This window comes from Cyprinus carpio, chromosome B22 (assembly GCF_018340385.1).
Source record: "Cyprinus carpio isolate SPL01 chromosome B22, ASM1834038v1, whole genome shotgun sequence".
Lineage (NCBI taxonomy): Eukaryota > Metazoa > Chordata > Actinopteri > Cypriniformes > Cyprinidae > Cyprinus > Cyprinus carpio.
Window position 1 is genome coordinate 22399413 of NC_056618.1, and position 215000 is coordinate 22614412.

Below are 215000 nucleotides of genomic sequence, written 5' to 3' on the forward strand. Positions count from 1 at the left end.
ATGTCAGTGAGGCCCAGATAGGACAGGGAAGTCTATAGAGCGGACCGTAGAGCTGGAGACGACTATAATATAATATAATATAATATAATATAAGATAATAACAGACCATAATATATACATATAACTATAATATAATATAATATAATAAAGTAATAATAAGAGACGGCAGCAGAACTCACTCATGTCTCACAGTGCCTTGGTGATATGTTAATGTATGTATCTCATATTAACGGTTTATTTTTCCCCCATATATTTATTCATTTTGGACATAGCTTATTTTACACAAAAAAAAAAAAAAAAAAAGTTCTTCATTTATCTTGTTTATTTAGCCTTCACAGGTTAAGATATGTTTCTATACAAGATAAATATTAAACTTATATTATATTATCTATCTGTCTGTTTATACAATACTCAAAAATTATATTAATATTATATTAATGTATAAGATAAATGCTATACTTTATATATCATTTAAAATTTTATAAAATTTTAATGTATTAAATCACATACAAAATTATACATACAAACACACACACATTTATATATATATATATATATATATATATATATATATATAAATTGTAAAAAAAAATTTTTTGAAAATGCATAGCAAAACTCAAGAACTACTCACATTTTTCTAAGAAAATGATATCACAGTCAACAAATACAAAAACTACTCAAATATAAATAATAAAATGATAATAAAATAGAACTGCTTAAATGAACATAATTCAAAATAATACAGTAACTCACCATACAATCTGGCACTTAAATAGTTCTGTTGCACTTTTTAAGTAGATAAATCCGTGTGTTTTAGGGATCTTCAGCGTGCTTTGAGTGTAGAGGACGTGGGGCGGCCCAGTGCGGTGCGTCCGGTGGGACGCGTGGCCCAGGCCTTCCCTGACGGCACCATCCTGCTGGAGCTCTCCAGACCCCCCAACGGCCCCTTCGGCTTTCTCATCTCACGAGGAAAAGGCAGGCCGGACTCAGGTGAGGGACCTCTTGCTCTTGTTTTCATACACTTCTGACATAATCGGAAAGTATAAGACTAACCAGCTTTATGTTTAGGGGTGTACATTGAAGAAATGGGCGACAGCAATATGGAGAAGCTCTACACGGGGCTACTCGGGGTCGGAGACGAGATCTTAGAGGTGAATAACGAGAAGGTGGCAGGACTCAGTCTGGACCTGGTGACCCGTTTAATGACTCAAAACAGCACAGCTTCAATCCGCGTACTACGACACAGACGCCTACAGCGCTAACTGAAGACAAGACTGTACCAGCACCACATTTTGATACAGTCAACATAAACAGTACTGTCAGAAACGTCTGGGACGAGTTCGTGTAATCAACAGTATTACGTTTTACCGACCTTTGCAGTTTTATCGCAATGATCACACAACGGTCCCTATTAAGGGATAGTTACCCAAAAATGAAGTGGTTTTTTTATACATTTTGTTACAATTCAGTTTCATTTTTTGGGTGAATTCATCCCTGTAGCCACTGTTATGGCTAAAGGCCTGTTCAAACCCAAAACAATAACAGTAATGACAAAATATATAGTTTTAAAAATCATTCTAAAGTTATAGAAATAGCACAACTATAATGATAACGACACAGAGGAACAATATCGTTGGAATCATGACAAAAACGCTGGCAGCCAATCAGAATCCATCCTGCTTTAAATAGTTTGAGCATTTAAAGTGGCAGATGACAAAACTGCAGTGCGCGTTTATAATAAACAGCATGTTATTGCGTGTTGCAGTGGATGCTAATATAGTTCAGTCATTACAACTCTCTGAGAGTTTAGCACGGTAATATACATGGCAAGGATAATGTGTTAATAGATCTGCTACGCTACCGAGACTTGCTACTATTAATACATGCACAGACATGCTGCTGGGAGCATGTAGGAAATATTGCCGCTGCACAAACAAAATATAAAAAAACACCCTTATACAACAAAAAAAAAAAAATGACATACTGCATAGCAGATCTATATAGGTGGAGCTGGGGGAGGTGGAGGGTTTCTGAAGCGTGTTGCGACTGCTACAACAAACACTAGCCGAGTATTTGAATGTTGAGCAGCAAACGCATTGGCTGCTGATGCGAAAGAAACCTGTAAACACTGTAGTTATTGTTTTGGTGTGAATGGGCCTTAGTTTACAGTGGTACCTTGAAAAAACACGCTATTGAAGGTGTGGTCACATTAGTGAACTTTCAGCGAAAAACAGGCACATTGTCCATTGTAAATAGCATAGAATCGAAGTCCAGCTCAAACAGAAATCACATTTTTTTAAACCAATCAACTTTCTGTTGGTCCGTGTGGAGTATTCACGTGACCAACTTGGACATGAGCAGAATCTACGTGGGAACTTTTTTTGCCCTCACGCGAAACAATTGTAGTACAATCGTGTACGAAGGACAAGGGTATTTCATGTACTGACAGTTAAACTCAAGTGTTATTGCAATGAAGGATAGTCTAAATGTGTTTGCCAAAAAGACCAATGAACATCGATGTTTTTCTATCTTCTGAACATTCTGTTTCATCCAAATCCTCCGTTGCTTTGCATTCGGTTCTAATACGAAACCTTCTCCATGCTGCTGACGAGTAAATAGATCTGTATCGTACACAGTCGAAAGAGGTTTATTTACTCTCTTAGAATGGCTCGGTGCACATGCTGCAGTCACATTGATCATCAGCTCTAAATGCTCTTTAGTAAATTGATTGGATATTTCTCCATGAGCCAGCACATTGTTATGCCTCTACAGTGCAGTCCGACACCATTAGCGTGCTGTCCTGAAGGATATCAGTATTACGGTACGTGCAACGCAAAAAGCTACCAACCTAATGTATTTTGTTACATTTATTTATGTGTTCCTATGAAATAAAACAACTGGCTTTTGAGGGACGGCTTGTTTTTTTCCTTCATATATTGTTAGTATTTTAGTAGGAGCGGGAATACAGTGAAATACAGAAAAGAAAAGAAAATGAAATACATTTTTGGAAAAAAATGTGTTGATCATCAACATTATGTTATAAAGTGTGTGGAGTCAGAATAACTTACACTGAACTCAAAATATTCCTTTTAAGGGACAGTTCACCTAAAAATTTAAATTCTGTCGTAATTTACTCAACCTCCACTTAATCCAAACCTGTATGAATTTCTTTATTCTGTTGAACACAAAAGAAGATATTTTGAAGAATGTTGGTAACCAAACAGTTGACGGAAGCCATTGACTTCCACACTGTTTTTTTTCCTCATACAATTAAAGTCAATTGCTACCGTGAGGCAACTTGAGGGTGAGCAAATAATGACAGGATTTTCATTTTAGGGTGAACTGTCCCTTTAAGGACTTAAAAAAAAAAAATCTCAAGACCTTTTTTTTTCGCTACACTGTCTCTCACATTTTTGTACACAAAGACATTCTGTCTCAAGGGTAAGGAGTCAAAGTGAATGCATTATGCACTACGCTGTTTTTCCATTGTGTTTCTATGTAAATATGCATAAAATGTGTTTGACCAATGTACTCGCAACTTTGGCATTCTCGCATGTTCTAAAAGAAAAAAAGCAATGGTCAGGTTAAAAGTAAATCAACTTTTTAAAAAACATGTCAATAGGTCTTGCATTTGTTTTCATTTTATTACATTGCGTCTTGCATTTTTAAACATAAAAACGCATTCTTAGTGAATGGTCCCTAAAGCAGCATTTTAAAAATAGTTAAAAGAAGTTAAAATTTTTAAAAAGCATCTTGAGACATTGTGATTTGTATTCCACTGCCCTGCATCTTCTGTTTTTAAAATAAATAAATAAATGTGTTCCGTCTTTTAGGGTTAATGGTGTGTGCACTTCAAAAGCGAATTCAATTATTTGCGCGAGTAGATTACATACAAAGGCAATGCAAAGAAACAAATAGATGGGAATTGGTGCTGAGTGATGCGAATGACACAAATTGGGCGACACGATTGCTGAGTGCACTATATTGCAAAGGTACAATATTCATCTCAATCGTATCTTCCCACACAAGTAGAAAAATTTCAACCTTGAGCGGGAAATCTGCATGACGCGTTGTTGCGCACACCAATCCGCGTAGAGCTTATTGACACGTCCGGTTGAATCAGAAAATAAAGGAGAGCATGCGCGATGTTTTTATTCACGTGAAAAACTTCCCGCGATTAATCTAGAGCGATAACGCAATGCGAATATTCGCTTTTGTTGTGCACACACTATAAAAACGCATTCTTAGTGAATGGTCCCTAAAGCAGCATTTTAAAAATAGTTAAAAGAAGTTAAAATTTTTAAAAAGCATCTTGAGACATTGTGATTTGTATTCCACTGCCCTGCATCTTGTGTTTTTAAATGAGTAAATGTGTTCCGTCTTTTAGGGTTAATGGTGTGTGCACTTCAAAAGCGAATTCAATTATTTGCGCGAGTAGATTACATACAAAGGCAATGCAAAGACACAAATAGATGGGAATTCGTGCTGAGTGATGCCAATGACACAAATTGGGCGACATGATTGCTGAGTGCAATATATTGCAAAGGTGCAATATTCATCTCAATCGTATCTTCCACAAAAGTAGAAAAATTTGAACTTGAGCGGGAAATCTGCATGACGCGTTGTTGCGCACACCAATCCGCGTAGAGCTTATTGACACGTCCAGTTGAATCAGAAAATGAAGGAGAGCATGCGCAATGTTTTTAATCACGTGAAATACATCCCGCGAGTAATCTAGAGTGATAACGCGATGCGAATATTTGCTTCGCTTTTGGTGTGCACACACTGTAAGTGGTGGTTCACACAGAAAATGTGTTTGTTTTCCATTCCACTGCACTACTTTTACATAGTTTTTATATGTAAACATGCGCTAAACATTTTTTACTTTAGCGCTGGCATCTCGTGTTTTTTTTTTTTTAAACAGTTTTACAAACATAAGCTCAAGTTAGAAAAATTAAAATTTTTAAAAAATGCGAAAGTTTTTGCATCCCATGTGCTACTTTTTGTTTTATGTAAACATGCGCTAAAATTTTGTCTTTAACGTTGTGCTGACATCTCACACTGCGTTAACAAATGTTATACTAAAATGTAGTTAACCTTTAAAAAACGTCTATAGTCTTTGCGTTTTTTATTCCACTGCCCTGTCTTGTGCTTTTAAATACACGTTTTGTGTCTTACAAGTGCAGGGCGGTTGAAACAGAACAATATTTGCACTCATGTCTTTTAAAAACGCAGTTTTCTAAAAACATTGTGCTTATGTTAAAACAAGTTCAGTTTTATTAAATGAGTCTCAAATTTAATTATTTTTTCATTTCACTCCTCATGTTTCACGTTTTACAACACAAATATACAATCTGTGTGAATGGCCCCTAAGAGTGCAGGATTGGGGTTCTCAATGGTAAAACGACACGAGCAGAAGGAGCTTACAGACATGTTTGAGGGTCTTGGTGAGGCACATGTGCTGGTCAATAATCTCGCCTCTCCTCCACTATTGATTAGACAATGATTGATTCCATCCTGGTCATGACATTGAAAACACACACACACACAAACACCACACACACACACACACACACACACACACGTTAACACACACACACACAAAACAATCAAATACATGCATTTATTAAGTCAGAACACTTACAAAACTAATAAAAAATCTTCTAACCAAGCTGCACAATCTCATTTATGTCGTTATAGATGCTGATATGCATTTACAGGCTTCATCTTTAAGCAATTATATCCTTCATTACCCAATATTCCTAGCTGTGTCATGATAACTAGAAGAAAAGCTCGCGATTGTCCATGACAGCTGTTTAACAGGACTCCGGGTAGGTTTATAGTCGTCCTGTACTCTCATAAACATGATAGCTGCTCTCAAGTGCGGGTTGATGTTGTGTTTGTGTTGTGTGTAGCGATGCTAATGAGCTCAGCTGGCGGAGGAGTGTGTCATTTCCCCACCCCCACCTCCCCCTCCCCATGGGTACGAGAGCTCAGCTGTCCCCTCCACTTACTGCGGGATAAAATAGCCCAACGCTGAACCTGCATCCTGCACCTGCTGCCTCCCTCCCTCACACACACACACACACACGGTCTCTGTAAATCCATCATTAGAAGCACTCCAGCTATGCAAAGCCAGTTTTAGCCACAAATATCACCACTATTTTGATCCAAACATTATAGTTTATGTACTACAGGTCTCAGTGATGGATATTCAATTTGGAATTGCTGTAAATATTTAGTACTACATATGCCAAAAATATTTGTAAATTTATTTGATATGAAATAATTAGTGCTGGTCAATGATTAATCGCATCCAAAATAAAAGTTTTTGTTTACATAATATATGTGTGTACTATGTATATTTATTATGTATATATAAATACACACACATGCATGTATATATATATATTTCAGAATTTGTTTTGTTTATATATTAAATATATTTATATATAAATTATATGACTATAGACGTTAATATTTTCAAAATATATTCTGTATGTGTATTTATATATAAATAATAAATATATACAGTACACACACATATATTATGTAAACAAAAACTTATTTTGGATGCGATTAATCACGATTTATTGTTTGACAGCACTAAAAAATATAAATATAACTTTATAACTTAATATTAAAATAAATAAATAATATTTCACAATTTGGTCCACAAATATGAAAATAATAATCATAATATATAAAACTTATATACGAATATATGCAATACAAAAAAAAAATGTTATATGATATAAAATATATTTAAATAATAAAAAATAAACAAAAAAAAAAATACAAACAAAAAACATTGCAATAAAAATATTAATTACAAAACATCAACTAAAACAATTCAACTACATATGACAACATTTAAAAATTAAAATTATTATAACTTATTATTATTAGTAGTAAATATTTAGATTATTATTATTTTAGCATATTTATGCTAATCCATGCAAAATTAGATCATTTTATAGGATCAATTATATATTTATATTATTAAAATAAAAAAAATAAATATAAAAATATTTTCATTTTCATAATACTGTAACAATAAACACAGTTTGCTCCACAGATGTTGTTTCTCTATAACAGCTCAGTGTAAGGAAGGCTCAGGTCCTCATGGTTTGGCTGCGTTCAGTGTGTGTGGGACTCTAATCATTACTGGGCCAGACAGAAGAGAGAGGAGAAAGACGCCACCTGTCATAAGATCAGGGTGAACGGCTCCTCTCTGCTGGATCATTAGAGGATCAATAGAGACCAACGCTCACCATCAACACAATCATCAATGCTGATATTCTGATAGATGCTGATCTAAGAGCCTGACAGCACAACAGCGCTCAGAGGACCATTCAGTCTCACTTCAGATTGTACAAAAAACATCATTTTTTATTATAAACTTTACATTTATATTGTTAATAATAATAATAAATTAATTCATAATATATAATGTAATCATTCTCATTTTTATATAATTATTATATAAATAAATACAAGAATAAAAAAAAAAAACATTATTCGTTTGTATAATATACTTTACACATTTTTATTTAAATTCACATATATAATTTCCTTTTAAATATTAAAATAATAATGTTAAAAAATATTTATCTATTATACTGTTTTAAAAAAACTTTTTATAAATAAATCTATAAAGAAAATTGTTTACATTTACACATTGTTTTAAAGGAGCCGTATGTAAGATTGTGGCCTAAACTGGTACTGCAATCACACACATGTTTTAAAATATATGAAAAAGAATCTTTTAACAACAACATTTAAATTAGATTTAATTTTTTATATACTTTGTATTTTAAATACATTTTGTATTTTTTATATATTCATAATATATCATTTCTTTTTAAATATTAAAAATAATAAATGTATATTTGTGCATTTTTAAAAACATTAATTATTTTTAATACACAATTACACAAATAAAAAAATTAATTAGTACATTTTCATAATATATTTGACGTTTTTACATAAATAAATTCATATATTTTTATTGATCATTTTTCATTTGAATTTACATTCCTTTTATATCCTCACATCGACAAGAATTCAATCTGACACCATTTTTCAATGACTTGTTTTTAATGGGGCTCAGAGCTTCACACAGTGATAAACTGAGGGATTGTGGGTACATGGGGAGGTATGACATAGTTTTCTGAGGGACGAGGAGAAACAATGAGGGCTAAAAAAAAATACAAATTTCTATCATTCTCTTCAGGAGCAAACAAACGAACATGTACAACTGAAGTTCACACAGTCAGGAAGAACAGCGTTTATGAGCCTGTTCACTACCTTGATCTCTCTGCTCCGTCACTGCGACTCAACAACAGTGACGTAATTGTGCAATTGTATCATTTTATTTGTATCGTAAAATTGCATAATCGATTCAGTCATACTGCGAACCAATCAGAGCTGACCTACTGCATCATGTGACCGAGGGCAGTCAGAATCAGCTGAACACTATTATATGGGCCTGATGGAAATGTCTAAACAGTAAACTAAAACACTGCAAATTCCCTGTATTTGTCCTCATGATTATGAAAAACAAATTATGTGATTGCTCAAAAACAGAAAGCTGGAACATGTAGAAGGGTAAATCACACCAAGTCTGTCAAAAATGTCCATAGTTCACATTAAAAATACATATATATATTTTTAGGATCAGACTTTTTTTGCATTATGACATTATTTGCATGATTGGGCACATTTTATTAATCCTCTTTACTGTAATGTGAAATATATATATATATATATATATATTAAATTACAATAAAAGTAAGTAATATTTAATGTATTAAATTTAATTGATTTTAAATTAAATTGAATTTGTTATTTATTTAAAATAATTAAGCCCAGACAAGATAAGTTTTATTACTATATTACATAAAAATCATGATTCTTCACATTAACTGGCATGGAAATAATGTTGCAGCCTATAATAATGCAGGAAAAAAGGCTTCGTTTTATACGCAGAACACAATTTTGGGGTGAAATACATAATTTCTATGTGTGATTTACCCAAGAGATTATTAAAACAACACAAACAAAACAAAAACAATACAAATATCCAGTAAGATAAATGTACTCATGTTTATCACAGAATATGTAGTGTTATATACGATGATTTTCATTTTAGCGACTGCTGCTTTATATGTTTCCATTTGAGTTAGCAGTGGAAATATAGCGCAAACCGTCGGTTTGTGTAAATATATATTCTAAATACTGGACGAACATCCTCGCTGAGCAGTTTAAGAATGTGAAACGCAATCTAACGTTTTGTCACAAGTGCCTGGCTTTCTAAAATGAAATGTAACTTCACCCTCATCTGTGCTAAGGCACTGGCTAAACAGTGACCTATAACCAAGATATAGTTCACAGATTAATAACCAATTGTCACGCAATTCACATATTTAATGCTGACTAAAGCTCAATTTTTTTTGTTAATATTTGAACTGTTAACCTATTATTTAAAGACTTTCAGGCAGTTATCCAGAGAGTTTAACATCAACGTTTCCATTAAAAACACAATTCCATTCAGTTCAACCGCAGTGCGTGAATAAATCTCACTAGTAACCGATTATCGATAACTCAGAAGTAAAAAAAACTAAACAAAGCACACAGAAATAAACACTTTGACAGTAAATAACTCATTCGCATTAGTATGATCAGCAACATACCCGCTTAAACAGTGTCTGGTTTGTTAAACTCCAGTGTTTAGTACATTAGTAGTTAGTTAGTGTTGATTAATTAACAGTGGTCTAAACCGACTATTAAAGCAGTGCACAGGAAATAACCTCAGCAATATTTTCTAGTAGCACTTGATTCTTTCAGCTGTTTAAAGAGATAGTTCACTCAAAAATGAAAATGACCCCATGATTTACTCACCCTCAAGACCCTCAAGCTTGGAGGGGCCAGGACATTTTTTAATATAACTCCAATTGTATTCGTCTGAAAGAAGAAAGTCATATACATCTAGAATGACTTGAGGGTGAGTAAATCATGGGGTAATTTCATTTTTAGACGAAATATCCCTTTAAGCATTAAAAATCATGGTCCATTGGAAAGAAATGATTTACCTTGGATTACGACACAACTTGTACGAAATGATTCAGACTGTATTATCGCCAAACTGAAAATGTGCTTGCGAAAAAACAGCCCTTGTTTTTACACGCCATGTTACCCATTTGTTTTCAGTCTGGGTTGTTTGTAAGAAAGCAAAAAGGTTACGAAGCAGCAGCGTTGTACTGTATCATGGACTAAAGATGGAGAAAGGGTTTGTTTGTCTCCAAAGCTCCTTCGCTGGAGCGACCGTTCGCAGGAGGGAGCGCTGTAGTGGCAGAGGACGGAGGAGTGCTGTTCACAGAACAATGAAGAGGATGATCACGACAAACAGGATGGCCAGAAGTATGCCGATAGCACACCACTGTCGCCGATCTGCAGGGTCAAGTGAGGATATAACACTCATAATTAGGCTAAACAGTGTTTTTAACAGCTAATCTGTAGAGCCGTTTTAAGGTGAAGGCAGAACTAAATGTTTTTAAAACAATCCCACAAACTTCAGGAGAAGCTCAGATTAAATTCTTGGTCTCTCAACCAAATGTTTCCTATGAAAAGGTCCGGAAGTTTTTGACTTCCAGAGTGCCAACTTTATGTAAAGTTTTGGCTTTACATTAATGCTGTCAAAACGATTAATCGTGATTAATCGCATCCAAAATAAAAAAGTTTGTGTTTACAAAATATATGTATTTTATATGTATGTAATAAATATGCACAGTATACACACATATATTATGTAAACAATTTTTTTTTTTTTTTTGTATTTTGATGTGATTAATCGTTTGACAGCACTTGAAAGTGTTAAAAAAGTCAGCATAATATTTTAACTGTAATAAAACAAAAGTAAATACTGTCAGATAGGATGTCAAATATTAGAATAAGAGGTTTCAGTTGAATGATTGCTGAAAGTGTTCTCTGACTGATTTTAAGCATGTGTGACTGTAAATGAAGCACGTCTGCTCTTCCGCTGCTGTATTACTCACCGCTGGTCATGTGAGACACTTTAGCCAGCTTCTTCATGACGTTATCCAGTCTGGATTGAGTGCTGTCCATCTCATGTGAAAAATCATCCAGCATTCTGAAAATAGGCCAGACACACAGTCAGAATTGAAACAGAAAGCTTGGAGGTCTGTTAACTCACCCGCAACGGCTAGACAAACTGTCAGGATTCACGCCAAAAGCAGGTCAATTTCTCACATACTTTGTGCTCTGGTTTGTAATTGATGGAAAAAATAATAAACTATATTACCAATATATATATATATATATATATATATATGGCACCTCTGTCCAGACGAAACCGGCATTCATGGATCGCATTGCGTTGTGTTCTGGTTTGTAATTAAAAAAAAAAAAAAAAAAAAATATATATATATATATATATATATAGATATATATATTATATATATATATATAAAGAATATATTAAAAACATTGAGAAAAAGAATGATGTATATAGCAATTATTGTTCAAAAACTGTATAATTAAAATGTGTGTATATGTATGTGTATATATAGTATTTATATAAATATAAATCTTTAATATATAACTATAATTAATTTGAATAATTATTTGTTAATGAAATAATATGTGTATATGTGTGTGTGTGTGTGTATATATATATATATATATATATATATATATATATATATATATATACATATATATAAAATTATGTAAAAAATATTGTGTAATTTCTCCATTTTAAAAAATACATAATTTATACTATTTATAATTTAAAATAGAAATAATAATCTATAAATTATACACACATTTTTCCATTAACAAAAAATTATAAGTTGATAATAATTAAATTAAATTAAATTACATATAAACATATACATACACGTATACACCCTCAAAGATTTCCTACCTAACTTCACCGGATTCAAATTGACTTACACAGCTTGTTTTTCGTCCAGCTCTTGGCCGATCCTTTGGGACATGTTCTTCAAACACCAATAGTTCCCGACACCAACTCCAGCTGCTCATCCTGCTGTTCTGCTATGAGCTGCAATGTACAGAAATAAAACACACTGTCCTGATAAGTGCTCAGAAATATGCTACAATATGCTAATCGTGATAATCATCTCTTAAATATGAACAGATGTATTGACGTACATGTTGCTGGGTCTGTTGTTCCTCGATGAACTGTGAGTTTGCCGTCTGCACCTCCCGGTCTAGTCTGGTGTACTTATCAGCACTGGGTTGCCAGATCGGGCCACGAGACCCCACCATGACCCATTAAAGTCTAATATGAGATCATAAATTATCATGAGATGATACGCAAACTGTCAAATCACAATCTGGCTCCTACTTTTCATAGTTTGAGTACAAACCTGTCCTTCGATTTTTCCTCTCGGACACCGTTACTGCCATTGGACTAGACATGTGGTCTTTCATCTCCTGTAAAATGAAAATCAATTAGAGATATTCATGTGCCACTGGGGCAGATGTGTGTAAGTCTCTCAAATCTGCTCACCCCGGACTGTTTGCCTTGTGCTAGTGATGAATGTAAATATTGTGTAATTTCTCCATTTTAAAAAATACCTTAATTTATACTATTTTATAATTTAAAAATAGATAAAATAAATTATACACACATTTTAACATTAAAAAAAAAAAATTAAATTAAAAAAAATATAAACATATACATACACGTATACACCCTCAAAGATTTCCTACCTAAAAAGTGACTTTCAATGTGACTTACACAGCTTGCTCATCCAGCTCTTGGCCGATCCTTTGAGACATGTTCTTCAAGACACCAATAGTTCCCGACACCAACTCCAGCTGCTCATCCTGCTGTTCTGCTATGAGCTGCAATGTACAGAAATAAAACACACTGTCCTGATAAGTGCTCAGAAATATGCTACAATATGCTAATCGTGATAATCATCTCTTAAATATGAACAGATGTATTGACGTACATGTTGCTGGGTCTGTTGTTCCTCGATGAACTGTGAGTTTGCCGTCTGCAGCTCCCGGTCTAGTCTGGTGTACTTATCAGCACTGGGTTGCCAGATTGGGCCACGAGACCCACCATGACCCATTAAAGTCTAATATGAGATCATAAATTATCATGAGATGATACGCAAACTGTCAAATCACAATCTGGCTCCTACTTTCATAGTTTGAGTACAAACCTGTCGATTTTTCCTCTCGGACACCGTAACTGCCATCGGACTAGACATGTGGTCTTTCATCTCCTGTAAAATGAAAATCAATTAGAGATATTCATGTGCCACTGGGGCAGATGTGTGTAAGTCTCTCAAATCTGCTCACCCGGACTGTTTGCCTTGTGCTAGTGATGAAGGCTTTCCTCTTGGCCAGCTCCATCGCATCGAGATTGAACTTCTTTGGATTAGCCTCCACAATACTTAAAGAAAAGGTTAAGCCTACAACATATACACACCTGAACCATTTCGAGTCCAAACATAGGCTACCAGAAACAAAAGGATATTGATAGTCTCGTCCAAGTCCTCCAAGTCCCATTCAATGGACCTCAAACTGTTCCTCAGCTCATTGGTGGTCCAGTCCACCTCCTCCTTGCTGGCTCCACCCGGGTCCTGTAGCAGCTCCATCCATCTCTGATGGAGCCCCTGAGCTGTGTTCACAGCCTTCTGCACCTCTCTAATGAAAAGCAATCCATTAAACCTTTTCATAAAGTCAGGAACCCAACAATATTGGAACAATGACATTGCAAATGTTAGGCTTGACATAAATAAAAACACTATAATATCACAAATAATATCCTTATTTTGGCACAGTGATGGTATCACACAGAAATACCATAGCACTTTGATTTATACCATGGTAAGTCCAAATATACCAAGGTACATGTCCAAAAAGCATGATAATCCCATGTTTTTAGACATGTACCATGGTACTTTGACTTACACCATGGTATTCATGTTGCACTCCAAGGTATTTCCAAATATACCATGGTACAAGTCCAAAAAAAAGGTAAAATCTCATGTTTTTGTACATGTATTATGATACAGTGAAGATATCACTGGGAAGTAGCATGGTACTATTATAAATACTAGTGTTTAAATAGCACTCCAAGGTACTTCCAAGTATACCATATTACATATTCGTAAGTAGAGGATAATAAAGAGCAGATGTCTGGTACCACACAACAATATCACTTCAAAGAAACACCGACACGGATATCGATTAATGACGTGACACAATGGTGGGAAAATCGATAATAACGGTCGTCATGGCAACATGATAACGATCTCGATGAAACAGCTGTTTTAAGCGTAATGACAAAGCGTTCGTGCGCAATGCTAATATTTGTTAACCGAAACGTTTAATCATAAGAAAAAACTCTGAGCTAATAATTCGCTTTCTCCTTTCTAAGTTAACGCACCTGATATTCGCCCACAGTCACCGATCTAAGCCATAAACTCACCCTTTCACCACGAAAAACGGGTCTTCCATCGACATTTTGGTGCTCAGATGAGTCGATTCTTGTGCGATAATCTCATGCTCCTGATCGCGGCTGGTTTTGCTTCTCTTAAACAAAGGAGAGCGCTTAATGTGTTGTTTACATGTGGGACGGAGCCCGGATCCGCTCAGCCTCCATTGCTCGGCGGAATCACATCCGGGTCCTCCAGCGTCTAGACACACACGCGCACGCGAGCGCGCGCTTCCCGGTAAACAAACACCGGCGTGCTCTGCGTGGGTTGATTTGGTTTGATGCAGTAAAAGAACAAAGCAATATTGCCACAGATGGTACAGATATGTTCAAATGTGTATAAAAGCATGATTGTATTTATAAACACACAGACACACAGTTATTTATTAGCTTGTTTAATTCAGATTCTGATATATAAATGTAGAAATGTAGTTAAAATGTCAACACCACTATATCATCCCAGTCAATATTACTTTTTTCTGTTATAATTTAATAATTCTATAGTATATTATACACTTTTACGGAACATTATATTTATTTTTATGAATAATAATAAATATGTAGTGACATGCATTTCAACAACTCTATAGCATCGAAGGCAATATTACTTTAAATTATTATTATTATTTGATACTGATATAGTGTACACTGCTATATAATAATACGAAATATTATTTTTTAAATTAATATGTATTTAAAATTATAATTTAATAATAATAATTATCATCATCAACATCATCCTTTCATTATTATTATGATGTTTTGTTTTACTCTTCTTGTTTTATGCACTAAAAGTACTGTGGTAATACCATGCTATTGTGATTATATCTGATGGTGATACCATAGATTGCATTGAAATTCAGGAAATTTTGTATCATGGTATTTCATATTCAAAAATTCATATTAGTTCAAAAAATTCCATGATAGTATTGTGGTACATGTCTAAAAAAAAAAAAAAAAAAGCTCTATTATTTTTTTTTTATATATATACATTTTCTCGCATGGTACAATAGCATATATATATGAGGTATTACCAGCTGACACCTATTGTACAGTGGTGCAACCAGTGTACATTTTCTTCTTTTTACTTGAACTCTAGAATTTACCTTAATACATTACATGAATTATACACCTCCAAACTATTCTCAATTTTTTTTTTTTTATTAAAATTGATTAACAACAACAACAACAACAACAATGATAACATTTGAAATAATCTAAAATAACAGAAAAAGGCAACACCTAGGAGTCTGCTAGTGTTTTCTCTTAATAGACGTAGCTTTGCACCTCGCCTGCCTTCTAAAACAGTGCTTCATACATTATTCAACACAGTGACTATCTACACCAGTGGTATCCACTGGTAAGCGGACGCCGTGTATGATGTAGAACCAGCAAACCAGCTGGAAACACTTCCGCTCAGCTTAGTAAGTAAAGCTGCATAAATTATTAATCAACTCTGGTTTTATTTATAGTATCACTTGCCAGTTTCCCATTTCCCATTCCCATGAAATTGAAAAGCTGGGAATAGACAAGGATAGCCTACATTATTTCTAATGGACACTGGGACCTTGTGTTGTGTCCCTTTACTAACTACAGCCTAAAAACAGTTCGATTCTTATTTAAATAAGAGTATTATGGTTTTATTCCACGTTCTTGTCTATGAATAACACATCCTTATTAATCTGAAATACTGCTCGACCCAGTGGAAGCAAAGGATTTCTCTCAGATATTTTGCGGTGGCCTTGATGACTGTGATCCTTTATATTTAGATAAACAATCTCTGAAAGTGTCTTGCGTCACAGCGCGCTCTTCCTGTCAGGTTTGTTTATGACCCACAGCTTACCTCACAGACGGATTGCTAACTTAAAAAAATGACATATAAATAATGAAAGCATCGCCATTTAGAGGCATATTCATCAATTCAGGGTCAGATCTCCCACACTGTTCACTGTAGCGGCTAACTGTTTCTTCAAACAAAACATTGCCCTTCCCCCCACTAACAACTCCATTCACATCTGCCCAGACACCGCAGTGGATTTGCACAATAGAGTCATGTGACACGACTGGAGCAGACAAACCATTACATCAGTCGAGGAAGTCCGCTGAAAAAGAAATTTAAAGGGGAAGTGCACTTTTTTTTTCTGAACATAGAACGAGATGAGCTGCTATGCGGAAGCCGTGTACAAAATAAAAACAGTAATACAGTATGTGTGGCTATTTAAAATCTCTTTTTAGAGACTAAATATATGATTCAAGCAGCCTACCCTAAATATCCTACATAATCTGTTAAAACATGAGTTAGTGTCTTGTATGTGTCGATTTTGGCTTGTTATGCGTTACAAAAACGATGTTGCGTTTTAAATATGGCTCGTTTTGGTTTCATAACTCAAAATAGTTGAATAAACACAACGAGTTGTAAAAAATATCTGCATGTTTTTAGCTTGAAAACAATTGTATCCCTTTAAACAGTTCTCCCACGTTCGTGTTTAAGTATGAGTCATCACCACGGCGCTCTCCCATTGGTCAACGGCTATTTGGCGGGGTGTGATTCACAACGCTGGCAGAAGGCTACTCGAGACGTGATTGGCTAGTGTAGCCGCTGACGCTGAAGTATAAAATCGGTTTAAAAATAGAAACGGTCTCATTCCTCCCTAGACCGTTGTTGGGTGCTGGTGAGGATGCGTGAGGTATTCAAAACTCCTACACTCGCCCAGTAATACAGATATTGTATTTTGTGAATGAGAATGAGGCGTATGTTAACAAAATACGGGACGATTTGATCTACGGGAGGAAAAGACTAATTGGACGTTATTTATTAACGCGTTTCCGAGCCGCAGTAGCGGTTTGAGGAGAATCCCGAGGCGAAATCAAAGGCGGAACGCCCGGCGAACTTTGTACCTCTGTGAACTTTACCATATTGATTCCAGCCATGGAATACAAAGTGGAAGCCCATCGGATTATGAGCATTTCCTTAGGGAAAATCTACAACTCGCGCGTTCAACGAGGCGGCATTAAACTGCATAAAAACCTCCTGGTTTCGCTGGTCCTTCGCAGCGCGCGCCAAGTCTATCTGAGCGACTACTACAGCGGCGCGTGTCTGAACGCTGCTCAGAGCGAGCGCGAAGCGAACGAATGGGACATCACGGACTCGGAGCGAGAGAAATTCCCTTCCTCTACAACGGAATGTGACCGAGTAGAGAGCCCTGAGGAACCTCAACAGACCGAGCGGCCCGAGAAAGAGCACGAACATCGCGAAAACGACGATGATTTGAAATCAGACCAGGTGGATTGTACTTCCACTTTACAACAAGAGCAAAACCAAAACTCTTTGGACTCTGTGGCAAACGTTTCCTCTGAAACACCGCCGGAAACCATTAAGGAACCCAAGGAGAGTCCCTCAGAGAGCGCAGTAGCAGAGCGCGACTCAACGCCTGAAGCGAACGGGGAATCACATCAACCACCCAAAACTCACGTTTGCTCAAACAGGAAAAGAAGCGCGGAGGAGACGGAAAGTGGCGATTCGCCTCAAAAAAGGATCAAAGTTGCGTCCTCAGACGCTGAAGGGGACGAGGAAGCCGAGGAGATGGACACCAGTAACGTGTCCAACCTCATTACGATATTTGGTTCCAGTTTCTCAGGACTTCTCAGCAAAGACGGCGCTAAACCCGAGTCTGAAACAGAGGATAGCGGACAAATCTGCTGCGACCAAATGTTGAAGAACCTGAACCCTTGGAGTACGGCGATAGTAGCTTTCTAACTGTATTGTACTGTACTGTACTTCTTATCCGGGTTGATCTGAGCGCATTGGTAACACGTGGTCAGGCCCGACATCGTAGTGTGGGACTTCCCAGCAAGCACGAGAGGTGCTACCAAAGTACAAGCTCAGTTTGGCCTGAAGATGTCCGGGCATGCCTTTCTAGTGAAGGAGCTATCTGAATGCTGGTGCTACTGCTTGGGATCTGCTACAGATCTTGAAGTGTTGAACTCTCAGACATTATAAAGCCATGTGAGGAGTGCTTTTACAACATATGCAAATGTGTCATGAAGGTCAATGTTACATTGTCACTGAACCGATTCAGGGTCGATCACACCAAACTTGACTGTATGAGGTTTAGACCACTGACTTAACGTCTTTGTTTTAAAAAGACCTGTACATTGTGTAATATTCGAGTGTGTGTATATATTGTCTGTCGCATTCTGAATCTATGTATTTTGGTATCATGACAGTTTACGTGGTTCTCACGTATTAAAACAATGTGAAATGACACTGATTGTTTCTGTGCTTTCTGTTCACGAGTGGAAACGTGACTCACATGACGAAGAATGACACCTCCTCCACCCTTTATTCAAATGTCAGCTTCTTTTTTTTTTTTAGAATATTCAAAAATATTGAATAGTTTCCCACGGTGATAGAACTTTGAAATAATTTTAAATAGCAGATTACAATGATTCTAAATAGAAAATGCTAATACTTATATAAATATATAATACTACTTCATTGTCAAAAATGGCATATGTATAAAGTATATACACATAGCCTACATACACAAGGTTGATTCAGAAATGTCTCAATTTACCTGAATTCATATTTAAAATTTCTGAAATCTATATATTTTTAAATTACATAGAACTACTCAGTAATCGCAAATGAAAATTACAGAAACTCTTGGAAGTTCTTTGGTCGGGAAGTGTGAGAACCATATTTCACGCACTTCATTTTGAATAGACGATATAATGAAAAACAATTTGGGTTAGTATTTAAATATTTAAAAACAAAACTATTTGGACCAAAGTGATCCAACAAGTTTGAGAAGAACAAGAATGTTCAGCTGCTGTTCCACTGCATCACTTCCAGGCAATTTTTACGGCATGCTGTAAAGAGAGCTATTGTACCCCTGAAGCATGTGTGGTATGCAGGGTTCAGTTTCAGCGCAGACTGCTGTCTCTTCTCCCAGGGTCTGACTTTGGTCGCAGGCTATTCAACATGACATGCCTTTTCCTGCAAGAGAGAACAGTCATAATAGAATCATTGACTTCTCAACCTTTTTTTCATGTAGAAACATCACTTGAGCAGTCTTACATTATTAATAAGGGTGATATGATTCATAATTTACAATGAGTAAAAGGCTTTATGCTCAAAAAATTTTTCATTTTATGTGAGTAATTATGAGAAATGTATTTAATTCACTAGACAAGAATGCAGTGATTGAGGTAAGTGTATGAGCCTGTCTTGTAATATGCACACACAGAAAAAAAATCATAAAAATGACATAGTCATGGAAAACCTCAAATATCAAGGAATTGTCATATGAAACATAAAATTCATATTTAGTGATACTCATTTTTTGCGATTGTACAATGGTAAGAGTTATGGTTATTATGACTTTATAATATTTAATTATATAAAATATACACAAAAATACAAAAAAAAAAGTAAAGTAACACTTATCTATATGAAAAAAATATAAAATATAAAATAATCCAAATTTGACTTTTGAATGGCATAGTGTATTTTTATGCAAAATAGATACAATTTACAATCATTTAAATGTAACTTGTAATTTAGCATATCAATATAACATATTCTGTAAATTATCATATACTGTATAATATTTTAAAACTGAACTGCAGTCTCTATAAAATGATTTCTAAAAGCCTTCAACAGTCACAAATAACTAGAAAGCTTAAAGTCACTGATTGTATGAGGGGGAAAGTGATTTTTAAGGGTCAGATCGGGTAGAAAAATATCGTAAGGATTTCCAACAGCATGTTCAACTTTTTAGCGTGAGTAACATTTAAGAAAAACATGTATGACGTTAACTCCAGCAGAACCAGCTTGATGCCCGGTGCAGCCGCATTCTTTCACACAGACATGAGTAGCTATTGACAGAAACATTCCCTCGAGAAAGACCAGAAGGCATGAGTAAAGCTGCTTTCTCGCCCTGCTCCTTTGAGAAATGTGGGTCAATCAAATCCTGGCCGTAGTCGAGTCAGCTGACCACACCGGCATAGAACAGTAACAGAGCTGGAGCGGATGATGAGTGGCCCGATCAAGCTGCGGTGGACTTTTTCTCAAATTTCTATAGTTTATTTACTAATGTAATAGCTCATGTTATCAGTGACATTGATCCAAAATAAACATATAGATCTAGAAGTGTCTAAAAATCAATATATAGATCTGAAAATGTTTGTCACACGTGATGCAGCATCACTGGCTGTTTCACAAACCATACTTAAACACATGCAGCTGTCCTCTTTTGACTGGCCTCTCGCTCCTGCATTCCTCTGTCCTGGAAGGAAAGGGGGTGGGGGGCGGGAGGAAAAGAGTAAAGTTGTGAAAACGTTTCCTGCTGATGTGCAGTAGGAGAGCATGTGGGTCTGGAATGTGGAGTCAAAAGCCAAGAAATTTAATTTATATATATATATATATATATATATATATGCACAGAAGCTATTTTAGTTGGACTAAGACAAAAAAAATTCTTTATTTACTTTTCATAAAGTCGGAATAAAGGTAAAGATTTTCAATTGTCAATTTTCAAGTGCAGTAATGAATGAAGCACTTTTCACACAGAAGTCACTTTCAAACCACGCAGCGAAACTGTGTGATCAGCTTGAACCCGATACGAAATCTGTTTGCGGAAATCTTTAGTAATAATTCCTGATTGCATGGATTCTTATTGAAATTGCTGAATTTTACCTGTGAAAATTCACAGCAGATGTGACTGCACTTATTTGTTAGGCAAATATTCGATTGCGCATAGTGTCACGTTGACTACTTGACTACTCAAACCTCTGTAGCTTGACTAGAACGGGAGCATTTAAACTCTCTTTCTAATATCATACCACCACTCTAATATAAATCTACAGGACATTTTTTGTCTGTTTTATCATAGGCCAGGCAAACGTGAACTATATTACCATTTAGAAAAGTAATATGAAAACAAAGTTCAATGCTTAGTGCCAAATCTCCAACTTGGCTTGCTTTGCAAAGCTTTTAGGATAAACTGAACAACAAAAAGAGACTCAAGCAATAAAGATAAGATGTCAAGGACTGTTTTAGGTGTTTAGGTGATTTATTGTGTGTTAAGAGCCATGCCGTGTAACTGTTTAACATGGTCAGTCCCAAAGAGCAGGGCGGAAAGATGCCTGAACAAAACACCAGTCTGGATACAAGTAGAGACAAGATCTACTCCAGCAGTTCTTTTGTTCAGAGCAAACAGAAAGTCAGGAAATCTTTCCACCACTCATTCAGCAAGATGGATATCTCCGCATTGACACATCAAGCGAAGTGACCCACAAAGCAATTTGTCAATGATCTCATCAGCCCCAAGTTACTCATCCACCCTTTTTTGAAGCCATTCATAAACCATTCATACAAAATTCACCAAAAAGAGAATAATCACATAAAAAAATAATTAAACAATACTATAACCACCATATATTCACCATTCATGATCAAATTCAGATATCAAATAAGAGTGCATGCAGGAATTACCAAACCTAATCAGAAGCCTTCAAAATACTAGCAAACCATCTGACATCCGCTGAAAGATCAGATGTGCTTTCTATACACTCTTAAAATTAAGTTTCCAAAGCGAGATTTCACAGAAGAAGCATTTCAGAATCTTTCCCTGAACAGTTCTTGAAAGAACCGCAAAGAACATCTAATCTAAAGAACCTTTCCACTACAAAGAACATTTTGTGCAATGGAAGCTTCCATTAATGTAATGGTTCGTCACGGAACCATAGACGCCTACAAAGAACCTTTATTTTTAAGAGTGTAGCGAAGAAAACAGATACAAAATTTGTGCATATAGTATTTTCTTTATTGAGATTGGCGAGTGATGCCAAAATACAGCATCATGTAATACAGATTATCTCAGATTAGGTCGTTTATGTGAGACTGCAAAAATAAACAGGGAAACTCCAGTTCTAGTGTGCATCAAAACCAAACAGGGAACTAAAAGTCGTAACCGCAGAGCAGTTAGAACTTTGAATCTGGTCTACAATGACTCAATGCACCCCCCCCCACTCCCTGATCACTGATCTTTTCAAAGAGGGGAGAGAGAAAAAGCCCTCGCCGTGGCCCCGCTATTCATTCTGTTTGACCCCTGGCGGAGCCCAGACAAACTGAAGTCTTTGTTTATCTTGGGAAACTGGCAGAGGACAGGAGGGGAAAAGGGTTTGGGTGGGGGAGGGTACTGAGGATTGGAGGGAAAATGGGATCGGGGGAGGGGTATCCTGGGAAAAATGCCAGCATGGGATCAGTGACAGAGCCGGGCTTCCTGAAACAGGAGCAGCCTGGGATGGTAAAGGAAAGGGGTGTCGTTGTGGTTGGGGGGAGGGTCCACCTTGTTGGACCAGGCCAGAAGACCAGAGACATACTACACGTGCAATACGTCACGTTGATTTATGTTTCCTGTTGGGCGTGGGGTTGCGTTTAATTACAGTTCCGAAAGCTTTGTAGACTCCACTCAACTGATAGCAAACAGTCTGTGAGGCTTCTGCAATGACAACAGGCCAATTGTGTGTGAACATTTAGGTTTCTCCTCAAACGCTACAAGCCGGGGCATGTTGAGAGCAAAGGAAGCTTGGGGCAATTAAAGCAGACAGATGGTCGCCAAGAGAAAAAAAGGCTGGTGTACCTTTCTCATGTTTTGTTGCTACTGGAGGGTCATGTGCTCCAGATCTGAAAGGAGTGAGAAATTTAGTATTAGTCAGGCACTTTACACAAACACACTAGTGATCACTGTCCTTGTAACTAGGTTTTTCACTTTATAAAAACAACTTCTTTGTTGCCAAAGTACAACTTGTTTTCGTTATTTCGGGTGGTTGCCAGGATGTTTCTATGCAGTTGCAAATGTGTCCGGAGTGGTTTTGTCATGTTGCAGTTGTTAGGGTGTTGCTACGTTATCACTAAGGTATTCTTATTGAATCTAACATGTTGCTAAACTGTTCCTTGTATGTTCTGAGTGATTGCCGAGGCACTGCTATGCAGTTGCTAAGGTATTCTGTGTGGTTTTAGCATGTGGTTGTTAAGGTGCGGTTGCTAGGGTGTTGATATGGTGTTGCTTAATGATTCCAACATTCTAACATGTTGCTAAGGTGTTCTTGGTTGTTGCCAGGATGTTGCTATGCAGTTACTAATGTGTTCTGAGTGGTTGTACTACATTGCTAGGCTGTTGCTATGAAGTCACTAAGGTGCAGTTTCTAGGGTGTTGCTATATCATTGCTAGGGTGTTCTAGGTGGTTGCCAAGGCACTGCTATGCAGTTGCTAAGGTATTATGCTATCATGCTATTTTGCAGTTGCTAGGGTGTTGCTATGTCATTGTTAGGATGTTCTCAATGATTTTAATTCGTTGCTAAGCAGTTGCAAGGGGTGTCCTGGGTTGTTGCCAGGATGCTGCTATGCATTTACTAATGTGGTCTGAGTGATAGTAGTATGTTATTAGGTCGTTGCTATGAAGTTGCTAAGGTGCAGTTGTTAGGGTGTTGCTATGTTGTTGCTAGGATGTTCTTAATGGTTCCAACTTTTAAAATGTGTTGCTAAGCATTTGCTAGGGTGTTGTAGTTGGTTGCCAGAACATTGCTATGCCATTGTTAAGGTGGCCTGAGTGGTTTTGGCATGTTGCTATGCAGTTGCTAGGGTGTTGCTATGTCATTGCTAGGGTGTTCTAAATAATTCTAACATTCACACATTTTGCTAAGTAGTTGCTAAGCTGTTCTGGGTGGTTGCCAGTGGTGCTGCTATGCAGTTGCTAAGGCACTCTGTGTAGTTTTACCATGTTAAATTGTATTTGCTAAAGTGCAGTTGCCAGGGTGTTGCTATGTCATTGTTAGGCTGTTAGCTATGTTATCACTAAGGTATTCTTATTGATTCTAACATGTTGCTAAACAGTTCTTTGTATGTTCTGAGTGACTGCCGAGGCACTGCTATGCAGTTGCTAAGGTATTCTGTGTGGTTTTAGCATGTGGTTGTTAAGGTGCGGTTGCTAGGGTGTTGATATGTTGTTGCTTAATGATTCCAACATTCTAACATGTTGCTAAGGTGTTCTTGGTTGTTGCCAGGATGTTGCTATGCAGTTACTAATGTGTTCTGAGTGGTTGTACTACATTGCTAGGCTGTTGCTATGAAGTCACTAAGGTGCAGTTTCTAGGGTGTTGCTATATCATTGCTAGGGTGTTCTAGGTGGTTGCCAAGGCACTGCTATGCAGTTGCTAAGGTATTATGCTATCATGCTATTTTGCAGTTGCTAGGGTGTTGCTATGTCATTGTTAGGATGTTCTCAATGATTTTAATTCGTTGCTTAGCAGTTGCAAGGGGTGTCCTGGGTTGTTGCCAGGATGCTGCTATGCATTTACTAATGTGGTCTGAGTGATAGTAGTATGTTATTAGGTCGTTGCTATGAAGTTGCTAAGGTGCAGTTGTTAGGGTGTTGCTATGTTGTTGCTAGGATGTTCTTTATGGTTCCAACTTTTAAAATGTGTTGCTAAGCATTTGCTAGGGTGTTGTAGTTGGTTGCCAGAACATTGCTATGCCATTGTTAAGGTGGCCTGAGTGGTTTTGGGCATGTTGCTATGCAGTTGCTAGGGTGTTGCTATGTCATTGCTAGGGTGTTCTAAATAATTCTAACATTCACACATTTTGCTAAGTAGTTGCTAAGCAGTTCTGGGTGGTTGCCAGTGGTGCTGCTATGCAGTTGCTAAGGCACTCTGTGTAGTTTTACCATGTTAAATTGTATTTGCTAAAGTGCAGTTGCCAGGGTGTTGCTATGTCATTGTTAGGCTGTTAGCTATGTTATCACTAAGGTATTCTTATTGATTCTAACATGTTGCTAAACAGTTCTTGTATGTTCTGAGTGACTGCCGAGGCACTGCTATGCAGTTGCTAAGGTATTCTGTGTGGTTTTAGCATGTGGTTGTTAAGGTGTGGTTGCTAGGGTGTTGATATGTTGTTGCTTAATGATTCCAACATTCTAACATGTTGCTAAGGTGTTCTGGGTTGTTTCCAGGATGTGTTCTGAATGGTTGTAGTATGCTGTTGCTGTGGAGTCACTAAAGTGCTAAAGTTGCTATGTGGTTGCTAAGGTGCAAGTTTAAAACTATTTGGTGAGGTTTTAAACTATGCAAGCCTGAGAGTAAAAAATATAAAGATACTTTAGATAAAGTAAATAAGATATAACGTCATATTATGAGAAATAAAGTCACAGTTTCAAGATACTTTCACAGCTGTGAGAAACACGGTCACATTTGTGAGATATACAGTTGCATTTACATTTTTTGAACATTTAGGACATTCCATACTTAGGGTTGGGGCTTAGTACAAATCAGAAAGTTGGAAGTTGGTTAACTGGTACTACAGAAGGTTTGTACCAATAAAATGTTTAAATGCTTTAAAAGCGCTTTATAATTCCTGACCACTGAATTTGTGTCAAAAAGAGGAAGTATAATTAATTTTGCATAGCCAAAAATACCTCCGTAGTTTTCTCACTCTGTTAGTTCCTTGAAATGGTCAAAGTTCAGTTTAGAGGCTGGGGGAAAGTTCCTTCAGAGGACTTTTTATTTGCTCATAGTGACTCACTCACACTAAAGACACGTCCAAATTTGATCTGAAGCCGAGGTGAACATTCTAGTTTGTCAGTTATTAAATCTTACACTTACAGATCCATTTGTTGTTAAAAGTAATAATTATCGTAAATGTTCCTTGCTGAGAACTTTGCCTTCAGGCTGTAATAGCGTCACAGAATCCTCATATCTAAACGAGTCCAAAAATCAAGGTCGGAACCACTGGTTTTCGGGGGTTTGACGTAACAGTAAGTGTTTTTGTGTGGCAAATGTTACTAGGGAGACAAAACAAGCTTCATTCTGGAGAGTCAAAGTGGCTTAGTAACCAACAGCTGCTGCCACAACAATAAACACAAAGGTGCTCGCTATGCATACACTATGCATAGTTTTACAGTAATTCATTCCATTCATGCATTTACTAAATGAAAACATAGCTATCTGAATTTTATGAATAACAACTGTGCTAATCATGTCCCTCACTACAAAACTTTGGTTGTTGGTGGACATTTGGTCAACACTTTTTGTGGTAAGTTCTTTAAACTATCAGTACTCTTTGTCAAAACAAAGAAAACATTGTGCTGTAGTGCTTAGCAACAATACAGTAAAGTGATCTCCATTCAGGCAGCGAGTGGCTCCACCTATTATAAGACCATATGCCGCATGGAAACAGTGAGAATATAAAGGACACCTTTTTCTCTCTCTGGCCTGCTGCTGAGAAAACTCCAAACACTCGGGAGCAGACATTTTTTGCTTCTGACTTGGCAAACACAGGAGAACCATGATTCAATGATATCTTTTTGTGAAAAAAGGTTAGATTAGTAGCAAAAGGGTTTTACAGACAAAAACCTTGGAAGAAAAGTTTTCCACTGCTTAAAAATATATTTCTGGTGCTTTTAAGGAACTCAAAACCAAAACAATAATCCAAAGAGCCTGTAATGTAACATCAAGAACAATTGCTCTCCAAAGAACCATATAATTCATCCCAATAAATTTTTGACAGACAGCAGGAATATTAGAATGCTGTCACTTTAAGAGTATACAATATTTTTTTACACCTGTGTTTTTTTCTCTGCTGTTTGCATTCACTTAAGACCTAAATTAATAGCAAAGATGAACATTTTGACACATACAAGTGTGTTTTTAACCATTCAAAACCTATAAAGTGGCAAAAATATCTCTGTTAAATACTTTCACACTCTATGAGCCCCGTCTTCACGTGCACACGCCTCTCTGACAGCGCTCAGAAAGTGCACGCATACAGTGAAATGAGTTCTCTTTCGCTTCTGACTGCATTGAAATGGCTTAAAATCAATTGGTTTTAAACCACAATGCTTAAAAACGTGTGCAAACTATAGGTTTTCATGACCATGCAGCACAGCAACATAATGTGAGTGTGTAACCGCGATAGAGACGATAGTCCAAAATTTCTACTGGTTAATTGCTCAACCCTACCAAGAACCCTATGGGTGAGGGTGAGTAATAAAGCCAGAATTTTTATTTTGGGGTCAAATTATCTTATAAAAATGTACATAAGAGAGGATACAACATGTTGTCTCTACCTCCCGTCATAGACTAATATGTTCTTATCTCATTCGACACCTGCTCAGAGCAAGCGCCGCCCTTTTAACTACTCAAACCAAACTATCAAAGAACCGTTGAGGAGATATTGTCATTTCTCGTGAGTGTCTCGTGTGTCCATTGCATTTACGCTTGAACATGCAAGTGAACATATGTGTCTAAGACACTACAGCACTAAAGCCAACAGTGACTTTAACCCCTCTTAAAGTGTTTCCCACAGTGCTTGGCAGTCCAGCGGGTCACAGAATCCTGTCTATTAGCCTCCTGCTCTAGTGACCTGCAGGAGGCCAGCAGATTACGGCTACGTGTCTTTGCTCGCTGTGATTTCCTGCTACATGCCAAGTCAACAGATGCCTAAGGAGACTAGCGGATTTTACACGCACGACCCAAACTGAACCAGAGAGCAGAACCTTCCAGCAAGAGCTCAGGCTGAAAGTTGATCACAATTAGGAAATCCTGGGCCACCCATTGGGGCTGATAGGAAGGTGTTGCTTTAAAAATAGAGATGTGTGCTGGGCCGGGAACAAAGAAAAGTTGCTGAGTGCAGCGGAAAAGAAGTGGCACTGAGTGATCGCCTTTCCTTTGACGTGTGATAACATGCACGTAAAAATGACCATGTTATTGCCTGTTATATGTTATATGTTTTGGCCATGGTACTATGGCTATACCAAGGTATTCTTTGAAGTAAATACACTACAACAATGTTATAAAAAAAGTACCATGGTACTAACACGGTTGTTGTTATTTTGATATACACAGCTATGTGATTTTGATAACATGCTATGGTTTTCAGACACTGTAATGATAGCAATACCATAGTATTCTTTGAATTAACAAAATGACACTCCATAGTGTTACCATAATATTTTGCAAGATACCATGGTATTACCACATAGAGTTTTAGGCATGGTACCACACTGTACCATACTGCGATAGTATCAGACGGTAATACTACGATACTCGGAAATGTACAATGGTACTTAAATTCATATAACATGGTTTTTATATTGTGGCAAATGGTACTTCCATAATACCATGGTACTGCCAATGGTAAATGTCCAAAATACCATAGTGGTACCATAGCACCATAGTCATTAAAAAAGATACCATATCTTGATACTATGGTACCGTTTAACAAAGTATTTACATCAACCAATACTATGGTAAACGGTACTTATCCAAAGCACAATAGTAATTCAATGACACTTTTTAACATTATACTTTATTGGTCATTAATGTGTACTATGGTACTGTAAATACCACAGTCAATTAATATTTGAAGCATTCTAGTACAATGTTATAAATCAATCATCTGACACCATTACTGTACCATGTTATCACCACAGTGCTTTTTTGAGTAAATATCATGGTATATAAAAAAGTAGCATGGTATTACTATCTGACACGTCACATATAATGGTAGGCACAAAGTGTGTACTGTAAGGGTATGCAGCGGCACAGTGGCTAATAAGTATGTTTCGCAATGGACTGACAGTTTGTATAGAGGACAAATTGGGCAATAAAAAGCCCAGATACCTTATGTGTGTGTATGTGTGTGGAGCAGAAACAAAAGGTGGTGGAAGGGGATGTCGGAGCAGAAGGGGAGATTTTGAAGGAATGGGGGGTGGAGGTATTGGTGACGGCAGATGCTGTCCCAGCATGACTTCAGTGAATCTGTGGTGGGGGCTGTTTTGGGGGGTGGGCGGGGGATGGTCTGCTGGCCTTGTTTGACATCAGCTGCAAATCTGGCCTAAGTGTGTATTCGTTTGTTTGTTTGTGGATGCATCCACACACGTGTGCGTGAGAAGGGTGAGGGTGTTGGAAACGCATGTTTTTGTTTGTGTCTTTGTGTGGCGTGGAGGAGGGGTGGTGCTACTCTATGTATGAAAAACATCCTTGGGTGCTTGGGTGTCAGATTTAATTTGATCTGTCCAGAACAGTAGCAGACTGTGAGAGTGTGCGCATATGTGTATGTGTGTGTGTGTGTGTGAGAGAGAGAGAGAGAGAGAGAGTGGATGGATTCTAAGACAGATAGATGATAGATAGATAGATAGATAGATAGATAGACAGACAGATAGATAGATAGACAGATAGATGATAGATAGACAGACAGATAGATGATAGATAGATAGATAGATAGATAGATAGATAGATAGATAGATAGATGGATAGATGGATAGATGGATAGATGGATAGATGCATGTAATAAAATAAGCCAAAATGAGGTACCTGAAAAGGCAGCATAATGTTTATCAATTGAAACAGCTTTAGAATCAAAAGCGCGCCAACAATGTCTACGATGCAATCTAGATAGTGAGTTCACTAGGTTTTGTAACAGAGCTTTAGCGTTTGTTCCCATGGCTGCCCTGTCTGTGTCTTTGTATTGGTGCTTCTACCGTCAAGTCTGTGTGTAATCATGCACTTCCTGCAAACACTGCCGGCCATTCATCATCCAAACACACACAGCTCTTTTCTCCTCTTTGCAGGCCCCTTACATACACCCACCTCTCTTCCTCTCTTCTTTCCCACATATTCACACTTTGGTTCTTCTTTCTTCTACTCTTCACTCCCTTTTATATATCTACATAGACAGACAGATTTAATTTGATCTGTCAAGAACAGTAGAAGACTATGAGTGTGAGATAGATAGATAGATAGATAGATAGATAGATAATACTTTTTCTTTTTCTCTCTCTCCATCACCCCTTCAATCTGTTTGTTCATAAGTCCAGAGCAGCAAGGACACTCTGTCCCATATTATTACCCTTGAAATTACATAACCGGGACAGAAGTGGGGCGATGTTTGGAAGGGAGTGACACGAAACCTCCCTCAGCCTCTCGCTGCCCAGTGTGCCGAACAGCTGAGTGTGTTTGTTTTACTTCATTCAGTTTCAGTGTGTGTGTGCAGAGCTGCTGGACCTGTATGGCGGATGCTATTTTTGTAAACAGAGTGGAGAGAGAGAAACAGCATTAGAATGATAGAGCAAGGATGTTTTAATGTCAATGCTGTGCGTCACAAGCACATGTCACATGAGTTCGAGATGGAGGCACGACAGCGATCCGGACCCCTGAATTACACACCTCATAATCGATGCATGTCTCCCAGACATGCAGTAGAAACACAAACCTCACTGACTATCAATATTAGCAATTACATAATAGCTCCCCTCCCACTACTTGCTATCAATAAAAGATGTTACCAAGTCTGTAATCTAACGTCAAAACAGTTACCACTCCTCCACAACCCTCAAAACAAAGCAGATTGAGAGAGAAAGGACAAGTTTGTTGACTGGATGTAGAGACGTCAGAGCCTGAGGCAAAGGTGTGTTCCTGTGGTGTCACATTGTAAACTGGTTGAACGAGCAAAAAACACACAATTCTGTGAGGTGAGCTCACGTTACTCATGTGGTGTGACCTGTACCGTGGATTCCGCCCTTCTACCGCCCCGTCAGTAGAACTCAAATCATAATCGTCAAGTGACTGTTTAGGTCTTTCACAAATAGCTAATAATCTTACTCATCTCTCGGCAGTTTCGCATCATAACCTCTGCAGAAACTAGTGGTATTTGGTAGACTAGTTTGTCAGATGGGGCTGAAAGAACTAGATTTGTGTTTATATAGTAAGGTAATGGAAGCCTGTTTTGTCCATTGATTGAAAAACAAAAAAGGTAATTACGACTATTTATCTCGCAATCCTGACTTTGTTTTCTCAGAATTGCGTGACAAACTTGTAATTCTGATTTTTTTTTTTCTCAGAATTGCGTGACACAAATAAATGAAGGCAGAATTGCGAGATATAAAAAAGTTGATATTTTGCAATTCTGACTTTATTTCTCGCGATTTTGATGTTTTATCTCGCAGTTGCGAGGAACTTGATTTTATAACTTGCAATTCCGAGAAAAAAAGTCAGAATTGTGAGATTATTTATTATTATTTATTTATTTAGATTATTTTAACTCGCAATTGTGTTTATATCATGCAATTCTGACTTTATTACTTGCAATTGCGAGTTTTTTATCTCTCATTTCTGAGAAAAAAAAAACAGAATTGTGAGTTTGTATCATGCAATTCTAAGAAAAAAAGTCTGAATTGTGAGATCTATCCTCGAATTGCAAGAAAAAATTTCTAAATTGTGAGCTAAAAAGTTGCAATTACTTTTTAAATATTTTTTATTCAGTGGTGGAAACAGACTTCCATATAAGGTTGAATTAAACTTCAACAAATTTTTCTAAGATTGCTATAAGTAATTAGCAGCTCATCTTTCTAAAAATGTTATCAAAACATATTGTAGTATAAACTAGTGGTACTTGAAAGGTAAATATATCTAATTTTAAAGCTAACTATGCAGATAGGGTTGAAAGAACTAGATTTGTGTTTATATAGCTAAGGATGAATTCAGCTGCAACAAACTTTTCTAAGACTGACAAAAGTAATCAGCTGCTTGTCTTTCTAAAATATAATCAAAACATATTGTAGGATATACTATCAGTACTCAATATCTAACTATAACTACTTTTAAAGCTAGCTATTCAGATAGGCTTGAAGAAAAATACATTTGTGTTTATATAGCTAGGCTTAATTCAGCAAATTTGCAAGTTGTCTTGCTAAAAATATTGGCAAAATGTAGTTTAAGTGTAACTAACTAAATGTAGCAATGCTACTAAAACTTTTCACTTTCTGTTTGTTGCATACTGTTTGAAATAAAAATAAAAATAAATAAAATATTCAACGCCAAGAACTATTGATGATTGATAGCAAAAAAAAAGTTAGCAAAAAACATTGTAATATTGGAGTGATGTTCTGGAGTAACTAGCTAAAAGTCTCTGTCTGACACTACTAGGAGTAAACACAATCAGTGTTAAGTACTTTTACTCACAACAGTGCTTTAATTCATAAACTAGCATTATTTGACAGCTTACTAGAACTAATTTTAAAGCTACATGCAACTAGTTATGTTAAACTACATATTTATCCCTTCTCCAGAAAGGAGCCATTGAACCGCTGTGGTCATTTGGAGATATTTAGCAGATAAGAACACTACATGCTCCCTGAGGGGTGGAAGAGAGCGCAGTCGTCAAGCTGCGGAACAACAACAAACAAGAGTACTGAGGCGGGCCGATGCATTACCATGTTTGTAGTTGCGTGCAGGGGAAAGTGGAATTAGCAACCCAAACAGTGTAATCACTCTGGGTGCTCCAGGCAGCGTGCGTTATTATTTCAATTACTCTGAGGGTTAGCAGTGAGCCCTGAGGTACGCCAGATATTAGCCCACCGACTGCTTTTCCTCTCTGAGGGGAAAAAGTAGGAGACAGTTGGTAAATTCATCCCAAGAGTCAACCGAGTGCATCGGAGATGTGACTCAAACTAATGACACATCTCAGCGGATGTCAGAATCCTATAGAGGAGGGGCAAAAAATCATAAATGTGTGAAATTTGTGTCAATTAGCCACAGACGAATGTCCTCGGATGCCATTTGTTTTTCCGCATGGCCTGATTGGTTGGGAATGTCATGGACTGCTTGTTTAGGGGGAACCAAACTTTAACTCCATTCGCTGCAGAACCCCTCAAGGAGTCAAATGGTAATGAGAGCGACAAAAACCTCAAGACAAAGGGGGCACATCCCCCATATCAGGACCCCATCCTGGGAACTGTGACGGGGGTCACGGATGAGTGGGGGCAGGGCGTGTGAGGTAAACACATTCCAGCCAAAGGTTCTTCAGCTACCCCCACTCCCCTCGTACGCCTAGGACTCCTTTTTTTTACCCCTTCATGTCACTCACCACCTCCGTCACAACACAATACACAAACAGCATGGTTGCCCCCCTTCCACCGCCACCTCTTCAGCTTTTCCCAACCCCCACATACACCCCGGGGGCAAAGGGGGCCAACCTCCTGCCAGCAAGCAGCCTTATTGTTCAAAGCCATTCGCATTTACGGTGAGGATAAAACACATACGGGTATATAATCTCTTTACACCTAGCACTGCCCAGAATGCTTTGTTTGAATGTGATAGCTTACTACAGGCACACCTCTGGAGGAGACTGAACATCAAATGTCACCAGAATCAGAAACGAGGGGAAAAAACAAAACAAAAAAAAAACAAGAAACGTTAATTCCTAGACACTTTAAGCCACTTCAGCGTACATATTTTATGACAGCGGCTTCTCTGGGAATCGAAACCATGACTCCAGCACCGTTTGGAACGCACTCTACCAATTGAGCTACATAAAACAATAACGATTCTGGACCCGATGTAATGGTTCAGAAATGGATCTGTTTGCAAGAAATTGCCAATGATGTCATGAATGTTGTGTGCCAAAAGAAAAATATGTGCGGTCGATGACAACAGCTCCCTTTGCGTTTGTTCCTCTTATGGTAATGATACCTAACGTGATCTGCATTAGCATGTCTGCCAGGTAGAAGACATGTCCCCCTCATTATAAGTGTGTCCAAAAACCACTCCCTCCAGGCTAACTACATGGCAGTCAAAACAGCATCACTTCAAATCAATCTCTCCCCAGACGAACCCCCCCCCCCCCACCAACCAGACAGTCCCTTAATTTCACCATGACCAGGAGCCCAAGGACCCCCCGGAGGTCAGGGTTCAACACCTGAGATGCGAACGCTCAGACATACATTTGCCAACACACGCGCTTTCATCACGCCTCCAGCCAAAACATAATCAGAGGCTGTCTGGGTGCAGGCATGCTAATATGGCAGATCATCTATGAACATAAAGCAATGTGACATATCCGCCTCCCCCATGCAGAGCCAGCCAACCTTGTGTTTTAAAATAGACCTGATTCAGTCCGCTCCAAGAAAATGTACCAGGATGTGCGATGATAAAAAAAAGAACGCTGTGACCTGGCTGGTGATTCAGAGCTTGACGTGGAAAGGTGAAAGACCCACATGCACACACTTGTGAGGTAATTGTACTTGGACAGCAGCGCCCCCACGGCATCAAATTTAGCGTGGGCTGTGTATTTATAGAGCTGAGAAACAGCAGACCGAGCCGCTGGCCGAGGTGATGGATGAATCACTCTCTCAACCTGCAGAGATAAGAGCCAGAGAGAGAGAGATAGCGGCACATCTGTAGCCACGACACACACTCCTCTCGCTTATGATCTCATCCTTCGCTATTTTCCTCCTACATTTTTTCCTATTCCTATTTACCCCCACAACACGATTATGATCCATAATTGCCCACCTGGAATGTGAAGCATGCACAGTGTGACATGTTTAACGTAAGCAGGTATAGGGTTTCTCCAGTCGCAAGGAGAAATTCCTACAAACCAAACCTGCGATTGTGTATTTCACATGACCTTTATGTAGGCTACCATGGTACTACTAAATTTTTTAGACATGTTTTTTTCTCTTCTGGTACCACGGTAATACCTTCTTTTTTTACACTTACCACAGTAAACCTGAAATATATGATTGTACTGAAACTTATGTACCATTGTTTCTGTATGGTACTTCTCAGAATACCATGGTGCTACCATGGTAAATGTCCAAAAAGCCATTCTAGTACCATGTCCAAAAAACTTCTACTTTTTTCAAGTGGAATGCACATTTACCATGATAATGCCACCTTCTTTTTTACATTTACCACAGTAAAACTGTGGTTTTAAGGATATAGAACCATGATTATATTTTTTAGACTTGACTCATGGTGATACTGTGATTTTAATGGACATGACACCATAGTAGTACCATTACAGAAGTGTACTGTGGAGGCACAGAGATGGTATTACTATGGTAATTCTAAACATAGGATGGTACTGAAATTTATGTACCATGGTTTTTGTATGGTGCTTCCAGGAATACCATGGTATTTTTTTTATTAACTTTAATGAAGTAAACTAACACATCTTTAGGACATATATCATGTAAATAGAGTGTTATTCTTGGAGTATTATATAAATACAATAGTAAATAAATATAAGAAACATGATTTACAATAATTTTACCATAGTAAAGTCTTTTTTGTAAGGGATTTAAATATAATATTGTATGAATATGGTAATAATTCAATACTATTATCTGATATAATTACTGCTTCCACAGTACTTTTATGTAAGTTATACTGATGTTGTAAATTACAGCTGTGAATCAAGAAATTCCTCCCTCAACTTAAGGAACACACCCTCAATTTCTTGCCAAGCGAGGTGTTGAAATAATACTCTGGTAGTATGTCCTGATGAGAAAACAGCACACTGACCCCTTTCACTTCTGTTTATTCATGACCTAATTTCTGCTCCGCTCTCACTCGATGACGCTGTGAAACTTACACTGAGCCAGCTGTGGGTTACTATAGTACGGTTTACAGTAGCCACATGAAAGTCCATGTCAGACGCTACTAATTCTGCTGACTCTGTAACAAGAGATTCAGCAGCCGCCCTTTGGCGCAAAAACCTTTGGAGATACAAAAGGAACACTGTTTAGAGTACTGGAAATAACCGGCTATAGATTATATAACTGTCATTTCCTCAGGTTGTGTCTGTGTTATACAAAAATCAAGCAGGGTGTGCCAGTGTTGCTAAACTGTGGAAGTCTGTCAATAGTTAGACTTAATGTATGTCTAATATCCACAGGTTTACTTGGTCTATAATCCTACATGTAGGTTGCACAAGGCAAATATATCAGGATGGGAGGGGGGTAGGGGTGGCGTGACCTGGTTTAAGTGGAAAGAATGTCTTCCTTGTGAAAACAACTTTCCATAAAGCTCCTCTTTTCACTGAAGACAAACTGCATGACCTTATACGGACTGAAGACGGGACACAAATGCAGGAGGAGCTTAGTGAATAGCTCTATCTAGTGGACATTTTAGGTACCTGCAAGACACCAAACAAAATATGCACAGTACATTATTGATCACAAATTATATAAACACAGACTACAACTGATTTAACATAAAAATGGACTTAATTGTGATTATCATCCCACATAATATTCTATCTTTGATTTTCCATAGTGGACATTGTTTTGAATTAAGTTTTTTTAATTATTTATTTATTTATTTTGTACAGAATAAGCTAAAACCTTGATTTTCATTTCTATACGGTATTATAATGTTATTAGGTCTTAAACTATTGTTAGGAATAGCGCATAAAGCCTTATGTATACAACTGAGATCTCACCACTGCTAAAATATTAGTGCTATATAATAATAAAGCTATATTAGGAATATAAGATCTGTATAATGTAGAAAATATACAGTGGTGTGAAAAATTGTTGGCCCCATTCCTGATTTCTTTTTTTTTTTTTTTGTATCTTTGTCACACTTTGTTTCAGATCATCAAACAAACTTAAATATTAGTCAAAGATAACACAAGTGTACACAACATGCAGTTTTTAAATGAAGGTTTTTATTATTAAGGGAAAACAAAATCCAAAAAAAGTGTTTGCCCCTAAACCTAATAACTGGTTGGGCCACCCTTAGCAGCAAGCATTTGCGATAACTTCCAGTGAGTCTGTTACAGTGTTGTGGAGGAATGTTGGTCCACTCATCTATGCAGAATTGTTGTAATTCAGACACATTGGAGTGTTTTCGAGCATGCACCGCCTTTTAAGGTCATGCCACAGCATCTCAATAGGATTCAGGTCAGGACTTTGACTAGGCCACTCCAAAGTCTTCATTTTGTTTTTCTTCAGCCATTCAGAGGTGGACTTGCTGGTGTGTTCTGGATCATTGTCCTGCTGCAGAACCCAAGTTCGCTTCAGCTTAAGGTCACGAACAGATGGCCGGACATTCTCCTTCAGGATTTTTTAGTAAACAGAATTCATGGTTTCATTTATCACAGCAAGTTTTCCAGATCCTGAAGCAGCAAAACAGCCCCAGACCTTCACACTACCACCACCATATTTTACTGTTGGTATGATGTTCTTTTTCTGAAATACGGTGCTACTTTTACACCAGACATAATGGGACACACTCCTTCCAAAAAGTTCAACTTTAGTCTCGTCAGTCCACAGAGTATTTTCTCAAAAGTCTTGGGGATCATCAAGTTGTTTTCTGGCAAAACTGAGACGAGCCTTTATGTTCTTTTTGCTCAGTAGCAGTTTTCATCTTGAACTCTGCCATGCAGACCATTTTTGCCCAGTCTCTTTCTTATGGTGGAGTCATGAACACTGACCTTAACTGAGGCAAGTGAGGCCTGCAGTTCTTTGGATGTTGTTGTGGGGTCTTTTGTGACCTCTTGGATGAGTCGTCGCTGTGCTCTTGGGGTAGTTTTGGTTGGCTGGACACTCCTGGGAAGGTTCTCCACTGTTCCATGTTTTTGCCATTTGTGAATAATGACTCTCACTTAATAATAATAAACCTTCATTTAAAAACTGCATGTTGTGTTTACTTGTGTTCTCTTTGACTAATATTTAAATTTGTTTGATGATCTGAAACATTAAAGTGTGACAAACATGCAAAAAAAAAAAGAATCAGGAAGGGGGCCAATACTTTTTTCACACTACTGTACATTGCTGTAAGAGAACTTCCTCAACCTCACCCTTAAATATTTTTCCCCCGTTTTATTCACTTTTTTCATTTGTACCAACAAATCGTGGGCTAATCGTAAATGTTTTCCATTTCAAAAGCATATCCTGTAGCATGAGCATAATTACAGTACTTCATTATTTCACATAGCATGAAGAGCGACCATTACAGTGTTAAACAAACTACGAGTGTAACATGTCATGCAGTGTCTAACCATAAGAGGGCGATGCTGCATTAAGAACATTTTCGCAGACACACTTTCTAAAAACCCATGCTGCTGCCAATACCAAATCACACCGTTAGCGGGCGTAAGTGTTCCTCCAATTTTCTCTCATGCCTCAAGTTCTCAGTTTTAGTTTGGTAAAACTTGTTCTGTTCTTGTCCGTTTGGAATGACCTACTCTGAGCCGGTTCTTTACAGTGAATAAAACCCGCGGGTCCACGGTTCCCGAACAGATGACTCTTATGAGCAGGTTCTTTTCAGTCAGTCAAAAAAGGCCTACAGCGCGACTAGTGGTAGTAACATAAAACATAGACGAATGATACTTATGAGCAGGTTCTTATAGTGAATCAAAGCCAAAATGAACAACCGACGGTATCATTTTGACACCGTTCATTTTACCGAATCAAAAACACGCAGAGAAAAACACAGCTCGATTCCCAAACGAATGACTTTTTTGAGTCGGCCTTTCTTTTCAGTGAACCAAAAACACTTAATTCACTTACAGCGCTTACTGAACTTCTCCAATTCACTTAGCCAAGCCAACTGAACAACAAGTTAAGACTTTTGTCAGTTTAGTCTAGTCTAGTCTACTTTTTGTCATTTAGCCAAGTACTAATTTTGAGTTTTGTTGTGGCCTTTAATAAAATCAAATGAATGACTAAATAAAACAAATATCATGTTATTGTAGCCCACCCAATTTTAGGCCTATTAATTTTATTTCATCTGATCTGCTTCTGTTAAATCTCATCAATAGACTACTGAAGAGCAAATGCTGTTGTAGCCTATGCTTTTCACCTTTATCTTCATCTGGACTGTGTCTAGTAATAATGTATATGTTACTGCAAAACGATCTTCAGTTTTGTTGTCAGTCATTTTCTGCGCCAGATCCGTAGTACTTTAGTCTCGCGCAAACCCAAATATATTTGACTGACCAGTAGCCTAACACGTTTTCTTGGGCTATAGCCTATTTGGTTAGACTTTGTTTGAGGTGGGTATCCTAATAATTAAGACTCAAACGAAGTCATATCATAGAGTGACTAAAATAATAACTCAGCGTGTTGAACACAACCAAACACCCAAGTCACTCAGTTCTGTTTGCAGGGAGGCGTGCAGGAAGCCGGTCGTGACATCTGCGTGCTCAGAGACACGACTAGTTCGTCCTCGAGACCGAGAATCGTGACGAGTCTAAACAACGACCTTTTTCCGGTTTGTGGGGAAACGGGTAAAAATTAAGATGGTCATTTTGTCATTTAAAAGTTTGAAAAACTCGAGAAGAACTTACCTCAAGTGTGAGGGGTCAGTTTGAGTCCACCGTGCAGAAGTCTGCTTCTTGAAAGGGTAGCTTAATTTAATGTTCTTGGGCTTGGTGTTTATTATTAACACCTGGAAATAATGCGAGTAAGTGTAGAGCAGATTTATATTGGATTGGGCAAACATGGGGAGAAGCTTGTCATGGGAGGAAGCTGTCATGGTGGCAGTGTCAGTAGTGGGCTACACACCCGGTGGCTCTCAGCCCTGTTTGATGGATGAACCCGGGGTCGCTGGCTCACTGATACCGTCTTATCGCACTCCGCAAGGTACTCCTCTGAGGTTTACACCAAATTCTGGCGAGTCTCGCAGGGCATCCTTCCCAAATCACTCAAAATCCGCCGCAATGAACTAACAAAGGCCCCAGATCAAAGGCTCTCAGATGATGGAGCTGATTTCCCACATATTATTCTGCGTGTATTTCATACATTCATTCATGAAGATATATTATCAGCTGTCTGCCTTCTCCTCTGTACCTGACACCCCTCTCCAGTGTTGACAATTACGGTTACCCGTGTTAATATTGGAGTAAATGTGTTGACAACGATGATGATGAACTAATGGGCAATTATCTTCATCATCATCAAAACATCTTCAACAGGCTACACGTAAACATTTGCACGTCACTGCAGAGAAAAACACTGGAGTGACCAAATTATGATGCAATTGTAGCCTATCATATTTCCTTCCTATTTTCTGAATATAGGTGCACATTGGGCTACAAATATAGAAGATAGCCTAAGTGACGTTATTTATAGTATATTATTATATTAACTGTCACAATAATTTATTCATTATATACTAAATAACGTATATCGAACATAAAGGATGCACTAATATTAACATTTTGGCTCATAAAGATTTCTTTGTTAAAGCCAGTATTCTACATCGTAGCCTACATTTTTTTTCATTGTATGAAAACATAACACTTAGCGAGAAAACTGTATAATGATTTATTTTAGACTAAAATCAAATGTATGAAATTTTAGGCTAAATATAGATTTTAAATTGTGTCCAAAGCTCTATTTTAGAATTTGACATATTTTAAGTGCAATAATGCACCAAAACATTGTAAAGTAATACAGAAGTCAAAATGAAGATTTTTTCATTATATAAATTTAAAGAGCCTATATCAAATATCAGACATTTGGTTACAATATTGTACAATTCTGCTAGATTAAAAAAAATGCTTATATTGTTCACACACACACACACACACACATACACACACACACACACACTGTGCATCCTTAATTATTACGTACAATTTGTGAAGATGTGTACCTTCAAAAAGAAAATGAGACCAAATAAAATTGAAAAAATCAAATCCAGCGTCCCCTAAAATAATCATTAAAATAAACTATCGCGATTATTTTTTTTGCATTTTTGGATTGGCCAGAAATTAAATAGAATTCACAACAGTTAGCGTTTGCAATTTGTGCCTGTCTACCTTTATAACCCGTCTAAAATGTTTCACTCAGCGAGGGTGGGTTATACATGATTTTCATTTTAATCTGAACGCCCGAAAACGCCGAAATGTGTAAAACAAACTGCCGCTAATGGTACTTTTCAACCCAACATCCCCAGCTGATATCACTGAAAATGTGTTACTTTTGGCCGCATAATTAATTTCTGATTGAGCCCTGAAGCAGTTGAACAGTATTACGCATTCGTTTCCCCCCTCAATCTGCTGAGTTATTTTTTATGCATATCCATTCACAATACAAGTCTATATATTTCTCTTCGCATTTGCCCTCGATAAAAAGCAAAATAATAATGAATCATTTCATAAATAATGGGTTTAGGGGCTTATCAACCGCGCAGTGGCCGCCACTGCGCTCTTATCTCGCCTGGCCACATTGCGCCCGTGTTCCGCTCCCCGTACAGAGAGGCGCGCGCTGGACGTGATGTGGAATTATATAGACCTCACTTCCAGTTCCACACAGCACTTCAGTGCATCTAAAACCTCAGACATGGATGACCCTCCACAAAATGGCTCCATGCACACACTAACATCCACCGCCCGACGACGGTAAGAGGCGAATATTGGTGTTTCTGCGCTCCTTTGATACTAACGCAGGTCATAATTAGGCTTTCTCTCGACGCCAGATGATTAATGTGAGGTCAGGTATGATTTCTATAATTTTGATTTGATTGTTTTCGGTCTTGGAGCAAATAGGCCTTTGAGCCTGCAGAATACAGACATCGATTTGCCACTTATTTTATAATTAGCGCGCGCTTTAGACACATCGTTTAACCTTAAGTTACGAAATTCGATTCATTTCGATTCGATTTTCCACAGAAAACCTCCCGCCTGCTGTTTTCCTCTTTTCCGTTTAGTGCTTAAAACAACAGTCATCATAACACCATCAATAAATGGACGGATCTCATCGATATTTCACATTTATAAAACTAAAATTCACATTTTGTTCAGGTTATTTGTTACTAAATATGGTAAACACGGTTTATTTGTTGTTCAAGTTTGTTGACATTCACGTGCCGAATTATTAATCTATTTGAGACCGTGAAAATAGCCTATGTTTATCATCGTCAGACTCTGTTGCTAAATAAAGCTTGTTTTAAAGCAACTCTGAGCAAATATAAGCACTTGCATATATTATAAATATAAGAAGATTATACATTATTAAATAGCTACGGAGTAAACGGAAAGAGATAAATGTAAAAGAGTATCTAAATTGGGCATGATGTAGGATATGAATAATAAAATAAACACAGATGACATGGATTGTCTGAGAATGAAAACAACATTAAACGAATATATTTTTTTTATCAACGACGAAATGGCATTAAACAGTCAACTATAGAAAAACTAAAATACGTTTTTAAATATCTATAATATTTAAAACCAGACATAAATGTGCAAAAATGGACGCAACTACTCACATAAAAATGTTTGTTTTAGCTCCATTCCTGGATTTTTTAAAAAAAAATGAAAAGACATAATCAACGCATACTAATAAATTAAGTCACCATATTGACAGTAACATCACCCCTAAAATAAAGAGGTTAATATGAATTTATATTGAAATAGACTATACGAAATTATATTGATTTAGATTATAGTAACGAGTAATGTTAAAATAACACCATAACAACAACAACATAATAATAATAACAAAGTTGGTCATTTAAGTGTGAGAATATGATTTAACATGCAAATCTATAAAGGTGTTATTGAATATGTCCTTTAATAATGACGCATTATTTTCTGTTAAAAATGTAGAACATGTTAGCAGAAGATACCAAGACCCCGGTTATCTCCAGATACCATGAACAGAAGGTCAGGTGGGGTCCAAAACCAAAAACCAAAAACACATATCATAAAATAAATTTAATCGAGAACTCACTGAAATGCATCACCTGTCGTTTGTAGGCTATATTTAAGCAAACATGCTTGACTAGCCTATATGTACTCTCATACAGGTGCATGAACAAACGTGTAAAACTGAGCAGGCCTTCGCGTGGCTCAGTGAGACACACACACACACACACACGACACGTGTTGTCTCAGAGCTGCTGTGTTACTGTACCCTGTCACGCTCGCGCTCGCCACAGACAGGATGCGCCGCGCGTAATAACGCAGGCGTTCAATCAGTGTTCCTAAAGGTGTGTTTTTTCACAGGTGACCTCCGATGAGCAGCTAAACAGCCGCTGGATTGATTGGTTGGGAATTACCCTTACCTTTGGATACCACTATATTTATATAGCCTACGCATTTGGGAAAACCGCTTTTTCGGATTTTCACCCAAGGATGATGGAAAAACTGAAATCCGAGCAATTTCCGCTCAGCCCGAGCGCGGGGGGCGACGCATGCGGGAAACAGGAAGGCACGACGGCGGAGACGGGAGAGCATCACCCCCCAGAGGAGCGCGGGGTCCTCAATGGCGTTGCCAAGGAAACGGCGCACCCCGCCACCGAGCTAAAAAAGGAGGTGGCGGTGATCGAGCTGTCCAGGAGAGGAGGGAGCGCGGATATAAAAGGCAGAGAGCTCAAGGCAGACATCAGCCTTAAGGTGCAGACCACCGAGCTGTGCAGACCACCGATTCCCCTGCCGCTGCCTCCCAGAGAGCCGCTGAGCGACACTCGAATGGTGCAGTTGAGTCCGCCCGCGTTCCCTCTCCCGGCTCGAGCGATGCTCTACAGCAACATGACCCCACCGCTCGCCACTATTAACAGGTAACTTCTGTCTGCTGTCACACCCCGTGCTGAGGAGGATACATATATAGAAAAATATATTTAATTTCATTTAACATTTAAAAATGTGTTGCAAAGTTATGATGCATTTATGGAAAGCATTAATGAATCTGCATTCCACTTTTTGCGCATTTTAATATTTGCAACTATCTGAAAATCCGTTATTTCTCGATTTGATATTTTCTCTGTAATACACTAAAATAATCTGTAAATATGATTTATTTTATGATAGCGTAGCTACCTTAGGCAACCGGTAGACTACACTGTAATGCTACAATGGGAGCCTATTACTTGCAATTATTTATTTAGCCTATTAAAATGTATATTAAACGACACTTAAACCCATAATGTAAATTAAAATAAACAATTATATAAACAATATATAAAAAGGTAAAAGATTCACCTTATTATTTTTTTTAGCAGTTTTCGTTTTCTCACACGTTAAACATAATTTCATTGAAATGTTTATGTAGAAATATTCTATCGTGTCGTACTCTTTTCCACTTCTATTCTATTCTATATTCTTTTTGTTATATCTAGGCTATATCAAAGATATAAGCACTTCGTTTTCTCCATCAGATGTAATGTAATACAAAATTATTTTAATACACTTTACCAAAGCCTTTTCTATTCTACTTTATAATTTAAGTATTTCAGTGATTTCTTTCTTACTTTTAAAGACATTTTTACCTTAGAATATGTAATACAATGCATTAAAATGTATTTTTATATGCATTTCTTATAAGCTTTGTCTATTGCATTCTAACACCGTAATTTAAGCACTTTTTCATTTTTTAAGAATTCTTATCTTGGAATATGTAAAAGATAAATAAACTGCATTAAAATGTATTTTTATATACACCTTTTAAAGCCTTTTCTATTCTGTTCTTTTCTATTTACGTATTTAGGTGCTTTCTGATTTTTAAAGACATTTTATGTTGGAATGTGTCAAAGATAGATATTATGAATTAATATGTATTTTTATATACACTTTTTTTCTAAGCTGTTTCTATTCTGTTCTATTCTATTTTTTGTTTTGTTTTGTTCAATGACATTTGAAGCAGATAAACAGAAACATTTTAGGAAACATCATTTTTCTTATTTCCAATTGCTTACATCGCATGTTCTGAATTCCCTGTGTGTCTCTCCTCAGTGGTTTTGCTGGAGAAGCGGATCAGTATGGGATGTATCCCAGCAGTCGAGTGAAACGCAGACCTGCACCTTATGAGGTTGAAATCAGCGATGGTAGGAGCATTTTAGATCTTTCTAAGTATGGTAAGCCACTCTTTGGCTGTGCTTTTCTCTTTCGTCTCATGATTTGCCATCTGTCATCTATCATTCGTCTCATTTTCTCCATTTAAAACAAGCCAGATTTAGTAAAAGAATATATTTTGTAATTTTGCAAAAATATGGAAGAATGCAAACAAAATGAATATGATAAAAATAAAAAGATAACTTCACAATGTATTTTCTGTACAATTACTTTGCTCACTTTTTAAATGAATCATTATTTTTTCTAATAAATTATTTATTAATTAATCATTTAAAATTTTCATGCACTTTAATGTAACACTTTTTTATTTTGTTGGCTAGGAACATCACATTTGTTGCACTTGCAAATAAAAAATTCTCTTCATCCCTAAAAATCATAGTGCATTGCACAGAAATGCATTTCTTAAAATAAACTGAGAACAAAATGATCTTGTGAAACAAAGAAGATTTAAGACAGTAATCAGGGATGTGTGTGAGAGAGAGAGAAAAAAAACAGTGGTTACAGTTGCCAGTTGGAAAAAAAAAATCAGTGTATGCACTGGAGAGATAGCTGCGAGTTGCCTATAAAAATGCAAATATGAGTCAATGTGTTTGGCTGCGAGTGCTGAGACAGAAAAGCAGGATTCTAATGAGACAAAAACGGCGAATATGTTCTTATACGATATAGAAGAGCATCAAAAGTAACACTACCCTTGCCGCCTTTAAATTATTCCTTAACTCAAGAGGTTGGGAATCCATTTAACTAAGTGTAATTATATGAAGTCACTGGTGCATCAGGCAAAGTGAAGCATTGATAGCCCTGTTCCAACAGAGCTGTCTAGGATGAGAAATGGCCCTGAATAATTGAATGTAAAATGCCATAGATAACAGAAAGGTTAATTAATTCTTGGCTAAATAGGGGGAGATAAAGAGCTAATCTATCAGTGAGAAGTGAGTGAACACCTTAGGTGTGTTCACAAGAAAACCACTGTTAAAGCACTCAGCCGTGTCGCAGATTTGTTATGAACAAGAAGTAAAAAAATGCAGATTTTGACACCCCAAACCATTGCGAACGAGTATAACCTGACAACACTTTCTTTGCTTTGCAGGTTCACAGCCCAAAGTCGTGCGACGGATTTTCACGAACAGCCGCGAGCGCTGGCGGCAGCAGAACGTGAACGGTGCCTTCGCTGAGCTCCGCAAGCTCATCCCAACCCACCCTCCGGACAAGAAGCTCAGCAAGAACGAGATCCTCCGCCTGGCCATGAAGTACATCAACTTTCTGGCCAAGCTCCTCAATGACCAGGACGACATGGTGGGGGGCGAAGCCACCGCCCGAGACACAACCCTGGCACGGGACGACCTCCTTCAGGAGATGCTGAGCCCAAACTCCAGCTGCGGGAGCCTGCTGGATGGCGACGCCAGTCCGGAGAGCTTTACCGAAGACCAAGACTCTTCGGTGGAGTCCAGGTCTTCGGCGAGGGGACTGCATCACTCCAGCCACCCGATAGACGGAAACGCCCAGCGATGACTGATTTGGCATTGACAGACTGAGAAGGCTCAATGCTTCATGGACCTCAACTAGCGTATGTTCATGTCGTGTGCAAGCATATTCTTACGTATGACTTTCTGTTAAGCTCTTCTCTTCGCGCTTCAACACTAAGGTGCCCTCCGCGGTGAAACGCTGGTACGGGGGAAAACGTCAGGTAGATTTTTAAGTCCACACTTAGGCAGGAATCGTTGATCGCCACCTGGAAACGAAAGAAAACAGAGTGAATGGTACCCACATCTCATCAGGTACACCGCTGTGAAGGAGGTCATTGGAAACAGCTGGACTTGTACAACGAAAAAGAGCAGTTGAAGCATGAAAAGAAATAGTTCATCCACACAAAAATGACAATTTTGGCCTCATTTACTCACCCATGTGTCACTCCAAATGTGAGTTTCTATCTTCGTTGGAACCTAGAAGAACAAAATTTGAAGAACCGACAGTCAATTGGGTCCAAATTTTTGGTTTTGGTCCCCATTGACTTCCATTGTACGGATGACTTCTATTGTTCTTCACAAGATTTAAAATTTGAAGTGACATGAGCGTGAGTAAGTGATAAAAATTATGATGTTCTTGATTATAGACGCCCCGGCTTTGGCGTCTTTGAGACAGATGTGTACATACTGGGTATTGTAATGAGTTATGACTTTTATTTTAAGTATTACTAGCATCAATGGCAATAGCAACAAAATGCTATTTGGAAAAAATGCCATTTTGTAAATGGTTTTTTGGTATTATATTTCGAATCTCACACGCATACAAGAAAAATGGTGGAGGAGGTACAAGAACGTGTACATAGATCGGGATAATGTCGTGTGTCTGTAACAATGTTCCTTCGGACTGTTCTTTTGCATTGTGATTATGGTACACCATTAATTCGCATCTCCATTTCACCTTCATTCAGTCATTCATTCATTTGTTTCTTTGGCTCAAACACCCCTCCAACCCGACCACCTCACAATGACACATTCATGGAGTAACGTTCTGTCACTTTATTTGACTTGTATAAACTTGATCTGCTTTTTAGCAGAGGATTGAGTAACCAGTCTTGGTACCTTTAAGTCTTTTATTGGGTATAAAAACGAGCAAGCAAACAAAAATGGTTATTTTAATGTGATATTTAGTAGAAAGACCTTTGTTGTAAGGTGAAAATCTATCTATGAATATATGCAATGTTATATCACACAAATTTTATATAAAAACCCACAAAAATAAAAAACACAAACTTGAACGTGTGTGCTATTCTTCTGAAAATGCTGAATATAATAGAAGATTCATTGTGAGTGTGGACGTTACGTTCATATTGTCAAATGTCTGAATTATAATAGTCTTTTCTGTTGCCATGACAACTGTAAAGGTAGAGAAGGAAAAAAAAATCCAGTGGAGCGTTTTACGAAGTGTCAAAAAAATACAGCAGACAGGGATTAAATAGAAAAAAAAAATAGTGCATTGAAGGGACTGAGATATATGAAAATACTGTCAAATCACTCATGCTAGTCGGGACTTAAAGAAAAAAAATACAAGGTATTTTTAATGTAAGGAACAAAATGTTAAATCCCTGACATGAAAAATGAATACAGTGGGATGTGATGACAAGAATTTAGATTCAACCACATACAGCAGGCGCTTAACACGACAAAAACATAGATATGCCCTGCTTAGAAAAAGCCTATCTTATTTTAAGATTTTGAGGGTGTGAGGACAGTCAGGGTCATACATGGGTGTCTGAACCCTGGGAATATGATTCTGAAGGGCTGATAAGAATCAAAGCCAATGAAAAAGTCACTGGTCGGCCTACAGGGACTGTGAAAAACTGATCCAAGGGCAGTTCCCAGACCAATCACTGATCCACACCCACACACATGAACCACCTTCCCAAACGCTCGCCATCCTATCAGCTGGAGGACATGAGAAGCATTAAAAGCTAAAGGAATAAAGCTACATGTCAAATATCTGCACAGTAACTCCTCTTTTATATCTAGAGGAGATAGCGTGACATCACAAATACACAGTTTGTATGAGGATGGATAGTGATTGATAGTATTTCATACAACATTTTAAGTATTTTACATTGATAGACCACCTTAAAAATTATAAATGGGTTATTATTTACTCACGTTGTTCTCAAAAGTTTTTTTTTCCACCTGGTTTGATGTCAGTGATGATCGATCATAAGATTAGACACAAAACCAAGTAAGTTTGAGGCAATTGACGTCAAAACTGCTGCAAGCCATCTTGACACACCATATTTGAATTTATGCAAACAAGATTTAAAAGCTATGAATTTTGTTTTAGCAAATTAAAATTTTGTGGTTTTAAAAGAAATTGAATATATGTACAGTATGGAACTCCAAAAAATGACAAAAATCACCATAAACAATATGTAGATTTATTTATTTGTAGTGATATTTAACAAATGACAGATAAATAAATAAATACCTTTTTATATTATATATTATTATACAAAATAATATTATATTATTTAATTTTGCATTATTTTTGGTAAAAAAAGAAACACCATAAATGGTGTTTATCCATTTTTTTATGTTAATTGTGCTTTTTCACCATAAATCTGCATAATAGTTATGGTAATTCGACAAAACATTGTTACCAAAGAGTACAAAAAAAGTATAAAAACAATGAAATAATAAATGATAAAAAAAATTAAAAATCAACCAATAAATAAATAAATATTAAAATGCATAATACTATATAATATTATATTTTAAACATAATATTTGGTGGAAAAAAGCGTATTTATTTATATAGATTTTTCACCGAAAATCACCATAATATATATTTTTTTGATGCTTAGACAAAAATGTTCACCAAACAGCATTAAATAAAAAATAAATCACCATAAATAAATAATAAGCAAATATAAATGATAATTAAATAAAAAAAAATACTAAACTTGATTTATTTGTGATGATTTTTGTCATTTTCGGAGCTCAGTGTTTATATAAATACTGTATGGAAAAGAGCAGTCAATACAATCTAGAAAAATAACTTTTGGAATGACATAACTGCGAGTAAGTGATGACAAAACTGTCATTTTATAAAGTGTTAAATAAGCTTCATTGTAGCTCTGAATCAAAATGCACTATTATATTTAATTATTATAACATGACCATGTCTCATTTATCTCATTTATTAAGTAAACCACACTCTAAACAATTCCATTGTGGACTCAACAAGTTAAAACAAGTTCTGTGCCGCTCAATTAGAGCTTTATTCATCCACTGAAGATTAGTCAGATCTTCAATCGTATCCGCTTCCCATGAATACTAAAGTCATGTGACACACAGGCCCATGTGCATCCCACCAGAGATTCAACACAGCATCAAACACTCTTATTCTATTAAGTCCCTTCATTCATCTCAAATGCCAATGCTCTCGCTCTTGAAATGATGGGCTGGTTGTACGTATTCAATCAGGGATTTTTGACGCCATCTTTTCCCTTTTTAATTAACTGCGGCGTAGTCGCTATCCGCCTTTTTCCCAGCAGTGACCCCAAACCGGAGGATACCGGAGGAGCTTCAACCTGGACGGATCTCAAAGGAGCCCCATCACAACAAAAAAACATGCTCACCGACCTATAAAGACCACCATTATTCTGAGATAACTAGACAAGGGGGGAGAGTATTCAATTAAAAAGCCCCTCCTTCTGGGACAAGGACGTCCCAGTGAACCTCCCAGAGGTCTGGTTCTCAGAGGCAGGATGGGCCAGTGGAAAGAGTCTCCTCTGGGGTCTCTCATGGCTATCTACCACACCATCAGCTGAAGTGGCTCCCTTGGGGAGTGGGCTGGTATTTTACGTGAGGTGTTAATGAGTGGGCAGAGCCCTTTTTTCTAGTTATAAAGCGGTGCTAATTTCCTCTGGGCTGCGAGACGCTCATGTGTCCCTTGAGTCCAGAGGGGCGGATCGTGGTCTTCGTCCAACTCCGCCTCTTTTTCTCTGTTTTGGTCTGTTAATCATTTACTCTGTCACTCTATAAGTGCGCACTCTCATGTGCACTCATCTCTTGTGGTTTAATACGAGAGGATGAAGATGGTCAGCAATGCCCTCAAGTTCAAACAAACTTGTCATTCATCAACTTTAAGTTGTTGTGGGTTAGTCAAGTGAGCTAAGGACTAGTTTACCCAAAAATGAACATTGGCTGAAAACGTACCAACCGTTGGGTCATCCAGTCTGTTCTTCATTAGAACAGATTTGGAGAAAATGAGCATTGCATCACTTGCTCACACATGGATCCTCTGCAGTGAATGGGTGCCGTCAGAATGAGAGTCCAATCAATAATCCACAAGTAATCCACACAACTCCAGTCCATCGATTAACATCTTGTGAAGTGAAATGCTGCATGTTTGTAAGAAACAAATCCATCTTTAAGACATTTGTAACATCAAGCATTTGCTTCTGGCTAAAATATGAATCCTCCAGTGAAAAAGCAGCTGAATCAGGAGAGAAATATACACAGATTGAGCACTGCTTACAAGCAAAAACAGTCCAAACAGTTCTTAAATATGGATTTTGAGGTGAGAAGACAACAGTGGATGGACTTTTTCACTGGAGGAAGTGTTATTATGGATTATGGACTGGTGTTTTTGACAGAATTGTGACAGTTTATGTCTTAAAGTGAATGCCTTGATGGATTTGTTTCCTACAAACAGGCAGCTTTCACTTCACAAGACATTAACTGATGGACTGGAGTCATGTAAATTACTTTACTGGATTATTATGTTTTTATTAGCTCTTTGGACTCTCATTTTGATGGCACCCATTCAGAGGATCCAATTAGCCTACAGATAGTTCGGTCGTTCATTGTTGTTGTTGTTGTTTTTTTTTTTAGCAAAACTGTAACTTCCACGGCAGCAATGTGGCACTGGTGGGTTTAATGTGTCAAACAGCCATTCAGATATCTATTACTAATTGAAAACCATGCAATTCTAACCAGACAAATTCCCTTATCGTTCAAATCTAAAGACTCAAGGTTTATGAAGCGTCTTCACTTATAAAACCTGTGCGGAGATAGGACTTTCTCCACTGGATTAAAAACTCTACCGTCATATAACAAACAAAACAAGTATTTATGATAGCAATGAATATTTATAGCTGCTATCAGATATCACTGGGATAACAGGTGAATCAGATTTAATCAGATCAGTCCCACCCGTCACATCTCTCTTATTCCTTTGTGATTGCTAAATATCATGCAGTGGGTAAATGATTGACTGGATTTATACCACGGGGTGTTGTCTTTTCTTCCATGGAAATTCAGATAGCCTAACTGTTTCCTGGTAAGAGAAAGGATATAAGTCTTTACTTGAGCAGTTGTGTACATTTCATCAAACAATCGCGCACCTGAAGAGGAATAAACATGGGGAAATCAGTCACTGTGGTTCACTGGCTTCTGCTCACGCTGGGACTAGTTGCGGCTCAAGCAGGTAAAGTCTGAACAGATGTTTGGTTTTTGGAGGGAAATTTAGAAATTTGGAAAACAGCATAACTTGAGTATATTATAGTAAGAGCCAGTGCTCAATTGCAATAGTTTTATATATTCTAACGTACAGTTTTTGTATTATGGCGCATGTTTTTGTAGAGAAAGCAGAGCAAGTGCTGCCAAACTGGCTTACGGGAATCATTGCCGTTGGTGTGTTCTTCTTTCTGATCTTCGTCACCTTCCTTGTAAACAAAGCCTGGTGTGAAACTCCAAGGTAAATATCTGCTTCAATTTCAACACCCTACCAAAAACGGTAGCAATTTTAACAATAAAGGGACAAAGTTGAACTAAAAATGAATATTTGTCAACATTTACTCACGCTCTTGTTGTTCCAAACCTGTATGACTTTCTTCTGCACAACACAAAATCATTTTGAAGAACTTAAAGTTAATGGGATCCAAAAAACAAAACAAAACAAGTCAGTCATAAATGTGAGTAGGCCTGTAATATAGGCCTACCAGAACTCTCTCTTTATCTATGAAATCCTTGATTTTCTAATCAATAATAGGCTGACATGTCTGATGATGGTTATTGTAAAGTCTCTTAAAACATGTTTACCTAGGCTATCTTTATATTTCATGTAACACACATTTTATTTAGCAATTGGTTTACGAAATCTGGTCTGTGTAAACATTTTAATCCATCTTTGTTGACTTAAGCAAACCAGAAGCAGTACCCATTGAATACGCCATGACCAATGTATCAACCCGTCTTGACGCAGTCAGGTAATAATACCTCAATATTACAGCCATTATAAAGCTTAGAGTGATTCAAGCCTATAAAAAGATACACTATCATTAATGATACCGCTCATGAGAAATGTTTATATGGCCTGAAATTATCTTCAGACAGAATAAACGCCTCACCTGATGCTTTATGCTAAGCATGATGTTCCTGAAATGATTCTCATTGCGAAAGATTTAATGTTTAAAATGTTGAAATTTAATCTCAGTGATTAAAACATAAATGGAAAAGATTTAACAATCCCAAACCACTTAAAAGTTAATGCATTAAAAACCATAACAGAAACAACTGTTTTTCAGGAGCATCGACGACCCTAACGCATACGAGAACGCGATTGTTCACCAAACCGATGAAAAAGCGACTGAGATGTAGACTAATCTCAAGGAAACGTCCACAACCAGTCAGCACGCCATGTTAACCTTATTTTTTTGTTGTTGTAATAAGTTATAATACAAACACCATACAAATCTTAGCACAGACCTCTTTAAATTATATTTAAAAAAACATTTTAATATAATATCAGACATTCAGTATATCACTTGTTGTGCAGACCTCTTTAAATAATATTTAAAAAAAATTCAATAATAGGCCCTAATATTAATAAAATCATATATGCTACCATTCAAAAATCTTGGTTTGGTAGGATTTTTAAATGTTTTTGTAGGTTGCATACATTATAATGCTATTTTAATATGCATTTTAAATGTAATTTTTTTCCTGTGATGCAAAGCTAAGTTTTACGCAGTCTTTATTACAATCTTCAGTGTCATATGTTCTGATTTGCTGTCCAAGAAACAATTATTTTCAATGTTGAAAACAGTTGTGCTGCTTAATATTTTAGTAAAATATTTTATTGTTAAAACAAATGTTACCATTGCTAATCTTTTAAATGGTAGTGCATGTAAAACCATCACAGAAATGGCTGGTGTGTATGTTTTTTGTTTAAATAATGCTTAAAATAAAACCATTAAGAATTTCGAAGTCAAAAGATGCTTAAAATGAAAATAACTTTATTTTCTGACACTTCAGATAAATTCTACTTTTCCAAAATAAAGTAACAGACCATAATGACCACTTGTTTGTTTTGCAGATGTTCATAAATCAGCCTTATCTCAGGATTAGATCTGTATCTAATGTATGAATTTAGCTAAATGGTTTCTTTGGACACTGACAGAAAAATGGCAGATATAAAGGTGTTACTACTCGAGTCATCTGAGTGGAAGCCGGTTTTTGTGGTTCACAGCCCAAATGTAAAGATCTAGCAGAAGGTAGCAGACTGAGGCATTGCATTTCTTTAAGGAGAAAGGGGAAGACAGGCATAGCAGATACAGGCAATCTTTTTAAAGGGACATAGCGCTGAACAGTTCAGAACATACTGTCCACATGGCACAAAAATTCAAGAGGCATCATATGATGTGCTTACGAAATCCTAGTGGAAGAGACGGTCTAGACGAGGCTTCCACGTGCTGTCTACAACCGAAAGTCTCTGAAGAGCCTGCTACACTTCCTCTAGGAGAGAGACTGACACAGGATATCCTCATATTGTGACATACAGACACACACAGTGTCAAACTAGAATGTGCGAGACATCTCCATAAAGACAAAAGCAATGCAAAAAAGCCCTAAAAAAGGAAATAAATTACATATTTACACTAAAATGATAGACGTGTGCAATTGAATTACAAATGGAATTACAAAAATGTAAAAAAAAAAACAACTATGTTATGCATTTCTGTGAATCTCAATACACCGTAACAAAATAATAGAGTGGAATAGTTCTCCCAAAAATGTCATTGTCATCATTTATGTCGTTCCAAACTCATATGACTTAATTTCTTCTGTGGAACCTAAAAGGAGATATTTTGATACTTTTCCATACAATGAAAGTGAATGGGGACTGGGCGGTTGCACTCAAAAAAAATGCAAAACAAAAAAAACACATCTTGTGTGCTATTTTTAAGACTTGAAGCCAAATACTAGCTCTTTTAAAATAACTAAATGAAATTTTAATTTCAGAGATAAATTTGAAGTGAAAACTACTTATAAAATATAGCTGTGTATGAAAAATTGCCTGAAATTTTAAGTGAAAAACACTTTAAAATATTCCTCACACAAAACTATCATACAACCTTAATAGTCGTGAAATGTGGCGCACAACTTTCACAAAAACTCCAGAATCCACCCACTTTCATTGTAAGGAAGAGAGCAGCATTAACATTCTGCAAAATATCTTATTTTTAGCTCCACAGAAGAAAGAGTAATACAGATTTGAAGCAACATCAGGGAAGTTTTCCATCTTCTTGCGAACTATTTCTTTAAGTATTCACAAAGCTACCCTGCAACGTAAAAAACCTGATTGAAATGATCCTAATATGTAATACTAGCTATACAAAACATCCCAGTACAATCTGATCTGCCCGTTCCAAGGCACATCTGTCTTCCCTTATTATTAACGCTCGTCCATGAATTCATCTACACACAACATACAACTCAACTGATTCCTTAAAAATAGGGCGGGTTTCCCAGTAGGTTGTGTACTTGTGCGTTTTAATTGAAAAAATGATCAGGACGACCACATTAGAAGTTATTGTATATGGACTGAAAGGATAATTACAAACAAATTGCGTGTGTTTGTGTCGTGCTTCTGCTACTTTAATTTTTCCTCCTGGTCTTGAGTTACCAGCACTCATTTCATCAAAATAACCTTCTTTAATATTGCCCCATAATTCACAAACTCACCATCACCAGTGGGAAGGCTACATATCCGTGATTAAAACAAAGACGACACAAACATTTCCCTTTATGAGTATTTCTCATTGATTTCGATACCAGGTGCACAAACAGTAACAGGGTGAAGTTTAAACGATCGAGTGCAAATAAGGAAGTAAGTTGGCTGAATAACAGCCGCTGCTGATGCAAAGAGTCTCTTAAGACATGTGAATGGAATGTGTGTGTTTCAGTGGATGTAGTCCTTAGTGTGTTTGTTAGGAGAGGACGGACAGCGTGACGCTTCCCCGCTGCTTCTTCAGTATGGCCACGGCCTGCTCGTGTGTGACGCCCTCCAGACTCTCTCCATTGACCGTCAGCAGCTGGTCGCCACGCTTCAGACGCCCATCTACCGCTGCTGCCCCCTATAGGTAAGAGGAGGACAGGATTACTTAATCATTTACAGAATTAAAGGTGACCAACTGACCAGTATTACTCTCCATAATGCAGATTATTAAAGGGTTAGTTCACCCCAAAATGAAAATTCTCTCATTAATTAGTCACCTTCGTGTCGTTCTAAACCCATAAGACTTTCTCAGAACACAAATTAAGATATTTTTGATGAAATCCGAGAGCTTTCTGAACCTGCATAGACAGCAGCTCAACTGAAATGTCCCTAGACCCAGAAACGTAGTAAGGAAATCGACAAAACAGTCCATGTGACATCAGTGGCTCAACTTCAATTTTCAGAAGCTAGGAGAACATTTTGATTTTTTTGTGCACAAAAAAAAAAAAAAAATGACATGATTTATTCAACTATTCTTCTCCCTGAGTTTTGCCGTCTTCCACCATTTTGGAGAGTACCATGATGCATATGCGCATTTTCCCCAGAACGTAAATCAGCGTTGTTCACGTTCAGGAGAAAACGCGTGCATGCTGAATGCAAACAACGCTGATTTACGTTCTGGGGAAAATGCGCATATGCGTCATGGTACTCTACCAAAATGGTGGAAGAAGGCAACTCGGGGAGAAGAATGGTTGAATAAATCATGTTATTTTTGTTTTCTTGGAGCACAAAAAGTATTCTTGTTGATGTTGAGCCACTGATGTCACATGGACTGTTTTATCGATGTCCTTACTATGTTTCTGGGTCTAGGAACATTTCAGTTGAGCTGCTGTCTATGCAGGGTCAGAAAGCTCTCGGATTTCATCAAAAATATCTTAATTTGTGTTCTGAGAAAGTCTTATGTGTTTGGAACGACATGAGGGCGAGTAATTAATGACACTTTTCATTTTGGGGTGAACTAACCCTTTAAATGTACCAAATGTTTAGAAATATCCTTATATAGTATTATATTTATAATATTAAATATAATGGACTATTATTATCAATAAATATTACTATATATAAATTATATTTAAATTACTTTCATATTTTCAAATACGTTTTCTTTGAACAATATGTCAGTGCAAGACTTTCACAGACCGCCAGTGGGGTTGGAAGAGTCATCAGAAGAATCATTTCACATAAACACAAAACATATTGTATTTAGGTGAATATGAAGTGTTTGACACGAGTCATCTCTGGTTATGTTCTTGTGAAACAGAGCTCTATGCTGCCTCCTGGTGGCCAGAGCATGACCAGAGATGGACAGTCTGCACATAGCAATGTGCTGTAGAAAAAAACATTTCTTGTCTGTTTTACACATCCATCTTTTCATACTGTACAGATGTTATATGCAGGGTTCTGGATATATTTTAGCAAAAATATGCAAGTATGTGAAAGGATTTCAATTTAACAGCCTATATATCTTAAATTATATAGATTTACTAGAAGAGTTACTACATATCAGTGTTATTTATTTATTATTTTGAATTAGCCTTTATTTTTACAAAAAAAGTTTTCATTTTAATTAGTTCAAGTTTTAATTTTGTGTTTCTATCATTTTTTTTCATCATATATATATATATATATATATATATATATATATATATATATATATATATATATATATATTTTTTTTTTTTTTTTTGAGTTTTTAAAACAAAAAAATTTAGTAATTCAAACAAAACATTTAATTTACAATAAAACAAAACATTTGAGTTTTTTTTGATAAAACAAAAAAAAAATATGTTGTTTTATTTCAGCTTTTTTCAATTGGCAAAAATAATTAATTAATTAACAATAACAACACTGCTACTATCTAATCTAACTATCTATCTATCCATCCATGAAGAGAGTAACTGTTTAATCAATATAAATTAATATTATAAATTACAAATAAACATTTAGCTGGATTCAAAGCTGTGTTGTCCATGAGTAACAAGTCTCAGTTTATCAGAGCGTTTAGACCTCGGTTCTGATTTGAATGTCTAATTTCATGGCCGATGTCATGTGTCCAAATGTGTTTAGTTTCATTTAATCTGCAAATGATCCTGCAGGAATTACCTTGCTGAAGACTGTTTTGACGTAGATGGGAAGATCTCCATGTGGACTCCCAAAGCCGCCCACGATGCTGAAGCCCAGCCCCTCTGAGCCCTTCTCCAGAGTGATGGTCTTTGGCTTGGGTGTCCTGTCAATATGACACACACACAGAAAATTTAATCATATATAATAAACGGAGAATTCTGTAACGGAATGTTTAAGGTCAAACAGGAAGTGTTGTTGCCATGGTGATGTCACTCACTCTGGTTCCACCGGCCGGACCTCTGGATTGGTGCTGGGGGTGGAGCTACTGGACAGACTCTCCACCTGACTGGCTATGGCACTGATGTTGGTGTCGGCAACCACCTGTCAATCACAGACGGACACGGTCGAACATTTAAAGCAAATAAATGACTCAGTCTTGAAAGTGTGTTTTCTTCCATTTAGATGTGTATGTTTTCACAAATGACTGTCTGCATGTAGATAACAGGAAACTGCTCTCTATGTTGTGTGTGTTTGGCACTGAAATGTATGCCAACAATCCTTTAATGTTCTTCTTGGTGACTGTTGGAGACCGATTGCTCAGCCGCTGTTCATCAAACCTCTCTCTCCCTCACCAGATTCAAAAATGCCTTTTTCTGTCATGTTTCATTTCAATTTTCCTCTTCCATTAAACTCTGGGCTGGCTATGAGGGCAGTGGCATATTAATTTGCATATTTAATTAATGGCAAAGCAATTAAAAGTAAAATACAAAACAATAAACAAAAGCTAATTAATGAATGAGTCAACAACAACCGTGAAACACTCCCAAGTCGTCACCCTCGCTATCTTCACCTACACCTACTGAGAGAAAGAAAGAAAGAAAAAGAAGAAAGCGATAAAAAAAGAGTGAGAAAAAAGAAAGAAGGAAAGAAAGAGAGGCTGAAAAAAGAAATAAAGAGATGAAAAAGAAAGTGACAAAAGAAAAATTAAAGAGGATGAAAAAAGAAGAGACAAGAGTGATAAAAGAGCGGGAAAACACGAAAAGAGATAAACAGAAATAAAGAATGAATAAGTGTGTTAAAAGAATGAAGAAAGGGAAGTAAAAAAAAAAGAAAGAAATAAAGGAGTAAGACAAGAAAGAAAGAAAGAAATTGGTTGGTTGGTTGCTAAGGTGTGCTATTTATTGCCAATAAATGACTGATAAACCCAATTTATTAAACAAGACTTATTTAACGCCCAGGCCGCTGTGATGCAGTTGTTACAGTAGGTGGTGTTCTAGCTTTCTGAGAAGTTTTAGTATGTTGCTATGCCACTAATTTGAGTGGTTTATAAAAAATTACATTGTGGCTACTAATCTGTTGCTAGGGTCTTCAGAGTAGTTGCCTGGGCACTGAAATGCAATGCAATTTTTGAATGTTCCAAGCAGTATTTACTATACTGCTCTGCCACTGTTAAGGCGTTGGCATGCTGTTGCTAGGGTGTTCTGAGTTCTGATGTTTGCATTTGTGAAAATGGAAAATATATATACATACATACATATATACACACATATGTACAGTATGTGTGTGTATATATATATATATATATATATATATCTATATATATATATATATATACACACACACACATATATATATATATATATATATATATATATATATATACATATATATATACACACACACACACACAAATTAAATCAAAAAAGGGAGAAAGCTAGAGATGAAGTGGGAGTTGGTGAGAGATATATGCTTCAGTTGGGTGGAACAACTAAACTTCTCAATGCACATTAGCAGAATGACAAAACAATATCAAATTGTCTGATTTCTGTGACATGAGTAATAGCATAGGGCATTACATATGTCCAATTAAACATATAGCAGCCAGAGAGAGAGAGAGAGAGAGAGAGAGAGACAGAGAGAGAGAGAGAGAGAGAGAGAGAGAGAGAGAGAGAGTGTCTGCTCTCAAATGAATGAAGAGGGAATGAGTGAGAGAGAGAGAATGAGAGAGTATGTGTGTGAGAGAGAGAGCTAAACAATAATTGCTCTCTGAGCTGCTGTAATCAGGGCTTTGCAGGCTGGGCTCCCCTGTTTAAAAGCCCTGTGCATTCCTCCTGGAACAGCGCAGATAACGGCACATTTGCATAAAGGACTGGGATTATCTGGCAACCCGTGCGCAACTGCCGCACAGCTGCACGTGGCTGATAACAGTCCAGTGACACAGCACCAACCACTCACACACTCACTACTGTGAGTCCAAACAAACATGTGCTCACACACATACACAGCGCACTGTCCTTCGATACACCGACGACTCCGCTAACACACACTGATAACCGTACAGAACATACACACACACGACGGCTCTGCATAGCAATAACAGCACACAATACAAGCGTGTATACACACATCAACCAAACCTCATACACTAAAAAAAAAAACAATACACAACACACAAAAAAAAAAAAAAAAAAAAAAAAAAAAAAAACCTCATGGTATTCTCAATATGGCGACCTTCGTATCTGATATCCATCAACAAATGCTAACATATACAAACTCCACATGCTATATCAAGCTAGCTGTGGGTTACGTGAAATTTATGGGGAATAAGAAGAAACCCACCAAACGACTTAAAATGTTCAGCATAAATGTGGGGGATATCGCGCGCCACACAAGACGGGTCGAGGGTCTGTTCAGCGCCAACAGCTTCTTTAAAGCTCGAGTTCAACCCACGGACTGTCTGGTGTGATCCTGTTAACAAGTACAGTATTTTTAAATCACATTACTTAATTTGTTTTTGACATTAGCTAGCAAGCGAGCGGGAACGCTGTAGCTAATGTAAATCGTAGGTTGCGCGCTTGGCAGCCTTGGCACTTCATTAAACTAGTTCATCCAAAATTGTTTACAGACGAAGAGTCGGGAATGTACCAGTATGTAAATTAATACACTTCTAGCTAATAAAGCTAGCTTTCACAAATCGCTCTGTTGCGAAGAATTCACGATGTAACTGTAGCTACAGTAAGCTTTCTCTATCAGATCAATTGCTATCATGTCAGCGCAGTAATTTGAAGTAAATCTCACTGAGCAAGTTAATTAAAATAAGTAACGCAAATATAACGCATTAATGCACTTTACGTTTCAACAATGGACCATGCTTTTGCTGAAATAGTCATGCCTGCATTTGCGAAGGTACTGTATGTTTTGGCCCAAAGGTATTTAAAACCCATTCACATCAAGAACGATAACTATAAAGATAACTTTTACTGTAATATTAACATCCACCCCAGCGTATGATAAGCGTGAACTGCAGTTTTGTCATCTTTCACTTTAATAAATGCTCAAACTCTTTAAAGCAAAATGGATTCTGGTTGGCTGCCTATGGTTTTATCATTCATCAGCTGGAAAAATCAGTCTGAAAATGATTCCAACAGAATTGTTTCTTTGTGCCGTTATCGTTACAGTTGATATAGTAGCACGACTTTTAAAACTATATTGTTATCGTTATAATTATAGCCATCGTCCTTGGTGTTAACAGGCCTTTAGCCAGAAATGGTTTGCTTGCTTTGTGCGGTCTACATTATAAGCAATGCCGCTGCAAATAGTAAACAATTGAAAGTTGGCCGCTGGAATGCCACTCTCTCATGAACGTGCATACGACAGTTAGCGAAAGCTAGAGATTACATTTTATAAAGTAAATAAGGATATTTTTCTTACACAAATGCATCACTTCAGAAGGCCTTTATTAACCCCCCGGAGCAGTGTGGAGCACTTTTTATGATGCATGGATGCACTTTTTTGGGCTTCAAAATCTCGACCCCTAATCACTGCCATTATAAAGCTTGGAAGAGCCAGGACATTTTTTTAAATAACAGACTGTATTCATCTGAAAGAAGAAAGTAATACACACCTAAGATTGCTTGAGGGTGAGTAAAGCATGGGTTAATTTTCATTTTTGGGTGAACTATCCCTTTAACGAACAAAGAGTGTTATTGAGTTTAACATGTACCTGGAGGACGATGGTGCCGTAAGCATTCTTCAGCATATTTACGACGTCCCCATGAGTCAAGCCATCCAGAGACTGAGAGTTGATGCTCACAATCCTGTCACCTACCTAAGAGAGGTACATTAAAGGAAAGAAAATCCATTCACACTGATAAAAACCCAATTCTCAGCAGTGCCCTTCACACCCAAACCACTGTATGATGCTTAATCAATAACTCTCGGCCTGATTTACACAGGTCAAAAGTAGAAAATGAGCAACAGAAAGGAACGGAAAAGGCAAGGATGCCGTACTTTGAGGCGATGTGTCCTGGCAGCCACACCGTTGGCCTGGATCATGGCGATGAAGATGGGGATGTCGCCCAGTGGACTGCCCTTACCACCCGCTATACTGACACCCAAAGCATCGTTGGGACCCTGAGAGAGCGAGACAAGGGTACAATAAAACTGAAACTATTGAGCACCATAGCTAAACCTATACTGTGCTGTTCGGAGGTAAATGGGCTTACCCGCGTGATCTCCACTGTCCGAACACCTGCCTCTGTCCCTGGAGGGATATAAAAATCACATATTAACTTTAATTTTAACAAAACTTTAAAAAGTTTAAGGGATAGTTTGCCCAAAATGGAATATTCTGTCATTAATTATTCACCCTCATGTCATTCCAAACCCATAAGACCTTCTAGATACACAAATTAAGATATTTTTGATGAAATCCGAGAGCTTTCTGACCCTCTATAGACAGCAACAGAACTGACACGCTAGCCAAGAAAGGTAGTAAGGACATCGATAAAATAATCCATGTGAAATCAGTGGTTCAACCGTAATATTATGGAGCTACGAGAATACTTTTTGTGAACAATTTAGTATCTTCCATGTCAGTCTTCACCGGCATTCTCTTTGCAAGGAAGGCACAGTGCATGTTTGTACTAAGGCACAGTGCATGTTTGTTCTGTTCTGTGCTGTTGTGAATGCCGGCAAAGACTAACACTGAAGAGAAGAAATGTTGAATAATGCTGTTGTGAATGCCGGCAAAGACTAACACTGAAGAGAAGAAATGTTGAATAAAGTCATTATTTCAGTTTTCTTTGCATGCAAAAAGTATTCTCATAGCTTCATAACATTACGGTTGAACCACGGATGTCACATGGACTATTTTAATGATGCCCTTACTACCCTTTTTGGGCCTTGAACATGGTAATTGAGCTGCATTCTAAGCTCTTGGATTTCATCAAGAATATCTTAATTTGTGTTCCAAAGATGAACAAAGGTCTTACAGGTTTGGAACGACATGAGGGTGAGTAATTAATGTCAGAATGTACATGGACTATCCCTTTAAATGAGTAAACCATGAGATCCCACTTGCTCGATGGGATTAAAAGTGGTTGCTGAAAGTAAAACTTTTGCAAAAAAAGTAACTTTAAAACCAAGTAGATCTCTGATGGTCAACGTGGCAAATATTTGCGACCAACTTCAACCTTACACGAAATTCCCGATAGCATGTATTCCTAATGAAATAACTGGAAAAAATAAAAAACAACAGCAAATGTGACCGCAACTTTAATCTAAATCAAACAATTGAAGAAAACAAGCACACTGTTTACAGAGGCACTTTCTAAACACTGCCGCTAGCTGTCGACAGCTAAGAAACGTGTTGTTTTAAGGTTGATTTACAGCCGTTTTATGGCTGTTTCCTGCTACTTCAGGGCTGATGTGGTGCAAGAAGTACCTGTGCTTTTGCTGTTGGGCTCGGTGATGTTTTGGCTGTTGTTGTTGAGGGTTTGAGAGGGGGGCAGAACAACGGCAGGGGGCGTGGGGGTTGGGGTGCTGCTGTTGGCGCTCACGTGGCTCATCTAAAGGAGAAAGAGTTCGCTGAAAGTGCTATTCCACACATATACACAAAATACTCATGCCATCGCACATGCATACGTCTCGGTTAGTGACAAGTGAGCACATGCGGACATGTAACCACACACTCCCTTTGCTTTTTCAGGCAGTATGGATGAGTAACACACACAGATGCCCACAGCCGTACACCACTGGTTCGCCCGTCTGCTAACATGCACTAATGATTGGGTTAGAGTTCGGCATGCTTGACCTTCTGGAAATGCCGGGAAAGCCCAATGAGGTGTAGGACACGGGCTACACACCTGACTTCCCTGTGAGGTGCGTCTGGAAGAGATCCAGGAGGCAGCCTTCAGTCGGCCCAGTTCCAACAGCACCTTGCCCCTGGCGCACTGGAGGATCACAGCACACACGTTGACACACACACACACACAACTTTGGCATTGTGGGCTGTGTCTTCTCGCTCGTATCCTCTCCAACACACTTTCACATACTTTCGAGAACCTTTACATATGTGCAAAGACCTGATGCCACAACATAACACCCTCGCTCTCGTCCAGAGAGCCAAACCCATTGAGCTGAACTCCGCAGGAAGGGTACAGCCAAACGACACGGGCTCAGTGCAATCTTATTCAAGCCAACATTTCCCAGAATTCCACCAACTGGCACAATACTGCAGCTTCTTTTTGCCCTGTTCAGAACATCATTGTGAAGGCCTTTTCACATACCTCCCAAAGAACTGCAGAGAGTGCCAATAATATACAATAATATACAAAATAATATAATGTAAAATATATAATAAAATATATAAATATATAAAATATAAAAATATAAAATAAAAATACACATACACATAAATCATACATACAATCGTGGGCAAAAGTTTTGGCAATGGCATAAATTTTGTGTTTGCAAAGTTAAAGTTTGCTGCTTCAGTATTTGTAGATAATTTTTCCACGTCTCTATGGTATACTGAAAAACACAATGATAAGCATATCTTACGTTTTTAAAGGCTTTTATTTGCAAAAAAATATAATGAGTCAATATTTACATTATTGACCCTTGTTCTTCATAACCTCTGCAATTCGCTCTGGCATGCTGGATATTAGCCTCTGGGCCAAATCCTGACTGATGACAATCCATTCTTGCCTTATTAATTCTTGGAGTTGAACACAATTTATGGGCTTCTGCTTGTCCACTCGCCTTTTGAGGACTGACCACAGGTTCTCTATGAGATTGAGATCCGGGGAGTTGCCTGGCCACGGATTCAACATTTCAATGTAATGATCTTCAAGCCACTTCTTTATCACTCTTGCTTTGTGACATGGTGCTCCATCATGCACGGATCATCACCAAATTGCTCATGGATCATTGGAAGAAGTCGCTCTTGCAGGACGTTTTGAAACCATTCTTTATTCATGGCAGTGTTTTTGGGCAGAATTATGAGAGAGCCCACTCCCTTGGTTGAAAAGCAACCCCACACATGGATGGTCTCAGGATGCTTCACTGCTGGCCCATCACAGGACTCATGGTAGCGTTCATATTTTCTCCTCCAAAAAATAAGGAAAGGGAGCTTCATCAGAGAAAATAACTTTGCACCAGTTTTCTGCTGTCCAATCCTTGTACTTCCTGCGGAATTTCAGTCTGTCCTTGATGTTTTTCTTGGAGAGAAGTGGCTTCTTTACTGTCCTTCTTGACACCAGGCCATTGTCCAAAAGTCTTGGCCTCACTGTGCGTGCAGATGCTCTCACACCAACCTGCTGCCATTCCTGAGCAAGCTCTGCACTGCTGGAGACACCAATCTGTAGCTGCATTCTCAGGAGGAGACGTCCTGGCTCTTGCTGGACACTCTGGGACGTCCTGAAGACTTCTTCACTGCAGTCAAACCTCACTCCTTGAGGTTCTTAATCCAGTAAATGGTTCTTTCAGGTGCAATATTCTTTGTAGCAATGTCCTTGCATGTGAGGCCATCTTGATGCAAAGCGATGATGGCTGCACGTTTGGAGGTAACCATTGCTAACAAGAACACAATGACTGGATGCGCTTCTTCCCTCCATTAGTCTGCTCTTACAGTCTATTTAGTATGATAGTGATTTGACCTGACTAGTACTCATTCACACTTTCACATGTGCTACTGATATGATAAGTCAATTAATGTTAGCAGGTCATTTTGTGTCAGGATTTTTGGTGATTTTTTTTTTTTTTTTTTTGTGAAAAGTTCATTTTTTGGCCAATGAAGCTTTTAGCGATTATTTAAAATGCACCTGATCACTCTACACAATAATCTAGAAACAACGTGAATGAACACCACAGCAGCTTAAGCAGCAAACTTTGGAAAACACAACATGTATGTCACTGCCAAAACTGTCACAGTCAGACAGATTATGTAGAAATGGAGGAAATTCAAGACCACTGTTACCCTCCCCAGGAGTGCTCCACCAACAAATAACACTCGAAAAGCAAGATGTGTAAAAGTCCACTAGGTTTCAAGGGACTGCAGGGTAACTTCTAAGCAACTAAAGGCCTTTCTCACATTGGCTGATGTTAATGTTTATGAGTCCACCATCAGGAGAACACTGAGCAACCATGGTGTGCATGGCAGAGTCGCAAGAAGAAAGCCACTTCTCTCCAAAAAGATCATTGCTGCCCATCTGCAGTTTGCTAAAGATCATGCGGACAAGCAAGAGGAATACTGGAGAAATATTTTGTGGATGGATGAGACCAAATAGAACATTTTAGTTTAAATGAGCAGCGTTATGTTTGGAGAAACAAAACACTGCTTTCCAGCGTAAGAAGCTTATCCCAACTGTGAAACATGGTGCTGGTAGTATCATGGTTTGGACCTGTTTTGCTGCATCTGCTCCAGGACGGCTTGCCATCGTTGATGGAACACTGAATTCTGAACAATACCTGCAAATTCTGAAGGAAAATTTCAGGACATCTGTCCGAGAACTGAATCTCAAGAGAAAGTAGGTCATGCAGCAATACAACAACCCCCAGCACACAAGTCGTTCTACCAAAGAATGGTTAAAGAAGAACAAAGATAAAATTTTTTAAAAACACAGACACAGACTCTACACCTATACAAAAAAAAAATATTGTAAAAACACCTAAACAAACAATTCATTTTGGAAAAAAACCACCAACATCACAGAGCTGAAGTGGTTCTGTACTGAGGAATGGGTTAAAAGTCCTACAAACCGTTGTGCAGGACTGATCAGCAGTTACAAGAAACGTTATTTGCAGTTATTGCTGCAAAAGGGGGTCACAGCAGATACTGAAAGCAAAGATTCACATACTTTTGCCACACAAATATTTAACAACGGATCATTTTTCTCAATAAATAAATGACAAAGTATATATTTTCGTCTCCTTTGTTTGATTGGATTCTCTGTCTACTTTTTAAGGATTAGTGTGAAAACCTATTTATGTTTTAGGTCATATTTATGCAGAAATATAGAAAAATCTAAAGGGGTCACAAATTTTAATCCAGCATTGTATATACATCTTCGTATGTAAATGTGTGTGTGTCTGTATATTACATAAACAAAATTTAGTACAGTTTCAGCTAAAAAAAAAAAATCTACATTTTATTAATTCAATTTGTTATTAACTTAGGAAAAAAAATGTGGATGTAATGCTGTAGCTTGACAAAATTTCTGGGAGTTAGTGTTGGACGTTACTTGAATTTGAATACATCTTAAAACTTACAAAAGGGTTGGATATTGTTTAATATCAAATTTTAAGAATATTTTTGGGGAAAGCTGATATATAAGCTGACCATAACAAAAACTATGATAAACTTATGTGATGCTACATATAAAATTTATTTTAAACCTAAAAAAAACTACATACAAACAAAAAAAACACAAGCTGCTTTTAATATGAAAAAAAACACAAAAAATTATACATAAAAACCCCCAGGAATTCTTCAAAATACTAATAAAAATAACAAACATTACAAACATATATATAAAAAAATATTTTTCTTCTCTAAATAATTACTGTGACTGCAAACAAAACAAAATGTTTAAATAAGAAATCCGAGATTGTTTATAAATACCACAGACCTCAACAGCCACTAAATACTCAATCAAACAGCGACACCTAGTGGCAGCATATTGCAACTGCCGCTCCAACTAACTCTGCTCTTTGTAATCTGGTTTTGAAACATGTTGTAAACTCGGCTTTGGGTTTTAGGATTCAGGTGGAGCTCACCTTGAGAATGGCAGCGACGGTCTCCTGTGAGGCCTGTCTCATGTCCTCTCCATCCACAGACAGGATCTGATCACCCTGCATCAGTCTGCCATCCAGATCAGCCGCTCCGCCCTTCACCACATCCGAGATGAACACACCCTTACCATTTCTGAAGAGGGAGAAAAGGAGAAAGAGAAAATTTAGTCTCATGTTTGTATACAACCAACATAATTACATTGTGCAGTTTGTTTTATTTTTTTAATTTTATTGTATTGTGCATTTATTTATTTTTTAAATATAAAAATATCATTATATTGTGCATTTGGTTTTATTATTTTAAAGTTATTATTATTTGGAGCATTTTATTTTATTGTATTATTAGAAAATTTTACAGCATTATAGCATAATTTATTTATTTTTTCTCAAAACTATTACTGTGTTAAACTACTAATATTATTTTTATTTCAATTTTATTTTATTCTATTTTTAAAATGATTACTATTGCATTGTACATTTTATCTTATTTTGAATTCTTGTATTGTGCATTTCATTCTATTATTTTATTTCCAAATGATTATTGTACTGTGCATTTTATTGATAAGTCGCTTTGGATAATTGTACTGTGTAATTTGAAAATGCAAGTTGCTTTGAATAAAAGTGTCTGCTAAATGAATACATTTAAATGTAAATATATTATTTTAAAATATGATATTGTGCATTTTTATTATTTTAAAATAATGATTAGATTTTATTATGCAATGTTTTATCTATTTGAAAAATATTTTATTGCCAATTAAAATATTATTGTACTGTGCATTTCATTATATTATTTTCAAAATTACTGTACTCTGCATTTTATTAAGATACTACTTTAAAATTATATTTTATTGCGCTTTTTATTTCATGATATTATTTTAAAACTTTACTATTGTATTGTGCATTTTATTTTAAAATGATTACTGTATTTTCCATTTTTTGCCTTTTCTCCTCATAAGGAAAACATGCTTGTACTCGCCTCTTCCCAACGATGCTCAGGCCCAGCCCGCGTCCGGTTCTCTTCTGAAGTTCAACACGGAACATGTCGAGGTTCTCCTCATCCCTGTACTGCGCCTCGTCACGCAGGACCATCAACCGCACTTTGGCCGGTGTTTGCCGTAGAGCAGCTATTGCATCTTCATGAGCCACGCTCCGCAGATCTACTCCATTCACCTGCAGGGGGCGCCAGAGAACACAGTCTCCGAGTCCTTACACATTTACCAATAAAACAATTATGCAAAAGCTCACACTACTCTATGTCCAGAAGATGGCGCTATTGTCAAAGTTAAATACAGATAAGCACTGTTCAGATCTATAAGAGTTCACAATAATGCAGAGCCTCGAACAAACATCAAATTTCCATTTTGCTCAAGGCAGACCAGCTGTCAGTGACATTACAGAGGCGTCCCGCTCTACAGCCTTACAACACACTCTCTCATACACACAAACAGACCTCGAGAATCTGATCTCCGGCCCAGAGACGACCGTCCCGTGCTGCCGCCCCCTCCTCATACACTTCATGAATCACTATGGCATCCTGAAAAGAGGAGAAATATGTGTGAAGAGGAGAAATATGGCAAAAAAGGAGAAATAAACTATAAATTCCTATCACTTCTTTCTTAAAGGAACAGCTCACCTAAACATTCTGTCATCATTTACTCAGCCTTACATTGTTTTAAATGCGTATGAAAGAAAAATAACAATGAACAGATATTGAAGCTTCAAAGCTCCATGAAGGAGACACAAACACAAACTAACTCTAACACAAACTGACTCTTTAGCCATCTTTCAAGTCTACTGAAATCATACCATAGATTTGTGTGAAAAACAATAAAAGTTAATATTAACTTATCAGTGATTAATATTAAAATTAGTGTATTTTCCATTTTAGTTAAATTGGTAAATTTGGTTAGTGCTTGTAATTTTTTGTTTTCTATTTCTACACAGCTATTTATTTTTATTCCAGTTTTAGTAATTTTAATACTTCAGTCATTTTTAGTGCTTTAGTACTTTAACTTAAATTATATTTAGTTCCCAAGGCAAAATCCTTGATGAAGATTTTCATTTAATATTTCAATTTTATTGTATTCCAGCTGTATTTTAATCACTGAAAACTATTTTTAATTTTGCACTGAAAATCTTCTACTTTTGTGAATCAATCATTCTTTTGAGTCGGATCTTTTTAATGAATCACTCTCAGTTCACAAAAACTGAATGATTTGTTTACGAATTAAACTGATCAGGTTCTCGAGTACAACTTTATTCGGTTAAGAGCTCACAGGAGGAAAAGATTATTACCGGATAACTTTGATAGCAAAAATTGTCAGTTTGTTCCTCTTACAAAGCCTTTGTAGCACAAGTGATATAGTGCATGTGTCATACGGATCAATTTTATAATACTTTTATTTGCATCCTTTACTGAAGCTTGAAAGCTTTAGTCACTATTTTTTTGTAACTGTATGGAAGAGAGCCACCTGCACATTTTCTGAAATATCTTTTTTTGTATTCCACAGAAGAGAGTATGTCGTACTGATTTGGAGCGACATGAGGATGCATCATTTCTGCTCCCCTTCACCTTTAAAATCCTTTTATATAAAAACACACAATGGGAATTTTTTTTTCTGCTGAAAACCTGTGGAGCCCGAGGGGTGGTTTTGTTGACTCATGGAAGCCTCTGACATCTAAACTAGCCCACCGAGCTGGAGCGCTGCAGAATTATGATGGTGAGGTGGCAGTACACTGATAAAACCCTGAGGCGAAGTTCGTCTCTGCAGTCGGGCAGAGAAAGTCAGGGCAGACAAAAAGCTCCTGCTGTGACCTGCCTGTTCCAATGCAGCCCTGCGGCACACTGGAAAGAATGAGCCCTGTCTCTTTTATCTAGCTATTTTTTAACATTAGAAAGCATCCTGGGTGTGTATGACAAAAAATATATTAAAAAAAATAAAAAAAAAAAAAAAAAAAAATGCTATACAAACAAACATCCAAATAAATCACTCATTCATGCATGTTTCAATCAAAGGAGTTGTTTGTGATTTCTGCCTTTTTGTAAACTAACACTTAAATCACTGATTTACAAAACTGAAACCATAAAACAGAAAAAAAAAAATACAAAAGACATGACAATACAAAAAAACAAAAGACAAAACGAAAAAAAAAAAGCCGAACAAAAAAAACTACATAGAAAAAAAAAACAGAAAAAATTTTAAAAATACAAAAAAAAAAAAAAAAAAAAAAAAAACAAACAAAACAAAACAAGAAAAACAACAAATTAAAATAAAACTGAACAAAAAACATAATTTTTTTTTATAAAAAACATAGCAAAAATGGAAAACAAAACTGAACAAAAAAAAAAATAAAAAAAAAATAAGACACAAGACGACAAAAAAAAAAACTGAAACCTAAGGACACAAAGAACAAAAAAAAAAAAACGGCCTGACAAAAAAAAAACAAAAATCTACACAAACCAAATACAAAAGACTCACAAAAAAAAGAAAACAAAAAAAAAAAGCAAAAATAGCAAAAAAAAAAAACTGACAAAAAAAAAAAAAAGAAAAAACCCACAGAAAACAATACAAATAACAAAAAAAAAGGCAAAACAAAACAGAAAAAACCCACAGAAAACAATAGGGGTCATGAAATGAGAAAAACAAATTTGCCTTGATCTTTTGGAATATAAGAGGTCTTTGTACCATTAAAACGTCCTGCAAGTTTCATAGCTTAAGACGTCCTCCCCATTATAAACGAGCCATTTATTTAAATCAGCTCTAAATACAGCTCGTTCTGGATCCATGGTAAAAAGTGACGTCACGGTGCGAAGTGACGTTCCAACCATTTGCATATGACCGCCTCCAGCACAAGACAACCTACGCTCATTTCGTATCGTTGTCACGCCGCGCGCCTCACAAGTGTTCAGTCGACGGACAGCAAGGGCGGTCTGTGTACAGGAAATTACAATGCCACGCAGATGTGCTCAAACATATAAGGTTTTATCATTGCAAGAGCCATCGGCTTCGAATGCATCACCCACTACTAAACAGTTACGCTCAATCCACAAATGTTCTGGCTGGGGGTGTTTAATAATTGATCCATAGGCACTGTCGTTAGCCAATCATAAACAACGGGCGCTAACTCTGAACTCTTAAAGGGGAAAACAACCCAAAACACGGACTGTTTGAATCAAAGGATGAGAAACAGGGTGGGAAAAAAACTGTCATAATTCACTACATTTAAAAGTTTTTAAAAAAACAAAACTATAGTAATACTATAATTGCACCTAGGGGACCATAATAATAAAATAAAAAAACCCATGTCATGACACCAAAAAATAAAAAAAAATAATAAAGAAAAAAAAAAAAAAAAAAAACCAAAAAAAAAAACAATACAGAAAAATAATAGCGAAAAACAAACAAAAACAATCAATAAATAAAGCAAAGCACATTTTATTTCTGGTATCATACCAGCTGCGTATCTTTGCCGCCGACTATACTGAGACCCAGTCCAGACCGGCCTTTAGAGATCTCAATAACCGTCTCTTGTCCTGGAAACACAGTACAAAAAGAAAACTAAGAAACACAGGAAAAAACAAAAAGATTCAGTGATGTCATTCACAGACGTAAACATGAAAAAACAACAACTGTCAGTGTTCAAAGAGGCAGAGGCAAATCCACACAGCAGCCAGTGTTGTGTTCATTGCAGTCTTGATCAAACATGCACTTGGGTGCCACAGATTGCACTGCTACATAAAAAAAAAAATCATATAAACACGAAAATTAAAGTAACAACGTAAAGTGTTTTAAACTAAATCTGTGACTCTGAGCGTGTTGCACCTTTGCTGCAGTACTCGAAGTCAGGGCTGGTGCCGGAGACTGGCACGGACGATCCCGAGGACATGACCTCCAGGGAACTGGCTGAGGGCCTGGTGGAACTCCTCTGGATTTTTGGAAAACTGGTGATCTGGAGACGACGCAGGACAAGGGCGAGTTCACAGGAGAGAGACACAGAGGTTAGACTGTTTACTAACAGCTGCCATGTTTTGTCTAGGCAGAGCTTTCATGTTTTGGCACCTGTTTAAATCAGTAAAAATCTCATCCAACTCACATGCAACTCAATTAAAGTCGACAGGAACTTAAAATTAATGTATTAATGATGACTAAGAAAGTCAAATGTGTTGCAAATAGTGTTTTGTGCAGCACAAACATATACAAACACACCTGCTCCACAAGAGGCTTGGGTGACTGTTCGCTTGGAGACTCCAATATCTTCTCTGAGGATTTCAGCTTCTGAGAAGATTAATAGACTGTAATTCTTTCTATCACTCAGTACAACAGGCTACACAGCCTGCATTTAATGGAGCAATTATGAAACTAACATTCATGGCACTTTTTGATTCATGAGTAAAACGGCAAGGATGGAAATGCATTACTAGCGATGTAAAAAAATAAAACAAACATAAACATAAAATTATTTTATATATTTATTTATTAAAAAAATTTAAAGCTGAAAAAAAGGGAAAAAAAGAAAAATATATAATATAAATAAAACATTAAAAAACAAATTATTAATAAAAATAATAATATATTAAATATTAAAGTATATTCAACATAAAAAAAACCAAAAAACAATATAACAAAGATTTACTATATACTATATTAAAAAATAAAATTTTCTAAAAATACAGTGGGGTTCAACCTGAAACTGAATCAAAAATCTGGGTTTCTGAGATGTATTTATATTATATTATATTATATATATATATATATATACACACACACACACAGAAGAATATATTTATATATACATACGTATGTTTGCATTTATTTTTATACATAAGCTAAAAAATAAAAATGTAAAAAGTTGTAAAAATGATTTAAATAATAAATTATCAAATACAAATTATACATACAGAAATATAAACTGACTTATAAATACTAAACAATAAATTATTTATATGGGTATTTTACAAAAACAATAAATTGCATCGCAATACTGAGCACAGTATACATTTTGCAAATACAGTACAGGCAGCATATGATTCTGAACATACTCATTGAGATCTTCTAAGGTGTTCCTCACCTTCAATGCTGACTCTCCATCTCTGAAAGTCTTCTGCGTCTGATCTGTCTGCGTGGAGCTCATGGGCCGCCCCACGCTGGGCTGATCCTGTATGAGAAGTCAGGCAAACAGGTAAAATAAAGCACAAGGCCTAGATACTCCCCGCAGAGCCTCAACTAGGTCAAAACTGCATTCGCTGCCTCCATTCAGGACAGAGTTAAGCCAGAGGCAGCCGATAACAATGAGCTGCTGTTTTCAACTGTTTGTTTACCGAAACAAATCCACATTTAGGGCAGAAACAGCTGGTCCGAGCTCAGACTGACAATGAGGGGAGATGGGATAGAGTCGTAAAACGCTGAGTCAAAAGTCATTATTTTTTTTCATAATGATGGCAATAGTTGCTACGTTCTTGCATCATATCCTTTCAAAAATCATAACAAAAAGAATAAAATTACTTAATATAATCATTTCACATATTCAGTGCACTCTTCTCTTTTATTAGACTCTATATCAAACTGTATTTTTATAGAATCTTTATTTGTGTATAATTATTAATATCTGTATAATCATTACCTTGATTATCGGCGGCTCAGGTGAGTTTCTGCTCAGAGGGAGGCTCTCGGGTAACTGTGGCTTCTCGGCTGGAGCTGGAACTGCTGGCGTATTTTGATGTGTCTGAAAAACAGTTCTGAAATCAGCTGAACTCTTCTAACATTTTTCTTTAGCAATGCAGGAAGGGCTGAGGACCTCTAATTACCTCAATAAATTAATTAAAGATTTAAGTAAATGAATGAATGGATAAAAAATAAACTAAATATTGTCAATGAAATAAAAATAAATGATAATATAACTATTTATTATTAATATATTAAATATTAAATGTGACATCTATATGCATTTGTACATGTAAAATGTAAAAAAATAATAATAATTTATTAATTTGTTATTTTTTAATTCATTTAATTAATATAATTAATATAATTAATTAATGTTTTTTTCTTTTTCTTATTTTTCTAATATTTTTTCCTGAAAGTGAACATGCTGTAGATTGTGGCACAGCATATTCAATGTGGAACATAATTTTGGACCAATGAATTTTCATGGTGGTCAACAAACTCGTGCTATAACACATTGCTTGATGTGGTTAGGACAAAACAGGCAATTTATGCAAAAACTACATAAATAAACAAACAGATAAATAAATAAATATAATATTATCATATTAAAACAATAATATATAATCTAGCAACAGTATAACAACAATAACAGGTTAATGTTAATATATTAAATATTAAATGTGTTTTCTATATTTTTAAACATTAAATTAACAAATGTATTTAAAATGTGTTCATTTGTGTTTAAATTAAAATATATATTTTTATAGTTAAAAAAATTGATGTATTTATTATTATTATTATTATTTTTTTTTTCTGAAGGCATAACATGAGCATAAGCATAACATTTATATTATGTGGAGCATGATTTTGGACCAATGCGTTTTCAAGGTGGTTGACAAAATTATTAGGACAAAACAGGCTATTTATCCAATAAATAAATAAAATATTACCAGATTAATATAATAATACATAATCTAATAATAGAGCTTCTAAAATCTAGATTTTAAAATATTACATTAACAAATTTATTTATACTTAAAACTGGACAAAAAAAACAGAAGAAGAAACTCGATAAACACAGATTCGAATGAAATCATATATAGCCGTTCATAAAGTATCATACCTCACTGGAGAAGAACGAGGAAGGCTGGGAAGGAAAAGGAGCGACAGCCATTTGATTGATAGCATCTTCATTCCTATCAACCAACAGAAAATATTAAATATTAATAACCATACACAGCAAATCACATGCAATGACACAAAAGTATAAAGCATTCACACAATTCTACAAAAGTAGTGACACAAACGTTATATTATTTGTAATTTCATCAGCAAAACATCTTGAAGGAACAATTCACCCAAAAATAAAAAAATCTGTCATTATTTACTCACCCTCTTGTCGTTCCAAATCTATAAGAGTTTCTTTCTTCTGTTGAACACACGCGCAAAAAAATATATATTTTGAAGAATGTGAACTTTATGGTATTTTTTTATACTATGGAAGTCAATGGCTACCGTCAACTATGGTTACCAACATTCTTCAAAATATATTCATTTGTGCTCAACAGAACTCATAAGGTTTGAAAAAAAATGGAGGGTGAGTAACTGATAACAGTATTTTCATTTTTGGGTGAACTATCCCTTTAAAAACCGCATATCCAAGAAAAATGATTCCCATCCTTTCGATGATGCCAAAATTGGTCCGGCTCGCTCTCTACATCTCTTGTCCCAGATTTATCTGCTCAGATCGATAAGGACTGATGGAATTGAGATGTTGCGCTATGAATTCTCGCGTAAAGGGTAATATCGCTCCATATACCCCTCCTTCTGTTCACCATGGTGTTATTGTCTTTGCTCACTAAATGACCCATTTCCAATTACAGCTAATGTGTTTCTGTCAAGGTGAGGTCAACGGAGGTGATCAGAATTTATGAAACCAAATAACCAAATAACGCCTTCTGATCGAAACACCAAATCTGAACTAGTGTCCTGTTTTAATCCAGTTCTGATATCCCTTTGGTAAACAACGGTGACATTTTGCCATTGGCGTCACAGATGGACACGCTTTCATCTTGACCACTGGCCAGTTACGCTGAAATGGCAACCTGCTCTCCTCTATTGCATTCCATCATTTGTCGCCAAATGACTTTTGACACAATATAAATAATTTAACAAGGGCTTTCCAGCAAACTGGACATCCATTAAAGTGAATCTATTAACGTTCAGTAGCACGTTAACGCTGTTTTGACAGACGTTAACGGAGCTGCCCGTCATATTTCTCAGACTTCTGATAATTAGCTGTAGATAGCCAGGAGATATAGATGTCTTTACACAGCCGTTATCAGCAAAACCTGTCGGACTGACAAAACAAGCAGTTAAATAAAGGTCAAGCTAACAAATACTCACAAACACATGAGATATGAACAGAAAGAGATGATAAGTCTCTGATTAAGACTGTAATGACAAAGCCAGCTTTCGTTTATGATGGACTGAAGGACTGTGCTGCGTTAAAACCATGTGTTGCATTACAAAAATCCTCTAAGCGATTAAAAAACGCTTTATAGTGATAGCAGTTCCAGTTTATTAAACCACATCACACCTCACTCTCTGGATGGGAGGACATGACAACTCCAGAAATACTGCTATCAAAATACTGTATCAGTGACACATGGCTTTGCTCGTGTTGCTAAGAATACGCACAAGCCAGCATGTGTTTTATTCGGTACTTAGGAACAATGACGCCACTTTTCAAAGTGACAAGAGACAGAGATAACTTGATCTGGATCATACACAGACCGCAATTGCTTCCTTAAAAAGCCTGTTTAATGGGTTTTCAGCTTGATCAAGGAGTTTGGACAGGAGAAAAATGCACTACATTTGTCTTTGGGGAAGTGAGATTGCTTGGTTAAAGTAATTGCAAGAAGGGAAGAATATCAGTTTCTGCAAGCTTGTCTGGTTGAAGCTCAAGACTGACAATAATGGACAACATTTTGAGCTTGTTATACACAGTAGAGCTGTCAATGAGTTAATAATTGATAATTAATTGAATTTGTTGCAATTAATCACACATTTCAAAGCTCCAGAGGTAAAAACATTATATTACATTATAATAAATTCATGATCTCATTATTTTTAATGAGTTTAAGAATTCATAACAAAGCTGAAATGAAAGTCATTTTTTTTTTAAATGAACAGATGGTAGTGTGTGAAAACAGCAGGCTGAGGGTCGTGTCGGAGGGTCTCTTACCGGACTAGGACGAGTTTGACCTTCGATGCGGCGCTTTTTATTATGGCCGATGCGTTCTGGTGGCTTCTGCCATACAACACCTGGTTGTTTATCTGATGGAAACACAAGAAATTCTGTTAGCACAGGACAAAAAACAAGACTTGTCACAGAAAACAGTAAAATGATGTTAACATTGTAGTTTTATCATATTTTATGATTCATTTATATGCAGTACTCGAGGTAAATTGAAATGAAAAACATACACATACCTACAAAGAAAACAAATAAAACCACCATTAAAAACAATTAAAAAAAATAAACAAAACTGATAAAAACTGAAACATAAACATAAAAATTAAAACAAAAAAATGTAAAACAAAAAAAACAAATGTAAAACAAAACAAAACAAAACAAAACAAAACAAAACAAAACAGAGAAACTTGGGATAAAATGCACAACAACACACACACAAAGTGTGAAAATTTAAAAAATACATCTGAGAAATGTGGGGGGAACAAACAAAAAAGTGTGAAAATTTAAAAAATACATCTGAGAAATGTGGGGGGAATGTTAAAACAAAAACAAAACAACAACAAAAAAAACCTAAACAAAACAAACAAATAGAAAGCCCAAGAGAAACTTAAAATGCTAAAATGCTTCAAAAAAAACCAAAATGAAAACTTAAAAACAAAAACAAAAAAAAAAAAAACCTAAACAAAAAAAAAAAACACAAAATCGCCCAAGATGGAGAAAATGTAGAGTAATGTGGGGGGAATGCCAAAACAAAAATACAAAACAAAACACCAAAAACAAAACAAAAATACAAAACAAAACACCAAAAAGTGTACAAATCTAAGAGTATAAGGTGTCAAAAAAATAAAAAAATAAAAAATAAAAATAAAAAAAAACAAACCAATAAAACAAACAAAAAAAAAAAAACAGAGAAACTTGGGGGAAAATGGCTAAAAAAAATGTAAAAGTACAAATGAGAAACTTGGGGGGATGTTTTGTTTGACATACTTGGGGGGGGTCAAACAAAAACAACAAGAACAAAAAACAAGAAACTGCAATAAAGGTAAAATAGAGAAAGGTGGGGGAAAATGCCAAAAAAATAAAAAATAAGGTTTGAAAATTTAAAAAAGTAAAACTGAGAAACTTGGGGGAAAATGGCAACAAAACAATAAAAAGAACAACAGAACACAAAACACACACACACAAAAACTGCAACAAAGCAGTTAAAACAGAAATGTGGGAGAAAATGGCAACAACACAAAATTAAAAAGGTAAAAAGGTAAAACTGAGAAACTTGTGGGGGGGGAAACAGCAACAATTTGCAGCCAAACTTTACACTTACGCTCCCAACCTGAAATCGTAATGTTGGGAAAAGTTGTGTGTCTGTCATGTCCATGCTGAGAACCACATCCCTAAAAAACAACCTAATACCGTTTGACTTGTGTCTCCAATAAAAACATCTGAGTTTGCGAACATGTATCTGAGACCGTTTGACTTGTGTCTCCAATCACCTGTGACAGAATCATTAAGCAGGAGCACTAGCGGATCGTGACTAATGCCGCAGTGTGTTCACGTCTAATGGAGATAGATATTAGACAAAGGTCAGCGAGCATGGCTCTGAGCCTCGCCTGCTCCAGGCCTCAAATTCTACACCAAAATATGCCATTCGTACGTGTCGACCAAATTGCTAAATCGATAGGCAATTCCGAGGAGGAAGCGAACGTGGAAACCAAAATGCCATCTGGACGGGAAAAGATCAGGGAATTTATTGTGGGTTGCGGCAATATGGAGGACCAGCTGAGTTCATTCAGAAATGAATTGCGAATGCCTTCCTGAATTTGAGCTGAATGTAAATTAAAAGTAGCAGATAAGATTCAGTCATTTTTAAGTAAACTAAAAGTGTAGTTTCAATAATACTTTGTTTTACTTTGTAAAGCATAAATTACTCATAAACATAATATAATATACACCCTGTGCTATTTTCAGAAATATTAGATGATATTAATTGCCTGTATAAATTTGTATATTTAAATGTACTTGTCATAAATAAACATTAATATAATAATATAATTACTAATAAATAATAAATATAATTACTAATTATATTTCATTGCCTTTTTTAATTTTATGGTCAAATAAATTCACCAAAATGTTTCATAAATTATATAATAAATTGATTAAATATTAATTTGTGGATTTGCTTTTTTAATGTTTAATAAATCGAAGAAAAAAACTATTCCTGATGTCAGTAATACAATGACCATAATATGTTACAATAACTGGTTTAAAATATATATATTTTTAATTATTCACGTCAAAAAAAAAAAAAAAAAAAAAACTATTTAAAATGATAGGAATTTTTTGTTAATAGTCCCTCACATATATTCAATATGAGTGATTATTTGATATTAATAAATTATAATTATATTATGTATATAATATACATAAATAAATCAATTAATTAATTTCCCAAAGTTCCATTGATTAAATATTAAAATATGGATTTGCTTTTTTTATTTTTCATTTCAATAATCGGAGGGAAAACATATTCTTGACATCAGGGAATAAACAGCCATAATTTGTGAAAATTACTGGTTTAAAAGAATTATTTTAATTATTCACATTCTGTCACAAACTTACAAATTTTAAATGACAGGACAACTCAGTTTCTTGGAATTTAAATTAAATTTCAAATTCAACTTCCTGTGGGGTGTGGCCATTTCAAACCAAAGCAGCACTCATGAATAAAAACATTAAAATTGTGCATGTATAAAAACATAAAAGTGATCTGGCGTTATCTGTGCGTTTTATCTCGCAATGAATTCTGTCTCATGGTGAGGTTGTGGGGTTGAAGGAGCTAGAGAAACACTAGGAGAGATAAAGCGAGCAGAAGAGGGAGGCAGAGAAAGTGATAAGCACAGACACAGACAGTGAAACTGAGGGCAGGTGGCTTCATTTGAAATTCATCCGCCCATCTGAGGAAAAACCCCACACACTCGTTTGCACATTTATAGTTGAGGCACAGATATAAACAGGTCGAGACAGAGATAGAAGGACCAGGTGATCCACATCCAGAACAGAGAGCCTGGCCACCACGTCCCTCAAGACTCAGAGTGATTTTGGCTGTATGAGACTGAGCCAGACGACCCTCGAGCCCCGTGCTTCATTCAGCATTAGACCAAAACAAGAATGAAATTGATGGAAACCACCATTTTCCCCTTGGATTACAAGGGGCTCAACAGGAAAAGGCTATTACCTAGAGAAAGAAAAAAAAAAAAAAAAAAAAAAAAGAGAGGACAAGATAGCTTTTAATTCATAATTTTATAATAAATAATAAATTATAATAAACAATATAATTAAATAAATCAAATTAAATAAATAATTTATAATAATGAAAAAAAAAAAAAAAATAAGAAATATAGTTAATTAATAAATAACATTCTTGGTTTAATACATATAAGTTTGTATTAAAACTGAATAAATTATATTAAGCAATATAGTTTATTAATTTATATTAATGATATAATAGTAAAAAATATGAAATGTTGTTAATTCATAAAACAAAATAAATAAAAAAAAAAGTAATTAATAAAATATAAAATTAATCAATTAAAAAATCCAACAGACAGGTAGAAGGAACAAATGATAGAGAAATAGAAGGAATGAGAGGAGCAAAATGATAGAGAAGATAGACAGAAAGAAAGACAGAAAGACAGATAGACATCTGTGATAGATAGATAGATAGATAGATAGATAGATAGATAGATAGATAGATAGATAGATAGATGATAGATTTATATATTTAGAATATTTAATATTTAATAAATTATAATAAGTAAAATTAAGAATATGCATGATAAAATTCATTCATTAATAAAACAATAGAATTACCTAAATGTAATTAATAACTATTTATATTTAAATAAAATCCATGATTATTATTATTATTATTATTAATATTATTAAGGCTACTAGTGGTGTAACGGTACACAAACATGACGGTTCGGTACGTACCTCGGTTTTGACATCAAGGTTCGGTATAATTTTGGTACAGCAGGAGGAAAAAAAACTAAACAAATTGTTTTTTTTTTTTTTATTTAACAGTGGTTTACTGAACAAATTGCTCTCTTTAAATGAATTCAATTAAAATCTTCTTATAGAAATTTAAAATAAAATCTATAAAAATGTACGTCAGCTTCTGCTCTAAACTACAGGGAGCCCTTCTATAAGGTTACAATTAACAACAGAGCCCAAACTTAAATTCAATTTCTAACTATTATAAACAACAACAAAAAAAAAAAAAATCAAAAAAACACTTTAAAAACATTTAAATTAACTTAAATTAAACTTCTAAATTATACAGTTTCTATTTGTTGTTGAAATGTAGGCTAATCATTTACAGAGTCATAACTTGTTTCTTAAAATGTTTATTTAAGTAAATGAAATGCTAACTAAAAAACTAAATACAACCTGCTAATATTTTGCAAAATGCTCTCTAGACTTAATTTCTCTGGTAAACTGATGAGCTGTGGAGACTTGCCTGAGGTAAATGAAATGCTACGTGACATTTTGTCTACAAGCTGTTTTGTTGACGTCTTTCCGTGATTACACGAGGCATGAGATGTTCATTTGGTACGAATACATGTACCGTTACACCCCTATAGGCTACTCATTAATAAAGCAATTCATATCAATTAAAATGACTGCTCATAAACAAATAATTTACTGTGATTTTTTTCGGTTTGGTTAAAGATATACTGTTCGGTAAGCTGGAGATGAAGCCCCACCTCAACAATTCAACACCCTCCACTCACAATCACTTCACTGTGTGTTTGTGCGTTTCACCTCCAACAGCTCATCGCCCACTTTGATGCGTCCGTCTCTGCTGCCCGGCCCTCCAGCGGTGATCCCCACCACGAAGATGCTCATGCAGGAGCGATCCCTGTTCCCGGCCAGACTGAGTCCCAAGCCATTCCGGTCTTTCTCCAGTTCCACGATCAGCAGGTCTCCTGGCAGGTCCGCGTACCTCTGCCTTATCACCTCTAAATGCAAACACGGAGAAAGGACAAGTCAGGGAATAGGTCTGGAAACAAAAGCAATTACTTTCCTAGAGGACAAAGATAAAGGTACTGTTTACACAAGCATCTATACATCAAGCTGAGTACAGTAAACAGTATTGACATGCAATCCGAAAAGCCCCAAGGCTCAGAGAGTAAAGCATTTCTCATTTCGAGAATGTCCTCGGTATGTCACCCGGGAACTGAGCCTAGCATGGCTTGAAATTACACATTATGTCACCATATGCAGATCTTTTTAATTTAAGGCCATTCGAAATCAAACTATTCTAACCTAATGTATGCAGACAACCGTGGCGCCAAGCTTTAGCTATATAGTGTGTACGCGGCCTATGTTACTTGGAATCAATAAAACATGTCAAAAATTGTTTTTAAGCTTTGCATTGACAGGAATTTCAAGAGCCCTTATGATTGCCGAGGTCGAGTAGACTAATTTTAATTTTTCTCTGACAAGAATGAAAAAATGAAACGATGCGTTTCAGGCGCTTGAGGTTTTCCAGGTTGAGTGGAGAACAGAATTGAATTTTTTACAGCTCACGGCTCAGGTGATATTACATCTAACTTACAGAGCTCACGTAATCGATTCATGTTCACACAGCAGTAAATGGCTGAAGGAAGGACAGAGCAGAGCCTGCAGTATTTAATCACCATGAGCGCTTTAAACCGTGTCGTATTAATCTTAACAAAAAGGCCCTTAGTTGACCTAACACAAGCTCAAATCAAAACTAGGCCTGGTTCGTCCTGTGGCACTTCCTGCAAAAGGAACAAAGTGAAAGTCTCGCTTTGCTTTTACCCGTCTCGCATTTCTCCATAGTCTGTATTAAATGGCTGTTACGGAAATGGTATCTCAGCTGGGACTTCAAGGAAAATTAGTGACTGGACTCTTGAGCACCGGGAACATTTGATAATCTTCCAAGCCAGCTGCTTCTCATGAACCTCAAAAGATTTTTTTGAGGGTTCTTCAGTTTTCGTGCTATCAAAATTCAGTGTAGGTGCTGCTGGTGGCCATAAAGAAACAAAACACTTCAGACGGAGATGATTCACTGGCACTTTTAAACCACAGTGGACCATCAGTTAGGACTTCATTGATGAGAAACCGTGAGGGAACTTCGGAATACGGAATCAAAGAAAACCAGGCAATTTAGTTTGCTGGTTTCAGACACCTAAACAAAATGAGGCCACTGGCAGATGGTTGGTGAAGATGTTTTACACTTTTAACTACTTTCTCCTATCCTTTAAAGTGCCCCTATTATACCATTTTTACTGTTCCTAATATTGTTTTAGGAGTCTCCTGCATTAGGATTACATGCATGCAAGGTAAAAAAAAAAAAAACGCTTTCGTTTTCTCAAAATGTGCATTTAATATCACCTCATTTTCCAGTGATTTTAAAAAAATTAGTTTGAAGCAGTTCAAAGATTCAGTCTCTCTAAACCCCTCCTTTCCGTGAGCCTGCTCTGCTCTGATTGGTCAGATGGCCCAGTCTGTTGTGATTGGTCTACGGCATACAGCGCATGTCGGAAATGTTACGCCTATTTCAATAGTTCTGTATTTTGAACGCTCGATAGAAAATATAAACATCTATTATGTGGCTGGCCAACATAGAACATAGCCGGGAATTATGCAAATATGTTACCCCGTGACGTGTAGCCATCACGGAAGTGGGATTCGAATTGCTAACTACTCGTTTCAGCGGTTCAGAGTTGATTCTTTATTTTGTGAGATTAAAAAAAAAAAAAACTTTATTTATCGTGCACTTTCAGCTCTACAACTTTGCAGATCGTTTACATTCACATACAGCTATATTACACACTGCATGAAAGGCAATATTGGAAATGGCATAATAGGGGCACTATAAAGTCTTTTCTACATTTTAACAATCCCTTGTGACCCTTACCGTGGCTCTTTAACGTGCAAGTTTCAGTAGTCTTTTCGATTAAAACCACAGCTGTCATATGTAAGAGAGGTCAGAAATGCGTATATCCGTGACATTTTGCATTATGAAAGCCCATCACTGTGGTGTAGCTCTTCAGGGGCACATCGAGAGAGCACAGCTACCATGTGAGAGGCCTAATTAAAAGCTTCAGGACTGTAGGAGCGACATAAAACTTTGGCAAATGGATGAAGCGAGAGTGTCGTACCTCCTGTGTGAGGAAAGAGAGGAGAGGTGTAAGGGAGGTCAAAATAGACAGGGTCTGTCTGTGTCTGATAACTGGTCTAGTCCATTAAAAGCTGATTTTACGCCTCATCTGCGAAACAGCAAACATATTAAAAGCAGGGGAGGTAATTTAGGAAAGGCATGCTAGCTTTGAAAGCGTAAGATCCAAACCCTAAAAAATTCACAATAGCACAAAGCATATTAAAATCAAATAAAAATTCACAACAAACTATCATGTACCTGCTAAAAAATTCACAATAGCACAAAGCATATTACTTTGCATTACAAATTTGCATGGACCGACCTTCTCTGTTTTGAACAGTATATATATTCTCAATGGGTGTTATTTAACATCATTTGTGTTATGAACAAATAATGCAATATAATCCTTCGCTGTTTTGAACAGTATATATATTCTCAACAGGTAAACTTGTCAAGTGTAGATTCTAGGACGACATCTCGAGTTTAATCGATATTGAGACAGATTCTTACATTTCAAAACTAACCTTTACTGTTTTCTGTTGATGCTTGAACAAAATGTCATTGAATATTTGTAGTGTGCCTGCCATCCAATAATCACAGTAAGCTTTGTGCTTTGTTACTTTTGAAATAAAACAAAGCCTCAGATTTCAAATTTTGTCGATTTGATCTCAATTTTATAAATTTGGTGCTCTTCAATATGCCGTGTTTTAAAATAAAGTAAAATTTTCATTTTTGGTTTTCAGCCAAGTGTATCCCGAATTTTTGGTTTCAGCCTGGATTTTGCATTTTGGTGCATCATTAGTAATATAATCTTTTACTTTTTTGATAACACATATTCTGTCAAATATATATGTGATGTATTGATCTAGAGAGCAGGTCAATAGCACACTAATTACTTTTTGAATTAGCAATCATTATTGCCAACCAATACAAGTGCTCAAATTCAACTTGTGACATTTAATATTTAATAAATTACTTCCTCCACCAGGGATGTTTGCAGGTCAGTGGTTCAACAATTACCACTAGATCATCAATCGATGTTTTATAGTTACATATGGTTGCAACATTTCTGCCTCGAGTATGAAGGATTCTGGGTTCTTATCTACCTTAATACAACATTTTATTATAACAACCCAAATTCAGTAAGGTCCCCACCATAAATGCGCACGCACATAGAAATCCAAATGATTGTTTACACTTCACCAGTTTTAAAGGGATAGTTCACCCAAAAATTAAAATTCTGTCATTAATTACTCACACTCATGTCATTCCAAAACCGTAAGACCTTCATTCATCTTTGGAACACATATTAAGATATTTTTAATGAAATGAGAGAACGAGAAATTTTGGAAATTTAAGTAATTAATGTACATTTCATTTTTGGGTAAATTATCCCTTTTTAAATTAGACCAGTCAGTTTTAAAACTCATGAGCTTAACATCTAGATTGACTTGAGGTCAACTATCATTGGAAACCCTGAAAGTATGATAATTCAAGAGGTCTCCTTTCGCATTAGCTTAAACCCTTTCATTTTAATGATCCAATATGTTGCTTCATGCCACTCAGCTGATCATTGACAGTCAGGTAAGTGGCGTATAATGCACAACAAACATCAGATCAGCTGCGTCAGGATCCATCACATGCTGATAGAGGTTGAAACGAAAAACCTAGGAGTCGTAATTTGATAAGACTCCAGGGAGGATGAGGAAATGAAAGATCAATGGCGGCGTATTTGAGACCGACAGCGAGAGATGACTACCGTCAAAGAGAGGAATGCTATACAAGGAAAAATGAAAGGGAAGCAAATAGTGTACTAACATTTGAATGACCTTGAGGCAACCACACTATCTACTAAAGGAGAAATAAGAAAATCTCTTTTCAATGACTGTGGAGGTCACCTTCAAGGCTTTCATTCTGATTGAGAGGTGTTTGAGGACAGCGAATCCATCCTTGATCAGATTATGAATATTAGAGGTTAGACAGCCATTCAGCAGAGAAGGGAGACCTGGTTTTGACCCTTCGTTTTGGCTGTTGGATGCCATGTACATATATACACACAATATACACCGTATTCAGTAGGCAGGAACTCTGAATGAGCAGGTGCTCAGACTGGCATCTGGACATCATTCAGGAAAAGGGAGGGAAAAATAGAGAGTGGTTTGCTAATGATGGCCCTTCATCATTGACCAAACCCTCACCACGGGTCGCCCTCCATCTTCAGCGAGGGGGAGGAGGTGCCAGAGAGATACTGGCTAAAGCTCAAGGACTTTGCGTGCCAGACGCTGTGCACAAACTACAGTAATGAGGAGGGAACATGGCCTTATTCAACAGTTTTACTCCACTGCACAAAAAAACAAAACAAATATTTGTTAAAAAAAGACTCTTTTGTATGGCATTGACCCCAACTGTGTCAATAAAATGTGACTTTACTGTGGTTCCTGTAGTGTGTGTGGTCATTCTCTATATCAGCAGTTCCCAACCTTCATTTATTCATCTAAATTATTCATTTAGCAGAAGCTTTTAACTGAAGGGATTACAACAAAGAGGCAATACAAAGTATTACATTTGTTCAGAAAATTACAGGCTAGAAGATAAGACACGAAAGTGCATTGAGAAAGTGTATTAACAATTATATCACAATATGGATTATAACTGATAAACTGTTAACTAAGAAAATTCTAAAAGATAAGAAAATAGGGTTTACAGACAAAAGTTTAGGTAGATTTAAAAGATGTAGTCATGTAGTTTTTCGCCCAATAACGTAGTTACCATCTAGTAAAGCAGTCTATTCGCGTCCAAGGTTTCATAAGGAGTCCTAGTCTAAATGGAAACCGACTCAGTCTGCAGTGGTGTGATTCCAAGAAAGCAGACTGCTGTATCTACACTACATACCTTCACATCCTTCCAAGACTAGTCTTTTATCAAACCTCAGGAGATCACAGCACTCCTTACCTTCCTCTTTCACGGCTGAATCCTTCAAATCGATCCGCTTGCTCAAACCAAGGCTATATATTGCATGGCTGCATCTGCACATATCATAACAGTTGTTAACTCTCATCTCTCTCAAAGGGCCGCTGATGAGCAGTTTACTCGCTTACAAACCACTTGGGTAAAAGAAACCCTTCAAGGACGTTCACAGGTATGCTTTTGAATGGCAAGTGCCAACTTCCAAGCTCGCCTTGACTGGCACATTGTTGTTAGGATAGCTAAAGATGTGTGAAGTGAATCCAGACACATCTGCAGGGGAGGCATGCCAGCTGCTGCTGTTTTAATTAGAAAGCACTGAGGATTGAGGCTGATGAGCTGTACTGTGGGAAGAGTAAAACGTGAATGAGGGGCTGGGAAATATTTGATTTCCATTTTCAACCAAACAGCAGGGAAGGATGATGTAGCCTAACATCATTTGATTTCTTTTTGACCCCCTTCCTAAAATACAAATATTTTGGAAAAAAAAAAAAAAAAAAAAAAAAAATAAAATAATTTATATATATAATATATATATATATATTATTTTTTTCAAAATATTTGCATATATATATATATTATATATATATATAGTTTTACAATGTATATAACAACTCTAAATAAATAAAATTAAAATAAAAAACTTATAGCATATATAATTTTAAAGTGATTATATAAATAAAATAAAAAAAATAACTAACTTACATAAAATAAAAAAAATATTAAAATTCTATTTATAATTATTTTATATATTATTTATAATATTATATAGTATACATGATTTTGTATTGTAAAAATTATATACTTGATTTTATATATATTGTAAAAATATATATGGAAATAAATATATATATATATATATATATGAAAAATTACTCAGATTTACTAAACGTATATTGTAAATATTTTCACATACTTTACAATTTATATAACAACTCAGTATACATATGAGTGATTACATAAAAAATCAATGTGACAATATTTCTTTTAATTATTTAATTGCTCTGAATTCAGCTTGTGATTTTAATTTTATTTATATTATACATTTATAATATTATATAGTATACATGATTTTATACTGCAAAAATTATATACATGAAATATATGACATTTACTAAATACATTATTGTAAATATTTTCGCATATTTTCCAACTGATAAAGCAACTAAAATAAATAAATAAATAAATAAAGCAAAGCATACATGCATACTAATTTCGGTCCTCATTCAGAAACCTTGAGGTCAATTGTCTTGCTCAATTGTCTCCTGAAGGGTTCGATCCTACAATCAGCTCTGATCTTAAACATTGCACCATACCACCACTACCGCAACAAAGAGGTCTCATTACAAAAACAAATTACCTATCACATGAAGAACAATGCAGTATCTCACACCTTTCTAGAGCTTGACTGTTGACAGGTCCCCTTGCTCTGAGCACTCAATCCCCTTCTGTGTCTCTTTCCATTGTAAAAACATACACCCATTTATAGTATTATTTTTAGACGCACCAAAACCACCTTCAAAGAGTGTCTCTGTAATTTTCCCAGCCAAACACACTGAGGAACAACTAGAAATGGGCAGTGCAAGTCATTTTATGCCACAGTAACGGCAGATATAGTTATACTTGTATTTGAAAATAATAAAATTAAACCATAAATAAGCTATAAATCTGACATTATGTCCAATAAAAGGTTTTCCTTAACTCCAAACAACATCATTACAAGCTAAACACGCTTGTTGCATATTGTGCACCAATACAACTAACTCTATTTTTCATTCGGCTCCATCAAGGCTGTGTTATAAATGGACAGAGATGAATGGCAAGGCCACGTGTAGGCAATTAAATAGCATAATGCAAACACAGGGGCTGCATTGCTTTTGAAGTCTAATACTACAAACAGCTTAGACCGAAAAATAATACAAATCGCCATTAATTATTCAAACCGAGAGCCAAACGGGTCTGGTAAACAGGCAAGACCTGTCTTTGATGTTGATAAGGCAGCAGCGTGCGCAGGGAGGGTTATAATCAAGAGGGACGTGCAGGTGCAGCTTGGGATAATTCAATATTTGCCCCACAGATTGAATTCTGCTGGAGGGAGGTGAGATAATCTGATGGGCCTTCCCTGAGTGTGGGGACATGACGCAGATGTGCGTGAGGTGCACACATGCTTACAAACACACCTATGAAAACATTGGACATGCTATTTTGGCAGCATAATAAAAAAAAAATACAAATTTGTGTACATTTTCTGTATGTTAAAATACTTTAATCCAACGTAATATGCAGAAACAACTAAGTTAAATATGTGTAGGTTGATTCACCTGGAAATGTAAACACTGTGGCTCTGTTTGTGAAAACACTGTTATGTTTGTTTGAGAATTTCAATCTGCCTGGCAAAGCAACAGCCTCAACCAATGGTGTGTTTGGGGCGGGGCTATCTGTCTGTCTCAGCAATAAAGGGACAGAAACTTGTTTGAAAACAGTCATTATGGTTAAAATTCCATTTGATGAGTCTTGTGATGAAGAAATGACACACTTCACATGTAAGTAATTGACAGAGTAAGAAAGACTTTGAATTGTTAAAATGTAATGGAATGTGTACATTTTCCATATGCTAAAATAATTACTATTGATAGATCTCTGTAAGTAAACCATGTGAAGATTGAATAACTTGAAAGTGACTCTGCTTGTCAAAATATTGATTTGTTTGTTTGAAAATTCTGACCAGCCTGGCATAGCAACAGAGGCTCAACCAATGGTGTGAGTTTGGGGCGGGGCTATCTGTCAGACCAAATAGAGATAGAAACCTAATTGAAAACAGTCATTATGGTTACAATTGCAGTTGCACCACAGAAACTACACAGTTTACCTGTAAGTAACTGATACAGAGTAAGAACGTTTTTAAATGATTAAAATGTGTACATTTTCAGTATGTAAAAATAATTTATATCCAAAGACCACTGTAAGTAAACCATATGTAGCTTGCTTTACTTGAAAGTGATTCTGTTTGTGAAAACATTAATCTGTTTGTTTGAAAATTCTGATCACTCTGGCATAGCAAAAGGGACTCAACCAATGGCCAATGAGTTTGGGGTGTAGGTATCTGTCTGTCAGACCAATGACAGATGGAAACCTGTTTGAAAACAGTCATCATGTTTGCAGTTCTGTTTAGTGAGTCTAGTGCCACAGAACTACACACTTCACCTACAAGTAATTGATATAGGTGTAAGAAATCCTGTGACTGGCTACATTTACCTGATGGAGGAATAAGGAAAGATTGGTTCGTCTAAAACCTGTTGCTGAAACAACACAAGCAAAAACAATATGTCAAAACGTATACGGATTTTAATAAATCTAGTCCTGGATGAAAAACAAGACATTTCTGCAGAGTTGTTGATGTCCTACTGTTCTCATGCAGTGCAACCGTTCACTTTTCTGCAGTAAGAATAAGCTGCTTTTTCTCAAGGCTGTAATGCTTGATGCGGAGATTAAAAAAAATATATATATATTTCTAGATTTTTAACAGGAATTAAAAATATCTTCAGTCATATTATCAGTTCATGGCGAGTCACAATTTTTCAGCATTTTACATTACCTGGTTATTAAAAAAAAGAAAAAGAAAATTAATAAAAATAACAAAATATATGTATGTATGTATATAGGTACAGTATAATTGGGCTGGGTGACGATTTCTGAATATTCGATTAGTTAATTTAATTATAGAATATCGAATAGGTTGTGCGATTATTGTCTTAAAAAGTTTCCCCATGTTTTCCCTGCTGATGCGGTGGTTCATGTAATCAGAGGGTTGTGCTGCCAATAACGCACCTAAAAGCTGTCAAAGATAACAGAAGAACACATTGTCTCACGGCCACACTGTAGATTTGCGTGGCTTAAAAAAAAGATGTAGCACGGTTACAGTAACTTGGGACGGTGTCAATAAGAGTTCTGTGTAGACCACAAACACCCCCGACTGGGTTAGAGGTGTGGCTGAATCAGTGTTCAGAAAGACGTAGAAAACAAATAACGCATTCTACGGAGCCACTAAAGGGACAGGGTTAGCTGCTTGCTAGCGGTAGCCTGTTACATTACAGTACATAACATTTCACTTACCACATAAACAGAGTAAGGAGATATGACTGATAGGATGATGGTGAATGACTTGCAGATCCCGAGCAGCACTGACAAACATCTAATCTTGTAAAATGTGTGGTAGGTACTGCAGAGTGCTGCCCTCACATACGATATCGAGAATCTCAAAAAGTTAAAATAAAAAAAACAAGCGCATGTTCAAAAGCGATTTCAATGCCCTGCATATTAATAATGGCTCACTGATTCCCGCAGTTTATATACAGTATAAATGCCCAACGATATAAATGCAACAGACGATATTGAAGTAACGTATATTTTTCCTCCCATCTTGTATCTATTCCTTTTAGGGGTTCCATTTTTTTAAATGGAAATATCTTGGCCTTATGAGCAGTTGATTTATGCTAATCGACTAAATGCCATCATAATAATATCCTTAATACATTAATATTTATTATATTAATATGTTTCAACATATTACAATCCTTTTATGGCTCGAGGTAAGGTAGCCTATCATCTTCTAAATTAAACAGTTTATCATACAGATTGAAAGAGTGAATACCGTCTCTCTCCCTCTCTCTCTGTTTATGGGTGTTTATGGATGTTTGTGTGTGCTTGCAGGGGAGGTGTGCGATTTTTGAATAATACCCAGCGATTTTCGAATATTATTTTTGCTTGGAATGCCCATCCCTAATATTTGTACGCATATATGTATATATATGTGTATGTATATATATATATATATATATATATAGTATTTATATATATATATATATATAATATATATATATATATATGTATAATATATGGTGTATATATATATATACGTATATATATATATATATATATATATATATATATAATATATATATATATATATATATATATATATATATATATATATAACCTATATATATATATAAAAATGTATATATATATATATATATATATACATAAGATATATGTATATATATATATATATATATATGTATATATATATATATATATATATATATATACGTATATATACACCACAACACACACACAATGCACACACACACACATTAGTGCTGTCAAATGATTGATCGCATCCAAAATAAACGTTTTTGTTTACATAATATATAAGTGTGATATACATTTATTATGTATGTCAAGGTTCAAGGTTTTTTATTTGTCAATGCCACCATATGTGCAGACTTCTCTCACAGTTTGTCTCAGTTTTATCTGTTTCTTCATGTAATCACAGACAGATTTGATGATGGTGAGATCAGATCTCCGTCTGGAGCACCGGCTGTTGTAAGACTGCTTGTGCATTCAAAAATCTCACTAGATTATTATTAAAAGTAATGGCAAAATGAATGTTTGGAAATGTTAACTGATATTTTCTACTCACACTACAGCAAAAGATATAAATAACTGCCTTAAAACCCTTTTTTTGGGGTGGAAATACTAATGTGCCTGAGACTTTTGCACAGTACTATATATATATATATATATATATATATATATATATATATAGACAGAGTAAATAAATATTGTAAAACTTCTGAATGAATATACATGAGTAAATGTAAACAGTGAACTTTGTTAATATACAAATATACATTTAAATATATGGAAACAATTTGTAAACTGCAAATATACATCCATATAAATACAATATACATAAATAAAAATGTGCATGTATATTTAAGAAAAATATGTTGTTTATATTTTAAATATATTTATATATAATATAAAATATAATAAATATATAAATGTATATATGTACATTTAAATATAAACATATTTAAATACAAATATTTTAAAAATATATACTGTATGTGTGTGTATTTATATATACATAATAAATAAACAGTACACATACATTTATTATAAACGCGATTAATTAATCGCGATTAAATTTAATCACAATTAATCGTTTGACAGCACTAATATATATATATATATATATATATATATATATATATATATATATATTATATATATATATATATATATATAACAATCAGTTAAACGGTTTAAAAAGTCAGAATATTTTAAAATTTGTATTATGTTCATTTTAACCAGTTAACCGTTAACTGACAGTAAAGAATTTTGACCGATTAATACAATCAGTTAAACGGTTTAAAAAGTCAGAATATTTTAAAAGGTTTGCTGCACAGTTAAAATAGGCTACACGTATAAAAAAAAAAAAAAGTCGTGTTTTATTATTTCATTCAGAAATAGGCTTAATGCCGAGGTGAAATGTTTACAAACATTATAGTAAACACTGTAAACATAGCTAAGCTATTTTAGTTCCCCTCACTCCACAACAAATCCTTTCAATTAACAGTACGCCTATTTAGAAAACAAGAATTAAAAATATAAGAAGTTACAGCAATCTAAACAACAAGCCAAAACGAATTCATTTAGGCTAAAACAAAACTGAAACCAACGTTGGGTCTGTCATTCGCCACAAAATCAAATGTTTCCGTATTCGCAATGTATTTGAATGCCAAATTATTATGAACTTCACTCGTGCACCAATATCCATGCAAAACAATGTTTGGCATAACATCACGCCGGTACAGTGATAACACTATACGCCACAGATTTTACTACATGAGCAGTGTAGTACAACTGAGCAGTGTTTTTTTTTGTTTGTTTGTTTTGTTCCATGTTTGACTGACTGTATTTTATAATGATAATAAACAGACTGCATTGTCAAGGTAGCAATGCTTAACTGTGTGCGTGCATGCGGTGCCGGTGCAATCATTTGATCCTCCCCTAACAATGGATGCAACTACTCCTTTTAGTCATAAAGATAATCAGAATTGTAAAAGGTTTGCCTTTATTTGTGTACATTCACACTTTTGTAAAATAAGCCTACAGAAAAATAAGAAGCTGCTTTTTGCCATCTGGTTTCCTTTCATGCAGCACAGAAATGAACAAACTCTGCATACTAGGCTAGTCGTTCCACAGTTTTCATTCATTTTCTTAATTTATTATTTAAGTAAAAATATATTTCTCATATAGGCCTATTTATTTGTTTTATTTTGTATATATATATATATATATATATATATATATATATATATATATATATATATATATATATATATATATATATATAATATATATATATAGCCTAGCTTTATTATGTTTTTCTCCGCACGCAGAAGCGTTGCAGGTAGGTGATGTGATATGAAGACCATGTGAATCCTCATGTTCTGTTGTTTGCTGTTTTTTTGCACATGTAAAATTAATTCCCGGGAAACAAATGTTAGTATTTTTAACAGGTCACAGACACTTATCCTTTCAATTTAATTCTAATTTAATTCAATTCTAATTTAAAATAATCTTGTCGGTTAACGTTTAATAATCGTTTAACAATTAACCGAAATTAACATCCCTAATTTGTATATATACACACACAAACACATATACATATATATATATATATATATATATATATATACATATATATATATATATATATATATATATATATATATATATATATATATATATATATATATATAAAAACAGAAAAAAATATTATGTATAAAATATTTTAATAAATTGTCTAATATATACAGTGGGTGAATTACTGAATTATCCTTTTTCTGTGACCAAAGAGGATAAAAGCAAATGAGTGGAGGATAGTAAATGAATAAAGGGGAAAAAAGCTGTGGAAAGCCGAAGGAAAAAGCGAGAGAGAAAGTCTAGTTCCTCAGGTGGCTGCTGTGGTTAAAGTCCTTTCTATCTATATGGCAATTCTTGATGTGTGTGAAATCTCTGCATTGTGCCTGCAGCGCCACATACTCTTAGACAGCGCTTTCATAAACGGACCATTTTCGTCTGTCAATGTTCACAGAGTGTGTGTGTGCACTAGCACTGCAGTGTCTGTTATTCTTTCTGCAGCCACACACACAAACACACGTTGTACTGGTCACTGTCTATCTGTTACCAGCTGAGATGCACCATTACTGCAGTGTGCTCATATCAGCAGTCAAATCAGTGCACACACACTCCAAACCACTCACCCCTGCTAAACAATCAACCAGCCAGCACTTTTCCCAAGTGAGTATGAAAATAAAAAACATCTACAATTCTGACTGTGTCCATAAAAACTTCATGAAATAAAAACTGGACATGTTTGTACTAGTCCACGTCTACTAGTTTTGAGCTAATCTATGTGTCAATGTACTTCTAAAAGTGGCCTAAAGTCACTTTTAGCAGTTCAAAATTCACAGAGAAAACAGACCAAAATAACTGATGACTCATCCTGCACTACGCAGATTTTGGTCCAATCAAATGTTCTCTAGAATGATGATGCCCCTCCCCCACTACCACAGGTAACTGACAAGCAAATACTACAGAAAAAAAAAAAAAAAACCCTCAAACAATTTGTAACTGCCACTTCTGCTAAATAAACGTCTTATGAGAGTTTACATAACATTTAGTTAGCGAAACGTGTAAAGCTGCCAAAGATGACACATTTAGTCAAACATTATAACACTATCTTTATTAGGCTCACTGTGCTGAGCCACATGAGATGAACACTTCAGAATCATGTGATGTCTGGGTTAGATGATGTTTTGTTAATGTCTCAAAGGGGGATGGCAAAAGATCAGTCTGTGGCAAGACCTGGGAGACCTGTCTACAACGTGGCAGGATTGCTGTGTTCCAAAAACTAGTGAGCTGCCTATTTAAGGTTGGGAAGGCCGTTTTAACATGTCAGCAAAATAATTAAGATGCATTTTTTAAAAAAAGCATCACATTTATGCGGTTCACCATTCCAGGGAAGTGGAAAAAAAATGAGAAAATTACGATTTTAAATAATTATATTTATTCAATACTTACAGGTATCAAAAATAAAAGTTCATTACTAATGAACATTTGATCAGTATAATTACCATTTCATCATTTAGCGCTGCATTTTTATTCATAGAATATCATGCCATTAGCTTAGCGACATGCTAACATCAAATCAATTGAGTGATTCTCTGTGTGTGGCTACTGTAAGATCTTAAAGGGGTGCAGTGCTCCGACACAACTGATCTTTAAACCGTCATACACTGCAGGATTATATTTATGGACTGAATAATGAACCATATAAACCTAAGCATACACGCCTACTCTTAATGTGCAGTGTGGGTTTGATTTACAGCCCTTGTAACATACATTTGTTTTTCCTATCATGGAGGGGATTTTTCTTTGACTCACCCTACCCTCCTTTAAATGTGCACACAGACCTTTCTGCTCTTCCACATTTTCATTAACATTTAGTACTGTATGTAATTTTAGCCTTTTCTCAAGTTCTCCCCATTGGGACTGTTGGCTGGTCCTCAAAATGTATATGCTTTCAGGTTTTACCATCCTAGTGGAGACATTCGGTTTAACATGCTCACATAATCTTGCATGTTGCTATAATGGGCTCATTCCTGCAATTTAAAGTCTTTTTTGCGATACACATACACATTGTGCAATGAGCATTTACGACTGACTGAGGCTCTAATATCACAAGATGACCACTTCAACATAATAATTACAGAGAGAGAGAGAGAGAGAGAGAGAGAGCGTGCAAGAGAGGGGTCAATATCGCAATCATGGCACACTCATATTTCAAAATGACACTTTCATGAGTATGCAGTGAGAAACAATAGCCAATAGCGTAACGCTGAATGAATTATAGTACTCTGAGGTACAGAAAGAAAAGGTTGAGTGAAAATGAGCAGGAAAGAGAGAGAGAGACCTTTGCTCAAGGTGTTTACCTTGAGAAAATGCTATGTAAAGATTTCTGAAACAGATAGGACTGTGTTTTACACATGAGACTCAGATTAACACAGTGCTGCCTTCTGCAACGCACATAGAGAGAGAGAGAGTCAGAGTGTGAGAGAGAGAGAGACAGGCAGAGGTGGAGAGGTGGATGCAGAAGGAGACAGGTGGAATCAGAGTGTGTGAGAGAAGGAGAGAGAGGCAGGCAGAGAGAAGAGGAGAGAGAGAGAGAGAAGAGAAAGGCAGAGGGAGGAAAACAGATAGAGAGAGACAAACAGAACAAGATAGACTGGCTAAGAGAGAAAGGCAGAGGGAGGAAAACAGATAGAGAGAGACAAACAGAACAAGAACAGGGGGAGACAGCCAGACAGACAGAGAGAAAGACAGGTAGAGGGAGAGTAAGAAACTGGAACAGAGAGAGAAAGACAGGTAGAGGTAGAGAGAAGACAGGGAGACAGGTAGAGGGAGATTGGAAAACTGGTACAGAGAGACAGGCAAAGAGATAGACCGGTAGAGGTAAAGTGAAAAAGTGGCACAGAGAAGGAGACAGGAAGAGAGAAAGACAGGTAGAGGGAAAGTGAGAAACTGGTACAGAGAGAGAAAGACAGGCAGAGAGAAAGACAGTTAAATGTATAGACAAGAGATACAGGTAGAGGGAGCGCAAGGGGCTGGTACAAAGTGAGACAGGCAAAGAGAGAGACATACACAAGAAGACAGACAAATAGGGAGAGCAAGAGAGGTACTGAGAAAAAGAAAAGTGTGAGACAGAGACAGAGATATGCAGGAAGAGAGAGAGAGAGAGAGAGGCAGGCAGAAAAAGACAAACGGGGAGAGCAAGAGAGGTACAGAGAAGACAGGAAGAGTGAGAGATAGAGAGGGACAGAGACAGATGTGCAGGATGAGGGAGAGACAGGCAGGCAGAAAGAGAGACAGGCACAAGAGAAGAGACAGGACACAGAGAGGCAGGAAAATAGATACATAGTAAGACAGGTACATAAAAAGACATAAACAGGGAGAGGAACAGACAGGTACAGAGAAAAACAGGAAGATAGAGAGACAGACAGATGGGAAGAAAGAAAGAGAGACAGAAAAGCAGAGAGAGTCACGGTTTTTGCTTTGTAAAACCACAAAGGCACTTTTCACAAAACCCAACCAAGAGCACAAAGTGTGCGAGGCAAAACCTGACAGAGTCCAAACCATCCCGTTTGTGTACTGCTCCCTTCTGACTTGAACCCTGCTGTGCTTCGGTGAGCATGAAAACACATACACACAGGTGCATGCACAACAGAGGTTAACCACTGCCACACACACCGTCCCTTCTGTCGCACAACAGCGGAGGACGAATCGGACACTGACCTGGCACCATGATCCATCCTTTAGAACACTCCCACGCCAGAGCTTACAGTATCCATACGTCCTTGCGTGTCTGTCAGCGGCACGCTGCCATTAGTCAAGCTGACCGGAGGTGAGAACTCACGCTCTCACTCTAACACACACTCGTGCTCCTTCTGAACACACTGAGCGGTGAGAAGAGCAGCGCTGTGCTGTGTGTGTGTGCGTGCGTGCGCGCTCACTCTCTCACACACTCTTACACGCTTCAGCGTTTCTAACCCTCCCCTTCCCTTGTCATTTTCTCCCTGAAACCTTTCTGTATATACAAATAAAGGGAAGATAAACCGGTTTTATTTTTTAACGATTACCCTAAATTGTCTGTTTCCTCCCCGTCATGATCTGTCTAACCTTTCCTAACACTGCACATAAATTATGCAAAAGGCATGTAGTAATTGGGAGATGAAACACATGGTATGCAAATGCTCCTGTGCGAGGAAAGTGGTGACTAAATGCGAATTCCTGTATGACAACATTTACTCGCATGCACAATTGATAGGGGAGGGAGTCAAGGGTCGATCCTCGGCCCTCTTGTGTTTTCTGCACATAACAGCATATTGATCAAAGCGTCGCTTGCCAATCCTTGGCATTTTCCTAATGCTCCTTCCATCACACACACACACTAGCACACCGGTTAATGCCGCTACTAGGGTGTTATTATTCTTTCCCACATGTGAAAAGCCGGAGGGTTGAGTCAGCGGAGGACAATTTGTCACAAAATAAGACTTGCGAATTGCCAATTCAAGTTCAGAGTGGAAAGTGGCTTCGCTCTCTTCTAGCATGCCTAATATGCGTACGTCCCTCTCACTCTCTGGGGCAAATCGAACTGGCAGACGGCGACAAACCTGTTTGTCTGCATCCTGCTGACAAATTTCGGATTGCGAAAACACTTCCGTTCATTAAAGATTTGTCAAGGTTTTTTTACTGCATCAGGCAGCTTGCTCATTTCAGGAAAGTTCTTTCTTGATGAAACTTGATTTTAATCGCTTTCAGTGTCTGTTCCTCTTGGTACTAAATTAGCTGGGCATTCAAGAGAAAACAGGCATCTGAATAACTTATCACAATCAAGCACACTAGTCTACAAGTCCACTCCACATCAACTGAAGCTAAATTTAAGACAACAGAAAAAAATAAACCTAGCCAACCAATTACACATAATAATATCCTCCTACACCAGGGGTGGGCAAATGTAAGTGTAAGTGCAAGTGCACACTACAAAATAAAGCTTGTTGACCTTTTATGTTAAAAAACAAAAAAACAAAAAACAAAACAAACAAAAAAAAAAAAAACTTAGATTATAGCCAGTCTGCAGTGTGAAACTGCTATGATGAATTTCAAACAAACCAAATATCATACTAAAACTAAAGGAGTACTGCAAATCCTACAATCGGTTTATAGCAGTAGAAGACATGTATGCCAGTGGCAATCTGCTTCATAAATACTTTAGCGCAAACCTGCAGCTGCAACAAGTATTGGCATATTGGTCACTATTACAAATTGCTCACATACCACAGGTTTGTTTTTCTTTGATGGATAGAAACAAAGGCAACTGTTCAACCTCGTTGGGACCATTACGATGCCTTCAATACCATTTGCAGGGTTGAAGATCATCATTAGTCAAAGACTCAAGACGTCCCCGCTGACGCCAAACGGTGACCGTGGAAAAAGATCCAGGCTCCGTCTTCCATGATGCAGAAAATGACAGCAGAGCAAGATGGGAGGGGTAAACAAGTTAATTAAATGGACGGATCAGGCTTGAGTGGTAGAGGATGGGGAGTCGAAACTGAGAAAGAGAGAGTGGGTGTTTAACTGAATGAGTGTGGTTGATTCATTACCACAGAGACCGAGACTGCTCACTCAACTCTGCGTGAAGCTTCTGAATAGACAAGATCAGAATAAAACACACACTTAAAGGGATAGTTTGCTTCAAAATTGACAATTCTGTCATCACCCTTGTTTTGTTTTAGACCTGTATGACTTTTCTCTGCTGAACACAAAAGAAAATATTTTGAAGAACAACACTCAATGGCTTTCACTGTATGCACAAAATTAAAGATGGACAGAATATGAATTTTTGATTTGTATGACTTTGATTACCCAAGGTCGCATTTGATGCTGCCTACATCTCACTATTGGTGGGGACGCTGGAAGACAAATCGAGAAATAGAGTGATGCTTGAGAGAAAGTTTTCCTCTTGTCTTTGATTACTTTGCTTTCAGGCAGATGGGGAATTTCATAGTGCCGTAAGGGAGAACTGTGAAGTTCTGTCCCTTAATTGGTGTTAAGGAATACAGAAATCTTTGTTCTTTAAACTAGGACTCTGGGGAGGAGAAAACAATGTTCTATACTCAAGGACAATCAGATCACCAGGAGCTGTTTTATGTTGTATACACAATTTATTTTAAGTGCTGGCAAACAGAACACAGCGGTAATTGTGAGTGTGTGCGTGTTTCAGGCACCCGAACACAACCATTACAGATAAAAAGAGAGTACTGACAGCATACTGTTCTCTTACACACAATGGCCCATCTATGATCAGTAAGCATTCAGTTTCAAAGGCAGTTGCTCAACTAATGCAGGAAGTGCATCTTTTTTGTTTTTGAGCCAATAATCACATGATCAATACTATGTGTAAAACGATGTCAAGGCAACATTGATTGGTTGATGGCATTACAAGAATGTGCACAGTCCCAAACCCTTCACTAGAGACAAGTGGAAATCACCTTGAAAACATTATCCAAATGGTGAATCTGGTGAGACACTCTGCACTAACGCTACACAGCTACCCTGCTCCATAGGTTCAAATTCTGAGTTGACAGAGAAAGTTCATATCGAGCTTTGTGAGCCTGCGGATTCTGATCTAAACCAGGTTGGAATTGTTTGGTTTTGTCAATTCTAAACCTACTCTGAAATTTTGAGTTTTTTCATTTGGCTTCATGCTACAGGCCACAGGTGTAAACAAGACCAAAATATCCCATTGGTAGTTACCACATCAAGTCACCCAAACAAAACAAAACAAAACAAAACAAAACAAAACAAAACAAAACAAAACAAAACAAAACAAAACAAAACAAAACAAAACAAAACCAAATCAAGTCAACAAATAAACCACCCATATTTACCAAACAAATCAACCCACAAAATCACATCAATGTCACTGTGCAAAACACAACAAAAAACCAAAACAAAACAAATCAAAAACAAAACCAAACCAAAACCAAAAACCAAACAAAACACCACAAACAAAAAAAACAAAAACAAAAAAACAAACAAAACAAAACAAAACAAAACAAAACAAAACAAAACAAAAACAAAACAAAACAAAACACATCGTAGTAGTAGTCATGGAACTCAAATGAAATTACATCACCCATTGGTAATCACCACATCAGGTAACTGTACCTTAAAACAAATTAAAACAAACAAAACCAAACACAAAGCGAAGAAAAAAAAAAAGTAAATTGTGGAAATAATGAAAAAAATAAAAAATCTGATTTGGATTCTGACGATTCTACATGACTACTTATCTAACAAACCATTTAATACCATACAAGTCAATGCAAGATTCATACCAGTGCAGATAAGACCAACAAGAGTGTTTTCATTGTTAGCTAGAGAGAAAGAAGCGATTGTTTAGGTGCGAGACCCAAATCTTTGCTCAGGTAAGTGTGTGTTGGGAGAGAGACGAGGGCTGAGGAAACTGGGACAGCGCAAGAGACTGTGACTGCTCCGATAAACAGTGCTGGGGATTCACTCCAAAACACTGGAATAACTGACCTTGACCCGCTCGCTCTGAGGAAACTGTCCTAAATACACAACTACACTGACAGCGCTGCCCACAAAAACCTCAGAACAAGAGGAAGAAATTAAATTTGGTTTCTCCAGACTGGAAAAAACAACAACTCACAATGCACACAAAACATAAGAAAGGCAATATGACGAAGTTAAGGACAGGAAATCTTATCAAGAGAGAGTCGGATTTGAACCCTGGATTCCAAAACCTGCACCACAGCTTAACGTATCAGCAGTATCTGCAGCAGACTACAGTTTTGACAAAGAATCAAGTAACTGGGATGCTGCCAGAGCTATCAGGGCTAGTATTCACACTGCTGGCAGCGGCGTGCCGCTGGGCGGCACACTGAAGACTGCACATAAGTGTGTGTGTGTGTGTCTGCGATACTAATGGCTGACAGGAGCAGCCTCATAACTCTAGCATTAGGTAGAAGCCGGTGGTAATTACGACCCTATCTCTGGTCCCAGATCAGAATGTCCCGCTCCAGATAAACGAGGGCCAGCTCTGAGCCAGCGCTGATGGATCGAGGAGCGTTTTCTTCTGCCCAGAGAGCAGTGGGAACCGCACTGCATCACAAAAGGTGTTCCTGACACATCTCTTTCTGTGCCGCTGCTTCTAAGGAGGCACTCAATCTACAAGACAAAGGTTGCATGGCCACAATAATCTTGTTTTGCTTCCGGCAGAATCACTGGCTCGCAGTTCCATCCAGCCCTTCACAGAATAGGGCTCAAGGGCAACCGAATCAGTTCAATACAAGTTAATGCTCAAACAACACCATTTGTTGTCGATTACCACAGAAAATAATTGACTTAAAAAAGATTATTATGTACTTTTTTCGATTTAAATCTAAAAGTAAAACTTAATAAATACAATTATGAAATTACATAATACATGAATAATACATTAGATGAAAAGTCATTTAAATATTTTTATTTTTAAGTCTAAATGTAAAAATAACCATTTTAAAGCACTTAAATTACAATTACACTAAATAAATGCTTTACTGGTGTATTAATTTCCTAATTATATTCATTTATTATTATTTAATAATTAATGTTAGTGCTAAGTGTCTTAAAAATAATAATTTGGACAAAAATTAAAGAAATAAATTTGACTTGTTGCTTTGTGTTAAAAAAAAAAAAAAAAAAAAAAAAAAATTCAACCAACTAAAAAAGTAGCAAAATTATATATAAATGATCATTCCAAATAATGCTTTATTGATGTTTTAATTTTCTAGAACTGTATTTGAAATCAATATTCACTACTGTTTTAGTTGAACTTTTAGTTTCTTCCTGAAGTTTTATTTATTTATTTATACATAAAGGGGCAAGTTGATAAAAAATTAAATAAAAAATAAGTAAATAATACAATATAATAATAGAATAAAAAAAGTGAAATAAAGCACTTAAAATAAATGTCTAGATTCATTTACTTTAAAGCACTTAATATTAATTATATACTGAATTAAAAACAAAACAAAAAAAATATAAATAAATACATAAATACAAAAAAAGCTAAATATAGATTTATATTATTTTATGTGCGAAGATTTCTAAATCAATATTTGCATGACTACTATTTTAGGTTGATAAACTTCAAAAAATATATTTATAAAAATTATTATAAAATAAAAATGATTTTCAAAATTGTGACACTGCTGTCGATTGAGCTTAACATAAAGAATTCTATTAAGGGCCTGAATGTTTTGAATACTTGACGGTGGATGCCAAAGACTTTCTAAAAATGAAACTGTTATCTTTTGTATTTCTAAGCGAAGGTGTATTGTGTAAATGATGGATGGGCTATGATGATTGACAAGGCCTTTGTATGTGAGAGTCCCCTGTGTAAACTCAGGCACACTGAGTGCCGCCTCTCATGTGGGACTCTTTAGAGGATCCTGCCAGTCCTCTTTCTTACTTCCCCTATCTATAAACCAAAAATCACATTGGGAAGAGGCCTGTCACTCACATGTCACCTTGAAGGGAATGGGAGAGTGCTGTGGTTGGCATACACAAGTAGGTGCTCGGAAATACAACGACCAACACTGGATTCAAACCAGCCTCTCCTATACGAGAACCACAGCTCAATGGGTTTGGACTCTGACACTCGTGAAGAACTTTTAAACACCACAAGCTATCATGAGTTAAAAAGGTTTATTAAAATCAGTGCTTTGTCCTTGATACTATAAAAATACATTAAAATTACTTCAAAGCATATTACATTTTATTCAACACACACACACACACACATATATACATATATATATATATTTATATATTATATTATATTATTATTATAAGAACCTGATATTTAAATAATATATTTATATATTTTCCCCTGATTTCCATAAAGGTTATTTGAGCATATGCAGATTTTCAATATATGCAATAAAAAATAAATATATAAATAAGTATACTTCAAAACAAAGAAGTTTAATCAAGAAAATAGAAAACACAAAGAAAGTTAATCCAAGAAGTAGTAATGTATAGAAATACTGGATAAGCCAATCAAAATATTAGTGATGACTTTTGCTAATTTTATATTAAAGATAGAATTCCCTGTTGAAACGACCAGCACTGGTGTTTTAGCTTTACTAAATATTACATAAAATTATATTATAATAATATTAAAATTGATATAAATTGAATACAATTTTAATTCATATTTAATCAAATATTTTATGTATAATTATAACTTTGTATTGAATTTAATGAAAACAAACACAAATATAACTTAAATTAACAAAAATAGGTATAAAGTAATACAATATTTAATTTAATAAAAAAATATTTTAAATTGTATTGGTTTTCATTTCATTTCTTTAGGTATTCTGGTGCCCATCCTGGGCTTTTTATCTCGATTAACCAGCAAGTGACCAGCAACAACCAGCAGAAGCAAGCCGGTCCATGCTGATCTTCTCAGCAGGGCATGAACAAGTGTACGGATGATGATCATCTATAAAGAAAAACAGAAAAAAGAGACCAACCTGAGCCAGATGAAAAGACGGCAAGACGCCCCCGGAAAACCCAAGAAGCCACACCAGGAAACCCTCGATGGAAACTGCACAACACACACCATGAACCTGACGCAACCAACCTTGATCAAGCAAGAAGGCTTACAAGCACCTTGAGACCGCACTACATCCCACAACCTCTCGCCCACGAAAGACACAGAACACAAGCAATGAGGAAACGACAGAAACGAGGAGTCCTCGAAGCTCTCGCGATGAGAATACAGATTTCTACTGGGGAATCCCTGGCCATACAACAGTCAGCTTCTCTAGCCTGCAAAAGAAAAACACACAAATTATTTTCACCTTCTTTAATATGTCTAATGAGCTCTGCAAGGGCTTCTGAAGCTGCATTGATGTTAGCAGGTCCTAATAGTGTGCAATCATTTTCACACTGGGGTACTTTCTTCACATTAGTAGTGGATGGTTATGGGCTTTTCAGTGGTCACTGCGAGTATCTAGCGAGTATAATACGCCGATAAACACACACACACACACAGATTATTGACAATTAAATAAACTAAAATTACATAAGGTTGAGTCCTTAGCCAATAAAAATTATTTATTGATGTATGGTAATTCTAATTCTAACTTTGAACACAAAAATATTACGGACTGCAGCTTTAAATTAAATTTAAGTTTATCAGCATTCAAATGAAAAATGTCCGATTTCTCCGCAGCGTTCTCTTCACGGTTGAAGACTGGTTGGGAATATACTCTTCTAGTTGTTTCTGTGAGACGTCATGCGGGTCTCTCTTGTGCCTCTGGCACGGTTTCAATCGCAGTCCAATTATGATATCGTGATGAAACATCTGCCGAAACAGCTTCCCCTCCACAATCACTAATGCTGTCCTGCTCATCAATCTGCTTCAGAGGCATTGTTTGTCACAATACACCACCGCTGCAGACAAACGCTGCTGAGGAAAGCCATTCAGCCTTAAATATTTGCAGAAAAGCTGTCAAGCATCCAGCGGCTGTCTGATAAATAACCACATTCAGTGCATTAAACCCAATCCTCCAGCCGCTCACAGTCTGCTACCAAGAAACCCAGAGAAGGAAAATAGCCACTGATATTTCAGAAGGAGAAACATAACACAAGGTTTCCGAGATCACTCGGCACTCGCTCTTGTTTAATCCATATATGAAGAGCTAACACTGACAGAAGACTTCTCATTAGCTCTGCTTCATTATGGCTCTTAATTAAAGCCGGGCCGAGCGATGAGTCACGTTCCTTCACAAAAACCAGCAGAGGAAAGCCAAGTGAAGGATGTGACTCCTGGAAAAGGTTTCCATTCCCCGCTAAAGAAGAAGAAATGATGATCTAAAATTTCTGGTGGAGTATAAGAACTAGAATATGAATTAAATGATTCTTTCAAAATTCCAATATATAGCACACTATATATTAATATGAATGAAATGGATGTAAAAAGTTTGTTTAATTGTACTCAGTTGAAACTGAAATATATTAAGCTAAATATAAATTAAATGCATCTGAAAAGTGTAGTTAATCGCACCCGTTAAGGTAAAAAAAATTTTTTTTTATCGTACCCGTTAAAAACAATCGTATAATAATTTTTCCAAAATGCAGATTTTACTGCAGATAAAGAGGCTGATGCTTCTTGTATATTTAGTTGATTTTTGGCCTGGCTAACACTGGTCTTTCACGAGTGTCAAAACAAAGCTCTTTCCAGATCTGGGAGTTGATTTATTTGTGTGCTTTGAGGTTGTAACTGATCCGAAAGCTTTTGTGCCACATAACAGTGGAATGCTTCTGAGCAGCTTTGAGAAAAGAAAAACTCAAGCATGATTCCAACTTTTTGTCATGGAGGATTTATAGATCTGGCAAAAGCACTCAGCGATGCACAGACTTCAGAGGTTGAATGATTTCTTCTGGACGTGAAAACTGGAGCTGCCAATGAAATATTCAGGGCCAGTCTGAGCAACTCCATGAAATCTGAGGAGGCCTTTCTGAAACCCTTCTTTCACAACTCATCATTTCTGAATGTTTTATATAGACATCGCATTACAACAGATTAATATCAAAAGAACCAAAAAGAGAAATACATAGTGTTATAACCCATAAAATATATTTATGTATGCAAGCACTGTTTCGTACTTTTTTAGTAATTTTTTGCATACATTTTTAAATAAATGTTATTTATTATTTATAATTTTTGTTATGCATATTTTTTCATTTTTATATACAATTTTAATATTTATAATCTTTTTATTCAGAAAAGTAAGAACATTTCTGTCTGAGCACAAATTATTGTTATGGGTAGTAAACATACATATATATATATATATATATATATACACACAAACAAACACAAATATAAATAAACAACTTTTTTTAGTCATTTTTGGTATACATTTCAAAATAAATGTTATTTTATTTATAATGTTTGTTATACATTTCTATTTGTTATTTCTATATAGTATTTTAATCATATTTTAAAAAATTAGAAAATAATTTTTTTTAAATGGTATTATGATTTTTTGACATGCTAAATAAAAATATATAACTTTTGTTACATATTTATAAAATGTATATATATTATAATTTTTTGCAATAAAATATCAAAATAACAGTAAAATATTAAAATGGTACTACAAAGATTTCTTGACAAGAAAAACACACTCAAATGATGACAGGAAGTAAGGCAAGTGTAGGCAAGGAGAGGTTTCATCTGAACAGGAAGTGAACTGATTGAGCCATAGGGGTGCGGAGGGAGGAAGGTGGCTCTGACAGTGATGCTTGTATAGTTAGCTGCTGTTTGGCAGCGATCCATTTGAATCCAGCGCATTAAAGCACTGATGTGCCGTCCCTGGACACACTCAGCACAGGCTTCACACAGCATACTGGAGCTCACGGACACGAGCGCGCATGCGTGAGAACAAACACACAGTGGGAAGAGCGGCGGCCTGCCAAACTCCTGCAAGCGCTGGAGTTATTAATCATACAGCAGTAATTGCAGCAGGCAGGTGTAGTGGCCACTCATACAGGCACACATCAAGCACACTAGAGGAGAAACACTGGACTGAACAGAGATCTTGAAGATCCTGAGCTGAGCTGGTGATTAAAAGCAATGTTCTCCCTCTTTATCTTCTCAAAAGGAAATAACACTTTGTTTCTTCTGCAGATGACATATGGAAAACTAGGTGTTTTTTGACAAAAATACACTTGACATACTTTAAGTTTAGTATAGTCAGACAGACAGACAGATAGAGAGATAGATAATTATAAAATTAGTTTTTCTATTAATGTGTAATAAAAATTATATATAAAAAATTATTTGCTATGTCAAAAAATAATTTTACACCGGTTTAATATTTATTTTTAGATTTTATCCCAAATAAATTTTCAAAAAAATTGTATTAATGTAAAAAAAAATTTAAATTACAGTAATCATTTGCTAATTTTTATTAATGCAAATTATAGTAATAATCTTCAATACAGAATCCAAATAAAACTATTGAAATGGTACTACAGTAATTTTTTATATGCAAAATACATTCTTATTTGATTTATTATTAAAAAAATTGTAGAGTGATTTGGGTGTACAGTAATACACAATAAAGCACTATATAAATGCTCCATTCATTCATTTTATATTGGTTCCAGACTTACTACAAATAATTACTATTTATTAATAATTTTTGGTTACACACTTAAAAAATGTTATAATTATTTTGTATAATTATTAGGTTATTATGTACAGTATATATACACACACACACACACTTGCAGTAAATCATGAAAAAAAATAGATAATACATTGATTAATTGCAATAAAATATGAAAACAGCAAGATTAAAACTGTACTACAATTTTTGGACAAAAAACGAAACAAAAAAAACAAACAACATTAAAAATATAAAAAAACCAAAACAAAAAAAACAAACAACATTAAAAATATAAAAAAACCATCATCATCACACATCTTTATTATCTTTGTTACTGATTCCTAAGAATTTCTTTTAACTCATGAATAATAAAAAAAAAAAAAAAATAAATAATAATAAAACATACATAATAAACAAATAAACAAAAATCATTAATAATAACTAATAATTAACTTATTACGCTACTTATTAAACTATTTAAATAAAACTATATTTTACCGCAAATGTTGTACTTGAAATATTATACAAAAATGACCAAACTAAATATATAATTATACAAATGTATTTAAATAAATTCCTTCGTGTGATTAACACTGTAGACTCACAACATTTTAAAAATTACAAAGGTGAGAGAGGGAAAAAAAGGCCTAGAATTTCACCGGCATTAAATAAATTCAACACTCATTATAAACCTTCTATCAAACAACGATTAAAAACATATTAGACAACAACTTTTAAAAGAGATTCGATTTCAGGCCGCTAAACTATGAGGACGTGACTTTTGACAATCAGCATTCAGTCTGGTCCACACTGGAGCTCAATTTGGCCACAAAGCATCTTTTATTTATATGAAATATCATCTAAACAACAAACACCATCATCACCAGACCTACTACCATTAAACACCTTAAAAGAATGTAATAAGCATTAGATATCAATGGATGCGAGTCTATAAGGAAGATAAAGCATTTCTAGTCTACCTCACCAAGTGTGATCCATTAAGTCCAGATGATGGACGAAGACTAGAGGATCCCAGACCACAAAACAAAGCCATTCCTCCAAGGATACTGTTAAAGCCAATTTTGGCAAAGACAAATTTGAACAGGTAAATGTGCCTTTTGGCTTTATTTTGACATTTATCCATTGACCATCCTGCAAGTCTTTTATAATTCATCAAGCTGAATAATGCTCTGAACTGAGATAAATAGCTGCTTCAAGGTCCCCGTTTCAACCTCAAACAACAGACGGCCTTCTCCCCTGCCTTCGCCGTAGATGTGAACAGATGGCGGCATTCACTCATTCCTAAACTCGTATAAATCTGGTGTGGAAGCAGCACTATGTCCAGCATACAATGTATCATAATTGCTTACAGACAGCAAATATGAGTTACACAATAACCGTTTGGTAGTCGCGTGCAATTTAAAATGTGCATCAGCAAATCCTGACGTAAGAGGTCGTCTTATCGCACATCCTACATTGCAAGGCAAACGCCCCGTAATCCTATTGCGACAAGTTTTAGGCAAAGTTTTTCGATTGTGTTTATTCAACATTCAATAAATCCGACACAATAGTACTCTTATCTTAATCCACGAGCAGACGTGTCGAGGGATTATGTAAACTGCTGACTAGGTTTGTCCTGAACGTGCTGGAGTGGAAAAAGAAAAACCCCTCTAACTGAAGCTGGGATGCTGAAGCCTTCAGCATGGCTGATGTACTGAATTCCATCAATCCATTCAAAGAATTCTTTGATTGACTGACAGAAGCAAGATGAGCTAACCTGAAGTAATTTATTACTGACTGACGAGAAGGAAGCAATGGGACAAACATATGTGCTCATCAAAATCACCTCACCAGAAGACAAGCTTTCACAGGAAGAACCGTTCAGGCCGCAGATAGAGAGCTAGAGTGACTAGAGCCATGAGAGCCGTTCATCATCTACAATATGCATTGTACATTGTTCTCCAAATGGCAGGAAATGTGGAGAAATAATGAGCTGAAACTCAAGCTCACTGAAAACAGTAAACAGTCAGCAATGAAATAAGAATAAGAAAGTAATCACAAGCCATAGGACAAAACAATAAATAAATAAACTAGTACTTTTTAAAGTTACAAATGTGATTTAGTCATAAGCAGTGAGAGATTTTCTCTCTTTTGTTGTTTGATTAACATGAATGACAGACAGCAGGAATATTAGACTGCTGTCACTCTAAGACCTGCCCGGATCCAATATACTGTTCCACCTTTTCTTTCTCAGCTGTTCATTTTCACTTCAGACCTTAAATACTGTTTACGAAGATCCTTGCAAATACCGGCATTTTGACACATACAAGTGTGTGTATTTAACCGTTCTTGAGTTCTCTTTCGCTGCTGATTGTGTTTCAGTGGCTTAAAATCACTTGTTTTAAACCACAATGGTTACAAACGTGTGCAAACAATATGTTTTCGTGACCACATAGCACAGTGACGCCATGTGACCGTGTAACCACGATAGACACGTCAGTCCACAATTTCTACCGGTTGAAAAATTTTTACTGGTTAATCATGTCTGCTGGTATATCACCCACCCCTACATAACACATACACATACCACTTGCTTTTTTATGATATTTTGTCATTTTTAACATTGACACTTTCACACTAAGCCAAAAAAAAAAAAATAACTACTGAAGAAAAAAATACTGGACAAATAATTTCCTGTATGGATTTAATGTTGGATTTAATACAAAATTCTATTTATATTGTTTTATTGGCATGACATACTTAGGTACATATTGCCAAAGCATTGTTTATTCTCTTATGGGATGATTCTGTGTTATATGTGAAGGTCAGCAGCCTAACCTTGACCAACCTGAAGTAAAGGACACAATACTGAAAAGTCATGTATCTTCCCCTGTAGGCCTCAAACCCTACTCAATTCAGTTTCCAATCTGGATTTTCAACCACTACACCACACCACCGCAAGTTTAACTGGACGTAACCACTTCACTGGTCCTATCCGACTCACCATCTCCTAAATACCGCACACCTCAACAAAGACTCAATTTCACACTACAAGATTTTACAAGAAGTGCTCAGCGGATGGCATCCGGGAACAGAGCCAGTCAAAGGGCCGGTGGCGGACAAGAATGAAAAAGAGATTTGGAGACGCTGCACTGCCTGCATGGCATATTGAGGACCATCAAAGTGGAAAGAGATTAGAGCGCCGGTGTGACGCTAAGAAGGTCTGCCAGCTCAGACTGAGTGAATGAGATGTGGTACTGGGACGCTGCAACTGGGATGCCTTATTTGACGGCTTCAGAATTGTTTTGGCATGCCACTTCCCAAGACACTGGCTATGTTCAGAATAAAATAACTGTGTACTGCTTACTGCATAATATGCACAATGATAAATGGTTCAAACAGTATATAGTAGTCACATGACCGCTGTATGCTGCATGCTTAATATTGAATTCAGCAGGTGCAGCCCAGTTATTATAATGGCAATTAATCCATGTCATCTTCAGTGCATTGCATTCTGGGAGATATTGCCCACCACAGCGCTCTGTTATATACTGCACATTACATAATTTTTTTTGCAATTAACTGCACGACTGTATAATGGGAAGTGCTGTCAATTGTTTAAAAAAAAAAATATTGTAGATCATTTAAAATCAATTGATTCAAATATATACTAAATCATACCTAATGCAAACTGTATTCCATGCATACAAGATTTCTTCCTATATATTTTTTGCAATAAATTGTACTCTATAATAAATAAAAAAATATAATTTATTATATAAATTAAATAAAATGCATTGAAATTAAATCACTAAAACCCTTTTCTTCTTTATACATTAAGCAAATATTCATGTATTATTAATCATTTTATTCAATTCAATATCTATTTTTTCAACCACTATTGACTCTTAGCTTCTTTTTTATTATTAAAAATATATTAAAAATAAAAATTATTTCTGAATAAAAAATGTATGTTTATTCAATATATATTTATAAATAATAATAAATATTATTATATATTTTGTTTTATATAATGAAATATACTAAATTACATATTAAATTGACAGTACTAAATCATAAGGTATTCCATACATACAAAATATGTACTTTTTTGTAATTGTTCTGAATAATGGAAAGGGCTGTCAGTTGATTTAAAAAAAATAATATATATATATAAATGTATTACATATGTTGATTAATTACATAAAAGTTATATTTATTATTATTATTATTATTTTATGAATAATAATTTAATTCAAATAAACATCTATGTATTTGACTATTATTTATAAATAAATAAACAGACAGCCCTTATAATGAAAATGTATTCGGTTTCTCAGGTATTCCATGCATACAGAAAATCTGCAACGTATCCACGCTATTTGCTACAAAATAGTAGACCAGTATAGTAGTATGTAATACCGAACATAGCCAGTAATCTACATATTAAGGACATGAAGTTCAGTTTGGCATGATCAGCAGACTCTCACCTTCAGCGTGCTCCTCATCCTCCCTCTCTTTCTCCTGTTGCTCCTCCTCCTGCACTTGGCTGGGGGGTCTGTAAGGTGGGGGGAGGCGCATGGGTGGAGGGCCACCAGTCTGTCCTGCTTTCTGCTAAAAGAGAAAAGCAAAGAGACTGTGAGAGAGACAGTAATGCAGCCCAGTGTGGAAAAGCCCCAGGAGATATAATATAAAAGCAATTTTTAGAGTGTTCTGGGTATTTAGAATGGGTAGATTTATCACATTGCCATGCAACTTCCAAATTTTTCCAGAATATTTTTTTAAAATGTCAATATGATATTTCTAAAAACACTAAATATTTGATCACAACATCGCATATTATATTTATAAAGCTACTACTATATCTACAAAGTGTTCTGAGCAGATATTAAAATTATTTTTAGCATGCTACTACGGGATTTCTATAGTGTTCTGAGCAGTTTTTAGAATGTCGTCATGCAATTACTAAAGTGTTCTGAGTACTTAAGAAGAGTAATATGCGTTACTAAGTTTCTGAGTAGTTAAAGCATAGTCGATATGGATTATCCTGGAGTGTTTAATGTAGTTGTTTAAATCTCCACACCAATTTCTAGAGGTTTTAAGGAGTAGTTTTTAGAATATCTATTGTTGGGATTCTTAGAGTGTTTCAGAGTTGTTTTTACTCATTAATATGCGATTTCTAGAGTGTTCAGAGTAGTTTTGATGAACCTATAATATGTAAGGTCTAGTTTGGAAGGTTTTTAGAACATCAATATGTGAGTTCTAGAGTGTTCAGAGTACATTTTAGAATATAAATGTGATTTCTAGAGCGTTCCGAGTAGTTTTTAGAACATCAATATGCATGTTCTATATTTTTTTAGAGTAGTTTTTAGAACATCAATATGCGATTTATATAGTGTTCGGAGTAGTTTTTAGAACATCAATATGTGAGTTCTAGAGTGTTCAGAGTAGTTTTTAGAACATCAATCCTGTGATTAGTAGTGTAGTATGAGTAGTTTTTTAATAACATTCCGAATAGCAATTCCTAGAGTGTTTAAGTTGTTCGTTTTTAGCGATCAGAATATTTTATAAAACAAAAATACGCAAAATCTATAGAATACACAGATTTTTTTATAGAAAACAAAAATAATTTATAAAGTGTATACGGAAGTTCTAGAGTATTCAGAATTGCTCATAGAATATCATAGAACATCAATATGTGATTTTTAGTGATCAGTAGTTTTTAGAACATCAATGTGTGATTTCTAGTGTTCTGAGTAGTTTTTAGAGTGCTAGTGTTCTGAGTAGTTATTTTGACATCAATGTTTCTAGAGTGTTCCAGAGTAGTTTGTTAGAACATCACCTATTGATTTTTAGTGATCAGAGTAGTTTTTCGTAACAAACTTCAACTACGGCAAGTCTAGAGTATCAATATACAACATAAATAAGAGATTTATGAGAAATTTTTAGAACATAAATATTTAGAGTTCTAGAGTGTTCAGAGTATGAGTTATAGCTGTGTTCATGTAGTGTTTTGTGAACATCAATTTGGAGTTCTAGAGTGTTCAGATTTAGAACATCAATATGCAAGTTCTAGAGTGTTCAGAGTAGTTTTTAGAACATCAATATGTGATTTTTAGCGATCAGAGTAGTTTTTAGAACATCAATATGCAAGTTCATTCTACAGTATTTTGTTATAAGATACAATAAGAGATTACTATTTAGATACAATAAGAAATTTATAGTGCTCTCAGATAATAATTAGATAAACTATTAGATACACAATGCGATCTCAATAGAATTCTGAGTATAATTTTAGGACGTTGCTTGCTCTGAGTTATTGCACACGTTGCGGTGTAATGTTTATGGATTCCAAGTTGTTTTTAGGACGTTGCTAAGTGATGTCTAGGTTGTTCTGATTAGTTATTAGCATGTCACTATACAATTTCTAGAAAATTCTGAGTAGTTTAACACAAAGTTTGGGGGGTTTGTTTAACAATACATTGAACACACATGCTAAATAACACACTTGACCGGCAACAACAGTGTCTAATCAAGGCTAACCATCAGTCAACGAGCTGCAGCTCTAGTTGCTTCACCTCCAATGCCTTGAGTGCGTTCCGCGATTAGTCAGCTACCAGCATGTTTACCGATGGGATTCGGATGTCTGTAATTGTTTTTTCAGCTGGGCACTCATATAATTTACAGTGTGTATTTGATTTGTTGTTCAGAAAATCATGGAGGTGGAGTTTCTTTAGTAATCAGGTAGTTTTTAGAACTCAATATGTCACTTTCTAGATTATTCAGGTGTGTTTTTGATTTAGTTTTATAGAATACTACAAAGTAAACTGCGTTTTCTAGAGTGTTTTCAGAGTAGTTTTTAAGAACATATATTCCAGTTCGAGATGTCTTCATAGCAATTTTTAGAAGCTTAAGACTCCGCTGTGATAGAGTGTTCGGAGTAGTTTTCGAACGACAATCATAATATGTGATTTCTAGTGTTCTCCATGAGTAAAGTTTTTTCAGAACATCAATGTGATTTATGTGTTTCTGGGAACCGTATTTTTAGAACTCAAGTATGTGAGTTTCATGTGTTCAGAGCATTTTTAGAACATCAATATCTGTGAGTTCTAGTGTTCAGCTAGTCGTTTTTACAACCAACTCAATATGCAAGTTCTAGAGTTCAGAGTTTTTTTTAGAAGTATTTTTTATGCCATTTTTACCGTTTTGCTTCGGAATATTAGTTTCAGCATGCTGTGTTTAAGGGACATGTGGCTAAGTGCTATTATTAGTTTTTTAGATTACAACTATTCCAAGTATTTCTAGGAGGTGTACTACAATAGAATATTGAGGGTATCAATATGCAAGCTATTCAGAGTTGTTTAAAGAATATCAGTATGTGAGTATTGGATATTTTTCAGCATGGTTTTTATGGATATGTGCCTCAGTAGGGGTTTTTTAGCCCAACAATGTTGATTTTTGTCTTAGTAGTTTTAGATACATCAATCATGCGAGTTCTAGCGGTGTAGAGACATCAATATGTGATTGAGATAAGAGTAGCGTTCATCACTTTGCGGTGTAATGGGTATTCGTGGAGTAGTTTTTAGAACACTAATTTTGTTTTTAGGCGTTGTGATGCTTAGCGTGATGCTTTTGACATAATATGGTTGTTCTGATTAGTTTAGCGATAGCGTAGCATGTCACTATAACAATTTCTAGTTGTCGGAGTAGTTTCTAAGTTCTAAGTAGTTTAACACACAAGTTTATGGTGTTTCAAGTCTGGGGGTTTTGAGGCTAACCATCTGTCAATACATTGAACACACATGCTAAATAACACACTTGACCGGCAACAACAGTGTCTAATCAAGGCTAACCATCTGTCAACAGAGCTGCAGCTATAGTAGCTCACGCTAACTGCCTCTATTGAGTTAGCATTAATCAGCTATTAGCGGCACTTACAGAAGGATGCTGTAATGTTTCACTGCTCCTGAGAGCTGCACTTGCTGCTGATTAATAGCTAATGAATGATGAAAGAACGATACATAAAAATAAAGACCATTAATGTGTGCAAAAGATGTGAATACAGGAATTGGCAGTCAAATCTAATTTTCCTATGTTAGCAAACAAACAATTTTGCACACAATAGGTGGAAAAAAATGTTTATAACTCACTACAAAAATCAACTCTTTATTTTGTCTGTTTCTGTTCCCCTTTCAAAGCTAAATTTCCATTTTCTTTCTGAACGTACCACCAGAAATAGAAAGCAGAGCGAGTTTGTCTTCAGATACGAGCTGAAATGTTAATTAAATTTGCAGGGTGTAATTAGAGGGCCCCATATTCTGATTGCGGTGAATAATCACGTAGCCTCGGGAGCCGAATGCAACTAATGGATGCAGGAGCAATTAGGCAAATACCATGATTTCAAATTAATTGCTAGATAAAACAGTTTTAATCAAAATACAGCGACACCAGAGGTATCTAGAAGATTTAAAATCAGGATTTTTCCCAGGTCTCCTGGGAAGAGACACCATTTCTCAGAAACATGGGCTTGCTGGTGCACATTTGTCCTGTTTTCTTTCATTTTCTCTCTTGATTCTGGCATGCGGTGAGGGTTGTAACAGATTGTGATGGGTTGTGCTTTGATGTGAGTGGAATTCTGCCTTAGACACTTACACTAGTGGACATACAGACATCTTGAAACAGACCCATAATAAATACAGCATTCAGCTTCTTTGCAAAGAGACCCAGATTGTGATCATTACAGGCAGCTGGGACCTAATAACAGATCATTACGGACACAGCAGTTCCAAAATAAAATTATGGTAAAATAACTTGCCACAAAATAAATAAAATAAGTTCACTTTGACTTTAGTTAAACACTCTCAATATTCAAGATTAAAATGAAAAAAAGTGTACACAGATTAGTGCTATCAAACGACTAATTGCATCCAAAATAAAAGTTTTTGTTCACATAATGTGTGTAATGTCTATATTTATTACACAAACATATATAAATTAACAAACATAAAAAAATTAACATGAAAATAATTAAAATCAAAATAATTAATATCATATAATATATATTATATTATATATATATATTTTTAATATATAAACATAACACTTTTCCCCTAAATATAAACATGTATGCGTGTGTATTTACAGTGGGTAAAATAAGTATTGAACACATCACCATTTTTCTCAGTAAATATATTTCTGAAGGTGCTATTAACATGAAATTTTCACAAGATGTCTGTAACAACTGAAGTAATCCATACATACAAAGAAAACAAAACAATTAAGTTCAGAAATTAAAGGTGCCATAGAATGCATTGATACAATATTTTAAATGGGTCTCTAATGTCCCCAGAGTGTGTATGTGAAGTTTTATCTAAAAATACCCCACAGATAATTTTTTATAGCTTGTTGAAATTGCCACTTTTAGGGTATAAGCCAAAACACGCTGTTTTTTTGTGTTTGTCCCCTTTAAATGAAAATTAGCTGGTACTCCCACCTCCCTTTTCAGAAGACTGCGGAGCTTTAGGAGCTCATGCTCGTGGGCATACCACCGGTGTTGTGGTTTAACTGGTGGGGACCGTGTTACTGACCTCACACATTGCTTCCAAATGCAATTTTTAACTACCAGATTCCTATTCACGATCATTCTGGTAGCACGTGAAGGCAGCATTAGTGAAAACAGGCAGAGACAATGGTAGCTTTAGCAACATTAGCCTTACAGAGAGCCAAGAAGCTCTTTTGGACAACAAAACATGAGGCGTGATGCTTACTTTGTCTGGAGTCTGGACATTTGCGCACTAAACATTGGTATCGATCCCTCTTTCAGAAGCAATCTTTGCACTCCAGCGCTGAACTGACCCTCGTTTGTGAGGTAGTCCGGTGTAAAATGTTAGCACAAACGTATACGACTTTTCCGGGGGGTTTTTTGCGGACATTTCCTTCGAAAATGAATTTTAACCACCGTGTCCTCATGGTCTATGGAGACTCCTATGTTCGTTGGTGCATCCCAACACAAGGCACTTTTAATGGCTCTTTGGCGTGGGGCTTTACCCGACCAGCAGCTACAGCAAGAAAACGGTAATGGCGGACCGCTGCTTCTCACTAAAATATTCAAATATGCTAATACAGAAAACATCACAAAAAATTGGTGCTTCACCACACTACTATATCATAGTAGTCAGAAATCTGGAACTGCTAGTGTGGAGAAACTGTTTATGATTTATTATGATTATAAAACAATAATCGGGTGGATTTTTACCATTATAGGCTGGTTGTTTTCACACACTGCGGCCACACAACTGTGTTCAAACACTTTATAAAAGTGATTTTTGCATTCTATGGCACCTTTAAGTTCTGTGTAATAAAGTGGAATGACACAGGGAAAAATTACTGAACACATGAAGAAAGGGAAGTGCAAAAAGGCTTGGAAAGCCAAGACACCAGCAGAAATCTATAAGTAATTAGAAAGCAATCCTGCCCCTTGTCAGTGGAAATTAATATTAGCTGGTTCAGTCTCAACTGATGGCCTATAAAAAGGTGTCTTAATACCAACGTGTCACACAAGAAATATTTCATGATGGATAAAAGCAAAGAGCTATCTCAAGACCCTCACAACCTTATTTTTGCAAAACATACTGATGGCATTGGTTACAGAAGCATTTCTATACTTCTAAATGTTCCAGTGAGCACTATAGGGGCCATAATCCAGAAGTGGAAAGAACATTATTTTTTCCATAAACCAGCCACGACCAGGTGCTCCTCGCAAGATTTCTGACAGAGGAGTGAAAAGAGTTATTAGAAGAGTTGTCTAAGAGCCAAGGACCACTTGTGGAGGGCTTCAGAAAGATCTGGAACTAGCAGGTACAATTGTTTCAAAGAAAACAATAAGTAATGCACTCAACCGCCGTGGCCTGTATACACCCTCACCACGTAACACTCCATTGCTGAAGAAAAAGCATGCTAAAGCTTGTTTTAAGTTTGGTGCAAAACATTTAGACAAGCCTGTGAAATACTGGGAGAATATAGTCTGGTCAGATGAGAGCAAAATTGCACTCTTTTGTTGCCATAATACACACCATGTTTGGAGATCAAATGGCACTGCACATCACCCCAAAAACATCATGGTGTAGCACTGGCAAAATTCATATAATTGAAGGAAGGATGAATGGAAAATTGTACTGAGACATTCCTGATAAAAATCTGCTGCCTTCACTTCAGGATGATGAAGATAAAACAAGGGTGGACATTTCAGACAATGATCCCAAACACAGCCAAGGAAACTGAAAGTTGGCTTCAGAGAAAGAAAGTAAAACTGCTAGAATGTCCCAGCCAATCACCTGACTTGAATCCAATAGAAAATCTATGGAAAAAACTACAGATCCGAGTTCATAGAAGAGGCCCACAGAACCTTCAAGATTTGAAGAAGAATGGCCCAAAATCACACCTGAGCAATGTATGCGACTAGTTACTCCAAACAGGAGGTGTCTTGAAGCTGTCATTGCCAACAAAGCCTTCTGTACGAAGTATTAAATACATTTCAGTAAGCATGTTCAATACTTTTTCCCTGGGTCATTCCATTTTATAACAGAGAGCTTAAATTTCTGAACTTATTTGTTTTATTTTCTTTGTATTTATGGATTACTTGGGTTGTTACCAACATCTGGTGAAAGTTTCATGTCAACAGCACCTTTAGAAATATATTTACTGAGAGAAATGGTGACGGGTTCAATACTTATATTACCCGCTGTATATATACACATACTGTAATAAATATGCGGGTGTGGAGCAAATCAAAAAACCCTATACTGACCATAATATGTATCAGTCACTCCTCTCTAATGTCTCCACTGATAAAGGACATACTATCATATCAAAATTAACAATTCATCTAACTCTCGCATGCTCTTTAAAACATTTTCCTCACCCCTTTGTCACCCCACCCCATCAACTCTAACAGAAGATGCCTTTGCCACATTTTTAATTAATAAAATTAAAACCATCAGTGCACAATTTTCCACACCACAATCTGTCAAGCACATCTTACCAGCAAACATACACTCATTCACATCCTTCTCTTCACTCTCTGAAGCAGAAGTCTCCAAACTCATCATTTCTAATCATCCTACTACTTGATATTACTACTTATTCAATCTCATCTCCTTCAAGCCATCTCTCCTGCAGCTGTACCTGCACTCACTCACATCATTAACACATCCCTTCACACTGGTGTTTTTCTCTCAGCATTTAGACAGGCTCATATAACCCCACTACTTAAAAAAACCCACCATTAACCCATCCCTTTTAGAGAACTACAGACCGGTTTCCCTTCTTCCTTTTTGTGTGTGTGTGTATATATATATATATATATATATATATATATATATATATATATATATTAGTATATATATATATATATACACACACACACACACACACACACACACACATATATACAATAACATAATTTAAATTAAAACAATGAAAAATAACAATCTTGCTAGTCCTGTTATTTTTATTTAGCTCATTATTTTAAATAATTACACATTAAATCAACAGCCCTAGTTGCAATCACTGTCAGTTTATACAATGATATGAAATGTGTTCCAGAAGTCTGAGACCACACTGAAAATCTAGCATTCAAAATCTAAATTAAACCTGAAAATAAGGTTTTTGAACTTCTGATATAATTCATTAAAAAAAGAGTGCTGTCAAATCGATTAATCGCGATTAATCACAACCAAAATAAAAGTTCATGTGTACATGTGTTTGTGCTGTGCTTATTTATATCTATATATAAACATACACACATACATGTAAATATTTAAGAAATAACATTTTATTATGTAAACACAAACTTTAATTTTGGATGCGATTAATCACGATTAATTGATTTGACAGCACTATTAAATGATATTAATATTAATTTTTATTTCATCATTTTTAAATAATTAAAAGTGTAGAACGCTTGTGCAGAGTGCAGGCTTGCAACTCACCTGGGCGGCTTTCCTCTTAGCTTTGTGCTGTCTAATGCTGGAGGCCGTCACTGAAACAGGCTGTGAACACACACACACACAAACACACAGTCAACCTCACAGATAACAAACCCGGACGCATCAGCTCAAGAGATTTTGTGCGTTCCCAGACTGGGGCTGAGAGCGAACAAAATCAATTATCCCAGACAGAGAAAGACATCAATCATTGACATCCCGTTAGTGTCGCTATAACTACTGAAAGCATCCAATCAGGAGGGATTAGCACATGGCATGGGACATCCTCCGTTTGTATGGACGCACCTAACCTGCAATGCATTCGAACGAAGGCCAGAAAAATCATTAAGTTATATGAGACAACAGCTCTGCTCGCCGGTGCACAAGATGCAACCGCAGCATTGGGGTCGACACAGGAAGAGCTTCTACTCTTAAATCACACAGAACCTTAATAAGGATGCTGCTGTAGGCCTGTACGCTGCTCTCTAATCACAATATTGTGAGGCAAAAATCATCCAGGAGGTCTCTAATAATTCATATTTCCAACTCACTCCCTATATTTAACTGCTTATTTAAACATTAAGTTACAGAATAGGCCAAGCCACATAATTGGCTGCCAATTAGCCAATGATCTTGTTAATGGATAATAAACAAATTTTGTGAATAAAGTAATTTGACAACATATGTAAAATGAATGTACGTTTTTATTTATACACTAATATAATTTAATTATAAAATGTAAATATTACTATTAAGGTTTAAAATATTATATATTTTGTTGAATAAACAATATTTTTGTGAATATTTAAGTAATTTCAGTAAATATTAAATGTATATTTATGTATAATAATTAAATTAAAAAACGTTACAATGTTAAATGTATGTACATTGAACAATACTACATATATATATATAATAAATAAAATATAAAGATTTGTTTAATAAACAATATTTTTGTGTATTTAAGTCATTTGTAAATATGAGTATATATATCCATGATTTGTATAATTATATAACTACACACAATTATAATTATTAAATATTATAATGATAATTTATTACAATAATATAAATGTTTAATAATATTACAATGTGTCTATATTGTATGTTGTGTGTGTGTGTGTGTATATATATATATGATATATATATATATATATATATATATATATATATATATATATATATGAACATAATTTTCTAAATTGTATTCACACACACATATACACACACGCACGCATAGCATATATAAAATATCAATAAAACTACATTTTATTATAATTAATGCACTAAATTTATATTTTTATATAATTTTATTACAAAATCTAAAACCATGATTTAGATAAAGTATTTAAACCATTTAGAAAACTATTTTATAAAGTGTCAGTAATTTGAGTAATTAATAAATACATTATTATGTATTATTTATAGAATAATACAATTTTATTACAGTATCTAACTATCACTATAATATCTAAATGTTATATATTACCATGATATAAATTATAATAAAATGAAATATACATGTTAAATATAATATTATTAAAATGCATATAATCCTATTTTTTTTTTAATTACTGATAATCAGTTATTTCTGGGGTGTCTTTTTATATTTTTATTAACTGGGAAAGAGCTAATAACTTTGTTGTGCTTTTTTCCCCCAACAAAACTTGGCTGACCCAGTGAAAAGATGCAAGAACCACAATACAGAAGCACATTATGGAAAAATACCAGCGACCACAAGCAATCGCATGAGTGCTAGACCTTTAACGGCAGAGCAGCTTCAGGAAGAGTGCAGCGTCATTTACCAACCCTGAATGGATTTGATATTGTTGAACTGGAAATGAATTGGCCCCATTTTCATAAATGAGAGCACTCAAGCATGAACAGGGGGGTCATATCGGAGTTGCACAGAGGCAGGAGGACATGATGGCATTTTAAATGGAGTTTGAAATGGCAGGTTTACCCGTGGAGTGGAGGACAGGCTCTGCACGACGAAGACTACGGGACTGGGCGCTGCTTTGATAGCCTGTACTGCCTCCTCATGGCTGGCGTTCTGCAAATCCACTCCACAAACCTATTTATCACAGAGGACGGAAACAAAAAAGAGAGGACAGGGGGAGGAGAAGAAGATAAGAGAGGATTTAAAGGGGACTTGCATTTAAAAGCAGGATTTTTAAAAACAGGTTATTGAGACCATGATGTCGCAACCATGTGCACATAATAAGGTCATTTATATAAGGTATAGTAGCAAAAGTAATGGAAACTCAATTAGAGCCATTTTTGGTGCATGAAAACTGTCTAAGCAGATTCATGGATAAATAAAAGCTACAAAACACAGAACATGGCCCCTTTAAAATGGTTAGGAAGCAGAAAAGAGCAGAATATTACTGTTAACAGATAAAGCAGCTATATTAAGAGCAAACGTGTCTGAAGGTGTCTGTGTGTGGCTCTCAGACCTGTAAGATCTTGTCTCCTGTTTTAAGGGCACCCGTGCGTCCAGCTGGGCTGTCTGGCAGCACCTGTTTGATGAAAATGCCCTTCAGTTCCTCTCCGTTCTTCAGCCTCTTTATAACTGTGCGGCCGCCCACTATGCTGATACCCAGAGACTCCTGCGGCTCTGGCCACACCTCCACCCTGAGACAAAAATGAATACATGAATGAATGAATGAATACATGAAATAAAATGAACAAGTTTATTGTTAATTATTACTAATTTATTGTTACTTTAATATAATATTACAAAAGATAATAATATAATATAAAATTACTGAAAAAGAAGAGCAGAGGCTTATTTGATTTACTCTCTCTGATACAGAAACATCAAATCAGCACATCACTTCCTGTCCCTATTAAGGTCAACTGAGCTACTTTAGCAGAGAAAATAAAATAAAATAACTCCTGCATTTTCATTTCTGAATTTGTTAATGTACATAAAAGGTGATCTACAATAATAATAATAATAATAAAATGTTTTTGATTTGAACAATCTGTCGATAAACAAGCATTTCATTCATTATTTACCTATTAACAGCCTTATCACCTTCCTTTATGAACTATATACAGAACTAGATAAAAAAGTTTGTCAAAACAACCTTTGAAGTTGACTTGCAAGAGCCAGACCAGAAAATTTTAAAAAGTTTTAAAAGCTGGAAGTTTCAAGTAGTTTTAAAGATTAAAGTTTGAATATTTTAAAGGTAATACAGTCATAGATAGATAGGTAGATAGACAGATAGATAGATGTCATTACCTCGATCTTGTGTCCGCGACATAATATCAAGTTCCCACGAGTTAATATGTGGTGGCCAAGACAAAATTAAGTAAACCAAACATGTCCCCTCCTGGTCACCATATATTCTTATGTTACTTCAATTCTAATTTTTATGATTAATTTGTTACTTCCTTTCTACAGAAATCTCTTGCTTTAGTTGTGTTTTACCTGCGTGGGGGACCCCAGTGACTGTTCGCAGGCGTCTCCTCACCTTCTCCCTCCTCTCTTTCAGGCAGATCACTGCAGATAATACATTTATTGTATATTTCAAATAATAAGCACCATACCTAAATTTACCATCAAATTCTAAAATATCAATGACCAAAAAGTTCACTTCTACCTATTGCCTTCTCTGATTGAACTGGCTGCCCCCTGGTTTCTTCTCTTCCTGCTACGAGAGGAAGTGCGCTGTGCAGATCTGCAGAGAGAAACAAGTATTACAGTCACAGAGTCAGCCTTAGTCACATATATTAGACTGAATCATATTTTATCAGGCTTACGCAGAATAAACAGGGATTCTGACTTAATCACACTCACAGAAATCATCTCAGATCTGAGTCTGAAATTATTTCTTAAATATTTCACTTGATTAAACAGCAAGAACAAATGAATTCCAGTGTAATATCAGGGAAGAAAAAGGATTATTAATAATGTATAAAGAAGAGCGGAGAAACATTAAATCAACACATTACTTTCTGTTCCTATTAAAATCAATTGAGCTACATAAACAGAGCTAGAGCATACAACTAAAACATTTTTTTTTTAATTTGTTTGTGTTGAGCTGCACAAATTGAATAGAAGATGCCCTATAATACAATTAATACAAATAAAACATTATAGCAAATTATTATATTATACAAAATACATTATGTTATTATTATTTCATAGTGTTAAAATACATTATTTAATGAAATTCTACACTAATAATAATGATTGTTATTATTATTTGCACCTTTGTCCAGCAGGTGGCGTTTTAGTTCTATTAGAAAACATCACAGTAATTAAAATTCCACACAGGGTACCACTCTCAATGAACACACACACCAAAATTTTTATTTAAGTCATAATGACTGTGTTTTTAAAACGTTGGCACCTGCTATCTGCAAGTGTATTTATAAATAATAAACCAATGACAACGTCAATTTATTCATAAACTGAAATTAGGTGAGTAATGGATACAAACGTGTGTGTTTATTATAGATGGAGACTCACTCAGTGTCTGTGTCAGTCAAAGTAAGTTCTGAGCCTTCGTTTCTGGAGTCAGAGTCTGTCTCGCTGTCTGCTGCCTCTATCCATGTGGCCGACTGACCTGAAAACAGATGTATAAATGTCAAACTGCAATGAACTACTGTATATTAATACTGAAATAACCCTTGTTTTAAAGGGATAGTTCACCCAAAAATGCTGTCATTAATTACTCACCCTTATGTCGTTCCCAACCTGTAAGACCCTCATTCATCTTTAGAACACAAATGAAGAAATTTTTGATGAAATCCGAGAGCTTTCTGAGCTCTCCATAGACAGCAATGCAACTGACATGTTCAAGGCCTACAAAGGCAGTAAGGACGTCATTAAAATAGTCCACGTGACATCAGTGATTCAACTGTAATTTTATGAAGCAACAAGAACACTTTCTGCGCATATGTTGTTGTACTCTTTTGAACATGCATTGAAGACTGACACGGAAGAGAAGAAATTGTTTAATAAAGTCATTATTTTTGTTTTCTATGCACACAAAAATATTCTCTTAGCTTCATAAAGTTATGCTTGAACCACTGATGGTCACATGGACTATTTTTAACCATGTTCTTACTACCTTTCTGGGCCTCGATCATGAAAGTTGCGTTGCTGTCTATAGAGGGTCAGAAAGCTCTCGGATTTCATCAAAAATATCTTAATTTGTGCTCCGAAGATGAACGAATATCTTACCGGTTTTGAACGACATGAGGGTGAGTAATTAATGACTGAGTTTTCATTTTTGGGTGAACTATCCCTTTAAATACAAACACTCACTGAGGGAAATTTGCGGGAGCTGCAGCTGAATCTTCTCGATGCTTGTGCAAAGCTCACTGTCCTCCTCTGTGAACTGAACAACAAGAGAGTTCAATATAGGGCAAAATAAAAAAAAAAAGTTTTATCTTTAATATTCTTAATTCTTAATCTTAACTTTTAGGATGTTAAGCATTGTGAAAACTTAAAATTCTTATTAATTTAATGCATTCATTTGTTTGTAATTTTGTTAGTGTTTGGTATTATTTGTTCTAATGGATTTCATTTAAATGTATGTTAATAAAAAATATTTAAATTTAAAACCTGTTCTTGTGTCTTAGGTTGAGTGGTGAACTGATAGAGGCTGTTGGAACTGATATATGGTGTTGGTTCTTCCCAGGAGCGAGACTTCTCACTGAAGTATGAAGGCAGACTGTCGACCTTGGGGCTCTCTTGATTATTTATGGTGTCCATCTCCTGCTCTTCATCATCTTCATCTACAGCCATCTCTCGCTCCAGGCTGGGCAGGAGGTCAACGGTGGTGAGGGGAGAGACGTAGCGGGGCTCAGCGTCCAGGATAAGCTCTGGCTCCTCGAAATAAATTCCACTTAAAGGGTTAGTTCAGCCAAAAATCAAAATTATGTCATTAATGACAAATTTCCACTTAAATTTCAACGTTTCTCACACAAAAGCTAAGAAAATGTCAGAAGAGTTGTATGAACCATTTTTATGGTGCATTTTTCAAACTTGGTAGAATAAATCCAACATATTTATATGGAAAAGAGCAGCTTGAACATTCTGCTAAACATCTACTTTAGTGTTCCACAGAAGAACGTAAATCAGAATTTGACTGAATTAAAACAGAAAATAGACCAGAATTTGCATTTTTAGGTAAAATATTCCTTTAACTGCACATTTATAATAGTACATAAACCAATTTTTGTGAAATTTGACTCTGCATCCTTCTGGCAACCAATATTTATATTTACCATATTTATATCAAAAGTGCTAAAAATGTCATCTTTAGTCAAAACAAGTCCCAAGAGCTGCACTAAACTCAGTCTATTAAGCCTGTTAAAATGTTCGTATTTACATAATCTGTGCTCAAAATGTCACTTTTAGTTGATTCTTTACAAACTAGCCCAATAATGTAACTAAACTCAGTCTAAACTGATTAAAAACATTAATATGGTGCTGTCAAATGATTACTTGTGATTAATCGCATACAAAATAAAAGTTTTTGTTTGCATAGTATATGTGTGTGTACTGTGTATATTTATAATGTATATAAATACAAACATACAGTATATATTTTGAAAAATATTTACATGTATTTGCATGTCTGTATTTATATTCATATAATTTTAATATATAAACATAACCTATTTTCTGAAATATATATACATGCATGTGTATGTATTTATATATACTGTACATAATAAATTAGGGTGACCATATGCGCCGTTCATACAGGACACGTCCCGGCCAGGATTTTAATATTGCCTAAAACATCCAAGCAGTTTGACCAATAACATGCAGGTATTATACATAATCGACCAATCCTGGGGCTGCGCGTTGAGAAGGTGAGATCTACAGGGAACAATCAAAGCAATGCAAATAAGCGCACGTGTTTGTTCGTTCGTTTGACTTGAAGCGTCGCTGCAAAAAAAAAAAAAAAAAAAAAAAAAAAAAAAGACAGCAGGTGCGACAGCGATCCGAAAGCATAAGGAGCCGTCTGCTCTGCTCTCTAGCTCTCATGAATGTCGCATAACGATCGACCTGCAAACAGCCAAAACCTGGATATTTTAGGCAATATTAAAAATCCTGTTCGGGACTTGTCCCGTATGAACGGCGCATATGGCCACCCTATAATAAATATACACAGCACACACACACACACATATTATGTAAACAAAAACTTTTATTTTGGATTGCGATTAATCGTGATTAATCATTTGACAGCACTAATATTTGTGCACAAAAATGTTGACTCTTAGCAAACTAATCCAAGAGTTTAATTAAACTCAGTGAAAACTTGTTAAAAGGGTTAGTTCACCGAAAAATTATGTCATTAATGACTCACCCTCATGTCGTTCCAAACCCGTAAGACCTCCATTCATCTTCGGAACACAGTTTTAAGATATTTTAGATTTAGTCCGAGAGCTTTCTGATCCTCCATTGAAAATGTATGTACGGTATACTGTCCACGTCCAGAAAGGTCTGTTCCGGGTCTGTTGTGAGTGCGACTGCTGTGACAGTTGACGTACGCGCTCACAACAGACCCGGAAGAGAAGACAATGCTGAATAAAGTCGTAGTTTTTATTATTTTTGGACCAAAATGTATTTTCGATGCTTCAAAAAATTCTAACGGACCCTCTGATGTCACATGGACTACCTTTGAAGATGTTTTTATTACCTTTCTGGACGTGGACAGTATACCGTACATACATTCTCAATGGAGGATCAGAAAGCTCTCGGACTAAATCTAAAATATCTTAAACTGTGTTCCGAAGATGAACAGAGGTCTTACGGGTTGGGAACGACATGAGGGTGAGTCATTAATGACATAATTTAAATTTTTCGTTGAACTAACCCTTTAAATGCTAAATTTTTTATAATTTGTGTTCAAAAATGTCACCTGTAAATGATTCTTAGCAAACTAGTCCAAGAGTTTAACTAAACTCAGTCCAAACCTGTCTAACTTTGTATTACTTTCTGAGGATGATTCTTAGCAAACTAGTCCAAGAGTTTAACTAAACTCAGTCCAAACCTGTCTAACTTTGTATTACTTTCTGAGGAGATCATTTTTGGTTAAAAAAAATCCCTTTAAATCGCACTTTGCTATTAATTTAGAAACTGATTCTTAAGGGATTTGAACCCACAAACTTTTGGCAACCAACCCAAATTCTGAACCACAAGGCCATATCTACCAAATACAAGCTAAAATTATTACATAAGCTCTCAAAAAAGTGCTGCATTAAACACAGTCCAAACCTGCCCAACTTTTTTATTTTTTTGAGCCAATTCCCCCCACACTGAAACTCTTGACAACGAAACCCTATGCTACTTTATACCCCTTTTTAACATTCCTCCCCCCTAAATCATCTGCTAACAGAACGTCTCATGTTGGAGTGGGTGTGGAGGGTAGAGACATCTCACCTCTTGTCTGTCTGCTGCATACAAAGCAGCTCTTTCTATCCCTGCAACAGGGTGCCGGAGCTTGTCCTCCTCTCCCTCTTCCACACACTTATGGATCATAAGAGCTGAAAGCGCACTTTTCCCCTGCGTCGCTCCAACAAGCCGACTCAGCGCCTTTCTCACTCACCCCCCCCCACCCTTGCAGCGAGCAGAACCAATTTGCCATGAAAAATGTGCCGAGTCTAAAATCTTAATGGCGCAATTAGTCTCGTTTTGAGTAGATTTACAGCAGCACTTGACTTGGCCGCCTCAATTACATCTTTGCTAAAATTCAAGGATAATACGGTACATTTCAAAGGCCCATAGAGGGGGTCATGCATCACCTCCAGAAAAGATCCCTCTGGTGAGGCTCGCTCATTTGTTCCTCTTTTTCCTCGCTCATCTTCTACTGCTCAAGCTCTTTTTCTTTCTGGCTTCAGCATATGCTCTCTTTGTTAATAATAACTGTAGCTGGGTTGCTTTGCTACATATTGATGGACATGTTTTCGGATGATAAACCAGGGATCTTTAACTTATTCTCATGACAACAACAAAACATTTAGCCGAATTTTAGCTTACTAACTTCTGCTTTTGTTAATGCTAGCATAATATTGTAAAATAGATCTATGTTTAACTAAATCTATTGGCTATATATATATATATATATATATATATATATATATATATATATATATATATATATATATATATATATATATATATATATATATGTGTGTGTGTGTGTGTGTGTGTGTGTGTGTGTGAGAATTGGATTTTTGATTAAAGTTTATGTTTCAAAAGTTCATAAAGTTCATATGTTTATATGGTTCAAAAGTTTTATTTTAATACTTTAAAACAGTATTATTGTGAAATATTAATCACAATTTTCTGTTAAAGCATTTTAAAATGATATATCCTGTGATGCAAAGCTGAATTTTCAGCATCGTTACTTCAGTCTTCAGTGTCACATGATCCTTCAGTAATCATTCTAATATGCTGATTTGCTGCTTAAGAAACATTATTATTATCAATGCTGAAAACAGTTACAGCATAACATTTTTATGGCAACCATGATGTATTTTTTTCAGGATTCTTTGATGATTAGAAAATTCTAAATAACAGCATTTATTTAAAACAGAAGTCTTTTGTAAATGTCTCTACTGTCTTTTTTGATCAATTTAATGCATCATTGCTGAATAAAAGTATTAACTGCTTTCAAAAAAGTGAGCTAATGGTGTATCCGGGATACCTCTTGCATAGATGAGAGAGTGATGTCCTGCTTTGCCGGTGGTTGCTCATCAGTGCCCTCTACAAGCCAAGAGGACTGCTGCCCACTACCTCTGTCCTCTGGCTGTTCAGTTCACAGACACAAAACAATGCAAAATATCAATGAAAACTAAACTTGACTAAATGGACATATCACATATAGCACTTTGTCAATAGTAGGATGAGCCAACCATTTTACTACAAGCCAAAACAAGTTTTTATTTTGCTTATCAGACAGTGTTACAGTAACCTGATTCATATTTGTTGTAAACATCTGATTTACATGGCACTCTGCTTAAGGGAAAAAAAATTAAGCGAATAATTGTGAGAAATAAGCTCTAATCATATTATGAGATATAAAACCACATTGTGGTGGAAAAAAGACACTGTAAACACTATAAAGATCTACAAATCAAAGTAATACTATGAAGAAATACCCAACAATCTTTAAATAGTTTCCCAAATAAACACCTCCAGCACTGAATGTTAACAGGCCATAATTGCATATTGGCTCTTACCACCAGCGGTTTCCTGATTCCAAGATAGACTCTCCCAGGTGAAGCAGATTTGAGGACCTCTACGGCCTGGGCCAGAGAGCATGTGTCTAGTTGAGTGTCATTGACGAAAACCAGCTGGTCACCCGGGAGGAGCCCGCCGTGATTGTCCGCCACCCCTCCAGGCACCACAGAGCGGATGACTATCACAGAACATGCAACATCCAGAGGGTCCTGCAGGGGGCAATGCAGACCACAGCAAACACACAAATAGAAAAACACAGAGGGGGAAAAAACATGAGAACAATGCTGACCCTGATTTAACCTATACATCACAGTCATTTCAAAAAGTAGATCAAGAAGACTGCCTTTTGAAGTTTAATTTATTTATGTTTAAATTTTAATACAAACATTTAATTAAAACAGCACCTGTGTAAGCAGAGAATAGAAATTTGCAAAAAGCAGGATTGTCAGGTCATTCCTGTTATGCAGTACCTTTTGAACCCAACTTGGAAGGGAAAAAAGTGTATACTGTATACAGTAGTACATTTTTATTTAATGCCATGTCAGCATCTTAGGCTATTTTCATTGTATATATGTATGTATATGTATATATATTGTCTATATATACACAATTGTCATTTTGGTTCCAAAACGGAGTTTGGTTCCAAAATGCTATAAATCCATTTAGAATAATTTGATTAAAAATTAATTTTCTTTACCAAGAAAGTGCCAAGATGAAAACCACTATTTTCTGTTTCAAATGTTCACATAGCATCTTTAGGTTAAGATAACATTAAAAATTCAAATCCAGATTTTGTTTTTCAAAGATTTATAATAAAAACTGATTATTTTTCCCCCAAAATGCTATAAATCCATTTAATCAATATAAAAGTTATTTTTCATTATGAAACTGTTGAAAATACACAACAGAGTAAGTTGATCCACATATGACAGCCTCTGAAATTGGTCAACACTAATCTTATTAATAGCTTGCGTTTCGTCCTCACTGCAGAAACCACCACAGGTTCATCAATGCCATCAAAATTATTATTTTTTTTAGGGCTGCACGAGAGATCGCATGCGATTGTCATGCACATCTCGTCAGAAAAGCCGGTTCTGTGATTAGTAGTAAATCTTCATCACATGCTTTCAGATGGAGTGGCATTTACTACACAGAGCCGTAGATCACTGACAAGCTGTGCAATATGGCGTTCATAATCCAAGGCGATTCATCTGCATTTATGAAGGCGATATTGCGTAGCTTGTCAGTTACTGTTTACAATGCATGGAATTGTGATTGGTTGAGCGGATGTATCGCATTCTGCGGAGAAGAGAGACTGGCGATTGTCGCGGTTTAGAAAGATAGGGAGAAAACATGACAGAATAACACAGCGGATATTGCATTTTGCATAAAATTAAAAATTTACTTTTCAGTACCAACCAGATACAATACTGATTTTGGCGGAAACTCTTTTTTTTTTTAAAATGACGTTTATCAGGTTTTGGAACCATACTCTTCATATATATATTTCAAAATTAAGATGGTGAAATGAAAATGTACATCATTACAGGAATGACCCGGCAACCCTCACATCAAAATCTGCTTCCAAAAGAGCGTGAATAACTTGTTGGAAGGCCAAATGAGGCCAACTTCCCACTCTAGCATCCCAAGTGATACGGTATCAATCATATCTCTTGGGAGCACTGCCATAAAACTGCAATTCAACCGATTTGATGTCTCCAACAATATATTTCATGACCCATATGGGCGGCTTTTATGTGGCGAATGACAATATAAAAGTGATTAACAAGTAGTTATTTGAGAGTAAAAACTGAAGCAGGAGCACAGTCATTAGTAATCTCATCTATCTGCCCATGAACATTTACGACCAACCATGTCAAAAGACCTGATGAACCTGAATTTCTGATATGAATCTCTTCTTCTGTAATGTTAAAAATGAAAAGTATGTTGTTTTGAGTCATTACAGCATCTGCAGTTGACACCATTTTCAGACAAGGCCACAAAAGACGTCAAATGTCAAGGTTCAGACCACAATGAGCACTCAGAAAAGGCAATAACATATTATTGACAAGAATTCTTTTTAGAGCAGAGGCCCTGAGTGAAACCGTGGACAGCAGACCAGGAAATTTCACCCAGCCCAACCATAAAAAGTGGGTCAGCAAGCCCAGCAATTACTGCCCCCTGATTACCCAGTGAGCCACTGCTGCACGGTAAGCAGACGAGAAGAGAAAAGCAATTTCAGAGTGAGAGGAACTGAGGCCTGCTAGAAGGGAAAGAAAGAGAAAAAAAAGACAGGAAAAAGTTGGAGAGAGGATTTGAAGTTCCACTCCAGCTGGCGCTTTAGGGGGACACAGGCTGCATTGTCCGGCTGCCGGGTTCCAGCCAAGCGTGCTTTGCTTTCCAAGCCCTACTCTCATCCCACATGGCCAGTGATGTCAGTAGAGCAGCTTTTATATGAGAAAAAAACCCCAAGGGGAACAGGCCAGCACAGGGGACTCCTAATATGACAATACGTCAGCTGCTACAGAATAAAGATACCGATCAGAATGGATGTTCACATGAGAGATGGAAAGAAAGTGTGCTAGGTTGCTCCATTTTTTATTCATGTTTCCATCCGAGTGCACATATGATTTAGATGGCGTACAGGTACATGGCTCATTAGGGGAACAGCTGTCTTCCATGTTACAGGTGTGAAGAACATCTCCGGATCCAAAGAAAACGACAATCCCAGTAGTCCCTGGCGGGTGGGGAGTTTCCACACAACCACTGACAGCTAAAAATAGCCAGTCAAAATTGGATTGAATTAGTTTAGGTCAATGCCAATGGACCCGTCATGATGTTTTCCTGTGGTCTACATAACCTTAATCATGGTTAAAACTGTTGGCGAGCTAACAGATGGGTATGAGCATTGGCTGCCGGAATGGATCTCCCATATTTCTTGCTGGGCTAAGGTTCGCTACTGTCATCTCCGAGTGCCGAGTGTTCCCTTTGCTGTCGAACGGGTTGAAATTCTTCAGCGTGGAGTCAGGCGGACAGTAAATCTGCTGTTTTTCGCAGGAATCAACGGAAGGCCAAGTCATCTGTTTTGCTCCTGTGCTCTGCATCACCTTCAATCTTGCTGAACAGAATACCAGGAACTCCAGGACATCTGTCTTTTGCTTTCTTTTCTCTTTTAATCCTTCTTTTGGTTGTTCTCACTGTAGTTGCCTTGAGAAAAGAACAGAGGGTGCCCACTTCCACAGTACAAATGAGAAAATTTTACAATTACATAAATTCCTTGAAACAATACTTTAAAAAAGAAAAAAGGTTCTGGCATCTATGGTTCCATGAAGAACCTTCAAAATCCATGGAATCTTTCCATTGCACAAAGATTCTTAATAGTGGCAAAAGGTCTTTCGCTCACACTAAGAAAAAAATGGTTCTTTAAAGATCTGTTTATTGACTCTTGAACCATCAGGCCACATCTGCCCAAATGTTGCAATTCTAGTTTCGAAAAATATCTTGACATGCAGAAGTAAAATAAACGGATGGCAGAATGGTACCCACATTGTTTGCTTTGACAATTATTCACTGCTTTCTTGCTACTAGTTATGACACCAATATTGACAAGTGCACTGAAGTCTTAACGCAAGCCAAGTGAAAGCACCGAGGAACAATGCATAAGCTGTTTTTTATTTTACAGCATTCAGCTGTGGGCAGCTGTTTGGCATAACAACAGGTGGCACAGACAGTGCAAGCATGACAAGGGTAGTAAATCCAGACACATCTTTCTTTGGATCTGCCACAAACTTGATCCTTATATTGGAAGACAGTATTTCGAAATGACAACACGATGTTAGAACAATTGTTCATGGCTGAAAAGTGCAATGCACATCCTTCTTTTACATATTAACATTCAGGACCGTGTCCTGTATTCAATTTGGTAGCTTATTTTCCTGCGACTGTAATAAAATAGCCCTTGGTCAGTTTCTGCAGCTTTAGGCCACAGAATAAATAAACAACAGTAAATAAATAACAACACTCTGGGATGATTTATGACTCCCCTTTAAAACATTCACTGGATGAGACTAATGCTGTATTGATGTGCAGGTTAGGCGCTTTGAACCATCGAAATGATTCAAAAATGCATTCTCTCAGATCTCTTCTCCTTGGATGGCATGAATTATTGGAGCCATACATTCACTACCGATGTATCAAATAAATCTGTTTTGCACACCGAGAGTTCACAGCCCACTTGCAATAGGCCTTTCATATAAATGTATACAATTTCATGGAAAATGGCATTTGTAAATGCAAGAACCTTCGGAGAACATGTTGCAGATCAAATTCTTCTTGTTCTTCATGCCATAATTTCACTCAGCAAGTTTATTATTTTTGTGAACGGAGACATTTCTCTTTTTGAGGCTGGTGTAGGGCCGACATCCTACCCAAACAGAAAGTTACGTTAAGCTATGTTCCCTATGGGCAGCTTACATCTACCCTAAACCCTTTGCGGGAGAACTTATCAATCATATTTCAGTTGAGCCTGGCTGCACCGTGACTTCATACACACTTCAATTGATAGAGAAAACTCATAGTAATGACCTTTAAATGGCCATGAGAGTACAATCCTACTTAAAACTAAACCACTGCAGCCCAACCTTTCAGATCAGTTGTTTGGCTTCAAGATGACCTTCATTAATCTCCATTACCAAGATGGCTAGTACTACCAAGGGGGTCCTTCTCATGTTGCCATGTAGCTTTTCTTACTTCAAGATCTCCTTCTTGTCAGAGCAAAAACTGAGGCGTGACTCCAAACGATTTTGCCGTCGCCGCTTCACGTCACTCACGCAGTCAGGGGTGTCATTTAGGGAAGAAAACTCCCTGGTTTCCAGCCGTCAGTATGACCGTGGGCTCCCATCAATCTAGCTGTGGTTACAAGGTCTCCTTGCGTTGGGGGTAACACTAGTGATTGAGACAAAAGAAAGGGAAGGAGAGCGGTAGAAAGAGGGGGAGATTGAAGGTTCTGGAAGGCTTCGAGCATGTCTGCAGGTCTCGAGGTTGCCTACTCGGCCTTATCAGCTCAGGCCTCTTACTGGAAAGAACTGCAAAATCAATTTTCTCCTTGCAGACTGAAGAAACTCTGGCCCATGTGCCGCGGGAAACAGAAAAGAAGTCAAAAAGAAAGGTTGAGAGATTCCTCCTCCATTAAAAGACGGTAGAAGACCGTACCCATCATTGCATTGTGGGAGTCGTTCACTTGTGTCTTTTTGGAAATTCCTTACAGCTCATACATTTATGAACATTTTAACACTTTTTTTTTCACAACTCTGCAAATGCCTACACCCCCTCCTCCACTGAATCAATTCCCACCCATCATGCATCAGGCCCTCGGGTTGAAAAGCGTTTGTTTCGGTGTAGATAAGCCAACAGACGGGGCTAGGTGGAGGGGGCTCAGCTGGTGCAGAGCACGAAGACTGTGAGTTCGACCGAGGGGAAGCTGCACAGGTCAATATGGCTTCCAATAAACCCCAGGGTGCACCAGCAACTCCTCCAGAAGATCTGCAAAGTAAGCTTTAGCGCTCTTCACGACAATGATCTATGATCCAAGTTGCAGGACTGCGAAATTCTTCTCCTCTCGCCTTGGTGGGGATGAGATGATCTCAAATTCAGTGCACCGATGCAGTATTGATGCAATTCATTTGTACTTGTTCATGCTGCAAAAACAAACAAAAACCCCTGCGTAGCTTCATATGATCAAGAAAAAAATAAGACAAAGGACTTTGAGTCAGCAAAACATAGCACAGAGCCTATGGACTCTCTCCCGAGTTTCCTCATCCCTCCTCCATCTTCATTCCTTAATTTATCAGAGAGATGAAGAGAAAGGAAGAATTTAAGGGATCACTGCTCAGGTTACTGCCATTAAGCAGCAATTTAATTCTGTCCATGTCGCCATGGCCCCCATCACTCACTGACGAGGAAAGAAGCATATCTTACCATTAAAACATGATCTCAGTTCAGTTTCTCCACGATGCGGTGGCCATTTATTACAGTCCTGATGAAGTTGCGAAAGCATAGGCATGCTTTTCTCCTGCCAATACCGTTTCCCTGCATGAAATCAATTGGAACCCGTGGCTGGATAATATAAAACACGAGGCGTCCCACAGGACCGGTGGAGTGTAGGTCTGCGGGAGAGGTTCTGCATTCTAAGTGGCCTCATTACATGATCACTTCTGATTCAGGATCAACGTGCAGTTATGTACTAACCCTGATTAGAGGGCTAATGAAGGAAGGAAGAAAGCAGCTTTTCGTACTAAGTGAGCAGAGCAAAGGGTTTGACGGCTGGCGCGGGGCCAGATAAACAGCGGCGGCCCTATTTGGAAAGGTTTCACTGCTTTCTTTTGTTCAGTGTCCAATGACTTGTGACATCAACGCACGTTTCCTGTTATCACACTTTTGGAAAGTCAAGGGGGATTAATTGAGTCCAGTCTCCTTTTTCCCCCCATTTAAAGGACAGTTGACAGAAAACCATAAATGTCATTACTTTACTTGGCTTTTTTAGAGTATTTATGGATAATTGGTATCGTTTTTGAACAATTTGATTTGATTTGTTGATTTGAAAGTTGAAGACAACATTATTCTTATGTTCTAAATGGCATAAAACTTCTGGTATTACTTAAACCTAAGCTTAACATACAGTTTCATAACATGCAACAATTATTTTGTAGATATATTCAGCTTTACACATGTGATCCATTTTTTCCCATAAACTTGAATTATATGAAGACTTTACACACATTGATATAATATTTTCTAATGATATAATGTCAACTGTAAGTCGCTTTGGATAAAAGCATCTGCCAACTGAATAAATGTCAATGTAAATGTTTTTAAAACATAAAAGTCCATGAAGACATCATCATAATACTTGTATAGTGAATTGTGACTAGACCTCTTTCTTATATCAGTTTGCATAATGAATTTTGATTGGTCTTGTTTTTACTGCATATATTTATTAAAATATAGCCAGCTTTAAAGTGCAAGGTGACTATGTTTGCTCTTCTATGCAGATGATACAAAACAACACTGCTTGTAAATGTTTCTTGAAATATAAATCTAGTTTTCTTTAGTTTTTCCTCAGAGACAAAGATAAATATGAAGTTACTCTCTCCAAAAAACGGTTAAAAAAATAAATAAATAAATAAAGAAATGAGTTAATTCCCCACCTGGTAGTCTAGTATGCTGAAACCGAGACCTCGTTCTCCTTTCTCTAGTTCTAGCACCTGCACATTCGGAGACCATAGAGCCAATTCCACTTCATCCTCCTCCTCTTCTTCTTCTTTGTCATCCTTCTCCTCATCCATCTGCTCTGTCTCAGGGCTGCTTGGCTCTAGGGGCTCTTCTGCATCTTTAACCTCCCGCTCCACTGCTGTGACCTGACGGGCCTGATAAGAAAAGCACAAATCACAGTGAGATAGTAGTGGTTCTCAATTGGTGGGCTGCGACCCCAAAATGGGTTGCAGGTCTGTTCTGGTGGGGTTACTTAATCAATCAAACCCTCAATCAAACTATGACTTTAAAAAACAAGTCTATATAATATAAAATTTTTTCAGCAGATTTTATTTTGCTTTTTTACTTAGTTTTTTTACTTTTGTATAATAAAACTACTTTGTTGCCACATGTAAAATCTAGAACTTGAAGCAAAACCAGTAGAGAACAACTGAGCTAAAATCCAGCTGTAAAATTTTATTACAGTATATGAACAAACCTGAAACTCTTCCCTCATGCTGTTGCGTAGACTTATATCTTTGGCAAACATGGATAGGTTATTCTCAATCTGTAAAATTATTACAAAATGAGCAGGCATATATTATTTTGCAGTTTTGTTTAAAATTATCGGCAGTAACTTGCTAAAGCCAATTTTGACTTGCATTTGGCATTTGCTGAGTGTTAATTTTGGGCTCTCTTGTATCTATGTACTTGGTACCTGCTCCTGTAGGCTGGCTGAGGGGCTGGATGAGTGCCACTCTTCAGATTCAGGGTGGTATTCGTTGCCCTCTTCAGCGAGGCGTCTGCAGCAAACCAAAGTAAAGGGAGGAGGAACCTCTCGAAGGAACGCAACAGCCTCTCGTCTGGATTTCCCATACAACTGCACGCCATTCACCTGCAAATACAACAAACATTTTATTGGGAGAATCTTCACCAACAAACATACAGAAAATCTATCACTGCACTCTTTCTACAATCAAACACTAGGGGTACAAAAACAAGGTCACTTATAAAGTGTAACTTTCTTTGACAAGGATGTGAGAAATCATATTAAAATCCTATGGGGTGCTTATTAGATTGGTGACTATATTACACACTGTCTCTGTGGCATTCAACTGGGCATCTTTGATTGGCATTTCATGGAGCGGGCAAGCTTGAAGCTGCTATGGCGAGTGGGGGCGGCACTGTGCCATCTGCCCAAAACAGGAGGAAACCATGGTCTCCACACATCATTTCCTACACACACACACACACACGTACACACCATTACTGTACCACTGGGCTTCTAAGCATCTAGCAAGGCCAAGAGGAGTACATTAGGATGTTTAGGTTACACTGAAATATGGGATTTTCAAAAACGATTCTTCAGAGCCTCCAACAAATGCACTGGCTCCAGGACATAGCCTTGAGGTATGCCACATCTCTCTAAAAGCCACTTCCCCTAGAGCCCTGCAAATCTCCCCTGCTTTAACCATCCAGGCTCCTGCCAATAGCAACAGGCTGAAGGCACAGCGGCCCTCAGCCACCAGACCAGGTGGGAGGGGGAAGTTTAGAGGGAAGGGGGCAGGAAGCAAGGCCAGTGGGGAGGTTAGGGCAGGGGACAGTCATGCAGATGGCCTCGGTCAGACTCAGGAGCCCTCCTGCCAGAACATCCACGAGCCAGCAGCAGCAGCAGCGAGCCTTCCTCGAGGCTTGGTGCTGGCAGGATGCAAAGGTCAATGTTATTAAAGCAACCAAGAAGAGGCTCACCAAAGCGAGCCAAGAGCAAAACTGCAGGCAGTCCAAACCCTGAGAGCCCACGTAACCATAATGCCAAATAGTGAGGGTGCAGGTAAGACACACATCGGCAGTGTTGATGCTGTTTAACACACTTTAAAATGACTTTACCTCCAGAAGTTCATCCTCTGGTCGAAGCAGCCCATGTTTTGCCACTGGACCATCAGGAGCCACTGTGGAAATGTAGTGATGCCCATCAAAAGAGTCTAGTTCCACGCCCAAGCGCATTGTGTGTATTGGGAGAAGCTGTAGAAACATAATATTATGGTAAGACTCACTCATTGTAGTCACTACTGAGCATGATTGGGTGAGATTTAATATATATCTTGGTATTTAAGTGTTTGCTCAAAAAGTGTTTCTTCAAAATGCTAACACAGTAAAATCAAAATTCCACATAGTTTTTCACTAAATGAACACAAGGATTAAATATTTTTTTCTTTATATGCACTAATATTATGCTATATTTTTACTAAAACACTTGAAAATATTAAAAGCTAGGTGGGGACTTAATAATAAGACTTTTTTGTGTGATAATTCAAACAGGAATTTGAATTGATTCATTGCAACAAATTGATTCACAGAAATTAAACGTATTAACTTGTGAGGAGCTAAAAACCATCCTGATATCTTAATGCTCTCAATACTTGCAAGTCATGAGACAAAGAAGGATTATATGTGACCAACTCGCTACCCTCTCCACTACATATTATGAATAACTGATACATCGCCCAGCCCTACTATAGAGATGAATGAACAAATGAATGAATCATAAAATATGCTGTTTTCACGTTACCTTAGAGTACTTCTGCAGCTCAAGATCATCATCTATGACAGGGTCAAGCTGTACAACCTGTAAAAATAAAATAAAATGCAAATAAAATGTGAATAAAACATGAAAAAATAAAAGTGAAAAACAAACCATTTTTACATTTCTCCATAGTGGTAACCTCAAAGCAGTCAGCATACTCCCTCAATGGTAAATAAACCCAAACAACAGTGTGTCAGCACATGAACTCAAATCCAATAGGAGTCAACTGAGGCAATCTACAGCCAGATTTAGCTGGTCGATCGAACATCTCTTATCACAGTATGCATAAGTGCTGGTGGTTCTTGCTGATGTGCAGTTTGCTTCATGTTTAATTGAGAGGCGCACTTAGCATCTGTTAACATTACTTCCCCTACATTTTTGCTTACCATAACATCGTAATGTGGACCGAGAGCCTGCTCCCATTTAGCACGAAGCTCCATCTCCGTCAGTGGGCCCGGGTCTTGCACTACAACACACACAATAATGAGAGCAGCGTTTAAAGTCAATTACCGCCATTTGGGTGCCCACTGTCCGTGACAGAGTGAGTGGAAACGTATGACATTAATGTCAGGTGCCGCATACTAGCATGGGATTGATGTCAGGCTGACGGATGAATATAATCAGAGGGCCGAGAGTGCGCCGAGGGCAAGAGTTGAGAGAGGAGTCAGCAGTGATACTGCAGAAAAAGACAACGGGACGCCTGGGAACAGTATCGGCTGGAAGCCCAAAGGGCAATGAAGGCAAATAAATGGGTGGAACAGCTTTTATGGGCACTTGTGACCCTTAACTATGATATGGGGCAGAAGTAGTAGGGGGTTGCAGAGAAATATGCTCTGGCTAAGTTATTCTGTAACCTAAGCTGTAAATTTAACAAGACACTTGCCATGAATAAGGTACAATTTGATCTCCCATTACTACAAATAACAGAGTCTCATTAAATATGCTGAATACTAAATAATATGCTGATAAAAATAAGCTAACATATATAGTACCTACTGTAGTTACAAAAACATCATATTTCAGTACATCACTTTAAAGTTTTGTCTTTTTTGGCTGCATGCAACAAATCAAAATCATACAGTGTCATAATGGTGAAAGTCTTTTGAAATGACATTCAGATTATCATAGTAAAAGTATTTTTTTATTATGATTATTAACTACTTGAATTCATAAAAACTAAGCTGTATTTTCAGCTGCCAGTACTCCAGTCTTCAGTGTCACATGATCCTTCAGAAATCATTCTAATATGTTGATTAGCTGCTCAAGAAACATTTATTATTATTATTATTATTATTATTATTATTGGTCTTCATTTGCTACTTTATTATTTTTGTGGAATTTCTTTATTTTTTGGTCACATTTAATCAATTTCATAGCTCTTTGCAGAATAAGTCATTTATTTCTCAATTTCTTAAAAAAAAAAACATCAGTAACAATAATAGCTGTACCCACCCCAAACTTTTAAATAGCAATGCATATTTTACTAAAAACAAGAGAGGCAAACCTCATGTAAATGAATGAAAAATAAACTGCTTTTACTGACCACGTGTACAAAAAGCAGAAAAAAAGCTTTTTCAAGACTTTCAGTCCCTGCTGTGGAGCACATTACAGTAAAAAGTGAAGTCAGTGAGTGAGTGAGAGCGAGGGATGTAGACCTGATTAAATTAGCATTTCCAACGCCTCACTCACAACACCATTCATCACAAATGTTTGACTACATTAATACAGCAATGCATCGCTTCTACACGTGGGATGTCAAACCCCAGCCAACATCTGCAGGCCAGGTGCGGCACAATGGAAAATATGGAGAACAGGGGAAATGTTGATCATGGCAATGGCTTGTTATGTTTATGTATCAGGAAAAACTCCGCTGACACTGAGAATAAATGTCCACCCCCTATCCAACCGTCAGTCAACATTTAATAGAGGGCATCACATGGGAAAAGTTACTAGAAAACTCACAAAAGTTAAGTAAATGAGGTTTTACATAGTACTTCCTGTGGTTTTTAACTGCTGTGGGCATTTCTGGAGCAACTGCGGACTGTAATTATACCAACGTGGACCGATTGTCACCACTTCTTTGTGATTGAGCGCTCTCGCTGTCAATGTTCACATTGATTTTAATGGGACGAAACCGCTGGTGTGACAGAACTTGGAAAAAGCGCAGAAAACCCGGCAGCAACTAGTCCGTGTTGTCCACATTTTTTTAACATTAGGGCTGAAACACATCTGTTTCCAGAGACTTTCAACTTTACATGACACAAAAGAAACCATTTAATGGCACTTCCAGGGTAGTTATCTTTAAAATCGATGGGTGAAATTTAGCGAAACCTCTCAGTTCGCTCTTATCAAATGTCACATCAATGTACAAAAACAGTCGCGCATTATCCATAAAGAAAATATTTAAACATCTACACACTCACATGGCAATATAATTTCTTAAGACCACAGGGAAAAAAGGCGGGAGGTGAAAGCATGATTAAAGCGGTGTGTTTTTTGACTCGAGGGCGGATATCGTTTTACACGTGCTATGATTCCAGCTTTGGGAAATGAGTCCCTGACAACCAATCATTGTTATCCCGGGCATGTATTGGCCCAGTGCAACAGAACGCTTTATTTAGGAGTTTGGCAGGTACCAGGTCTTGTCCGGATTAATTAGGGCAGAATGTAACCAGAGCTCCGGGCTGCTTCGGCTTCAGCCAAGGCCCGCTCTTCCGCTTCTAGGCCGCCTATCTCCATATTTATATCAGCCGGCTAACAAGACAGAAACAATGCCTGCTAAGCTCAGTCTAGAAGCTGACCTGAATCTGACCTCCATCCAGAGGGGAGCAGCAAGTATCGGATTCGTCAGTATTAAGCTTAAAGTATACTTGGGTTTTATTTGTTTGCTTAGGTATGCGTACAGTGTAGGCAGGGTAGGCTTAATAAACTTCCCAATCAATTCAGATATAAATTATTGTTTTAAGCATAAACAGATTTCCTAAAAAAAAAAAAATCTTTGTCTCTCAAGCACATTTATCTTTATATTTAAATATATTATAATATATATTTAAAAATATTTAGATTAGGGCTGTCAGTCAATTAAAATTTGTAATCTAATTATTTACATGATGTGGCGATTAATTAATCTAATTAAATGCAAAGCATCAAGTAGACATCCCAAAAAAACGTAGTTTTAGAAAGAAATATTTTTATTTGATTTTTCATACATTTTTTTTTACACATAACCGTTTAGGCTACAACAGCTTAACATAAAACTATGGAACATAAAAGAAGATAATTTAAGAAACTTCTCTGTATTTTTTGTTCATACAATTAAAGTCATTGGTAACCAAATCAGCTTGGTTACCAGCATTCTTCATTTTTTTTTTTTTATGTTCCATAAATGAAAGTAAGTGATACAGGTTTAAAATGACATGAGGGTGAGTAAATGATGATAGAATTTTTATTTTCGGGGAACTATTACTTTATGATTTATTTTTTCATTTATTTATAAAGGAAAGTATACTCTAAATAAGAAACTAAAACTACTAGTAGGTGGCAGTAAATGTCTTTATGAGAAAATCATTAAGTCATTCATTCATTTGATTTGTTCAAACTGCTGATTCATTCAGGAATTAAGTAAATGGCTCTCTTTATAATTGTGCAATTGAATCATTGTTTCACCTGATTTGTTCAAAACTCAGATTCATTCACCACTGTGTTTCTTGCTGTGGCTTCATAGGTAATATTTTCGTTGGCAAAACTGAGCAAAAACAGACAATATTGTAGCCCATTTAAAATATAACAATATCAACTTCTTATTTACTGAACTGTTGTATAAAATCACATAAACATAATTTTAAGGCTATTTAACTGCATTTTATATAGGCTATATAACGCAGTGAGTTGTCAACAGTCAACTATATGAAGTGTAAGATGACATACTGGTCTGGGCCAATACATTATTTGCGTAAAAATATTTTAATTGTTTTATTTTCCTATAACTAATTAATTAACGCATTAAAAAGACTGCCCTAGTTTAGAATTTGAAAAAGACAAAAATACTGAGGAAGATACTTATTTTTGCAGTGAATGCAACATTTAACAATTGCTATGACTTCATAAATGTAAGACTTTCAGTTCTGATGTAAGACCTTCTAGGTTTTCGTTTGCTGTAAACAAAACTTGGTTCTCACGAGACATTCTCACCAGAGCTTAAGCTACGCCTACGTCATCCACTGGAACACTACTCTCTTGTAAACACGTGTACAACAGTTAGCAGAAGCTAGAGATTACTGTTTATAAAGTTTTGAAATATGGATATTTTTCTTACACAGACTCATTAATTTGCTTTAGAAGGCCTGTATTAACTCCCGCAGCCGTGTGGAGCACTTTTTATGATGGATGGATGCACTTACTTGGGCTTCAAAATCTTGACTCCCATTCACTGCCATTATAAAGCTTACTAGTAAAACTTACTAGCAATGATGTAAACTCGAAGTTTCATTTCCTGCATGAGCACCCAGGCTCAACATATAAATAAAAAGCCAATCGAAACAAAGTGAAGGATGTTTTTACAGGAGCAGAACAACAGAGGGCTGGTCTGTGTAAAGTCTGTGATATCGGCCACATTGTTGAGCACCTGTATGTGAGCGAAAAGACGTGTTTGTATTGTCTGAACTCACTTTTCCCCTGCAGCTGTTGTTTGATCCCACTCAGAGCAGGGTCCATAGACTCCACCACAGAACCCCTCTGAACATCCGCCCGCGCCTTGATCTCAGACGATCTCTTCAGAGACACACGCGACGACTCTCTCTGGACTGTATCAACACACCAGTACACAAACATACACACTTAATTCTGAATCAACATGTATTTTTAATATATATATATATATATATATATATATATATATATAATATACATCAACACACACACACACACACACACACACACACACACACAAGTCTGTCCAAGACTATTGAGGATCATAAAACTGTCTAATGTCAATTTGTCATAGCGAAAGCTAATAACATCAAGTAGGCCTCAAACTTGTATTTTACAACAATAAAATCTCCATTAAAATGGACTTGAAATTCAAACACTCTCACACGTCAACAGCATGTCTGTCTTGACCACCACAGGCAGATTTTTCCTATATCCTGTTCATTACAGGAGCTCCCATACTACCATTTTTCAGGCATTTGCCGAAAGCCTGTGGTTTTCCTGATCAAATACTGTCAATTCATATATACATATATATTTCCTTTAACTTAAAAAGGGAAAGGAATGCGATAACTTAAAATACATTTTAACATCTAACATTCAAAGTATCTCATTTATATTAAATATAAATATTTGATATAAATTTGAATATACATTTGTAATTTGTACAATTTTTACATTGATCGCCAGCCCTAAAGTCAACACTGTATTTAGTGTTTTAAAGATCTTAATATTTATTTCTTTACTTTACATATACATTGTTATTTAGAAAATTAACAAAAGTAAAAAGTGTTATTATTTCCCAACAGGCCAGTGCCTTAAACAAACACTTTATGGATAAAGAGTACATCCATAAAGTGTAGGGAAAGTTTTATGATTTTTGAATTTATTGCAAATATGCATTGCTTTCTGTGTTTGAATTTCCTGTTTTGATATAATTGAAAGCCCAACAATTTCACATATTTATTATTCTTAAAACTGAACAATTTAAACTTAAATGTAAATATAAATATTTGTGTTTGAATTTCCTGTTTTAATGCAGTATAATAATCACATAATATTTATTTTCTTAAAAATTAACAGAATGCATTCAAACGAAAATACTACAAATATTTACTTTTATTATTATTATATTTGATAAAATCTGAACATTTTTATTTTAAAATATTTTGAATCGAATGAAAGCTCGGTATGTACAGCTCTGATCCTAACATAAAACATGTCACTTTACCTTTATCTAGTGATTTCTCTACAGCTGTCCTCTTGGGCGAGTTGATCTTCCTAATGAGGGTAAGGTGTACGATATCACCCGTCCGCTTCATTACCTCTAGGACTTCCTGGTTGGTGAATCCCTGGAGGTTCACGCCATCCAACTGTTCACACAGACATAAAGACAACCAAGAAGTCACTTCAGGCCCAGCTAACCGACTGATTAGGCTCAAACCCGTTCTTATTAAATTGTGAATTGACGTGAAATGAAAGAGACATCTTGCTTAGTTGCCGTTCTGTTTAGTCAGAGTGCTCGTATGGACACAAGGCTAATTAAGGTAGAGCTCATTAAAAAGTGATTAGGAACCCACTGCTATTATCCTGTCGTGGACAAGGATTTTCCCGCTTTGCTCAGCGGCGCTGCCTGGAACCACGCTCTTCACAAAGATCCCCACCGCATCTGACATGGAGCAGAGATGAGAGATAATAATTAACAGCGTACTGATTAATTGTCAGGTTTCTAGGAAAACAAGGCAAAATATGTTTCTTACCCTTAGTGGTCAAAGCGTTGTGTCCGATTATGGTGACCCCGAGGCTCTGGCCTTCCTTCTTTTTTAACGCAACTTCATGGATTTCGTAGCCCTCCAAATTTGGCTGCAACATTACAGATCAAACACTGACATTGGTTTATTGTTTCTAAACACTGCTTTTTGTTACAGGGTGAATCTGCAAAAACATGTTTGGGCCCTATATTAACCCAAAATCAATAGAAAAAAATGGGTGTATTTTTGGCGTACATTAAGAAAAAGTCATTGTGACTCCTACTTCTGGAGGAAAGTTATACAATTACTGTAAAATATATATATATTTTTTTAAATCAGCCTTAAAGGCAAAATAATTATAAATATGCTGTTTTAATAATGTATACTTTTTGCATTATAGTTAAAGAGAATTTGGGGATAGTTAAAAATTTAAATAATCCAAAAATGTTACAAGAAATTCTAAAGCAAAATAAAATGAAGAAAATTTCTCCTCCAATGTCTTGCAGAAATACATATGATATTTTATTTAAATATTATTTCCATATTTTTTAATGATTATTTCATTTGAATATTACATATTTTATATTTTTATTAATGCAGTACAACTTTTATTTAACTTTAGCAAAAAATCAATGTAAGGTCATAAAACAAACACTACAATGTTATATAAACAATTACAATTTAATACATCTTATATATTTGCTTCATGACAAATGATAATTTTGGAGACAAAAGTACTTATTTATAGTTAAAATAATGTCTTGATAAAAACTATGATCACAGAATTTGCCTATAAAAGTTATCTCTTTAAATTTTCATTTTAAATTTAAAATGTAAACATTATATAAACACAAACAATTTTATATTTATTTATTTTTAAAATATTTAAATAAAATTGAAAGTAAAAACTAAAACTAAATTTCTTATTTATTATTCATTTTAAAATGTAAAAATTAAATAAATAAATAAATGAAAATACATATTTATTATATTTATTAAAAACAAAAACTGAATAATTTCTTATTTGTTATTAATTTTAAAAAGTAAAAATTATACACACACACATATATACATAAACATATATACATATATACACATATATACATACATACATACATATATATATATATACACACACACACACACATATCATTAATTTGTACGTTTTAAAATGTAAACTGATTAAAATTTAAATGTAATTATAAAAATTATATTATATTATTATAAAATTATATTATGTTATTATTATTATATTTATTAATTATATTTATTGAGATTTAAAAACATTTAAATATAATTGTAAATAAAAACTACATTTATTATTTATTATTAATGTCTTGTGATTTTGGGATCAAATATTAACTAGCTATGTTTATTTTTCTAAGATGATACTGCATCATTCATTCAAGGTTGTGTGTATTCTGTACCGTTTTGCTGCCCCTGCGTGATGGCACAGGAGGTTGAGGTGGCAGAGAGGTGACGGGAGCCGTGGCGGGGGCAGGTGGAGGTGGAGGCGGAGGCTGGGGCGCCACCAGAGGGTCTCGTGCGATCAGCATCCTCACATGGGTACCGCAGGCCTGCAGCACCTGCACCACCTGGTCACTGGCCAGACCTCGAGTGGATGTCTCACCGATCCGCAGGATGTGGTCACCTGTTCTTAGCCTCCCGTCCTGGAAGTGAATGAGAGAAAGGAGGAAGTTGACATCATTGAAGATGAGGTGAATGTGTCTGTCCATCCATCTATCTATATTAGACCCATCCATCCAGAAAAAAAGTTCCTCCACCCCCCTTTGCAAATTATAAGGTAAAGCATCCATTTAGTTTTTTTCTGTAATTCCCATTATTCTCAATAATTGTTGCAAAACTGAACAAAATTATATATGTAAAACAAATATTAGTGCAAGGAATTGTTATATATTGTTGAAATTAATGTAAAATGTAATGTTTGTATTTAAATTATTTACATTTTTTTTTTTATTAAATTATATATCATTTTATAATATTTTTGTTATTAATTGTTTTTTTTTTGTTGTTGATTGTATTTATTTTAATAATTGTATGTCAATATGACAAAACATTTTTGGTACCAGCAGAGATCTAAACACATTTTACCTGTTAACAATTGCAGGCCGTATTATAAGTCATTTTTACCAGCCTCCAAAGTGTAATTTACCTCCCAAATGCAGGCCTGAGCCAAATCTCACATTTACAACCTAATTTGTTCCTATCATCCACAGGTGCAGGAGCCAAAAGTCTAACATCCACAATAACCATGTCACTCTTACGTGGTCTTTCCTCACAGCCCTTTCCGGACGGCTTGAGCTGTGAGACGTATTCTTCTTTCTAAGGCTCTGGCAGACGGGCCAAACAACGGCGAGAGGAAGGGGAGGACTAAAGACTGATTACACAAAGCGCGGAGAACAGAACAGCCGTCTTTGTGAAGCGCGAGACATGAAAGGCATTTGATACATCAACTTGCGCAGGGAAAATGTCGGCAGCTTGTTCCTGCCACTGTGCCGGGGACAGCAGGGGTGCATTGAAGCCCGCCGCAGCCATTAAAGGTTGAAATGGGAAACGCCAGGGATAACAAAGCCCTGATTTTGACAGCTTTTTTGGAGCATAAGATCCACTGATGTGTGAAATGCAAGCAATGTGCCTTTTGAACAAGAAGGGGTTTGTTGCCTGAGCTCTGGACACTGGGTGGGAGAGAAGAGGAGGCGTGTGTGTGTGTGTGTGTGTGAGGGGTCTAAACCAGGACAGGTTGTTTTCCAGTCTCTGTCCCTACTGGCTAAGCATTGAAGAGAGTAAAGCTAACATCAGTAGGTGTGTATTGAACAATCTGCTTTTCAAATTCCCACATCAAATGCTTTCAGCGCTGAAGATATGGACTGAGTAAACTCATCTAAATAGGATTACTGCAAATACACGCATACTGTACACCGTCCTACAATATAACTACAGTATAACTGTTCTCCTAATGCTGACATTTAGTTAAAACATCTAAATGTCCACTTTTTAGTTTTTGTATACTGTAAAAAAAAAACACAACATAACACTTTTTTTTGGTTGTATAGAAGTAATAAATGATATATAAATATATCTATAAAATTCCAAATTTGCAGAGCCCCTAAAGAGTCATGATGACGGTAAAAAATGAACTAGGAGGAGAAAACAACAGTTTTCTGAGAGAATGCAACATTTATGCAAGAGAACACAACATTTTTTGGAGGGACACAATGGTATTGCAAAACAGAATGCGGTTTCTCCGGGAAATGCAGTAGTTTTGCGAGAGAACCCAAAAGCCACCTTTCCACTATCGGGCCAGTCAGCACGGATACGGTTTCATTTTCCACTGTGGTGCTGATAACGGAGCTCTTTTGAATGCAATACAAATGCGTCAGTCGTTGCCTTGGTAATGCAATTGTAATGTAAACAGCGATATGGAATTTGGCGTAAACAGCGATATGGAATTTTTCTCTCTGCCCAAATATCAATAAGCGCAAATGTTTCCTTCACAGACCAAACTCTCACAGACCTTTTCTTTTAATATATTGAACGGAGCGTAGCTGTTAACTTGGCTTTTTGATCAAATAGCGTGCTTCCGCTTTAGCCAGCTATGGAGAAACTGGTAGCCAGGCAACAGAGTGGCAACGTCACACACGGTTGTCTAACCGTGCCCAAAATTCCAGGCCGAGAACAGTTTGTAATTATGCCGCGCCGTACCAGGCTCACGTGGAAATACAACTGGAACCGTACCTGACAGTTCTTCGAACCGTTCGGACCGATAGTGGAAAAGCGGCTAAAGTTTCTCAAGGGAATGCAAAAGTCTGGCGAGAGAAAGTATTTTGGGGGAACATAATTGTTTTGTGAGGGACTGAAAATTTTCCCTGGGGAACGCATCATTTTTGCAAGAGAACACAAAGTTTCTTGGAGGAATGCAAAACTTTTCAACACAACGTTTCTCATGGAACGCAACAGTTTTGCGAGCAAACACAACGTTTCTTAGGGAAATTAAACATTTTTTGTGAGAAAACATTTTCTTGGAGGAACAAAGGTTTTGCAAGCTAACGCAAAGTCTCTCAGTAAATGCATTTGTTTTGCAAGTAAACAAAGTTTCTCAGGGGAACGCAACAATTTTGCAAACGATGAAGAACGATTCATTCATGCATCAGACATTGCGATTCTAGAAAAGAACATTCTAAACTGCACTGGGTGTAACACTGCTGAATCACATATTAACTCCACATAATGGTTCAGAAATTACCCATAATTCTTATCAAAATGCATTGAGGAAACGTGTAGGAGACGGAAACACAAACCTTATCAGCCACACTGCCTGGCACCACGGTCCTGACCACCATTCCTGTTGCCTTGCCTCCGACAATCCCAAATCCCAGGCCAGATCCATCATTCACCAGCTCGATCTCCTCCACGTGTCCCCACTGATCCTGCAAAAGACACACACAGGAGACAGTTTTCAATCTCTTGTCTTGCTTTTACATTATAGGTCAGTGGGCATTGGTCATAATTTACTTTCAGCCACAAAACTGTCTACTTAAAGAATAAAGATCCATTCAATCGCCTTTGATTGTCTAAATAGGGAGCAATTGATGTCCCGAGACCTATGACTACATCCTGCAGCAGAGTCGTAATAGGGCACGAAATGCTAATGAATGTGTTAACTGTGTGATCCCGCAGTGGCTGATCAATGTCAGGGTCAGGAAAGCCCACGAGAGTCTTTGTGATCTCCCGTCATTGGCGCTCCTAATCACCCAAGTGTCCTTGGGCTCATATAAATGACCTGCAATCAGTACATTTCTGTTCTCTTATTACCAGGCTGTTATCTGCCGGGTGACTACCTCTGCAATTTTCTCACTATCAAATGAAACCCCTCCTCTGCCGTTCACCCCGTCGCTCTTTCGAAACAAAGCTTTACACTAGCGCTCACCCTGCTGTGAGGAGAAAAGAACCATTTCGGAGATAAGAAGTCTCTTTCTGAGTCCCCACAGAAAAACTTAAGTACTTTTTGAGACTTACTTACCCGGGTCGAAATTCACCGCTGTCATGATTCATCAGTGCACATTAGATCTGGGATAAAATTGCCATTCTTCAATCTTACGCAATTTGTATGATGTTGCATAATGGATGCATATGGATCTGGTTAGGACTGAGTTTTGTAATTTAAAAAAAAGGGGGGAGGGGGGTTGGGAGAAAAAAAAAAAAAAAAAAAAAAAAAAAAAAAAACACAAAAACAAAACTAAAACTAAACTGAAAAACAAAACATACAAAACCTTAAAAAGAAATTAATAAACAACACAAAAAGAAACAAAAACTAAAAACTGAAATAAAAACAAAACATAAAATAATAAAAACCAAAAACAAATGACAAAACAAATAAAATGAAAAGAAAAACACTACAATAGAATTAAATAAACCAAGAATAAAAAACATAAAAAGAAACAATAGACAAAACATAACTACAAATAAAATGCAAAAAAGTAATAATAAAAAAATTAATGCAAAACAAAACACACAAAAAGAAAAAAAAAGAAAAAAAGAAATGACAACAAACTTAAAAACACTAAAAATAAAACAATATAAAAATAAAATAAACATACAAAAACTAAAAGTAAAACAAAATGAAATCAAGACGAAACAAAAAAAATAAAAATAAAATCAAAATGTAAAACAAAAACATACAAAACTATTTAAATAATAATGCTTCTGTAAAAAGACTTAAAGTTTCAAAAGATGTAATTTTTGAGTTTGCTATTCCTTTGAACATGCCTGGCAATCCTATAATAAATCTGTCAGGTTTCAAACACAGCAAACACTGATGACCCAAACCCAACAAATACAGCTATATTTCTTTTCACAAACAGACGTATTTCCTTCAGGCCGCAGCTTACATAAACATATATACACAAGCAATGGTTAATGAGAATGACATTGTGGGAGGCAGAAAACATCTCCGTTGGGAAAAGGCTTGGATGTTTTTCCTCCAGGAGTAGGAATCCCGGAACAGCCTAAAACAAACCTACAAAAAAATTACCAATAGAATACAATAAATATTCAAGATATTTTCAAGGTCTGGGTCTACAGAGAGATATAAGGGCAGGGGAAGTGAGGAAAAATATACCTCAGCTACATTTGCTCTCGCTCTCCTCCATTTAAGGAATGGACCAGTGATCCCTTTGGGGTCCTAACAATCTTATATAGATAAATATTTTCTCAGCTTTAAACGATAAGAGAATAGATTGAAATGGAAGGGAAGGTGGGGGTCTGTTTGAATATGGGGTTAGCAAGAGGACATAATACATGCTTGCGGAGTGACGTCTTCATTGCTAAGCTTTTAAGCCGACATATGATGATTGATATTAGTAATTCCCAAGTCTCAGATAGACAGGTATTTAAAGGGGTCATATGACGTTGCTAAAAAGAACATTAAGTTGTTTATTTAGTGCAATGCAATGTGTTTATGTGGTTTAAGGTTCAAAAAAACACATTATTTTCCACATAATGTACAATATTGTTGCTCCTCTATGCCCCGCCTTCCTAGCTTTCTAAGACATGTCGATTTTTACAAAGCAAGGTGTATGCTGATTGGCCAGCTATCCTCGTTGTGATGGCCCAATGCCTAAAGCGTGTGAAAATGTTACATGTACTGTGATGCATGTTACAAACGAGACAAAACCAATAAAAACCCATTACAAAGAGGCATTGTTTGCGTGGGGACATCTGAATAATGACTTATACTGTCTTTTAACGCATGTACATATCGCGCCACGCAAAGAACAAAACATGTCTTGTGATTGGAGAAATGTCCAACAAGCTCTACTCCACTGCTCAAAACTCTGTTGAATCATCAGTGGCAAAACCACATATGAAAAACGTACCAGGCTGTAAGTCAGAAGTGACTGTCCTTGCAAAGTTGGAATTGTCCCACTTTATAGAAACAGGCACAGCCTTCCCAAGTTAAGGGAACAGTCCTCCGTAAAATGCGTTGCACACATCTGAATATTTGGTTTGACAACAGTGTTGTAAATACAACTTAACCACTGATTTCTAGTTGTGTGCTCTTTTAGAAGGCCAACAAAGTAGTTTCGCTTTCACAACGAAAGCGTCTCCACAACATCGGCGGCAACAATAGGCGGCGCTGCCTTCTTTGCGTGAACATTTGGGCAGTGTTTCTGCAAATCTTCCCACACAGTGATGTTCTCTTATTTTTACAAAGAATATCAGCTTTAGTCTTTGCAACTTTTGGGAGAGCAACACTCCAAAAAGAAAGGAAAACTTGAAAATGGATCATACCCTTTAAACGAATAAGGAAACAATTTTTGTTTACTTAAATTTTCATGATCAACAAAGGTGAATCTCAGGAAAACTGGTCCAGGGGCCCATTTCAGAAAGGAGGTTAAGTGAACGTGGATCTGAGTATGTTAACCCTGAATTAAGGGAAACTCTGGGTTTTACGTTTCAGAATAAGAGGTTTGTCAAACCCGGAAAAAGCAGGGTAAGTCAAGCTGTTTTTGAGAGAATTATAACTTATAATTGAGTCAGTTACTGTGGTAATTTACTCTATGAACCTAACCTGGTCGGAAGCAGGTTTTCCTTCGGCAAACCCAGAGGTTTTACAGTCTCCTCCCCCTTTTTAAAACCACAAGCGATGTTTAAATACGTAATTCATTCATTAACGCCGCAAAAATGAGTACGGAGTATTTTTGTCTTACAACGTACAAATATCTAAAAATTCTTATGTTATGCAATTTCTATATATGAATGATATAAGGTATTTATTAAAATTTGTCCGCCATATGGTAGAAAAATAATCTTAATACCCCTAAAGCGTATTTTTAATTTCTTACCCCTCCACTGAGATAATGAAAAAAGTTAAATTATTTTTTAGAATGATGTAGGCTAGATTTGGTAGCGAGGCAAATCAGTGGAAGTTTTTTTTTTTTTTAAGTGCAAGGTCTAGAGATGTGTTTTAAAAGCTGAATTTCTTTGAACTTGAGCGCTGTGTTTTAGAATGATGTAGGCTATTATGCGCGAGAAGCTGCTAAAGACCTGAGCCGAGAGCACAGCATCCAAGACGTCGGTAGCGCATTTACATTGAAATACAATGGAAAAGTACAGCAGTGGAATGAAAAATGCATTCTGAGTGAAGTAACCTATTAATAGCTACTTAGCAAATACAGATGGCAGAGTACTGAATAAAACAAAATCTCATAACCACCAAATTAAAAAATCTGACATCCAGGAAATAAAAATGTGAGCAGTTTTAGGCAGCAGTTTTACCACAAATATAGACAAGTGATACCACCACAACCACCAGAAATACTTAATTGTGTCTGCTTTACAATGAAACAAGCTCATTGCAACCGATTCCCTTATGTAATACATTTATTGCGACCCATTTAACAGATGCATCATTTTAAGTTAGAACAACTTGAACAGCAACAAACAATAACAATACAGTGGCGCCGGCCCTGATACATATCCAGGTCACAGAAAAAAAAAAATTAAGTCACAATAATTCACAATTGTAAATATATATCAATATAAAACATTCACGTTTCTAAATGTGTCTATTTTTTCTAACTTTTCATTAAAAATAAAAACAAATACTTTTTTAAAAATGTAACAAAATTATATTTTGAAAATTAGCAAAAATTAAACGTGGGATTTCTACAAACAAGATAAAATAGGGCTGAAAATTAAAAAATGTAAATTAAAAAAGGGGGTTAGAATTAATCATATTACATTAAAAACTAAATAAGCATTTTAATTAGCATAAATTAAATGTGTACAAATACAAGTTGTAGTTTTTGTGGTTTCTCCCCAACAAATACTACAAGTGTGTATAAATTACGTTTGACAATTGATTAAAAATTTTAAATTATTTTCAAAACTTGAGAATTAATCATTAATTGCAATTATTTGCAATACTAAATATATTAACTTCAGTACATGAATATATTTTTTTTTATTATTACATAATTATTAATTATCACAGTAAAAAAAAAAAAAAAAAAAACTTCTAATGTGTCTAAATTAGGGCTGACAATCAATTTAAAATCTTAAACGATTTACAAAACTTAAAAATTATTTGTGTTAAACTGACAACCCTGGTATACTACTAAAATTATTATTATTATTATTATTATTATTATTATTATATGGGGTAAAAATAGGTTTTGTTTCATTTAAGAACTATTTTTTTGCCCTATTGAAATTTTGGGGTGAAAAAAAAATTTTTTTTTTAGACATCACAATCATCAGTATCACATCTTGGCAAGGCCTTCTATTAACTCTATTGCCTTCTGCGTTTGCGGTGTTGAGTCATGTTTGCGATAAAATCTATTTTATTTTATAGAGCGCAACAAGCAGACACTTAATCTGACTTATAAACAAGTTCAGCGGCACTGACTACTTTGTTGACATCTGGTGACAGAGAGTTTGGCTAGGCAACAAGCAATCAAATGAAAACCAGACTTTTGCTCCATTAAACACAACTCTGAAACGGAACAGCACACAAATTAAACCGAAGTCTGGCTATGATATGCAGGACATGGTCCCGAATTAAGGATATTATACATTTCAAATCGAAAAAATAAGCATCAACAGAGGAGAAATACATAACCTTGCTTGCAATGTAAAGACCAAATCAAAACTACTGTCATTTTTCCAGCAAGAGGAACTCGATGTGTGTATTCGTCGTTAATTTGAGAGCGGTTAGGTTTCGGGAACTTAATTAAAGTAGTCAAGAGGGAAGCGTTGTGTTTATTGTTGAAGGCTTAGGTTAATGCAGTTCATCTACTGGCTGTTGGTCTTTCCAGCCTCATTTTCTTCCTCTTCCGAGTTTATTTCTTTCGGTGGTACAAAGGTCTTTCGAATGAACCTGAGAAAGTTTGCACATTTCGTTCTCCTTCTGTCTTTGGTTTAGACACGTTCAGATTATAACAATATGTTTTAAGGCCTTTATTTTCCTGAGGATCACATTATAACAATGGGAACAAAATAAATAAATATGCTCTTAGTTTAAGCTGAATTACTGTTTGTAGCTCAGGCAGGTTAAATCAAGATCCTTAAGCAATTTGTTATCATTTCTGTCACTGGATTTGATAATTTGTACATGTTTGTGTTTCTAGTCAAAAATAAAACATCAATATAAGCTAAGCTCAGTTTGTTAGGCATTAGGAAATACTGGGCTTATTAAATAAGTAATATTAAACTCGAAAACCATGTGAAAGTTTAAAAATGTGCATGAAACCTTAACAAAAGAAACTAAATTAGTTACTGCTTATACTAATAGCATGTTCCTAAGTATTTATGCTACTTTTCGGCGATATACCAGTAGACACGATTAACTGGTAGTAATGTGGAAATATAGATTTTGGACTGTTGTATCTATCGTGGTTACACGCTCTACGTGGTCATGAAAATGTATCGTTTGCACGTTTTTAAGCATTGCGGTTTAAAAACAAGGGATTTTAAGATGTTGAAACACAATCAAGAGAACTCATTTCACTACATGTGCACATGGGAGTAAGCAGTTAAGGCCTTAAGCAGTTAAATACATACGCAAGTATCCACGTTAACACACTAGTTTAGGTCTTTAGTGAAAGCAAACAGCTGAGAAAGAATACACAGGTGTAACAGTATATTGGATCCGGGCAGCTCTTAAAGTGACAGCAGTCTAATATTCCTGCTGTCTGTCATTATGCTAATCAAACAAAAAAACAGAAAATTTCTAAATGCTCTTCACTTTTGTAACTTTAATAAGAGGAAATATATTTAAAATTTACACAGTGAAGAATATGCAATGTTTTTATACATTTGATTACTTTATACAATGTATAAAGCATTTCTTATTTATTTGTTCTACTGTAGTTTTTTTTTGTCTTATTGCTTGTAATTAATTTCTTATTCTTATTTAATCACTGACTGTTTAGTTGTCTTCAGTGAGCTTGAGGTTTTTTTTTATTATTATTTAAGTTAGTATTAGTTTTTTGTGATATTGACACTGGTGACAAGAATTATGAAATTTCTATGGTATCAAAATTTTTTATATCTTAAAGACCTTTTTTAAAGCACAAAAACTGTATTGTGATATATATTGTTACCGTGAAACAAAATTACTCATATCGTGATTTTGGTCATATCGCCCACCCCATGATACTTACAGAAGCATGTTTCTGCCGCTGAATGAAAATTTAAAAAATAAATAAAAAAGGCAACAGCTACTTTACATCACAAATAAATTCAATTCAGTCAGAATTGCAAGATATAATCTCTTAACTCAAAACTTTTCGCAATTCTGAGATTTATGACAATTCTGTTTTTTGTTTCCACAATGGAATAATTTTTTTTTTTTTTAAACGTAAATGTGACTCTTTAACCTCACACTGCAGTTTTTTTCAGATTTGCAAGATACAAAATTGGGAGATAAAACTTGCAATTATGGTGAAAAAAACTAAAATTGCAGGACATAAATTCAGAATTTTTGACTTTCTTCTGACTTTGTGGCGAAAACACTTACACAACTATTAACCTAACGGATCAGTAAACCTAATATTGTTGTTTATGCTTCCTCTCGTTGTTTCAAATGTGAAAGTTGCTATTTTTTCTGAGGAACAGAAAACGCTTTGATAAAAATCAGTGATAGTCTGAAGTGATCACAGGTTGCAATTTGGTGTTCTAATCAAATATGGTTTGATGCCATGATGTTTAGTCACAGAGAACCAATGGCGTTTGATGTTACTGCCATCCAACAAGTGCCAGAGGTTCCATATTTGATTTGTAAACCATCAAGCTACAGTTTCAAAGTAGCTTCCCCAACTGCTGGAGAACTATAATGGCTCTTTTCCACTGCATGGTACGACTCAGCTCTGTTTGCGTTTCCACTGCAGATTAGTATTGCTAAAGTGGGTGGGATTATTCACATGTCATTATTTTTGCTCCGCCTCTACTGCCGTGACTCCTGAAAACTTCCTCATTCCGCGTCGCCCCATCAAGCTCTCGCTGGATCCGCTTCTCTGCTATCACTGAGAGGAATGTCTGTACTTCCTCAACAGACAACGAAAAAGCCACTTTTTGGTTGTTAAAAATGTGCGCTTGTTCAAAACAGTTGGGTTCGATCTCTGCTGGCTGTGCTGATTTAAATCTACCGGTTCTGTTGTGTTTGTTTTGCAAGTTCAGTGACGCAGATACAATTCTCTTCGGCCAATCCGTGATCAGCAGAGTTTACATGTCACGTTTTGGTTATGGTACGGTTCACTTGGAACCTCAACCGAGGTGGTACTAAAAAAAGTAACCGGTACCAGATACTGTACCCAGTGGAAAACCCCCCAAATGTGAACTGTACCAAGCTGTACCGTGCCGTAATATGCTGTGGAAAAGTGCCATAAGAGATACAAAGTCCAAGATAAACACTGTGGACAACACAATGCAGTGACATTTAAAACAGCCGTACCGTCTGAATGGGTCCAGATGTGGAGAGCCGGGGTTTGGCCGCAGTGTCTCTGGCCACCACCAGCTCCACTCGGTCTCTCTGTTGCTGGAGAAGAGCGATGGCCTGCTGCTGCGTCACGCTCTGATCCAAAGGAATCCCGTTAATCGCCAAAATCTGATCGTTCTCCTGCAATCTTCCATCCCTGGAGATAAGAAATATCATTATTATTATCCATGTGATTAATTTAGTTGTAAATAAATAAATAAATATCATACTAAAATGATATTAATATTAACATTTTAGCTTCGTAAACAAATTCATAAATAGGTACAATATATATCTGTCAACAAACATTTATTTTAAACATAAAAATTTATTCCAGTATGTCCGAACAAAGAAACTGACCTAAAACAACATGAAGATATTGGCAGAACGTGACGTGTACAGCAAAAGGGATGCATTTCTAAATAAACAGAGTGATCTCACCTGTCTGCGACACTCCCTGGTTGCACCTGTCTGACGAACACACCGTGACTGCCGACCCCCTCTGGTCTTAGGCCGACCACACTGAAACCCAGACCTCCAGACAACGGCTTCTTCAGGCTGACGAGCTCTGTCTTTCTTCCCTGAGTTAAAAAATCCAGTGAAAATTCATCATTCATACTAACTGTATAAACGACGCAAGCTGAACCAAAACATAGTAGAAACTATGTTCAATATTTGACACGTTAAATAAAACAATGTTTATCCAAAGGAAAACGACATAAAATACATCCCACCTTTGCCGCTGCATGTATCCATCTCTGAAGCTGCTCAGAAGAAGCGTTAGTTGAAGCTGTACCATTGGACACCACGGATCCCAGGCTGCTGGACGGACGACTCGCACTGACGATCAGCTGACCCTTCCTGGAGAAACTGAACTCGGTGCGTGTGTCCGGAGGCAAGCTGTTTAACTACAAAGCAGAGAGGACAAAGTCAATTCTAAAGCAATACAGAAAATAAAATATAACACTAATAATAGTCTTTATTATTACTACAACTATAAATATGATTGGTTAATTATAAAAACTGAATGGATATGTTAGACCAAATAACTAATTGTTTCATTTTCAATATTTAGACAAACATAAATTGTGCCTACTTGTGAATTAGTTTGATATATAGGCCTAATAACACTACAAATATAATAAAAACAACAACAATAACGCCTATTTATAAATTAGTTTGAAATGCATTTTCATAATAATAATAATAATTTAATGCATGAGTTGGATACTTAAATGTTTCAAATCTGTTTAGACAAATAAACTGTTGAAAAAAATAATAATTATAACAAATTACAAATTTGTTAGAAGTACATTTTAAAGGGGTCATATGATGCGATTTCATGTTTTCCTTTCTCTTTGGAGTGCTACAAGCTGTTTGTGAATAGATAAGATCCCTAAAGTTGCAAAGATTAAAGTCTCAAACCCAAAGAGATATTCTTTATAAAAGTTAAGACTTGTCCACGCCCTCCTAAAACGCCTTGTTTAAACACGCCGCCAAAATGTTCATGCAAAGAAATAAGGCGTAACTTTGATTCTCGCTATAGTATTGTTGCTGCCGCACCCACCATGTCATAGAGACGCTGTGTGTGTAGTTGCGAAAGCGAAACTACTTTGTTTGGCCTTTTTAAAAAAATGACACAACTAAAAATCAGTGGTTAAGTTAGATCAGCAATAAACAAATAAACTGTTTATCAACCCTTAATAATAATAATAATAATAACAACAATGCATGAGTTGGATACTTAAATGTTTCAAATTTGTTTAGACAAATATAAATAGTTTAATTAATTACAAATTTGATATAAATTATTATAATAAATTTATAATTAAAATAAATACTATTATTATTACTATTATTATAACAATAACAACACAAACAACAACAATAAAGATTTACAAATGTGTTTGAAAAACGTTTTAATAATAATTATAATTATTATTATTATTGTTGTTGTTGTTATTAGATGAGTTGGACTAAATGCTTCAATGTTTCAAATTAGATATAGACAAATATAAATTGTGCCTATTCACAAATTTGTTTCACAATAAGCTCTTTAACTATGCAGTGGAGAGGCCCTGATAGATACATAAATAAAGCATATGAATCAAGCATTATCGTTCAAATAGCTTGTCCAAATAATTACCACATATTGCCAAGATACTCGAATGTTTAAGTTAGATATACAGACAAATATAAATTGTGCCCATTTACGAATTTGTATTAAAAAACCTGACCGATGCAAGTATACAAATAAATAAACAAATAAACTGTTTATCAACCCTTAACTCGTTCAGCTTGTCCAAATAATTTGGGATAAACCATGTGCTGTAAATCTAAAAGATAAAACAGCCCACAGAGGAACAGCCATGTCCTACAGGCAGAGGAAAGGAAGGAAAAAATCAATACATTCCTCTGCAGTATTCGCTAGTCCCCAGCAGGTAATGCATTAATGACCTTTAGACTCTTACTGTGGGAACTTATCAGTCTTGTGCTTATTTAGTCCGGGCTGACAGAGCAGGTTCCAGCCTGTTTCATCGATACATCTCCGACAAGGCAGTTACTCAAACTCAGACAGCAGATATTAAGGCTTGATAGAAACTCCGGCTGTTGCCCGCCTCGACATTCTTGATAGGTTTTTCACCTGACGCATTCATAGGCGCACGTCTGACCTTCCCAGCACTTAGAATATGAAGGCGAGCTTCCGTTATTGCCATTATCTTAATTTGGTGTGCGGATTGTTTATTGTAAAGAGGTTTCTTGTGTCAATAAAACTCAGACTGAATACAAATAGGGATGAGGCTCTTTCAGCATCGAGAGTGTGTGGATAAGAAATAAACGCTCATTTGCCTGCATACTGGGATGAGATGCAAACAAACAAGTTCATTTTTTAAGTTATTTGGGTTTAAATAAATGATGTGGTTTCTATGCTGATCTGGCATTATGAATAGCAGATTCTTGGTAGATTGGAGATTCTTTACCATTTGAATGCACTGAAACATAAATAGTGGATTTAACTTTCAACATCAATGACATTTACAAAAAACCTACCATTATATGATCATTAGTTAATTAAAAAGGCTAGCAGTGAAAAAAACGTATCCTTGTGTATATTATACATTTGTTTTTGTGTACAGTTGTAGTAACAACTACCCAGAACACCCACGAAACAACTCAGAACTCTTCTGAAACCACGAAACACCCTAGCAATATTGCATCAAGTATTTCCAATGCAACAATCACTTTTTTTGTCACCACTTTGGAAAGTACCAATGTCAATCAACATTGTTTATGTTCAGCATGCGCGTGCTGTCTACTGAACGTAAACGACGCTGATTATAGTGATTACGTTCTGGGGTACTCTCCAAAATGGCAGAAGACGGTAAACTGGGGGAGAAGAACTTCTGAATAAATTACGTTATTATTGTTTTTTTTGTGTGCAAAAAAGAGTATTCTTGTAGCTTCGTAAAATTAGGGTTGAACCCCTGATGTCACATGGACTGTTTTACCGATGTCCTTGCTACGTTTTCCGTGCGTTGATTTCTGTGGTAATATCATTGCTGTCTATGGAGGATCAGAAAGCTCTCGGATTTCATCAAAAATATCTTAATTTGTGTTCTGAAGATGAACGAAGGTCTTAGGGGTGTGGAACCACATGATGAATACTAATAAACAACACAATTTACATAACCAAATCAAACAACACAACTTCTTTTTTAAAATTGATAGTAATAAGAAATGTTTCTTGAGCAGCTAATCAGCATATTAGAATGACTTCTGAAGGAGCATGTGACACTGAAGACTGGAGTACTGATGCTGACAATTCAGCTTTTTTAACATTTTTAAAATATATTTTAAAATATATTCAAACAGAAACCAGTTCTTTTGAATTGTAATAATATTTCACAAATATTACTGACTTTACTGTATTTTAATCAAATAAATGCAGCCTTGGTGAGCATAAGAGACTTCTTTTTTAACCCTAAAATTTTGAACGGTATAGTGCATTAATTATAATATAAATATATATAATATAAAAATTAATTTAATTTCAAAGCTCACAGTAAGTCTGCCTTTACAGGTTTATGTGTTATCACTAATAAGTATATATATATATCTACTTCAGAGGAAGTCTCACCTGGTCTTTAAGCTGTTTGACGGAGTGCTGCAGGGTGAGGATGTGGCCGAACAGAGGGCTCTGCAGGGCTTCCTTCAGCGTGCCGAGCCTGTCGCTGTGGGTCCACTCTTCCCTCTGCACGAGCTTGGACTGAAGTCTTTCCAAGGCCTGGAGCACCTGCTGCCGCTCGGAAGCAGACACTGAGAACACACACAATCCAGATATTAGCCATGCAAAGACGGATTAAAGGCATAGTATGCTTGCTTAGATGAAAATCACAAAAACGAGTGACACCTGTCGGTACGTTCTCATGCATTGTCCTTATCTTGAAGATTCAGTGCAGACTGACCTGTGAAAGTACAAGGAAATAGATATTTGAACACTTTCGAACTTCAGTTTGATTTTTAGAATTGATTAGTCAAAGACAAGTTACTAGTATTCATTTAATTGGGCTTTTTAAAATAATTAGATGGAAAATGTACATTAAAATTGTTCTTTTTGAGAGTAATTTCCATTAAAAATATTACAGAAATTGCAAAAATACTGTTTTTTATTATTACTACTATTATTATTATTTAATGGATGTTTTATTTTTAAAGAAGTGTCTTATGCTCATCGAGGTGCATCTACTCTATTTGATCAAAAAAATAAAAAATAAACTAATTTTGTGAAGAAAAAAAAAGTATTGCAATTTAAAGACAGTTTTCTATTATAATATACTTTAAAATATAATTTATTCCTGTGAAGCAAATCTGGATCTGTGATACTTTTTTTTTTCAGGATTCTTTGCTAAATAGAAAGTTAAAAAGAACAGTCTTTATTCAAAATAGAAATTGTGTGTTACAATATACACTGCTATTAAAAAGTTTGGGGTCAGTAAATTTTTTCTTTCTTTATTGCCTTTAAATAAATTAATACTTTTATTCAGTGATTATGTGTGAAATGGATAAAATGTGATAGTAAAGAGTTACATTTCTCCTAAAGATGGTTTAAATTAATGCTGAAATCCTGCTTTCATTTTCATATAATCAAACAGAAATTAACTTAAGTCTCAAGTATCGACTTCTTTAACCTGTAACCATATCTTACCAAAGATCTTTTGGTAGTTTCTGTTCACGTAAGCAGCCAACTAAAAAGAAAAGTGAAAAAAACTAGAAAACTGAGAGTATCTACCTTACTTACCTAAAATATTTATGTCCATACACTTGGTCTTGAGGTTAAATCAAAACTTGTAATCCCTCATAAATCCCAATCCAGCATTTCAAGACTTGTTTTGGGGTGAGACTGAGTCCTGTTTTGTCTGTTTACACCTGTGCGAGCCTCACCTGGAACCAGGAAGTGATCGTTCACGTTTCGGCGAACTTTATTTTAGTTTAAACGCAAAGAAACCATTACGCAACTGAAGAACGAAGAGGTGTTTCTATTACTACTCTTTAAATAAAGCATTATTTATAGAATGTCATAGAATATAAATGATATAAACGCAAACAAACAGGTGCATACGCGTAAAATACCGAGTCACCATTGAAATCAGCGCTCTTAAAACTTACTGACAGTCTAAATAAGACATTAAAGAATCATTTCATCAATCGAAACGTGCTTTGTTTTCAAATATCAACAATAAACCATAACTTTGAGACTGAAAGAATGAAAACAGAACCTCATTCACAAACGTGCTGCTGCTTCTCAATACAAACGCTATTATGTGACACAAGCTAGCGCAGTTAGCCGGTTATAAAGTTGATTATCAGCACCGAACACCGCGAATAAGTTGAACCGACACTTGGTTTTAAGTGCAAACTTTCTCTAACCAAACAATCTGGCTTTATTGAGTATATGCATCAAGTTAAAGGCGACAAATAACAGAATTACGAGAGACTTACATGCTATGTGTGCGGCGAATCTAGTGCACTGTGTCTTTAAGAGCTCCGGCAGTCACGTGACAGTTCAACATGGCGTCGCGCTGGAGGAGTTTGTTGCGCTTTCGGCCAACAACACGACCGCTGATCATCTTCACCTTCTGCCTGACTGTCATCCACAGCCTGGGGGACGATGTGGACAGCTGTGATAAACTGCGACTGGGGCAATATCCTTTCAAAATCGCCTAAATATATTGGGATCGTTTAAATAGTAGCCGGCTAGCTAGCATTGCCACTGTTACTGGTTCTTGTTTTTAATATAAATGTACTGATTTAACTAACAAATAATTATTTTACATAATTACAGTACAATTATTAGGTGTTGTGTTCTAGAATTGTGATTCAGTCTTGTATGGAGTGATGCAGAAAGCTATACATTGCACAACATTAGATTAGGTTTAGACCTGTTTGAACATTTCAGGTGTTTGTTTTGTTTTTTTACATAAATGTACAATTGATTACATTTCGATGTTTATAAGTGTCAAGCTGATTGTCTTGTCATTCATCCATCACTAGTGGAAATCTGTATCAGTTAATGTTGCTTTATGATATAAGTGCCGCTTGATTTCTCCTTGACAGTGCTCAGGTATGTATGTAAAGAACCCAAAATAGATGATGCAACTCAAGAACCAGAAAACTGCAAGGACCGGTTGGCTTGGGGTGGGTCGGCTGTGTACATTTGTTTCACGATTTAAAATGCTGCTATTGTAGAGTGTAAATATATATTACAATTCTAATACAACTATATAAATTAATATATAATTGATAATAAATAGTTTCATTTTTTATTATATGATAATGTAATACATTTATATAAATATATTTATTTTATGTATAATTTTTTTATAATTTCACACTTTAACTTTAATAATATAATCATTTAATACAATATTATATAAAATATACTATTTTATGTATTTTTATTTATGTATTTCTATTCATTCATATAATTATATTATTTAACATTATTAAGTGTAGTGTGTACATTTATATAATGTAAATAATATATAATGCATAATGAAAAATTATATAAATTACTATAATTATATTGTAATAGTGTGTGTATGTGTGTGTGTATATTATTTATATATATATATATATATATATATATATATATATATATATATATATATATATATATATATATATATATATAAATCAATATAGTGTGTAAAATAAATAATTTTATACATATTACAATTTTAATATAACTATTTAAAGTAATTTATGTGTAATATGAAATATTATATTTATAATTTATTTTAAATATATTATACATTTATATTAAATGTCATACACTTGTTATGAATAATAATTCTTTTTTACTTTTATATTTATTATGAAATGTAATATTTTATGTATTATATATAACATTGTATATAACATTAATATAATTATGAACTATAATCATATTTTAGACTATAATGTAATAATTGTGTTATAATGTTATGTTTTATAATGTTTTATTAATTTTAAATTGTTATATACAATATTTTAAATAACACTTTGAATATTTTTTGTGATAACATTATTTTTATTTATTATAAGAATCATATTAATATGACTTTTTTTTTTCTCTCTACACTTTTATTATTTTATTTGTATTTTTTTTTTAATATTAACATTTCTGTATATTTCAGTTTTATTTATGTTTCATAAAAATATAGGTCTATAATGGCAGAATATGGTTGATTCTAGCTACATGTCACTACATGATTATTAAATCAGGAGTCTAAGGCTGTGTTTCATTGCAGTGGAATGTCTACCTGCTCCAAACATCAGCTGTCGGCTGTCAAATGGAACGCAGTTCAAATTCAGCGGTGAAGAGGTTGGGTTTAACAAAAGCATCCAATGTAGAAATGTGTAAGTCAAACTTACTCTGCATTTGAGTACAGATTATTCGTATTTGCGAATAATCTGTAAATATATTTGAATAACACGGATGTGCTTTGTTTTACATTAGGAGTGGTTACTCATACAAAGTAGCTGTTGCCCTCTCACTCTTCCTGGGATGGATTGGGGCGGATCGGTTCTACTTGGGATATCCAGCCTTGGGTAAGACAGTACTACTTGACTTTTATTGTTGGTCTTTTGGTCCATTCTTTATAGACACTGTGAGATTTAATGATAGGAAACTGCAATCTGCAAATGTTGCAAACCAGATTCGAACATGTTTAAATGTGTAGGCCATGGATCCAACGATGCATTTTTCCCTCTCTGGCTGCGTGCCGTAGCCCGAAATCCCCTCTTTCTGGCACCCATTTACCCATCAATGACTCATGAAAATATCTCATGCTTGTGCTGCGCTGAAGCACAGGGGACCTTTAGAACAGACAGAATCAGTCCTGGATTTTCTGCTGTTGACATCATCTCTTGTTTCCTTTCCAAGGACACACCTTTTCACCAGATGTTCTCAGAATAAGAATCACATTTCTCTTGCACTTGTTGATTTGAAAAGGCAGATATGGATATTTCAACACTGACATGGAAATTTGATCTGATGCCGATAATTATTATGGATATATTCTGATAATTATTATGATTATGATATAACAGTAACCAATATAATTGTAGATTGGTGTTTTTTTCTTAATGCCCCAATACTGGTAACAAAATCTAGAGAGCAGGGTGGCATATATAATCTCAATTATTATTTTATTTTGCAGTTTAACAATAGAAAAAAAAAAAAGTAGTATGTAAAATTACAGACTTTAAGGAAGCACTTATTTTACAAAATTCACTAAAACAATCTGTTATTTAAGGATTATTTATATACTGTACTATTTTATTTTATTTTAATTTTATATAAGCTTTTATATTTTCAGTATATTTATATTAACTTAATTTTTTAAATTTTTTGTGTTTTTGTTATTTTATTAGTTTTTTTTATTCTAAATTAATTTAATTTTTAGGTTTAGTTTTATTTCAGCTAGTAATTATAGTACTTAATCAGTTATTTGCCAAGGCAGCATTTCTATACTAAACTTTTTGTTTAGTTTACGTTTTTCATTTAATATTTTGTTTTATTTCAGCTTTATTTGAATTAACAATTTTTTTCTTAATAGTTTTAGTTAATAATTACAACACTGAACTAATTTTTGTATTTTTATCTTTTACTACAATGCAATAAATAATTACCATATTATATTAGTGAGAATCAGCTTAGGGAATAATGTGAATTATAGAAAAATAAAAAAGTGTAACTTAAGAACTAAAACATCCATAAATTAGGGGGATTTTCAGGGGAAAATGTGTTTAATTGTAATAAAAAAACATGCCTAAAAAAGAGAGACATTGTCAGCAATATAAAATGTAAAGAAAAATGCTCTTATTAAACATTTAAATAGACAGTTGACCAGGAGCCTGTTTCATAAACAAGTTTACCAAATAAACCAGGTTTATTTCAGTTAGTCTGATTCATTGTCAGTTGATTTGGTTCAAAAGAAGTCAGAATAACGGAAATAAGCCTGGCTTATTTGATAACCTAGTTTTATGAAACAGGCCCCTGGTCATGTTTTAAACAGGTTTTGTGGGAGTCCCTCCATCAGCCATGGATTTAAAGTCAAAAAAAAAACTTTGATTAAAGGCCCCGGTTATTAACATGTTTTTCTGGTCTTTCCGTTAGTTCGAAGAACTCTAGACCTTCCCCTTTGACAATGATATTAACAATCCCCACCAGATCCACGCCTGTTTTGAAAATAAACCCCTGAGAGAAATCACAGTGCACAATGATGTCATGAAACTGTTTTGTAGAGCTTTTAAGAAAAGGTACATGCTGTTCACACATGAGGCCAAGAGTATCAGTCCTCACAGAGCTGTAGATCACGCGCTGTTTATAGAACATGTGAGAAACCCCTTCGATGAACACCTTGCTCTTTTTTGGCACCAGCTGTTTTAACAAAACGAATCAGCGTGCGACAACTAATTAACTAAAACAGTTCTCTCCTTTACCATCAGATCTCATGGTGTTCGTCTATCCCATAGTGCAATTATTGTCATCGCATGCAGATGAGTTCAAGCCGTACATCTAAATCCCAAGGCGGGATACAGCGGGAAGCTCCGTCTTTCTGCCTCTCTCCACGGTTAAAGGACTTCCTGATCAATTAAGCACCTGCTTTAGGACAAAAGGGCCTGGGCGTTTGAAGGTCCCCCTTGTTCCCGGCTTCTTTGTGAAAGGCAGGCTCACACCACGCTGGAGTCAGTTGTATAGACGTGTTCATTGAGAGCGTAATGGCCCAGCAGCTCTGAGGTCAGTCCAGACCAGGTGTGACTCAAAGGAAGGCCTGGACTTGTTGAGAAGACATTCTGCAGGTGGCTTTTTTGATATCCGTCCTGGAATCAACATGGCTAAACCCCTCAATGACCAATTATAAGAAATATTAAAGATGATTAGCAGCAATTATGTTTGAATCGCAAGATGGAAGGGGGTTTTTAATTGACTGCAGATCTCATGGGCTCCTGATGGTGTTTTCAAATGGACATCCAAAGTAGGCCTACTTAAATTTAAACCGAAATAGTTTATTTTGTGGCAATTATGCGTGGATATTATAAACCTTAACTTGGCTCATGAATATTAATTGAGTGACATACCATCCTACCTAAGTCTTAAATGCACAGAATCTTCTAAATTCTTCACACGGAAAGAAGCCAGTTGTATACGAATTTGGCTGACACTTGTAATTTGACCTTACAACCTTGCACAGTGGGTTGAAAACTTCAACAGCAGTCTGCACTACTGCAAGCATGAAAAAAAAAACACAACGAATAGCTTTGCCTTCAAAATTGTTTTTCTTTGTGGTCATACAGAGAAGCCAGAGAGAAAGTGTTTTTGGACACAAACTGGTTATTGATGGGAGGCTTTTAGTACAGTATGTTCTTGGTTAACATGTGGATCACTTTTTGTTTGTTTTCAGGCCTACTGAAATTCTGCACTGTGGGATTCTGTGGAATTGGAAGCTTAGTGGACTTCATGTTGATATCCATGCAGGTAAGGCTTTTGACCCATTTATTGATGCATGCATTTCCTTTTGCTTTATTCTTTCATGTTTGATCCATTTTATTCTTTTATTTTGGTTACTGATGCCTAACGTATTAGTTATTCAGATTTTTGTATTTGTTTTGTTTTATGCCGCACGTTTTCTTTCCGATTGCCTGTAATTGTGTCGCTTCACATTGTATTTTGCTTTCACCAAGGTATATTTGAAAGTATATTTGATTTTGGAAATGTTCTTTTTTATTTTATTTGGTTACATATTATATTCATTTATTATTTAGGAATTATTTTATATTTATTTAAAAAAAAAAAAATTTTTAAGGAAAAATATTGTAAGATTTATTGCATAATACCATACAAAACACATTTTATTTATAAAGTAACTATATATATTTTTTAGAATTGTATAACTATGTTTTAATATTCCTTATTACGATTATCTACCAATACTGAGATTTTGGGTGTTTAACGGACGTATAAATAATGTCACAATGGTGGGGGGGTGATAGGATAGTGATAGGATAGTGGAGATAAACAGGAAGCAAGTGGAAGATAGAAGGATGGGATCGGGAAAAGTCCACGAGGCGGGATTCGAACTTGGGACACCCGAATCGCAATTGCTCGCAATTCTCCCTCTTAACTATTAACTACGCCTTTTCCCTCAAACCTCTGATTTGCTTCTTATTAATAGTTATTAAGGAGGATTAAGATATTTAAAATATGGTCATGTAGACTAAGGCATTAATATATGCTTTATTAGTACTAATAAACAGCCAATATGCTTGTAATATGCATGCTAGTAAGCAACTAGTTAATAGTGAGAATTGGTCCCTCAACTAAAGTGTTACCTTATTAATAGCATTCATTTACATTTATATTATTTTTATTTATTTAAATTTTACAGTGAAATATGATTCAAACGAATCCTGCAAATGTGTGATTCATGAGCTATCACCATTGTGCCATTTGATCAAGACCTTTAATAAATATACTGTAAGTCACTTTGGTTAAAAGCGGGTGCTAAATGACTACTAGATTACATTTAACATATTAGGGCAGTAACCAGGGGAGGCTCTCTACCCACAATCCCCTAAATGAGCTGCAAACACAGAGACTCAGCACTGACTTGTACTTGAATGCTTGTGTTTGTATTCAGTGGCACCTGTGTCTCTCCTCCTGTGCCTCCAGCACTGTGAAAGGAGCTAATGAGAGCGTGGTTTGTTTTCGCCTCCTCCTCCTCCTGTCCCAAGTCGCACGCTCCCACAGGACTCCCCTAACCCCTATTAAAGGCCCCCACCCTACACCTGACAAAAAAAAAGCCACTCCATTTGTCATCTTGTTAGGCCTAACCTCACCCACTCCACTCTCATTAGGCCTCACGGATCTGAATGAAGCTATACATGGGAGACGTTTGCTCACCGCTGCCATTTCCACACATCACTGATGACAGATATTTATGGAAAGCTCTTATGTGTGTTGAAGGATGGCTCCAGGAATAATTATTACACATACTTTAGAAATCCACCGACTGCTGTGTCATATGTTGGAAATGTTTGCATCCCCCGCTGCTATTGAAAACAAACATTTTTTTGAGATTTGCTCAGATGTGTCTGAGCTACTGAACGCTAAGGGAACAATGAGCTGATGTCTTACAACATGTTTTAGCATGTTGGGAAAGATCAGGACAGGACAGTTACGATAGCTTAGATGTCATTCTTCTCAAGAATCATACGTCATTATTAAGCTCTAGCCTTTCAATCACTTTCAAAATTACTGACTTCCATAAACATTGTGTGCCTCAAATCCTCTGTACCTGGTTTGATTATGCATAGTTGCCTGCAGCACAATACCTGTCCATTCATTGACAATTTCACGCTCCTGCCAGTTTATCATCACTCCTTCAGTCGTTTTGTGTTCCTCCTCGGAAAAACCCGCTCCTTCTAGCCGCAGTGGATAAATAAAGCAAGCCTTTATTTTTTTAAATGGCCGTGGCGGCTTTGATTAACAGGGCCACTGCAGTGTTTATTGTTCTCTTAATGTCTTATTGAAGACCCTGGGAGAGCTGTGCTTTTAAGAAGTGCCTCTGGCAGCCAAAGCTGTCACGTGCTAACATTCTCAATTAGCTGTCGACTGTCGGGCCTCTTCGTTTTTAAATTGTGACACTTTTGATAAAGAGTATCCCCTTCCCTCAGGACCCCATTTGCACACATCGCTCCTCTCTAAAACCCCATATTTTATACACTTAACTACCTTCGCTAAGAGCCACGTCGTCTGGGAAATGCATCTTTGAGAACTAATGAATAAACACCTGGGACATGTTACTGTTATTTATATTCATCAATATTCCCTCCCGCCAGTCGCACCACGTTTTGGCCTTTTGAAAGTAATGATGCAAGATTAATGGCGCCGCAAAACTATAGGTTTGAGAGTGGAGGCATCGAGTGAGTTTGATGGATCGAATGTTAATGGTATGAGAGAACATGAAACTCTAGTTGACCACCACACCAATCTAGACAACTCTCAGCCGATACCATTGCGAGAGGAAATAGCTTGTATTGGGCTGCTGCCAGACGAACGCTAATCTCGCTATGGTAGAACACAGTGTCTGTGTTTGGTGGGCGCCTTTCTCCCTCTACCAGATGTGTGTTCTCATTATCATCCCGTCCCAAAGCGGAGCGGAGCAGAGCCGGCAGGGCCAGGTGTTGGGCACGTATGCCTGCAGGAAGCCATTACACTGTCTTTGTGCGTCAGTCAGTAGTAGTAGCTGATCTCAGAACTGGCACAGACCCCAGTTTGGGCTCTAGGCTCATTGCTGAAGCTCTGATCTGGGGACTGTCCTTCGGGACACTCCTCCTCACCAGGACTCCAAAAGCAACCTCAATTACAACACTGCCTGGGGTTAAACTTAAATTGCCTCCAATTCGGCATTACTGTCTTATAATTCAATTGTACGTGCATGAGCCATCTGAGGAGGACGATAGACCCTACCAGCCCACCTGGTATTCATCTTTGTGTAATGTGGAATCATGTAATTGTCTGGTGAAAGATTACATTGTTATGTAGGTCTCCCTACGCTGCTCTGACATTTGAGACTCATTCTGTTTGCTCTGGTGTAGATCGTGGGTCCATCAGATGGGTCGGATTACATTGTTGACTACTACGGGGCACGCCTCACCCGTCTTTCCATAACAAACGAGACCTACAGAAGAACGCAGCTCTCTCCATGAAGACACCAGGTGAGGATCTCTTTGTCAAAGCAGTGAAAACTTAATACAAGGTTGGATGGGATAGTTGTGAACCCTGTCACACAAAACCAGCAGTGTTGAGAGAGCAAGACGAGGGACGTATTGGTAAGTGGCATATTTTGAAAGTCCTTCAAAGGTTTCTCAATAATGTGCTGAGTCAAGGTCAGTGGTGCTCTCGAGTGACCTCCTGGGGTATCAAAGCAAACTGGCAGACCAAGGACACCTTCCGCTGTGCTCTAAGCCCCCGTCCACCGCCCCTCACTCTTCTGTTCCCCAGAAGGGGCTCCCTGCTCTGGGGAGAGAGAGCGATTAAATGTCAGACGTGCCGAGAGGACATGGGGAAAACACGGCGGGGTCGTGAGATTGCACTTATTATGGCTGGCACCAGGGTTGCATCTGTTAAATTTTGTCCTGGTACTACACACACATACTCTTGCAGACATCCAAAAGTATCCTAAAGAAAATAGTGGCCGCATTCTAGACGATTCCTTATATCTGTGTCTGTACACTATCAGTTTCAGTTTCCTGCCAGTTTGGCTCTCTGGTTAACATTTGCTGCTGCAGTGGTAATGGCAGTGACAGGGGTGTTATGCGGAATGGGACCCATGTGGAGACCATTACTTGCTCTCCCGTGTTTCCATTGTTTCAGCATAAGCCTCCAAAGAGACAAGGTCTCCATCCGTGATCCACTCAGCCACATTCACCACATCTCCTTGTCTATTTGCCCCTCTTTTCTTCTATCTCTCTCTTGCTTTCACCCAAAAATTGCTAGGAAAGTTTCACGAAGCAAGTCTAGTCTGAAAACAGGCATTTTTGGTAGAGAATTGTGTCAGAAACTAAGACCAAGACTAGGTTTATCTGTAGGCGAACACCTCAAACCATAATCCTTGCTATTTCCTTGAAGCCTGATACAGAGTAGTTGATCTAACATTAGATCTAGTGCTATTTCAAGACAATCAGCCCATATTTAGAAGATCCCAAGGTAGATCTAGATAAGGTACCCCAGATATAGATGATCCACACCTAGATCTAAACCAAACAACCCAAATTTAGATGATTTACACCTTTAGACAAAGCAACCTGTGTGTCAAATGGTCCAGTCCTTGGATATAAAAAGTGCAAAAATTGTATCCTAAGGGTTCAGTACCTTACAGAACCATTAAAGTACATTGCCTACCCCTAGAAGGTGTATTACTACCATTAAACTTTCATGGGTAAATAAGGTTCAAAGATGTCCCTTTGGGGGTTCTTCCCCAGCAACAAGCTATTGTACCCCTGAAAGTACAGTATATTTACCTTTTACTTTTTCTGTCAATGTACAGGGCATGAAATCCTCTGATAAATGTCCTACAACCAACTTAATCCTCCTTCTGTTTTTCTCTGTTTCATCCTTATAAATAGGTTTCTCATGCTTACATCAGCTCTGGAATGAATCCAGAAACGCAAGTGATGTTCTTTCTTATGTATAGGAAAAATGACACTGATCCATTTTCAGCATTGGAATCGTTCCCTGCCACATGTGTCTTCTCCAGTGTGGGAAGAGACTGATGTATCTTCTGCTTGTGTTATCCTGGACCTGCTCCCAAACAGAAATAACTCTTTCCATTCTGCCATTTCAGGTGGATCCCAATGAGATGACCCATCTCATGTACAGCATCGTGTTATGTAAATTCCATCTTTTCTTTGGACATGCCTTTGCCATTTCCAAACACAAAGTCACATGGATGTGCCAAACTACGCTCTGGGAAAGACTAGCCCATGTCTGGAGTTGCAAACATGGCTCATGTATGTGCTAAGCTTGCATTGTCCCACCGCTCCAAGTTCTGCTAGGATCCTTGTATAGCTGTTTTTTCCACTGGACCGCTCATGTCCTCTATCACTCTCTCTACATCTCTCCATCAATCAGTCTCTTCCTTTGAGTCATGCTGGTGAAATGTTATCCATCTTTTTTTTTTCTCCTTCCTGTCCTCACTAGCTTCACATTGTTGGACATTGTGTGATGTTTTGATGTTATTTAAAAACTGTAAATAAAGTTTTATTATCATTTTCTGTGCGGTTTTGTATTTTGCATTGTTAGTAAAACAATACGCAACTAATCGGTTTCCATATTGGTGCTGATCAGTATTATCAGATGTTGATTTTTGTTGTTGACCTGTATTAGCTTATATTAAGAAGGTAATTTTTTTTTAACATCAGCCATCATATAATAACATCTGGTATCGGTCAAAATAATCTCTAATTGTAAGATATTGTATAATATTGGGTTGTTATACACTTCAGGTGTCTAGTAAAAGTGGTCATCGTAATCCCCTCTGATCTTCAAACGGTCTGTGTCAGACCAATGTCAAGTGCTCCTTCAATTTTACTTGAGTGTGTCTGCTTGTCACATCGCCATTAATACAGACTCCTGTAGAGGCTCTTCATCACACTGAAGTGATGGCGGAGCAAGCCCGACTACGCCAATGTGTGTGCGTTTACGTGCGTACGAGCATGCTTCCTTATGAACTGCAGTGTCCTTGCTTCAACACGTAGGACTCTGCTTGGATATGTAAAAACAGATTTAGCACATTCCCCAGCGTCTGTGATGACGAGTGACCAGTGCTGCTTTGGGACTCTGCCCAAACTCTCCAGAGCCTGCTTTAGGCATCTCTATAAATCTCCATGAAACAATAGTTTGGACAGCGAGGATTCGCACAGTTTTAAGATGTTCAGTTGCTTTGAAAAGCAACCGCATGGTTCAATTTGAAGCATCATTCATGTGAGTTAGGCCCTGAAGTTTGCTACTTAGGATTAGGGATTTGAAAACCCTTAACTGTAAGTATGAGCAATAATAACAATGCACCGCTAAGAGTTTGAATGGGTTCAGATTAAGTATATAATGTCACGCAGCTGTCAGAGTTGTTAAATGTCTCCTTAAAAATGGAGAACAAGATAACTTTGATCTTTTAATATAAAAGAAAAAAGTGATTCATGTGCAAAATGTTTTCCTAACCCCCTCCGTCCCTTTCTTGTACCTCTTTTCTCCTACTCTCTCGAGCTCTTTTCTTGTTCCCCAGCAGTGCAGGGCTTATCAATAGACCAGCCGGATAAGAGACTAGAGATTTATAGTGCACTTCCCACAAGAGAGAGCAGCAGCTCTGGCAGCAGCAGCTCTGGGACTGCACCCTCCATCAGTGCGGAGGAGGCCATTCCTCATCCGGCCCTGGTGTTTTATAGGTGCAACCTCTCCCGCTCTTGGGCCCTTTGAGATGGAGAAAAATTAAGAGGAGGAAACAGCTCGGAGGAGGCGTGGGGTGCTCCCTTTCTTCTACCCGTCCAAAAACAACAAACTCCCAAAGGAGGGGTGAAATAATACTGCATTGCAGACCACATTGATTCCTTATGCAGCTGCATCAGGTGGGGAAATGGGTCCAAAATCATTTATTCCTTCTCTCATTCACTATTTCCAGTATGGTGCATGCCACGTAGTGCATTTTATGGGGAAAGAAGAGAACTAAATGAGTGAGTGACTAGCTGCGTTTTCATTACCCTTAAAATTGCGAATTGAAAATTCGCCTTATGGAAACATGTAAATTTCGCAAAAACTCCCATATATCGAGTTTATATCCCATAAACTCCCATATATAAAAAACGTTTTTATGCTCGTATCAGCCAATTCGATAAAAGGAATATATTGCAAAACTGCCAAGAATTTTTTTTTTTCGCACCTGACCTACATAAGTCACATGATCATTCTTTGCACTATAACCTCCAAGAAACACCTCATATTTGTCTGCTCTCAAGTTTAAAGGTTTTTTCTTGCCATTAATGCTTGGATAACCCCTTATTTCCACTATTTATTTATTTCTGCTTGTGTTTATTCCAGCTACGCCGCAGCACGTTTCAGAAGCGGTTCTCCGCACTGCTTCACTAAAGATACACGTCTACATCTCCTTCGATTAACAATAACGGCTAATGCGGTGGCTGCAATATGCATATATGCAACCTACCGAAATCTTATGCCATGACTTATCGCGGGAGGAAAAAATGTTGTTTTAGTTGCATAACATCGGTTAATGGAAACGCTGTTATTTCGCAATAGTTTTTTTTAATCAACATTTATAAAATATCGCAAAAGTTTTGCGCAAATATGTAATGGAAACACACCTAATGTGGTGTCTGGTGTAAATGTGCACCAGAAAAGGTGCTCTATATGCGTATCTTGTAGTGTAAAATCAAAATAATAGTTGAGTTTATTTCACATGCAACTTTTTGTTTTTTGGTTTTAGGGATGATATGATGATTCAACAGATCTTTGTCTGTATTTAATAATATCTATTTATTTGAGCTCAGCATTCTTTTTCCCATTGGATTGTGCATAAAAGAGTGAACTCTGTAAGAAAATTAAGTGCTTACAGCATTTAAATAATTTACAAATCAGACAACAAAATGGACTTGAAATGTCAAAGGCCTGTGGCTGAGCTTTGAAACTTTGCCTTCTGTCCACCTGAGACGTTTGATAGACAGAGACTCTCAAGACAAGATGACACTAAACAGCGCAAATAGGAAATGGCTGAGATCATGGGGCCTGTAAGGCTTTGTGTAAGTCTAAATGAATGTTTCAGAAGGTCATTTGATGGCCCCAAAAAGTATCTTAACATTTAAGCCACACTTGAGTTCAAAATGACAGTGATTCAAATCTAATGACTTTCAGGCATTTTTAAGTGTGGTTCAAATGTCCAAATACTTTTTAGGGCCACTAGCCATAATGTTATATATGTGTTTGACATGATAGGATGTGCACAGGTCCACAGCTGCGAAATCCCACAGTGAGTGCAACATCTCTGCTCCCTTCCCAGAATTCAACAGTCTTGAAATGTGATCACCAAGAAACCCCTGCCCTGCAATCACCACTTCTCTCTCTGTCTCTCTCTCTCGTTTCTTAACATGTGGTGCATTGAAGTGCAGATGCAATCATGAATGGAGCGCTCATACACTTGTGATATTGACAAGCATTTCTGGTTGACACTGTGCCAAGCAAGCTGTCCTTGTCACTCTCGACAGCCTGTAAAGAAAATGATGAACAATTTCCTTCTGTAACTGAGCTCTGTTATACAGCCGATTTCTGGCCTCCTTGATAAATGCTTTCTGATCAAAGCTTTGCATGTGCTAATAAAAATAAATGGAGGCCTGTTTACGCTATTTTTAATTGTAACTTGGTTTTATTTAATTTTTAAATAATTTAATTAGTTTAAATTTTCTAGTTTATTCTCTTAGATTGCAACTTTATATGCCAAAATTGCAAGATTGTAACTTTAAATGTCACATGTAAAATCAATTTTGGTAATTATTACTCTTACATGTAATTTATGCTATATATCATCAATTTCTCTTAATTGTGACTTTTTCTCGTAATTTCTAGTTTATTCTCTTAGATTTCAACTTTATATGCCAAAATTGTAAGGACTGTTTTCTCGTAACTTTTTTTTTTTTTGCAATTTCTATTTTATCATAATTTCAACTGCTCCCTGGATATTTTCCTCAAGATTGCAGTTCTTTTTAATAATAGCTACTTTAATAAATACTTTCTATTTCACAAATTCACAATTATTCCTCTTATTTGTGACTTTATTTCTCTAAATTGTAACTCTTTTCATACAATAGTGACGTTATCATCTTAATTACAACTGTACTGTATGTCTTAGCTGTGACATTATTTTTCATATTTGTGAATTTATATTTCACAATTGTGTCTTCACTTCTTAATTGTTTTAATTTAAATTGCAACTTTTTCTTTCATTTGCGACTTTTTTCTCACAGTTGTGACTTTATATCCCAAAAGTGTATTTCTCGTAATTGCTATTTTTGGTCATTTATAAATCATTTCTCATAATGCCACTCTCAATTAACTTTTTTTTTCTCTCACAACTGTGACTTTTTTCCCCCTGATAATTGTGACTTTATTTGTTATGTGACTTTATATCTCACAGTTCTGATTTAAATGTATTTTTTGCTCTAAATGTGGCAACAGGAATCCAAGAAAAAAAATGAAAAACATGAGGTAAAATTTCTCATGAGAGCAAAAGCAATCAGTTAAAATTACTTTCTTCTTCAACGGTGTCAAATTGCGCGCATAACCTCTTGCGTTACAGAGACATCTGCCTCATTTGGATGGATTGATGGTGTCAAAACAGTCTTAGGTGCAAAAACTCAAGTCAAGTCAAGTCAAGTCTGCTTTATTGTCAATTCTTCCCACATGTACAGTACATACATACAGAGAATCGAAATTGCGTTACTCTCAGACCCCCGGTGCATACAGATAACACTAACAGTAGAGCTTAAAAATCTAGATCAAATATAAAATATAAGATAAAACTATACAATAAGGGAATGTAAAAAAGACATAATAGAAAAAATAAAATAAAAATAAGGTTAAATAACAAGCAGCGCAAGGCACATGACAGATAGAGGGCAAACCAGTGAACAAACAGTGCAGATAAAAAGATTTTTAGTGCATAAAAAAAATAGCTTATTCAGTCTGATTAAAAGTGACAAAGTGACAAAGGGCTCAGAGCAGTTATTTTATTAAACTGACTGATGAGGAGGTAGAATGATGTCAGATCCATGGTGAATGAGGTAGTGAGCAGACCACTGCTGCACAAAGTGACTGGTGCATGACATTCGTATGTTAGAGGGAGGGGGGTGGAAGGACCTGGGGATGTGGGACCTGGGGGGGGGGGGGGGGGGGGTTTCATAGTTCAGTGGTGCCTGAGGCAGAAGAGGGACGGGGGGGTAAGTTCGGGAGCGAGTTCAGCTTCCTGACAGCCTGATGGATGAAGCTGTCCTTCAGTCTCAACAAAAACTTGTCTGACTCCGCAGTCTCCTCCCTGATGGCAGCAGACTGAAGAAGCTGTGTGACGGGTGAGTGGGATCACCTGCAATGCAGAGGGCTTTTCGAGTGAGACGGGTTCCATAAATGTCCTGGAGGGAGGGGAGAGAGACACCAATGATCTTCTCAGCTGCTCTCACTATGCGTTGCAGAGTCTTCCGGCAGGACGCGTTGCAGGCGCCATACCACACAGTGATGCAGCTGGTCAGAATGCTCTCGATAGTGCCTCTGTAGAAGGTGTACATGAAGGGGGGGTGGGGCTCTGGCTCTCCTCAGTTTGCGGAGGAAGTAGAGACGCTGCTGTGATTTCTTGGCCAGTGCTGCGGTGTTGTCGGTCCAGGAGAGGTCCTCTGTGATGTGCACACCCAGGAACTTGGTGCTGCTCACTCTCTCCACAGTCGCACCGTTGATGGTCAGAGGAACATGCTGAGTGTGCGCTCTCCTGAAGTCCACAACAATCTCCTTCGTCTTCTCCACGTTCAGAGAGAGATTGTTGTCACTGCACCACCCGGCCAGGGCGGCTCACCTCGCTCCTGTAGTTTGTCTCATCTCTGTTGCTAATGAGACCCACCACAGTCGTGTCATCCGCAAACTTAATGAAGAGGATGGAGTTGTGTGACGGTGTGCAGTCGTGTGTCAGCAGAGTGAAGAGGAGGGGGCTCAGCACACATCCTTGGGGGGCCCCAGTGTTCAGTGTGATGGTGCTGGATGTGTTGCTGCCGACACGCACTGCCAGAGGTCTTCCAGTCAGAAAGTCCAACAGCCAGGTTGCACAGCGAAGTGTTGAGCCCCAGCTCGACCAGTTTGTGAATGAGCTGTTGAGGGATGATTGTGTTGAATGCTGAACTGAAGTCTATGAACAGCATTCTGACGTATGAGTCTTTTTCCTCTAATGTGTGAGTGCTGAGTGGAGGGTAGTTGAGATGGCAATCATCGTCGAGCGGTTGGACCGATATGCAAACTGGAATGGGTCCAGGGAGGGGGGGAGGGCAGACTTGATGTGGTGCATGACTAGCCGTTCGAAGCACTTCATGAGGATGGGAGTAAATGCAACAGGACGGTAGTCATTGAAGCATGATGGAGATGGCTTTCTTTCTTCGGGACTGGAATGATGGTGGTAGCTTTTGAAGCATGTGGGAACAACAGCTTGACTAAGTGAGATGTTTGAAAATGTCTGTGAAGACATCAGTGAGTTCTGCTGCACAGTCTCTCAGTACACGCCCAGGAATGTTGTCAGGACCCGGAGCTTTGCGTGCATTGATCCTGCTGAAGGATCTCCTCACGCTGTCTGGGGTCAGCATCATCACCTGGTCACTGGGAGGAGGTGGAGTCTTCTGTGCAGTGGAGCTGTTTTGTGCCTCAAAGCGAGCGAAGAAGGTGTTCAGCTCGTTCAGCAGAGAGATGTTGCTGTCACAGGTCCGCTGTGGGGGCTTGTAGTCCGTAATGGTCTGTATCCCCTGCCACAGGCTCCGAGTGTCTCTGCTGTCGCTGAATTGATGGGCTATCCTCCTGGAGTACTGTCTCTTAGCCTCTCTGATGCCGCGGGGATAGGTTGGCCCTGGCTGTTCTCAGCCCCCCCTCGTCTCCAGCTCTGAAGGCAGCGTTCCGCGTCTCCAGGAGTCTGTAGACTTCCCCTGTAATCCACGGCTTCTGGTTGGCCCGGACAGTAATGGTTTTTGTGACTGTTACATCCTCAATACACTTGGTGATGTAGGCAGTGACAGTCTCCGAGTACTCCTGGAGCTCAGTGGAGTTATTATAAGTGGCAGCCTGCTTAAACATATTCCAGTCAGTTGTATCAAAGCAGTCCTGAAGAGCCTCAGACGATCCTTCTGGCCACACTTGAATCTGTTTTCTGAACTGGTTTGGCGACTTTAACGAGCGGTCTGTATGCAGGCATTAGCATGACAGTGATGTGGTCTGAGGCACCGAGGTGGGGGAGGGGGAGGGCTTTGTAAGCTCCTCTCTGTGTGGTGTAAACAAAGTCTAAAATGTTTTTACCTCTTGTTGGAAAGTTAATGTGTTGGTGTATTTTAGGAAATACACTCTTTAAGTCAGCATGGTTGAAATCCCCAGCTATGATGAGAAAAGCATCGGGGTGTGCTGTCTGACCCTCACTCAAATCCTGGTACAGTAAACTTATCTATTATTGTGCAAAAACAAGTGCACGAATAAGCCAGACTCCCAGTCGTCACCGTTTACGAAGACTGTGTGTGTGACCTTCAGTCCAAGCGTGGTCTTGTAAGCTAATCTGCTTGGCTCCTCACTGTGTGTGTGTGCGTTGGCCTGCTAGAAACGAATCGAGTACCGTGTCGTGGCTCTCGACGCAGTCTATGACTCAGCAGAAACGCAGTCAGTCATCATCTCCCGTCACCCGCACAGACACACTGCAATGAAGCTGTGGACGCAGCACGTCGGCGGAGAAGATTCATGGCGCTGGCGTACCGCGCTGTCTCACCTCTGAGTCAAACATCCCGGCGGCGTGGGTAGAGCTCATCCTCGCTGATGGAGACTACACAGCAGCATAGAGAAATCTTTGTTCGCCAGCTGTCCCTGATTTTACAAACATTTTACACTCCTCCCCCCACCTTTCCCCATTTCTTCTAAAGTACATCCTGTTTTTTTGCCAAGTTCTTGGCTGGGAGAACCCGCACAAACTCAGGTCCGGTGCTTGCTATAGGTATTCAGGGTCATGCGTCATGTGTGTTTAATCAAAATTCAATTACTGTGCCGCACCACGCTCCAAAACCCCACAGCCCAGGTTATGAAGTATGATGAAACAGGCCCCAGCTCTAATTGGTTCAGTATGGAGCCAATATCTCCCTAGCATGTTATGATAAATAGTTTCCTGTGCTGGAGGTATGCGATTCCAGCGTCCCCTCCTTACCTTCTCCTGGTCTCCTTCTTTCTTTTTAACTCTCGTTTTCTATCTTTCCACACATTTCTTACATGACTCTGATCAGTCCGGTGGGATGCAGGTCAAGGTTGTGGTGTTTTTTAGAGTCAGGCCTGTTGCGAGCGCTGCAGGACTGCTGTCACAACTCATTGCTGTTCAGTTTACATTTTTAGTGGTTTTTAGTGGTTTAAATCTGACTGTATTACCATTATGTTTACAAAAAAAGTATTACAAGTAATTAATACAAGACATTATATACACACACACATACATTGTTTAAATGTGAGGTAAATGTAACATTATAACAAGCTGTTTTATTGATGTCTTTTCTTTCTGAAACTTTAACTGGGTGATTACAACAGACATGATACACTTTAGTAAGTTGTACTGTTTCGCACTATAACTAGTAGTAAAGCAGAAGAGAGAATATGTTCTCATGCGTGACAGGGTGTGTGCACACCAAAAGCGAAGCACATATTCGCATTGCGTACTGGCTCTAGATTACTCGTGGGCGGGATGTTTTTTTCCGTCACTGAATGAAAAATAAAAAAAGGTAATTGTGACTTTTTATCTCACAATTCTGAGTTTTTTCTCAAAATTGCGTGATAGAAACTTGCAATTCTGACTTTTTTCCTCTGAATTGCAAGAAAGAGTCGGAATTGTGAGATAAACTGGCAATTCTGACTTTTTTCCTCTGAATTGCAAGAAAGAGTCGGAATTGTGAGATAAACTGGCAATTCTGACTTTTTTGTCAGAATTGCGTGATATAAACTAATTATAAAGCCAGAATTGTGAGATATAAACTTGCAATTCTGAGAAATAAATTCAGAGTTTAGCTATATCTCGCAATTCTTTTTCGCAATTTCAACTTGTGCGGAAGATACGAGGTTGTGTGCACAAGGTTGTGTGCAGCGATCTGTCAGTCAACATTAAAGAGCATCAAAACAACATTCATTGTTTGAATTTTGTCCTGAAACTGACAGAATTTTGACAATAATGACAATATTTTTATATGTTTTTTCAGAGTTTGTTGTCCAAATGAAAACCAAAGACGACAATAAAACAGCTTGTAAATAATGTCACATAACATTTGCCTTAGAAAAGCTGTGTGTGTGTGTGTGTGTGTGTATGTAGCCTAGCTTTTCTGAGGTAAATGTGTTACGTCTTTCTGTGGTTTGGCCTATAAGCCTAGGTTTATAAATTAAAGTATGATGGTATTACCATGGTAATGCCACAGTATTTTTTGTAGGGCTTAGCTGCCTCTTACATTTATTTCAAACTAAACAGTGATGTAAATGCAATCTGATATTCAGAGTAATCAACTTACCCAAGATGAATATTCCAAGACCTCATCCAGACTACATTGGTCATCCTTAAAAGTCGATACGAAATCAAAAATGACCCTATTTATTTTGTTAATTCAGTTCCTGGTCTTGCTGTGTATGATTAATCAGTGCACATTATTCTAAAGAGAGAAATGTTTGTCTTTGTGATCTTTTATCAAAGTGTAATCAGTGTCATGTGACTAATGACCGTAGCTGATTGGCTGATGGCACCACGGTTGCAAATATAAGTCCATAAAGTCTTGTCTTATATGTTTTTATCTCTAAATATACTTTTCGTGTCAGATTACGAAAGGCTTGGCTTTAAAACATTTGAAACAACTAAAAGTTGATATTTAATTATTCAAATACACTCATGTTGTCATCTTGAGCATGTTTGCTAGTGAAAGTGATGCCCACTCGCTCGGATTTTGGCAGAGGAAGGCCTTTATTCACACACGCACACATCTACAGCCGCCCCACCTCCACCGTCCCACCCCCAGCATGCCTGCCCAGGTTACACAAGCCCATGAAATTACAGTTGTGTCACTTGGAACCGAAAGTGTCAAGAGGAATTAATGATAAGGTGACAGGCTTCACGAAATGGTGATTGAGAAATAAATAAATATCGAGGCCAGACCTTTCCAGTCCCCCCTCCTCTAATCCTTTATTTTAATTTTCACGTTTGGCGCTGGCGTGTCACCTGATAAGCCGGTCCAATATTCTCACGCTGGCTCAGCCGTGAGTTTCTCAGCTGATGCTCTGCTTCCCTGCCAGGGAGGACGGCACCGCCTGGGATTCGGAGAGCTCGGTGTGTTCCAGAAGGGTTGAGTGTGTGTGGGTCAGGTTTGGCCTGCATTAGCCAAAGGACAGGAAGACCTGAAAAAAGCTACATTTCGTGGGGCTCACGATAAAATGGGTTAATGGATTTATAAAGGATTTCTTTTGTTCTGAATCATGGCTATTTTGGTATTGCATTTTAATACTTACTTTTTGGGCAGTTCACTTAGACCTGCAGCCTGACAACTATGTTAATATAATGTTAATAATATAATTTAAGTATTTAAACCATAAAAATAAATATTTAACTTCTAATTAAAACATTGTCATTTTGAGTTATTTATTTCTTTTCAGAAAATGACAATTGGTAAAAATAACAAATTTTCATCAGGGTTGTTCCACCAAATATTGATTTCTTAACTCTTCTAAAGTAATCTGTATTTGTGTTGTCTTAAAATTAATAGAAATATGTCTGAAAACATGGCATCTTATTTGTTATTTTGACCATTTGTCATTTAAATTTCATTCAAATTTGGACGAAATGTCATCAGTAGTTTACAGAATAAAACAAAAATTATGTTTTACTCAAACACATAACTATATTTTTTTTCTATAGCTGTATCTTATAATATTTATATTACTAAATGGATTGTTATGAAACTTTTTTTTTAAGTTTATATTTTTGCATTATTTTTATTTACAATATAATTTTAATATTTTGTAATTATATTACTATTTTATAATATTTAATATTTATATTTTATGTAAAATTTAAAACATTGAAAAATGTTTGTGTGAGGCTTAGTTTGATTGGTCACCCTTTCTTTGACGTTTTGATGTTTAATTACTTTTTTGCTACAATTTACTTAAGTAGTCTTACAGCATAGTAAATATTTGTTTAAATAATTATAATATTAATAAAATAAAAAATATATTTTAAATGATGTATATAAAATTTTATATATATATATATATATATATATATATACACACACACATTATACTTATAGTTTATATCTAAATATAAATCTATATTAATTTATATCTAAATATAAATAAATATTCAATATATAATCTCTCAATTCAGGAAAGACTCGAGCACAGAAAAGCGCCTTAGAAAACAACCTTAACATCATGCTGGTATGTTAATATGTGCAAACAACGCATATTTTCTTTATAAAATGTAAATATCTATTAATTTATAGAGCAATTTATTGTGTTGCATGGATTTCAGCATGTGACACCGCAGCTCACGGCTGTCACCGCTGTGATATGTCATGTGAACCGCCCATATCTTTGCTGTACAGTCTCAGAATAATGTCTGCGAGCATAATCAGCCGTACAACCATAACCGTAATGGCTCAACGCGAGGCCTCCGTACACGCACACAGAGAAAGCCTGCATGTAAGACCCTAACTCAAGTCGATGAGGAAAGAGTCTTATCTGGGTGTTGGATGTAATCCGCTCCGTGTCTGCCAATCCACTTAAAACAGGGCAGTCTGCGTGAAATGAACAGCACCTGTTCAGCAACACCTTTTCCTGTGAGTTTACACACGCGGGTTTGGGGTTCGTGAGTTTGTACATGTGTGGTTTGTGCCTCTCTAATCTCTCTCAGATATCCGTCCTCGTAGATGCAGCTCACACTGAGAGCTGCGAGTCACTATCCTGGATCATTGCAAATGCTAATGGTTTGTGTTTTAAAGCATTTGGCATCCATCTGATGAAATGCAATGAAGAGACAAGAAACAATGAGTAAGGCTGAAAAGATGTGAATGGCTGCTGTTAATAAGATAAATGCTGAAATGAGTCCCGGGGATCACAGTAGGCTCTTTGCAAAGATCGCTTGGCCGGTTAAGAGGCGTTAAATGCAGGTTCGTGCGGCTCCAACACAAATATCAGGAAACAGTTGGAGGCCACTCATGAACCAGTTCAGGCTCAGAAGAAGATACTGAGTTCAGTTCTTTCATTTGCTGATGAGAAAAGCAGAGTGTTTTCTACTAGTCTCCTCTGAAGAAAATCAGGGGCGCTTTTCTGTGTAAAACTCTCTGCCATGATGCCAGAGGGTTGCTATGTGGTTGCTAGGGTGGTTGATTATTGGCCCAAAAAAGCCAACAAATGTGTCTCTATGATGTTTTACCCTCTAAATATGGCTCAGTTCCCTCTTTCTCTTTCTGTGTAAATCTAGGGGAATTACAATGCTTAAAAAAGAAAAAGAAAAATATATAAGCCACATGATTTGAAGAATCAATCATGGTCGAGTTCAAAATTAGTTATTTTTTATTTAATTACATGTAATTTGTCAGGTATTTTCTTCACTTGACCCTTTCTATAATATTTTTGTGTGTTATATAAATACATTTTTTATTACAAGGGAGAATTAGTAATATATACTACTTCTATAACCTTTCTATAAAAGATCTATCTATCTATCATTTTATATATATATATATATATATATATATATATATTGAGCAGACAAAGTACTGTTTCTCATATGACCTATAGGAGGCGTTGTTTCTACATTATGTCAAAAGTAAGAGGTCTCTTGGCCTCGGTCCTGCTTTGTTCCAGCGTCCCGTCGCATGTCACCCAAGGGGGATTTATGGAGTGCTGTGAGGAAGACAAGTCCAATATATGAGACACCTCATATAACAACATCCTCCATTTGAACAATTAAGGGCACAATGGCGAAAGCAGACGGACTAAAAAGGATGCACTTGGTATACGACAAGCACGCTCACACACGCTGCCACTATCTCCAACTGGAATGATACTGCACAAAAGCTCGAACACTGACTCTATTGACTGCTCATCGGTGGCGTAACTCAATCGGGGTAAGAATGCAAACGGGCGGTGGGATGGGGGCGAGATATGAAGAGACGGGTAGGGCTCTCATTTGTCAGGCCGCAGTGCATCAGTGGAGCGTGAACGGCACACACAAACCATGAGGGCACAGCCCCGACACCCTGCACCCGCTGTCAGGGTGCCATCACAGTCCCGGCCCCAGGCATGGGGGAGGGTTAAGAGCCAAGGCCACTGGGAGAGTTAATGATGCCTGACCGGTGGGACACACACACACACACACACACACCTGCCTGGTGTCCTCCACTGCTGTGCGTCGCTCCCTCAGATGTGAAGATCCTGTTCGGGATACTGCTGATGTGGACTGTGCTGAGTTTTGGGGTTTTGCTGCAATGTCTCAGGTTTTGCTCGCTGAGAGGGATCCATGAGACTTCAAAAAAAGGCAGTAAGAAAGAAGAGGAAGTTTAGCAGACAGCCAAGATCACCTGCAGTTATTGCAAATATGTAGAATAATAATACATGAAGGTAAAAATAAGGCCTGTTTCTTGTTGCGTTAGGAATGCATAGACAGGCTGCAGTTCAGAAAATATAAATAAAATGCTCTGTAAACATATTTATGAAAACATCCTTTTGGCTTTTATATAGAATTATAAAACAATAAAATGAACTACTCACCCCCTTGTTTTAAAAAAGACATCAGTTTGGCTTGATGCAAGTGCTACATGCAAACAAACACTTATCTGACTAAATCCAGACAATTGAAGTAATTTAATGCTTGATGTTAAAGTAAATACTTGATGTTGTAAACCATGTTCTATATATTTTGATACTGAAGAGTGTAATTAGAACAGGAGAAAAAAAAGGCTAATAAATAAAAATAAAGGGCTTTAGCTATTTTGCTAACTTCAACCTCACACCATCCATTTCCCAACGAAACCCCGCCCTCTAAACACAGCTGACCTGATATCAGCACACAAAATGATTGACAGACAGAGAATATTTCTGATTTGCTAGTTTTCTGACAAGATTTATAAAACTTCTGAATGGAGAAAGATGCTTTTCCCAATTGTTTAATAGCAACATGGCTAGCAGTATCATGATAACCTGCCAAACCTTGACTTTTTGGTCTACAGAGACCTCTGTGGTCTCTCGGGAGACCAATTTCTGACATTTTAGAGTAGACATTCAGATAGATGGATATCTTGAGCTCTTCTGCTGTGTTTACAGTGGACTGGATTCAGGTTGGATCCAGACTGACCGCAGCAGGAATCCCTTCTCGCTGGAATATCACCCAAAGCAGACATAATTACTGGCCAGCTGGGTTGGGGTTTTAAAAGCATGCGTAAATATACAGCGTCTCGGTGAAACTGACGTTCTGTGGGTCATCCACATATAAATCAAGGGAAACACACATACACAAACCGCCAGCGGCTCACGCTGGTGTGAGTTTTTTGAGGGATTCTTTTGGGAGTAAAGACAGAAGATGTCTAGTGTGCCACGCATTTTCAGCCCAGGCAACACAGTTCAATTAAACAGCAAGAAAATTACTAAAAAGCAACTATAGGAACTAACATATCCTGCAGTTTGGAAGCAGTGCTCACATTTACATGTTCTGCAAATTTTAATGCCCGAAATCTAGTCATTTCAATAAGCATCCAAGATTTTTGTCACCCGAAGCTGTGCTACATGCATCGCTACACCATTGAAAAATAGACAATAAATCTTTCGCCCATTAATATCGCTTAAAGGGATAGTTCACCCAAAAATGAAAATTTTATGTTTATCTGCTTGCTTGTTTATCAAACTATCCCTTTAATGTGACCTCACCTTTAATAATTTGCAACAAAGCCTTAATTGCTGTGTTGATTCATAAAACAACTGTTAAAACATTGCGACATTTACTTCAAAACTCTGTGGCCACTGGATGGAAATTACCTCACGGATTACCACCAATGGGTCTTCATAAGGACACTTCGAAGGGACTTTTCGGCATGTTGACTTACAGATGAATTCTGTTACGTGCCAAAAGCTAGCATGAGATAGAATAATAATCACCGAAAGGTTCCAGCCGTGGTCATGCCTCAAATATAAACCTCACGCAAATAACCGGCCTCATTATTCACCAAACGCACAGCACATGGAGAACCGAGTGAGATCATTTTTCCCCAAAGTCCGTTCGCTGGGCCTCAGCACCTGCCAGAATTCACACTTTCCCCTCTCTCCCCATCTAAGCACCATTAAGCAATGGGAAGCCATTGATTGTCGCCCCGGTTCTAAAACACTGGTGGCAATTAAAGGGTCTCGTGCTGCGTCCGTGCCTTAGGCGACTCATTGCCATTCAGTGTCCAGCAGGACCATCAGAGCCCGGTGTGACCAATACTTCTCTCCTCCTGACCAACTCTTTGATTAATGCTAATTTCTCGGTGGACGGCAGGGCTGTAATCCTGCTCACTAATTACCCACTCATTATGGGGCCAGGCGTTGTTCGGGCCTTCCATCACCCTGGGCTTTGTTACCTCCGCTTTAGCTGTGGCCAGGGGAGGTGTGGATGCCTCCATTCCTATTCATGTATCACATTAGTGGGCTGGACTCAATACTGGACTCCTCTGAGGCGTATTATTCAAGTAATGTATGATACACTGACCAGAAACCGGGTAATTTATCCAATGAGGGACTGCGAAATCCAAAAACTAGCCATTTGGCAAAGGGATATGGTGATGTGATGGGCCACATACAATATAAATCACTGTTTGGATGAAATATAGATGTGCTTTTCAGAAGTAAATAATGGAAACTACTTTAGTTGCATTGCAGCAAATCCTCAGTTAAGAGAAAACAGTTCGCTAGTCTTAATATATAAAATAAACAAAAGCACTAATTTCAAAGCCACTCAGCAGATATGAAAATGTTAGAGTTTGAAGTGTTATTATTTGAGAAGTAAAGAGACAAGTGTGATAAAAGTCAGAATGATCCCAAAGTAAAAATGCATGCTAAAGTCTGATTTTGTGGTGGTTGTGCTTTAAAATGAAATCATTATAATCTTAATTCAAGTGAAGGAGGATTTTGAGAAGTCTGAGAGTAGTGTTGAGTACTGTAAGGTTAACGCTGCCTGGTTTAAATGTTTGAAAATGAATAACAGTCGAAAACATTCATTAGAAATTTAGAAAAGTAATCCAAAAGTAATAAAATGTAATCAGTTACTCTACTGGGGTAACTTGTAATCTGTAACCTATTACATTTCCAAAGTAACATTCCCAACACTGCTAAATGTGCTTATTATTAAAGAAGTGTTTTTTTCAATATGGCTAATATGCATTTTAACAGTATAGTATTTTGTAGGCTATATATTAATGAATAAAATGTTACCAAGTATCCTTTACGTTTGTAAGGGAATTCATTTGAGTACTGTGCACTTTTCTGCTGAGAGTTTACCACTTTTTAACTTTGATATGAGACAGCTGGAGAGGCTGTAATGGCAGAAGTGCTCTTTTATTTTAGGATTTGGCCAGAGTGCTGACCCGCTGTTATGCCAGACAGCACATCTAATTCTTCCAAACAAAACAAACAACACCAAAAAAAAAAAAAGACGATAATACAACAAAAAAAAAAAAAAAAAACAACCAAAAAAAAAAAAAAAAAAAAAAACTAAATAAACTAACTGAAAACAAAACAAAGGAAGAATAGACAAAACATAGGAAATCGTGGACAAGAGAGGCCTGAAGTGGCTACAAGCTGTTCCACTGATCTCCACATGAATGTCCCTTTTTTTAAAAACCCTGGTCTGCAATTTCCAGTTTAATAGCAGTGCCTGAGGCGATAATATGATAATAGGCTTGCTATCACCCAGGGCGAACTTTTCTCTGCCACGGAGAGGCCTGCCCCGTCCTGCCGGGAGCCCTTTGATTAACGAGCCACGGTAATCCCGGACACACAGTACGGACTTGGGACAGGAGCTTTCATTTGTGTGGCGAGCACAAAAGGCACAGGTGTAATTGTTGCTTTGCCGCCAATGATTAATACTTTTCATAGTCGAAATGAACTTAACCATTTTATATAGCACCACAGTGAAATTTAAACAAACAAATGGGAAGAGGAAAAATAAGCTTTTGCCTCCCTTCGGGTTTGTGTTTTTGCCAGACCTCAGACTTTCCTGATGGATTTAATTAAACTTCAGGTCGCCTCGAATCTGGCCAGTTTAATGAACTCCATCTTCTGTCTGTGAGAAAAACGACACTTTTTTGAACATGTTTTTGTCGCTATCGCTGAAAACAGCTCATCCAGTCGTGAGGCGCCATCTGCTTTGGATTTCAGGATGATGTGTTCAGGAGTTCACGCTCAAGGTTTGTGGAAACGCAAACAGCAAGTGTTCCTCTTTTTCAGCTTATGTGCGCAATCAGGACTTCAGTTATCACTCACAATAACGAAATCATTCAACACACAAACAATCGTAACATTCAAGTAAGAAATATTGTAAGTAATTGTCAACACTAAACTGAGACCAGATTTTGATGCCACACCCAATGAGACTGGCCTATTGCGCTCATTTTTAAGTTCGAAATGTACACTGACATTTCACAGTGCAAAAACAGGGCTTTTTGGAAGTAAGAAATAAAATAATACAATAAAATAAATGGTAATAAAGTGACAAGCGATAAATGATATCTTCTTATCTATCTGAGGTTTCTCTTAACCTAACGTTAGCAGTGAACTCCAGCTGTATTCCTTACTAAGAAATACAGTATTATTGCAGTGACAACTGATATTTTTATGTATTTTATGTAAGTAGTCTGCTATACTGCTATAAAGATCTCATTGATTTTCATTACAATTGATTTTTATTTATTTTTTACTCTGAGAATATGAATCAGCAACTTGCACTGAATGTTGTGTGTGTGTTTGTGTGTGTGTCTCGGGGTTTCAGTTTGGGCCTTTGAATAAAAAAAATTTTCTAGCTATATTTCTCATATCTTACTACATGAAACTATATGATACAAAATACACATATGCACATGTTTTAAGAATATTTTGTCTAAAGGTTCAATAAACAGTTATATTGCAAAAAAAAAAGAAAAAAAAAAAGATTTTTCTAACCAGAAATATTAAATTTTTCTAACCAGCCATGACTAAAATGAGCCACAAAACATTTTGTTGACCTGTTTCTGACTGCTGCAATAAGGTGTGTAGCCCCGCCCACACTACAATCTCATTGGTCCAAAATCCTCCAAATATGTTCTGATTGGCTTTGACTCATGTTGCACAGCTTTTTCATGTTCATTGTGGAGAGACAAACTACTTAAAATATCATTGGATCTTGTTACATCATAGGCATTAAAACAAGAAAAAACATCTAATAATAGTACAAGACAATAAGAAAACAGATAACTACTATGATATTCTAATTTAACTTATTTGGCTCATTTTGAATACTAGAAAACTAAAGAAATATTTCTTACAAATAACTTGCAAACAACAAAACTGTCGGCACTCAGGAGTCCTATTCTTCAAGAATATAGTGTCATAAAAAATTATATGACTGTGTGGTTTCGCATTGTTACAAAATGATATGTTTTTACCCTGTTCCATCACATTTAGTTTATTGTTGTTATGAATGTTATAATCAGTGTTGTTTTTTTCCCTACCAGCGTTCTCACTGAAAACATTTCTGTTTGTTCATGATTGTTACGGATGTAGTTTCAGCTTAGCACGGGGCAGTGGATTGTTATTTTTTCAATATGCCTCTTTTTTACGCTGCATTCAGTTCATTCACGGCATTAATGTGTGTGAAGCGGTCCTGCTCGGAGGCCGCAGTCAACCATGTCAACAACACCGTTCCCAAAGTCGTTTTGCACGGGATTACCTAGAACTTTCTAAAGACTTGCTCTAATTCATGTGCATCTTCACTAAGCTCTTCACCCAGTATGTGGTCGGCGAATGTGAGTGAAATTAATTATCTTTTTTCACTGAATGGCTTCTAAATCCCAGATTAGCCCCTCTAAGTCAGTGTTCAATTTATGATCTATGGTTTTAATGAGGCGCTGGGCTGCACACCCTGCAAAATATGAGAGGAGGAGGAGAGAGGGGAAAGGAATCATAGTCGATGCATTCATAAAGTTTGTCCGCTGTGTCAGTATTGACATGATCAGACTTAACAATTTTCCAGGTCAAATTCTGGTTTCTGGTGGCTGAAGCTGTTTGCATACAGCCATATACAGTAACATACTAATGATAATAATAATAATTATAATTATTATTATATAGTTATATAGTATTATTTATTTATTTGTTCATATTTATTTTATTTTGACATTACAAAAAGTATTTAAATAAAAATAATAAAATTAAATTCATTTAAAAAAATATGCAAAATAATACAATTATTTCAACTGCATCTTAACTTTAAGTTTTAGAAATAAAAAGTAATTTTAAGAATTACCTTCTTAATTGTTTTACCCTTTTTTATTGACCTGCTTAATTTGTTGGTTTTTGACCATTATAGACCTAGCTACACTAACCAACATATTGTATTACTTTATAATAATTTTAAACCACAAACTAATATATATATATATACTGTTTAACAAATTCCATTTAGAGATGATCTATGTCATAATGTCTATATCTCCAATCAAAACACAAAGTAATAGTTTCATTCATTGCTTTTGAATAAATCAGTTGAGTGAATTAATCAATCACTCACTCATAAAGATGTCCAACTTGTTTCTTGAACGAATTGATTTATAAATAATTGATTTATTTGCATAAAGTCAATGTCACGCTTACGAAAATGAACCATGGTGTTCTTATGGCAAAAGTGTAGTAACCATGTTTTTTGGTGTGTTTATTACCATTTCTACAACTATAGATTTACTACAAATACCATGCGTTAAACTGTGTAGCAAAACCACGGTTGATTTGTCACTCAACTCAGTTGAAGCATCTGTCTGGACTGTCAGAGTGTAATACAAGTATATGCATACTAGAAAGTGATCATGTACATGTCTGATCACCTGAGGTGTTCCTGTAGCAGTGACTTTCACACTGAAGGCCTTGACCTCCTGACCTTTTGCCCCTCGTGGGATCAGGTGTGTGCGCGTCTCACACGACAGGCCGATCCCCGGCAAGGAAATCCGAAGCCCTGTGTTGCTTGTGCATTATTCACTGGGCCTCTTGCGGTTTCGTCTCGGGATTGTCTCTCGCCTTGTAACCCAATCCTTTGCTTGCACTGTTCCCTTGAGGGAATCCAAGTTCACTGTCACACCACTTCTCAGGGAAAGAGAGCGAGAGGTAGAGGTACAGTCAGCAGCTCTGCCGGGGTGACGGCATTACAAACCTGCATTGATTAAGGCGCTTGTGACCGCAAATGAAAGTCAGTTCACGTCAGTCATGTGTCAGCTGTGCTGTAAAAGAGCGGGAATTCTTTCTCTGATTACCAATTACATCTTACATCAAAGCATATATTTCAAAATCAAAACATATGCACTAAAATAAAATACATTGTATTAGCATTATCAGCTTAAGCAAAACATAACATCAAATATTACTAATTAAAAATAAAAACAAAACTGTGTTGCATAACTTTTGTAGTACAAATACCTCGAATTGTAAGTTTAGAAGTAGTGTTACATTTCTAAAAGATCTGACTAAAATTTTTGCCTGGAGGACAATAAAGCAAGAAGAAGAAGTAGAAAAAATATGATATCTGAGCCATGTAGAACCAGAATAACACAAGTCTTCTTCAGTCTTCTTCATATCCAATTGAGACATTTTACAAGCCTGATTCCAACCACATCTGTAATATATGTGCAGTGTTTTTTATATAATTTATTGCTGTTGTCGTAGTTTTATATGAATATGTCCTTTACAGTGAATATTAGCCTATTTTAAAATTAATTAATTTCTCCCCCTCTTTTAAAACCATAATTTAGTGCATTGTTTTTGATATCTAGGATCTTTTTTTACTCGCCCCCTTTTTGGTCAATAACAGTTTTAATTAAAATACTTTGTTTAGTCAAATTATTAAAAATATATATTTTAATGTCTTAATTAAAATGAGTTTAGCATTATTTATATTATTATTTATATACTACTATAGTTGTTATTGATATTTTAAATTAGCTTTAGTTTTCATTTTCATTTTAGTTTTAAGCTTTAGTCATGTTATGTGCTTTTGTCATTTTTATTAGTTGTTTTTTAATATTTCTATTTGGCTTTTTTATTTATTTATTTATTTTAGTTTTAATTTTAGTACTTGTAATACTTCAAAGTAAGCTTTAGTTAGTTGCCGAGGCAACATTTCTGTTTAGTTTTATTTAACTTTAGAGTTTCAATACTTGTTTAACTTAATAGAAACAATACTCGTTTAACTTATTCAAACATTAAACCATTAAACTAAAATCGTTGTTTTTTATGTGACTTTATTTCAGTTTTATTTCAAATACAAAAAAAATGTTTCGGAAAAATAGTTACGAATAAATAACAAACAATAGTAGTTGAAATGAACACTGAAATCGTTGTAAATTTATAGTAAAGTAGTATTTGTAATATAGTAGTGAATTTGTTTTAGTTATTTATTTTAAATAGTTACCTTTACCTTGGTGTCCCATGACTTTGTTGATGCTGTTACTATGATTCCACTGATGCAGATATAACAGATACTCTTTCGGAACAACATATAAACTCTGGCAACCATATAGGACACGGTAGCATAATGGCGGCTTGTTTCAAACCACTCCCATTTAAATCACCTCTTTGCGAGAGTTCATTTGCGATAAATGCTCTCAGAGTAAACGTTTACATCACTTCCTGATTAAAACGTAATGTTATATGTTATTTCGTTCTCAAGGTATCAATGAGCTCGTGTGCTGAGCATGCTTTCATTCCACTTCCTCGAGCCGTAACCAGCTCTCAGAGAGCACTTCAACATCAAACGAGGCATGAACACGAGACACCGGCATATGAGAGAGAACGCCGGCAGTGCGGCCCAGGCCTCCATCTGCACTCAGACAGCTGGCATCAGCAAACTAACCACAAAGTGCCTGGATTACACACAACATCTCTTAAAGCCTCCCAACACACTGCACACTTTGTACTCATCAAACCATCCACATCAGTAACTCATTCTGGACGCCTCGTATAAAGAGAAGCGAGGCGGTTTCGACGGCGATGAGTTGGAACCTGTGAAGGAATGAAGCCAGACACAGAGGTGTACAGCATTAGCGTCTTTTATTTCGGTTTCTTTTTTTCTCTCATTTCTCGTTGCATAGGAAATGCACATCTTGCTTTTAGTAATTGAGTCAATGGAGGTGGACACTAATGGCTCCAAGAGAAAGGGGCAATGTCACTACACACAGAAAAAACAAGGAGAAAAAGTTCAGAATAAGAACCCGAAAAGCAAACAAAGTCATTCACAGCTCAAATACAGAAGCTCCGTGGAACTAGTTATGGAGCTGGTACCAATACAACGTGAAGTTTTCTTCAGGAAATGTATTATAGGCACAAGGTTTTATTATTTTTTTTTTGTATTTTCTTTTTTTAGATTGTATCTAAAACGTAAGTATGTATACAGTGATTCTGCGACGTGAGATGGAGCTGTATGAGATACCAATTCGTAACTATTTTACGCTTCCGCAAATTGGGACGGTTGTACATTTTCGCACAACCTGCCTACTTCCTCGGCTGAACCGTCTTGCGTACTTTTTCATAAAATCGCCGCTTTGTAAAATAGTTACGTTTTCTCACGAAATGGGGTTTGATATATGAAGGATGATAATGGGCATGAAGATTTGGAGTGGTGGAGCTGGTTGAAGGGGTCTTGTAACATCACGCCAGAGATTCATGTTTAATCGTTCACGCTAACCACCGCGATTGTCCTCTTTACGATTACGGCTGCAGTGCTGGTTAATTTTCAACAGAAGGGGTCTAGCAGAACTTTGTTGAACATGCTCTGTCTATACGCACAAGCATATCTATTTCCAAAAAATGTGGTACAACATGTCCTTATGATATTTAATAATCAGTATAAACAAAGAGGAAACACTTTAATGTTAACCATTTGCTGTATGTTTCGGTTTATGGATATTATTGATTGCTAGAAGACCTCTTTTCCTTGGGGTTGGATTTGATGGTCCTGGTATGCAAACTATTATTTTAAAGTCCACACTCGATATTTGAATCCTACCCTTTTGTTGGCTCGAAGTCAAACATCTCTTTTGAGAACCTCCTAAAACTTTTCTCACGCGTACATTCTTCTGCCGACAAAAAATAGTACTTTGAGAGGTTCCTGCACTACTTATTCGGTGACACTGTAACACCACTTCTAAATTCTGAATGTAAATCGATTCTTTTTAGTGAATCAAAAACATAGCGCATCTCGTGGAATTTGACTCCCGAACAAATGATTTTTCAAACCAGGGCTTGAATCAAAAATATTTAGCACGACCAGTGTAGTCCGATTCCCAAAAGATACTTTTTTGAATCAGTTCTTTTTAGTAAAGCCCAAAAAGTGTACTCTGATTATCGAACGAACGACTCTTTGAGTCATGTCTTTTAATGAATGAAAAATACAGAGCTCAACATCAGTGTAGTCCGATTCCTAAAAGAATAACTCCAATGAGTCAGATCTCTTCAGTGAACCAAAACAGCGCAAATAGTGTACATTGACTGTGGTGTACTGTAGTTGCTGACTGGTTGTTTCAATGACAATTTGTGGTTAAAAACAAATTTTATCAGTAATATTTTATAAAAAAACAAACAAACAAACAAAAACATAGTGACTTGAATGTAATCCCATTTTTTTATATGAAGTATTATTGTGTTGTTCGTAGCTAAGCTCAATTATTATATTGCATTTACTTATTAAACAAAACATTTATTTTCGAAATTCTATAATTTGGCAATGGAATTGCATTTCTTTTTTCCAAATATCTATTCCCTAAAACCACTTATAGAATCGTTAAAGGAACCATTAAGGAATCAGAGTCGTTCTTCACTTTTCTCATCCCCATCAAAGAGCCTTTTGTATTTAACTTCAGAACTCCAGAGATCTTGTGAATTGTATCTACAGCAAGAAGACGCCAGTTCCACTGAGTATCGATTGTCGAGTGTTTGAACACGAGGAAACACAGACCTTCAAGATTGTTGTTGGAGATAATGGAGATACTGAGGGCTACAACAGGACATGGACCAGAATTTAGGTGGACGTCATTTTTTTCTAGACGTATATCTCTTCCTTGACTTCACTATGCAATGATACTATGATGAAATTGGTTGGGAGCAAGTAAATGGAATGAATTGGAGAAGCATCTTGGAGGATTTTGACTGGTAGCAGAGCTGAGTTAGATCATCTAGCCATGTTTATATCAGTTGGTTATGGAGGCTCATGCAGTTTATAGAGTGTGGTTACTTAACAGCTATAATCAGAAAAGGCTAGTGGTGTTGAGAAAACAGAAACGATTACAAATTGTTAACTGGTTTGATATTCAGAGAGCGATATAATACAGTTTTTCACAGGCACTACATTTGATCTTCTTAAATACATCAGGTAAAATGCTGGTTTGCTTTTAGTTCCGTTATTCCTTTGATTTCGATACAAGTTCTTAAAAAAGAGGAAGGCAAAGGTGCAAGTACCAGACTCTTGATTAGATTAGCGTGTCGTCAGTGCATAGTTTTCATGCAGATTACGCTGCTATGCTATCAGAAAGCAAGGTCGTTTCCAGTTAGCCTTCACTTTATCAGCAAGATTTAGCACCTTGTAATGATACCATTTGGTGCAGTTAAGCCACCCACCACTGGTGCATGATGGGGTTAAATTCATGGTATAGTGAAGCTGACAACACGTTTATCCATACAATGGGCCCCTGAATCCACATCAGGCCCAGTTCCGCAAATCGACTCCCGAAAGAGAAACATGGGTGTTTAGCGTAACAAAAAAATGTGTACCTGTAGTCAAATCTGTAGTTCATTTCAATGAATGGCCGCATACTTGATTCAATTATTGTCTTTTTGTTTTTTTAGACTTTAAAATGTCTCACGATTGAATAGTACCCTGATATAAGCCGTATTTCTGCCTTAAACCATCCAAAGCTTTGTTCCCGCCTCAAATGAATACAAGCGATACAACAAGAAAGGCCCACAAAAATGGGGACATAAAAATGATGAAGGCCTGCGGGAACTTTATTCAACCCTGTTTTAGGACTAGCATGAAATTGATATTATCATTAATGAAAGTATTCAAGGGATAGTTCACCCAAAAATAAAAATTTTGTCATAATTTATGAACAGTTGACGGTAGCCATTGACTTACATAGTAATTTTTTCTATACTATGGAAGTCAATGGGTACCGTCAACATTTTTTTAAATATCTTCTTTGGTGTACAACAGAAGAAAGTAACTCATACATAATTTGAGGGTAAATTATGACAATTTCCATTTCTGGGTGAACTATCCCTTTAAAATATCACTAAAAGTGTAGAATGTTCAGATTTTGATAAAATGCCACAAATTATTTGTAATATTTTATGTAATCCGTGTGAACAAAAAGGACAGTTTAACCTAAACCAAACTGAAAAATGACAAAAATGGGATGGGAATGTTGACGACATGCTGGACTCAAAATGTTCTTATTTTTGAACATCGTCCCTCAAAGTTCTTCCTTTTTTTTTGAGTAATTGTATGTCTTTTTTTAGTGTTTTAAACCACCATCAAGGGCCTCGCTTCCACATGAAATGTAGAACTGAGTGAGGAATGGCTTTATCGACGGCCCATCGTGACCAACTTCGTGACCGTCATTTAACGTCGCTCGAGTGTCTCTGTGTGTGCTGGTGGGTGGTGGAAGAAAGATGAAGAAGTTGAAAAGAAAAAAGAATCATGTTGCATATCAAGCGGTTTATTTTCCTGCATGGAATGGTGAACACAAAAAGATGCCTAGATGCATTTATAATAGGGGCATCCTTTGGCTGTCTATGTCATTGTCTTCTGCCTAAAACTAATTTTAAAATGCATAAAAACGCTCTCTTCTTACCAACATCCTCAGAATTATCTAGATTTAGCTTCATCAACACTGATGCAACAAATAACCTTCAAAACATACAGCATACTTGTAACATCCATTTACAATGGGGTTTTCACCTCGGCATCCTACACTTTTCAAGTATAGGAGTACTTCTATACCATCGAAAGAAGAAATAAGTCCTTAAATACATACAAAAAGGAAAGCAAAAAAAAAAAAAAAAAAAAAAACAGGAAACAGGAAGTTTTCAACTTAAATCCAGTTCCCCAGAGGACAAAACAAAACCAGTTATATTTATGTGGCCTTAATACAAACAATCAGAAAATTCACAACACTAGTTTTTCCTCATTTAATCAATGTTACAAAAGTCCTGCATTAAAAAATAGGGCAGCTTTAAAATCAGTGTAATTAATAAAACTATACAATATACAAACATCAAATCTCCCATACTCAGGTGCGTCCGCCCTAACTCTCGTATCTAATCGATTCGGTTTGTTCGCTTCTCCCGCGTCTTCTCCAACGTTGTACCAAAAAACTAAATTACACACACACAACACGAGAACAAAACAGACTGCCCAAACTATTGCTTGAAATTCTTTTTCTTGTTTTTTTCTTTCTTTAAAAAGGGTGCAATTTTGTCATTATCTTACACACACAGCCAATCTCGCTGATTAGATGCCAGGCTGCTCGAAACAAGGTTTTTGTGACAAAAAAAAAAAAAAAAAAAAATATCCGTGCAATCTTGTTTCCCTTCGCTCTTTTAAGCCCTGGAAGCTTTTTTTTTTCTTTTTTCTTTTTTTTTTCTCAGTTATCACAATTGTCATTATTTTATATTTAGTGCAGACAATTAAGAAAGTAATGCCCAACTCATTTCTAAAGGGTAGGCAAGAACAATGACAAAAAAAATCACGCTAAAAAACCCCCACACAAGTGTAACTACTAAACCATCACATCATATGCCTGGGAAATTCGTCCCCATAATTTGTTTTTTTTTCTTAAATGATATATGCAATAGAAAATAAACAGGTAAACAATTAATATAACATGGAACTTTGTCAAAATGTACAAAAACTGGGCATATTTTTTTGTCCTGGACGTGTTCGCTTTTGTGTGTTTGTGATGTAAAGGAAGTTTCCTCGTTTTTAAGGCTTGATTGATTGACCAAAAAAGCACAAAGTATGCAAAAACATTGATGATTGTTTGTGTGAAACCCAAGTGAACAATGGCCTTTTCTCGTGTCATGGGCATGAAAAACACACTGACATCCACTCCACCTGACAAGTCAATCACTCACTTTGTAAAAAAAAAAAAAAAGAGAAAAAAAAAAGAAAAATATAAGTGCAAGCAAGTATTGCATATTAATCTTTTCCTCATTATTCATCTCTGGGAACAAAAAAAAAAAAAAAAAAAAAAAAAAATCAGGAAGACCGAAATAAGAAAAAGTAGTCGTCATTTAGAAATTGCAGCAACATCCATAAATATCAATACACTACTGTTAAATCAGAGAAAAAAGGGCACGATGACAAAAACTTTCGCATTATGCATTTTCTCGGGCGAATGATTGACTTTCAACTGACTGAAGTGTAAACGATGGGATTTTCGAAGCAACGGACGACCGAAAGTGGCGATATGTAGTTAAATGGAGAGTAATACTGTGTATTATCAATTAGCACTAATTTCACTCTCTCCAAACGACTACATGTGGAAGGTGGGGTGAAACGGTAAAAAAAGGCTCCACATTGCAGCTTGTGCAATAACTCAGAACTAGACCATCGCTCAAGGCACATCGATGTGGAATTGTTCGTGCACTTGGAAAAGGGACGATGAAGTGCGTACGTATGAAAATGATTGTTCTGAAGGGAATAAAGGAGGAAGGGACGACAAGCTAAGAAAGAAGAATGTCAGAGAGCTTATAGAAATGACGACAAGCTAAGAAGAGTCAGAGAGATGTTTAGCTGGTTGATTGTGAGAACAGCAGTAAAAATACCCTTTTTTTTAAAGGACACTGAAAGACTTGATCGGCAAGTGCCTGATGTTGGGATTACAATATTTTTCACACTACTTTAACTCTACGTAATCTATGTAAAAATTTGTCACTAACACTAGAACATGCAGATTATTTTCTTAAATTTTTTTTAAAAACTTTACTGAGCTTTGATCGACGGTGGATGAGACTGTAAGTGTATATATTTATATATTTATATATATATATGTTTCGTACAGGAAATGAACAAAAACTCAAAAAACAACAAAAATTGCATGCGAGGGAAGCTGGATCTTCACATTTTTGCGCGACACTTTTGAAGGTGTCCGCGAGGAAGTTAGTTCAGTATTTCACCTCTTGCGTTCTATTTTTTTCATTCATGATTTCGCAAACGACTAATTTTCTTTCATATTTCATTATGTTCTCGGTTAAATTAAAATATTTGCTGTAGCGTTTTGGAAATGAACTAAATTGATTGTTTAAACGTTGATATTTCTTAAAGGGATATTTGTTCTACAATGCTAACAATTGATGAACAAACAAACAAACACATAAAAAACAACAACAGAAAAATCAATTACAGCTCCCCTTATTTCTCACAAGGCTATTTGTTCTATTTTTCTCTTTACGTGTTTTTTTTTTCTTTTTTGTACCCCGGTATTTTAGAGTCCTGGAGGTCTGAACGGACTAGGAAGAAAAATATATATATATTTATATATATACTTTTCAACAATCGCTTCAACGATCTATCTTACAAAGATATTTAACAGTCCAACATCTACCCAACAAAATTGCACTTTCCTCAATTCAGTATTCACGGTTAACCTTTTCTTGAAGTTTATGGAAGATAGAAACTTCACTTGGCCCTTGGCGTGCGACAGACCTTCCGCTGGGGTTTAGTAGAAAGAATCGCGATGATTTTTGTACGAAAAACACAAAATATAAACATGCCTCCAAGTGGGGAGGGAGATCTCCCATTAGCATACCGTAAAATGACCTGGTATCAAACATCACTGTTCATGACTTCTTCATTGCCTGCCCCAAAATGACACAAAACAACTGAAAAAAATGGGTTTGGTTGAGTCCTTGAAAGTTCTTGATCTGACATGGTGTTGATGGTGGTGGTGATGATGGTGGAAAGGGGAGGAAATGGTCCTGGCCAGCAGACGCAATAGAGGTTTTTAGCTGGTGGCATATCTGACCCAGGCGAAACCTCCAACGTTCACCGATACGAAAACCAGATTGATCTGTCAAAACACGAGTGATTGAAAGGCAGAGCTCCGAACTCCGGGTGGTTGTAGGTTCGCGACCCTTGGCCGTAGACTGCGTTGGAAACGCCTTAGAATTCACTTTAAGACCACAGGCACAGATGCGGGAAGCTCTTTGATTGCGTCATGTTACGTTTTCCTCGTCTATCTGTGAGGGTGAACCAAAAAACACAACAAAACCAAAAAAAAGGGGGAAAAAAAACGTGCACGTTTCCGAGAAAACAAAGCTCTTCTTTTTTTTTTTTTCTCGAGCTCCACCCTCAGAAGAGCTGGACAGCTACTATATATGAATATAGGCATGTAAACCATACATATGGAAGAATACATATGGACTATATAGATATATAGTAAGTGGGTGTAAGCGCGTTGAGTCGGTTCCTCTTGTTCCAGGGCTTGGCGGGGTTCTGCTGGAGCCATGCTGTGGGTCTGTCCGGTACTGGGGCAGCAAGTGGCTTCTCTCTGTTCAGACTGGTGTACATGTTTGCGGGTCGTACTCAGGGGAGACAGAGGGGGTGGTCGTGTGACCTCGGGAGCGGCCGGTCCGTGTCGGGAGTCTTTAGCCCAGGTACCACTGCAACAACACACAGAGGAACAGATCCGTGAGCTCTGGAGTGCAAGTTCAATGATTACAATGAACAATCAGTGTCATCAGCAGTCTGTGAACTATAAAATCATTTTCAAGTGGTATGTTAGGTAATTTAGTGATTTTTTTTTCTGTGCAAGATTTACAGTGCATGTTAATTCAAAACAAAGTTTTATAATCAAAATGTATTTTTAACCCCTCCTCTCCAACCACCTGTCATACAAAGACCACTTTCATGATTCAATCAATTCTCAAAGGATAAAATCAGGTCTTGTCGTATGTTTCTTTTCTGGCTGAATACACACTTTTGAACTACACCACAATGCAACCCCCCCCCCAAAACAAAACATAAAAATAACATAAATACATAAAAGTTGTGACTGCAGTTTCATGTCAACTAAGACCCCCAATCCTTTTTGTTTTTACCTTCTTTGGAAAGTTTAAGACTGATTTTAACCCCCAGAACTGTCATATTCATATAGTATCAGTATTATAATGGCAAACAGAAAAGCATACACCGCTTGTTGTTTTCTTATGGGGTCACTTTTGTATCAGCGTGAGGTCTTAAGCCGCTGCTTGACTCTGTGAGGGCTCAGCTCGACAACATTGTTTCTCTTCCTGTTCCTGTCCATCTGTTCCCTCTCTCTGAATGCCTCTGCAGCGCTTTCCGCCACACGGCCGTCTGTGAGCTGGAGTGGTGAGGTTAGCGCGCTGCACCCCTGTAATCCTTCAGTGAAATGGGCTTATTGATTGCTGTGCTCCATTGTTCACGTTTCCAGCAAGTGAGCAAGTGTTGTACGGTCCTCGCCCACTTTTTCCCTCCGTTCTTCCCTCCCCTTTCCAGCTTCCCTCCTCCCACCAAGTTCAAGTTCATCCTGGTGTTACATCATGTCTGGTTGCCAGGGACAACCAGACAGCCGTATACGTGACTATCATTAGCAAGGCCCTTATCCCTCTTTCTTTCTGTCCCTCTCTGATCCCTCTTTCCCTGCTCCCTTTCTTGCTATTCTCTTTCTGGCTGGCGTTCTGTCCGAGCGACGCAATGCGATCCGCCCCGTCCCATCCGGCCCTCACTGCAAACACACAAGCTATTGATTCAGCTTATTCAGAGATTCGCTCGCTCCTCCCACCGCTCGGCTCATCATGCCTGCATGATGTCCACCAATCAGCAGCCGTGATTAATTAAGCCAACGGGGTTTTCAGCCAATCAGAATGAAGCGCTGAAGGACTGCCTTCTTATAACAACCAGAGTCACAGTTTCTTGTTTTCTATCATTATTGCACACTTCATAAAACTAACTTTAAATAACTTTATAAAACTAAGCTTTGAATCAATTTAGATAATTTTGCATTAAATTAAGATGTTTAGCATTTTTAATGCATTATATAAACACATAAGTTCAATTTTTTACATTTATGTAATATGATTTTATATAAATATATTATCATAATATACAGAGATAATATACTGAAGACATGCTAAATATTTACTTATTTTAAATAATTGTATTTTTAATGTTTTATTATTTTATTATTTTTTTTTATAATGTCATATAAAGGTGTGTAAATATTTATTATTTTTATAATGTCATATAAAAGTGTGTGAATAGACATGCTAAATATTTACCTATTTACTCATTTTAAATAATTGCATACATTTTGAAAATTTTAATAAAGCATAATATAAACATAATAATGTGCAATATTAATGAATACATTAATAGTTTATTCTACCATCTTGGCTTCATATATTGCTCCAGCAGGTAAATCCGGTAGATGATCTAATGTAGTTAAGAGGAGTGAAATGATATGTGAGATTGAGTGGCTTCACTCTGGTTGGAAATGTCCCAGACATCAGCGTGGAAGGCTCTAGCGTACGGCTCGTTTAAATTCTATTGCTCACCGCAAGCGCAGCGGAGAAACTGGAAGGTTAGTTTTTAATCAATAGAAGCTGCTGACTCTGGACTTCTGCGCTCCGGTGCAGTGCAGCTTCCTTGTGTCTTTGTCTATCGACTCGACCGCTCTCAAACTTTCCCTCCCCTCCCCCCCTCTCCTGTCCTGAGAAGACTTTTGGAGACTCAGAGAGCAGAAGCGTGTTGGGTTCTCTGCGATACTCCCGTAACTCTGTGGACAGTGGGCTTATGTTACAGCAGAGGCAGTGCTGACAGCTGTGATTTAGTCTGCAGATACGCGGCACACAGGAGCACAGAGGGGAACCAGACAGACAGACAATAAAACGTGTGAAATTACAACCTGTCAATCTTACGTTTGCAACACGGTCGGCCTTTCAGAACCAGAACAAATGCAGCTAAATAAAGAGAAAACAATCTTGTATAAATTAATTAAGAACTACATTTTGATATATTGTGTGGAACATCAAAGAGGTGTTTCCTGGAGATCAATTAATATTCATTTTTTCAAAGATGGAATACAGATTATTTTACTGTTAAAGTAACCAATAACAAGCATGCAAAAAGTAATTAATTAATGCTTAATTTCTGACACAATAAACAATTCTAAACAAATTAATAATCATTTCACTACTACAATAAAAATACAAATTCTAATTATTATCAATAATAATAAACATTTAGTTAATCATTTTGTAAATAATTAACAGTAAAAGTAATTGATAAACACATTAAAATAGCGATTTAACAAAAGACTACAACAAACATACATTGTGGATATTATTATTATTATTAGTAGTAGTAGTAGTTTAGTAAAAATTATAAATAATTGACAAAAAAACACAATATAAATTTAATGTAAACATTAAAATATGTAAATAAAAAAAAAAAAATAAAAAAAATAATAAAAATAATAAATTAATAAAAAAAATAAAAAAAAATATAAAAATCTATGTAAAAATTAAAATAAAAAATATAAATAAAACAAATATGTAACCTTAATAAAACAATAAACAACAATAAAAAAACAAAAATAAAAAAATAAGGTCAAATTTGACAATAATTATTATTATTAATAAAACAATATTAATGATAATTTACTTGTAAAAACTGTAAACACATTTAAATAAATCAATAAAATGCACTGTGAATATAATAATAATAAAAATAATGTATTAGTAAAATCATTAAATAATTGTGAACAATATATGCAAAAACATTAAAATATCAAATTATTTTAAATGTGAAAAATACATGCAAGCAACATTCAAATAAATAATTTAATTTTCCTGTTGAACATTCAGTGGTGTAATGGGTGCTACTCTTTAGACACCTACAAAAGGCATTTATCAGTTCAAAAGATAAGTAATAATGTATAAAAAGTGGTGGGATGATCTATGACTTTAATGACTTCTTGCTTATAGAACAAACTGTGTGGGATGATCTATGACTTTATGGCTTTGTTCAAATCCCTAACCCTAAGTATTTTCAATTATAATGATGATTCTTGCCTTAGCGAACAGCAATAATGAATCTTTTCACTGGCTCTCAGCTCAAAAAAGTCCTCAAATGTCCTTTGTGGTAAAGTGGAACGGCGTGCCAGAAGAATGAAAGCGGTTTTACACACATCCGGATCTGTTTTATAGACTCTCAACTAATGGATGATGTTAAGATTTAATTAGGTGTGATAGAACCTTGTGTAAAAATGTACTAGGAATAAAACATCAAGTGTAAAAGGATCACTTCCTAACAAGAACAGATGCATTGTGGGATAGTTCATCTGGAAGAGCGAAAAACTACGACAATCCCAGACTGTGGGATTCAACCTCCTTCATCTGTCAGGAGACCGAATCGCACTCCAGGCCCAGGAAGAGAGCGAGATCGGGAGAGAAAAGCAAGATTCAGCAGAAAAACGAATGAAACGGTGGTGCGAGAGAGAGCCAGACGCCCCGCGGGCCGCACGCGAGATGATCCATGATCACTGACTACCTTCGTAAGACTCTACGATACCTCGGCCTGTTCAAACAACCATACAAACATCATCTCTGAGCGGCATCTTAATGGACCGTTTCTTTTTCCTGAAGGTTCTGTTTGGACGGAGCTTCAAGCCACCCACACAGAGTCAACATACTTGGCCGTTTGTGTTCGCTTTGGCAGGAAGGATGTGTACGGGATTAAGTCATTTCCATACAACTACAATGACGTTGTGGCCTGCGGTTAGCATTAGCCATGTGAAGTCACAGAGGGCTGTTATAGGGTTTTGAGGCGTTCATTTCCCAAATGCATTTTGAACCGGCTCTTTTTAATGATTCATTTGAGCGTTTGTGATTCACTTGGCTGTAGGGGAGAACTGCACTTACTCACAAGGGAATGGGAAACCACTCTGAATCAATTCATTTTAATTCTGGTAGTGATGAAAGGATGTAAAAATGTTTTGATAAAAATTGCTACAGTTTGGAAAATGTAATATAATGAAGTAAGAATCATATGCAAGATTTGACACAATGTATATATTTAACTTGGAAAAATGTAAATGAAATTTTTTTTTGTATATTTTATGAATATTTCAGATTTTTTGTATGTATTATATTTATTTTAAATATATTTTTAATGTCTATTATATATATATATATATATATATATATATATATATATATATATATATATATATATATAATATATATAGATTGGTTAAAATGAATGGGAGCTCTCGGAGTGAGTGGGCTGGGTTTTAAAGGACATACGTCAGCGGTTGTAATTGATAGATAGATAGCTGTAGTCTACCCATCAATAGCCTTAGTGTCCTGTTTGAAAGCCTTCAAGGTGAAAGCTGTATTAATGTAGTGAAAGGAGGGGAGGAACCTCATGCAAATACAGTAACACACACCAAACACACAGTGCAGCACATCTGCTAGAGCGATACAAGGTAAGACACGCAGAAATAGACTTCAGAGGGAGGAAAAGGAAGGAGAAAGGAAATGAAATGCAACGGTAACGGTTAATAGACTGAGACAGATTGAAACTCAGTTAAAGGGATAGGTCACCCAAAAATCAAAATGCTGGTTTATTCACTCTCATGTCACTCCAAACCTGTATGACTGACTTTATATTTGGTGGAACACAAAAGACAATTTCGAACACTACAGTGAACAATGAATAGAGATTGATGCTTCACGCTTCAAAAAGGACCATAAAAGTGATCATGAACATGATCCATATGACCCATGAGATATATTCCAAGTCATATGCTAACTTTCTGTGAGAAACCGATTGAAATTCATTCATGAGAGAAGTACGAATGAATCAGATCTTTACAGTAAATCAGCTGATTCAGTTCACATCTTAATGATCTGTAAACAAGTCATTCTGAAGAAGATCATCTCATCAAATAATCACATCATTTTCATAAAATAAAAGTAAAAATGAAAACACAAAAAAAACTAGTTTGAATCATTTGTGAACAAATCATTCTTTTGAATGAGACCCTTTCTTTTAGTGAATCCATTAATTCAGTTTATAAACAAGTCATTGTTTTGATTTGGATCTTTTCAGTGAATCAATTGACACAGTTCAGAAAAATAGCTTACTGTATATGATTTGTGAAAATGTTCACAAAACTAGTCAGTTCACAAAACCTGTCTGAAAGATTTGTGAACAACTCATTTGCTTTAATGAGATCTTTGTTAGGTAATGTAGTCAGGAAAAAAAGAGTTTGAATGATTTGTGAAAAAGTCATTCTTTGAACTGGATCAGTTGATTCAGTTTATAAAACTAGTTTAAATGATTTGTTATCAGATAATTTGTTTGAACTTGATCTCTTTATTGAATCAGTTTACACCTATATAAAGGGGAGGGTAATATTTTAATTAAATATTTAATTTTAATAAAAAAAAAATTCACAAAACTGGACTGAATGATTTTTTATTGAATCACATGATTCAGTTCAATAAACCAGTGAATAATTCACTTAACTAAACTAGTAAATGTTTTGTTCTTGAATTGGACTCACCAACTCACTGGAGTGGAAGATTATCACTAAATAACAATCTGATTCTCTACACAAAAGTATCGTGAAACTTTAGAAAACTTGATGAGTCGAATGAACCAATACGAAAATCTCAATCCTCGTTCATTCACATGCAACCACACACAAAATATCTCTTTTAAATCACACAGGTTTGATTTAACAATGACATGCCAGAGTTCTTCCCTTTAAAGCCAAGTTGGAGTAAAACAAGTCGGAGCAATTGCATAGAGGAATGAGAAAGATGAGAAAGTCAGGTGGTAGAGATAAAGGAAGAACGATCAGAAAGCGACAGAAGCGGGGGGTTGGGAATCTTGGTCTGGTCCTTTAACTGGCTGTCAATGGCAGGAGTAATCTCATCAGGACGGAGGAGTGCTGAGTCAGCAGCTGCGCTAAAGTGCCTGAGGATGAGTGTCATCTCAGAGGAATTCAGCTTCATGTAATGCAAACCAGCCTGGGCCTGGAGAGCAGTGCTTATAAAAGCCATCTCAAACCCAAACCGCCCAGCCACGTATTACAGATCCCTGTGGGACCCCGCAGACATTTACTACATTATTTATTTACATTTTGCCATCAGACGCTACGGGGGAAAAAAGAAAATGGAGCGCGGCAGTCCATTAGACGACCCCAAACAAACAGCTCACACCTGAGGGGGATATAAACATATTCATGTTGTTTATTATTAGAGCGGCGGAGAAGCAGCGATGTTTGCAGGTGTGCGGGAAATGGTCGCTCTTCTCGTTCCCGTTTCAGATTTGTGGAAGTGTGTATGTGCTCTGACAGAAACAGCAGCCTGTGATTTCTGGGGTGTGACACGGAGCATAGAGCTGAAATCAATCTTAGGTAATTAATTTGTGTGTCCGGCAGTCTGGCACGCTGCCCTCTTCTGGCTTTGGGAGGAAACGCGCGTGGGTGAAAATTTGTTTAAACAACACTATTAAGGAGGCATCGCCTTCCCTGCAGGCTTTTGAGGTTTCTTTGTCTCTGGAATGAACATTTATTATGATGTCGAGTAATAATCGTTAGGCATGTTTTGTGGGGACGTCTCCGCAGATGCTTAACTACGGCAAATTGACGTGGAGGACAAGAGTCAATTACTGATGTTATCTCTCCCGCATGCTAACGTTTATAGGAAGCGAATAAAAGCCAAGGGTGCCGGCGTTCTCATCTCGGCCTCTATGAGGCCGATTTACTGCGTGTGTGTGTGTGTGTGTCACACTGCAGTGCCTATCTGCTCTTCCCATCACACTCAGTTCCTCCCAGCGTGTTCTGATTAAAAACGCTGTTTATGAATCACTGCTTTATCTGCACCGCTTCGGGATAGGGGTCAGGCTACAGTCCCTGTACGCTGCGCAATTAAACACATATTACAGACCTGTGTATGTGTGTGTTTGTAATTTTTCTGTTTTATTGATCAGAATTG

General features: G+C 36.5%; 8 protein-coding genes across 21 annotated transcripts in view; 5 read left to right on the top strand and 3 right to left on the bottom strand.

Moving 5' to 3' along the window:
• The window catches only part of si:dkey-121a11.3 (uncharacterized protein KIAA1614), a 16551-nt gene extending 14609 nt beyond the window's left edge, over positions 1–1942 (top strand). For all 5 annotated transcript variants that reach the window (XM_042749301.1, XM_042749302.1, XM_042749298.1 and 2 more), the window contains 2 exons: positions 818–990; positions 1069–1942. In XM_042749301.1, the coding sequence (XP_042605235.1) occupies positions 818–990; positions 1069–1262 (367 nt within the window). In that variant the 3' untranslated portion in view covers positions 1263–1942. The remainder of the gene's footprint in view (positions 1–817; positions 991–1068) is intronic.
• Positions 1943–8081: 6139 nt separating this feature from the next.
• On the bottom strand, positions 8082–14721 carry stx6 (syntaxin 6). The gene is made up of 8 exons (XM_042749166.1): positions 14495–14721; positions 13538–13707; positions 13360–13454; positions 13221–13283; positions 13005–13133; positions 12788–12894; positions 11058–11152; positions 8082–10452 (listed from the first exon to the last, which is right to left on the bottom strand). The coding sequence occupies exons 1-8, from the start codon at positions 14527–14529 to the stop codon at positions 10376–10378; spliced, it is 771 nt and encodes a 256-aa protein (XP_042605100.1). The 5' UTR covers positions 14530–14721; the 3' UTR covers positions 8082–10375.
• A 2405-nt stretch (positions 14722–17126) lies between these two features.
• On the top strand, positions 17127–18767 carry LOC109051135 (immediate early response gene 5 protein-like). The gene has a single exon (XM_019068682.2). The coding sequence runs from the start codon at positions 17430–17432 to the stop codon at positions 18255–18257; it is 828 nt and encodes a 275-aa protein (XP_018924227.1). The 5' UTR covers positions 17127–17429; the 3' UTR covers positions 18258–18767.
• A 22777-nt stretch (positions 18768–41544) lies between these two features.
• tal1 (T-cell acute lymphocytic leukemia 1) lies at positions 41545–48792 on the top strand. 4 transcript variants are annotated; one of them, XM_042749317.1, is made up of 4 exons: positions 41545–41697; positions 43309–43862; positions 45034–45155; positions 46241–48792. In XM_042749317.1, the coding sequence occupies exons 2-4, from the start codon at positions 43438–43440 to the stop codon at positions 46660–46662; spliced, it is 969 nt and encodes a 322-aa protein (XP_042605251.1). In that variant the 5' UTR covers positions 41545–41697; positions 43309–43437; the 3' UTR covers positions 46663–48792. The 4 variants fall into 4 exon arrangements, with proteins under 4 accessions (XP_042605251.1, XP_042605252.1, XP_042605250.1 ...); XM_042749318.1 differs by having other exon boundaries at positions 41670–41788; XM_042749316.1 differs by lacking the exon at positions 41545–41697 and adding an exon at positions 41814–42966.
• Positions 48793–51964: 3172 nt separating this feature from the next.
• pdzk1ip1 (PDZK1 interacting protein 1) lies at positions 51965–53996 on the top strand. The gene is made up of 4 exons (XM_042749230.1): positions 51965–52125; positions 52281–52395; positions 52841–52906; positions 53225–53996. Exons 1-4 carry the CDS (start codon positions 52059–52061, stop codon positions 53295–53297), a joined length of 321 nt encoding a protein of 106 aa, XP_042605164.1. The 5' UTR covers positions 51965–52058; the 3' UTR covers positions 53298–53996.
• On the bottom strand, positions 53424–167799 carry LOC109051290 (inaD-like protein). The gene is given in 50 exon segments (XM_042749231.1): positions 53424–56056; positions 58081–58204; positions 58319–58422; positions 62045–62149; positions 62332–62454; positions 62547–62584; positions 63767–63890; positions 64188–64274; positions 68101–68248; positions 69095–69288; positions 69569–69652; positions 72573–72677; positions 72940–73068; positions 73326–73394; positions 74188–74274; positions 74740–74841; positions 75907–75979; positions 78031–78122; positions 82867–83063; positions 114360–114480; positions 122859–122918; positions 124816–124926; positions 125309–125486; positions 126289–126360; positions 126461–126538; positions 127333–127429; positions 128134–128206; positions 128434–128700; positions 129167–129207; position 131445; positions 132536–132637; positions 133071–133280; positions 140277–140495; positions 140819–140887; positions 141038–141214; positions 142207–142341; positions 142889–142945; positions 143290–143369; positions 147571–147705; positions 148842–148983; positions 149191–149279; positions 149371–149473; positions 150789–151031; positions 153681–153809; positions 161837–162017; positions 162302–162441; positions 162595–162768; positions 165999–166177; positions 166272–166326; positions 167160–167799. Coding segments are annotated over 49 exon segments (5817 nt in total). The 5' UTR covers positions 166294–166326; positions 167160–167799; the 3' UTR covers positions 53424–55909.
• A 79-nt stretch (positions 167800–167878) lies between these two features.
• Positions 167879–178183, top strand: tm2d1 (TM2 domain containing 1). Its single transcript, XM_042749229.1, has 7 exons — positions 167879–168063; positions 168483–168556; positions 169651–169759; positions 169860–169951; positions 172810–172883; positions 176006–176125; positions 177754–178183. Exons 1-6 carry the CDS (start codon positions 167930–167932, stop codon positions 176114–176116), a joined length of 594 nt encoding a protein of 197 aa, XP_042605163.1. The 5' UTR covers positions 167879–167929; the 3' UTR covers positions 176117–176125; positions 177754–178183.
• Positions 178184–206176: 27993 nt separating this feature from the next.
• Positions 206177–215000, bottom strand: part of nfia (nuclear factor I/A) — a 159667-nt gene continuing 150843 nt past the window's right edge. For all 7 annotated transcript variants that reach the window (XM_042749215.1, XM_042749214.1, XM_042749216.1 and 4 more), the window contains one exon: positions 206177–207632. In XM_042749215.1, the coding sequence (XP_042605149.1) occupies positions 207618–207632 (15 nt within the window). In that variant the 3' untranslated portion in view covers positions 206177–207617. The remainder of the gene's footprint in view (positions 207633–215000) is intronic.

Coding starts and splice junctions, on each gene's coding strand:
- tal1 (XM_042749316.1), top strand. CDS start 42,913: ATGTTAGCAGAAGATACCAAGACCCCGGTTATCTCCAGATACCATGAA. Junction 42,967..43,308: donor CCAGATACCATGAACAGAAG/GTCAGGTGGGGT, acceptor GTTTTTTCACAG/GTGACCTCCGATGAGCAGCT. Junction 43,863..45,033: donor CCGCTCGCCACTATTAACAG/GTAACTTCTGTC, acceptor GTCTCTCCTCAG/TGGTTTTGCTGGAGAAGCGG.
- tm2d1 (XM_042749229.1), top strand. CDS start 167,930: ATGGCGTCGCGCTGGAGGAGTTTGTTGCGCTTTCGGCCAACAACACGA. Junction 169,760..169,859: donor AGCATCCAATGTAGAAATGT/GTAAGTCAAACT, acceptor GTTTTACATTAG/GAGTGGTTACTCATACAAAG. Junction 172,884..176,005: donor TCATGTTGATATCCATGCAG/GTAAGGCTTTTG, acceptor GCTCTGGTGTAG/ATCGTGGGTCCATCAGATGG.
- pdzk1ip1 (XM_042749230.1), top strand. CDS start 52,059: ATGGGGAAATCAGTCACTGTGGTTCACTGGCTTCTGCTCACGCTGGGA. Junction 52,396..52,840: donor GCCTGGTGTGAAACTCCAAG/GTAAATATCTGC, acceptor TGTTGACTTAAG/CAAACCAGAAGCAGTACCCA. Junction 52,907..53,224: donor ACCCGTCTTGACGCAGTCAG/GTAATAATACCT, acceptor ACTGTTTTTCAG/GAGCATCGACGACCCTAACG.
- LOC109051135 (XM_019068682.2), top strand. CDS start 17,430: ATGGAATACAAAGTGGAAGCCCATCGGATTATGAGCATTTCCTTAGGG.
- stx6 (XM_042749166.1), bottom strand. CDS start 14,529: ATGTCGATGGAAGACCCGTTTTTCGTGGTGAAAGG. Junction 13,455..13,537: donor GGACTTGGACGAGACTATCA/ATATCCTTTTGT, acceptor CCTTTTCTTTAA/GTATTGTGGAGGCTAATCCA. Junction 11,153..12,787: donor GAGCTGGATGAGCAAGCTGT/GTAAGTCACATT, acceptor GCCTATTTTCAG/AATGCTGGATGATTTTTCAC.